At 45.9% G+C, this 263,412-nt stretch overlaps 10 protein-coding genes across 15 annotated transcripts in view; 6 read left to right on the forward strand and 4 right to left on the reverse strand.

The window, feature by feature from the left end:
- The window catches only part of COPS3 (COP9 signalosome subunit 3), a 9,882-nt gene extending 8,261 nt beyond the window's left edge, over positions 1–1,621 (forward strand). For both annotated transcript variants that reach the window (XM_063315199.1, XM_063315200.1), the window contains 2 exons: positions 435–515; positions 1,281–1,621. In XM_063315199.1, coding sequence (XP_063171269.1) covers positions 435–515; positions 1,281–1,334 — 135 coding nt within the window. In that variant the 3' untranslated portion in view covers positions 1,335–1,621. The remainder of the gene's footprint in view (positions 1–434; positions 516–1,280) is intronic.
- A 3,145-nt stretch (positions 1,622–4,766) lies between these two features.
- On the forward strand, positions 4,767–15,237 carry FLCN (folliculin). The gene is made up of 12 exons (XM_063314792.1): positions 4,767–5,027; positions 5,912–6,209; positions 7,313–7,459; positions 7,946–8,167; positions 9,129–9,289; positions 9,847–9,938; positions 10,720–10,913; positions 11,111–11,224; positions 11,746–11,869; positions 12,461–12,592; positions 13,274–13,379; positions 13,582–15,237. The coding sequence occupies exons 2-12, from the start codon at positions 5,961–5,963 to the stop codon at positions 13,781–13,783; spliced, it is 1,743 nt and encodes a 580-aa protein (XP_063170862.1). The 5' UTR covers positions 4,767–5,027; positions 5,912–5,960; the 3' UTR covers positions 13,784–15,237.
- A 788-nt stretch (positions 15,238–16,025) lies between these two features.
- PLD6 (phospholipase D family member 6) lies at positions 16,026–18,486 on the forward strand. Its single transcript, XM_063314945.1, has 2 exons — positions 16,026–16,407; positions 17,999–18,486. Exons 1-2 carry the CDS (start codon positions 16,032–16,034, stop codon positions 18,232–18,234), a joined length of 612 nt encoding a protein of 203 aa, XP_063171015.1. The 5' UTR covers positions 16,026–16,031; the 3' UTR covers positions 18,235–18,486.
- A 2,573-nt stretch (positions 18,487–21,059) lies between these two features.
- Positions 21,060–109,642, reverse strand: MPRIP (myosin phosphatase Rho interacting protein). Of its 4 annotated transcripts, XM_063314885.1 has the most exons (25): positions 108,933–109,642; positions 93,493–93,570; positions 93,060–93,125; positions 75,698–75,849; positions 72,975–73,059; positions 65,350–65,560; positions 62,711–63,224; positions 54,416–54,557; positions 53,453–53,566; positions 52,171–52,227; positions 50,994–51,062; positions 50,680–50,769; positions 50,042–50,151; positions 48,713–48,751; positions 41,966–42,557; positions 40,818–40,934; positions 34,379–38,209; positions 32,199–32,346; positions 31,991–32,108; positions 29,833–29,992; positions 29,589–29,708; positions 28,654–28,740; positions 27,901–28,063; positions 27,452–27,537; positions 21,060–24,601 (listed from the first exon to the last, which is right to left on the reverse strand). In XM_063314885.1, the coding sequence occupies exons 1-25, from the start codon at positions 109,050–109,052 to the stop codon at positions 24,530–24,532; spliced, it is 7,341 nt and encodes a 2,446-aa protein (XP_063170955.1). In that variant the 5' UTR covers positions 109,053–109,642; the 3' UTR covers positions 21,060–24,529. The 4 variants fall into 4 exon arrangements, with proteins under 4 accessions (XP_063170955.1, XP_063170956.1, XP_063170957.1 ...); XM_063314886.1 differs by lacking the exon at positions 48,713–48,751; XM_063314888.1 differs by lacking the exons at positions 34,379–38,209; positions 48,713–48,751 and adding an exon at positions 26,376–26,441 and having other exon boundaries at positions 24,472–24,601; positions 63,065–63,224; positions 108,933–109,145.
- Positions 109,643–118,159: 8,517 nt separating this feature from the next.
- Positions 118,160–129,778, reverse strand: LOC134505483 (cytochrome P450 2W1-like). The gene is made up of 9 exons (XM_063315198.1): positions 129,367–129,778; positions 126,465–126,627; positions 125,609–125,758; positions 125,359–125,516; positions 122,373–122,549; positions 121,653–121,794; positions 120,824–121,008; positions 120,447–120,588; positions 118,160–119,241 (listed from the first exon to the last, which is right to left on the reverse strand). Exons 1-9 carry the CDS (start codon positions 129,559–129,561, stop codon positions 119,054–119,056), a joined length of 1,500 nt encoding a protein of 499 aa, XP_063171268.1. The 5' UTR covers positions 129,562–129,778; the 3' UTR covers positions 118,160–119,053.
- Positions 129,779–139,079: 9,301 nt separating this feature from the next.
- Positions 139,080–233,491, reverse strand: C14H7orf50 (chromosome 14 C7orf50 homolog). The gene is made up of 5 exons (XM_063315206.1): positions 233,431–233,491; positions 230,898–231,060; positions 157,034–157,239; positions 140,283–140,364; positions 139,080–139,460 (listed from the first exon to the last, which is right to left on the reverse strand). Exons 2-5 carry the CDS (start codon positions 231,030–231,032, stop codon positions 139,278–139,280), a joined length of 606 nt encoding a protein of 201 aa, XP_063171276.1. The 5' UTR covers positions 231,033–231,060; positions 233,431–233,491; the 3' UTR covers positions 139,080–139,277.
- Positions 158,239–193,008, forward strand: GPR146 (G protein-coupled receptor 146). 2 transcript variants are annotated; one of them, XM_063315204.1, is made up of 3 exons: positions 158,239–158,673; positions 178,621–178,742; positions 190,516–193,008. In XM_063315204.1, exon 3 carries the CDS (start codon positions 190,564–190,566, stop codon positions 191,563–191,565), a length of 1,002 nt encoding a protein of 333 aa, XP_063171274.1. In that variant the 5' UTR covers positions 158,239–158,673; positions 178,621–178,742; positions 190,516–190,563; the 3' UTR covers positions 191,566–193,008. The 2 variants fall into 2 exon arrangements, with proteins under 2 accessions (XP_063171274.1, XP_063171275.1); XM_063315205.1 differs by lacking the exons at positions 158,239–158,673; positions 178,621–178,742 and adding an exon at positions 186,781–187,493.
- On the forward strand, positions 201,445–210,045 carry LOC134505085 (uncharacterized). Its single transcript, XM_063314612.1, has 2 exons — positions 201,445–201,662; positions 208,796–210,045. Exon 2 carries the CDS (start codon positions 208,822–208,824, stop codon positions 209,836–209,838), a length of 1,017 nt encoding a protein of 338 aa, XP_063170682.1. The 5' UTR covers positions 201,445–201,662; positions 208,796–208,821; the 3' UTR covers positions 209,839–210,045.
- GPER1 (G protein-coupled estrogen receptor 1) lies at positions 219,131–220,417 on the forward strand. Its single transcript, XM_063315203.1, has one exon. It carries the CDS (start codon positions 219,174–219,176, stop codon positions 220,332–220,334), a length of 1,161 nt encoding a protein of 386 aa, XP_063171273.1. The 5' UTR covers positions 219,131–219,173; the 3' UTR covers positions 220,335–220,417.
- A 2,296-nt stretch (positions 233,492–235,787) lies between the features above and the next one.
- ZFAND2A (zinc finger AN1-type containing 2A) lies at positions 235,788–238,938 on the reverse strand. The gene is made up of 6 exons (XM_063314951.1): positions 238,800–238,938; positions 238,607–238,701; positions 238,079–238,210; positions 237,004–237,155; positions 236,498–236,563; positions 235,788–235,941 (listed from the first exon to the last, which is right to left on the reverse strand). The coding sequence occupies exons 1-6, from the start codon at positions 238,852–238,854 to the stop codon at positions 235,923–235,925; spliced, it is 519 nt and encodes a 172-aa protein (XP_063171021.1). The 5' UTR covers positions 238,855–238,938; the 3' UTR covers positions 235,788–235,922.
- Positions 238,939–263,412: the final 24,474 nt, after the last annotated feature.

The following is a 263,412-nucleotide window of genomic DNA, read 5'->3' on the forward strand; positions in this document are numbered from 1 at the left end:
GCATGCATTCACATGATTGCGTTTTGTGATTTTTTTTTTGCGGTTTTCTGGCAAAAAACGCCCATTGGGGAAGCTGGATCTGCTTAATGACCATGGTGATTCGCTTACAGACCCGTGATTCACTTAACAACCACTGTGAAAATGGTTGTAAAACCAGGTCTGGTCACATGGTGACTTGACTTACGACCGCAACGAACTGTGATGGAAATTCTGGCCCCAGCTGTGGTCGCAAGTCGATGACTACCTGTATAAGAATTCCAGACCCATTGCTGATGCCAGTGACCACAGTTACCTTTGAAAACTCAGCTGGCTTGTGGGCAAAGGACCGAGGGCTATATAGCTCTTCTGTCCCCGTTCTGTATGTGGCAAGTCAGCTCTGTGGGTGTGTCTGCCTGAGAACTCTGCAGCATTTGAAAATGCTCTTTTCCTTTTAGATGTTGAAATGCATAGAGCTTGATGAGAGACTGAAAGCAATGGATCAGGAGATCACTGTGAATCCTCAGTTTGTGCAGAAGGTAAGCACCGGGGGCATTCTTGAATCGCTTTGTCTACCAAATACTGCAGTGGAAGGAAAGTCCCACCCTGCTGAAGTTTTTTAAAAAATCTGAATAGGAACACTGAATCTCTGTAACTATCAGTATAAAGGAATCACCTTCATTTGAATAGAAAATCTTGTCCTTTCTGCTGGATTCCCCTCTCCACTCAGTCTCTACAGCAGCCTTTCTCAATGTTTTGACCCCGGAGGAACCCTTGAAATTTTTCAGGCCTCAGGGAACCCCTGCACATTCAGGCACAAAGAAGTTGCAAAGTTATTTATTAGTTAAATTTATATTACTGCCCATCTCCCCCAATGGGGGACTCTGTTATTATATTTCTTTCATGTGTAGGCCTATATATCAGGGTTCCTCAACCGTGGCGACTTTAAGATGTGTGGACTTCAACTCCCAGAATTCCCCAGCCAGCATGGCTGGCTGGGGAATTCTGGGAATTGAAGTCCACACATCTTAAAGTCGCCAAGGTTGAGGAACCCTGCTATATATAGCATTAACAGTGTTCTTAAACTGAAAATCAAGAATGAAACTTACCTCTTGAATGTGAAGTTGCCCGGATTTGAAATATTTTTTTAAATAAATCGTGTCTCCCAGGGAACCCCTAGGGACCTCTCACGGAACCTGAGGGCTCCATGGAACCCTGGTTGGGAAACCCTGCTTTACACAGATGGCAGAGATTCTGTTTTCTGTTCTTCCGGATTAAAGCAACTCTTGTTTTTCCCTTGACAGAGCATGGGCTCCCAAGAAGATGAATCAGGAAGCAAACCATCCACTTATTCTTGAAAATCACATCTTGCTTGCTACTCTCTTGTAAAACACACATATACATACAAAAAAAGCTAAAGAGAGACGCCTTTAGGAGTTGAGTGTTAAAAACAAAAACCTGAAAGAAAGCAGAGAACTGTCTGTCGCACCTGGACGCAGAGCAGAACTTAAAATGACGTCTTCTCAGTACTGTATAAATTGGAAAAAAAATGCTCTACCGAGAAAGGAAAAAAATCTCATTCTGTTGTGGATTTATCTTGAGAATAACATTGTTAGTGCATTAAATAATTCACTTTTTTTTGTTTTATGAATGTTACTGCTTGGGCAATGGCTTACATTTTTTTTAAAATTTATTTCCATGCAACATTCAGAAGTAAGTTTTACCAGGTGAGTTAGATTCCTGATAGGATGAAAAGTCATGGTTCAAATTGAAAGCTTTTTTGTTTCAGCAAAATACAGTATTTTTGTATGCATCAGAAAGCTTACATTAAGGGAAAGTATTTGTTCTTTTCCCTTTCTCCCCCACCTAATTAATTTGGATCTAAAAGGTTTATTGCTTGGACTGGCAGGGGGGCAGGATAGAGAATTTCCTCCGACACTTTCATGGTACATTGAGGCCTGCCTGTAAGAAAGCGGGTTCTTTTGGACAGAAGCCTCTGCAGGGTTTTAATACAGGTAGTCCTCGACTTATGACCGTTCGTTTAGTGACCATTCAAAGTTACAATGGCACTGAAGAAAGTGACTTACAACCGGTCCTTGCACTTACAGCTGTCATACTGTCCCTGCAGTCAGGTGATCAAAATTCAGGCACTTGACAACTGGCATGCATTTACAACGGTTGCGGCATCCCAGGGTCACGTGATCGCCATTTGCGACCTTCCCAGGCAACTTCTGACAAGCAAAATCAATGGGGGAAGTTGGATTCACTTAACAACCACGGCAAAAGTTGTAAAATCAAGTGTGACTTGCTTAATGACTGCCTCACTTAGCAGCGGAAGTTCTGGTCCCAACTGTGGTCATAAGTCGAGGACTACCTGTACCTCCTGGCTCAGACTGAGCCAGTTGGAGCCTCTCAGCATCACCTCTGTGTCTCTCCTACCTCCTGAATCTTCCTAGGTTGTTTAGGAAAAAAAGCATTGCGGTGGTCCCACCATGCAGGCAAAATATCAAAGGATCTCTCTCTCTTTGAATTCATTAAGTATGAAAGCGGAACCAGGCCTTTTTCAGAAGGTCCACCTTCAAACTCTCTTGGTGTGGCTTTACTTGTCCAGATGCCTTGTGCTTTGTTGTGGCTCCAAAAGTCAAAAGGTATCAGAATTTTCTGCCCGGATCAAATTCTGGGATCCAGGGCTATTTCAGGGGAAGGTGGCAATTGGTCACTCCATGCCGAAGGGCCTCTTTTGCAGACATGATCCTGGTCTTTGTCCTACTTGAGCGGGGTCACACTTGAGCTCTTGCAATCAGTAGCCTGGCCTCCACCTAACCTGTAAAAAAAAAAAGAAAAATAGGATGACTTTAGACAAGGTACAAGATCTGGAATGGAAGAAAAAATGGGGCTTGGAAAATAGAACCCATTAACAAGCCCCCCCCCCTTTTTTTTTTCTTTGCATTGATCCAAGTTCTTGCTGTAGCACCCATTTAGAAACCAGCATGGTCCCAAGGGTCTGGTAGAAGGCACAAATGACCCGAGTTATGTAATGGGCATGATGCCATGGTACATGTTACATCAGACACATGCGCAGACTCTCATCGGGTGATATTTAATACGTGAACTTGATGTTTAACCTGTGGAAGCTGCAGCAGGAGTTTAGGATTTGCTTGCTCTGAAGCTGTCTGGAAAATGGCCCTGTTGCTTGGTCGGTGACTGCTAAAGTGACTGACAGTTTAAATTTTGACACACAGCTAATGGGTCAGATTTGCAAAGAACAGCTGGAGTTTGTGTCAGCTGGTTGCTGATTCCTTTCAACAAATCCTGGCTCGCTCTAGCTAATTCCCACCACCACCACCACCCCCGGCAGGCTGCTTTTTGAAAAGGCTTCCTGCAGGATCCTTGACCCAAGTCACGGCTGCTTTGCCTGGAAAGAGACCTAGGGCAGCATTTGCCACCTCGGCCACTTCCATGGATTTCAGTGTGCTGGCTGGGGAATTCTGGGAGTCGAAGTCTGCACATCTTAGGGATCCGGGCTAAGAAACCTGCAGGTTCTGGCTGTCTTACCAGACAAGCCCAACGTGATCTTTGTAAAGCCATCCTGGTAATCATTTATTTGTTTAAAAGACTTAGATAGCTACCGATATTATGAACCACAACCTTGGGTGGCTCACAAAAGAATAAAAGCACCCCCCCACCCCAAAATTGGACTACAACCACGGACTTTTACTGGAGGGTCAGGAATTCTAGCGTGGCTCATCCCAGAGATCTTTTTTCTCCTGGTTGGCCATGCAGATGTAGGACAAAGTCCCTGTAAATGAGTGATTCTCAACCATGGCGACTCCCGTTTGCAAACTGAAGAAACTCGCTTGATCCTTGGGTAAAAGGGTTGGATGCTAGGAGGAAAGAGGCGAAGACGACACTTGGCTGGTTCCCGATCAGCAAAGCATGGTTTACATCAGGGTTTCTCAACCTTGGCTACTTTAGGATGGGTGGACTTCAATTCCCAGAATTCCCCAGCCAGCAGAGCAGAGCTGGCTGGGGAATTCTGGGAGTTGAAGTCCACCCATCTTAAAGTGGCTGAGGTCAAGCAGCAGTGCGTTGCAGCAACTCTCTTCCGAGAACCAAAGGGCATCACCTTCTTGCACCTGACAACGAAGGGCAAGAAGTTGCTGCTTGCTCGGATCCGCCCCATCGCCCCCCTCTGGTGGGACTGCATGCTGTGCGGGGCAGAGACCCCAAGGGGGCTTCTTTTCGCAGGGAAGACTGCACCTCGCCTGACAGCGCAGCACGAGAACGGGGGCCATGCAAAGAATGCCCACTGTCCTGTATACGGCGCGGCTTTTGCCCGCACTGCCTCCTGCGGGAAAAGCGGGATATAAATCTAAAATAAAGCCCAGTGCCCGTCTTTAACCGCTCGGCGCCACCGGCCGACTTTTGCAGCGTTCCCATCACATGACGATCACAGGACTGGCCGGGTCGTACCATTTTCCCAGGGAGGAGCCTGTAAAGCCTAGCTATGCGGAGAGGAGATTAGAGTTGCCTCCTCTTTTCGAATTAGCAATCTACTTGGCTTTGGTACTTTGCGGCCTAAGGTAAATGGCCATCCGTCTTGAACTGCAGATAAATTGCTGGTGAAATCCCCCTTTTTTTTCCCCAGATAGGCTAGCCGGTCTCCGGACGCCTGAGTAGTGGTGGGCTGAACCAATTGCAGCTGTAGGGGGACGCTGTGAAGAAGTTGGCAGGGAAACCGTGATTGCCACTCCAGGAGGATTCAGAAGTGACTTGGGCGTTCTGTTCGGGTGTGCTCCTGGTTCCTTGTCTAGCCTTTTATTCCACGAGGCGTTTCGAAGGAGGCGAAAGCTCGCCGGGCTCCCCCTCCAAGAATGCATTCGATGGTTCTTCCCGCGCCGTCCGGATCAGGCGCTTTGGGCGGCACCAGAAACCCAGAAAGGCGCGCATGCGCGCTCCAATTAGAACGGAACCCTCGATTTCTTTAAAAACAGATAGGCCGCCTCAATCAGGACTAGCAGCTTGGTTTGGCTCCCGAGAAGGAGAAAAAGGTAGGATCGTCGGCGCGTGCTGGTATCAGAAGAGGGAGGGAGGCTGTACTAAACCCAGATCGCTTTTGGTAGTGAAAGACAAGCATGTCTCCAAATTGTAGGGGGAACAGGATCACACTCATATGCACGTATTCTTATTTATGGGGCAGGTTCATTCATACCCCCGACGGGGGTGGGGGGATATCCAAAGGTGCTGGGACTACAACTCCCAGCATTCCCAGAAATGATGGGAGTTGTGTCGAACTGGGGGGGCTAACAAGTTGGGGGGGAAGTGTAGTGTATCTCGCTGGATTGGAGGGCATTTTTCAGATGGGGTTCCCTGGGTCCGGATTCCAGCGCAGCAAATGGCAGAGGGAGGAGGAAGGACTGGGGGCGACCCCACTTCAGCCCCCCCCAGCCCTGGGCTAGCAGGAAGCCCTACGACGAGTTGCAGGCAGTCAGCTGCCCTACCTCGCAGGCCTGTTGTTTATGCTGGGGTGCATTTGTTCACTTACTTGAGAGGAGTGTAATTTTAGGGTCCTGTTATATGGGCTGCCTGTATATAAAAATAATATAAATATAATTTTATAATATATGCAAAGATAAGAGCCAGTTTGGGATAGTGGTGCAGAAACCAGGAGTGGCCATCCTGCCTGAGGCACAAAACCCAGCTGGTCAACTTTGGACCAGTCTCTCCTCCTCACCTCAGCCTGCCTCGCAGGGTTGTTGTTCTTGCAGAATAAATAGGAGCTGGGGGCATCATGCATGCTGCCTTGAATTGCACAAAATCAAGGCAGGACAGAAGTCCATAGAGAAACCAGGAAAAGGAAGGATTTTGCACAGGGTGGGTGCCGGGGGAAGGGCCGCCCAACTGCTTGCGAGGGGCAACCTCTCGGCTTTTCCAGGGCGGCGGGCCAAGGAGCCTCAGCAGCAGCAGCAGCAGCAGCAGCAGCCATGAACGCCATCGTCGTCCTGTGCCACTTCTGCGAGCTACATGGGCCCCGCACCCTCTTTTGCACTGAGGTTTTGCACGCCCCTTTGCCTCAGGGCCCACCCGGGGGAGACAGCCCCGGGCAGAGCGAACAGGCGGAGGATGAGGAAGGGGGCATTCAAATGAGCAGCCGGCTTCATTCGCACAGCCCGGCCGAAGGTGCCAGCGTGGAGTCCAGCAGTCCAGGGCCCAAGAAGTCGGACATGTGCGAGGCAAGTGGTCCCTCTTGGCCTTGAAGGACATGGGTGCATGGCCAGAGTGCCCCGAAAATGCCCTGTCCCGTCTGCAGGATCCTCTGTGCTGCTCTTCGATCCAAGCCACCTCTCTTAATTGCACAGTTCCAGTTGCTTTATTCCAGTGTTTCTCCACCTGGGCCATTTGAAGATGGGTGGACTGGTAATGCTGGCTGGGGAATTCTGGGAGTTGAAGTCCACCCATCTTCAAATGGCCCAGGTGGAGAAACACTGCTTTATTCAGAGAGCCATTCCAAGGTTGGGATTGCACACCCCCATGCCTTTAATCTCACTTCCTGCCCCTCCAGCTGATTTTCCTCTAAAGCACACCGGTTTCGGTCTTGATCGGGCTCCGGATGCCACCCTGCGCATCTGGGGATGATCAACAAATCAAAGAGTTTGATTTTGCACCCCGAATGGTGGGTACCAACTCATGCAGCTGGGCTCAGAAGCGGCATGGATGCTTTGTGGCTGCCTTCCACAGCTTGTGGGACAAGGCTGAGTTATGGGCATCCCAGTTTATCCCAGATAAAGGGCATCAAAGTGAGGAAGGCAGCTACGGGGCTAGAATTTGCAAGCAATCCGAAAAGGAAGTTCCTGCCCCGTTTCTACTGAAGCTCTTCACTTTTTCAGCGGGGGTCCTGCAATGTTTCTTTGCTCGTTTCTATTTATTTTGCAAACGCATATAGCCACCCATCTCACGAAACGTGACTCTGGGCAGCGTACAAACCTAAGGATAATTTTAAAAAACCCATAAAACACTCAAAACGTAAATAGAAAAAGGGGCTAGAATTGCAAGCAATCCAAAATGGGGTGGGTGGGTGGTGGTTCTGCCCCGTTTCTACTGAAGCTCTTTGCTTTTTCAGTGGGGATCCTGCAATGTTTATTTGTTCGTTCTTTATTTTGCAAACACGCGTAGCTGCCCATCTCACAAAACATGTCTTCCGGCAGCATCAAAAGCTCCAGTGTGAATGGAAAGACAACCTCAACCCCCAAGGTTGCCAGGGAGCAAGCTGCTTGACATCGCGCAGCCCCCTTGCAGGCTGTTCCCCACTATCTGCTCCTTCCTTTTCCCCCTCCAGGGCTGCCGCTCCCTTCCCGCGGGACACCCGGGCTACATCAGCCATGACAAAGAAACTTCCATCAAGTACATCAGCCACCAGCACCCCAACCACCCGCAGCTCTTCAGCATCGTGCGCCAGGCCTGTGTGCGCAGCCTCAGCTGTGAAGTGAGCCCCCCCCTCCCCACAGTTGCCCTCTTGCTGCTTCCCTCTTCCCTCGCCTGGACGGATCCGGGCCTGGCCAGACCTCAGCAAATGCCGCTGCCTTCCTTTCTGGGAAGAACATATTGATGGTGGGGGGAGGTTTTTCTTTCGATGAGGCCACGGATTTCTTTGGGAAGCAAAGATGCTGGGGATTAACAGGAGGAGGAAATCCCTATCGGGCGTTTAAAGGGAGGCTCGGTTTTGGGGTGGGCAGCTTTGCCAGGTGGGTGGAAATGCTGGCAAGGGGGTGGCTTTTCTGGGTTGGCTTAGATCCTGCCCTTTAGCTGAAGAGCTTGGAGGGGGCTTGCACGCGTCCCCTGCCCTTTAGCATCAGCCCTGGGAGCAGAACCTGAGTGGCCACAGGCTGCTGGTAAGAATTCCCGGTGTTGGGTGGGCTGGGGGCCCCCACCGGCTCTGAGGTGTGTCCGGCTGGCTCTCTCCCTTGCAAAGGTCTGCCCCGGCCGGGAAGGCCCCATCTTCTTCGGGGACGAGCAGCACGGCTTCGTCTTCAGCCACACCTTCTTCATCAAGGACAGCCTGGCCCGGGGCTTCCAGCGGTGGTACAGCATCATCACCATCATGATGGACCGCATCTACCTCATCAACTCGTGGCCGTTCCTCCTGGGGAAGATCCGCGGCATCGTGGACGAGCTGCAGGGAAAGGCCCTGAAGGTGTGGGCCGGGCGGAGGGCGCGGGCCGGAGGGGGGAGTGGCGGGGCCTTGCCCAGAAAGCTGGTGGGCCTCGGCGCTGAATCAAGCCGGGCCACGCTGGCCATCGGGCTGAATCCATGACAGGGTACCGATAGTGGGAGCTGCTTGGGGCCAGGAGGAAATCTCAGCCCTTCAAATATCCAGGACCCCTTCCTTTGGGTTTTGGGGTGAGCGGCTCTGTTAAAAAATTCTTCTCCTTCCTCCCTCCACCACCTCCTCCTCTTCCTTCTCCTCCTTTCTCCCTCCTCCTTCTCTCTCCTCCCTCCTCCTCTTCGTTCCTCCCGCCTCCTTCTCATCTTTCTCCTCCCTTCTCTCTCCCCCTTCTCTTCCTCCTCCTCTTTCCGTTCTTCTTCTTCCCTCCCTCTTCTCTTCCTCCTCCTCCTCCTCCTCCTCCTCCTCCCTTCTCCCTTCTTCTCTTTCTCCTTCTCTTCCTCCTCTTCCTTCTTCCTTCCCTGCCTCCTCCTCTCTCCTTTCTTCTCCTCCTCCTGCTTCTGCTTCTCCTGCTTTTGGGTCCATCTGCAACAGCTCTATAAAGGTGACCTTTATAAAGGTTCTCCTTCACGGCAGCCAGAGCAGCTGAATTCCTAAGTAGGAGTTTGGGAGATTTGTTGAATGCCCACAACTGGATTCCCACGGGGGAATTCTGGTTTGGGGTTTGATGCAAGAGTTTTCTAGCCTTTCTCACTGGGAGTTTAGTGAGCTGCAATTTCAGGACATTTGGCGGGGGGCGCTGCTTGGCGGAAGACGTGTTAATAACTTTACAAATGATTTAAGACTTGCACAGAGGCTGACGATAGCTAGAAAGCTGCTTTTTTTTTTTTGGTAGCTTATCTTTCTTTTCTTCCACACTTGCTGCTGTGTATATGCACAGGCCTGCACCACGTGTCAGTGTTCTTTTCATCGTGGCTTCTTTGGGACACAGGTCTTCGAAGCCGAGCAGTACGGATGTCCGCAGCGTGCCCAGCGGATGAACACAGCGTTCACGCCTTTTCTGCATCAGCGGAATGGAAATGCGGCTCGCTCGCTCACTTCTCTAACCAACGACGAGAGCCTGTGGGCTTGTCTTCACACTTCCTTTGCTTGGTGATGCATTTTGTAGACCTCTGACTTGGCAGTCAGTGCGCGGGGACCAGACTCTGCTCAGATCCCAGGGAGGGAGCACTGAAGGGCCTGGAGAGTTTAGCACTCTACCATGATACAGCAAGTGAAAAGTTTTAGCTGCGCAATTAACTACCTGTCAACCTGTGATCGGTGTACAAAGTTTAATCTGTGTTAGCCTTCTGCTTTTGCACGCGTCCATGTAAACGAAGGCTAGAGAAGGTCCAGAATGTGATTTATCACTATCCGCGCGGGAATGTTGCTGGTTTCAATCAACTTTTTGGAATGCCAGAATTTATTCCGGTATTTCTTTTTTATCCAGAAGGGAAAATAGATATTGCTCACCTTTACTTCTATCCAAGTTCATTTGCAAACCTTTGCATCCTAGAGTAGTCGACGACTCCCAAGATGTTAGGGCTTCATGGTTTACCTATCCCTAAATGTCGGAAGGTGTGTCTGGGCGAGACTAAAGCTGGGGCTGGGTTACCTTTGCGTGGCACTCTCGTATCGTGTTCCCTGACGCCCCTTTGCGATGTCCTTAGGCTTCTGAAGGCCTGTGGCAGCAGACTCACGGAGAAGCTGCTGGAGGGGGCACCAACCGAGGACACTTTGGTTCAAATGGAAAAACTAGCTGGTAAGGGGCTGGGCAGAAGCCCTTTTCTGCGGAGGAACCTCGAGCCACAATGAGAGCGACTGGGGCTGCTGAGGATAGGGGTGGGGGCTGTTTTGAAAGGGGTGGAAGGCAGAATGCCCTCTGGCCAGTTTGTCCCTTCAGTGCCTCCTTTGTGTATGTGCACACAAAGCAGGGGCAAGTCCCGGGAGGGCCCAGAAAGCGGGGGGTGGGGTTTTCCATAGAATCCGGTGATAGCAAGATCCCCTTTGGGTGTGGATCGGTTAGGACTGCTGTTGGGGAGATCTTTCTGTGTAATTGCTGTCATGGGTAAGTTAGATAGATAGAGTTTCCCTGGGTGAGGGAAAGGAGGTCTTCTCCCCTCCCTTTCCAGCATGGAGAAAGGTTCATTTCATAATCTGACGCGAAGGTGCAGAAGACACGCAACTTTTCCAGAGGCTGACTAGGTAGGGCAGTGTTTCTCAACCTTGTCAATTTGAAGACACGTGGACTTCAGCTCCCAGAATTCCCTGGCAAGCAAAATCAATGCGGAACCACATGATTCACTTAACGACTGCCGCAAAAAATGTTGTAAAATTGGGTGCGGTCATGTGATGCCTTGCTTAATGACTACACTGCTTAACAATGAATTTTCCGGTCCCTGTTGTGGTCGTAAGTCAAAGACTACCTGTAATGTAGATGATGGATGGACTGAAGATCTTGCTTGTGAAAAGCCAGCTTCCTGTCTTCCTTGGAGCCAGGAAGCCCTTCATTCAAAGTCCTTTCTCTCTTTTTTCCTTTCAAGATTTGGAGGAAGAATCAGAAACCTGGGATAACTCGGAGGAAGAAGAAGGGAAATCTGCCGGCCAGATGGATATCCGAGAAGGCCCTGAGCAGAGGAAGAGCCAGGCTGATCTCGCTCTTCTGGCAGACTGTGGCAGCTGGAACGGGGCGACCAGGAGTCAGTCTGTCTTCCGTTCCCTCCGGCATTTGAGACAGGCAAGGAATGGTGGTTGCATCTCTGAAAGAGGAGAGGGGAGGGGGTGCTGTCAGTCAGGACTGGGCCCATCCTGGCATTTTTGGGGGGCTCCTGGATGCTTCCAAAGCCTACAGGGATGCACAGGAAGCTGTGATGGAGAACTGTGTCAAGTCAAAGGGCAGGAATCCTTTAATCCTGTTTGTTGTGCCTTCCCCAGGTCTTGGGGTCGTCGGCTTTCCGCATGCTGGCGTGGCACGTCCTCATGGGGAACCAGGTCATCTGGAAAGCGCAGGATCGAGACCTCATCCAATCCGCCTTTGATGTCCTGCGGGTAGGAAATTCTGCACTTCTGTCTCCGCCCCCTCCTGTGCTGATGGATTTCTGACTTGCTGGGCTGCCCTGATGCCATGGCAGGGGGTGTGACACCCGGAGGTCTGGTCCCCCTTTTCTCCCACCGCCCTGCATGGGGGCGCCTTGAGTTGCTTAGAATTGCATTCGTTGATTTTTGGTCTTAATCTTGTACCAAAGCTGTCAGCCGTTCAGCCTCTAGAAATTAAGTGACATGTACAGGAGTACTAATAATAGTAGATGCTACTGTTGTTGTTGTTCCGCGGTAATAGAATAATGTTGGCTGGGGAATTCTGGGAGTGGAAGTCCGCACATCTTCAAGTTGCCGAGGTTGAGCAACGCAAGACTAGGCTCTTCCACAAAACCTTGGGTTGCTGTGCCCAGTCAGCCCTGCCTGTATTCAAAAGACGGCTTTCTGCGTAACGGTTTGCACACCGCTTTGCGTGGACAAAGCCTGCGCTTGCAGCTGGATTGTTGTTACCTGCAGTCTGTTTCCTCTGCTAGACCATGTTGCCTGTTGGCTGCGTTCGGATCATCCCCTACAGTGACCAATATGAGGAGGCTTACCGGTGTAACTTCCTGGGCCTTGGCACCCAGGTGCAAATCCCACCTCACATACTGTCATCAGGTGAGAGTGATCCTTTCTCGCCCCTCTCTGGGCGGGTAGAAAAGATTGGTAACTCTTTACATGGGATGGAAGCTTCTTACAGTCAATAAAGTACAGGTAGTCCTTGACTTACGACCATAAGTGGGACTGGAACTTCCATTGCTAAGCAAGGCAGTTGTTAAGTGAGTCAAGCCCAATTTTATGACTTTTTGCCAGTCGTTAAGTGAATCACCACAGTCATTAAGCGAAGCTGGCTTCCCCCATTGGCTTTGCTTGTTGGGCTGGCTAGGAAGGTTGCAAATGGTGATCTTATGACCCCAGAAGGCTGCAACCATTATAAGTGCGGACCATTTGCCAAGCACCTGAATTTTGATTACATAACCGTAGGGATGTTGTGATGGTCATAGGTGTGAGGACCAGTCACAAGTCACTTTTTAAAATGCTGTCATAACTTTGAGCTGTTGCTAAATGAATGGTCGTAACTCAAGGACTCCCTGTATGTTGATGCCCTGGATGCACAGATGTTAACATTTTAGCTACTTGGGTTGGCTCTCTTTACTGCCCCTACAAATCTGGAGTGGTGGTATGAATAAACTTTGTTTTTCGCTCCAGAATTTGCCGTCCTTGTGGAAGTCCGCACCGCCACAAGGTCGAGCCTTTACCCCGTCCTGTTTGATGACGACCAGCCCCTCAGTAAATACGAGTTCGCTGTTACCAGCGGCAGCCCTCTGGCAGCGGACAGAGGTACGCCGCGCGCATTACGTCAAAGCCGTTTCAGGGAGAGGGTCAAAATGCTGTCCAACCCATATTTCACCACAGAAAAGGAGTTGTGTCACAACATTTTAAAAAAGAACTTAACTTTGCCACTTTGAAAGGCTGTTGTCACGTGGCTAGAAATGCAGGAGAAACAAGATGGGTTGGTGTCCTGAAATATATTTGTCTTTAAAACCACTGCTATCCGCAATTGTCATTGACTTGGCTAGCTCACAGCGCAGGTTAATTTGCAAGCTGTATCATTTTTCTGTGGATTAGACTCATTTGAAGGACATTTTGCAAAATTCTGGATTTGCAGAATGTGGTGAGAGAGAGTCAGTGCTCTCAGGGCCACCGGAACCCTTTTTGACCCGCTGGCTTTGCTTATTGCAAACCCGATTCTTTCTGTAAACCGGAATGGGCGACCCAGGATTAAATGGGTGTGCGTCTGTGGAGGGGGGAGAAAAAAAGGTGTCACATAAACCTTAGGGAAGTCTCTGAAGCGGGCCCTGTTGCTGAGCAAGATACAATCTACAAGTTTATCTGTCCACTTGTCAACTGCAAAGGCCACATTTTCTTACTTAATCTTGCCAAGAAAATTGCAAGTGCTGATTAAGAAATAATGGTAGAAAAGCTTTGAGGATACTCGAAAGCCTTTCCTCCCAACTGCAGTTGGTCCGACCATCTTGAACAAGATTGAAGCTGCTCTGATGAACCAGAACCTCTCAGTTGCTGTGGTGGACCAGTGTCTCATCTGCCTTAAAGAGGAGTGGATGAAGTAAGGCCAATTTTCAGTTTGAAAAGCAGTTGTCTTCTACAGCTATCTTCTGGACATTTCCTTCCTCCCTTCCTCCCTTCCTCCCTCCCTCCCTCCCTCCCCAGAAGCTCATTTTTTTAAACCTGGCCCAGGGAAGTGTTTGGAGTACACGTAACTAATGGTTCTCTCTCTCTCTCTCTCTCTTTTTTTTGGCCTTCTGCAGTAAAGTGAAGGTCCTCTTTAAGTTCACCAAAGTGGACAGCCGGCCCAAAGAAGACACCCAGAAGTTGCTGAGCGTCTTGGGAGCCTCCGAAGAGGATAACGTGAAGCTTCTGAAGTTCTGGATGACGGGCTTGAGCAAGACGTACAAGTCGCACCTGATGTCGACGGTCCGCAGTCCGACTTCTCTGGAGCCGCGGAGCTAGCCCGAGGAAGCCCTTGGTTGCACTCGGAATTCCGTCAACCCACGCGGTTTGGCGTGTGATGGGGGAGCGCAGATGTCCTGGTGCAACAGTCCGAAGATCAACTGAGGTGGCAAGGCAAAGGATCGAGGAAGGCCCATTGGCCTCAAAACTGGATACACCAGAGGCTTTCCACCTTTCGTCTACTCCACCACCGTTTGGATTTCTGTGTTGCAAGCTCGCTCTCCTTTCTTTGGAAATGCTGTTTTTGCAGTTAAAGAGGGTTTTCGGTATCCGCCATCAGATGAAGACAGCCTGAGCCTCTGTCTCCTGTTCCTCTGACCCTCCTAATCAACAGTGCATTGCTTGGCATTCGGTGAGCTGAAGTCCAGTCTCCATAACCACAAGCGTTGCTTGCAGCGTTGCCGTTGCGGAACGCCTCTGAATTTTCTGAAATTAGACTGGGAGTTAACGAGTTAATGTCCTGTTTAATAGTAGCTTCCTGCCGCATCTCAAAATAAAAGGGATAGGTGTTTGGCCTTAGAATTCCCTCGGCTGTATTAGGGAAATCTGGGAAGTGCACCCTTAAACGGAGCTGTATTCTTTAGCCTAATATTAGGACTGAATTGACTTGCGTGGAAAGGGGAACCTTCCATGTTTTTTGTTAGCTTGGGAGATTTTGCCTTCAACAACTCTGTTAAATTTTGGTGGAAGGCAATGTAAAAATGTGTTTGTATCCACTTCATATTAAAAGAAGTGCTGGGAGCCTGGCCTCCAAGCAGTCTTTTTGTCAGTAGAGAACGGAGAGAAAGCAAAACTGTAATGGGTTTTAGAACGCATTGCACCAAAGCCAGGTATCATCATACGATGAGATCCTGTTCCTAAACGCTGACAAGGCTGTGTTAGTTTTATTGGAAAATGTATTCAGAGAGCAGTGAGGCTATGTATTAAGGCCCATTAATTCAGTGAGATAACGTTTTAAGTGTGTTCCAATGTTTTCCTGTGGCTAACTTGAGACTTAAAAACATAAATTTTGGATTTTCAATTTTGTGCTATACTGTAGCGAAGACTGCTAAATAATTAAGGTATTTCTGTCACAATCCAGGTCTTCAGCAGGATATACAGTTGCAGAATAAGCAGGTGGATGTCTTAATCGATTGTTGTAACCAAAATAAGTGTCTTTGACAAAAATGGAATCTAGAAAATTCAAGAACCTGTGCAAGGATGTAACATTTATATTTTCTTCATTTTACCATGAGATTAATTCAGTTCTTTATATTTTTAACTGCACAGCTAAGGTGATTGATTGTAAATCTTTTCTGCCAAGAAAAGTAATTCTGAACATATTTTATATTGCATTTTTAAAAGGGAGAGAAGTAGAATAATAGAGATTCTAATTTGTTAAGTTTATTTTATTCTTGTGTACGTATTGAAATATTTATAGTCACTCCTTTTCAGAAAAAAATCTTAAATACTTTATGACTTTTCTGTGTAATTAATTGTGTTTGTGTTGAATTTTCGTTTATTTAATCTGTGTGTAAAAATGCACATAAAGGAGGCTTTTCCCAGGAGAAAAATTAAGTTGGATTAAATGAGGCTTTTCAAAGAATAGGTTTAACGTAACAGCAGCAAATGCTTAAAAGAATTCCTTGTACTTGGGGAGATTAAATAATTATTAGTAATTTATTCCCAAATAAAAATCTGTTGGCCTGCAGTCTAAAGAAGTAGGTTTCCTCACAGTCTATTCTTCTATCAAACGATGCCTGATTTTACCAGCTAGGAAGCACAAAAAATACTTGGCTTTGCAAAAGTTAAAAAAAAAAAAATTCCACTAAAGGTGTCTAAAGACAGGAAGCTGGGGCTCTTTTGTCCAAAATCTATTACTGTCACGTTGTTTTTCCCTTAATTGTGGTTAAAGCCCCGTTTTCAACCGTTTGGACTCCGTTCCCACTTCTTGCTACAAGAAGAGAACCCTCCAGGTGAAAGGCGGGGTCGGAACACGGGCCGGCCGCCTCCCACCGAATGCACCCCAACTCCCACAGGGCTTGACGAGCAAAACCTAAGGGGAAAACTCCTTAGGAATGATGGGAGTTGAAGTCCACACGGCGTGGGACAGCCCAAGGCGGAGGGCGCATGCGTGACAAAAAAAAGCCGCTATTGAGACGCGGCGCGTGCGCTGCTTGTTTCCCTGGAGTGGGGCGCATGCGCGCTTGAGGCGGGAAGATAAAACCAGCGGGCGCCGGTGGCGCATGCGCACAGCCCCGAGGCGAGGATGTGGCGGGCCGCGCTGGCCGTGGGGCTCGGTGTGGCGCTGGAGGCGCTGCTGGCCTGGCTGCTGCGGCGGCGGCGGGCGGCGGCGGTGCGCGAGGTCCTCTTCTTCCCCTCGCGGGTGACGTGCACCGAGGGGCTGCTGGCGGAGGGGCCCTGCGCGTGCCCGCTGCCGCACGGCGAGAGCGCGCTGGGCCGCCTCCTGGCGCGCGTGCTGGCGGCGCGGCGCTCGCTCGAGCTGTGCGTCTTCGCCTTCTCCAGCCCGCAGCTGGGCCGCGCCGTCGCCCTCCTGCACCGCCGCGGCGTCCGCGTCCGTGTCATCGTCGACGCCGATTACATGGCGGTCCGCGGCTCGCAGATCGGGCCGCTGAGGAGAGCCGGTGAGGGGCGGGGCCGGGATCCGGGCGGCCAATGGGGAGAGGGGAAGTCGGAGCGCACCATCGCGCATTCCGAGGGGGGGAGGCAGGAGGGCAGCGCGCGGAGAGGGGTGGGCGGGACCGGGATCTTGGCGGCCAATGGGGAGAGGGGAAACCGGAGCGCGCCATCGAGCGTTCCGAGGGGTGGAGGCGGGAGGTCAGCGCGGGGAGAGGGGCGGGCGGGGCTGGGGGAGCGTGCCGGCTGGGGAATTCTGGGAGTTGAAGTCCGCCCGTCTTCAAGGGGCCGACTCCTGGAAGTCCTTTGTGGGCTGCCCCTCTGACCACAGGGAGTCTGTACGGCCCCCAAGAAGGGGGTGGGGGGACAGAACCACAGCTAGAATCCACCGGCCAGAGACAGAAAATCGGAATGAGCCATTAGGAGGTAATGCGGGGAGGTGGAAAAGCAGCAGCAGGAGATGGGTTGGTGGCTCTGGATTCACTCAGGGAATGCAAAATGGATTTATCTATCTAAACCAGTGTTTCTCATCCTTGGCAGCTTTCAGATGTGTGGACTTCAACTCATAGCTGGCTGGGGAATTCTGGGAGTTGAAGTCCACACATCTGAAAGCTGCCAAGGATGAGAAACACTGAACTAGGACAACTGCCCATCCATGGGGAGGCTGGACAGCAGGCAAAGGATTCAAACCCCAAACTCCACACATGAAACATGAGCAGATGCCTGGGTTGAGAGCCTCCCCGTTTCAAGCCATAAAGGACAAACAGACCCACCCACGAGGCTGCCCAAATGCCTGAAGGAGCATCCAGGTCTTGAACGCTTGACGGATGGAGTCTGACGTGTGAATGTTCTCACTGAAGCGAAAAGGGGCGGTTCTTCTGCCCCCTTGGTGACAGGGAAGCCGGGGGTGGGTCAAGAGCAGGGTCCCACGAGAGGTCCCCAGGGGTTCCCTGGGAGATCACGATTTACTTAAAAAGTGATTTCAGATTCGGGCAACTTCACATCAAAGAGGTAAGTTTCGTTCATTATTTTCAGTTTAAGAACACCGTTAGGGCATATATACAGGCCTACCCAAGAAAGGAATATAATAGTTTTGTAACTTCTGGCTTATATTTGAGCCTGAATGGGCAGGGGTTCCCCGAGGCCTGGAAAATATTTCAGGGGTTCCTCCGGGGTCAAAAAGTTGGGAAAGGCTGGTCAAGAGCATCAGGCTCCCCCTGCTGGCATTGAGCCCTCCGGTGCAAGCTCTGCCCTTTTGGACGTGAGCACGAGGCCACAGGGTGTATGCCTGAAAGGCACGGCGCTTGCATCATGATGGCCTTGCTTTTGTCATGCCGACCTGTTGGTCCCACCTGCGGATGAAGAGAAACACAGAAATGACCGAGGTGGAAAGGGGTCCCAGAAGACAGATGTGTGGCCAAAGAAGAAAAGAGGGTCAGATGTGAATTGGTGCTAATGCAAGTGGATGGAGGAAAAAAGCAAGCAAGCAAGCAAGCAGAATGCAAGATGAGGCGGTTTGGTTGTAACCACGCCATTCTGCATAAATTGGGTGACAAGCAAAATAATTGGCACTGAGTGGGGTTTTCTCTTCTTTCAAAGGAATTCAGGTGCGCCACGATCAGGAGAGCGGCTACATGCACCATAAGTTCGCCATCATTGACAAGAAGGTGCTGATCACAGGCTCTTTGAACTGGACCACTCAAGCAATCCAGAACAACAGGGAGAATGTGCTGGTGGTAGAAGACCAGGATTGCGTGAACATTTTTCTGGCAGAATTTGAAAAGATTTGGGAAGACTACAACCCTACTAATTATACATTTCTCTCTAAAACGTGATTAACTGGAACTGGGAAAGGATGAAGCTAATTCTGGGACCAAAATATAGTGTGGCAAAAAGGGGGTGGGGTGTTGGGAGGATTTGCTTCAAAAACTCAGGTTTTCTGAGAATGGCACAGTTACTTTAAAACAAAGGGAAGTAAAGAATTAAACAAGCAGTGTGTTTCTTAGTTTGTTCAGTAAGTTTACTTTCCGAGGAACAGAACTTGAGATACGCTGTGTTAAGAAGTGATATAAACCTGCAGGAGTACTACAGAACACTGAAGACAGAATGCAATGCAGGAATTACATATCGATCATCTTCGTAAACACATTCCCTGCATATGGAAAGTTAGCATTCCAAGATGTTACCTTTAATCTGTCTACATAGGCAGAATCAGCTCTCATATCCGTATCGGAAGAGAGAGAAGGCTCAGGAAGGCCTAAAAACAACTATCTGCTTTTATTTTCCAAAGAGCCGTTAAGCTGGGAATCCTGCTTAACGATTGGGACAGATATGTCCATGCTGCATGCTTGATTTGAATTCTGGGACTTGAGAATCTGAAGGCAGAAAGTGGAGGGAGGCAGAACTAATTGCATAGCGTATTGCGTTAGGAGGCTGCATAAAGCTACAATTGCGCAGTTTAAATAGTTCTGTGTTAAAGGATATTAGTGCTAGTGGCTTTACCACTACTTAAACTATGGTACTAATGAGAAAGATTCCAAGAGAACTCTTGGAAGAAATTAAAACATTATTTGAGGTAAATATTGATGTATCAACACCATGAATACGTTGTCAGGGCTTTACCTGCGATTTGTTTAGTTTCTATCATGATTAAAGCAGTGGTTCCAAAGAACAAGCGTGAATGTGTGTGTTGCAATATTTTGCGGCAATAATACTCAACTGGTTATGAAATAGCTACGCGTACCCCCGGCTGGCCGAAAGATCATTAGCTGTTAAAAAAAGTAGGTGCTGGATTATTTCTAAGTAACAATGGCTTGTCTTTCAGTTCTGTTGATTTCAATTCAATCTTTACACTCTCTTTAAAGCAGTTCTTTTATTTCTATTGGAATTTAGTAGGGAATACCGCTTGCTCAGCAAGACAAGAGGATCTGGAGTAAGGCAGTTTAATTTAATCAAGATTAAACTTTTATTTTTGCCACTTCCATCTTTGTTTTTTTTTTTTTTGCCATACTTAGAACAGTTCAGCAATATATACTCGGCTACACTTATCAGCAATTGCTGCATCTGTTAGGAAGCCAGCATTGTGACCAATTACTTGTAGTAAAATCTCATGTTTTAGCAGTAATGCTGAAGGATGTGCCATCTCCAGCTACAACAAAAACCTTCGTTACAGCATACCAAGGGTGGTGCAAAAATAGTTTATTACGATATAATTTTATGTATAGTTAAGTAATTATATTTACAAAATAATCATCAGCTACATCCACGGGAACCCTAGCATGTCACACAAGGTTTGTAAGGAATAAATACTGTGACATAAGTGATATCTCTACAGTGAACAGCTGAAGAGGGAATTTGCTCCCTTAAAATCATGAAAAGACACTGCTCAGAATCTCTCGAGATTCAAACACGTTGAGATGGTTCAGCAGATAATTTGCTGGGACTTCCCCGACTCCTCCTAAAATGCCTTCTTGGTTTGAGTAGACCGGTAGTTCACAGGTGCCACCTGCTCTCCAGATGGACTACTTATTACACCCTGAATTTTCCTGGTAGGCATGGGTTACACATTCCCACGCTCAGTTCTTGGATGACCCCTTTGTGATCCAATTGGCTATGGTCAACTTGGCGGTGAAGCTCACGTGGGACTTAAGAGGGGCAGACGTGGCCTCAGAACCTTTGTGAAGTAAGATGATGAGTAGCCCATGAGGAAGGACCTCCTAGTGATCTATGCGTGCAGCATCCCCATTCCCTCACCTCCAGCCATGCCTCCTTTGTCCAAGCAAGTTCGTGTTGAGGGGATGGATCAGCAGAGCCTTCAGCCACTCAAGAACAATGGGATACGAGCATTTCTTACGTGTGGTTGTTTCTGGCTTACATTTACAGTAGTAATAGTATTACTCTACTGAAGGAAGGAAACAACGTCTAGCCAATTCTCACCAACCAGGTGGAGTTCCCCTCTTAATAGCTCGTTTCACTGACTCTTCTGCAGACTTACAGGCCTGGCTAATTCCATGGTAAAGCCCAGATTTTTCCTTAGGTACCTTGGGACTACCCACTAACTTTTGTAGTCAGTCATGGGCTCAAGTCCTATTAGCAAGGATACCCTCCCCCGCTGAGCACCCCCTCCGGGAACTGTGATTGCCATGTACGATGGTGTAACTATTGCAGTGCTGAACAACACAAGATGAACATATGGATGGCGGGAAGCAAAATCTACTTGGTGTCCTTGGAGAAATCCTTGGCTGAATCTGCAACAGTGTTAACGTGCAACAATATGGTGTATCTTGGAGGACTTAGGCTACCACCACCAATGCTCTGTGAACAAACAGTAAAACCTCAGTTTATTGGCCCTTAAGTTTATCAGCAACTTGCCTTGTTCAACTTTGCTGAACGCAGCAGACAAAATCCGTTTGCCCCTGCACGCATACATACAATCCTATTTGTTATGTAATGGACATTTCAGGTCTAACAGACATCCTCCCGTTAGTCCATTAAACTGAGTTTACTGTAACGTAACTGCATATCCCAGGTTATTTATGCCACGTCAGTTACAAGCTTACTGGATTGACCGAGGAAGAAAACAACTGTATAGAAAGTAGGTTTTAAAACACTGTACATAATTTTCTTTGGAGAGGCATTTCCAAAACTAAAAAGGATCAGAGAAATTTAAAAATATATTTATAGCATTCAAACCAACCAACCAACCTTCTGTAAGGGAACAAAGAGCAGGATTATCAGGTTACACTAATTTCCTTTTCCAAGTCAAAAGGAAATCTGTATTAGAACAAGATTAAAAAAGAAAGTCACCCCAAAAAACCCTCCACTGGTTTTTGAGTAATAAATATTTACATGGCGTGCTTTGAATACTATACAGGTCTTAAATTATTTTTTAGAGAATAACAAAGCTTTAAAAAATGGGGGGAAATTACAAAGGAAAGATAAGCGTGCATGTGCTTAAAAGTTCACAACGAAGTACTGCATATGAACCACTGAGGTGGAAGGAAGAAAAAGTCCAGTGGGATTCTAATCAAGTATGTTGTCATTACAAAAAGCAACGTTTTTTCCTAAACACCACACGGGGCTACTTGCAGGCAGCCTCTGCCGCAGGAAAAACAGCCTGCCTGGATTCTGTGCATCCGCACAAGCAATCCTCCTTTTCCATTTCTTAGCAGGAAAAAGAAAAGCAAAATGGCATTAAAAGAGGACAGGGTCCTGCTTTGAAACAAGGAAAAAAACGTAACATTGGCAGTGGACAACATCCAGAAAGCCGTATTTCAGGTGTATTTATACTGTACATCCACCCGTGCTGAACTTTCCTCAAGAACACACATCCTCTTGATCTCCGAAGTGCAGAATGGTGTAAAAACACAGCAACTTGCATCTGAATATCCCTAGTCACGCCCTTTTAAGAGCCACTCAAGAAATACAACTTCCCAAACACCCACTTGCTTCGTTGCGTAGGGACAGCGCCTTGGACTCAGCAAGTAAAGTCGATTTTGTGTGAAAGGAGGCGGGGTTGCTTTACTCTTCTTTCAAACATCACTTTTAAATGTCTGAGAAACCATCTTGGAGTAGCAACATTTCTCTGTTCATAAAGGAAGCATGTGAGTGAACTGCGGGGATTTTCCAAGAGCCTTTGTTTGCCCGGCAGGTTGCTATCGAGCTGCAGGGAAATTACACGGGGAAAAATTACAGTGCTTCTGCTCGGTGCAGCCCGGTCCATGGGAAGCAGGAAGGAAAAAAACGAACAAACAGGCCTGCAATACAATTTCAGAGGTGGATGCCGCAACTGCATCCCCTTCAGCCGTCCGAGAAGATACACTGCAAATTCCAGCATGCACAAATCAATCCTAGCAATGGCTGTGGAGCTTCCCAACTTTAAAATTCACTTCTAGACACACAACCAGCAGTCACAAAGTTGCAGCTTGGTAGGTCTAAAAGAGCAACAAGTCTTGAAGAAACACTAACCTCTAGTAAAACTATGAAGATCTCCTTCGCCTTTTAGCCATTCACGGCAGCCAGTGTTTTGCAGAACACTCTTGTTGTGGCATGTCAAACACGGGAGCCTGAAATTCACACATCACCCGGCCAGCTGCCTTTGAGATGTTGTATACTAAGGTATCTTTTTGCTTCAGGTCTACTGCTAGGAAACGGATCATCCCATGAGGTTTTTTATTTTTATTTTTGGGCAGGAACAACTAATTTCATTGCTACGTGTCTAATTAAAGTCTAAGAACTGCATAAAACTAAAAGAAGTGGACCAATCCTAGCTGGGAATAGCAGGACATCACAGAGTTGTGCTTGCCCCAAAGTTCAACCGTTTTTAATCCAAATAAGCAGCGGAAACTTAACCAAGCAAGAGCAAAAATTCCATCTCAAGGGATCTAAAGTCTGTAGAATTGGGGTAGAACACACTAGTCATCTGCAAGGTGGGGGAAACAAGGCTTGTTCGTAATGCTTTTGAGCAGTTAATGCTGAAGTTTTAAGCACCCACTTCGAAGTAGCTTGATTCATCTGCTTTTGTAAAGACATTTTAACGCTTCCAACTTTCTTCTTGGAAAAGCTGTATACACTCTGGATCCCAAAGCATCGAGGAATCTAATCGCTGCCTTTTTGGGGTGGCTGGGCCCAGGATATGGGGGGGAAAAAACTGAAAGTCACGCAGACCTGTTTCATTTCAGGTAAATGGCAGCACTAAATTGTAAGAATTCTCTGGGGATAATGGTTACCTTGGCACTTTTCAAACGCCACTTTTAGTGGGCTTATCTTACGACCTGTTATTCAGGCGTTCCTTTTAACTGTCCCTTTGCAACTGATCATCTCTCACACCGACACTGCCACCTTGCATAAACGTACAGAAGGCACCTCTCCTACTATTTTTAGGCCTGTTAAATTCAACTCCCACCCCATTTCTGCCTGGGAAGCTCACCTCTCTTGCATGTCAGAACCCCGTCTTTCTGTGCCCTTCTATTTACAATTCTGTACTACTCCGGGCAGTCTCATGGTGGAAACTGGCTGAAATAGATTCCTGAGGAGAAATACAATCCATTTTCTTTTTCCTTCAAAGGCCACCTTGAAGGAACAAGGACCTGCACTTCAGGGTAAAGCCTGATTTCTCAGTCCATGGCAGACAAGTGTCTTGAGTCCTGCTTTTACATAGGCACTAAACCCACTGAGGCTAGGAGAAAGGGTGAACCGTAACTGGAAGGGGGTAACCATTGCCAGTGATCTTAAGGATGATGTTTTTCCAAGATCCTGACTAATGTGGAGTCAGTCACATCTTAACCATGGCTCTATGCTGGCTCAGTTTAAAAAAAAAATTGGAAAGTTGCTAAGGTACATTAAGGACCGAATCCCTGCTAAGCACACAACAGAACCATCAAGATGCTACTCAAGGCCAGCCTAGAGTGCCTTTTCCCCCTCAGAGAAGCAAGCCTTGTTCTGCTTGTCAGCCATCTAGGGTGATGGGGAGCTTGCCACGCCAAACCCAATTTGCTTCCGAGCTGCAACGTTGGGCTCAAAACATCGGCCTAAGTGCTGTGTTACTCTCAACACCAGTAGAGCTAAGCTGGAGGTGTGTCCTCCCTCCCCTTTCCCTTCCCAGGGCCCTGTTGTGATACCCACACATCGGTAAAACAGAGCTAGCTTATCAATAGGCTGTTAAGCCTTAATACTGACACTTAGTATAATGGACATATAGTAGGAAGGATTTTTTTTTCTTTAAAGAGACCCTCTCCCTGCATTCTTGCCGAAAGTAGGGACTTTTTAATTCAGGACCGTCAGGGAATCTGTTTAGCCCACTGTTTCTCAACCGTAACAAGTTTAAGATGTGTGGACTTCCATTCCCAGAATTCCCCAACCAGCATGGCTGGCTGGGGAATTCTGGGAGTGGAAGTCCACACATCTTAAACTCGCTAAGGCTGAGAAACAGAGATTTTATCCCTCTGGTGATGGACAGAAAAACGGCTGGAATTGTTCAGTCTGTTCATCTGGAGCAGCTCGATAAAAATCTCCCCTCCCAACCAAGCAAAATATAATAAAAAAGAGCAGAAGAAAAAGAAGGGTGCTTGTGTTGTTGTGATGCAGCAAGCAGGGTGGTGCACGCAGCCCAGCTGGAAACGAAGGAGAAAATTAGTCTTTCTTCAAGTCCTTGGATTCGAAGAGCTTAAGGCGCTCCTGCACCGTCAGGCCTTCCTTCAGACTCTGGGGGGGAGAAAGAGAGAAGAGCCAACCATGAAACGCCATTCTGGTGGTGGAAAGGGCCAAAGTCCCAACACAGGGGAAGACGCTCAGACAGAGGAAAAAGCGAGAGGCAAAATCCTCAGGTTTAAGAACATGCTGAAGAAAATGCACCATGATGGAGAAGTGTTACTGGAGGATCATTGCCCAGTGGAGGAAGAGCGAGAGGACCCCAGATGCAGCTCACTACAGAGCGACCCCCTGGCGATTCTGACGCGCCTTTAGATGCTTTCAACTCCACCAGGGCTGCCGTGCTGTCCTTCCCACAGAACGTGTTTGCTCCAGGACCATTTCCTGCTGTCACTCCAGGACAACACATTAACACTTCGTGCCGGATGGGGACTCTTGTAGAACTGAGACTCCAGAAAAAATGTCCAGGAGATATTTTTACAGAACCAAGACCTGGTTCAGCTCATGGTGGTAGAGCAGAATGTCGTACCTCCTTTCTGAATCAGAGAAGAGCAGAGCTGGGTCCTTCGATTTGACTGCACAAGGTCAACCATCGCCTGGCAAATGCTAGCTGCACGCCAGCCGGCTTTGCATTTGCTGCTTCCAAACAACGTCTGGCATCACAATCCTTCTCAGAGATACTTGTGGCGACATGGAAAGCAATCTGGTGCCACCCAGCTCGGTTAGGGCGAAACCTAGAATGCCCAGCTCCCTGGTACAGAAGAGCCTGCCCTAAGCATTTAAAACCCAGAACTCTAAAATGTGGAACAGGTAACGTAGCAGCTCCCTGCCTCTAGAAATGGAATTACCCACTGTTTTCCTTGTAACAACAACTAGGAAGCGAGCTGTAAGGATTGACAATCCTGCTTTGCAAATATGTGCAAACTGGATGAGGTTAGTGGGGTAGATAGAACTGTTGGGAATTTAAAATATTTTGCCTTGAACATTGAACAGATGCCTCAATTGTGCAACAGGGTCTTCCAAGCATTTTGGAAGAGAAGCTCAAAACAGTAGTGGGTAACCTGAAGCTGTTGTTTTACCTTGGAAATGGGAGGATTCCGATTCAAAACGGTTCATATCCGAGATGTTTTGCAAATTCTTTGGGGAGGAATGGGCTCTACTATGACTTAACAGATGCTGCCACAGCTGGCAAATTTATGTCGCACAGAGGCTTGTGGTACTGCCAGAGAGAGAATGCCCACTTCAGTCTAAAGTGGTGCTTCTTAACCTTGGCAACTTTCGGATGTGTGGACTTCAACTCCCAGAATTCCCCAGCCAGCAAGGCTGAGGAACACTGGTCTGAAGTGTGTGCTTAATTTCGAATGCTCTTCCCCAAATCTTTCCAACAATAATTGGCTATACCTCCTTCAGCAGCTATTTGCTCAGATGAATCTGTGCCAGCAATCAAAACTAGGGAATCAAACATGATCCTTCTCTCTGAATGTTCTGCCTACTGTGGCGTGGTAAGTGGTACAGCATGCACATTCATCTAGCATGCACTTTCTTTGCCATGCCCTCAACAGAGCTCCCCGTACATCAGCCGAGATGGTAAAGGGAACTTCATAGTGATGGATGTCAGCGAAGACAGGATGAGACAGAAGGGTGGATGCAGCCACTGATTGCACATGAGGATCCACCCCAGCTCTGCCCACCCAAGTCCCAGCGTTTCTGGGTGGGTGGGTGGGTGGGAAGAACCTTATTAGCTATGGAAACATCAGCAGAACATGCATTTAAGTGCACTGCCCCCTCAGAGAAGTAGCATCGTTGAACAAGGTGGTGGTTGAATTACCTAGATGGCAGAGACCATGGAATCTGGCGCATTTCAGTTATCCCATGAAGCCTGCTCAACTACGGACTGTTATCGAAAGCGAAGACAAAGAACAGAAAAAAAAGAAAGAAACACATAAATCCTATCGTGGTGCACAACACAAACTTCTTCCCACCCACTCCGGCAAGGAGGAGGCCAATACCCAATTGAGCTTCCTTGCTCCATAAGAATAAATGAATCCATAAAGGTTTTTTGTTTTAAAAAAACATAATAATTAAAAGCACAGATCAGCAATAAAAGAGAAGCTGCACCAGAAGGAAATAAAACTAGGTCTTCCTGCACATTGAGAAAGACGTGGCACACAGAGAAAGGGGCAGGATACAAACAAAACCAATGTGAATTTAATGAATAATAATGCAACACCTTTCTCTAGCCTACTGGCGCATTCTTTGAAGTTTTCTAGGGGCTGCCATTCCTCCTAACAGTTCTAGGCCAACATGTGGAACAAGAAGGTGGTGCACCAGAATGGGCTAAGGCACTACAGGATGAAGAGGTCCACCCTTGTCGGCTACTTGAAATTGCATTCCCTTAACGCAGTGATTCTCAAACTTGGCAACTTTAAGACATGTGGACTTCAACTCCCAGAATTCCCCAGCCAGCATGCTGGCTGGGGAATTCTGGGAGTCAAAGTCCACTTGTCTTCAAGTTGCCAAGTTTGAGAATCACTGTCTTCAAGTCTCATGCTTTAAACATATTGCTCAGAACTCAAAGTGCAGAAGAATGAGTGCACCAAGGACTCCACAATGATAGTATTCCTTGACTGCATTTTCTTGGTACTATTATGGGAGGGAAACGTTACTGCTTTCTTCTGGGACTTGTGCTGGCTTCTCAAGCTAGTCCAAAGCCCTGGAATTTTCAGGTGATTCCCCCATCCAAGTATTAACCAGAGCCTACTCAGCTTAGCTTGAGATCAGCTAAGTCTGGTTAAATGTTGCTTCCGGTTGAGGCAGAAGCCATCAATGGGATCACTACTAAGGTGTTGCGCACAGAACCACGTTTTGTTTTGCAGGGAGGGTGGAAAGATGACTTGAACTCACCTTTGACCTGATATTTCTTAGTTGCCGGCCAATACTGGTCCTGTCCTTCTTCAAGAAATCAGGATTGCTTTTGGATTTCATGATATCTAGGTAGGAAAGAAAGGAAGCCAATATAGCTTGTTGAAAACCGGTAGGTCATAGTTTTCCCCACAACCATGGTTCAAAGGAAGGCACTATCTCAGCCTCTTTCCCCTCAAGGCAACCACACCCCAAGATGTGTCTCAGCCTCTCCAGAAACCCAATTTCGCCACAACTTCTAGCACCAGCTTCCTGAACCAACTAAGTCCAAGTCAAGGAAATATCAAATAAGAAGCGTGATGATGTCCTTGCAACGATGAATGTGCTCTAACCTTTTCCCAGAAAGCCTTGCCCGAGGTCATCGGCCCCGACCCTTCTTTGACTCCGCACCCTGAAACGTGAAATCGAGGATGGGTAAACCGAAGGCTCACCATATCCAGACATGGCGGTGCTTTCAGGAGACTTTTCACCAAGCGCTTCGGTGGCTGCCTTCAGCTGCTCTTTCAATCTGCTGATATCGCAGTCTGCCTTGGCTTTGACGATGCTGAGCTCCGTGTAGATGCCTTTGTATTTGTCACTGGCATATTTTTTATCCTTGAGAAAAGACAACAGCAATTGGAGTTGAGATCTTTCTGCCCTGCTGGGCCACCGAAAAGAGATAATTGGAATTACCAGCAATCTCATCAGCCTTTAGTTCGACAAGCTCACCACGTTTTCCGGGATGTGGCTTTCATTAAAACACATGTTTTGTTTCTTACCCCCACCAATACTCTAAAGTTGCCCCCCTTTTTTTAAGCCAGCAGAACAACAATATTTATTTGCTTATTTGACTGCATTTATAACCCCGCCCTGCTCTCAGTGCTAACGAGAACAGCAGCATTTAGAGAACAGAAATGCAAATACAATTAGAATAACCATATAATTGTGTCTCTTGGTATTCTCCTGAATAGCAGATCAAGCTCAAAAGCTTTGGAGCCATAAAAACCAGGGAAATGGGCATAAATCAAGGAAATCTCAGCTTCCTTTAGGAGCTCTGAAAAGCCCCTGGTTCTTCTTCCCCCTCTTGGTTCCTCAGCTCATAGGCCATCGCCTAAAGCGCGCTTCTAAAGGTGTACAAATGAGGGTTTTAAATCACCTCTTACTGTTTTTGAAGGAAACAGTTACGCCTGGCTCTCAACTCTTACCCTCAATGCTGTTTGCAATTCATCTTTCAAGGAGCTGATCTCCTGCTTCAAGTACTGGATTTCCGATTCCTTAACTCGCAACAGGACCTGCAGGGGAGAAAGTCAAGGAGACGCACCTTTTAGGTTAGGCATGGATCCAGAGCAAGAGGAGAGAAAAGGAAGAATCTGCCGTTTATATATTTTTATATATATTTTTACTTGCTGTATATAAAATACTGTGTATGTATAAATTACATATGTATAATTTTTATTAAGAAATTTTACATAAGTAAAAGACAAATATGAAGAAAAGATATGAAGATAAGAAAGCAAGCAAACAGGCAAAACAAAAGGAAGGAAGGAAGGAAGGAAGGAAAGGAAGGAAGGAAGGAAGGAAAAGAAGCAAGAATCAGAAAAAATAAGCAACTTCCAACCTTCTTTTCAACAGTTATAAACACTCATTATTCATCCTCCCTCTTGGTATTACAAAAATCCTTACAGCCCCTTATTTAATCCTTTTCCAATCATCAGATGCACAAATCATCACTTCACTTTTTTTCCATTTTCAGCAAAAAGCCCATAAAAGGTTTTACATAAAAGTACGCTGTTTTGTCCCTGACCAGACAGGTCAGTTTTGCCATTTCTGCCATCTTCACAACCCATTCCTCCATTGTGGGAGTTTCAGTGTTCCTCCACTGCTGTGCATATAATAATTGTGCTGCAGTTACCATATATAAAATCAGCCTTCTGTGAATCTTTTCTAATCGGTTATCCCTAAGTCCCAATAAAAATAATGCTGGCTTTTTCTCGATATTAATCTCTAAAATTCTCGGTATCATCGTAGGTATGTAAGTGTGGGTACCCAACGTTTTCTGGCAGCAGCCAAGCTCACTCTCGTAACCCCCCTGAACACCTGCTGGCTTTGATGAGAACTGGAGTAAGTAGGGGTCACTCACCTCTAACTCATAGGCATCCTTGCCTTGGGTGAGGGGAGATGCAGCAGTTTCGACCCCCCCTTCCCCAGTTAGCAACGTCCGTAACCGGGTGATCTCTGCCGCCAGGCGGTTGTTCAGCTCCTGAAAGGAGACCACAAATAAGCTACTGCTCAGAATAAGTAGAACAATGCCAACAGACGACCACTCTATCATCCCACGCAGGGAGCCTTTGTATCAACGTTTGCACAGCACAGGAATGCTTCACCTGATTGTGCGCGTTGAGTTCCTGGTTCTCCCGCTGGCACTGCCGGAGGGCCTGCCTCTCTGCCTCCAGAGCCTGGGCAAGGTGTGCATTTTCCAAGCACTTCTGTGAATATTGTTCTGAAAGGACTTCCAGTTCCCGCTGGACAGACTGCAGTTCCTCCCTGATGGCAGGAGGAAGGAAAAAGGGCTTTTTTAAGGAACATTCCAGAAGAAACTTTAATTGGCAGGTGAGGAGGAGAAGGCAGTAATTACACCCATCCACTGTAAGAAGATGAGAACCTTCAAGTGATGTCACCCTTGAGTTCTGATTCCTCCCAGATCTTCCAGGGGGTTATCCCCTTCATTCAGCCCTTAAATAAATCCTTTCACCGATCATGCTTGTTTTTAGCCAGGAATACGGCAAAACCAAAAATCAGTGTCACCTAGTTTGCAGATCTGAAGACTGACACTTCTCCCTCCCAAAGATATACAGGTAGTCCTCAACTTACGACCACAATTGGGACCGGAATTTCCATCATAAGCCATTGTGGTTGTAAGTCGAGTCACCTTGTGACCGGACCTGATTTTACAACCACTTTTATGGTGGCTATTAAGCAAGTTACCACAGTCGTTAAGTGAACCCGGCTTCCCCAATGAGTGTTTTTTGCAGGAAAATGGCAAAAAAGTTGCAAAACACGGTCCTATGACTGCAGGACGCTGCAACCAGTCATAAATGTGAGCTGGCTGCCACGTGCCCAAAATGAGATCATGTGACCACAGTGGGTGGTGTGACGTTTTGTGACACTCAGAAATGCTTTATAGGCCATAAGGCATCCATTCTAAGGCCACTGTAACTCTGGACCACTGTTAACAGTCGTATGTGAAGGGCTACCTGTAAAACAATTAGCTTTTAATGGTCTAAGTCAAAATCCATCTAAGTCATTCTCTGAAAAGTTTCAGAAATTGAGCTTGGTCCAAATCATACATGAGGAATTTATTTCTCTTAAAGCACAAAACTTCAGTTTAGGTCATTTTTTGGTGCATCTGTGAGAATAAATTTGCTTATTACCCTTCCATGACCTCCCCAAAATAAATCATGAGTGTGCAGCAGCATCACAACAACCATTGGCAGTGAACCTGGATGCTTTGAAAACTAGAAGAACAGGTCAGAATTCCAGGGGAATAAACAGGGATCCAGCAGGGGTGGTCACAGTGGATTGCCCCAATTAGTTTTATATTTGTAAAATTATATATTACAAATATAATTTTATTTGTAAATAGAATGTTATAAAGATACTACAATTGATAATGTGTGCTAACAAAATTCTAGCTCAATTTAACTCTACTGTAGGAGGTACTATATGCATAAAAGGAAAAAAAAATCTAAACCAAACTAACTGAAAAAAGAAAAAAAAAAGGGAGAAAACTGTATGTAAGAAATGAAAAGCTAAAAATAAGGCACCAATAAATGGAAATGTTTGAGATTTCACTACTTTTCTTCAATATAAAAGTCTTAATTATATATTTATGCAAATCACTGCAATTCAAATTTTAAATACAGAGTTAAACCCAGCTCTGGAGTGCTGGAATCATATTTACCCAGCCTTGTGTCTCTGGCAGAGCGGTTCAAAGGCTGGGAGTTTAAGATTGTCCCGATTAGAACCATCCATCACAAGAGCTCCTATTGAATGAACATGTCAAGAGCCCTAGGTACAGGCCATGATCATAACGGTTATTCCCACAGGGATAAACTGCTCCCTTTTATTTTTATATTTTTTGCAGGAATATGTCCCCGCTGGAGACAAAGGCTTATAGAGCAGCTCGTAAATAAAAAAATAAAATGCACTCCAAATAGAAGGATTTTGGATTCTGGAGACCAAGAAGAAAATTTTGTTTATTTATTTTATCAAATTTTTTAACACCGCCCATCTCCCCCCACAAGGAGGGACTCTGGGCAGTTAATGAATGATTAGCACCTCATATGGATGGTGACGTTCACCACCTGCACAGCTTCAGAAGAAGGGGAAAATTAAATGGGGTTGGGGGGGTGCTTGGATGATGACTCTAGGTTGCAGACAGGCTTAGCGTATCGAAGAAATGCAAAACAGAATCCAAACATCCCAGAGGCAATGAACATTTGGCACTGACAACAAATCTAGAAGATGCAAAGAAATCCTTACAAGTATTGTCTCTGGAGAGCTTCAATGTCTGAATTGATGCTGCTAATTTGGGAGCGCTGAGTTTTCTCCAACTCCCGCTCAAGTTCCTCCCGGTGAGCGTTCTTCATTGCTTCTATGGCTGGAAGGAAAGGAAAGGCAAGGAAGAATTGCACCCCAGTTGTAGGAAAAACGCACCTCCATCTTCTGCATTCTCCACCCTTTGACCTACCGGAGATGGTCGCAGCCGTCTCCTCCGCCAGCAGCCGGTCCTTCTCTTCTCGCAACTTCTCCAGTTCTCGCTGATGCTGCCTTTGCAAGTCCTCTATCTTCTTCTGATGCGTCTCTTCCATGGCTGCAAACCCTCGTTCGCATGTCGCCTTCAAGAAAGTCAAAGAAGGTTGCGTTGGCGTGGGGCTGCAGCCCAACTTAAACACCTCCAGGAATTATAGAGACGGTGTCTGGAGGAAAGGGGGAACTGGCCAATGGAGAAGACTCTGGTCACAGAAGGAACAACCATGTGGTGAAGCGTACACAAATTCCTAGCTAGGTTGGAACTTCTAACGTTCCACCACCACCACCACCACTCTTTACTGTAATGGAAGAAGCAATCCGGAAGCTAACTGATTAAAGGAAGTATTATTTTAGGAGCCCCTTAAAAGGTTCTGAACGGATGTGGGCATTTGAACTTTAAAAAATGACCTCTGTTGCCAGTACTAACAATTGGGAGTAAAGATTCCCTAACTAATACCTTTCTCAATGCTCCTTCTTATTTATAACCAGGAACCGACCACAGCTAATTAATCTTTCTTCAATCAATGTGTGGTGTGAGTAACAACAGCCTCACTTCCTTAAGATTAGGCTGCGATGTTGTAATTGTTAACGGGGAAAAAGACACGTGCCCTGTTTACGGTCTGTAAGTATTGCAAATCAGGGGAGTGTCTCCACGACCCATCTATTTACACCCTAGTGAAATTACAGGAGTTTGCAAGGAGGGTTAGACTATATCTCAAATTAGATTCCTTACTGGAAAATGAGCTCGTTTTCTCATTTGATGGAAAAGTGCCTTTCAGCGTACTTGTTGATGCTGTATGAAATCTCTCTTTCCTTCTGGACTAACTTGATGTCATCTTTCAAATATATGTTCCTTGAAGGTTGCTTTTGATAACCCCCAGTCTTGTGTTCTATATGATGTTGACTCCTATATAAGTCACTCTGGATTCCAGCCTGCTAGAAACGCAAGTTTTCTTCAGAGATCTCTAGCAGGCTCTGGGGAATGAAGGGCCATATACACCCCTATGAAATCCTTTGGGATCTGCATGAGTGGGTGGAACAGCCATGAGCACACCCAGGACACCCACCTGTTCCCATACAGACATTCCCTCTAGCCCAGTGTTTCTTAGAATGTGGTCCAAGGACCCCTGGGGGTTCCTGAAGACCCTCTCAGGGTTCTGCAAAATCAAAATTATTTGCCAGCCTATGCTGAAAAATAATACAATATTAAACTCAATTTAATATTGAGTTTAATTTAAATATTAAACTTCCCACAATTGTGAGAAGCAGTAGTGCCAGCAAATGGGTCAATTTTAATTTTTAACAGGGTTAAATATAATAAATCAATATAACCCATATGAACTAAAGCTCTTTTGGGGTCCTCCATAATTTTTAGAAGTGGGAAGGGGTCCCGAGAGAAAAAAAAGCTCAAGAAACACCGCTCTAGAGCATCAGGGGAACCACCCCGCATTGTTTGATGGAGGTGGGCGGGGAGGTTTTGAGCATGCAATGATCCCGATCAGGTTGGGCATTTTTCCACTGTGAGCAAAGGGAGAGAAACAGCACCCTGCTTCTCGCTGCCTAATTGGGTGTGTGTGTGTGTGTGATAATTGGGTGTGTGTGTGTGAGAGAGAGATAAATGGGAAGAACTTTCTAGGGGCCGAGAACACCACCAAGGACAGCGTGTGATCCACAACTTGGACAGTGTTATCTTAAACTGGATCTTTCCTGGCACGCTGCCCTGAGGGTGCTCTTAATCTTCAGAAGGTCACCTTTGATGAAGCTGGATGGCCTCGGTGACCTGATCTTCATAATGTCAAGCAAATGATGTCAGCTCTGAAAAAAACAGGCAATTTGTTCCTAAATGTCAAGTTATGTGCCTAATCCCAAGGACTTAAATTCTGCTTTAAAGGCATCCAGTGCCCTAGGATGCTAATCCGGTTGCATGGTAGCTATTAAAAAAAAAAAATGGAATACCTTCAGAAAGCTTTTACCGCTTGCCTCTGGAGTCTACCTGCTGGCCACCTGGTTAAAAAGCATGCTTGCTCTTTAAAAAAAAAAAGGGGGGGGTGATGATTACATTGCCATGAGGAGCATTTACTAACATGACTTAGCAAGATAATGTGAACCAACAAAAACCTTAAGGTTCTCAAAGTCCTTCTGGTATTTCTCCCTCAAGGTGGGCACATTCCCTTCCAGGTGCTTGTTCTCCAGCTCATCTCTCATGACGTTCATCTGGGATTCCAGTTCCTGGATGCGTTCTCTCAATCCATGTAGGGCATTCGGATCACTTCCGAAGACCTGGATTCCACTATCGTGCTGGGCTCCCCCCGGTGCTTCTGCACCAGAGGCGATCCTGGCCAGGCCTTCTGGATGCTTTTTCTGGTACTCCTCCAAAGATTCCTTCAGGCACTGGAGATGATGGTTGTAGCGCTCCTGCAAGATCTGCAGCTCCTCATCGTGGAGGACCTGGATTTCTTTCATCTTGACCTGGAACTTATCCTCTAAATCTTGCATTTGTTCAAGATGGTATCTTTCCAAGTTCTGCTTATCTTGCATAAGGGCATCCAACCGGTGGATCCCCTCGGTTCGTTCCGCCCGCAGTGTGTCCTCGGTCCTGCTGAGCTGCTCAACGGCCTTCTGCATCTCCTCGTCGTACTGGCTCTGAAGTTCTGCTATTTTTTGGCTCTGCTTACGTTCCTCCTCTTCCAGGAGCCTTCGCTGACTGTCCAGCTGCTCCACTTGGGCTCTGAGCTCCGCATTCTCTCTGTTGAGCATAGCAATCATCTCAGCGAATTCGCTCTGCTGCTTTCGGAGCAATCCTTCATACTCTTCCCTGAGGACGGCGACTGCCCGGAGTCGCTCCTGACATAAGGCGTCCATATTTTGCAGAGACTCTTTGTACAGCTTTGCCTCCTTTGTGAACTCCAGCCTTGCTCTGTAGGCCCCGTAACAAACTTGGGCCTGAACGATCGCATCCTGAACTAGCAGAGAAGAGTAGCGTTCAAGGTCCCCCATGCACATCTCATAAGGAGGGCTGCAAGAAATTTTCAGGAGCTTGTGGCAATCTTTCAAGGCGTTGTCAGGGGACACAGAGAGAAGGGCAGTGGCAAGTTCTTTAAGAACGCTGGCTTTGTCTTTGAGCTGCTCAGCCAGCTCACCCTGAATAGCAGCCAGAGCTTCACTGCTGAGATCCTGCAAACGATGGGCTTCCAAAACGTGGCCCTGAAGGCTGACATCCCGAGTCGGCTGGGCGGCTTCTGAAGCGCCTTCTTGGATTTCAAGAGCTTTGGAGATCTGGTGCATAATCCCATCAAATTCGGGAGTCTTGTACGCTTTAATGATTTCCTCCAGCATGCACTTATGCTGCTGAAGGGCTGTTTTGGCATTGTGGAGATCTTCTTCCATGGCCTTTAGCCTCTGATGGAAGGATTCTCTCATTTTCTGAGCCACAAAGCCTAGCTCTGCTTTAACCAGGGTGCTGTCTGTCACTGAGTGAATGAGGTACCGTGGGAAGTCCAGAGTCCCCACTTCCCCCTCTTCCTCTTCTTCCTTGACCCTCAAGTGCTTTCTTAATTCTTCTACCTGGCTCCAAAATTCATCTTCCAACAAGAGCTTCTTAGACAAGACGTCAGCCAAAGCCAGAGCAGTGTGCGAAATATTTGAAGGCTCCAATAAGACTGCATCTATAGTAGCATGGATCTCTCTAAGAGTCACGGAGATCTTTGAAGAGGCATCTGTCAAAGACGCTGCTATCTGGTCGATCAAGCGGGCTTCAAAAGCCACCCTCCTGGAAAGTAGCCTCAGCTGTTCTTGCACAGAAAATTCCAGCTGTTGCATCTGTTGGGGAGAAGCATTCTCCTCATCCCCACAGATGTCTTTAGTCTGCAAAGCGTGGACTGCAGAATGCTCTTCTGGTTGGCCCTCAGGTGGAGGAAGGGCCTTCTGTAACATCTGGATGGCATCCATTAAAGTACTTTCAATCCCAGACAGAGCATCCCAAAACATCTCGTCCTCTTTCTGTTCTTCAGAGGGGCCTACATTTTTAAGCTCTTCCCTGCACTGATTTAAACAGATTAATGCTCGGCTAGTATTTTCATGGAGTCTGCCCAGCTCGTGGATGTGGTTCTCATTCAATTTGAGTTTTTCTTGCTTCTCACTTTCTACCTGTGAAACCAACTCTCGAATTTGAGTCAAGCTGTTTTGAAGCTGTTCTCTAAGCTGCGTTTCAATGCTGGACCACTGGTGGTGAAGAGTGATAAGGGTGTCCTGATTTTGGCCCTGTTGGCTTTCAAGTTTCATCGTTACATCTTTGAGTTTTTCTTCTGTGATATAAAGTTTGGTTTCCAGGGAGTGAATGATAGATAAGTAGGTCTCAGAATCACCCGAGGCTGGGTAACAAAAAGCTGGGTCTGAGGCCATGCTTTCTTCTGAAAGTGACCTCTCCTGGCTAGTGTCAGAGGAAGTGCTGCTGGCCCACATTTTCTCCGATCCATCAGGATGAATATATTTTTGGCACTGGATATTGGAGAAGCGTATCCTTTGCCTTTTGGCTCCTGGAATTCCTGCATCGAGTTTTGTTGAATCTTTCTGACAAACCTCTATTTCTTGAAGATCCGCTGACTCTGATGGAGAGCAACACTCTTCTACGCTCACCAAAGTATGTCCAGAGATTTGCCTCTGACTGGTACTGGGTCCTTCATCACTATCATCAACGGGCATGCATCCTAGGGCTGAGAGTCTTGCTTGCTTTGGGGAATACTGTGCTGAATCGTCAACATTGCCAGTACCGGCTGTGTTTGTTGCAACACCCAGCCCAGCACTGCCATCAGCTGATGTTTTCAAATCATCTCCTTTGACCGAGTTGTCTTCTTTTTCCTCTTGACTGCTACCAGCAGCAGCCAGTTTTAAAGGAGGTTCACGGAAGTCCCAATTCTGGTTCTCAACAAAGCTCAAATGGGTTTCCCTCACTTGTTTCAACTCCTCCTCTTTTTCTTTCAAAATCTGCTGCAAGTTATGGAACTGCTCCGACGCCATCTCACAGGAACGCTCCAGGGTGTGGTAGCTGCTCTCCTCCAGTCGCAGCTTTGCTTGCAGCTTGGCAACCTCATTGTCTGACTCTGCAACTTGGTTCATCAGCTCCTGGAACCGGCATTTAATTTGATCCCTTTCCTCCTCAAGACTTTGGATATGTTCAACAAGCTTCCGGATGCTGGTTTCTTTCATTTCTAGCTGGTCCTCCAACTGATGGACTATTTCGCTGCTTTCAAACTTGGCAGTCAGCTTCTCCTTCAGCAGGATTTCCTTCTGCTGTTCGTTCTTCTGAAGCTGGTTCTCATATTCGCTGGCTTTATCTTCCACTTCCTTCAAGCTCTGGATCAAAACTTGCTTCTCCCTCTCGCAGCTTTCTAGCAGAGACTCGTAATTCTTCTGGAGCTTCTTCTCCATCAGCATTCGGGACTGCTCACTGGCACTCAGCTGCAGGCTCAGATCAGCAATCCGATCCTGGAGCCGCTGGACTTCTTTCAGATAGTCTCTCTGCAAAGCCTGCTGCATCTCTAGATCTCTGAGTTCTTGGGTCTTCTCCAAGAGGAGAGCTTCTGCCTTCTTCAGCTTCTGCTCACTGGCCTTCAGCTGGGAATTCAGAGCCGTTTCACTGTGCTGCCATTCTTCCATCTGCTCTTCAGCTTTCTTCTTCTCGACCTTCAGGTCACTCTTCAGCTTGGCCAAGGTCTGCTCCTTGATGGAGAGCTCTGCAGCAGCATTGCTAAGTCTCGCTTGCAAGCTCTGGATCTCTGCTTCTTGATGCCGGATGACGTCCTTGGCCTCCCCATAGCTACGTTTAAGCGACTGGATCTGCTGATTTATCAGCTCCTGGCGCTGGCACTGAGCTTCCAATTCGCCCTGGAGGTCTTTATTGACTTTATGGAGCCTCTCCCAGGCCCCTGATGAGGATGAGGCCACCTCAGTCTTTAAAAGAAAATTAATTAAATAGGAAATTAGTAGCATTCTTGGCGCCCAGTTCTGAGTGTCACATCTCTGGTTAAGTTTAGGCCATAGAACATGTTGAACAGGTCTGATCGCTCCCTTTCAGCTCCCATTCTGAACGGTCTCCGTTTTTTGGTTTTGCAAAAACGGCCAGAAACAAACCCTCTTTTGTTCAAGGAAATAGGGAGAATGTCTTCCAATTTAATAGACAGCGTGGATGATAAACACCACAACGGTTTTTACACAAACAACCAAGAGAAACAACTTGAGTAAACAAAGGACAAATAAAAAGATGGACACCAGGAAAAATAATGGCGTAAGACAAGTATAGGAAAGATTTGAGAAAGAATGGAAACTGGAGGGCGGGGAGGGATGGCCAGCAGCACGCTGAGAAACAGCAAGCACCTTCTGGAAAGACCCGCCTGACCAATGTTGTCTTTGGGGCTCACGGCCGAGCTAGGAATAAGTGCCCAACTGTGCCCCTCCTCTGGAAGGAGGCTCCCTCCGTGACCCGGTCGGCCCCCGCCCTACTGGTGTTTCGAAGGGCCTTGAAGACCCGGACCTTCACCCTGGCCTTTGGCAAGGATGACGGAAGCCCCCTTTTCGATTGTGTGCGTTTATTTTTGCTCCTGTCTGGTTTGCTGTCCTGTACTGTGTTGTTCTTATTTTTTATTACACCGTTTTATTTATTTTTTTAGTGTTGTTACTTGTGAACCACCCCGAGTTGTTGGGAGTTGGGCGGTGTGCAAATTCAATTAGTAATAATCAATGTACATTTTGTTCTGTCAGTTTCCTGTCCCAGCTTTCAGGAGTGGGTAAGCTCTAAGCCTAAGTCTGTCCAGCAGTCGCTGAGTTGTCTGTCTCGTATCCAGATTTCAATCTAGTGCCTTTAGCAAGCAAACAGTAACAGCAAACTTCACCTAATGAAGTCCTGGAAAAACAACGAAACCGAGAAACCGCACAACTGTCCATTTCCCCCACCCCACCCCATTGTAGCTGGTGATGACTGACGCACCCAACTCCTTCCTGCCTTAATTTTTTTAGGGGAAAAAAAAAACATTTTATAGTTTCTGTTCCTAGCAAAAACAATGTGTAAATGAAGTTTTACTGCTGAGGTTCTAGATCCATCTAGGTTTCATTCTGCCTGTACATCAAGAGAAGTAGGGTGGAAAGACAGGGGTGAGATGAAAACGTTAAAGGAAAGTCCAAACAAGGAATCCTTGGAGAGATGCAAATGAAAGGCGTGATTCATGCGGAAAGAAGAATTTACAGAGATTCATGCAATGGTTGGGAAAGAAGGCATGTGGCATGGAGAAGACACAGACATAAGAAGCGCAGCATTAAGTCTAATCACTGGCCCTGCGTCGCTGAACGGTGATGGCCGGAAGGGACAGTCCACAGATGTGACACTCAGATACATGCTTTCACAGCAGAACAATCCCCATGCACGGTGCTGTACCCCCCAAGAAAGATTAGTAGAGCGATTTCCCCCACCTTCACCCTAAAAGGAGACAGTTGTCTTGAGAGGAGGATTAAAAACAGTCATGCTCGATTATTGTTAAAAATGAGTTTGAAGAGCACAGTCCGGCTCAAGGCAGGAGATATGCAAGAAAGGCTCCTTACGAGAGATCAACAAAGGGCTCCAGTTCAGCATGCGTGCAATCAGGCCCTGGAAGGCTCTTGAACGAAGGATGGGAAGAAAACTTGCCTCGTTGACCAAGGAGAAGGCTAAAAATGTGGTATTATGGGACAAAATGCTCACAACAAGCTTCCAACTTGAGATTTGCCTTCAGGATTGCATGGCATAAAGGCAACCATTAAAGATTTTTTTGTAAAGGAAGAGCGGAAAAAAAAGAAAGAAACGTACAGCCAAAATCACTAGTTCATCAGCAACACAGTTGAGCTTTTTGCTGACAATCTGGGGTCCTTCCTAAGGACTTTATTACTTCAAATGAAGGGACTGTGGTCAAAAGGCCATCATAAGCTGTGCCAAGCTAATGGGATTTGTACTCTTCTGAGCCAGAAAGTCTATATGACAATCAAGTTCTGGTGTTACCCTGCTAAGAGAAGTTTAAAACTTCTGGTCAGATCAGGGCAAAAAAAAAAATGCAAAAAAAGCTAGAAAGATAGATTATTTGACTGAGCGTCCTGCAAACATGCCACAGACCCACCTGAAAAAGGTCATCACTCTAGCTATCAGGACTTTTCAGGAAAACATCTCCTTTCCAGGCATCTGAAGGGGAATTTTCTACCTTGTTACCTTCTCTCCAACATCACTGGGAATTGCCTTTTCTGGATATTTTTACTATCCTCAAGCGAATCCATGTTCTCCCTTGGTACATAACACAAGGCGCTGGCTGAGTACCACTCGTATAATAACGAAAGGGGAGTGTGTTGTGTACTTACTTCCAGGAAGAGGATAAGACCAAAATTCACTTGTCCCCATCATCAATCCACCGCAGCAAACGAAGGTTCAACAAAGGTCATCTCTAAATCTAGGCACATTTGCCAGCATCCTGGACTGAAGCCCCATGAATTCAACCCAACTGGCCACCACAGACAGAGATCCTGGTCTCTTTGTCCATCTTACCTGCAGGACATAACCTTCTCGAGCACTTTGCTCACGTCCCAAGGCTATTTTTAGCTGGTCTTGTAGGACACGGTTCTGTTCCAGGAGTTCTGAAGCTGCCTTTTGACTCTGTTCCAGCTGAAAGCGCAACACGGAAGGCATTAATCAAGGATGGAGAAGGACCGCCCCCCCCAAACTAGGCTTTGGTTAAGCAATTGCCTTGCATATTACTCAGGGAGTCTTACAGGAATTCCAAATAATGTTACTCTCCATGTGATATCCTTGCATGCTCTCCCCACTTGCAACTTTTTTCTTACCACCAAAAATCAGGGAGGGAGGGGTGTCATTGTAAAATGGATCAGAAAACATGGGATGAGGCATGGAGAGAGAAATTTTTCTCAGGAGGAGCTGGATGACTGAAGATGCCCCTCCTTTTTCAACAGCTGCCTTCCTGCTGTGCTGGAGCAAATGGCCTTCAACCTCCACACTTCCAGTTCTTTCATGGATTCAATCAGATTGGGGCCACCATCTTGAAAGCATTAAAAGAGGAGACGCCCAGGAACCGCTGCTCTTAGCAAACTTTGCAGCTAGACTACACGTTGGTTGGAAGATGGACCGGGCACTCTTGTGTCTTGATGATTTACAGTCCTGGGGGGGCGAGTGGAGACTGTTACTAGGAACCCCCCTTTATTTCTCTCTCAGCCTCTGTCACAATGCAAAGTAGGGCTGCCACTCAGCTAGAACTTCAGGGGAGAAAAAACCCTCCCTCGTGATTGGAAATAAGCCCTTTGCTTCCCACAGAAGAGAGGGAGAAGTCCTGGAAATATTCTTTCCGACCTTTCTGTCACTGCCTAAGAAAAAAAGTAGAAGGGCAGCATGCAAAAGCATTAACCAACCTAGTCTAGATCACAGCTTTGAGTGTGTATTCTCAGTGAGGAACACCCACTCGGTTGAAGAGCTGCCTGCCCCAAGAGCTTCCCATTTAAACCAAAGTGGACAAAACCCAAAATGGAAGGCGAAGAGGATCAAGGGGAGCATGGGAACCACCAGCTCTTCATTCAAACCAAGGTCTCTCAACAGTTCCCCAGGATTAGCAACTCTGCCGTTATGACTTCCAGTGGTCGTACCCACTTTCCACCCACCCTCCCTGCCTTGCTTCTCCACCTTACCTCCTTTTCCATGAGTGTGGTGAAGTGCTGCTTATGGAGCGTCTCGCTGTTGTCCTCCGAGTGGGCGAGGTGTAACGGGGCGATGGGGACCTGCTTCTCCTCCCGCAGAGGCGTGGTCTCCACCTGATGCCACCGCTGCTCGATCTCCACGTGGACGTTTTGGGACTTGGCCTCTGAAGCAGCAGGCGACCCCGGAAGCCGGTCCACCTCCATCCTGGAGAGGTCTTCTGGGCTTCCCCCGTCAGGAGCATCCAAATGTTCGAAGCGCTTCCTTCTCTCCTCCCGACGGCGAGCACGTTCTCGCTCCAGATCCCCAGGCTCTGCCTCCGAGGGGCCGGGTTCCTTGGGGAAAGGAGCGCAGCTGTCCTTGAGCGTCTCTGCCAAATTTGCTCGCTCCTGAGCCAAGACTTGCTGGATGGGGCGGAACTCAGCCCAGTCAAAGGTTTTGGAGCGACCTTCTCGCCGGCGTTCCCTGGCCCGACTGCGCTTGTGTTCGGGGTCGATCTCGGCTTGCTCTGTGTCCTGCTTCTCGCTTGGCTTGGAACAAGCCTCAAAGGAGGTGCTGTTTTTGCTTTTCTCCTCTGGCAGAGAGCTAGCAAGAAGGGATTAAAGAGGAGAGCAGAAGCAAGTTAGGTATGAATCTGACTTTCCATCCCTACGTTCTTCTCAGATTTGCTCCATGAAGATGCCACCGGAAGCCAAAACTATTGGGGGTGTGGAATTTACATTGAAACGGGTTATTTTAACATCATACTGAAGAGCATGTCTATGGATGTGGTCAACCAGAACAGCGTTGACCAGAAGGCCTGGCTGACCACCTTACTGCTGATAATAAGAGTTGGGGGCCCTTCCTGTCTCTGTAATACAATTAACTGCTCATGACTGTTGATGCACCTTTTCTGTCTCCCATTTCACTGTTTCTTAAACCTTTTGCTCTCAGGACCGTTTCCTACTTTTAAAAATTAGGGAGGACCCCAAAAGAGCTTTTGTTTGCAGGGTTGTATTTATCGATATTTACTGTATTAAAAATTAAAACTGATGCATTCATAGAATATTTATTGAATCATGTGAAAATAACAATATTAAACCCATTAGATATTAACACAGATAAAATATTTTTCATGAAAAAACCCTGTTTTTTTAACTAGTAAAAAATAATGAGAAGAGGGACATTGTTTTAAATTTTTGCAAAGATCTTCTGTATCTGGCAAATAACTTTGATTTCACAGACCCCTGAGAAGGTCCTGGGGGACCCCCCAGGGGTCCTCAGGCCACACATTAAGAAACACTGTCCTATTTAATCCTTTGCAAATCTATATCCAGGGCTCCTGGTCAGTGTGGGTGGGCATTATATGAAGAAACCAACCATACTTTCATGGATTGTTCTTTTTCCACATCAAGGGAAGAGAAAGCTTTTTGAAAAGGCAGATAACTTAACACCTTGGAAATGGATTTGCTAACTACTGTTCTCAATTATTTTCGCTCAGTTCTGCAAGGTGTAGACTTTCACATTCAGCCAGAGCAAGAATAGTCACACCCAATTCATCTTGAGTCAAAATCAGCTTAACGCAACTTTGCAAAATTATTGGATGCTTGAAGCAAGAGAAGAAAGTTTTAAATCAATAATGCTAAACGCAGAACAGACATAAAACAGAGATTTATGTTTGAATGAACATTTTATTACAGCCCAAGACCAGATCATAAAAGTTAAAACCACCAAATGCAATCTGAGAATACAGCAAACTCACTAATTAAACCTTATGGCTTGGGCAGAGAATTTAGCAACTGTACAAATGATTTCAGAGTGGTGTTTTTTTCGGAAAAATTCTAAATGCCTTTGGTCTGAACTCATGAAGAAAATCTATCTACGCAGTCTCTAGGAGTCAAAAACAACTTGATGGCACAGTCATTAATCACTTGGTCTGAACAGCCAAGTACTCTATCTGTTAAGGGTTGAACAAGTTGGGAGGGCAATCCCTTATTATCAAGTGTACACCTCAGAAAAACATGTTCTAAGGTTTCACTTCCATTGGAGACAAAGGGGCATTGTCTGTGCAAAAGGGGCATCTGATTATAACTACCGCACAGAGAAAAGGGAGTCGAGGCATGCTAGAGAGAAGGCCCAAAGATACCGGGGACAGGATAGGTTGTGAAACTGCGTGAGTTGCAGTTTCCCTGATTCGTGGCAAAGCTGGTATCACCTTGGGACAGTTGGGCTGCAAGGGTATTTGGGAGTTTCCTATCTTCTCGTCTTCATCTGATGGCCTCCTTTGCTGGACCAAACCTCACGGTTAAAGAGAAATGAGGAGACATGCTCAAACGACGCAGCTTCCTGATTACGGTTCGGCATCACTTGGATTGCCAGATGTCCCGTGCTAAAAAGTGTGGGAGCCCTGTAGGAGGCAGACCAATTTGGGGCCAGGAACGTGTAATTAACTGCCAAGCTCCCGTTTCTGTGCTAGGTAGCCCAGCCTCCAACCTGAACGGGCTCATCCTGGTGTCGAAAGTAGGGATCTCAAAAGTGTGCCTATATTCTTTCCTATGTACGGCACTGCAGTTGCACACCACAGGGAGCTGTCCCAGTTTTCGCAGCAAACAATTCAAAAGCTGCAGGCATCAAATCCCCATTCTGATTCTTGAACCTTAAAAGAGTCACTGTGTCGCCCTGGGCTAGAGAAGCGGCATATCTGATGTGCGCCTTTTGGGGTCCAGAAATTTGAAGAGCTACCTGTAGGGCAGTGTTTCTCGACCTTGGCCTCTTTAAGATGGGTGGACTCCAACTCCCAGCACGCGCTGGCTGGGGAATTCTGGGAGTTGAAGTCCACCCGTCAGTGGCCACCGTTGAGAAACACTGCCGTAGGGACTTGAAGCCACTGACCAGTTCCAGTGAACGTTGATCTACGAATCCGTTTTTTTTTTTTTTTTTTTAGGAAAGTTAGAAAATACTTCCATTTTTGGTTTCGGATAATGCTACTCTTCAATGAAAAATTGACTTAGCAGGCTAAGTCCAACCTGGGTCAAAATAACACCCAGGTTGCTGCATCGTCTGCATACAACAGAACAGGGAAGTGTTTCCATTTTGGGGAACACGTACAGCAGAGTCTCTCAAGCATTTAATGAGAGAGTTGAGGTAGATGCCAAATAAAAGCGGAGCCGAAGTACAATCCTGATGGTGTGATGCAGGGTGGGGATCCAGGATTTTCATGGGTCTCTCCCTTAGCAACACTGGGGAGGATTCCCGACAGAGCATGGAATCAGAAAAGGAACTTTTCTGATTTCCTTTTCTGATTTTCAACCGCCCAGAGTCCCCTTTTTGGGAGAGATGGGCAGTGACAGAACTTTGAAGAATAAATAAGTAAAATAAAATAAAAAAATTGCAGGGCTAAGTGCAGATTCAGTTGCCTTGGACGCTTATCAAATCGCTCCTTTCTTTGAGGGGATCAACTGCTCATGTTGTTTGCTGATGATGGGATTGTCAGCCCCTTTAAACTCTTTTCTTGCCACCTACCCTAATTTGACCCATATTCTCTGATGCACACACGGTCCTTAAGAGTCTGAAAACATTCCCGAAGCGTTCACTTGGGATATGGCCAGCTCACGGCGTAGTCGGGCTAGCCTTTGTGAAAAATGGAGCTGGCAAAGAGAAGCGACCGGTCTTCTGCAAAAACCAGCGCCTGGAAGCCAAAACGTTGACTGAGTATCTAGTTGCACCTTCCTGCGTCATAGTAATTGACCCAGGGATAAAATCAGTGCTTTGATTGTCCCTGGGGTTCTGATTATAGCAAGAAACGTCCTGTGCAAAGGGCTATCTGGTTTAGTGACCCGCTTCTGCTTTTTGTGATGGGCACCCTGTTTTCAGTTGAGTTGCCCCCTCCGCTTTGCCACTTTCTCCGTTCTCCACAAATGTCCCCAAGGATTTCCTCCTCCGTGCCTTCTGAAAGGAGCAAGATTTACGTCGATAACGAAGCTGTTGTGAGCTTCAGCAGCGTCGTTATTCATAAGCACTACAATGAAGTCATTTATGAAATGCCTTTTTGCTGAGCAGGTCAAGAAGAGTGCAGCTTTCCCCAAGAAGACCTTGCTTCAGGCTCAGGCAGGAATTTTCAATTTCCGTTAAACCCCACAGGAGGAGGCAAGGACCCCTCCCTATAGCTTACTTCAGTTGCTAATAACAGGAGGATGACTTGATGGCTCCGACTATCGTAAAAGCATCCTGGGAAATAAAATGAAGGGCTGATTACAACGGTTTTTCCCTGCCATGAAAGGATGCGTGTAGGAAAACGTGACACACGCTCTGTATTATTTAAATACGCCTCCTTCCTTGGAATCCCCTTTCAAGCAAGAAATCTGCATTACCCCAAGACCAGCCTTCAGCGACAAACTGGACATACTATCTTAGAGATACGAACTGCCCCGATGCTCTCTATGCTCTTCCCCTGCTCCCCCCAAAACCTTTGGTCGTGTATAAAATTGCTTTTTGTAAATCTGTTCCCAGGCTTCAGTTCAGCAGTGAAAGAGAGGTGGGAATGCAGGGAATAAAGGACGGTTTGGAGATACTGAGCTGACTTGCTTCAAGAGGAGAAGGTTCTCCATGGAACATCTCCAAGATCTTCTCTGCTTTGGGGGAACTGATTCTTTCAATGACACCAGATTTTCCTCCAACTTGGGTGGGGGGGTTCAGCTCACACAGACCAAAACCAGCTGTAAAAACTCTGCCTTTGGCAGAGATGGTTTTGTAACTGAGAATAAGACAGAACCCGGTGCCCCTCTGGCTGCCAACCAAAGATTTCTGTACCCCCAATAATTCAGCACGGCCATTTGTCTAAAGTGAAAGATATGCAGGTAGTCCTCGCTTAACAACCATTTGTCTAGCGACCGTCTGGAGTTAAGACGGTGCTGAAAAAACTGACTTACGACTGTTCCTCGAAGTTACAACTATCACAACATTCTCACAGTCACGTGATCACAATTTGGGTGCTTGGCAACTGTTGTGCATTTACGACAGTTGTAGCATCCTGAGGTCATGTGATTGCCATTTTCGACCTTCCCAGCTGGCTTCTGATAAGCAAAATCAATAGGGAACTGCGTGATTCACTTAACAACCACATGGTTTGCTTAACGGCTGCTGCAAAAATGGTTGTATAATCAGGTCCGGATTCGATTAACAACCTCATCGCTTAGTGACCTAAATTCTTAAGTGTGGTCGTTAAGCGAGGACTACCTGTATGTCATAAAGCATGCAAAGCCGTATTTTCCTATTGCACATGGCTGGAAAACAGCACCGAGAACCCCCTGAACATACACTATCATGTGCCTCGTGTAGCTTTTACCGACTGATAATTGAAATACTGCAATTCTGTGGTTTTTCTACACCCTGTAGGAAAAGTAGGTCTTCTGGGACAGGTCCTTGACTCGCCCTGCGTTTGGAGAGTGGGTGCTGCTTGGCTACTTCTCCGAGACAAGTATCAGCTCAGGGCCTAACGCAAGCTGTGGCTCACATCGGAGGAAGCTGCAGCGCTGGCTGCCAAGATGGACGTGGAAACGGAAGGAAGGGGAGGGGGATGGACAGGCAGACAGGCAAGGAAAAGGGGATTCTGAAAGGGACCGTCAAACAAGGGCTTTTCACAGAACGGAACACATGCCGGCCTCCAGCGTGCACATTTGCAGGGCGGACTTAAAATTAAAGAACACAATCGTTCGACTCTAGGGCAGCATTCCCCTAGCCCAGCCACGGACAAGTTTTGTCATCCCCACCAGCATGGCCAGCTTGGAAATGCCAGCAGGCTAGAAAAATACGTTGCTTTCTTTACAGGATGAGCCTGACTCTAAAGGAGTCACACTTCCAGCTGTAGCTTCTGAAAGTCATGGAAACCACTCGCACACTAGTGCGCACCACACACACACACACACACACACACACACCTCCAGCAGCCAACGCTCAGATAAGCAGGGATCAGCACCAGACAAGCCATCAGGCAGAAAACAATACCCTAATCAAGGAAATACCAACGAGAGAACAATGCCCCCATCGCCATGGCAGGGCAAGCCACTCTACATAGACAGAGATGTTCGTACCCTCCCTCGCACTGATGATGCTCCCTAGTCGGGCAACGAAACCTCTGCCAGCCCACCGCCAAGCTCAGAGGGCACCAGGGACTCCGCAGCTCAGCCCTGAGCTCCAGAGCTCCTCTTCTACTGGTACTTCATCTTCAGGCCAGCCCTGTGCCAGCAAGCAATTTCAGATATGCCTGCTCATGGGACTCAAGCGTCTGGCTTAAGGAAATGGTGGCGTGCCTGTGAGCTTCCCTGCCCGTGTGCCTGAACTTTCTAATTCAGGGGCACAGAGAGGCATTTCCTTACTCCTCTGGTTGGGAGAATCTTTGGCTGCACGGATAGCTACTGAGCGAAGGGCCGCTGCAAGAGATCCTACAAACCCTTGCTACAGATTTCAGCACTGATCCACTCCAGGTTCTGGCTGTACGATCAGCTGTTGCCCCTCCCAGGGAGGGTCTCTCGACCGCACTTCCAAGAAGGAATGCTTGGCGAGGCCAGCAGGCTACCCCACGGAAAGCAAATTCAGCAGCAAAGCCACGCCACCCCCCGTCCCTCCCTCCCTCTTGGTTTTTCAAGCAAAAGAAGCTGGAATTTCCACCCGTACAAGCGCAGCAAAGAAAGAGGAACATGCAGTGAATCACAAGATATACAAACCACAAAACGTTAATACAGGAGAGAACACAGTTTTCCAACCTGGGCTTCAGCACGGATAATTTCAAAGAGAAGCTTTTCCTGCGAGTGCATGGAAATCAAACATACAAAGGAGTGAGGCGAGTGAGACCGGGAGACGAGGGTTCAGAAGCATCGGGGGACGGGGGGTGCACAGCGAAGAGGCCGGGGGATGCTGGCCTGAGCTGGCCACTCCCACGCCCTGCGTCTGCTCACGGATGGCTTGAAGGCAACCTTCATGCCCCACAAACTGCAGCACAGACTTGCTGTTTGCTGTTGCACCGATCCCTCCCTTCACACAAGCAAGCCACGAAGCAGGAAAGGAAGATCTTTGCACCCCATTTGAAGCCAGGATTACACAGCCCTGTTCAACCAAGATTTTAACTTGGGGAATGCTTTAACTTTCTTAACGAGGCTTGTCTGTGGAAGGACACTGGCGTGGTCGAACCTACTGTACAGTAATGCTTAGCGACAACACGCACACTTCATTGAAGAGGAAGAAAAGGTCCTAACTGGACAGCAACACACACTGTTGTTACTGCAAATTAGCATTTGTGCAACAACTACAGGTAGTCCTCGCTTAACGACTGTCCATTTAACGACAGTCCGAAGTTACAGCAGCCTTGGGAAAAGTGCTTTATGACCTGTACTCACACAATCGTCGCAAAATGTCACACCACCCACAGTCACGTGATCACAGTTTGGGCACTTGGCAGCCGGTTCACGTTTACGACCAGCTGCAGCATCCTGCAGTCACGTGATCGCTATTTACGGCCTTTCTTGCCAGTTTCCGGCAAAAAACGTCCATTGAGGAAGCTGGATTCACTTAACAGCTGTGGTGATTCGCTTAATGTCTGCCAAGAAAACGGTCTTAAAATTGGGTCCGGTTTGTGTGGTGACTCACTTAACGACCACACTGCTTAATAACCAGTTGTCCAGTCCCTATTGTGATTGTTAAGTGAGGACTACCTGTACACTGTGTGAAACTGGCTGAGTTGCAGTTAATTACACCTGTACTCTGTGTGCTAAAGCTCACTTGTATGAAAAGGAACTGACTTGATACTGTCCCCTGAGCTACATAACTGAACAAGGGTTCAAATCCAGGTTCCTCCTGTCCAAACACACTCCGTATTCCTCCCACCACCCCAATGCTTAGTGACAGGTGCAAAGAAAAATCTGTCAATAAGGGATCAAGCAGTGTGAAAATCAAAGTCTCAGGAACCAGTCTCAGAGAAAGGAAGTAATTTGCAGGGAGGGGAGGAGAGAGAAATCAGAAGTGAATGGATTTGGGGGGGGACACATGAAGATGGTTGGGAAAGACGACCAAACATTCCTATTTTCCATGTTTTTTACCTGGTCACATCTGGAGCGACTGTGGGACGAACATGTTTCATAATGGTCTGGATCCAGTTCCGGCGAATTCCAGATGTCATAGCAGAGAGAGTGAACTGTCCTTCTTTAGTCTAGGAAACAAGGAGGAGGAGAAGTTATGGCTGAGTATCTCTCTAGTGCAGATACTCCTGGAAGGGAAGTTCCTCAGATCTCCTGCTGGCACCTCCCATCCTTCCAAGGCATGCTCCCGAGTGAGTTTTCAGGAGAGATAATAAGAAATAACAGAAGGAAAGGGTTCTTTTCTGGTCCTGCTTTGCAAGAAAGGTTCACGTTACTTCAGAGTGTTTGTAGTAGAACATATATTGATGGTTCTCCAGAGGGGCCACCAGTGGTGGGAAGGGTCTGGACCAGCTTCTCCCCCTTAATACCAGCTTGCGATAGAGGTGGGACCTTCACAGCCTGAGGAACTCACTCATCCATAAACTGGGTGCAACAGTAACAATCACAACAAGGGAAACCCACCTTGCAGCATTAATTAATTAATCAATCAATCAATCTACAGGACTTATATGACTCCCTTGTCCTGCTTTGCATCAGGGTTTAAGGTCCTTATTTAGAAGAATTCCACCCTTTCTGTCTAAAGTTTGATCGCATCTTACGTGGATCTGGAAACCGTAATTCCGCTGGACCGGGTACTCCGTGACATCAAAACACGTGGACAAGTCGATTTCCCCATCCAGATCAGCTGCCTGAGAACAGAGGAGAAATCGGTAAGGTGGAGAAATGTACAGGCCAATGGCAAAAAAGGGTATGATCACTTATTCCTTTATACAGCGCTTGGCGTGTTATGAAACGCAAAAGGATGGAATCTTGCCTGCCCGAAGTCTGCAGGAGGTGGCGGGAGAGAAGGAAGCGGAGGCGGCATTAACGTCAGAGCAGGTGCACCAGGGCCCAATTCTTGGTCCCAACCTACCTCCTCTGCCACAGAATCCCGGTAGTATCTCAGGCTCTGATCCGTCAGCACAAACCAGTGTTTCTTCCACTACAGGAGAAACAAGACAAGCCACTTTACAGACCGCTTTCTTCCTAAGATGGGAAAACTGGTTTCTTAAGAGAAGCAGGTAGGCGTGTGGGTGTGACGTTTTAACAAAAAGGCCCCCCTTCTTAGATGCTGACCCAGGAGGAGATTTGTTTACATTCGCACAATTTATCTGCAAGATCAAGTCAACGATATTGCTAGCATTCGGGTCACACACGCTGTTCCAGCTTGTTACATTCTCAACGTAGGGCACGTGGAGAAGACAGGCCACATTGCGAAAGACGACACTGGTTTGTGAGCGTCCTGGAAGAATTGAATTGCTGTTGCTGGAAGGAGACACCGGGCTTTTCCCGTGACCAGGATCAGTGTCCTTCTGATCTTCTCTGGCTGCATAGAAGGTGGCCATTTAAGATGGGAAGGAAGACCTCTTGCATTCAGCTGGACGTGGGAAACGTATCTGGGTTTGCAGTTTAGAGATACTGAAGCATTCTCCAACTTAATTAATTAATTCAGTTTACAGGGCTGCCCATCTCAAGCACAGGACTCTAGGTGGCTGACGGCATTACATTAATGTCAGTAAAACTGAAAACCTGGAACAGTTATGATTCCATATATGAACACCCTAACTTTTTGGCTGAACAAAAAGTCATCTCTGATTCATAGGGCAAGCCTTTTCCTACTCTGTTGATCATTTTTGCAAAATGCAGAGAGCTACAGACAGCAATCTGGCCTTCGCTCTCAAGATACAGGACAAATCTTCTGCAAGACATTATGTCACTGTCAAAGTATTCATGCACAATTCAAAAGCGATTGTTTCACCCCAGAGTTTGTCACACAGAGACATTTCCTTACGGATAGGTAAATGCATTCTCACTGCTATTTTTGACATGTTGGGCTAGCAGCCTCAGATGGGTGGAAGTTAGTTAAAAACATGATTGTTATATGGTACTGGGCATTCTTCTGTCAACATTAAGCTAAGAACCTTCTGCTTCCAGACTAGGCAGAAATAGCTACAAGTCTGAGAATTCAGATTGGTCCTCAACGGTTATCATCTCCAAGATGCAACACCATCGACTTGGCTCGCCCAGGAAAACAGCGCCTTGAAACTTACCTGCCCATCTTCATCCTGCTTCGTCAGCCATCCCTTTTTGAAGTTCAGCAAATCCGGCTACAAAGGACAGAAGAGAATTTAGCATCCTTCCCCTCATCTCAAATTGGATGGCATAAAGCAGTGTTTCTCAACCTTGGGCACTTGAAGAGGGGTGGACTTCAACTCCCAGAATTCCCCAGCCAGCCATGGCTGGCTGGGGAATTCTGGGAGTTGAAGCCCACCCCTCTTCAAGTGCCCAAGGTTGAGAAACACTGGCATAGAGTAGGTAAGAGAAATCCCAACAGATTTCTCCTGGCGTTCCTCAACCAATGAGAGCTGATCCCTTGAGCTAAGCCTTTCACGCCCAGAGTCCTTGCTCTGAAAATTCGTCCCAGAAGCAAAGGGCCCAGCAGCAGATTTCAGACAAAGCAGATCCAATCCGCTCAAGGAAAGAGACAGGAAGGGGTGAAAAAGAAGAGGTTGGTTTCCTCCTTGGAATGCAACTTCAAGAATAGGACTATCTTTTGCCTATATTCTTCCCCATTTTCACCAGAAACAGATCTTCCCCACATTCAGAGATTCGGGGCACCCAGGGGGAAGTTTGCTATCGCAGATACAACCTTCCCACCTGGAGGAAGGGCAACATACTGATCTGGGACAGACCCACCAGAGGCTCAGGGACAATCCTTGGGTACGAAAAGGAACCTGGGGATTTGGAAAGCCATTTTGGTGTCCCCCGCCCTCCCTGCAGCTGAACTACAGGTAGTCCTTGACTTACGACAATTGGGACCAGAACTTCCATCACTAAGGGAGGCGGTGGTCGTTAAGTGAGACACACCTGATTTTATGACCTTTTTTGGCCACGATCGTTAAGTGAATCTCTGCGCTCACTAAGTGAATCACGTGGATGTTAAGCAAATCCGGCTTCCCCCATTGACTTTGTTTGTCGGAAGCCAGCTGGGAAGGTCACAAATGGCAATTGCGTGACCCCAGGACGCTGCAACTGTCGTAAATCCATGCCAGTTGCCAAGCGTCTGAATTTTGGTCACATGACCGCAGAGATGCTGTTATGGTCGCAAGCACGAGGACCAGCCATACGTCACTTTTTCCAGCACCGTTGTAACTTCCAGCGGTCGTAAGTCGAGGACTACCTGTAGCGTCATTTTTTATCACTGCACAGGGCAGACCCTCGCTGGTGTCTCTCCACTGAAGCTCCACGGCATTAAAAGAGGTGGAACCCTTCCGGCTATGAGATGGGTTGAGACTCGCTGGAAGCGTCGAAGCTCAGAATGGCTGAACTCACAGTCATGGAGGACTCCGTAGACCTCCGGTCCAGCGATTTAGCTCTCCGGTGTGGCGACAAAGGAGAAGTTGACACATCCGGGATGGACCCGCTTGCTGTTTCAGCAACTAAATCCTGCAGGACGTATGAAAGGCACATGGCCGTTGGATTCAGAACTGCAATTAAGAAAGCTCAACAGTTCATCTCTGACCTCTTCTATGTCAAGGACGCCACCCGCATTCTCATTTTTTTAAATTTTTTTAATTTTTTTTTTAAAAAGCCCCACCTTTATTATGATTATAAATAACTCAAGGCGGCGAACGATACTCCTTCCTCCTCCTATTTTCCCCACAACAGCAACCCTGTGAGGTGGGTTGGGCTGAGAGGGAGTGACCGGCCAGAGGTCACCCAGCCGGCTTTCGTGCCTGAGGCGGGACTAGAACTCACAGCCTTCGGGTTTCTAGCCTGGAGACTCAACCACTAGGCCAAACTGGCTCTCTTCATTTTGGACTCAAATTCTCTGAGGAAGAGAATTTCAGCCTATCAGTTACTATAACTAATTACACTTGAATCGCGTGGTGCCTTGTAAAAACTTTTGTGTGGTTAATCTGGCTGAAGGAGAAAGATAAACCCTCCCCCATTAGCTCTGTGCAAGGCTTCCTTCCCTGACCAACTGAGCAATAATCCTACTCGTCGTAGGTGGCCAGGCCGAAGACCTTTTCGTACCGTAGCTTTGCTTCTGCGGGGAGACGCGAATAGAGAAGGTAAGAAACGGGCTGGAAAGAGCAGCTCCGACGGGGAAGGGAGCGGAGAAGGTCCGCAGGACTTGGCAGTTCTGAGCTTCAGAGCTGTGCAGTCTTGCTCTATTTGGCACTGGCTACTTATAAATGGGGTTTTCACTCTAGGCCTTCGAAACAAGAACACGAAAGGAAGCCAGCAGGGCAGTCCTATCGGTAGCACAAAGGGATCGTTCCGCCAGCTCACCCGTTTCCTAGGGAAAACCCTTTTTTCGCTCCTGCCCTGCCGAGTTTCACTAGAAAGAGTGGGACCGGAGGAAGCACTGATTTCCATGTGTTCGGCATTCTCGATATCCAGAGCCTCAAATTTTTCAATTACGTGGGACCGCCTGGAGACAGAGAAGAGAGAGGGCACGGGGATGTTAATGAAGGGAAAGAGGCTGCCCTTGACAGTCAGAACTGACCCAGCCCTCCCTCCTATCCAGACAACATGTTCAAGATATTGAGATAGAGGTAGTCCTCGCTGAATGACCACAACTGGGACCAGAAGTTCAGTTGCTAAGCAAAGTGGTTGTTAAGCATATCCAACCCAATTTTGCAACCTTTTTTGCGGCAGCTGTTAAGCGAATCACCGGGGTCATTAAGCGAACCACGTGGTCATTAAGCGAATCATGCGGCTCCCCATTGACTTTGCTTGCTGGAAGTCAGCTGGGAAGGTCGAAAATGGTGATCACGTGACCACGGGACGCTGCAACAGCCATAAATGCGAACCGGTTGCCAAGCGCCCAAATTGTGATCATTTGACTGTGGGGATGCTGCAACAGTCATAAGTGTGAAGACCGGTCACAAGTCGTTTTTTTCAGCGCTGTCTTAAGTCCTAACTGTCACTAAATGAAAAAACTGACTTATGACTGGTCCTCACACTTACGACTGTTGCAGCATCCCCATAATCATGATTTTGGCACTTGGCAACCGGTTCACATTAATGACCATCGCAGTGTCCCATGGTCATGTGATCACCACTGTCTACCTTCTCGGCCAGTTTCTGGGAAGCAAAATCAATGGGGAACCACTTGATTTGCTTAACACCCATGTGGTTCGCTTAACACCCATGGTGATTCGTTTAACGACCGCCGCAGAAAAGGTCATAAAATCGGGTCTGATTCGTTTAACGACCACTTCTCTTAGCAACCAAAATTCCAGTCCCAGCTATGGTCATTAAGCAAGGACTACCTGTAAAGCATTCCCTTTTTCTATTATGTGAGCGAGCTGTATTCACACATATATAATTCTTATTCATTTCTGATGAGAAAAACTGTAAAAAGGTAACAGAGTCCTGCACAAAAGATTGAAACAGAGGGCCTCTTTTGGCCAGCAAATGGTTCCTAATCATCTCCTCTACTCAACATCCCACATACAGAAGGACCTCTTTCCAGGAACATTTACGCAGTCCTCCATCACCCCCAGTTTCTGCCAGTCCCGAAGCACTTCCCCAGCCTATGAGCAGACTACCAAAACAGGAACCAGCCCACTTCATTAAGCAGAAAGCAGAAACAATTTGGCTTTTTAAAGCTTGGAAACGTGTAGGTTCTTCTCTTTTTTAAGGCATTAGGGTGATAGATTGTCATTGTGTGAGATCTGTCAGTCAAGCACATGGATCACATAATCAAAAGCTTTCCCAGAAAATGGGGGGTGGGTGACCTCTGAGTTTTCCTGCTGGTTTAAGGCAGGAGGTTCAAATCTGTCACCCTTTCTACTAATACCTGGCATGAACCCCATTACGGGATAGCTACTTAATGAAAGGAATTCAGGTGGCAAGGGTCATAAGCCCACTATTGTGCTTTAATATTTAGAAAATGCTTAACAAAGTCATACATAGCCTTGGTTTACATAGGAACCAATGTCAGCATTGGTCAACCTGGACTTTAAATGCTGAAGAGAAAGAAAATGGCTAAAACCAAGTTAAGCAAATCCAGCTTCCACAATGGGTGTTTTTTTGCTGAAAAATGGCAAAAAATGCGATCACATGACCCCAGGTGGGGTGGCAGTGCAACGTTTTGCGATGCCTGGAACTGCTTTACAGGCCATAAAGCACCCACTCCGAGGCCGTTGTAACTTGGGACCATCGTTAAACAAACGGTCGTAAGTCAAGGACTACTTTCTAATAAAGCTAGAGCTGTTGGGAGTAGAAGCAATCCTCCAAACTCTAAACCCTCCAGGCTTCTCGCAGCCTCCCTTTCAGACAGAATTGAATCACCGCATGCCACATGCAGAGAAAAAAGGCACGAAGCACACCCCCACCAAGATGCCTCCAGAAGTGAGAGCTCCCAGCACCCATTGCATTCTACCAGAGAAGGCAAAATAATAATAAAAACACCCTTTCTGATCCCTGTCCAAGTTATCTGCCCTTGAGCCCTTGCCATAATTGAAAACCGGCGGCCATCGCCTGGTTTCCTTCCAAAGACCCATCTTTCTTCCCTTTGTCCGGCTCGGCTAAAGGAGACAAAGAGAAGGGGAAAATCTCGGCCACGATTCCCAGTCTGGCTCAGCCCACGGGTCTGGAGAGAAATCATTTGCCATTAAGACCAACCCAAACCAACACAAAAGCAGCTTGATTGTCATGGAAAGGGAACTGCACCACCGGCTTGTCTACAGCTTGAGATTTTTGAGATGAGATGGGAGCGAAGCAGGTGGGGCACAAAGGTGAACATCACACAGCAGAAGAAGGTGAACAGAAGACCTGCAAGAAAATAAAGCTGGACAATGAATGAACAGAAAAGTTCGTTTATTTATCTATCAAATTTCTATCACCGCCCATCTCTCCCAGAAAGGGCCCCCAAATCAGAGGCACCCCGAGATTTTTTAAAACACAAATGCAAAATCACCTGCCCCATTAAAAGAAGTGATTGCTGGAAACCGCAGAATCACATTCCCGCCGTGCATGGTTATTCCAGTCATCAAGGGAAGGAGCCCGGCAATAAGGCAGGGGGGCCTTACCCCTTTCTCTACCTGGCCTGGGGACCCCTAGGGTGCTTTTCTCACCCCAAAGACCCAGATTGGGGAACCCAGACCCCCTCCCAATGGTAACCCCGTAAGGAGGGGTGAGACATTGGGTGCATCGCCAATCACTGCCCATCAACTTCAAAAACTTTAACGGATGGTGCCATTTGCAATTGGTAACTGGGGAGCCAAAATTTGCCTTTCTTTAGTTTCCACTATTTCCCTGCGACTTCAGTGGCTTTTCCAACAAGCCTCTGCAAACAAATGTTTGGGAGTCAGCTCGGAAAAACTCACCGCCCTGAGCTCATCTCTGCAAAACCGAAAGCCTTTGGCTCTTCCACTTTGCAACAGTAAGGATTTCCACTTCAGACTTGGGGTGGGGGGAAGAACACCTTTTCTGGACACCGAATCTGCCCCCCCCCAATCTCCTGAGGAATCTAACAGTAACAGGAGGACCCATTTCAAACCTTCACTTTGGAAGCCAAAGGACCTGGTTGGGTAGGTGGGAATGACAGAAAATCCTGCTGTTTCTTTGCTGTGTATTAGTGTGCAACAGCTAACCACGCTCTAAAATTATCGTGGCAGCTTGGCGAAAGGGGGTTTAAGAGCTGGAAAAGAAAGCTGTTATTAAGAACAATTTGCTTTCCCTTATAAATGTTCTCCTTCTTTGATCTGTTACAAAGCAGGCAGATGAAGAGGAGGATGGCTAATCAACAAGAGATCAAAGGGATATACTTATGGGAAGGCAATTCAGAGACGAACATGAAGATGATGGAGCTTGCTAAGCTGTGGAGTCCTTGGCGCCCTCTGAGCTTGGTGGTTGGCTGCAAGGTGTTTCATTGCCCAACCAGGGAACACCTTCAGTGCGATGATGCTCCCTAGTTGGGTAGTGAAACATCTGCCAGCCAACCGCCAAGCTCAGAGAACACCAAGGACTCCACAGTTCAGCCCTGAGCTCCAGAGATCCTCTTCCATTGGGCTCGCTAAATTGCTCAACCCAGTGTGATGTGGAAGACTTCATTACCACAAATGAAAAAAATATGTTTGCCAATAGCAAGTTTACTTTTAGTGATGGAAGAACGCAGGGTCCAAGAGTTATATGAAGCCTCACGGACTCAACCCCTCCTTCTGGTTTTGCACTTGCAACAGACCAGTGTTCCCCCTGGGACCATAAGGCTGCAACTTATACTGGCCAATGAGTTCTACAGGAATACTGAAATTATCTGTGCTATAATTGGCACCAATAATGATGCAAACCTTATGGCTGAAGATAGGTTTTGATGCTCAGTTCCAATGCCCCAACTCTCCACACGGATACCTGGCATTTCTAGATGGCTGGCCACAAGTGTCTGCACGGAGGATGCGAAAAATGCCACAAGCTAATCCAAAAATTAAAGATTTTTATGCAAACTCGTCCACAAAACCTAAAACTTCTCTCCAGAGTATGTGCCAATTCAGGAGTCCTTTCTGGAAGAGAATTCTACTGAAGAGTGGAATTAAAAGAATAATCTAATGTTTTTACATCCTAAGAGTAGAAAACCCATTGGCTAAAAAGAAATTTAGCCGTCTACAGGGATGGTGTTAATGTAGGGAGCTGTGGTGAGGTAGCTTCCTGGTCTAACTCTCATTCTGGGGCTTAAGTCTGCTATCATTTAAACTGGATTCAGCCTAGTTTAATAGACACAGATCCCTCTCACCACTTTTGAGGACTCAGTCAGGAAACAGTTAAAGGAATTCCCAGCATCCCCCTAAAACTGCTGCTCCCTGGGAAGTGTTACGAAATCTTTTCACGTAAATGTAAACACCACCAGCACATCTCCAGCGTCATAGCTAATCTGTATTTCAAACTAAAATCTAACGTATTTCACAGGGCACAAGGCTTGAGCAACTGTTTTCAGAAGGAAGACGTGTATGTTTACAGTCTACGCAAATTTGACATGGACTGTGTACAGCTGGGAGTCTTGGCCAAGTGCTTAAAAAAAAAGGATTGTCGCTCCCATGAATGTATTTTTTAAAGAAGTTTGAAAATGGTCAACAAGCAGCAATCTATGGGCTAAGAATCCTACCATTCTTTTTTCTAGACAGGCAAAATGCCATCTTCCCCAACCCTTCAGACGCCAGCCAGCACGGCCTTTGACTGGGGCACAGGACTGAGAAAGTCGGGCGTAAGGATATGAGTTTTCTAGACCTCCATCCTTAGGGAGGACTTTCACACTTCAGTATCAGGTAAGCTGAGAGATCTGGATGCATCTTTGCTCACATCAGACCCAAGGAGTCGGTTAGTCGTAGCTCCAGGTATTATATTAACATCTCCTCAATCACGGCCCCCAGGAGGCCAACTTTAGCAGAATGTCTTCGTTATTGATAGTCTCGGGCAAGATGCCCTTGTTAAGTTGCCAAAAAAAGTCAGTTGCTCTGCCCTTTAAAAACACACCCACAATTGGAAAACTGCTGTGTTAGGCCCCATTCGCTCCCAGATGGCCTGGAATAATCTGGGAGACTGAAAGGGTCTAGAACACGAACAGAGGAAGCTGAGCGTGACAGGAGGGTGCCTGAAGGCATCAAGGAAGGTCCCAAATCAGTTGGACGTTGTGAGAATCATGTGAAGATCCACGTGCGTTATTTGAGACAAGGATGGGAGGGAAAGTTGGAAAGGGGGTGAAAACTATCCAGCTGGGACATCAAGTGCCTCCTGATTATAGGAATGGCAGGATTATAGGAAGACTGGACTTGCCCAGACCCAAACGCAGCTCCTCGATGCTGGCTACAAAGCTTGCTTTGTTCCAGAACAATGGACTCCACTCAAGGGTGGGACAAGAATGTTAATGAAACAGCAGGAAAATTAGTTACTAAAGCAGCCCAAAGCAATGAAGGGGGATCGGCAGGAAGACAGAAAAATGTTAATTCACTAGCGCCGGATGCTTATGGAGCAGGGAGAAAGATTCTCTCCGAACCCACCTGAACATCACAAACAGGCTTCATCAACCAGTAATGCAGGTAGTCCTCACTCAATGACCACAATTGGGACCGGAATTTCAGTCGCTAAGCAAAGCGGTCATTAAGTGAATCTGACCCAATTTTACAACCTTTTTTGTAGCGGTGGTTAAGCGAATCACGTGGTTGTTAAGCAAATTTTGCTTGCCAGAAGCCGGCCGGGAAGGTCGAAAATGGCGATTGTGTGACTGTGGGGATGCTGTGATGGTCACAAGCATGAGGACCAGTCGTAAATCAGTTTTTTCCAGCACCGTCGTAAATCTGAATCATCACTAAATGAATGGTTGTTAAGCGAGGACCGCCTGTAAGCCCTGAAGGCTAGCTGGTAGGGTTAAAACTCTTTTATACACCATTTGTAGGTTTCTTGGAGACACCTGTCTAGCCAATTCTATATTCAAAAAAGAGCAACTGTCATTCTTGAGCTGGCCCAGCACGTCTGTTACGAACAAGCAAGATCCGGTGAAGTTTTAGAATCCAAGATGGTAACCGGAGAATATTTCTGTTTATTTCTTATGAGACAGTATGCTCACAATCCTCCATTCTACACAGTCTGGCCTCTTTCCTGAGATGCTTATGAATTTCTGTGAACATACAACAGAACATCTGAAGGGAATTTGTCAGGTCCGTGCAGAATCTGGTGCCTGGCATCAATTACTCAAAAAATGCAGTGTTTAACTTCCTTCAGAGCACGTTTCTAGGCCTCATGAAGGCATACATATAAAGAATACCTGTGGTAGCAGCTCACTGTGTTTCAGAAACCAGGACAGGGTCAGAATAACAAAGCTGCACTTTCAGAAACCCAGGGCAGGATCTGAGCACCTCGTACAGAATACTGTTTCATTTCCCTGTTAAATACTTTGCTAACAATCTCCCAGTATCGCTCCCAGTTTGCCCTTCAGCTATTCCTCAGTTAGTTGACAGGCAAACTTAAGACACTGGGGATGACATTTAAAGATGGCTAAATTGGGCAAGCAGGATAAAGCATCCCCATTTGCTTTTGGATCTGTCTTCTTTCGTGTGCAAAATGTCCTGGTCTGGATGATGCTGTGAGTCGGATTAACCCATAGCACAGAATTGATTCCAAGCAGGCAACTTCACCCTACGCGACTCGTTCTGAAAAGGGAGGTGGGTCTGTCCTAAATAATGTCAGGTGTGTCCTTCCAGGCGTATCACTTGCATTTTGCACCAGACAGACTCTGCACTGCTTCGCCAGCATAAAACATCCCCGAATGGCAAAGCTTTCTGGGTTCATAAAAGCAAAGGCTGCTGGATCATTTGGCACTGAAAGAGGGGAGGGGGAATTATAGTTCTTACGACGGCAATGAAATCCTTAACTTTATGGGGCAGTTTGAACGCATGTCCCCAGAATACATTTGCTCTCTTCCAAACGAGCTTGCCAGTGAACCATGCGACAGTATTATATGCACGCAGTTGTGGGGAAAGCAGGGCGAAGCGCAAGCAGTGCGAAGCTTTCAGATTTGACCCTCTGGGCACTGAAATATCATGCAGGACCCACAATCCTGTTGGAGGGCCTGTCTGCGCATGCTCCCGTTTCCCTCCCAAAGAATGAGGGCTAGAAACTTAGATATTTTTTTTTTAAAAGGAAACAAATGTTACTCACATTCCATGCCCAGACTCTGAACCTATGTTTGCGCACAACCTCTGCAAAAGTCCTTTTCTAGGGTCTGGATGCAACGGGGCAAGTAACAACGATTTAAAACACTTTTCCCCTTCTTCATGAGGAGTGCTACTGATGCAATACAAGGAGTTCTCATTTAGCCTCGTTTAGCAACTGTTCGCAGTTACAACAGTGATGAAAAAGTAACTTTGCGACCAGTCCTTGCATTTACAACCTTTCTGTAAAGCAAAGGAAAGCTGAAGGAAAATCGTAAGCACAGTTGGGACTTCACTTAGCAACTGTGTCGCTTAATGACTGAGTGGCTGGTGCCAATTGTGGTCACTAATCGAGGACAAGCTGTAATATATTTTCAGGCACCACCTTGCCACCCAGAAAAAAATAGTGCTACCAGGTAGTCCTCAACTTATGACCGCAATTGAGACTGGAACCTCCATTGCTAAGTGAGGCAGTTGTTAAGTTAGTCACACCAGATTTTACAATCTTTTTTGCTGCAGTCGTTAAGCAAATCCGGCTTCCCCCATGCACTTTGCTTGTCATAAGCCGGCCAGGAAGGTTGCAAGTGGTGATCACGTGACCCAGGAATGCCGCAACTGTCATAAGTATGAGGACCAGTCATGAGTCATTTTTTTCAGCACTGTTGTAACTTTGAACGGTCGCTAAACAGATGATCGTAAGTCAAGGACTACCTGTGCTTATCTATGCCGCTTTCCCATTCTTTCTCTGATGAACCAGCAACATCCTGGTGTCTCATCTGACCCACCTATTTTGCCAACACGGCCTCAGAGATCGGTGCCCGGGTTCAAACCCAATTCAACCACCGCCGCTCTTCGGGCAAGAACTCAGCTCAAAAAGGCAGTTTCCTTCTCCACGAGCCCAAAAGCGCTGCCAAGATTTGGATCCGTCCCTTACCTCCTTTCGTTCCCGAAGAGCCGGGCTACTTCCTCTCGTCCGGGGCTCCGGGCCCGGGAGCTGCGCTCGAGCCGTTTCCGCTCCACTTGGAAGGCATCCCGGTTACTGATCCTAATAGCCTTGGGGACGTCAGCCAGGGTGGAGTATTGGCGGCTAGCCTTAAAGGAAACCAGCCCGTTGGCTCGCTCCTCCATCCTCGCCCCGTCACGGCCAGCAGATGCCTTGCGCCCGGAGAGGCGTGCGCCTTTGGAGTCCAGGGAATTGAGAGAGAAACTGTGCACCATTCGACTGGCCGGCCGGGAACCTGGGGAAGGAAAGGAACCGCTCTGCTCCTGCGATTGGGGGTCACCGTACCTGTCGTTAGGCGTGCAGGGGCTCAGGGGAGACGGCAGGCTCGGCATCTGCTGCTCCTCTGGCTTGGCCTCTTGCTTGGTCTTCTCCAAGGAGAAATAGCCACTTTCCACCCGCGTCTTCCGCCCGCAATCGTTGCGGTCACCATTCACGGCACCCTCCTCTGGAGGACGAGGGAAGCACGAAAGAGAAGAGAGAAAGGGGTTGGATTTACAGCACTGGCTCCTCGCACCCGGGGCAGCAGGCTGGGGGGCGAGGGCGCGTTACTGATTTCATTCGCCTGGTACCCTCCTGTGAAGGCTGCTGACGGTGTTCAGCCAAAGGAGTCAGGGATGCAGCTGGGAAAAGGGGGATGTTCAACAGCACCACGGGTACCACAATTATCAGAGATGGAAGAAACATTAAACTAAAAAAAAAATGAATGTTATACCATCGCCACTAATAGCAGAGCAAATGGCCGCCCAACCAGAAGTTAGCCCTCAAACTGAAAATGTTGGGGGAGGCTGTCCTCCTGGCTGGTCTCTGCGATTTGCAGATGCCTGAAGGATGGAGAATTTCCGTCACTAAGCGATGCAGCTGCAAAGTGCAATGTCACACGACCGCACTGCTTAGCAACAGCAATCCCGCAGCGCCAGTTGACGTCATAACCCCAGGACCATGTGGGTTGCTAAGCGGGAAGAGGTGGGAGTTCCAGCCAGACAGGCCAACGGGTGTGCGGGGGCCATGGTGGTGTCACAGGCAGGCACTCTGGAGCACAGGCAAGTGCGTGGGGTGCCCCGGGGATGGGTGCTGCAGACAGCTTAAAAAAGTGGTGGGAGCAACTTCCGACTTCCTGACAGCTTCCCCACTGACTTTGCTTGTGGGAAGCTGGCAAGGAACGTCGGAAATCGTGATCACGGGACCGCCGTTCGCTGCAATGTCGTAATCGCAAGCTGGGCACCAAGTGCCCAAATCGCGATCCTGTGACTGCAGGGACGCTGCAGGGCTGGAACTCCCAGGACTGGTCCTAAGTCCCCCTTGTTCAGCGCCATCGTAACTTTGAACGGTCGCTGAATGAGTGATTGTTAAGCGAGTATTAAAAGGACACTTGCTGGCCCGTAGTGCTCTCTCTCCTCCACAGAAAAATGTCCCTATCCTGAAAGGCGAAGCTTCTTCACCAGAAGGCTGGGCTAACCAACATTTTAACCTTTGTGCTTATTTAAAAAGGACGAAACAAATGCACCTACAAAATGGCGTTTATGTTGGAACAGTCACCTTCCTCAAGATGGAAAACAATCCCTTTTGCCAGCTAGCCTCAAGGAAAAGAGAATGAAAGGAAAAACACACGTTGGCTCTTTCTGGTTTTCCCTTTCTAGGCACCAAACAGGAAAAATTCACCCTGAGCAGGAAGCAAAGACTGGGCCTTTATGGTTTCAGGAAGAACAATATGACAGGACTTATTATGACAGAAGATTTAAAAAGCAAACAGCGGAGGACGCAGCAACCAAAACCGGGATTGTATGTGCAGAGCATCTTAGAGCAGTGTTTCACAGCCTTGGCGGCTTGAAGATGTGTGGACTTCAGCTCCCAGAATTCCCCAGCCAGCATAGCTATGCTGGCTGGGGAATTCTGGGAGCTGAAGTCCACACATCTTCAAGCCGCCAAGGCTGTGAAACACTGTCGTAGAGGATCCATCAGGACATGAGAAATCTTGAAACGCTGCAGTTTATTCCTGGCCAAGTATGTGCGTGTGGGGAAAAACATTCAAGATTCAGAAGCATCTCTAGACATACAGTGAATAAAAAGCTCCAGAGGTTCAAATTCCACCCCCAGGGAACAAGGCCTCCACCGATAAGCATGGTGAGACCCTCAGAAGCAGCCACGCATCTCTGCGGTAGAGTCACAGACACAGACGGCAACCTTGAACTTTTGCAGTACAAAGGCACTTCTTTTGCCCTGAAAAAGTTCTTGGAATGTCCTGTTCCTTGGATGCACCTGAAGCAACCAAGTGAAGTCCCATCAGCTTCTCAAGGTTGCTGTTTCTGCAACTGAGCTGGCCCATAACTTGTCTTATCTTGTTCTCTGGCAGGGCCCCTGCTCCCTTCAGTCATAACAAACGAGGAGGAGGACACCAGGAAGCCACCACCAATTTCTTAGAAGAAGTAACTTGTCTTCTTATCTCTTGCCCAGGGCTCCAGACTACAGAGGTAAAGGATCCGATGACAAAAAATTAGGAACACCGTGGATCCCAGATCTCCTGCCCTGGACGTGCCCTCTGTCTTGACTAACATTCAGGACCTAATTCTCACCTTCTTTGCTTTCCAGGACTGGCCCCTTCAGGGAGCAAGCTGGGGGTGCCTGACCTTGCAGAGGGCCGGGGGCCGGGCTGAGGCCTGCATTCCCATCAACCTGATCTTTGCCTCTCAATTCTTCTTGCCAAAGGGTGGACTTGGTGGTGGGGATCTTCTCTGCGCTGGGGATGCTGCTGCTGGTCACGGCCATCTTCGCTGGGCCAGGTTCCTGGAGGGAAAAGAGGGTGGTGGGCAACCCCCGTTTTAATGGCGCACGTTTTTTGTCTCACTCCAACTCAGATGAACCAGATACCATTCCTGCTGTCACTGCACATGTCTGCCACCGCCCTAGATTCTACTAATCCATGTTGTGGTGCTGTCAGATCCAGACTTCCCATCCCCACGAGTGCTACTGAGTAAAGGCAGAGAATCACACATCACAACCTTGGGAACTGTGCCTCAGTGAGGAAAGGAATGCGCAGAGTTGCATTATTCTTAGCAGCAGCACGCATGCCAAAAGTTCTGGGCCGTTCCATTATTTATTCAATACATCTCTCTTTTTCAAAGAACAACATTACGGCACTGTCGACATTCACCGTGATGCAGCTCGGATCTGGGTTCTTTGTAGAGATGAACTTACTCTCGGGATGGAGAATAGGTTCCATGTCCCGCACCCAACAGGACAACAAAATGCTCACAGTAACAATATGTTGGGCATGTTACTACACCAGAATCCCCAAATTGCCTTGGCTTTTTTTTTTAGGTGCCAAAGGAAAAGCCCTGCATTCTGTGTGGCATCTTCTGGGCCTCCCAGTTCTCTTTTTGCATTGTTCAGCACTATATTCCCCGTTTTCACCATTTTGGCCCCAAGGTTTTCAGCTGCTCCTGTTAGCATCGCCTCAATGTCCGAAACTGGTTTGACTGTTTGAAATGTGCTTTTTTACTCATTCTGTAGACTGCCCCAGGCAGTCTGCGCTGGAATGAGGGCGCAAACGTTTTCAAAAATTAAACTTGCCACCCTGCACCGAGCCTGGGAGCTGGTTTCCAGGACAGATTTGCAATTTATATTGGCTGGGTGTAAAAACCAAACGTGCCTCCCACATGCTTGATTTCAGCCAGAAACTCTTCCCATCCCAAGCTGAGAAGAGTGAAAGGCCATTTTAACACGGACACCAACGTCTTATTTATAGATTCTGTTGGGCTGCCAAACAGAAAGGCTGCCACGCTGGGGAATGACGAATAGAAGCCTTCCGTAGGTGAAGAAGGCCAAGTGTTGAGTTTACAAAAGAGGATGGAAGTTTTTTTAATAGTCTTTCCCAGAGGGCAGGAGCCAGACACTAAAAAAGAAGAACACGGGGTAAATTTAGAAACTGCAAAGGTCAATGTCTTGCTCCACGTCCCAAAGGGCGTGCTTGTGCACGACAACACACCGTTCTGTTGTTCTTGAGGGATGGGAAAGAACATCCACGCCACTGCTTCTGTCCTCCTCAACCCTTTCTATCAGAAAAAGGCTCAAAAGGGCACAGGTAAGCATGAGTAACCTCCTCCTCCTGGTCATTTGTGGTTCTAAAAGAGGAAAGCCATAATCTGACACATGGACAATAATAAACAATGACCCGAGACTCCTGTGGAACATCAGAACGGAATCTTGAACAATTCTGCATCTCAGGAAACCTCAGAGACACCCAAACCTATCTGTCCAATGCCAGCACATTCAGTAATACTGGGTATAAAGCAGTGTTCTTCAAACCTGGCAACTTTAAGATGTGCGGACTTCAAATTCTGGGAGTTGAAGTCCACACATCTTGAAGCTGCCACGTTTGAAAAACATTGGAGTAAAGTATACAGACATCCACTTACAAGTCTAGGGTCTTGACTTCAGCCATTTGTTCTGATACCTGATAAGAATGGAAGCCAGTAACTTTTTCTCACAGCTCGGATTTTTTTCCTTTATTTCAGTCAGGGGATGCTGCAGATGACCCTGAGATCTACCGGAAAGCCTTGATCTACCTTCTGCTCTGGCCTATAGGAGCACAGCTATCAAGTCACGCACACTCGCTTGGCAAATGAGATTGTAAACCAGGGAGATGCACAGAAAATCCTCTAGCAACACAGACAGGTAGAAATACAGCTGGGGCCTTAGAGAACACATTGGATTGACTCCCAGCCCTTTCCCGGGCAGGTATAGCCAGGCAGGGATAATGACCATCATGCTTGGCTTGGAGCAGAGTTGGCTCCTGAAAACACCTCCAGATGGAGCAATCCTTGAAGACTGGGAAATTGACTAGGCTTGGCTTCATAGAGCGAGCGTGCCATGGTTGGCATCCCATTTGTTTCCGGGCAGACTGGCTTAGAGATGCTCCCACCTCCTGCCCAGATGGGATGACGGAATCACCTCCTGCTTTCCCTTGATCCTACCATGGACTACAACAGAGACCATTCTCTGACTGCTCCTAATGCGACGGCATGGGAAACAAGACCTCCTTGGTGGCATCTGTCACAACATGGCTGCTTTCAGGGATCCTAATTTGGTGCCTTTTGTTTACCCACCAAGCAATTGCAACCTGATATATTCATTCTTTAAGAGATTATGTACTGAATGGGCACCTTCTCACTTGGAAGTTGCAACAGACACACAGAAGCCACCATGGTGGGGAGCTATGGAAGTGACCAATGGAATGAGCTTCATGGGCTGCTGGCTTACACTGATCTTCTTCTTCCCCTACTCTCCCCCCAAAAAACCTCACTTTTCCGAGCACAGAAAATAAGGCATTTCAAAGAATTCTTTCTCCACCACCTCCCATTCCTCCCCCCAAAATCATTTCTCCCCTTTCTTTCCCCTCCCCTTGAGCAACGCTAGCCCATTTGCAGCAGTAACATTTTGGCACGGCAGCCAGAACTGTCCTGGCAGATTGTGACGGTGGAGTAAGGCTACAATTTAGAAAACAAGAGGGAAATTGAAGCTTGGAGGCATCAAGCTGACTTGCATCAAGTGGACAGTTTGGAGTGACTGTCTTTGAGATGCCAGAAAGAGTCAGGCCCTTACACTTCCCAACTTCCTGGTAAGAAAGACAGGGAGACACTTTTAATATAATTTTTGCGGTCAATGACCGAAAGACGGAGACTTGACTTGACTTTTATACAGCCAGCAATCCAACTGCTTCTCAAGCAGGTTTTGCTAAAAAAAAAAATCAGTTCAGATCATGACAAGCCGTAACTCAGACCTACAAACAGAAGAATTCATTTCCCCTGACTTAAATTTAGCTTATGCAAAGGGCGAGCTACGTCAAGGCAGCAGCAGAGAAATCCAAGCATGTTACCCTGAGGAGGAACCTTTGAAACTTTCGGGATTCTGGGATTTGACGCAGCCAAGGAATCCGGCAGCAGCAGCAGCAGCAGCAGCATCTCTGACAGCAACTAGCTGACGTGGTCCAAAGGTTACAGAAGAACAGCAGAAGATCCCATCTGTCATTGTCTACACTGCCTTATCCCTAGTAGAACCCGGTCCCTTCTGTTCTAGGAAGCGCAGGATGGAGAGATGGAGGCGGATAGGAAACATGGGGCCTAGGAGAAGAGGAGGCAGGGATCCAAGATGGACGAAGGCCAAAAGAAGCAGAAAGCTCCGTTGGGAAGTCATGGTGGGGGAGAAGCAAGAGGAAGTGGAGAAAGTCTTTCAGGAAGGGCCACAAGCAAGAAAGGAGAGGAGGACTGTAGGCATGCTGTCCTTGCTTGAGTTTAAACTCGGCTAGGGTTGATTTTCCAAGGATAATTGGGATTCTGACACCCTTCACACATGGGAAGGCCCTGCACACGTAGCGGGCAGCTCAAGACCTTCTTCTGGAAACGCAGCATTCACAAAGAGCGAACCGCATCGCTCTCCTGGCAGTCATTCCCAGCCCAACCACAAGCAAGCTGAGCTGCAGCCCAGGAGAACTCAGAAGTGGGGAGCGCCGCGCGTCTCATGGTGCTCCTGGCTCATAAGCATCCACGCCCTGCTCCCCCCACCAACGTCCAGCCAATGGAAGTGAAATGAGGCCGTCGTGGGCATCCTAGGGCCCCCACAGCATCAGCGGGTTGGAAACGGCGGCCTCCGCATGCCCCCCGTGAGTACCCAAGAAGGAACGGGCCTCCAAAGGGATCTGAGGGCCCTCCAAAAGGAAGTGGGAGAAGCAGAGCCAAGTACAAATTCCGCTCCCGTGGCATTTGAGCAGAGGGAAAGAATGGGACACGCGAACCGCTTTCTCTTTGGGTGGTTGCCGACGAACCGTTTTATCCCATCAAATGTAGCATCTGGAGCAGGGATTCTCCACCAGGGCTCCGTGGCACCCTCGGGTTCCGCGAGAGGTCCCTAGGGGTCCCCTGGGAGATCAGGATTTATTTAAAAAACGATTTCAAATGTGGGCAGCTTCACATGAAAGAGGCAAGCGTCATTACTTTTAGTTTAGGAGCGCTGTGAATGCATATCTCCCTGCAGGCCTACCCATGAGACAAATATAATCATTTTGTAACTTCTGGCCTCTATTTGAGCCTGAATGGGCAGGGGTCCCTTCCCCGAGGCATGAAGGATATTTGAAGGGTTCCTCCGGGGTCACAAAGTTGAGGAAGGCTGGTCTGGAGGATGACGCTGAGAAGCCCACCAGGCTGAGCTTCTAAGGGTTGAAGGAGAGCTCTCCTCCAGGCACCTTCCCACCATCCTGGGTCATTTGTGCTCTCCCGCAGAAGAGTGGAGGAACAGAGAGCAGGAACGGAGTCCCGGTTACGTAGCCCGAGTGCGTTTCCCGTGGTCCTGTTTTGGAAGCACGATGTCTCCAGAGTTTTTCCCTTCGGCACGCAGTGCGCCCCTTCCATCTCCTGCCGCCCCACAAAGGCACCTAGCGAGCACGTGGCTCTGCCGTGATCTGCTTCCCCCGAGGCTCACCTCCATCTCCAGAGGCGGCCCGTTTGGAAAACGATCCCCTTCCCCTTGCACCTCTCCCCCCACCCCAAAGCTGCTTACCTTATTTGGTGCTCAGGAGCCTAGATCCTGTCAACCTTCCAAGAGGTTGCTGTGGCAACACAGCATAATCCAAAGAGAGACAGAGGGGGGGGAGGGAGATAATATTCTGCCAACATTTTTTTCTCTTTTTTGTTCTGCTTCCAAAAAATGAAAAAAGGGGGGAGGGGTAGAAGAGAGCAAAATAGGAATGGATCTGGGGGATGGGCTCACCCCGTGTAAGACGGCTTTGCTCTGCGCCTGGGTGGTTTGGCTCAGCAGAGCCCAAGTCCCTAAAATGCGGAGAGGGGCTCAGTCCCAGGGAAATGGGCAAGCGGGGGCTGCAGCCTAGACTGGATTTTGGGGAGCCCTCCCTAGCTCACACACAGACACGAGGAGGAGGCCTTCAGCACCCCGGAGCAACAACTCCACACATCAACTCCACTGTATGCTTTTTGGTAAAATCCATCTCACTTTGGACAGGTGCTACTCCAACGGACATATTCTGGACTACGTTATATTAAATAAATATTAAATTAAATACAGGTCGTCCTCGCTTAACAACCATTCATTTAGTGATGGTTCAGACTTGCGATGCTGCTGGAAAAAAACGACTTATGACCGATACAACTGTTGCAGCGTCCCCATGGTCACGATCTGGGCACTCACTTGACAACCGGTTCGCAATTATGACCAGTGTAGCGTCCCGTGGTCACAAGATCGCCATTTTTGACCTTCTTGGCCAGCTTCTGGCAAGCAAAATCAATGGGGAAACCACGTGATTTGCTTAATGCCCACCACAAAAAGGTCGTAAAATCGGGTCAGATTCATTTAATGACTGCTTCGCTTAGCAACCAAAATTCTGGTCCCAATAAGCGAGGACTACCTTTACATTAAATCAATAAATTAAATATTAAATCAAATACATTAAAGGCTCTGGCCACTGTGATTTCTGTGGCAAAAACCAGAATTGTACCGATGATTTTCAGAGCTTTAGTACTCTGTCCAGCTTGTACTTTACCATCTAAATCCAGAAGAGCACTAGAATTATGTAAGTAGGCACATGGACATTTAGTTGGTATGACACGGGTCACAGATTTTAGCTTTCTGTGGAACCTATCTTAAGTTCCCAAGAACTTCTACAGGAAGTCTTAAGTCTAACCCCCGAGCCTCCAATTAAGACCAAACGAACAGGTTCATTTTCATGAGTCTGCAGGATCCAGCAGATACGTCAAGATCTTTGAAAGCAAGAAGCATCCTGAGCTAAGTGGATTGAGCAGATATGAAACCCAGGACATTTTAAGTCCTCCAACTTTTCAAGGGTTGCGGCATCTGCTTTTTGAGCAGAACTTGGAAGGGTTATTTGGGACTGGAAGGGACCACTGAGGACCCATGGCAGAAGATCCTGGGGTGGGGAGAAGGGATTCCAAGCTGGAAGGCTGAAAATGGAAAGAGATAAGAGCTGCCAAGAAAATGCAGTTGGGTCACCTTGTCTCCAAGGAAAACAAAAAGACAAGCAAACTGGTGTTTGCTCCTCAAAAGCTCTGTGACTCACAACTTATGGAAATCCCTTGATCAAATTCTCCACTTGATGGTACAAGCAAACCACTCAGGATCTCACAGTGTAGATTCGAGCTCACTTATGGCAGAGAAATAAAACCACGAAAGAGTCAAACCGACACACAACCTCCTGTGAATACCAGATGACCCTATTCTTTCTACGTGATGGGCCGTTCACACGACCACTCCCAGCCATCTCCGAAATTAAACTCCAAGGCATCCCATTCTCTGTGACGTCGGGTCAGCTGGCTATGCACTGAAGGTGACACAACTGAAGCCTGGGAGAGACCACAGACCTGTTAAGAACAAAGAGCATCCAAGTCCTTCTAGCCTGGCAAGGAAAAATCTGGACCGCTTCTGCCACGTGGAGCAGATAACATTCAGCTAGATGGACCAGAACAGGTACCTTGATATAAGCACCGTCCTATGTATGTATGTCCAGCAGCTACTTCAGAAGCATGCTGGTTGAGATCTTTAACCCTCAAAGATTCTCCTGAACAATTTCCATGTAGGACACTCTGGCAGGAAAGAATGAGTCATAGCCCTAGAAGATTCGTGTGTGTGTGTGTGTTACCATTTATAGTCAAAAGAGAGCTAGAAATAAGCTGTCACTAGATCCCCAGAGGACATGTGCAGCCTCCATCTCAGCTACCACATCTAAGTCTTATCTCCCAGGGCCATCTCTGGTAGGGAAATCAGAGCGTGGGGAAACGGAGCATTACTAGGGAGACATGTCAACGATCAAGAAGCTTTTCTTGCCTGCAGCTCTGAAAAAGGAATTGAGAATTGCCTGACAGCTGTTTAGAAGATGTGCTTTGGGTTGACAGTTACAGACATTGGTCTAGCAAACTGATCTATGGTGAGTTATATTCCACAATAAATGATCAAACTGATCAAAAGCAGAGAGAAAGCAGAAAACTTGCTTCTGGAGGCTTCCCGTAAACCAAGTGTTTTTTTTTGTTTGTTTTCCATTTAGCAAAGATGGATGGATGGATGGATGGAAGGAAGGAAGGAAGGAGGGAAGGTAACTTACAAACCAGGGGTGGGGAAAATGTTCTCATTTTAGGAATGAGATGCATAAGGAAAAGCCCAGAGGTGCCTATACTTTTACCTGTGGAGTTGGGGGTTCCACTTTTCTTTTCTTCTTTTGATTCTGCTTGTTCGTCCTTGGATAGACCACCAGCATCTCCAGCCACCTGAAGGCAAGAAGGCAAGTTGAGAATCCCCACTATTGAATCCATGGTGACTACAGAAGAGGGGTAGCCAGACAAAAGGGGCAACAGGTTCCCCCTTCCCCAACTGCTGGAGACTCCCCCTCCTTTAAAAAAAACAATTGAACACTTTGAAGAAATGTTCAAGAGAGAAGATGGAAAAAGAGTAAAAGCAGACTGTCTGGGGACAAAGAGAAAATCAACTCTGGTTGTTTTCAACTCTGGCTGTCTATCCCCTGGGAATTCGCCTCCTGCAAGGGCCTGCACCTCACTGCTTTCCTGCTCATTGGAGGAGGGCAAGTAGAGAAGAGGACGAGACTTGGGGCGTACTCCTGGCCAGCTGTTGCACAAGCCCACGCAGCTCACAAGTGTCACAGCTGGGCGAGACAAACTGCCATAGATCAGCTAAATGGTATTTTCCCAAGAACTCACTGTACCTCCTCAGCTGCTTCTTCTCACAGCTTTGTAGGATGAACCCCTGTCTCTCCCATGTTCTGCGCGGTGCCAGGACCAGCTCCAGGATCCCAACTGTCTAAAGCTCAGTCACTGCACCCTCTCCTGTTCAGCGGGCTCCCTGCCCAGGGACCTTCTCTTCCAGCGAGCGGTAGCCCGTGTCTTCCCAAGGTCAGCGAGCCACCAGGCACCCCAGCTGCGACCGAACAGGCCTCCCAAGAACAATGCTGGCTCGGCCACGGTTTAGGCCTCTGAACAACCACAGGTCTTCTTTTGGCCACAGGTAGCAAAATCCCGGGCTCAGCAGGAAGACAAATCTCCAAGGAGGGGAGGGGACTCGACTACCGAGCGGCAGCAAAGCAACCCAGTGAGAACCAGCAGATCTTGCTGAGCAGGTTGGATTCAGCTCAGCGCTTGCCCCATCTCTCTTTCGCTGGGGTTCGGCTCGTTTGCACTCCCGCTTCTCCTTACGTTGACCCACTTCAGGATTTACAGGTTTTGAGAGACCAGCCCAACTTGAATTAGAGAGGGGAGATGCCACCCTGCCACAATCCCCTTGATAACTTTTGGTCTCAGCTTGGACCTTCCTGTCTAAGCACAGGGATTCCTGTCTGCCCTTGGCACAGCCCTTTCGGCTACACATGCTCCTAGCCTGGAGTCATTCATCTCCATTTTGTTCCTAAAGCACACGGGTCAGATTCAAGTCAGGCTGGAAAACGGAGAATATTCCGGGTCAGATTCAAATGCACACTGGAAAACTGAGAATAATCTCCATCTTTCGGATGCTCTCAGCCAGGGGTGAGCACCCTTGAGGCTGGCAGGATCTATTTTGTGATCTGTTTGTTTGTTTACTAAAACCAAGCCCTGCACTGCCAGCTCTGCCAAGGGAATTAATCAAAATCTCGTACTCTCTTTAAACAGAAAACGTTAGTCAGAAGTTGGCCTCCAACCTTAGCCAGGGAAGGAAGCGTGCTTCCCCCTTACACTCTCTGGAGACCAAGGCGGTCTCCTTTGAGTGTTGTGCAACGCTAGTGAATTCACAAACACACCTGTGTTTGCTACGGCCACCTTCTCAGACTTTTTTGGACCTCCGAGTCTAGCCTACATCTTTCGGACTTCTAACTATCTCCCCTCCAAATACTAATCAGTTCAACCTTCCTTAGCTCTCTGAGATCAACCAAGGCTGGCTAGCGAGCAGGTCAAAGAATTATTTTGCCCCAGCTGCCCAGAAATTGGTGGGCAGGACAGTTGGATCATAACTGCTCAGTGGTACCTAGTTGTTTGACCCCAGGGAGGAGAAAAAACAGAAGAAATATTTAATGCCAATTTTCCCTTGGGAATTTCAGCTACTCTACTGGAAGCCTTGAGAAAAATGGTTTGAGAGGAAAACGCATGGACTTTTGAGGACAGCCAGGAAGAAGATGAGGCGGAAAACAATGTCCAAGCCAAAACGAAAAGGGCCAAATGGTTGCAAGGACCATGCAGATGTGTCAGTCTCAGAGACGCGCTGGATCCCTGTGTTGCCATCACAATGAGACAGAGGTTTTGAGTTTGTAAGTAGGTTGGACAGGGCCTTTTTGAATGGGAACACCCACATTTTTGGCCGGTGGATAACCCTAACCGCATCCTCACCTACAATAGATGGTCTCCAAATAGGTCCTGTGGTTCGTTGTAACAACTGAGGAGCTGTGAGAGATTGCTCTGAAGTCTGCAAGCAGAAGATCCTCAGTGTTGACCAGTAAGATGGCTTTCTGCAACTTTGTGCCCGCCCCTCTAGGTGTTCAGGATCATCGGGGAACTGAGGGTTCTTAAGAGCCCAGAATACCTGGAGTGGGGCTGTGGTCAGGGAAGCCTAAGGCAGAACCCCGGTCAGCCTGGCCAATGCAGACGCTTGATGAGGCCCTCAGCTGAAGCAGCTGGTCTCCTACCTCTCCCCCCACCCCCATTTTCTGTGGGAGAGCCACTAGGCCTGAACACGTATGCCCAGACACCTTTTTAACCCACACTGGAGCAATGCATCATGCACCTCAACCCGTGTGGTTTGCAACTTGCAGACCACGAGAGGACCGTTCTCCAAAGATGAAGAGACGGCTCCCTTCTTGACAGAAACGCTGCTTGCCAGCCTCAGATGCAGCCCCCGCCAGTCCCCGAAGCCCAGCCCTTCGCTCACCCACTGATGATTTCCTTGTTCTCAGCTCGGATGAAGTGCTCCTTCTCTGGCGTCAAGATGCACAGCGAGAACTTCTGCCCAGTCCGATTCTCGCCGTCCACCACATCCGTACACTGGTTCATGTTGATGGTTCCCTGTGGCAAGGTGGTGGGCTGGAAAGCAAGTGGAGAACCCGGGCGATGAGAAGGAAGAAGGAAGAGAAACTACAGAATGGCACCCCTTAGTTCCTCCAGACCAGGGTTTCTCAACCTTGGCAGCTTGACGATGTGTGGACTTCAGCTCCCAGAATTCCCCAGCCAGCCATGACAGACTTTCTCAAATATGGCAGAATTACTTTGGGGAGACTGCAGTGGCTTCTTTTCAGCGTTTTCCTTTCTCCCTGTCATGCAACGTATTTGGAAAAGTGTCTCTCTCAGACCCATATATAAGTACAGTCAGTCCTCGCTTAACGACCACAATCTGGACCGGAATTTCGGTTGCTACATGAAGCGGTCATTAAGGGAATCCAACCTGATCTTACAACCTTTTTGTGGTGGTCGTTAAGCGAATCACTGTGGGCATTAAGTGAACCACATGGTCGTTAAACAAATCACGCGGTTCCCCATTGATTTTGCTTGTCAGAAGCCAGCCACGAAGGTTGAAAATGGTGATCACGTGACCCTGCGACGGTCATAAATGAGAAAGCTCCCAAATTATGATCACGTGACCGTGGGGGGACTGTGATGGTCGTAAGTGTGAAGACTGGCCGTAAGTCGGTTTCTCCAGCACCGTCGTAAGTCCAAACCATCACTAAACAAAGGGTTGTTAAGCGAGGACTACCTGGAGGGATCTTTTTTTAGGCACTTCTACAACATACTCCAGCTCCCAGAATCTCAGATACCAGATACCAATCCTTTTTAAGACAGTTTAAGGTGAAATGTCTCCCCGGTTTTCATTCTAAGTTCGAAAGCACAAAAGTCCGCTCCGTGCTTCACCTTTCACCGCTTGGCCCCATCCAGTGCCTCAGCTGCGTCACACACCTGAAACCATCCTTCGAAACCCCACATTTTCCTTTTTTTTTTTAAAAAAAAAAAAAGCAAACTAAAAATGGGCTCACCTCCTGCTGTTCTTAGCACAGTAATTTTAAACGCCTGTTTTAAAATTGACACCCACCTCTTTCTGCTTACAGCATGGGAAGAAGCACCAGGAAAAAAATGACAAGACACAACACTGACCGGGGCTAAAAGTATTACGGGAGGAAGACCAAGCCATGGAGATGTTACATCCGGCTTTCCTGCCTGTGGTTTCCATAAAAAAGCCACCTCCGTGGCTCACGCCACTGCGCCAAGATACGCACACACCCCAACGTACGCTCTCTCTCGATGTGCACGCCGTCTTCTTGCGGGGATTCTTCAACCACCAACCCAACACCCTAAAAATGGGCAGGCCTGCACACACACACAGAATTGCTGGATGTTCATTTCCACTCCCTGGAATCACCGCAAGACTTCCCAGGGAGCCTGGCAAGGATGCAAGCCAGCTTTCCAAAATGAGGAGCAGGACAGACTCAAACGTCAACAGAGAGTTGGCCACCAGTCTGCCCACCCCAGCAAACCTTGTACAAACTCCCATTTGCCTGCGGTACTTTCATTTCACTCTATGAAGCAGGAGAAAGAAACCATGTCCTCTCCATGGCTGGGGATGGCTCTTCCCACCCAGCATGGTTGGGGTCCACCTAAAGAGGCATTCTGGGAAATGCAGCCCATACACACCCGACGGGGACCAGGTAAAAGAAAGAGGGTATAAATACTGGGAGAAGATTCCTATTTCTTTCAAGATTTGCAGACACATCATGAAGAACACAGAAAGGCAAGAAATAATGAGAGCACAAAACACAACTGCAGACTCTGAGATGTACTTGATTCTTATTTAATGCTCGTCTTAAACGGCACCATCCATAGGCCATGGAAACAACAATCCTCCATCCGCTGGGTCCTTGGCATCCTCAAGAAGACTGGGGAAAAAATCCGGATCTGGTCAGGAGAAACAATACCAAGCAAGCGAGACCAAGGTCTGACTCAATTGTGTCCTACCTCTCAAACACAAGCTTTCCACACAACTGCTTCCCAGGTAGTCCTCACTTAACAACCATTAATTTAGTGATGGTTTGGACTTACAATAGTGTTGGAAAAAACGACTTACAACCGGTTCTCACACTTATGACCGCCGCAGCATCACATGATCATGATTTCAGCACTTGGCAACCGGTTCACATTTATGACCATCGCAGTGCCCCGCGGTCACGCAATCACCTTTTTTGACCTTCCCGACCGGCTTCCGGCAAGCAAACTCAATGGGGAGCTGTGTGATTCACTTAATGACTGTCATAACAAAGGACATAAAATCGGGTCGGATCCGTTTAATGGCCACTTTGCTCAGCAACCAAAATTCCAGTCCCAGCTGTGGTAGTTAAGCGAGGACTACCTGTAGTGTTTTGGCACTGATCCTGGAGCAGTGTTCACACGCTGAGGGAGGGAGAAGCAGGGTGAGAATCGGAGCAGCCACTGAATCTGCTTTGGGCCTGGAGAGATGATGGCAATCACACCGTTCCTCCTCCTAGCATTTCAAGGAAGACGGTGGAGAGATCAGCCAGAGGACATGTTAGAAGAGGTCTGAGGTTTACTCAAGAGAGACAGCAAGTCTAAACAGCTAGTCAGGCCAGCCGGGAGCACAGGGGCGGATGACGAGGCTGAGGAGGCACGGACGGCTTCCTCTCAACCCCGTCCGGTCCCAGGAGGAGAGGCGAAGAGGTCTCACACGCTGGGCACGGCTCCCCCAGGTTTTCTCTGCGAGCCAAGAAACAGTGGCTGGCCTGCAGTCCCACTCTGTCCTGCCCGACTCAGGGCCAAACTCCCTTGACCATGACATCATTCCACAGGCCACGGCCTTCAAGACTCCCTGATCAAACAGGAAGGGCGAACTTGGTTATCGGCCTCTCCTAGGCTTTTTCCAGACCGCCTCTCCTGAAAAGCCCCCCACCTGTCGCTCTGCATCACGAGGGTCAGACAGCCAGAGATGGGCAGGCAGAGGCTGGGTTAAACCAGGGAGTGCCCAGGGAGACAGCAGAGAGCCTCCTTGGCAGGAGAGGAATTAAGACTTTTGATGTCATTATTAATTCCTTGAACCCAGAGCAGGAAGGGAAATGCAGGGGACTTGGAGAAAGTGTCTGCCCTGTGGTTAAATCGATGCTCTTCCCCACCTGATTTCCAACTTAGCAAGCTTCGAGACACATCCATTTAAGCACACATTTCACTGGCATGCATCTACTTGGGTGTGCAATCAGCTAAAACACTAACGGGCTGCTGGGAAGATCTGCGCACAAAGGTCTCCCCGCGTCCCCCTCCCCACCCCTGCTCTCTCAGCAACAGAACCAAACAAGCTTTTTGTCTCAGGCCATTTTTTCCTTATAAGGGGATGCTTGCATGCAACCGTGATTTGCTTGCCTGAACAGCCCAGCTTCCCAACTCAAATCTTTTCCCCAGCCAGCCGCCTTCCAGAAACGCTGGGATTGCAACTCTCAGAACCGTGACCTCCTGCCCCTTCCCCCTGGATTCTGTAGGACATGAAGGTTCCCCCCCCCCCAAAAAACCACACCACCTCTGGGGGGAAATTACTAGAAATTAACTTGAGCAATAAACACCTGCCAGTTCAACTCTCGAGGCATCGCTCAAGGATCAACTGGTGACCCATAATTTCAATTATTTTATCATTTAAGCCCCTTATTTCTCGTCGGAATAACTCCGAACTGTGCCCCATCTTCTCCATGACAGCCCTTCAGATAATAGAAGATAATGTCTCCCTGAAGTCTTCTCTCCTTCTTCCTCCAGGCCCTTTGGCAGGTCCAGTTTGTCATGCATTTTCTAAAACCCAGCGCCCAGCAAACTCTAATTTGCTTCAGATGCAGGGTTTCCATGTAAAAATGTATGTGGATTACTAAGATTACTTTTAAAAGCAGTGTATTATATTTTATTTAAGAATCACTTTAAAGCTTCCCATCAGGGAAGCATACATTCTGCAAACACACAGACAAACCAAAAACTACATTCTGCCAAGTCTAGCCAAACTCAGTGACCATTACAAATTGCACAGGCAAGGCAAATTTAAATGCATCTCAATTAATATAGTGCGTAAGTTATTACTTTCCTGGTTAAAAAGCTACTAACAAACTTGGGCAAAACTACCACAATTTCTGGAGTTATCCACGCAAACTGTTTAAGAAATGTTCAAACTTTAAGTCATACCTATGTATGCGTGGCACAAATGCAGATTCACAAATGATTATATGTGTGTGTGTGCGTGCGCGCTTCCATGCAATTGTCCTGCCTCCCCCATGGCATTTTTCATTCCTCTACTTCTCCATTTTTTTTTCTTGCTGGAGAAACAGTCCATTAGCAAAGGGTGAAGAGATGCACAATGTGTCTTGATGCACCATGTTCTTGTCTCTCGGTCTGCAGAAGGGTACCATTCCCTTCATCTCTTTACTCTGCTTGCCGTCCCCAACATTCCCCAAATTTCCAACCTTGTTTCAAGAGGGGGGAGAAAGAAATTAAGGGGGAGGGATCACACAGAGACTGCCAACTACATTATGAAAGCAAAGACAACCTTGAGTCACGTCCAACTTCTAACAACGAAGTGGATACATCCGAGCAACAATAGGAAACGAGTTGCTGCAGACATTTTTCAGGGCTGTCCTTCAAACTTCTGAATTCCATCTGATGGACTTCCCAAGTCTGACCCCGCTGAGCTTCTAAGCCAGGTAAGATTCACCAGATGTTCACCACATGTCAAACTTCTAACCCTTGAGACAGGGAAGGATACACCGGGCAAGATCTCAAACGCCAGAGGACCGGACCCAATTCACATCCAGAAAGACTGACCCGTGTAAAACACAGAAATGGGACCTCACACCTCTTTTGTGGAAGGCAACTCAACCAAGGTGGCATTTCCTAGTAACATCCCCAAGAGGTTCAAACTGGGGGGCTCTACTTGATGCTGAGAGAAGAGTACAACAAGCTGGTCCTGTCACTACAGCCCTGCTGTTCCTCAATTTATAGTTCCCCAACCCACTCCAAGGAGGCAGAAGACAGACACACCATTTTGTTTTGAAAGGCTAGATGAATTTGGCTCAGTTATGGCTTCTCACTCAACTGAGGTCAGGAAGAAAAAACCCTTGCACTCTTCAGCATGAAGCAGAAAGTCACAGCAACGTTGCTACAGTTGAGACGTCACACTTGGAGGCAGCAGCTGTCCTCTTTTCAGATTAATGAAGACCAGATCCAAACTCAGCAGTGCCCACAGAGATTAAATCAGTGCGGGGAGCAGAAGGGGGAGAGAAGGGAAGGCAAAACTCCATCCCATTCTCCACTGCCATATCTGCACCGGTTTCTCCTTGCCCAGAAGTTCTGATAGGAAAAGGAAGGCCAGAGGGGCAAAGCAGATGGCTTCCATGCGCTTTCTTCATTCCTTGCAGGCTTAATACTCAGCAGAGATTTGCTTCAGCAAGGCAACCGTAACTTATGCTGGCATCAAGTGCGACGGAAGTCACACAGGCGTTCTGTCAAAGGAGAGACCACAAGAGAGGCATTAACAGCCCGCTTATAGTCACCAGTGGGGCAGGAATCACCAGCCTGCTTCCCTCCCAAGATCTATAGGAGGAGGACCCATGCTGTGACAACAGGAAACAAGAATCCAAGCCATGGTTTGTTTGGATTCAGCTTAATGGGTTGTGTGAGCCAGCCAATGATGTAATCCACAGACAAACAAACCAATGGTGCAAAATCAGCTGGCAGGTTCACAGATGAGAAACCAAGGTCTTCATTATCAAAGAACAGCTTGGCTGGGTTGGTTTGTTTTTCCCTGAAAGTCAAACTTCTAACCCTGGAGTCAGGGAAGGATACACCGGGCAAGATCTCAAACACCAGAGGACCAGACCCAATTCACATCCAGAAAGACTGACCCGTGTAAAACATAGAAAGGGAACCTCACACCTCTTTTGTGGAAGGCAACTGAACCAAGATGGCATTCCCTAGTAACATCCCCAAGAGGTTCAAAGTGGAGACCAGCAAACGGCCAGGCTGGGGTGGAAATGTCATTAATCTAGACACCTTTTTATGAGAAACCCAGCATTCCTGGTCTGGCCCAGAATCTCAGGGTCGCAGCATGCTTCATAGCCTCCTCCAGCTACAGCATCAGAGAGCTGAGTTGCCTCCTGAAGAGCACAAGTGGGAGCCTGACTCCACTCCAAATGATAAGCATGGGTTTCGGTTTCCTATTCTGAGACCCATCTGGTCCCCTCGTCCACAATACAGGAGTTGCTCGGGGGCGGTCAAATGCCTGTTGGCTTAAGGATGCCACTGGTTCAGAAAAGGATTGCAACAGGAAATGTGCAACCATCTAAGAAGAGGAATAAACTTTGGATCCTCCGAGAGCAGAGTCATCAAGGCTAAAAGGAGATGTCTGCTGGGAAGGCCAGCCAAGTCAAGATGGCAGCCACGACTACCTGACTGAAGCCCTGCCTCTCTTTTACACGTGAAAAAGAAATGAGGCTTCAATCATCTGGTTGCAGCCATCATCCTTTGGACCCTCCAAGCCCCTTCAGACATCCCTGGAGATGTCATCAGCAGTTATTTCTCCATGGGATCCCTTGAGAAAAAGTTGACTGTGTAGAGGGAAAGGCAAAGCCCTGTAAACATGGGGAAGTTCAAAAGAATGATGTTCAGAAGCAGAAGAAGCCAGAGGAAGAAGCCACAGTTCTGCGCATTATCACCCGCTTGCTAACAGATGGCCCCACCACCCACCACATCTCCAGGTAAGGTCTGGGGAAGACTCCAGTCCAAATCCTGGTGGGTGAGTACCAGATGGCTGCAATTAATCTGCCTCCATGTAAAATTATTTCCTGTGTTCCTCACAAGAACAGTCAAATCCAAACCAGCATTTTTGCTACCCTTTAACCTGGAACAGACAGCTGATGCCCAATCGCTTCCTTCCGCTTCAGCATCTGAGAATCACCTCCAATGGGGACAGAAGCACCACGGTACGCAGAGATCCCCCCCACTGCCCCAAGTACTAAAGTCAACAGCTCCATCTTAGTAATGGTAGCATCTGTGGGGACGTGCTGCCAACTGGGATTCAGAAAGAAAAGAACCCTTCAGGAACCGGCCTCCTTAATTGTTCTACAAATCGGCTGCTGTCTCGGAAGTAGAGAAGTCACCGCCACATCATTAGCACGCCGCTGGCAAGCGATTGCAAAACCCAAACAGTAGCAAACGCCTCATTATATATCAACACATTGATCCAAACAATCAAACCAAGTGTCATCCGGTGTCATGCTATAATGCCCAGCGGTTGCCCGCCTTAGCAACCCACCTGGTCAACTTCCCAAAGCACAAGTTCAACAATAGGCTAGAAAATCAGATTTCCGTGTAAACACCGAGCTCTCCGCTGACACTGACATTGTGTCAATTTTGGACAAAAGAGAACAACGTGTGTCCAACTGTCAGTATTTTTATTGAGCCTCGATGTGGTTTTAGTTGGTCTTGCGCTAATGTAATTCTTGATTTTTACTTGCTCACCACCTGGAGTTTCTCGGAGAAATGCACAGCCTTACAAATTGGATTGATAGTAATGAAGTACTGATCTTATCTTACTCTCAGAAAGACAAAAGATTCTTCTGCTTCCCATCTCTCTGATTCTTTTCAAGTTTGAATGAATGAATGAAGGTTGCAGCCAGTGAGGATGGGCACAGCCCAACGGGTTTCTATTCCCTACAAAACCCAGGGCTGGGGTATCCCCCCCCCCGCTCTGTTCTCTCCTGTCTTAAGCACTGCAAGCAGGAAGTCCCCTGGGGTCACCCTGCAGGGCCCAAGACACCCCAGTGAGGACACAGCTGATTGCACAGGATACAACCTTGCATATTCCCAGGGTTTTCATCTTAACAGGCTAAGTGACTACTGCCCTCCAGACGTTTTTCAGACTCTCAGTCTCCTGATCTCCAGCTGCTTGCCATCTCAGCTGGGGCTGAGGGCACTTGTAACCCCAAACACCTGCCTGTTATTCTGATGGAACTGCTGAGCTTGTAATGTTGCTGTTGAAACCAGCAGAAGCAGGAGGAGGAGGAGGAGGAAGGAAAAAGAGGAGGAGGGGGAGGAGGAATAATATGCTGGTCTATGAGCATAATATAGATTAGGAGGAGGAGGAGGAGGGGGAGGAGACCACCACCACCATGGTTCCCAGTGCTGGAAGACCTGAGAAAGCAACAGCAAACAGGGTCAGGTCCTCTCCTGCTCCCAGGCAGGGATTAATGCAAAAGTCTAGACTCCCTCCTGATCTTCTGGCAGTGACAACATCTCCTGTTTTGTTTTGGGAAGAGAGGACCACTGCTCAAAGGGTAATGAAAGCAAGGCGGGAGCTATCTTTACGCCCTGACTCATGCAAAGGGCATCTTCGCTTCCCATAAGGGGCATCGGATGTGGGAAGAAGGCCTCTGCTGAGGCCCCTGCCCCTTCCTGACCAGCAGAGACTTTCCAGATCTGTGGGAACCCCACAACCCCCCATCAAGATTTTCGGCAGGGCCGTTCTTCTCAAGCTACTGACGTTCAGCCACGAGACTCCAATCCTTCCTCCTCCTCGTTTGGGAATGCTGGATGCTTGCCTGATGGCAGATTTTCTTCTCATTTTCTAAACGCCTTGCACAAAGCTCCTGCTTGCGCGCGCGCGCACACACACACACACACACAGCCCAGCACATCTGGGGGTCCAGCCCAGGATGCTGGAAAACAGAGGTCCGCGCAAGGAACAATCAACTGGGAAGAGAGGCAGGAAGAGGCGTTGCTATGCGACAGTTTATTTCTGCTGCCGAAGTAAAAATAGCCGCCGTGAAAATGGAGGAGACAATGAGGATCTGAAACAGCGGCTGGCAAAGGGACAATCTGGGGACAGCTTAAAAATAGCCACTGCTCTTTGTGACAAGCGAAGAATCCCCCTCTGGGCCACCAAGCAGAGAAATGTGAAACTTTTCCTCCAGAGTCATCAACAGTGGTAAAACCTATTTGCCAGCTAGGAACTTTGTGGACTTACCTATAAAGGACAGAAAAATAAGACCATCGTGGGCAGAGGTGACCTTCCCGTGATTGCTCAGAAGTTCTAGCATCTCTTCTACTTCTCTGAGACTTACACACCCAATGACTGTAGACAGCTTATTCTTGTTCCTTTGTGCTCAAGACTCCACACACACATTTTCTAGGCCCAGACCTGTCCTCCTAACCTGTCCAGGCTACTAGGGTTGGACAGGGTCCAACCTCTAGAAAACTGAAATGGGGGCTCCTCACATAATGCAGAAAACAGGCTTCAGACCCAGCACCCTTTGTAGTAGCCCTCACAGTCATCTGCTGGCCATACTTTGGGCTCCATTTCAGAAATGACCACAGCTGAGGTGAACATGAACAGCATCAGAAGGAATATCTGGCATCTCTTGTTAAAGGAATGACAGGAGTCTATCTTGCACCTTGATTACTGGAATATACTTTTCATGGGACTATCTCTCAAGACACTTTGGAGGTTTAGCTGATACAGAGTGCCTATACTTTTCTGCCCAAGTACATACAAGGCTAGGCCCATTCCTTCAGGGCCCCCTATTTCAAGCAGAATCCACTCACCCAATAAGAACATCTCAAGAAACTAGGTTAGACCCAACGTCTCTGTCCTTTCCAAAGCAAGTTAAAATACTGCTCTCCTGGAGGGCTTTCTAACATTAATTTATTGAGGGAATGCCACAGATTTGTTTATATCCCATTCAGTTATGGGTTTTAATTTCCATAATTGCCACGTCATTCTACTGTAGGGATGTTGATCTGTTCTGCAATCATCTCTGTATACCACTAGGAATCGCTTGATGGTGATCATGGTCTCTCCCCTGCTAGGTAAGTAATTGCTTGATTGCAGCTCCAATACAGGAATAAAGAAATAAATATGAGGCTTAATAGCTTCTGATCTCCACCGCTGGCCCTTCTGCTTCCAAGCCTCCTCCAAAATATTGCTTGTGTTTTACAAACCGCTAAAGAGCTGAGGGCCCAAGAACCCATCAGAACAGGCAGCCATCAGCCATGGCTTTGAGATCAGTGGATGCAGTTTTGGCTTATACTAGTGTTGATGGACCCAGCTGGAGTGATCAGTCACCCCGGTGAGGACTTTTTTTTGTGGCTTCACCCCTAAGGGACTTCCTGCTAATCCAAAGAGAGTCTTCATTGGGTTGGCCAAGTGCTCAAGACACATCTCCTGATACCAGTGTTTCTCAACCTTAGCAACTTTAAGATGTGTGGACTTCAACTCCCAGAATGCCCCAGCCAGCATGCTGGCTGGGGCATTCTGGGAGTTGAAGTCCACACATCTTAAAGTTCTAAGGCTGAGAAACACTGCTTTATACAGTCTAATAGAATTTGCATTTCACTCTTTGCTGTCCTACCTTTGATCTAAGTTCTGCTCACTGCTCCGTGACTCTGCTTTAAGAAGAACACCACCCCAAAACATATAATAATATTAATGAGACTCCAGAGCCCAGAGAAATGTTATTAAGCAGAAGAGGCATTAGTAGCCTTGATGGACGAAGAACAGACCCAGCACTGTGTGTGCTTCGGAGATCCTCTGGAGAGCCCTAACAGCAAAGGGCATGCTGGGTACGAGCCACCTCCTTTCAAACACTTCCAGCCCATCTGGCTTTACCACTGTCAACAGTTTCATCTATGCAGCATCCAGTTCCATTATCCCAGTGCCAAGCTTTTAGAGAACCAGAACAATGCAGGGGAGTTGAATGGGGAAGAGGCAGACAAGAATTGAGCCAGCTGAGGACCAATTTAGCATCAGCAAGAGGATCCAGATGAAGAATCTGGAGCCATCAGAGCCTTTTTAACGACAGCTCAACGGACACAGCCTTGCACCCACAGCAGAAGACCATGAAAACCTTAGTTGGTGCACACAAACAACTGCAGCAAGAGCCAGAGCAGAAGTGGGCATTAACACCCATTCCCAGATAGTCCCTCTTGTTCTCCCTCTTGTTAGAGAGAACTTATGTTCTTCTCTATCTTCTAAGAACTTCTCTACGTTCTAGGAACTTCTAAGAACTCCTAGGTTCTTCTCTATCTTCTACGTTCTTAGAAAATCCAACTTCTAGTAGACTGCATAAGGCAGTATTTCTCAGCCTTAGCCACTTTAAGATGTGTGGACTTCAACTCCCAGAATTCTCCAGCCGGCCTTGCAACAGCCTACATGGAAGAAGCAGGAACTCCTTAGGGCTCTAATTGGTCTCACGTAAGGAGCTTGTAAGACGAGGCCTGGGTAACAGGCACTGGAGGATCACCGGCTGTCCAGCTCTGCGTCATGCTGACTGGCGGAATTCTGGGAGTTGAAATCCACACTTCTGAAAGATGCTGAGGTTGAGAAACCCTGCTCTAGAGCTCCCTTTGTCTGGGCATCCAAGGCTGCAGGGTTCTCTGCAATTCCCTAGCCATGGAGGATATGGGTCCCGGGGACACGATACATCATCCTAAGTAACTTAGCTGGTTTTAAAGCAAGTTTCTAGCCCTTAAGACTGCAGGCCGAGATCAGAGAGGATGTGAGCAGCTGTTGGGAGAAAGCTCATGAGCAGCAAGAGAAAGCAAAAGAGCCCAGAGCAGGCCTTGATGGGGAGATCTGACAGGCGTTCCACCCTCTGGAAACCTCATTAGACGAGTAAGCCAAAGAAACTCAGACGGGTCTTCCCCTTTCTCAAGTTTTCCAGCTCTTGGCTGCCGCTACTGGAGTTCCCCCTTTGGCTAACCATCATCTTGGTCTTGGCTTCAACTGAAAGTTGGGATTTGGGATCCTGGTTTTTTAAGCAACACCTGCAATGCACAAGCCATCAGGGGCTCCAAAAAAGCAGGTCCGGGTGCAGTTGAGATGGCTGAGAAAGGACTGACAGCGCCCAAACCAGGTGTGAGGAGCAAACATGGCCAAGGAGAACATTCAAAGTCCCCAGCAGGATGGCCAAGAGGGGAGGCCAGCATTTGCTTCCGATTTGAGATTGTTTTTGTACCCAAGCGTGCAAAACGACGCAGCGTGGCACTTTGAATGCGGATTTTACAAAGCTGGCTGTTTGGCCACCAGCCTCTCTTTTCTCAGAATGCGGTGGGGGTGAGCGGGGAGGAGGACAAAAACCTTTGGGAGTTGAAAAAAAAAATCCAAACAAACAAGTCTGACAAGCGTTGAGTACCTACAATAAGCTCACTATCCAAATTCTACCCAGGCCCTTCTTGCCAGCCAAGTTCTCACAACCACCACCATTTCAAGTTTGTTTGTTTTTTTAATTTCATCCCCTTTTTCAACTTGTCCTGTGGATCTGGAGAGCCGGGGAGAAGATTTGAGAGAGAAAGATTTTAGGCTACTCTGGATTGTAAGTATGAGAAAACTGGGACGCTACAAAGAGGGTTTAACTCACTCGCAAGTTATTCAGCCGGTTGTAGCTCTTCTGCTAAGCCCGCTCTTAGTGTTCAAAGAGAAGATTTCCCATAAAAATAAAGAAAAAACCCAACAGCCTGGGAATTCTCCGATGACAACTGGAAGGAGATGCCCGGGGGGGTGGGGGGGGGGTGAGAAGAGATGGGATGAACAGAAAGGGTTAAACGCTGCTGATATAATTGCTGCCAAATCATTCATTTTTGGCGCCAGGCTTAAGTAAACAGCTCAGATATAAAATACAGCTCAAACACATTAAATAAATAGTTGGTTCTTTAAAAAAAAAAAAAAGGAAAGAGCAACATATCCTAAGCCTGACAGGGTACCATAAAAACAAAACAGCGATTGATTTTTTTTTTTGGTAATTTTTTTTGGTAAATAGCTCTTGCAGAAGAGGAACGGACGACGGACGTGAGTGTGTCTTTTAAGGACTCGGGCTCCACCAGCCACTGAACCGATCCATCAGACCCTCGGTCCTAAAACGAGACTATCCTTTGCGGCAAAGACGACAGAGGCCACCACACCAGTTAAATCGACTGCCAACACAGAGCACTGACCCCTCGAAAAGGAAGTCTCTTCTCACTCAATAAAACTGAGCTGTGGAACTCACCGCTGCAAGATGCAGCAATAGCTACCAACTTTATTTACTTATTTATTATTCCAATTTATATCACCGCCCATCTCCCCCTAAAAAAACTTGAGTGGTTTTCCAAGGGCTCAAGCAGACTCAAGAAGAACTAGGTTCTCGCATCTACTACAGGTAGTCCTCGCTTAACGACCATTTGTTTAACGACAGTTCGGAGATACAACGGGGCTATAAGAAGTTACTTATGTCCTCAAAGGTACAACTGGCGCACCATCCCTGTGGCCAAATGATTGTGATTTGAGGGCTTGGCAACCGGCTTGCATTTACCACCGCTTGCAGAGTCCCGCAGTCACATGATCACAATTTGCGACCTTCCCAGCCAGCTTCTGATCCGAAAAATCAATCGGAAACAACTGATTCACCTGACAACCATCATACCCACATTACGACCGCTGCAAAAATGGTTGTAAAATCGGGTCTGGCCATGTGATACCTCCCTTAACAACCGCATCGCTTTGCAACCGAAATTCTGGTCTCTGTTGTGGTTGTTAAGCGAGGACTACCTGTAGTCATGAGAACAATGTGACACTTGGGGATCTTGGACAGTGTCAGTGAAGGACTCATGCCTTGATCAACCTCCACCAGCACCCGGTTAGCTCCTGGATGGCAGCTGTTCTGTTCCGGGCCAGGAATTCTTTGCAATACGAGACTACATCCAAGTGGGCAATTTTCAGAGTGAGAATTGGCCCCAAACTTTTAGCCAGTTGATCAGCTGGTGAAACAGGCAGGCCATCAAACACCAAGGGCTTCTGTACTGCAGCAGAAACCTGTGGTTTATTCAACAAAAGATCACCCTCCATCTTGGAAAACAGGGGCACACTGAATGCTTTGTTTTTCGTTTTCTTCCCCCAAGAGAAACAGCCCTGAATTAAATTAAACTTGAAGGGAATGTGCCCTAAACTGGATCCCCTCAATGAAATGGACCCCAGCCCAGGCCTGCTGAGTGACTGCAGAGTTATTTATTTATTTGTTTATTTAATATTCCCATTTCTATCACCGCCCATCTCCCCCCGAAAAGGGGACTCTGGGTGGTTTACAATAAAATTAACCTTTAAAACATCAACATACCAAATTACAAGATAAAAAACCGAAATACGAAAATAATAAATATAAATGTAAAATCCAAGTGGGGGAGACGACATTCGGCAGATTAGATGTACCTTCCCTACGAATTAAAGCTAGAGAGCCACTTCACCAAGTATCTCCTCCTGATTAAATTAGGATAGTCCTACAGCTGCAAAAATACGATCACAGAAGCCCATAATATTCCTTGGTGGAGAATGCTGCAAGGCTTCGATGGCCATTTTTATTAGCTTTTCAGTGGTGATTTTCCTGGGGAATACCTCCAAGTTCCTCAAGATCTTTCCCAACACACCTTCCCAAACCCGCCCAGGCAGGGCTCCCAATCATCTTCAGTTCTTTGCCAGTTTCATTCTTCCAAGGTGACCTCTGCCCCCAATAAATTTACTCTAGCAAGAACACACACACACACACAAATAACTATGCATACATGTAGGTAGATAAGCAGATCGGTATCACATCCGCTTTCTTATATTCTGCAGGAAAACTAAACCAGTTCAGCTCAGCTCCCCCACTACTGCTCCTCCCCTTCCAATGCCAACACACCAGTAAAATGCTGGCAGACACGTCAAAAGGAGCACGGTAAGTTTATATTCAACGCAATGGGCAATAATCTGCTTGAAAAAGACTTCTGCCGGTTGTGTCGGTTGCGTCAGCTGCGACCGAAAGGCTAGGAACGAGGGCATTACTCAACTTAAAGGGGGGGGGAAAAAATCCTGATTTTATCGCAGGTGGAAATGGAATGAGAAATTACAAGGATGACTGGTAGGAATAGCTCGGCTGTGGACTCCTGGGTGCTCTCTGAGCTTGGTTGTTTGCTTGCAAAGAACGTTCAGAGAGCGCCAAGGACTCTGCAGTTCAACCCTGAGCTACAAAGATATTCTTCAATTGCTTATTTAATAGGCACACATCTCCGACATCTCCCACTCCTTGTGAAGACTATCGTCCTTTGGAACCAATTGGGGGGGGATTGATGGGAAATGATGGGAAATGCCTATTTTCCAGGTTCCTTTTACGTCTGCCCAGGACATTAGTTAGTGAGGTGTTATCCAGTCGTGTCTAACTTCTGGAGGCCGCAGGGACAAATGCTTACCGTCCCATGCTAGGAGGAAAGCAGTCCAACCCATCTGGATCCCAGATAAAGAGAGAAAGCTGTTCTAAGGGCCTTTTACCGCCGCTTGGATCTCTTTCTCTAATGGTCTATGGGAACAACCTTGGAGACTGAATGGAGATCTGCAGACTGGACAACCAACATGTAAAGATAGCTCAGCCCACAGGAGGAGGGTGGGCATGGGAAGCGTCTCAGAAGGGGCCCCTTCCTAGTTTTCCAAAGAGTAAAAGGAGGGGCGGGGGAAAATTCTTCCAAGATTCTGTCAATGTAACCTTACCATAAAGATAGGACTCCTGGTTGTGTTTCTTGTTTGGACTACCTCGCAGGGCTGACACTTCCATAGACCAGTTTTTGCTCAATGCTTCCTTTCAAATATTTTTCTCACTTTGGATGGACCAAATGAAGCCGAAGGGAGCCTGGCACCCTCGGCCCTCCCCGTCTTTCAGCAACAAGGGGTTCTCACCCTTTCTAACTTCCTGCCCACCTGGGGCAACCCTGGAGGGAAGACCAAGCGTGAACTCTGTATCCCGCATCTTACACAGGGGACTGTTTTTCCAGCACTGCAAAGAGAGACTTCCCAGCTACTAAGCGTTCCCGCCCAATAAATCTACACACCCAATTTCTTTCCTTGTTTAAATCTGCTCCATTACAAATACTCAGCTAGGTTTCTTTCATGCCTGATGCAAATTTAGAGGTGCTAACAATAAAAGCATAATGGGGGAAAATGGCCTCATCACTAAAATGGTCCAAACATAGGGTACAGCCTCAGTGAGACTTGGGGTGTCATGAGTAAGGATGGCGAGCAGGGGGCTCCCACCCAGACTGTCAAGCGCATGTGTAGCACTGAGGAATTGGTCAGTCATTCAAAGAGACACAGATCGGGACCGCCTTAACCCTTGGGGGTTATATGTCTGGGTTTTTCCCACGCTTCTTCAGTTTGTTAGGATTCTTGTTAAGTACTAGTAATAAATATTAGAGACCAGTTCATTGTCTCAGTGTGTTTCCTGGTAGTTAGGACATGGGGCGTGTTTTGGTCCACTGATCACAAAAGTGGCTGATTGAAGAACTGCTATGTATTCTTCACCAGCACCTAGGAAGCCTTCTCCAGCCTGGTGTCCTGCAGATGCGATGAACTCTCTCTCCCATCACACCCACCAGATTAGCTGGGCATGACCAGAAGCAGCATCTTTCAGACAATCAAACCGGAAAAGGCCATCCTAGATAGATGCACCACCTTTTAGTTCCAGATCCACTCCTGATATCCGTCATTCAGGCCTTTCATGAGGAAACCCTTCATCCCATCTTCCTCTGGTCCCTCCAGGAAGCATTTTCTCAGCATTAGCAGCCCAGTTGCCAGGACACATGGAAGAGCGAAATGTTTAGCTCTCCAACTGGAAACTGAAAGGATTTGGAAGATGCCTGAGCAGAGAGAGAGAACACGTTGGCCACCAAAGACAAGCTCTTTTGCAAATCCAAGGGTGCCAATCACAGGAAACCCAAAGGCCGGTTTTTCTTCTCCTTCGAAGCGTTGCTTCGACAGACTTGGATACGAACAGCTGAGTCATCCCTTTCTTTTGGCCAGGCCAGCCAGGAACGTGGCATCTCTAATTTACCTCAAGAGCATCATCTGCAAACGGTTCGCTTCTCTCCTAGAGGCGAGTCCTACTAGACCCAGACCAAGGAAGCAAAGAAGCATGTTCTGAGCACAAACTATGAAGTATAATATCATCCTCACTATTAACACGCAAAAGCAAACTGCATAAGCGACCAGGAAGGATGATAATGGACAGCCAAGGAGGAGAACCAAAGAGGGTACTGCTGGCTGGGGAATTCTGGGAGCTGAAGTCCACCCTTCTTGAAGATACCATGCTTGAAGAACATTGCTCAGACTCCTAATGGCCGCCACTTGAGACCTCGCGACTGCTCCCCTCATAACAAGCCCACCATGAGCATGAAAGGGAAGGAAATTCTGTGATGCCAAGATCGCCGAAGAGTCGACTCACCATCTCGTCCAAGGCGTAGCGGAGAAGGCCGTGTTCGTAAAGGATGAAGAAGCGGCGTTGCCATTTCTAAAAAGGGAGAGGAGAAGAGGCCCTGTTGTTAAAATCCTGGAAAACTGAAGGCCCCAACCCAACCCGCACAGATTGTAAACATCATGGAAACGGAGGCAGCTGAGGTTAAGGGAAATTTAGCCATTCTCCTGGTACAATCAGTTTTGGGATACAGCTCCTGACCCTTCACTCAAAGGCCCCAAGGAGTTGCACACCCTGCTTTACGGAGACACCAGATTCTGGGGAGTGGCCCCAGCAGAAGGGGCGGACAACAGAGGATTCTGTGCCCAGATCTAGTCTTCGAGCGCTGCAAGAACCAGCTCCCCCAGCCCATCGGAATGCAACGCCCCGCACAGCCCAGCAAGGAGGAAAGAGCAGTCCTTACCCGCGAACGATGCACAGGGTTGTCAAAATCAGTGCCTTCTGGAGCCAGTAAAAGCCATCCACCATAAATAGGCTTGGCCTGAGAAGAAAGGGAGGGAAAAAACTATTTTTATTTGTTTTTAAAGGGCACAACTTCTAAAACTTCACTCGGTGTCGCAATTAATAGTAAGGGCCAGTTATAAAATCTGGCATGACACATACAAGGTCGTCCTTGTTTAACGACCACAACTGGGACCAGCAACTTGGTTTTTAAGCAAAGCGGTCGCTAAGTGCAACCATGGCTGTGCTTATGATCTGTCTTCAGCTTTCCTTTGGTTCACAGACCTGCGGAGGTTGTAAATGTGAGGATTAGTCACAAAGTGACTTCTCCCCGTTGTAACTGTGAATGGTCGCTATATGAGGACTAAGCGTACACACACACATACACACAGGCTTCCATCTGGAAGATTGAAGAACCCACCCCAGGATTATACCGAAGCACCATGATTAAGTGCTGGAACTCCAGCTTTGCAGAAGGCTGATAGCTTGATCCCTGGCCATTCCACCCCACAATTCCAGAATCAGGTCAAAAGGGAGGGAGAAGGGTGTCTCTGCTTGATTCCTTGGACAATGTCTCGCTTGATGCATTGAGGCAAGGGGGAAAAATACCCCTTATTCCTAGATTATTTATTTCAATACGCAGAAATTGGCACTGGAATCGTTCTTTTAGGTACTGGAGAGAAGCAACTGATTTCTCACCAGCCCAGCTCTGAGGGTTCATCGAGGGCTGCTTCCTTATTTTAAAGCTAATTTTGTACTTAGGAGGATTAGAAGGTTGCTTGTGAGCCCTCAAGTCAAGATCTGCCCAGCAACATTTCAGATCTCATCACATTCCCTGCCCCCTCTCCTCCGTCCATCTGCCCCAGATGTGTTCAACAAGACTCTTTACATCACAGAGAAGGAGCCTGAGGACCTCCAGATGTTCTGAACTCCAGCTTCAAGCAGGCCAACCAGCATAATCAACCATGAGAAATGCTGGTTCAGCAACTACTGAATCCACACCTCTAATTTAAGCAGGGTAACAGAGCTTCTAACCATCTGAACATTTGATCTTGCACCTCTTTCCATAAGTTTGCCCTACTGAGCAGGAACTTACTTCTGGACGAAGTTGTAGAAGATAATAGCAAACCATAAACAAATAAAGCCGAGTAACTTCCACAAAAGACATGCAACCGAGATCCAAGCTGAATTATCACATCTCTGCAACACGCCCCTTAGAACACCTGTTGCTGCATTAAAAAGCATCTTATAACTTTAACCTTTTCCTTAAACCCCAAAGGGCATCAAGGCCTCAATTTGTTCCTCTCTTCCAAGAACTGAACTCATCTTGAAGGAGATCTTATTTTTACCCTTTTGAAATTCTGAATGCTAACTCCTGCCTACTGGATTGTTTTCCTGTCTAAAATAAACCTGTAAATGCCTTGGAGCAGAAATAGCCCTTTCCTTGTATATTCCTGGATTAGTAACCTGAACCAAAACAAAAACTATGAAGATCAGCTGTTTTTTTTTTTAACTCCGAACACCCGAAGTCAAACAGGGTGTCAGAGTTTGTTTATTTTAAGAATGAACCATCCAAATAAAAACAAGTCACTTTATTTAAAAACAAAAACAAGCCGAGCTAATTTAGCGATTCCTCCCTAAACCTGTTCTGCGAGGCCCAAGATGTTGCAAGCCGATGCACAGATGCCTACAACTGTGTACAGATGAACGGGGAAATATGTCAACACTCCACCCTATTTGAAACAAGGAAATCACAGGCCTGGGTTTTTAAAAACTTGAATTCTTAACCGGCTTGGTATCGAAAGCATTTCAGATAGAAATCGAGCAAACAAGAAGTTGACTTGGGACTCTCTGAGCAGACGGGCATTCAATTTTCTTTAACCTGTTTATCCTTGTTTATTCATTCTTCTGGGGCATAGCAAACGTGATACACCCACCCTTATATTCTCTGCAAATTTATGCTTCATAAGTTAAGTGGTAAAATGAACAGACCTACTTCACTGAGAAAACAGTGTATTTGAGGGGAGTCAAAAAGATTCCCACTACATGGTTGAACAAACCCAAACTGGACCCACAGTATTTCCGTCCCATTCTATTCCTGCAGGACCACCGACCCCATCCCACACTTCCCTCCAGAAACTGGATTAAGTACCAGCATTTCTTCACCCCAACACAAAAGCAAACTAGTCCTCATTAACATCTAGGTAAGCCCCGAGATGTCTGCTTGCTCTCCTGTGACTTCCACCAATTGTTGAACCTGTCTCTTGACTTAATTTGGGATTCTACTCTTTACAACCACACTAGTAATCTTAAGAGACGCCATTGGGAGATGGGCAGATATACATAAATTGGTAGAATAATAATGGCATAATAACCGTCTCCTGTTATAATCCCATTATCTACCAATTTTAGGAAGCTATTCCACGGCATTGTAACCCACCCGTGGAAGGGGCTGATTCCCGGAGACAGATTAACGGTTCAGGCACTAACGCAAATTTAGCGCATTAGTGCGCTAATGCCAATGCACGGATTTCGATGCCCAGGACCCCCCACTGACTTGGGAACGGACATTCAGAAGATCTACAGGCATTAAGTTGGGATAGTTCAGGGTCATAACAGGGTGGAAAGACTTGATGTTGCCCACAGTGGAGGAATGGATGGCCAACTTGACATCTTTGATCAGAGACAAAAGTCATTAAATGAGTTTAACACTGACTGGAAACCCCTTATAAAAAGGGTGTTTGTTTTCGTTTTTTTGCACAAAACAGAAAAAAACAAACTTTTGATATATGGTTTTGATGATTAGAAAAAACAATAGATTATAGAGAAAATGAAAGTCAGGCTAGAGTAAGAGGTTAATGTACATTTATCCTTATAACTGCTGTAAAAGAAAATCGGAAGTCACTTCTTTATATTTTCTTTCTTTTTCTTTTCCGCACTCTTAGCTTTGTCTTTTCTTTCTTTCTTTACATCTTTCCTCTCTTTATTCTAAATATTAATTTCTGTAGGTTTTTATCTTTCTTGTTTAAAATCCTAATAAAGTTATTTAAAAAAAAAAGGAAGGAGTCATAAAAGTGAAGATGTCACCATGAGTGTGCGACGAAGCCTTTCTTGTTCTGTGCGTGCAATGCATGTGAAAAGGAGGCTGAGCTTCAGTTGCACATCCTGACTCTTCTGACACGCCCCTTGGACATCCTGGATCGTTATATATGATGCCCATGAAGGGTTGTGTCTCTGCGTTTGTATGTATATTGCAAACACGCACACATTTTCATGGGTATTGCACACAACAAACAGGCCAAAGACATTTTTCTGAAAAACAAGCTATAATTAATCCGTATGAATCAACCCACCCACACCATGAATTGCCTAACAAATTCCACTTCTACCCCTCTTCCTGTGACACCCTTTAACTTATTTTACAATACAGCAGACTGCCTGTTTCACAGTCAATCATGCAAAAACAGCAGAGCCTTAACAACCAGGTAGATGAAAGCTTCAGGGTTCTAGACCTCATGAATAATGAAGGCACATTCAGAAAAGTATGCAGTTGACTAGGTGGTGACCGGATTGGGGGGGGATCTCGTAAGGCAGAAAAAGGAGGCAAAGGATTTCAAGGGGCCGAGAACAAATGCCACTGCTCATTGTTTGCAGCCCCGCCCTGGAGCCGATGGCAGGGAGACAGAAGTCTGCAAATCTGCAAGCTTTTTTGCTTAAATTTGCTAGTGTGTCCCCAAATTCAACTTAATTTGGTTTAGGTAGGTAGGTAGGAAGGAGAGAAATGAAGGAAGGAAGGAGAGGAGAGAAGGAAGAAAAAGGGAGGGAGGGAGGGAGGGAGGGGACAAACTTAATTCAGTGTACAGTTTTGTCTATTCATCACAAATTGCGTTGCCCAACCAAAATCTCAAGGAGACACACAGAAGGCAGTTATTCCTAATTTCCCTGCACAACTAGCTCGTAAGCAGGCTGGCTGAGGAATGAGGGCGAAGTGATCTAGCAACCATCACAGACCTTATCTTGGCTTTTGCTGGAAACACCCGGCCCTTTTAGAGAAAGACGCTCCGGACGGCACTCAGAGGCCTGCATCGCCAATTCAGGCAAGCTTGGGGAAACATCTGCCATTCAAAACAGCATGCACGCACACACCTATGTGAGCTTGTATGGGGAGGGGGGAGAACTTCCGGAAGAAGATCGCCGTGTTCCCCTTCCAGAGAGGCCCACGCCCAGCAGGTATCCCCCCCCCCCCGCAGCAGCTCGCCCAAGAGGGGGGTTGCAAACTCTGGAACTTTTGTTCGTCTTCCTCTCCGGGAAGTGCTTGGCTTAAAAAGCATTAACTTCCTCAAGATCAATAAGTAAACTGAGGACCCCTTCCGGCTCCATCAAACGTGCGCTGGGCACTGCTGGGATCATCTAGCCCCCCCCCCAACTAGACGCTCCGGCTTTACACTCAACCCTGCCCGCCCAAATCGGAGCCGACCTGGATCTCAATGCCGGCCTCCTCCAGCGCCTTCCAGGAGCTCCTCGCCCGTCCAGCCTTCCCTCGGCTCATGGTCTTTGCTCCGCAGTCCCCGGGACCCATCTCCTTTCTGCCTGGTGGAGGTGCCTTCTTATCAGGGCACCTGGGTCCCACCCACACCTTCATGCGCAACCCTGTTGGACCCCTCCCTCGGTGGCTCATGGCTGCCGCGCCCTTCCTGAACGCAGCGGGCTGCCTGCCTCGAAAGGGAGTCACCCGTCTCTCCCCAAAGGGCCCTTCGCTCTCACCTGGGCCTCCACGCAGGCTCCTGCGCTGCCAGCTGAAATGCCAGGTTGGGGGGGCGGGGGGAACGAACCAGGATGTCTGCCCAAAGCCCCCACACCTGGGAGCAAAGGACTGGAGCAGGACCCCCTGCCCTGCAACCCAGCTTTGCTTCAGAGGAAACGCCCATTAAAATACATCCAACGTAACCCCAGCGAGCACAGCCACGCGGGGCACCCTTAAGGGTTCCCCCAACAGAATCGTGATGTGATCAGAGGCTGTTCAGATGGCCCAGACTGCAGGCCACCCATTCCAGGGCACGGATCCCGGGGGCCGTGGAGAGCCAAACGGCCAAATCGGACAGAGGATCTCAAGGGTGCCATGACCAAGCGAGCGGCTCTCAGCCTCCACAGCCTGCAACATCCCTCCCCGCTGGCTGGGGCTGATGAGGAGTGTAGTCCAGCAGCATCCAGAGGGCCCCTCCTGGGAAGGCCTGCCAGAAAAGCAGGGTGCACCTGGGACCCTCCCTCCCTCAGCCTCTGTCATGTTCTTCACACAAGGGCATTAAGTCAGGTTTTTAATATTTGTAGCATCCACCCATCAGCAAGCAGAGGGTGAAAAGGAGTATGCAAAATCTCCAGGCCAGTCTTGTGCCCTGCAAATCCCATTCTTCCTAGTCAGCGCATAATTGGGGAAGACAAACCATTGTCACTCCATCTACTCTCGAAGAGGTAGACTCTTCTTGAGAGTGGAGGTTTTCATTCTAGTTGATTTATCAAAGGGGATGTCCGATGGCAAAGCCCATAGTTTCCATTTCTGTTTCAGCTCTCAGGTAATTTTAAGAGTAAAAGCCGGTGTGGGTTTTTTTCCTCTTCCCTCCCCAGCCCTCTGCCCTTTTGGTCTCGTGGACCGGACAGTCTTTTCCTTCTTATTTATAATCATCTTAAACTGAGCCATTTGGAGCAGAGCAGCCGAAAAACAGGAGCTATAAATGAACAAAGTCAACGGTATAGATGTAGCACTTTAAGAAGTAGGGTGGTGGTTGTTGTTGTTAGTCATTTACTCGGGAAGATGGGTGGTAACAAAATTTGAATGAATGAATGAATGAATGAATGAATAAATTTACAGCTCATGGTGACCCTACGTATAACAGAACGAAATGCTGCTTGGTCTTGCGCCATGTGCCTGACTGTTCCAATGTCTGCATCCATTGTGGTAATCAACAACTTTTTTGAAAGACTGGAAACTTTATATGGACTTTTTTGCTGAAAGAAGAAAAAAAATGATGTGATGATTTACGGGTTTGAGGGTTAAAAAAGATGTGGATCAAGCGAGGGGCTGAAGAGATTCGTCTATTTTCTTGCATTTTTTTCTTTCTTTTTCTTTAGATTTGTCTTTTACTTTATGTAAAATTCTCAGTAAATATAAATAAATATAATATGCATGGTTATGTTATTAAGGAACCCTTTGGGCTGAAAACCTCATTAAAATGCCTTGGATAAATCCACAGGAATGAAAACCTCCACTCTCAAGAGGAGTCTACCTCTGAATAGTACATGGAGTGACAGGGGATCGCCTTCCTCAATTATGCGCTGACGAGGAAGAATGGGATTCAAGTGCCCAAGACTGGTATGGAGAATTCTGCACAAGCCAATTAATTCAAGATCTTCCTTGGAGAGGTACTATTAAGGCAGCATAAACTATGCAGGGCAGTAATAAATCTACAATCTGACTCCGGATATGGTGACTGCAGATTTTGAAAGCTTGTGCCGTCATAAATTTATTTTGCAGAAGTTCAGACTGATTTTTCTACTTCCATCTATTTACATTAACATCCTTCTCTCCCTGCTCAATTGGAAGCCGTTCCAACTCACCCCAGGCAAGCAGCTGTTTGCAAGAGAGGCCCCTGTGAGGCGGGGGGCAGGGGGGTTACGTCAGCCCTCCCAGGAACCCTGCCATCAATATCACAGATAATCTAAAATGTCAACACTTATTTATAAACAGCTTGTCATGAAATAGAAGACTCTGGGACACAGCGATCCCGTCCCTCCGAAGATCCCGCCACAGTTCGATCCAATTTAAGCCCCGTCTCACTGCCTTCCTAAAACTCTCTGCGACAGCAGATTTTTTTTTTTTTAGGAAAAAAAACCTCCTGGTGCATCGCTAATCAAAGTGCCAAAGGGATTAAGAAACAAGCGGAGCCTGAGAAAATGTTTCAAAGCTTAGAGGGAAAGAATTCCCCAGAAGGCTGATCCGTTCAAACACGCTCGCCATATCCCCATCCGTCAAAAGGAAAAAGGCTTGTTTGGGGCCAGAGAAGGAATCGAGGAAGGCTGGGGGGCCGGGGGGGGAGATGTTTGGGGGGCACAAAACAGCTTTGGGCCTGCCTGACTTTTCTCCTTGCTGTTTTCTTGCTGACTTTTTCTAGGAGGGAAGGAGGGAAGGACAGGGAGGGAGCGGGGAGGAAGGAAGGAAAGAGAGGGAAGGAAGGAGGGATCCCATCCCCTAGTTTCCTAAATGGCACCACAAAACACACCCCAGACAAAATCACATAAAACATTTTGCCCCAAACCACACTAAAGGGAAAAGCTTTTAAAACAAGGCATGCCTCTCCTTGAATTAAAGCAGGAAGGTGGCCCCCCCATCTGATCTCTACAAAACCACACCGCTGTCTCCAAATGGCGCATGCTTGGAGTGCATTTGATCCATCTGCCACAGCACAGCAGCACACCACGGTCACGCCGCTGCACCTCCTCCCTTCTGATTCGGGGCGCAACCGGTGCCTTGCTGAGGATTAGCAGAGCTCTCCAGGGCTGCCACCTGTTAGACATTATGCTGCGACATTTGCACAACAGCTTCAGTTCACGCAACACACAAGACGGAACAAAGCAATCCTTGTAATAGCAAGCAGCGTGTGCACCAGGCCAAGGGCTTACTAATTTGAAGAACTGTGGTCAAAGCAAACGGAACCTATGAGACCAAGATTCAGGGTTAAACCAGCCTTGGAGACGGCAACAGAGCTTTCCTCGTGTCTTGAAAATATAGCGATTTTGCCTCCTTTTTAAACAATTCCTTTCCTGCCCAATGGAGAGATGTCTTCCCTCTCCTCCTCTTCCAAAAAAGCAAGGTCTTGAAGCCTGCTGGTTGCCACAGCAAACAGTGGAGAGAGATCTGACATTTGGTAAAAAGCCCTCCCAGTTTTAATCTTCACAATTAGCCCAAGCACAGCTGGATTTTTGCACTATGAGGCCACCGACCACAGACTTAAGAATTCAGCAGCAACTCAGAAGTAACCTGCACAGCTTTCCAGGTTCTGTTTACTTAAATCAGTGTTTTTCAAACTTGGCAACTTTCAGATGGGTGGACTTCAACTCCCAGAATTCCCCAGCCAGCAGCTGGCTGGGGAATTCTGGGAGTTGAAGTCCACCCATCTGAAAGTTGCCAAGTTTGAAAAACACTGATTTAAAGGGAAAGGAACAGAACACTTGGGCACAAGCACAAAATGGTAACCCCAAAGCCGTTTCCCAAAAAGGTTGCACCCAGAACAATCTGGGCTCTACCTTCCCATCTTCCCATCTTCCAAAAGGCCTGACTCCAGCTTTCGTGCCCAAATGTACCTAAAGCTAGCCAGGTGCAGATCTAGGAAGAAGGCAACCCCACTGAATTCTAAAGGGCTCTAAAGGATGCATGGATGAGATTATGCGCAGCTGAGGGCCAAGCTCCTGCTTAGCATGTGCAAGATTAGTGTTGGTGCAAAAAAGTGCTAAAGTAGTCTTGAATAGCAAAGATCTCATTGCAGTTCGCAGAAATTGCTTTCCAACAGTCAATGCGAGTTTTACTAACAAGCTACAGATACCCCTGCAAAGGAGGTCAGCCTTATTATTCCTTTACTACCAATTGACTCTGGTTAGAACCAATCCTTCCTGAGTGAATTCCTCCAGGGGAGAAATCCCTGCTCAAATGCACACTTTGTGCACGTCCTTCCTATGAAAACATGCCTCTTTTTCTGTCAGCCATCCACTGCACCCTCCAAAGCCTTGGCGGTCCTTTTTCAAAGGCGCACCATCAAATTGCATCAACAATGAATGAATGTTTCCTTTAGAGAGGGACAGAACAATCCTGTGTACACGCTGCGGTCAACAGATATTTGTCAATCTCGCTCGTGCGGTGCTGGGCATCTGGTCGACTTCATGACTCATCAGTTCTGTTAGCCCTTCACACAAAGCTAACTATGTGCTCAGGTGCACACGGATTTGCTGTGCTGCTGAACACCGTTATCAGTACACTGAGGGACCTGTCAAATAGCCTCCCCATTTATTTCCAAAACCAAGCAGGACATGGTGCCGGGCACGTGCCAGAGAACCATTTAAAGGCCATCTGCTGGTCCTCAGCACAGGACAGTTGCTTTCTATTCATCTCTAAAAGGGCCAGCAAAGGGAAAAGTTCAGATCCAAATTCTTTCCTCCCCCCCCAGCTTAACTCCATGTTATTTTTCGTTGACTCAATAAATATTTACCAGCCAGAATAGACTCAATAACTTTGATTTTTTTTTCTTTTGCAACAGCATTTTTTGAATGACTTAGCACTTCATATGAATTATCGGCTTTTCCAATCTTCGCAGACAGCTTTTTTACAGAGGGGTTTTTTTTTTTTTTTTAAACTAGAGCTTAAGAATTCAACTCCCTTCCAGGATTCCCCAGCCAGTTCTGGGGGACCAAGTCAAGAAAAGAAGCTGAAGTGAACCACCCAGCAGAATTCTAACCCAGAACTCACCCAGTTTGTAGCGCAGATCTCGGCTGCTCTTCCACAGCCAGTGAGCTGAGCAGGCTATGCAAAGAGATGGCAGGCTTGCAATCCGCAACCAATATAACCAACAGGATCTTTGCAGGCCTCAAGATTTTGAAACATGCTCCCTGCCCAAACCCACTTTCAGGTATTTGCGAAAAACATGTTTCTGCAAAGCAAGGTGTTAACATTTGACAATCCCTTGAAAGAGGGCGGTGCCTTCAAATTTCAGCCTTCTCAAAGCTATCGCCATTTTTCCCCCAACAGCATTCTCTCCGTGTTTTTTTAAAAACACCTTTCGATGCACAAGCTGCCTTGAGTGTTTACATACAAAACAGTGGGGGAGAAATTAGCAATCATGGCTCTGCACAAACATCCCCAATTGTGTAGGTAAGCAGAAATCACGTTGAGGCGTTCCACTGATAATTAAAAGAAATGCGCTTTGCACCCTTGAAGAGGGAAGAAATCCAAGGTAAAAGTGGGTTTCAGAAACCCATCTGTTACTTACAGGTTTCCAAAAAATTTCCCCATTTGTTCGAATAGAGATTTCCTTCTTCGCAGGCTAATGGAATCTCTTATCTATGATCAAGCTTATCTTTTCATAGCATAAGCCCCAAAAGAACTGAACTTTACCCACCTCTGTGGCCTCAAGCTACCAAAAGCACATTTTGCAACCAACCCAAAATGTCAGGTCAAAATCTGGTTTGTCCACCAACTTTGGGAATGCACCCAGACAGTTGCTTTTTAATTGGATGCAAATGCCCCGGTGGCAAGGGGAAAAAAAAGGAAGTTCTGCCAGGCCCAGGGCTAGGATGAGATGATCCTCTTTGCAAAACACCATAACAGAAAAACAAAGAAATGCCAGAACAGGCTTTCTCGCTGACCCCATGCCTCCTAATCGGAAGTGAACGAATCCAGGAGGAAGAGTGAGGATTTTCGGGTTTTTGTTTGTCCTAAGAGCAACTGTTAAGGGACGCGGTGGCGCTGCGGGTTAAACCGCTGAGCTGTCGATCGGAAGGTCGGCGGTTCGAAACCGCGCGGCGGGGTGAGCTCCCGTTGCTCGTCCCAGCTCCTGCACACCAAGCAGTTCGAAAACATGCAAATGTGAGTAGATTAATTGGTACCGCTTCGGCGGGAAGGTAACGGCGTTCCGTGAGTCATGCTGGCCACATGACCCGGAAGTGTCCTATGGACAACGCCGGCTCCAAGGCTTTGAAACGGAGATGAGCACCGCCCCCTAGAGTCGGACACGACTGGACTTTACGTCAAGGGAAACCTTTACCTTTACCTAAGAGCAACTGAGCATGCTAAAATCTCTGGGCTATTTTTCTCACGATCTCCAAACACCAGGAAGACACCAAGCAAGTTCTGAGTATTTGTCTGTTAGATTTACACCCTGCTTTCGTGCAGGAGCTCAAGGCGGCCTACAAGGGCATCTCCCTTTATTTTATCTCTGCAACACCCTTGCAAGGTAGGCGAGCCGAGAGAAAGGGACCGGCCCAAAGACACCCGGTCTGCTTCCACGGCTGGCGGTGGACTCGAACCCAGGAGCCCCCAGTCCTAGTCCACTGTGACTCGATCTGAGTTTGGATTTATTCCAGGAGCAGAAAGAAAGGAGATCAGTTGCAGCTACCTAGATGTTGCTGAAATAGAAGGAAAAACTTCTTCCTAATAAGATCACTAGGGAGCAGTGTTTCTCAACCCTGGCCACTTTAAGATGGGTGGACTCCAACTCCCAGAATTCCCCAGCCAGCTCTGCTGGCTGGGGAATTCTGGGAGTTGAAGTCCATCCATCTTAAAGTGGCCAAGGTCGAGAAACACGAGTACAGAGGCTGTGAGTTCTTCATTTCTGGAGGCTCTGGGGAAAAGGCTGGTGAATCACTTTTCAAAGATGGTTGAATTGCTTTTTCTGCATATCACAGGTCAGATTAGATGACCCTTGTGATCCCCGTCAACTCCCCACCTCCAGCGTTAAAGACCCAGCTTTTCCCCCAGGCGCCGGGGCCAGGATGAGGATATTGCTGGCATGCCCAGGGTGTTGGGTGGATGGATATGCGTGGTATCAGGGCTTCAATTTGCTTATTGTTTTAAAGGGTCATTTTATTGCATGGTGTTTTTATTTTGCTGGCTGCCCAGTGTTCTTCTGGGTAAATGGGCAGTTACAGAAATTTAAGAAATAACAATCATTCATACATACATAATAAATTCTGGAATTCCTCCTTTTCTTGGTGGTGCAGGAAGAGACAGTTGGAGAGACCCACACATGAGACAAAGTTTTGCTTTTTTGCTCATAGGCGTAGGTGACAATCAAGAATACAGGTAGTCCTCACTTAACAACCATTCATTTAGTGATGGTTCAGACTTACGACAGTGCTGAAAAACTGACTTATGACTGGTTCTCGCACTTATGACTGTCGCAGCATCCCCAGTCACGTCATCACAATTTGGGTGCTTGGCAACTGGTTTGCATTTATGACTGTCGCACTGTCCCGTGGTCACATGATTGCCATTTTCGACCTTCCTGGCTGGCTTCTGGCAAGCAAAATCAATGGGGAACCGCGTGATTCGCTTAACGACCACATGGTTTGCTTAATGCCCATGGTGATTAGCTTAACAACCACTGCCAAAAACATCATAAAATTGGGTCAGATTTGCTTAATGGCCACTTCACTTAACAACCAAAATTCTGGCCTCAATTGTGGTCCTTAAGCGAGGACTACCTGTACAGAATCAGACCCCTGAGCTGCACCAGGGCCAGCAGGAACGAACAAGGTTTGAGCTTCTCCCTAGAGATCTCAGTCAAGACCACCACCTCCTTGCCAGAGAGGAATCTTTCCCCCAGACTCACATCACTTGGCCATGATCAGTGGCATGATACAAACCACCTTTCTTGGTCCCTCTGTCCTGATCTCCCATTACTGAACATTTGTCCTCACAAGAAACGGAATAAATTGGATTTTGACCCCTGAATGCCCAGGCCTATCAATTCATCTGCCATGGCCAAGAGTCCCCATCTCTCTCCCCAGGCCCCCCTAAGGGAAGCAGGTGCCTAAACGGGACTGGCTCAAATCCTCCTCCCCGAATCAGGGCCTGAAAATACCCCATCCTCTCTTGTGAAAGGTCCTTCTCAACTGGCAAGTCTTCCACAGAATTAAAATCAACTGGCAAGTCTTCCACAGAATTAAAATTTATTGTAAACCGCCCAGAGTCCCTTTTGGGAGATGGGCAATGATAAATTTGATTAATAAATAAAATAAAAATAATAAATAAACTCTCTGCTGACAAAGCGGGCTGTGTGACCTTGTTCGGAACCAGGACGCCCAACTCTTATGGCCAAAAGCTGAGACTTGGGGGGTAAAGGCCATTGTAATCTTTTTTGGAAAGAGAGTGCACGATAACCACGTGGGCTGATAACACCGCCTTGCACGTCAAGGAATTATTCACCAGCTGAAGGAACCGTCCTTGCGGGATGCTTCTGGGGAAACCGAGGACGCACAGCCCGAGAAGCTGTTATCCAACTTCAACCCAAGCAGGCACACTGCCACTGCCCATGGAGGCTCCACCGAGCTCTCTCAGCCAATCCATCCATCCATCGCAGACTTATCTTCCCTCCCCAAACTATTGGGACCAGCAGCCTTCAGCAGGCGAAATCCCCCAGCATCAGCTGTGGATTTCAAGATCTCCTAGTTCCTTCTCTCTGTCTAGACACTGCAATGTTCTTATTGCGATGTCAGCTGAGCGAGGGATGACAGGATCCCTGCCTGGGAAGATTTGCCATTTGAAAGTTCATTTCCAGGGGACGGTCAGCTGAAAGCAGCAGCCACAGGAGGTTAAGAGCATCTAAAGCTATTGGATAAGGCGAAATGGAGCCTCCACCTCCAAGGGCACTATGCCTCTGCTGTAGGTCCTCCTGGTTGGTTTCCCAGTTGGCTGTGGAGAGGCTGATATAAGCTTTCAGTGCCGTTGGTAGATTATTGGCATTGTAGCCCAACATACCTGGAGGAAAACTAGGGCTGGTCCTGAACGATCAGATCTACGGGGGCATTTTTAGAGAAAATCCCACAAAATCCCCTTGAATTAGCCCCAGAAGGAAACAGAAAAGGTCTTCCACGGGGCCCGTGCCAAAGAAAACCAGAAATGATTTTGCAGGCAGTGAACCCCCCCCCCCACACACACACTTGAAGCAGCCCCCATTAGAAAGGGCCAGTCAAGGCTGCAGATTAGCCTGCACACAAAGCAGGTGTGTGTCAAGCCATGCTAGGTCTATACCACTACACACACACGGCTTAGCTGCCTGCAGTTGTCTCAGACAGGCCCTGCACACCGACAACTAGCATCTCAAGGTGAGGGGACACTAGAACCCTTCTCCCCAGATTTCTACTTGCAAGGATTTGGTTCCATGTGGGGGACACGCCAAGAGTCACATTCAAGCATGCCAACCGCCCCCCCTTCCAAGGTGAGAACAGGGCACCTGTTTGGAGCATGTCACTCCAAACAAAATGGGAATGCAATGGGGAAGTATGGTGCTTGTAGTCCAGCACCGCTGGAAAGCCCCACATGGAGCAACCCTAACCCAGACCAGCAGTTTATCCCCACCCTCCAAAGCAGTGGGGGTGTGAACAATTACCTTTGTTTTCTAACAGAATACACACAAACACACTCTTTCAGGCTGAACCAGTCACACAATTATGCGTTTTTCTCCTTCCTAGAAGGAGGTGGACGGAGAACAGCAAAACAATTCAGGCATTTTTACAGCAGAAATTTCACCCCCCTCCCCATCTCCCAAGGAGCAGGAGCAGGCTGGTTTTAAGGGCAAATAATAATAATAATAAATGAAGGTTTCAAGTTAGAAGGATGCAAAACGGCCTTTTGTTTCAAAGCGAACCTGACCCTTTCGGCTGCCCCTTTATCGCTTTGCACACACCACACACTCGAGTGAATATTTTCCATATTAGCTTGCAGATGGTGGAGCAGGGGTGAAGGAGGGGGCAGGAAACAGGCAGGCAGCTCCCTCCTTCCCATAATAGGATTGTGAGCATGGATGTTAGCCGCGGCGCAGGAAGGAGCGCGCCGTTAAATCCTTACGCCCGTTTGCACACTCGCACACAGCCCCGGCCGCACCTCCCTCGCCGCTTCTATATTGATAAACAGCCGCACAACGCACAGGGCAGAGGAGCCGCGCTTCGAAAACGCACGCTCGTCTCTGCCAGGCCCGATTTCTCCATTCCACTCTTAAAGGACTCCGGCTGCGCCACGAATTTCCCTAACCGGGGACGTCGGGAAGCCGCATTATTAATCCTTCGCCAGGCGCCCGACGCTGCCTTTGAGATGGCGGATCAAGCCTTTGAAATGCGAGGCCTTTGGCGTTTCAAGATTCTATCCCTCAAGGGGAAAGGTGGGGGGGGAACCCGTCTCGCTCGCAGCTCGAGTTTAAACTAGGCCCGGGCCGAGCAAAGGGGCCGGCGGCGGCTCTTTTGTTTCGAGTTTTCTTTCGTGGGCTAGATCAGGAAGAAGAAAACGACAGAAAGTAACCGGGAGGTAAAAACAAACAGAACCAAGTAAACCAAAAGTATCTCCTTTGAGGTTCAGGAAGGAAGCGCGCGCTGATTACCGGCCGGAGAGCGGGGGAAAACCTTCGGTAGGAATCCGCAGTCAGTTTTCCCCCATGCAAGAGTCAAACAGGGGCATTTCTTCTCGCCCCCGAAGCTGGGGTTTGCAAAGCGGCTTTCGCATCAGCCCCCCGCCCGCGACAGCCCACCGGCTGGGCCTCCCGGCTCGCTTTCTGCCCCCCCACCCCCCGTGATTCGAGGCGCCTTTTCGAGCCCTGCAAATCTTTAGAGCTGGGACCAGCGCGCGCCTCCCCACCCCGAAGGCCTTACCTGGCTCAAATCTTCGTCGTTCAGCAGGTGCGATTCCCGAGGCTTGAAGCAATTCTGACACTTGCTTTTATTAAAAATGTTCGCCTGGAATTTCCGGCAGGGGTTCTCTTTCGCAGCCATAGCTTGGCCTCCCCGGGGGGGCGGGGGAGAACCAGAAAACTCAGACCCCCCCCAAAGGGCGGCGGCGGCGGCGGCTGCTTCTCACTTCAGTCTTTTCGCGAAAGGAGCGCAGGGGAGGCCCCTCCCGCGCCACGGATCTCCGGCCCCGCGCACCGGGGTCCGAGGAGGTCGTCGGAAAGGCGGAGGGTCCGCCCGCTACGCCTCGCCTGCGCCGCGGGCGTCTCTCGGCGAGCGATCCGCGGCCATCCAGGTGCCCCAAGCGGGCCACATCCCACGGCTGGGTCCCCCCAGCGGCGAAGCGGGAGCGCGGGCTCCGACGCGGCAGGCGAGCTCCGGCGGGGGGAGGGGGGGTGCCGAGCGGGGCGCCGGAGTAGGGAGAGCCTCCAGCTGCCGGGGCAGGCGGGCCCCGCGCGAGGCCGATCAATCCGCGCGCCGGCCCGAGGCGCCCTCGCCGCGCGCGCCGCCCGGGGCTGCCCGGGCGCTCCCCGCAGACGGCCGCGGCTCCAGCGCCCCGAGGGGCCGCGGGCGATCCATGCTCCGGCTGCCCCCGGCGGAGGAGGCCACTCCAGGGCTCAGTCCGAAGTCAGGCGGGGGTCGCCGGCCAGGGCGAGGGAGGGGCAGGGGGCAGACCCGGCCCGCCGGGGTGCAGAGCGGCTCTCCTCCGGCCCAAGACCCGGCGGGCGGGCGGCGGCGCGATCCGGGCCAGCTCAGCAGCGCCGCCCCGGAGCAGCTCCGGATCCCGGCGGCGGCGGCTCGCGAAGGGCCCGCTCCCCGCTCCGGCCGCCTCTCCCAAGCCGCAGGCCGGCCCTCCGCGCGGGGAGGGGGCAGGGAAGGAGCCGGGAGGGGGCGGCGGCGGCGGCCTCCAGCGAGAGGGAAACGCCTCGCTTCCTCGGCCCCCCTTTCTGCCCCCTCCTCCTCCTCCTCCCCCTCCCCCCGTTGGATGTGATGCTTTGGAAATCACGGGGCGCGCAACGCTGCGCCTGCAGAGCGGCCCCCGGTCCGGCCAGGCTCTCGCGCGGGCAGCGGCCGCTGCTTCGCAAAGGTTACCGGGGGGGGGGGGGAGAAGTCTGGAAAGCGGCGGGGGGGGAGGTCCGGGAAGGTCCTCACGCGCTCGCGGGGCACCGGGAGGAAAGGGGGGAGTCCTCCGCCTCTCGCTGCTTTCTTCGCGCCCCCCCCCTTTTTTTTGATAATTGACTTTGCCGGCGCTCCAATCGCGGGGAGGCTTGGCTGCTAACAAAGGACTCCCACCCAATCGGGAGAGAGGCTGAGCCAGAGGCGGGTCCCTCCCGCCCTCCACGTAATGTGCGAAAGCGCACACAATGCGCACCGAGGCGGGGGGGGGGCGGCGGCGTAGTGGTTCAGGCTTGGTGGACGCGCGCGGTGGACAGCGCTTCGGGGGGGAGGGCCCGTGGCGTGAGCGAGTGGGGGGCTGGCGGGCTGCGGGGGGCTTTCAGTCGCCTGCGCTGGGGGCTTCGCGACCGGGTTCGGGAATGGCCTTTTGCGAAGCGCCGGTGCCCGTGGCAGGCGGCTGGCCGGAGCCGAAAACGGTGCCACCGGAGTTGGAATCCCTCCGGGGACCCTTCCTTGCCCGGGGGCGAGAGCGGCAGGCAGAGGCCGCCACGCAGGTCCTCGTCTCCGCGTCTTCCTTGCCATCTTTAGTGCCCCCCAGAAATCTGCACGCGGGGCTGCTGGAAAGCAAAGACGCGGGCGCGCACCGAGGAGCCCACTTGCGACTTGCTCAGGAAAATCTATTTGGGGCCCTTTAAGGGGAAGGGCAGGGGGGGGGGCTCTCGTAACCCTTTCACCCCAACTGCCCTTGGATAAAACAGTCCTTCTCAGTATCCGGGCGGGCACAGGCAATTGGCAGCAGCGAGTGGCAGAAAACACCCGCGCACACATGCACACCCCAAGGCAAAGAGAAAGGGCAGACTTTAGGCCCACCGAAAACTCACTCTGCCCTGTCTTCTTTCCCCTCTCTCTCAACAGGCAGAGAAGCAGGGGAGCTGGGCATTAATCAAAATGCAAACACCTGCCTAGAAGTCTTGGCAGCCGGAGAGCTGGGTTAGTTGAGGGGGACAAAAAGCCAGGAGTCCAACAGCCCGTTCTGACTGACGAATTTTATTCAAAGGTGTCAGCTTCCGGAAACTACAGCTCGCTTGGTCAGAGGCATCCATCAGAGCCTCGGAATAAAGTGTGTTAATCAGAAACGGTCCTCCTGGTTTCTTCCTTGGTTGCATCCGGCTAAATAAGGTTGACTTCTGGCTTGCGGCACTTGAGTTTCAGGGGTTTTCTCTGGAGCCAGAGACAACGGTAGTCGTTGGATCGGGTGTGCTGATCGATGACTGCAATCAGTTGGGTTTGATTTGGGTTGGATAAAAAAATGTGCACCTTTCATGTTCTCTTTTTTTTTAACATGGAAAACCAGGCCAAACTTGCAAAAAAGGTGGAGACGCACCCCAGGGCTGATTTTTTTTCCTCTTCTGGCCTTCCCACAGGTGCTCTTACTCCAAATTCAGCCTCAGCAAATCAAACTTTCTCATTAATTTTAGGAACAAAAGATGCTGCCTTAGATCAGGCTGGCAGTGCACCTTGCATAGTCATCTCCCCAATCTTTCTACACTTTGGAAATGAACTTTTCCCCAACCTGGTTGGAAAAGTGCCCATTTCTGCTGCCCATAGAGGTGAGTCAGCTCTCTCCCTATAGGTAGTCCTTGCTTAATGACCACAATGGGGACCAGAATTTCAGTTGCTAAGCAAAGGGTCATTAAGTGAATCCAACCCGATTTTACAAGATTTTTTGCGGTGGTGGTGAAGTGAATCACCACAGTCGTTAAGCAAACCACATGGTCCTTAAATGAATCACGCAATTTCCCTATTGATTTTGCTTGCCGGAAGCTGGCTGGGAAGTTCGAAAATGGTGATTGCGTGACGGCAGGATGCTGCAATGGTCCTAAACGCGAATGGTTGCCAAGCACCCAAATCGTGATCACGTGACCATGGGGACTAAATGTGAGGACTGGCCGCAAGTCAGTTTTTCAGCACTGTTGTAAGTCTGAACCATCGTTAAACATAGTGTCATTAAGCAAGGACTACCTGTATATTCTTTTTCCATTGGGCCTTGAGAGGGGCCTGACCCCATTCAGTGACAAACAGCTAGATCAGTGATCAGTTTCCCTTTCTTACAAACGATTGTTAAGTCCTGAAGTTCTCTACTTGGTTCACATGAAACTTGCATTCTCACTCCTGCTTGTAGAAAATACATTTAAAGAAGGAAAACTTCCGTTAAAAGGTACTGGAGGGCTAGCACTGATGGAAGACACCCAGGATTTTCCTACAGATGTGAACCTGTGGGTAATTTTCTACGTTCTTCAGCTTGGCTGGATGCAAGTTCATCTTCTGATATGGGGAAACCCAGGGCTGCCATTTCAGAAAATAAAGAGAGTCTCTTTGGGGCCTACCCATGAAAATTGGGGGCCCTCAGATTGTTTTAAGATGTCTCAGATAATGTGGGGAGGACCTGGGATTGCTGCTCTCCACATTGGCCTTTCTCAGTTGGGTGTCCTCCAGGTGCGATAGACTACAAACCCCATCAGCCTCAGCCTGAGATGAGGTATAAGCCAGGACCTCTGGAAGGCACATCTTTTCTTCCCTCAAAGCTACACATCTGCCCTTGTCAAATTTCTCACGTTCCTGCCCTATAAGCACCTTTTGGGGGCGCAGGCCTGGGATCACCCCCAGTGTACGAGGTCGCAGCTCTGCATCTACCGTCCAGCTTGACTTTGGCCCGGGGAGGGGGCAAGAAGCTGAAAGGAGCGTTCGGCCTTTCCACAAGGAGCAAAGCGGCCCTTGCACCAGAGCCACAGGTGCGGAATGGGAATCCCTGCGCTCTTCCGGCTTCTGCTTTCTCCCTTTTCTCCAATTCCGATGGGTGGAGGTTCTGGCCAAGGGCCAGCAATTCAATGGGAATTCACTGAAACGTACCCTTTGCGCTGGTTCCTCACTGGCTTTTTTGGCTCATTAACCAACACTTTTTTTTTTTCTGCTTTAAAGTCCAAGGTGCTTTGCAGAAACGAGGACATTCCAGCCAGGAGAACTGCACCTTACCCTGTGTTTGCTCGGCGGTGTGATAATCCCCTTCTGCCTCTGCATTAGAAACTCCTTAGCATGTTTGCTTACTAGATTCCTTTCAAGTGTGTGACAAAGCACCCAGATCCACCCAATGCTTAATTTTGAAAGTAGACATAATCTCTCTCTCGCACAGACACACACTCACACGAAGGCCCTTGTTCCTGCTGGAAGCTTTTAGCCTCTTACTCCAGGGGGAGGTTGGCTTTTCAGGGTGTGAAACGAGAATTCATTTTGTAAATGGTATTTTTAACAATTGGAGTTTGAAGAAGCAGGAGAAGAAGAGCATTGATGCTTTGAACTTTGGTGTTGGAGAACGCTCCTGACAGCCCCCCCTCCAAAAAAAACGATAAACACATCAATCCAGAGTTTTCACCTGAGACACACATGACCAGGCTCGAATGATCCTACTTCAGACACATTGTGTGAAGATGCAGCTCTCTGGAGAAGTCCAGAATGCTGGGAAAGGTGGAAAGAAGGAGAATGAGAGGATGACCAGCGGCCAGGGGGCGGGACTCAGTTGCAGTGGCAATGAGTCCACTGTTGGAAGATCTGGAGGACCAGGTTGGGGACGGATCATCCTGGAGAAGGTCTATCTACTCCACACCTGTAATTCCAGCATTGGGATGATGTTAAATCCTAGGAGCAAACTACAAAATGCTGCAAGATCAAGTCGTCATCCTGGTAGGAGCAGGTCCTTCTCCATATCATGTAACTTTTTCTTACTCAAGCAGAACAGCACTGTTTGGTGAAGGGCCTAGCTTGCTCCTGGTGGCTGGCCAGCCAGCCAGCCAGCCAACCCAACTCTGCGTTGTCATAAGACTAATGAATAAATACGAACACAATTGTGGTTTGTTTACAACTGGGCAGACCTTGCACTGCATCAAAGGTGGCTTTGATCACTTTCAGAAGACCTTCGCCACCTGCGCCCAGACCAAATGAATTTAATCTCCTGCATTGAATGATAAATAAACCCACAAAATGGTGAGATTGTTCTTTCCCTGAACACTGAAGCTTTTTTTTTTTGAAGTAAATCATGCAAAGACCAGCTCCCAGAAAGAGGCGCACCAGAACCAGGCTGGATGGTGGACTAAAGTAGGAAGGGGTTTAATTCTTTACCAATGTGATCATTCTTTAATAAAATGTCATAAGCAATAGTTAAATGCTTGTATTGATGCTGAAATGGGACTTCCAGCCAAACAATATATAATACTCTACTCTGCCTAATACTAAATGGTATTTGGGCAGCATCGTCTGCTGCTATAGAGTTGGGAAAAGCAGCTTTTCATTGCACTGTTCAATTCAAAAATTCTTCTAGCTCATTATAGTGGTGAATGTATCTCTGGTGACTATATCTATGGGTTTCGCAACCAGTTTGGTGCGGTTAACAGCACTGGGTAGAAACTGGGAGATGGTGCATCTTAGTCCTGCCTTAAGCATGGAAGCCAGCTGGTGACCTTGGGCCAGTCCCCCCCTCTCAGCCCTAGGAAGGCGGCGGCCAGGGCCAACCACTTCCAAAAATGTTGCTAAGAATCAAGACTGACTTGAAGGCACAAAATTATAAAATGGTATCTGTGGGCTTAGGACACCTTCCAATCCTCCCTGTTTGGTGATTCAGGCATCAATATGCCTGTTATCAACCATGACACCAGCAGAAAGTCAGCAGAAGCTCAGCAGAAGTAGTCCTGACAATCCTGGCAAGGTGAGGTCCATCGGATCGTGAAGCATCTGGAATGGGTTTGAGGGTGGCTGTGTCTGAATTTGCAGGACATACCCACTAGACCAGGCTAGGATACAGGAAGATGTGACCCCAAGGAGGAGACCCCATTCCTGACCACGCCGCATTCCCCCAGTGCAGTTTGTTCTGCATCAAGCATCTCCATCAATGGAAATTAAGCGTGGGATGAAATGTTTGAGATGCTCCACCCCTTCCTGACAGGCATCCTCGGGCAGACAGACAGAAGACGACCAGGCCTGGCTTAGTTTCGCTGCTGAATCCAGGGGATAGGGGACTGAAAAGCAGAGTCAGGTGCAAACACATGCTTACAAGCTGGGTGAGCGAGCTACCACTGACCCATATCCTGTGTTCAGAGGCCCACATAATATAAATCTTGACCTCCAGTGTTATAAAACCTTGCATAGAGGGGCAAGGTTGTTGCTGAGGCGAAACATCTGGAAGACACAGGCTCGGATTGGGTTTACCTGTTCCAGCCAATACCCTTACGAGGCTCTGAAAGTGGGTTATCATTAACCTGCCTGTTCCTGAAATGTGAGTTTGGCGCCAGCAGCCGCAAAGAGCCTTGCCACTGCCCTTTCCCAAGAAATAATAATGGTATCGCCGGCTGGGTAGGTCCTGCCTGAGTTAGTCAAACATCAAACTGGACTGAATTCTATCTGTGCAGTCACTGCAGATGCTGGGGGTGTCTCGCAGAAGAGCAAGGCAGGAAGTACAAAGATTTCTGCGCTTTCTGTCTTTTTCTAAAAGCAGCAGTCCACCTTGCTGGCCGTAAGCCAATGACCATCAAACCCTGACTGAGAAGCCAAATGTTACCCACCATGCTGGTCTAGCATCACCTCTGTTCTATCTCAAGACAGATGTACACCGTCTATCAAAGTCACCTGGCCTCACCCTGTACAACCGACTTCCCTCCTGCCTACATTTTCAACCTGCTGCACACCCAACTTTCCTTCCAGTCCGCCTCCCTCTCTGACAAAATATTTACAAAGAAGTTGCAAAGCTGGGCGGAAGACGGAGGGTCTGATTCTCACAGGCACTGGCCCCTTTGCGTTTCCCACACCCAGCAGGTGGTGCAAACATGCAGAACTGCTTTCTTTGAGGCAGATCTTAGCAAGGGAAAGGTACGTTCACACTGAGCTTGCCAAGGGTGGTTTCCAATCCAGCTCAGCTCCACTGAGTGTGGCAATACTGACCCCCAGAGTCTGTCCAGCAGCATCCGTCCCCAGAATGATAGCCTCCCACTTCCTTCTAACATTTAATGCCTTGATTATGTGCCATCAAGTCAGTATCAACTCTTAGCGATGAGAGCCAGTTTGGTCTAGTGGCTAAGGTGCTGGGCTAGAAACCGGGAGTCTGTGAGTTCTAGTCCTGCCTGAAGCATGAAAGCCGGCTGGGTGACCTCGGTCCAGTCGCTCTCTCTCAGCCCAACTCGGTGCAATGTAGACTATCCTCCTTGTGGTGCACCCCGGGCAACGTGACTTGTCACAGTTAAATAGTCTACACATCTGGCTGCTGGACCTCACAAGGATTTCCCAGCAAGAAAAAAAGCAGCATGAACACCAGACTGCTATGCCATACGATTAAAAAAAAAAAAACTCTTAGCGACCACTAAAATCTAAGATAGATCTTCTCCAGGAGGATCTGTACCCCACCAGGCACTTCAGGTCTCCCAACATTGCACCCATCACCCCTGTAACTGAGTCCATCCTCCTTGCTGCTGGTTGTCCTCTTCCTCTCTTTCCTTCCACCTTTCCCAGCATTATGAACTTCTCAAGAGAGCTGGGTCTTTGGATAATGGGTCCACCATATGATCATCTGTGCCTAGAGTGTGAACTCTGGGTTGATTTGTTCAATGGTCCATTGGTTTGTTTTCATGGGTGCCCATCATATTCTCCAACACTGAAGTTCAAAAGGGTCAATAGTCTTCCTATCCCGCTTCTTCAAGTCGTCCTTGTGCACACAACTCAATCTATTTCATACTGACAGCCAGGCCAACATTCCTATCACAGATGTGCACACATGTTTGGGGCACTGTGGCTCAGAAATTAGGATCCCAAGGTTCTTGAGAAGTAAGAAATTGCTTTCAGATCGTGCTGCCATTCCAGATCTCCTCCTCCTCCTCCCTCCGTCTCTCTCCGCAAGTTCAGTTCAGAGTTGCATGCTAACCCAGTGCAAGATCTACCATGGCTTGAGCCCCATCTCAGGACCACGTCACCAAGAGTGAGGGTCTTAAGCACCGGTGACCCATGTTGAGTGTCCAAGCAGAAGAACCATTTCCCATGATCTGTGGTTCAGGAGTTGGCTGGGGAGATGCTGCTTTTGAGCCCTGTTCAAGCAAGCAAAGTGTTCGGACATGACCGACTGGCATCCTGCAGGATCTGTCAAGCTCATGTCTTTTCCTAGCTCCATCCTTGGTTGTGGAAAATCAAGTTCCTGCTCCATGAAAAGACCAGAAGGGAGCAGCAGAGCTTAAGGACTGAGCAAGGGACAGTCCTAGCTCTCCTGTCACCACTGGGTGGCAGCAGAGTGAAACAGAGGAACTGATAGCGTCGCCTAAATACAAAACCATTCCCAAATATTAGAACTTATTGCAAGTTTTCCAAAGAGGCATAAAGATAAAATGGATGTGGTGGGAGAGAAGCCGGGGAAGAACCAGAGGCCCGAAATAAGCACGATGGACCGAGGTTTCATGTTACGCTGGGCTGCATCTCCCATTATCAGTTGTTAAGGACGATGGGAATTGTAGTCCAGCACAGCTGCAGGACACCAGTTTGCAGAAACTTGCCTGATGCCCCCTTCGTAAACATGTTTTTTCTGCCCCTTTTATCCTTATGTGCATGTTTACATAGGTGTTTAGATGACTGTGTTTGGATCTTTCAACAGGATGGATCATTAACATGCTTTCATTTATGGTTTGAATATTATCTCTCCTCACTTCCCTTTCCCAATAAATATAAGAAGCACTTGGGGGGGATTCAGGTTGGACACTAGACAGCAACTAAAATGTGGATTTAGTTAGCCGTTTAATATGCAAGAGTTTGGGACTTCCATGATGTAGATAGTACATGCCACCCTCCAGTGTGTTTAATGGGCTGTTCTTGTTTGGGAAACACAAAACCCATCTTGGGTTCACAGAACCAACTGCACAGATTCAAACCCCCAAATTCGTAAAAAATAATTGCTATATGTAACCTGGTTTTTCAAGAAACAGACGGTTACTGCGACTGGACACAAACAGCTCAGCCAATCTGCAATACATTTTAATGATAGTAGCATTAAATTTAGCATCATCTCTAAATTTAATGACAATTTAGAGATGATGCGCATGCCCAGGAATTTTCCAAAGTATACAAAACCATATTTGTTAATCTCCTTAGATCAGTGTTTTCTCAACCCTGGGAACTTTAAGATGGGTGGACTTCAACTCCCAGAATGCCCCAGCCAGCAGCTGGCTGGGGCATTCTGGGAGTTGAAGTCCACCCATCTTAAAGTTCCCAAGGTTAAGAAACACTGCCTTAGATGCTTTGGGACACTTGCACTGAAGGACTCCAAATTACTTTTAGATCCTGTGAGAGAAGAAAACAGATGGACAAGAATAACAGAACTACCAAGACTTGCAACGATATCGTGAAAATAGGTAGGCAGTAATCAAATGAAGCCGATGCAGCCTGGTAACTCGCAAACTTATTTACAGGGCTAATGTAGACTTTTTTTTTCCCAGCTGATAAGCTTTCACTCTCACCGAGCGATCAATAACCAGCATCTGGGCTATGCCATTTTAGGCTACGGATGGTGCTATTGGGGATATCAGACCGTGGACGTTGCTCCCCCTAAAAATAAAAACAACAAAGGATCGTAAACTACGATGTTAAAGATAAGGACGTTCAGCTTGTGTCCTGGCAAGCTTTGTATTTTATTTCTGTGGGAAGGAGAAGGGTAAAGGGTCTTCAGAGGCGTTGCCCCACCATGCCCACGTGAGAAGGGTGGGTTGTAAAGAGCCACAGGGTTGTGCAAAGAACGTAAGAAAGTTGGCAAGGGGCCACTGGCAAAGCCCTGTGGTAGGAATGCCATCTTGGTGCACGGTGGGGCTCTTCTTTCTATCACTGGAAACCACTGGCTGCCCCCTGAGTTGGCCGTCCTAGATGGTGGGCGCAGCACGGGTCAAATACGGCTGAGGCCGCCGAGTGAAGGCAGGATCGATCATAAGCTCCAAGTCCGCTTCGCTCATTCCAGGAGGGGGTCGAAAGGTGAATCGCTGGAGCAATCCCACCACAAACAGGAAGAGTTCCATCCTGGCCAGGCTTTCTCCCAGGCAGTTCCTGCGACCTGTAACAAGCACCCCACGGAAATGGTCATTTTGAAAGAGGAGGAGAAGCAAAAGGCAGAAAGTCTGCAGTGCGGTCAGCTGAGTTCTGTCTTCACGGCGGATCTCCTTGAAACGTTGTGGCGCGTACGGCGGCGTTCCTGGGCTTGAAGCACTACGGCACCGGCTCAGACGAGAGATGCCCCAAAGTTCTGGGGGGACAGAAGTCCAGGCTGGGGCTCCCTAATAGCCTAGAGGGGGTTTGGGTCTCACTGAGGGTGGGAAGAAGCCCCCATCTTCTTACTCACTGTCCCCAGCTGGCAAAGCTAGTAAAGATACCAGGAGATTAAGGGTAGCGATGGAACACAAAGGTCCAAGCCCTTTTAAACATCTTAACTCTTCCAAGAAAGGGTAAACCTTTGGAGAGCCAATTTGGTTCCAGACCCTGGAGGAGCAGGTAGACATCCCTGGTGCTGTCCAAAACCCTGGTGCTCCAACCAGAGCAATCTGTGCTCTTTGAGCTATCTAGCCAGATGACTATGGGCCTCTTCATCCCCTGGAAACCTCCTCTTGGTTTCTCCGCCAAAAGACAGGCTGTAGACTGATCCCAGCCAGCCTCGTCTCCCCTTTCCTTGGGGTGGATTTTGGAGTTGCCCCTCATTCCCAGGGAGGAGGGGGCGCATTCCGGGCAGATAAGAGGTTTCACAGTCTGGATTCTGTTCGTGGGAAAGCTTTGGGGTAGCTCCGTCCTAGCGCCTCGCTGACTATATACATTTAGGTTAGGTAGAGCACCTTCAATCTGGCAAGATTTTGTCTGTATGGCAAGAGCAATAAAGAACTAGAATTGAAGACATCAACTCAGTGTGGTTCTTGGCCTGTTTCCCTTGACATTTAATTTAATTTAATTTATTTTCTATCCCGCCTTTATTATTTTTATAAATAACTCAAGGCGGCAAACATGCCTAATGTTCCTTCCTCCTCCTATTTTCCCTACAACAACCCTGTGAGGTGAGTTGGGCTGAGAGAGAGCGACTGGCCCAAGGGCACCCAGCCGGCTTTCGTGCCTAAGGCGGGACTAGAACTCCCCGTCTCCCGGTTTCTAGCCCGGCACCTTCACCACTAGGCCATACTGGCTCCCTACTGACATTCCTGGGCCTTCAGTCCCTCCTAACCCACAGGACAGAAATTGTCATGAGTACTGATGACAGAAATGGTCTTCTTCACCCACCTATTGAGAAAGCCACGAAGGCTTCTTTCTTCACAAAGTTCCCCTCAGCATCCAGAAAATGGCTGGGGTTAAACTGGCTGGGAGTCTCCCACTGGGTTTCGTCATAAAGGGAGGACGTGAGAGAAGGAATCACAGCTGTTCCCTGGAGCACAAGCAGATTGGGAGAAATGAATTCGGGGATGGATGAATTCCATCTCCCACATTTCCAGAGAAGAAGGGAAAGGTTCAAGGTAGGCATCATGGCAGGGTTACCGAACCCGGCTGGTCAAACTCCACATAAACGTGCAGATTCATGCTCAGCTCCATTCTCAGCAAAGCTTCATCTGACCAGACTTCTCCCCTGCAGCTTGGGACTCTGAGCACAGCCTGGCACGTACCTTTGGAATGAAGTAGCCCCGAAAGTGTATGTCCACGGAGGTGCAGCGGGGCAAATGCGGCACGACAGAAGCAACCCTCTGCACCTCATGAATCACGGCGTTCGCGAAGGGCATCCGCTTCCTGTCTTCATAGACCGGTAGACGGTCTGATCCAAGGACTCTCCGGATTTCATCTTGCACCTTCCCTGCAGGAAGAGCGGTCTGAGAGTGAGGACCAGAAAGCCAAAACCCCTTTCCCTCATCAGCCCTGGCGAGGCAGTCATGTTCTTTGGCTGTTTGTTCAACTGCAGGAAGCCAAGTTGATGCCTGAGGACAACTCTGCTCTTCCACATCTTAGCAAGTTGGGTCCTATTCCAAAGCATTCTACTTGCTGGCCTCCAAGGGCCACTGCCAAGCCATCAGAAACCCCTATTAACCACCATCTAAACCAGTGTTTCTCAGCCTTGGCAACTAGAAGATGTGTGGACTTCAACTCCCAGAATTCTGGAAGCTGGTCCACACATCTTCAAGTTGCCAAGGTTGAGAAACACTGGTCTAAACTTTTGAGGAACTTGACTGGTACCTATGCTTCTCCTTCCCTATGCCAGTGACTCTGTGGGTCTTGGCTAGCTTGGAGCTGTTTCTGGCCACTTGGATTTGTAATGTTCTCCTGGATGCCATTAACAGATGGGATGGGAGAGGAAGCCCCAATGTTTGAAGGAAGAAAACGGTGGGAGGGATAAACCTGGCTCAACAACCTCTCCTAGGCTATCCTTGACTAATGGGGATCCCCCCGCCCCCCGATTCAGCCCCAAATCAGGTGGCTTAGCAAAAGAGAATTCTAGCTTACTCTGGATCTCAGGGTACTTCATCATCAGCAGAATGGCCCACTGCAGAGTGGTGGCAGTGGTCTCCGTCCCAGCCATGACGAGGTCAAGAACTGAGGCCATGATATTGGAGCTGTGAAATATGTTCTTCTCACCATTCTCGTCCTTAAACACAAGAGGCAATGTTTGTGGTTGATTTACACAGGAGTTGGGGAAAATTTTCCTTTAAAAAAAGAAACTCTGCTCAAACAGAGTTTTGAAAACCTGACTCTCAAAGCTTTTGGGGGTGTTGTTCCACATGTCTGGAAGACTGCCCCAAGGAATGGGAAACAATAAAATGATACAACAAAACCTGACAGTAGAAATTTCTGAATCAAGGATGGAAATTACTGATTTTGGGGGTGGGTGGGGAAGCAACAGGTTCAACCATGCAATGGAATGCTCCTAGGACAGATTGAGAGAGCTTCTGAGGAGAGAACGTCCTTGATTAATGGACCTGCAACAACCTTCTTGAGGACGTCCACTGTGGCTCCTCACAGTTGTCCTCTAAGAGGCTGTGAAAGCCATTGGTGGACTGGGAAAATAGATGGGGTGTGTGTGTGACAGGAATTGTAATCCAACCCATCTCAGAGACACAGATGGGGAAAGATTATTTTAGGATGTTTTCTGTTGTAGCTTAATGGAGTAGACCAACAACACCCAAGTTGGAAAGCATGGAAGAAAAGGGTGGAAGAAAATGGTACCTCTAGTTGTTGTCTGAACAGCATGGAGTCAATATAGCTTTGTAGCTGATTCCCACTTAGTGTCTCCTTGCTGGTTTGGATGTACCTCTGTAGGATGGCACACGTTTCTTCAATTTTTTTCAAGAGCATTTTAGGGGTTTTGAGAAGGCACCCAAGGAACGGATAGACATTAAACAGCTGCAAACAAATCAAGGTAAAGTTTATAGACAAGAATGAGGTTGTCATGATTATGTCACCGTAGCGCCTGTTAATTTGTTGTTGTTTATTCGTTTAGTTGCTTCCGACTCTTCGTGACTTCATGGACCAGCCCACGCCAGAGCTTCCTGTTGGTCATAAACACCTCCAGTTCCCCCAGGGACAAATCCATCACCTCTAGAAGCCTGTTAATTTAACTTGTGCCTAAAAGGAATCTCTTCAGTCAACCTTTTTGGGCTCTTCACCTGAGGTTTGCACAAGAGAAAATGGGTGCTTCAGAGGTTTAACTACGGAAATCATTCCAAAAGCTATCCGAATGCTAAAACTGGAATTCACCATTTTGAAGGTATGGCTCAAGTTCTTCAAGAGCAGCTATTCTCCTTCTCTTTAAAAAATAAGTACATAAATCTCCAGACAAGTGAATTGAAAAGGCCATTGATTGGCCTTTTCTAGGCACCACCCATAAATGCAAATTTGAAACACACTGGATTAAGGGAAAACAACAAAAAGCTGATGCAGCAGATGAAACTCCTTTTGAAATGGGAGCAATTTGGGGAAAAAAACACACACCCCTCAACAACTTATCGGTGGCCCTTTTTGAAATTTGATAGGATACAAATTAGTTGAAGCCAAGTATCCCAGGGCAACAGCCTCTTTAGCATTTAAAAAAAATGATTCTGGAAATTCCAGAACTTGGTAGTGGGGCTTAACCCCCCTAAAATGAAACCAGGAGCAAATGGAAAAGCTTAGAATGCCTTGTCCTTCTCTTCTGCAAAGCAGATGTGGATTCCATCGATAAAAGGAAGAAGTCATAAACGGAACGCATCATTCCAAGTGGAGAATTGCATTTGGCAACCTCCCTGCCAAATGACTTTCTGGCGTGCTGTGACTCCTGCAAACCTCTTTCTGCCTCGCTGGATTGGAGTTATGGGACCCAAAGCCAACACATCCAGAGGCCTTAAATGTGGGGCCCTGTTTCCTCTGTTTCCAAAAGGCCTGAACATTTCTACTTTCCTCACAAAGAGTTGTTCCAAGCCACTCATTCTGGTTACTCTTTCCTGCATGTTAGTCCATCCACACTCATCTGTTTCTGATGCAGGAACCAGAAGAGTGCAAAGTATTCCAGATGTGACCACTTTATAGATCAATATAAGGCACCCCAATACTCCAGGTCAGGGTTTCTCCACCAGGGCGCTGTGGCACCCTCGGGTTCTGCGAGAGGTCACGAGGGGTTCCCAGGGAGATCGATTTATTTAAAAAATTATTTCAAATCCGGGCAACTTCACATGGAAGAGGTAAGTCTCATTCTTTACTTTTAGTTTGAGAGCACTGTGAATGCATATCTACAGGCCTACCCATGAAACAAATATAATAATTTTGCAACTTCTGGTCTATCTTTGAGCCTGAATGTGCAGGGGTTCCTTCCCCGAGACCTGAAAGATATTTCAAGGGTTCCTCCAGGGTCAAAAGGTTGAGAAAGGTCCTTCTGACTCTCTTCCCTCCTGATGATCCCTGCCATCTTGGTACAGCTTGGGGGCAAACTTGGAGAAAAAGGCTGCTATCAAAATTTAAGAGCAGCAAGCAACCTCTTTGGATCTCAGGCCTGGAAGCAGATTTTTTTTATCAGCATCATCATCATCAAATTTATACACCACCCATCTCATTATAAAAGTGACTTTCCAGTCTGGCTCCAGATTTTCCAGACTGGAGCCTCGTGGCACAAAGGAAAGAACCCAAGTTTCATCCAGATTGAAAAAGGTTCCTTTCTGCCACATTTGGGTTTAATTTAAAAACATCAGTCCAGGCTGTGCTGTTGGATCTGCGTGGGAGGAATGTGCAGACTTCCAGAGCAAACCAAATTCTGCCAAAGGACTGGCATGCATGGAGAGGAAAAGGCTCCAGGCAAAAACACTTGAAAAAATGGAAAAATCTTCCATGGAAAGATGGTTCCAATTTTTCCATTTGGGGAAAAATGTCGGTCTCAGGCAACGGATGTTCCTTGATTCCTTGCCAAACAGAATTGTGGTGGTTCTGAACCTGATACATGATATGAAAATGGAAGTCTTCTTTCAACAGATCAGACCATTCAATCCCTTGTGCTATTTCCAGACGCATCAAGTTGTTTTCCATTTGGATATGACCTTGATGCCCTTTTAGATGGTCCTCATCATCTGGCATTGAAAGGTAAACTGCTTATGAACACTGAGGTGCCATTTTGCTGTCCTAACCTGTGTTTCTCATGAAATTGTCTGACCCTTTCTGATCCTCATACCATCTTCCTCCCTGCTGCCTTTTTACCATGTATATACAGGTAGTCCTCACTTAACGACCACAATTGGGACTGGAATTTCAGTTGCTAAGCTAAGTGGTCATTAAGCAAATCTGACTCAATTTTATGATCTTTTTTTGCAGCGGTCGTTAAGCGAATCATTGCAGTCATTAAGCAAACCATGTGGTTGTTAAGTACATCACACAGTTCCCCGTTGATTTTGCTTGCAATCACACAACCACAGGATGCTGCAATGGTTGTAAGTGTGAGGACTGGTCACAAGTCGGTTTTTCCAGCACTGTCGTAAGTCCGAACTGTCACTAAACAAATGGTTGTTAAGAGAGGACTACCTGTACTTCTCACTTGTGATTGTTATAGATTTACTGCTGCAAAATGATGTTTCCAGGACAAGAGCAGAGGGGATGTCACAACGTGGCTCTGTATTGTTTCTAAAACCAGCAGCAACTGAAAACCAACTCCAGATGCTTTTTGCTATGAAAAACAAAGGAAAGGCCATCTCACATGTAAATATGGAGATCCCAGAAGAGTCATCACTTCATCAATGAGTCTTAAGAGAGTAATGAAAGTTGGGTCAGCATAGTCAAACCTGTCTCCAAACAGTATGATGAAGGTGATATTTGTTGGAGCTGCAGAAAAGGTCTTTAGTGAAAAAGGCTCACCTTGAAAAAGAGGAGGAGGAGGAACAGAAGATGATTAGAGGAGCATACGAGGGACATAGAACCCAGGATGAGGAGCAAAGGAAGTGCCTCACCTTTAAAGGAGTTGACCTTCTCAACCAGGAAATTTAGCTCTTCAAGCATCTTTCCTTCGATCAGGGAGGAGCCCATCCCAAGATTCCGAATGCTAGACAAGGTGAATCGCCGGGTGTCCTTCCACAGTTCCCCAACAGAGAAGAACATACCTGAGGAATAAATTCCCTTCATACATAACACAGTTTGGACCCAGGATCAGAGGAGGATCATCCCGCATAGAAGAAAAGTCCTTCAAAGGTCTCCTAACTGATCACCCTCACTTCTTTTCATACTCACTCCCCGGAGCAGAGAGAAAACACGAACGAAGCTGGCCAGAAACTCAAACCTATCTGTCAGCAGGAACCTTTCGACAACAAAAGGCACCAAGAATGGATGCATCCTCTGTTGATGCACCACAAAGGGGAATGTCAACTCAAAGGCTGTTTGCTAATGTAGGGTGCTCTCCAGCCCAACTCCTCCTGTTCAAGAGGCTTTTTGGCTGACTAGGTTCTCCTATCTCCCTTGCCTTGATGGTAAGAGCAAATATGTAAGTATCTCTCTGTGTGTGTATGTGTTTATCTTCAAGACTGGTGAGAACAGAAGACAGGCCAATGGCAAATCAAATAAAATCTTTATTATGGCCAAAGACCAGTACAAAGTCAACAGCAATGGTGTTTAGTTGCACTGCAGTTGGAGTGCTCCTCAAGCATGATCTCTCAAGCACTTCTCTCTGCTTTCCAGGGATTTTTTTTAAATAAAGCATGATAAAAGAACATGTGAAAGGAAGAGCACCCAAATTCTGCACCTCCCCTACTCTCCTTCAGTTGCATCTTTGGAAGGATGGAATCTTAAGATCTTATTCCCAAGCGCGGTTACCGTTCCCATGCTGGATCCGTGAGAATATGGGGATCGGGGGCCTGTCAATAAACTCATTTCCCTTGCTCAGGAGTGCCTCTTTCACAGCCTTGTAGCCAACCAGCACCACAACTTTCTGTAAACCAAAATGGAATGTGAAGACCGGGCCGTATTTTTTGGAAAGCTGGAGGAGGAAGCGGAAGAGAAGAAGATGAGGTTCAGAACCAATCACATACTGTTGCTGAGCATCTGAAGCTTGTGAAATGAAAACCAGGAGGACCCTGATAGCCCTTCTGATGAACAAATGTTATTAGAAGGCATAAGCTTTCCAAAGATTGATAAAGTTTGTTAGTTGGAAAAGGCACTACCAAACACCTTCAGATTTTTGGCTCCTCTCCTACAAGACCTACCGTGAATGAAAACAGTCCTTACAGTCTAAACCAAGGCAAGTAAGAAGCCAATTGTGTTTCTTGGGAGAGGAACCCACCACCAGGGTCCGAAAAGGCCCTCTCTGAAGCACCCACCTCCTGGGCCCCTCTGGGTGGAAGAACATAAGGACAGAGTCTCTGGCATGGTAAAGGTACCTCTGAGCTAACTGCACTGAGGAGAAAGAACAGCCAAGGACTCTGGTCATCGTGTCTTCTTATGAACCTCCTGGAAGCTGTTGTGGAAAATTAGATGGACCCAAGGCCCTCTGACAGAAAGCTCTGTGATATCACATCACACTTTGGCCTCTCCAAGTCTCAGGCGGAGAAACATCTTTCCATCATTTGCTCGCTGCTACTTTAAGTGAGAGCTTGAACCTGCAATTCTCTGCATGTGCTCTATCTACAGGTGCATTTAAGCACAATCAGCCTTGTTCTGAGTGTTTATTTGGTACACAGCCCTCCTAACGCAGGTGACATAACACACTGCCTTAGACACACCACTTCTACAACCGGCGGATTCCTAAAGAAGATGGTTAGCCTTCTGGGAGAGCAAGAATACAACCTGTGAAACCGCATCAGAGTTGGGTTTCCAGAGGGAGTCATCAAGGCTAGGAGCTCCAACCCACAACATTAAAACCCACCAAAATGCGAAGTGAACTTTAAAGTGGGTATATGTGGTACCTGCCTGCTGTGAGTCTTAGCACTGGATTAGCAAGAGAACCCAAATGCAGCAGCTTTGAAAAATAGCTTTCTTTCCAGCTGACGTGCAAAAATGCTCAGACTGTGACCACGCCAGAGTTTTCTGACATATGGTGCAGAATAACACAGCAGCAGTCCCTGTTTCCACTCTTGCGTTTCTCTGAGCAAAGCAAAGAGGTGCAAAATCTAAAGGGGGAAGAATGGATATTATACAGTCCATGTGTCCAGCCATATGTTGTTATACTGTTTCCTAATATAAGGACTCTAGACAGGCCCTTATATATCTCGTCGTGAAGAAATTTCCAGGTAGTGAGTGTGGTTTCTATTTAATGCTGCTTCTTTCCGACAAAGGCTCAAAAATATCCTCCCAAGTTGCCCATGTTTTGTGCTACCATCTGCACGATACGCTGCACCATTACTTAGGTTTAGAATTTCTTAAAATAGTATTTTATGATTTATTTCAGTATTTTTATTCTTAAATTATTTTTAGATCTTACCATATTGTTTTTGTTTTGTGTGTGTATATGAATGTGATGCTGCTATTACTAGGCATTTTGATTGTATCTGGCCTTAGGGCTGTAATAAACTTGAACTGAACTGATATTATACAGTCCATGCGATATTTGGGAAAATGTGGTCAGGTTCGTGAAGTTTCAGATTGTTCATGGACCCCTAAATGTTCATTATATGAAAATAATTGAATACATTTAATAAATATTACTTTAACTACTGTGGTAGTACCATGAATAACCACCACCACCATCACCACCACCCCTTGGGGATTACCGACCACTTTGGGGAACCTTAATTATCAGTATTTTTAATCAGTTTCTATCTAGCTTCACTTCTTAAGCCATTCATGGGTTTTTAATTTAAATTTTTCATGTGTTAGTACTTGATATACAAGTGATATGCTTAGACTCTTCGTAATATCTAAAAATTGTTTCTCTTTTGCTTTGTTCCTATTTGCCATTAATTAATTAATTAATTAACTTTTGTTAATAGTTTGTTGCTGGTTGTTGATGTTGTTTTGTAATTGTTGGGTTGTTGTTTTTGGCATTTTTGTTATTTTGAAAAAAAGCTCATGAAATAAACAAAAGACACTTGCCATTAAGAATAATGTTTCATTCATCTGATAAAAGGGAACTCCACTGCAGAAAAGCTGTTCATGTTTAAGGTATGATAAAACTTGCTGATTTCGCCACAATGTGCCTTCACTTCTGGGAACCTTTTATTATTATCAGTGCTGTATTTGTTCTGCTTAGATAGGAACCCTAATCCATGAAACTATTTCTGTTCACCCCAAGCAAAGATATTTTGGTAAATGTGACTCCATAAACCCTCTAGGACAATCCCCATCTGCCAAAACGCTCTTTCCAACGCAACCCTAAAAATCTACTAGAGTTCTGCCCTCCTGGACATCATGTGCTCTAAAGAGACATCGGAAGAAATGGAGAATATTCATCCCTAACATTTATTCCCAGGCCAATATGGATTATTTTATTATATTTCTATTTTATTGTATTATTGTATTTGGAATGGTTTTAAATTTTAACCTTGTTTTATTGTAAGCTGCCCAGAGTCCCCCTGTGAGGGGGAGATGGGTGGTGAATAAATTTATAAAGAAATAGGAGCAGAAATTAAATATGATTTCAACCAAAGTTCAACCTCTCCATCTATAGCGTTACATCTCTATAGCTTTGCTTCTCAACTCTATCATTGCAAAGTCTTAGATTACATTCCAAGTCATCACTGCTGACCACAGAAGGTTTTACAACCGCCCCTTTGCCCCTTACCTTCATAAATGAGATGTCTTGCCTTTGAATATTTATCAGATGCAAATTGCCGATGATAGGGAGTGGGGAGGGTCCTGGAGGCATACGTTGAGATGACCACCTAAGGCTGCTCCAAAACAGGCTGGCTGATAATAGCAGTAGAATCAAGGAGAAAATTGTGGTTGGGCTGAGGAGGAATGATAACCAAGGAGCCATGTGGAGCAAGGGTCTGGAGATGAGGAACAGGAAAAAACTCTGATGGAGCAAGCTTAGAAAAGGAGTTTTTATCTGGTGAGCAATCTACTTGGCAAGTCTTATAGCATTTGTGAAATTGCGAAAATCTGTGTTCCAGTCCTCTTTACAAGCCCTCCCCCAGTAGCTTGGCTATCTAACTCAAAGAATCAAAGTCTCTTAGATAGTTTAAAGATGGAAATCACGCTGTTACTCAATGAGGCATCTGCTGTTCTTGAGACTTGGAGAGTCCGTCCCAAATTTAGTCATATTTTTGCAATATGAGATTGCACCATGAAGAATTTGAGCCATTAGATGCAATGATTTAAGGCACATTCTGTTTCCCATTTGCACTTTTTAAAAAAGAATTCAGAGAATTCATTTCATCTGAAACTGGACATCTATCAAAAAGAGCACATTCAGCCAAGAGAACAAGGGAGTGTTAGGTGAAATCCTCAAGACAAAGGATTAGGAGGTAGGTGTTAACTTTCAGTGCAGGTTGGCAAGAATGCAGAGTCTTCTGAGATGCTGGACTTTTGTAACTCATCAGGGCAATACTTGGTGGAATGAGCAGGGACTTGGCTGGTTTTGTAACAGATGCTTCCATCTCCTTCATCTGAGAATTCCTCCTTCCTCTGCATGCCTTCTTGCCTTCCATCTTTTTGGAGCAGTCTTTGATACAGAAAACCCAACTACTGCCCAACCTATGCTTGGACATGGATTTTGACTTTCTCAATCCATGACTTGCAGGTCTGATCCTGCAGGACCCTTGCTTTGCACAGAGGATCCAAAAAGTCTCAGAATACTGACATTCAAGGGGAATGGGAGGTCCCCCACCCAAGGGCTCCTCCTTATCTTGAAGCCCAGAGTTACCGTTGTGAGATGGACAGCCATATAAATCACATAAATGAATAAAGTCAGCCTCACGGAAGCTTCTCACATAGGGGATGTTTTTCTTGGAACAGTAATCTCTCTGCAAATGGACTCTCGGTGCCTCCAGGTCAAGACACAAACCATATTCATTGAGTGTTCAAACTCTGCAATTCGACAGTCATTTCTTGCTGCCCTTGTCCACCATTTAACCGTTTCCTCTTCCCATGACGTACTGAAACATAGTTGATTTCCAGCTGTTTGTCCTCGATTATTTATTAATGGTTCACATACAGTAATGATGCTCCCCTATCAAAGGAACAAGACCTTCCTCTGTCTGTTGCCTTCTGGCTCCATCATCTCTCAACAGCCATTTTATAAATTCAGAATCCAAACAGCAGTTAGAAGTTAGTGCCTCAGAGTACGGCAAGGGAGACCCAAGCTATTTCCCATTAGGCAGGGTTGTTGTGAGGATAATAGACGAAGATGCAGGAAAAGCCACAGATATGAGCTTGAGTTCCATGAATGAACGGCAGGATTAAAAAAAAAGGGAGATGCAGAGATTTTTTTTAAAAAAAGAGAGACCCAGACTAGCAAGCAGAGTTCTGTGGTAACCAATTGTTACCTGCAACTTTTATAATGGTTAACACAAAATAATTGAATTTGGGACTCTACACATGAAAGCAAGGAGCCACCACTAAGGTCCTTCTCAATACATCCAGGTCCTGCAGGCATTCACTGATTCAGGATTTGGAACTCAGGGGAGAAAAAGCCGTGGACTTTGCCTCTGTCTTTTAGGTAAAACATGCTCAGCATCCTCTCCACAGTGTTTAGGTTGCCTGGGGCAACAGTGGAGAATTATTAATAAAAAGTGAATTTATAACTAACATGCGTGATCACGAGGCTGTTCCAGCACAGTTGCCTTCAACCATTCCCAGCTCACTCAAGTGAATGCCTGCCTCCCAAACTTTATTCACTTGGAAGAACAGCAATTTTGCTGACTTACGGACAAAACAATCTGCAGAAATGGAGGAGCAGGTTAAACATTAAAATGCAGGGATGTAACTTTTCACCTGAAAGCCAGCAACCTCTGTGAAAAATTAACTGCTGGCAGATGTTAAGGGGGTCAGGCCAGTTCCAACAGAAATGTCACTGAGGAATTGTACAGTATTGAGGTTAACCACATGCGCAGTTGAATCGTGTCTGGGACAGGGACTCAGGGTGGCCTTCCAAATAGGCCAGGACAGAAAGCCTTGCATTCTCAGCCAGAGTGGATGGGCACTAGGTTGGGGAAGGCAAAGATACAGAACGGCCTTGAGAAAAAACCCTCTTTCTCTGTCCCCTTTCCTCCTCTTCTTCTGCAAAACGAGAATGAATAAAAATGGGCTATTTTACCGACTCGTTGAGAGGACCATTGAAACCAAGTGCTCAGAGCACCGAAAATAACTACAGCAATGACAAGAGCTGCATGACAAGCAATGGCTGATCTGTGTAGTTGATGTTTCACCACGAAGTCCTCTGTCGTGTTTTTTCAAATGGAAGAGCAGAACGTGCAGCTCTGGTAAATCTCTACCTCCCTTAATGCAGGCCGAATGATTTACTTTCGATCAAGGCCAGAAACAAATCCTCTTTCCTCTCTTTGCATAACCCAAAGAGAATAGAGTTCCCTTGAGCTCAAAGATAAATGGATCTGTTGTAGTTCTTATCTCCCTGTGATTACTTGGAGGTGTTCACATGCAGTCCGACTCAGCAATGTTTATTCTGATGGGATTTAGAATGCCTTTTTCATTCTACTCTTCTGTCCTCCACCGTGATCGACATAAGCCTGAGATTCAGTTCCCAGCATCTGGAAAAAATACTGTATACAGGTAGTCCTCGACCTACAACTATTCATTCAGCGACCGCTTCAAGTTACAATGGCACTGAATGAATGGTGGTTACGACTGATCCTCAGAATTCCAGCCATCTCATGCACCCTCCCCAGCCCTTCCTCGCCCCCTTGTGCACCCCCCTGCACCCTCCCTCACCTGGCAGCAGCCACTTGCCCGCCTGTGGGCCTGGGACTTGCAACTTCCTGCTGGCTTCCCCACTGACTTTGGTTCTGGGAAGCCAGCAGGAAGCTGCGTCGCCTAATGATTTGGTTAACGATGGCAACCAGGACTGCAGGGATTGCTGTCACAATGCAATGCTTTACTACACTGCTTAGTGACAGAAATTCTGGTCCCAATTGCCATCGTATGTTGAGGGCTCCCTGTAGGTGCTTTGGAAGTCAACTTGAATCGGTTCATGGACTGTCCCTTTTCAGTGTTAAAGTAATAAAATGAGGCGACTGGGAATTCAGCTTGCTTAAGACACCAGCTGAGTCAACCAGGAAGACTTGGCAAGAGAGAGAATTCTAAAAGAGGGAGCTGGTGGGTGGGATGCTCTCATCTTCATAGCTCGGTGGCTTGGCCCAATGTTCAAAGGCTTCCAAGTCACGCATTGGAGCTAAGAGAAGTTATGGCAGTTCCTTTATTTTTCCTTGATTCTTCATCTCTGAAGGGTTTTATTCAATGAGCTTGTAAGAAGTACCCAAATTCTCAGGGATCCCTCTGCTTCTGTTCATGGTTATTGTAATACTAGCCAGAGGTCACAAACTCGGTGGAAATAAAATGCTTTTCTACCCTTTTCCTTAATGAAACAAGAAAGAGGTCGTGCATTTTTTTTAAAAGCGGCGCTTCCCAGTTATTAGGCAATAAAAGACTTCAAGCAGAACGCAGGAGAGAAATTCCCAACCCTGTCTGGATTATAATTCTCTAGACCCTTGGCTCTTCCCTTCAGCCAGCAGATGTCGCTACCATATTGTGACTTCGGCTATCAAGAAGTGATTAAAACATGGGGCCTGAGTGGCTTTGCAACACATACAGCCAATAAGCCATCCAGAGTTAGGCAGCTGCATGGAAAGATTTCTCTTCTCTTCCCGCCTCCAGCAGTGGATCTGTCACCCTATTGTTTGATAATTTTATATACTCCGGAAAACCTTCACCTCCGTTATAGAGTGATTTTATTACTCTATAGGACAGGAAAACCTAGCCCATCTTCCTTGGCCTGATACCCTCTCAGTCCTGATACCAACACACTGAGGAGGCTGCAGGTTGAGGAAGGTGCTTTCTGTGGCTATTGGCAGAGACTCATGTAAGGGAGATCCAAGTTCAGAAGAAGGATGCTGACTGAAAGTTGGTTCCTTGCCATCAATAGTTTAGAAAGATTACTTTGAGGGCTTCCAAGCATCCTCTGGGAAGCAGCTGACTCTTTGGTCAGAAAAACCTTTGCTCTGATCTGTTCGGGACTAAGACGACAATCAGCCAAACGTTACTACTGCATCAGTGGAATCTCCATGTCTGCAGGAGACATACCCCGGACAGCTACCAGGAAGGATCCAAGTTGAGACTGCTTGATGATACATCTTGCAAATGACGGTGATCTTTGAGTTATTGGTCAAGTTTTTCTTCCAAGATTCATAATTTAGAGAAGTTTCAGGGCAGATCAATCAGGGAAATCAGTCTCTGCAAGTGACAGAATTAAAACTGTCCATGTAAAAGAATATGCTAGCTGTTAGTAATCCTGCCAATAGAATGCACTGGAAACAAGAAGAAAGCACAGTATTTGAGGGCTCGATTGAGAAATTCCTCAACTCAAAATGAGGGCAGCTGAAGGGAAAGGATGTATCCTGGACTGCTTCAGTTTACAGTGCTGGCTTGGAAATCCATTGTTTTAAATCAGCACTTGAAACGTAGGAATCTCTGGAGAAAATCCAGCGTGCCTGGATGAAGTTCAGCCAATTCAGAAATTACAAAATGTTCTTCTGGTCAGCCTTAGTGAGGATCTATCCTGAGCTCTTGTAGCACGTCAGCCAAATTCTTGATTAATTCTAAATTTTGGATCTGAGCGTCAGCTCACTGGGAATATTCTAGGAAAAGAAAGGGAGGAAGAAGGCATTATGGCCCCCCACCCTACCCCCTCTAAGACATTCCTGTTGCCAGTGTTAGAATACTGTCATGCATAAAGGGTCGCCCTTTATCCCAGAGTATCAGAGGGTGTGAAATTTAATCACCACCACAAGCCCCTATTGTCCAAAGGCCAATGGAGGACACTCCCCACGCCTAATATTCACAGTGTCCTCTCAGGCCATCTTTGGAGCACCATCTCTCCCTTCAGATGCATTCAGAGTCTGCACTGTGGCTTAACCACCCCTTTTCCTCAATTGGTACTCCTCCAGATGTTTTGCACACCAGCTTCCAGACCTTCTAGCCTATACAGGCGAAGTCTCCCTGGGAAATCTAAAAGAAATCCTTATTTCCTTATGGAGCTTTGGTCAAATAACGGTGCTCCCTGCCTGAGCAGCTGGCTTTTGCTGTAGCTGTGGTCACTTTCCTTGAAAATTGGCTGAAACAAGATCCAAACAGACTTACAAAACACAACGATCACTCTAAAACAGAAGTAAAAAGATAACAATAAGTTAAAATCACCATCTTTTTCATTATATATAAGAAGCTGCACTGCCATTCTTCTTCTTTTTTTAAATGAGCCACGGCACTGTAACGCAGAATACAAATTTGTTTAAAATGGTCACTTTTCAGCTCCGTTACTCTTTAAATGCCACAAAGGTTTGAAATTTAAACAACTCTTCAAGCTATACTGAGGTCAAAGCCTATTTTGCCTCTGATGGCCAAGAATGTTCCACAACCTTGTTTTTTTTTTTTTTTTTAAGAAACACTTGTTAATTCACACAGATAAAGTTATTCCACATAGTAATTAGGCTTAGCTTTAATTTGTTCAGGAAATTCTGCTACAGAAAGGATGGCAGGAAGAGAGACAGGCGGTACTTTCTGCGCAGTCATCCGCTCGCCAAAAATGTCCCCATTGTATTAAAACAAAAGGCACGCTGAAAGCGATGGGACCTTCTGATAAACCCTTACAGTTTTTTCCTCCTTTTGTATGTACCCCTCCCCCCCATTCCTAGATACTCAAATCAACAAGGAAGCTGTTTTTTAAGGCTCCTGGGACAGTAGCATTGTGTCGGCATAAAGCTTGCAAATCCCTAACTGTGGCTAATGCAACAGGAGAGAATTAAGGTCTCATAACTTCAACAGCAGAGTGGAATCAAAGCTAAGCATAAAGGATGTCTGCACTAGACGAGATGCCATCTTAACTTAAACAAGATAAGAATCTCTGCCTTTGCAGGAACCAGCTTCTCTCTATTTTTAGAAGTTGTGATAGCTAAGAATCTTGCTGGCAGCATGGCATGGTAGGGGAGAGCATTCCTCCCCATAACGCCAACCTTCTGGCACATGGATGATGCCCATACATGGAACCTTGGCTGCGTCCCACGTATTTCTCTTCAGATGGTTCAGGAAAGATAGGACCATTTTTAACTAGGAAAAACATCAAAAGGTTAGGACCCCAACCAGGGTAGACTGAAAAACAGCTCAGCTTTGTGACAGTCTCCTTCTGACGAAGGTTCTGGCTTAGAATGTCCTCGTGGGGAGTGGGTTTCTATTGAGTTGCATCCTGCAGGCAGAAATAGGAGGGAACCTGCTGAAGGCAACGATCCACAGTCCCAATGGACAACTGCAAGACTGCTCAGCCTCACCAGCAATGGGTGCTGAAGGGCCTTGGCAGCACCAAGGGCAATCCTGCAGCTGAGTACTTAGCCGACCAAAAACTCTGGGCATTGCTTGGCTTTTCCAGAACAGAAAGTGTTCAGGTTTCACTCAGGAGTTTTCTAGGCATGAAGAGATCCATCCTTCGCAACATTGGCCCTTATGACCAGCCTCCTGCTGCGATTAATTCAACAGGTGAAAAGGACTCTTGGTTTGCTGTTTTTCAGCTGCTGGAGAACACCCATTCTGTGTCTGGATTTGGGTACAACTGGCCACAGGCCCCCTCCAGACCTAGCATGGCCTTACTGAGATGGGTCACCAACTGGACGAGATAAAGACGAGCATGATTTATGGTTCCTCCATAATCCAACAGGATGGGCTTACGCGTGTTACTGCAATGCAAGAATTAATCAAACTCTTGACGTCTAAAGAAAACAAAACAGCCCCAGCTTCCAACAGTATCTCTGAAAACAAGTCTAAACAATTACGGTTTTTAGAAATCTACTCAAAGCATTCAGAACTGGCATTCAAATGATCTACATCATATAAAGTAGCTTAGCAAGCCATGGGAGATCTACACGGCTGCAAAGGTTTTACTTTTTTATATTTTTGCTTGTTGGTTTAAAATGATTCTGATTGAGTGTATTAAATATGAAGTGTGACTGAGCAACTCAGAGGCCCCACTAGTTTTACTCTCCCTTTTTGATTAAGCAAATGGCAACAAGGCAGATCTTCCTGAAGGACAGATAACACTGACACAATGTTTTTCTCAAGTAAAGATGATGCAGGCTTTCAAAAAATGCTGATTGCAAATGAAGATGGAGATGAGGTATCAGAGTGCTCTGTGGTTTTATGATGTGAGGCGATGAGATCCACGTGAAACAAAAAGCCGCTGTTCTTCAAGTTTTGTCAAGCACCACCACCATTAAAGGAGATCTCCAGCACTGAGTAACCTCCAAGATGTTTTCTGCTCTCTATGAAAGTTCTAGCCCAACATCCATCTTCAACAGTCTCTAGTCAATCATACACAGAACAAGTTAACTTGGGTTGAGGATCATTACAAGTAGGATATTGCTGCTTTGTCTTAGATTGTAGCTTTATTATGGACATAATCAGCTGGTTTCAGAAACCACACAATTTAGTGGAACCCCTCCAACATTCAAGTTGGAAGCAAAGAAGAGCAAAACGTCCGTTGGCAACCAAGAGAACAGGTAACTGAAAGTTTGGCTTTCTTTGTTGCGATATGGTGAGTCATTTCTAAATGCCGTAATTAAGGAAATGGTGGGGTCATCAAGTCTGAGGAAGCAGAATAATAGGTTGGCCTGCATTGATGGCAAAAGTTCTGTTGAAGTTGAACAATGTTCTAATCCATTGAAACTCTGCTTCTGAACCGGTCCTAAGCAGCGTTCTGCATGTTGTAAAAGTGTTGCTTCAAACTTCGCAGGAGTTCCACAACCGCTCGAAGGATATGGTTGTCACACAGCTCTCTACTTTCTCTCCAATAAAGGATGGGACTGTGTGGGACAGAGAGAAAGTCTGCTGTTTCAATATATCTTGACTTTCGCTTTAAACAAGCAATCCTTTCAAAGGCGACGAGATATCAGAAGGTGGCAGAAATGCGAGGGGGGAGCATTAGATTACCCAGCGGAACACATGCAAACAATACATCGTGGTTTATGTTCTTTGTGGACCCAGTTAGTCATATATGCTGGATTCCCAATCTACCCCTACATGGTTTGCAAGTAGCTATGACTTGTTTAGAGTTCACAGTCGTCATCATCGTCATCTATTAATTTATATGCCACCCCACTCCCAACCAACCAAGCCTTCTTGAGAGGACCAACATGGCTGCTAGACAAGAAAAAAAAACCCTAAGAAATATTAAACAAGGCAATCAACAACTAGGATGACCCAAAGTAGGTAACCATAAACTACAATGAGCAGATTGTCAGAATGTTCCAAATGTGTAAAATGTTTTGTTTTGCCCAGTCCTATCTTGGCTCCTGCTCATGTACTAAATTCCATTAGAATTGTGTTATTATAACACATATTGGATTGCTTACATATTTGGCTGCCCAGATGAAGTTGTCTTGAATGGCTTTTGGAATCACTAACGACTTCCATATTTTTTCCAAGATTCTAGCGAGTGAATGCTGGCTTGTCACAACCCCAGACAAATCCCCTAACTTTAATAAGAGCAAAAGGCATCAAGAATCTGGTAATTGGAGCTGGACAACAGCATAATCAACAGCTCCAACATTTGAGTACTTACAAATCTCAGAGGTTATTTTTTCCACAACAGTGTCTGCAGAAGCCTATCCTCTCAAAATCGAAGAAGTCCAACGGGCAAAAAAACCACAAAATGCAAGATTTACCCAACTGGAAAATCACCCCATCAGGATAACAAAATGGCAGAAAAAGCTTCTTCTCTTAACCAGGCAGCACCCACGGGTGTTGATAAGAGAAGTCAAGATGACAGCCATGAACATATGGTAGAAACCCCACCTCTTATGATGTGTGTTGCCTGTGCAATGCACATAAAAAATGGCAGGGCTTCAATTGTGTGGTCAGGGCTGCCATCTTGACCTTTTGGACCCGGCTCATGGTGGAGGACACTGCTGCTAACCACAAAATGCTGAGGAACTTGATAATGCTGTAAGCTCTCAGGTCAGTTAACAAATGTTCAAGTGTCTAGAACTTTGCAGTGTCTAGAACTTTAGCTAAACAAAGTGATAACTTAACTAGGGGACAATAAAACAGACAAGCAGTAAAAGATGGAAGTGGTTTGTTCTTGCTAAGCCCTCTCCGATCTGGTATTTTGAGATGTGGTGGGAATGAAACTTCTAGAATTCCCAGGTTGAGGAACGTCATTCTAGTCTCAGGTCCATCTGGGAAGATGGAGAGACAGTTCTACCAGAAGATGCACAACTCTTAATAATTTCCAATGAAAAAGGGGAAAAGGAACTAATTCTGAAAAGATGAATCCAAGCATTGTTTTTAATACTGGCCAGTTTATTGGTTTATTTAGCTATTTCCTCCACTTCCTTTGCAACCCTGGAAGAGATTTCAAAGCCACAACATGCTTCTGACCGAGAGTTTGAATTTTAAAGAATGGTTAGGAATTATATTCAGTTCTTGTAACTTTGTGCAGATGTAAGGATCTAGGAAATCTGAACAAGGTAATTTTTTTCACGATAGCAACTGCAAAACCTTCCGGATACGCTCACATTTCTCTTCCAGGAGATCGTTTTCCATTTCTGAATTGTCATACTCCTTCATGAGAATTTCCGCTTTCTGCACTGTTGTGTCCCGGGCACTGCCTTGAAGTCCTTCAAGATACCGCAGCAAGATGGAAAAATATTGATCGGGGACCTGTAAGAGGAGCCGGGGGGAAAATGGAGTGTTTTACGAAACCACCATCAATTGTGCAATTGTGTTGATATAAGACACAAGCAACCTGGAGAGATGGATGTTGAAGCTATCCCATTTCCCCCACAGAACAAGCATTTCCTTCTTTTTCCTTTCCTTTTGAGGACGGACTATTCCATATGGAAGAGGGAATCCCGGCTTTTGGCTCTTCTACACACAACTCATGCTGCACCTTTAATTACTGAATTTATTTAACAAACCATCTGACTCCACCACAGCTCGGGATGGGGTAGAGAATAAAACAATGAACACAACGCAGCCCAGGCAGTACGGAAACCAAATCTGGAAAAACAACCCATGTTCCGATTAACTTACACAGCGGGTCTGCCATCTGGTCTAGCCCAGGGCTTGGGGGAAGAGCCAGGTTTGAAGGACTTGTTTAAAAAAGGTCAGGATGGGGCCCCCACAAACCGCTGGGGGCAGATAATTCCAGAGGAAGCAGGTGCTACGACAGAGAAGGCCTGCTTCTGGGATCCCATCAGATGACACTGTTTAATGGACGGGACCCACACAGGCCGACTCTGCCGGATCGGGTAGGACGGGCAGAAACTACAGATTGCCGGCTCACTTGGTGATTAACCACTTATCCATGGCCATCGCTGCGCAGGGTGAGTGCCCAGACCACAGGGCCCTTTACGAGAGCCAGGAAGGCAGCTGGCGCCAGCTTGTAATGCATATTGGGACACGTCATTCTGCAAATCAGAGAGCGGACGAGGCACTGTGGCCGGGCCGTGTAGCTGAACCTCATGTTCATGGGGGCCCTACCTGGTCTTTGTCATACATGTGCAGAAGAAGCCACGTTTGCCTCGTCTTTTGAAATTTCCAGCCTTGGGGACTCTCAGACCATCTGCAGCAAAGCCAGAAAATAAAGCAGATCAAAGAAATCCAGTAACGTAACAGGAAAAACCACCACCACCACCACCACCACTCCATATCTCACTGTTTTCAAAGCTGTCAAAACACTGGCTTTCTTCAGATCATGGTGGCCCTGGAAAAAAAGTGTTGAGGAACACATGAAAAAAGAAAGTTATGTCAAGTTGTGTATTCCCTGCGGGTAACAATAGCATCCAGTGTGGGTGGAGGAGGATGCTCTGTGTCAGGAATATTCTTCTACAGTCTCTGTGATGCAACCTTTATTTCAAAAAACGCTTTAAACCTTCCATTTCATTCCTAAGATGCCCAATTTGAGTATGTCCATTAACTAGTTTGGGTGACCCTGGGTTTCCAAACATAAAGCTGTCCAGAAGGACCTGGAAATTAAGACTACAGTTATGCTTATGCATAACCCTAAAGCAGAACAGTGTTATGAGGACAAGCCACTGTAAGAATTGGTTGTCCATGTTCACTATTTCTCTTTGGCATGGAGGAGCTTGGAAACAAACCATTGTTTGTTGTAACCCAACAAACTAGTCTAAACTACAGTTAATGGAGATAGGCTAACTTGCAAAGAGGGGTTATGGAACCACAGTTATGCTTTCGTTGCCCCCAGTTACGATTAACCAAACTTAGGATTTAATTGCTTCTGACTGGATATTTAGACCAGGTTGGGACATAATGATAAATTATGGTGTGTTGACCTCATGGTTTATTTGTATATTTTCAAATTACTCATGCTTAGGAAACAGGCTTGGTAATGGCCAACAATGCATGATATCCAAACTGGGGGAGCCCAGTGAGATTTCTGTTGGATCTGCACGGCAATTTTTAGGAGTACCCGGACCACAAGGGGAGCTTCTAACGTGGCCTGAAGAATGATCCAACTATCAACAATTTTTGCAAACGTTTTCCAAAATACCTCATTTGAAAACCTAAAATATACAGAAATAGTTGCTGGTTTTGTTTGTGTAAACACAAAACTGCTTCCCAAGCCAAAATTTATAAGCAAAGAATGTGACGTAAAATCTAATGTAGTTTGTTACAAATGTGTAAACAAGAAAATTACTTCCCTTATATAAGTGAACCCTTGGGTTTTTTTTTTAAGTACTATTGGCTTTTTGCTTATATTATGAAAAAAAAACCCATATAGGTTTCTCACTGTATAATGGCACTATGAAAATTATTTTTATTAGAAATGCGAATGTCAATTTATCAAAACTTTCTTTTAGAGGAAAATCAGTGCAATGGGTAGAAAACAAGACTTTCTACTTGGGCAGCCATGTAAATTCTTTAAATACATAAACTAGCTTCTCATCGTACTTATCTGGTCCCCAGCTTCCTTCATGTCTGCCAGTGTTATTTAAGACATTTAACCTCCTGATACCTGGATGGAGACATAACCTAGTTGATTGGTGTTTTCCAGATTCCAGGGAAGTTTCATTCCAGAGAAGGAAAATAAATCTGTGATTGTACTTCATCCATTGAGCAATGTATTTGCTAAGGCAGGACAGATTTAATTTGTGGCCTGATTCGCCGTATCGGATCTGATCGCATTTGGACTATAAAATGGGCCACCCATAACGTGGATCAATCCTGTAAGAGCTGAGTATTACTCCCATTGCAGGGCTGTCTACAAGGTAAGGTCAAAACAGGTAAGATGGTGCCACGACGGTGGGATGGGAGCTCCACAATGCACATTAAAAGGGGGGGGGAGCTTCCATCCCACTGTCGTGATCACCCTCTGGATTTTTTGACCATACCCTGTGGAAAGCCCTACCCCGTGGGTCCTAATTTGAGAGGGATGCCCAGGGATGCAGCTGAACTCAGCCCACTGTCTCTTTTCATAAGGATGGGAAAATATCAAAGTCAAATCTACAGCATTCCTTTGTAGAATATTGCACAATGCAGATGTACCAATGTTTGGGTACAGATGTCCATGCTATTTACACTTAATTCTGGCCCTGCCTGAGGTCAACACTGCCGATGAAGCAAGAGGAAACGTAATTTATCTCATTTCCTTCCCTCAATTAACATCTTGTGGGGTGGCAGGGATGGGAAAAAAAGGCCTCAGCTGTTGGCAGGAAGAGCCTTGCTCGAACACGCAGGATCGCTGACCAACAGGGTGGCCGATCCTTGTCTCATTCATATATATTCATCAGGCAGGCGATAAGTTACCAGCCTGGGGGAAGGAAAAGAAAAAGCACAATACTTCTCATTTTCATCTTCCCCCACAATACCGCAATGCCACAAACTGTCTCATAAATTAGCATTACGGGATCTGAGGCTGGCCAAGGCTGGCAACTAGTTTTCAATGTTCCCATGGATTAACGAGTGTTTTCTGGCTGTTCAACTTCTTTCCTAATTTCTTTATTTGGAGGGGACCCCCCTCTCCAATTTCGCTCTTGCTTCGGTTGAATTTTAAGAGGCACAAGGACAGGGAAGCACACAAGAGAAAACTGCGCTTGTTTAAGCCACCCAAGAGCAAAATAATTTGCGCTTGTTTATCTGGCAACTAAGCGGCTTCTGGACGACCTGGTGCTATTGCTTCCTCTTGATCTCCTCCGGTGGGGCTTTTCAAACCAGAAATGTTTGGTCCTTAAACTGCGATAGATGGCTTATTTAATAAGTAGAGAAGTTCAGGCTTCTTTAGAAGATGAACAGGAGAAATCTAAGCCATTTGAAGTGTCTGAGAAGCAGTTAGGCTTCTCTTTGTGCGGAGAATTGGCAACCCCAAAAGACACGTGGGTCTCTCCAAACATGACAAGATTCCTACACAGCTATAGAGAAATAATGGTTCGGCATTTCAGAATTAATGCTATTTACACAAAACCAATTACATAGTTCCTGGCACCATTTTATTTCTGACAAATAATAATTGAACTAAGATTCCTTTTATATTCTTGATGGTTTTAATTCTGGGTTTGGGAAGCTCTAATGAATTCCTGAAACAAACTGATTAATTCTCATGTTTAGCTATTTTCGTTTTGGCTGGCAGACTTAAATGCTTCTCTGGTGCAAGAAATGCGAATTTATCGTGGTTGTGCTTTAACCGGGCAGCTTCCATGTTTCCCAGAAAAAATCAGTGCTCTTATTTCTTTGCAAGATTTAGGATAAAAATGGCCATCAGGGAAATCCGTGTATATCACACTAAAGCGATAAAGGGTTTTTTTTCCCCAGATAAATGTCTGTTTTACCCTCATGGAAGTATTGGTCCAGATTCAAGAAATGTTACCCCATCCTGACACTGTGCCTCAAGGCCAGGCTTTCTCTGGACTGGAATGGACAAGAACTGGGAACAACCCCAAAGAATAACACACAGAAAAACAAGGATCTCTCACTGTTTCAAGTTCATTAAAAACCTGTAAAATTGCATGTTGGAATGAACAAAAATGCAGGAGGAAGCAAACTCATTAGCTTCTAAAAAGAACCACATGAAAAGCTTAAAAATAACCTATTCATTCAGGCAGAGCAAATTTCTGAAGCACTTTAAACACTATATTCAGAAAGAATCATCACCTATGGTAAAATATACCAAATGGTAAGTGACTGATTTATGAACAGAATGCCTAAGCAGGTTGTAAGTTATGGAGATGTCTACAACTGAATGAATACTTAAATTCTTTTTTTTTAATTTCCTGGGCAATGTAAAGCATTGCCCAGGAAATTTAATTCCCAAACCCAGAATTAAATTCCCAAACCCAGAATTAAAACCATTAGTTGCCGGCTGAAGTTAAGGTGGAATTATTGTAAACCGCCCAGAGTCCCCTTTTTGGGAGAGACGGGCAGTGATAGAAATTTGGTAAGTAAGTAAGTAAGTAAGTAAGTAAGTAAGTAAGTAAGTAAGTAAGTAAGTAAACACACACACACACACACACACACACATGTGGCTGCAAGGAAGGGGGTGTAAATGAAAACTGGGATAACAACCAAGTTCCCAAACTTGTCCTGCTGTGCTCAGGTCCCAATCCCAATCTCAGAAGTCAGTTAAACCCCCCAGTAAGCTGTCTGGAAAACCTGAGTGGTGGGTGGGGTGGGGAGTTAATTTATGTCTATCAGCTTCCTAGGTTACTTATCTGGGTCAGCTGTCTGAGTCAAAAGCTTGTGGGGCATGCTGATTCCTCCTGCAATGATCTAATGGATAGTTTTTCAAAGAGGTCAGAAAGTGTATCTGCCAACCTCCCCAGGGCCAGGGTGGTTTGGAATGAGGGACTGGGCCTTGTGGTAGAATGGATGAAGAAAAGTACTGGAGCTGAAATTTAGTGGATTCTGAAAGGTAGACTCCTTGATACACGAATGCTACTCTGGAAGAGTAAGTCATTGACTCTTTTTTTGGAAAACATGGACTTCCTGAAAAACTTAACTTCTGCTTCTTTCCAGAGAAGAACGTCTGGCTCTAGGAGGCCCCCATTTCAAATAGTGGCCTTCTTTTGGATTGAGACAGAATAAGCCTTGCCATAATGTGGTGAAGCCCAGTCGCCTGGAAGGTCAGTCCTGCAAGTTCAGCCACGGAAGGTGCTACCATCAGTAGAAGGTTTGGGGGAAGAGTGTAGAACGCAGATTAATCTACAGAAAGGAGTCCATTCACCACAACAGCTCCCTGTGGAGAACCTGTGGTTCCCTGTGGAGGGCACCTCAAGATCAAGGGAAGATGTGTGGACTTTACAAGAGAGAAACCATAGGCCTCTTTCCTCAAGTCCCAGCAATGCCTCACATTTGAACGGGCATTCGGACACTTCCTGCCACAAAGAGGGAAGAAATTGGAGACTTGCCTGTGCAGGATGGTGATTAAAGGCTTGCTGATGGGGGACTTGTCACACACCTCTCTAAGGAACCTACACCTCTGAGGAAATCATGAACATTTTCTTAAATTTTGAAGATCAGGCAGGACAGAAATGTACTAGGGTGGTGGGAGTGGAGATGAACAGAAGTTAAGAACAGATTGGGGGTTTGCTGGCTCTGTATATGACATGAAAAAGAATGGCCAAGTAAGTCAAGCCTTTCAGTGCAACACTGCAGTAGTCTGATAGCGACACGTTTTGTTTTACAACAGAATTCATAGCTTGCCACAGTACGGTCCACCAGTTCTTCTTCCTTGAAGCTTTCTCAAAAGCTTCACACCTTTTTGTTGTTGTTGTAAAAGAGGCTCTGAGGATGTCTGCGCTGACCAAATCATCATGACGTTATCTTAAACATTTAAAAAATATCTTAATTTATCAGGACTCACAATATTTACAACAAATGTACAGTAAACTAAACATTTCCTTTTCTTCCCTTTGTATGCTGCTCCAAGGCTCTTTTTAATCATAAACATTCTCTGACAAAACATAACAGATGCAAAACCTGGATTAACATTGAAGCTAACCATCCTAACATGGCCATCTCCTTGGGCACACACAAAGAAAGAGCATAACGGGTGTTGAAAGCTCATGTTTTTCTGCCCAATTCCTTCCTGGAAACACCTACTTAATTCAAAAATTTAATTCCAGGAGAGGAGAAAATGGCAAATAATCTCTTCTTGATGGTGCTTGGCCAAATAAAATGTTTTTAAGTAAATTTTCTTCACAATGAATCAAACATCAGGGTACACACTGACAATACTTGGTTGCCTTGATGTGAACTTTCTATCTTTCTCGATGTTGTTGTTTATTCGTTTAGTCGCTTCCGACTCTTCGTGACTTCATGGACCAGCCCACGCCAGAGCTTCCTGTCGGTCGTCAACATCCCCAGCTCCCCCAGGGACGAGTCCGTCACCTCTAGAATATCATCCATCCATCTTGCCCTTGGTCGGCCCCTCTTCCTTTTGCCTTCCACTCTCCCTAGCATCAGCATCTTCTCCAGGGTGTCCTGTCTTCTCATTATGTGGCCAAAGTATTTCAGTTTTGCCTTTAATATCATTCCCTCAAGTGAGCAGTCTGGCTTTATTTCCTGGAGGATGGACTGGTTTGATCTTCTTGCAGTCCAAGGCACTCTCAGAATTTTCCTCCAACACCACAGTTCAAAAGCATCGATCTTCCTTCGCTCAGCCTTCCTTATGGTCCAGCTCTCGCAGCCATATGTTACTACAGGGAACACCATTGCTTTAACTATGCGGGCCTTTGTTGTCAGTGTGATGTCTCTGCTCTTAATTATTTTATCGAGATTTGTCATTGCTCTTCTCCCAAGGATTAAGCGTCTTCTGATTTCCTGACTGCAGTCAGCATCTGCAGTAATCTTTGCACCTAGGAATACAAAGTCTTTCACTGCTTCTACATTTTCTCCCTCTATTTGCCAGTTATCAATCAAGCTGGTTGCCATAATCTTGGTTTTTTTGAGGTTTAGCTGCAAGCCAGCTTTTGCACTTTCTTCTTTCACCTTCATCATAAGGCTCCTCAGTTCCTCTTCACTTTCAGCCATCAAAGTGGTATCATCTGCATATCTGAGATTGTTAATGTTTCTTCCAGAGATTTTAACTCCAGCCTTGGATTCCTCAAGACCAGCTTGTCGCATGATGTGTTCTGCATACAAGTTGAATAGGTAGGGTGAGAGTATACAGCCCTGCCGTACTCCTTTCCCAATCTTAAACCAGTCCGTTGTTCCGTGGTCTGTTCTTACTGTTGCTACTTGGTCGTTATACAGATTCTTCAGGAGGCATACAAGATGACTTGGTATCCCCATACCACTAAGAACTTGCCACAATTTGTTATGGTCCACACAGTCAAAGGCTTTAGAATAGTCAATAAAACAGAAATAGATGTTTTTCTGAAACTCCCTGGCTTTTTCCATTATCCAGCGGATATTGGCAATTTGGTCTCTAGTTCCTCTGCCTTTTCTAAACCCAGCCTGTACATCTGGCAATTCTCGCTCCATGAACTGCTGAAGTCTACCTTGCAGGATCTTGAGCATTACCTTACTGGCATGTGAAATGAGTGCCACTGTTCGATAGTTTGAACATTCTTTAGTGTTTCCCTTTTTTGGTATGGGGATATAAGTTGATTTTTTCCAATCTGATGGCCATTCTTGTGTTTTCCAAATTTGCTGGCATATAGCATGCATTACCTTGACAGCATCATCTTGCAAGATTTTGAACAGTTCAGCTGGGATGCCGTCTTCTCCTGCTGCCTTGTTATTAGCAATGCTTCTTAAGGCCCACTCAACCTCACTCTTCAGGATGTCTGGCTCTAGCTCACTGACCACACTGTCAAAGCTATCCCCGATATTGTTATCCTTCCTATACAGGTCTTCTGTATATTCTTGCCACCTTTTCTTGATCTCTTCTTCTTCTGTTAGGTCCTTGCCATCTTTGTTTTTGATCATACCCATTTTTGCCTGGAATTTACCTCCAATGTTTCTAATTTTCTGGAAGAGGTCTCTTGTCCTTCCTATTCTATTGTCTTCTTCCACTTCCGCGCATTGCTTGTTTAAAAATAATTCCTTATCTCTTCTGGCTAACCTCTGGAATTTTGCATTTAATTGGGCATATCTCCCCCTATCGCTGTTGCCTTTTGCTTTCCTTCTTTCTTGGGCTACTTCTAGTGTCTCAGCAGACAGCCATTTTGCCTTCTTGGTTTTCTCTTTCTTTGGGATGTATTTTGTTGCCGCCTCCTGAACAATGCTGCCAACTTCTGTCCAGAGTTCTTCCGGGACCCTATCTACTAAGTCCAGTCCCTTAAATCTATTCTTCACCTCCACTGCATATTCCTGAGGAATATTCGTGAGCTCATATCTAGCTGATCTGTGGGTCTTCCCTAATCTCTTGAGTCTGATCTTAAATTGTGCAAGAAGAAGTTCATGGTCTGAACTACAGTCAGCTCCAGGCCTAGTTTTTACCGACTGTACAGATGTCCGCCACCTTTGGCTGCAAAGGATGTAATCAATCTGATTTCGGTGTTGTCCATCTGGTGAAGTCCATGTGTAAAGCCGTCTCTTAGGTTGTTGGAAGAGAGTGTTTGTTATGCAGAGTGAATTGTCTTGGCAAAATTCTATCAGCCTATGTCCTGCTTCGTTTTGTTCTCCCAGGCCATACTTACCTGTAATTCGAGGTGTCATTTGACTGCCCACCTTAGCATTCCAGTCTCCTGTGATGAAAATAACATCTCTTTTAGGCGTGTTGTCCAGTAGGTGCTGCAGATCCTCATAGAACTGCTCTACTTCAGCTTCTTCAGCATTTGTGGTTGGGGCGTATATTTGGATCACTGTGATGTTAGATGGCTTGCCCTGAATTCGAATTGAGATCATTCTGTCGTTTTTGGGGTTGTATCCAAGCACTGCTTTAGCCACTTTACTATTAATTATGAAGGCTACTCCATTTCTTCTGTGGTCCTCTTGTCCACAGTAGTAGATCTGGTGGTCATTTGATGTGAAGTGGCCCATTCCAGTCCATTTCAGTTCACTGACGCCCAGAATGTCTATCTTTAATCTTGACATCTCACCAATAACTACATCCAATTTGCCCTGGCTCATAGATCTTACATTCCAGGTTCCAATGGTGTGTTGATCCTTAGAACATCGGATTCGCCGTTCACCACCAGCACCGTCGGCCGCTAACCGTCCTTTCGGCTTTGAGCTAGCTGCGTCATCACGACTGGGGCTAGTTGAGCTCATCCTCTGTTCCTTCCCAGTAGCATTTTGACCATCTTCCGACCTGGGGGTCTCATCTTCCGATGGTATACCGACATATCTCTGGTTGTACTGATCCATTTAGTTTTCACGGCAAGAATACTGGGGTGGGTTGCCATTACCTTCCCCAGGGATCGCATTTAGTCTGACCTCTCTGTCATGACCTTCCCGTCTTGGGTGGCCCTTCACGGTTTAGCTCATGGCATCATTGAGGTGCTCAAGCTCCAGCACCACGACAAGGTAACGATCCTTTGCGGAGATCTTTCTCGATAGCTTTTCATTAAACTTAACAGCTGTCTCAAATTTCTATAACATTTGAAATAACGATCACTGGATTGGGTCCAAGAGGTCCAAATAAAGTCACAACTGGCTGATTACCCTCAGTTGATTTAAAAAGAAAAAAAACATTTCATATCACTGTAGGCACCTGAGCTTCTTTCAACAGCATGGAATCCAAGACATTCCTCAATTTCTAGCATGCCTCTATACCAAATGTTGTCACACTCAATGAACAAACGAAGATCTTGCTCATTTAAACTGTTTCTACTTCTCTTTGAGATTATGTCTGCATGACAGAGAGATTAAGAGAGAAATAACAGGAGGAAAAACGAACCTTCTAATTTTGATCTTTTTAGTTTCTTTTGACACTCTGGTTCCACAAGCAAGTTAAAATCCCCAAAATGAAAAGCTATGTTTTGTGTGTTTACAAATGAGAAGGGATTAATCTGACACCAACATCAAAGACTGCAATTCAGATGATCTACATCAAGGGCTGTCTTCTAAATTCACTGGCAAATCAACTAGTTAGTTGATGAAGTCAAGGTTTGTCTGTAGCTTCAGAATCTAGCCAGTTAATAGACCAGCTAGCCAGGGATCCTGGTTGTGCATTAATACAGAACAACCCATCCCCAAAGACTGTCTTTTTCTTTTTTGCTACTTTGGCATCCCATCTCCTTCAAAGAGTATTTAAGGTGGAATCTCACACCACCTTACCTTCACCTTAAAATGGAGATTATTAATCTGCAGGATAAAGAAAACTTAAAACCCCACCAATCAGTTTGCAAATAATTGACAGAACAGGTTATATGATGAACTGGTTATATTAATGATAACAGTTTTAACAAGATTTAACTCACATTCCAATTTCCTATTGTAGAATAAAGGCTGTCTTGAATCTAAGATTTTTTTTTTTTGGTTAAAATATTCAAATATAAGTCATTGAAATATTTTATATGAAACTCCCCAGTAACTATTTTGAATTAAGAAATGTCAGCAGAGCCAGAAAATATTATGTTCTCAGCAGCAGGGAAAGCACCCACCACTCAGGGATTCGAAAACCTTGATAGACACAAATTTTTAGACACACCTGCTGAGACTATATAATTAAGTCCAGATTTTTCACAATATGGGTCCTTTGGGCTTGTCATATTTATTTATTTATTTTTCACATTGTTATTACCGCCCATCTCTCTCAAAAGGGGGACTCTGGGCGGTTTACAATAAAATCAAAATTAAGAGCATATAAACTACAATATATCAGACTGATAAAATAGATATAAAACCCAAGAGGTGAAGATCTTATTCGCTGGGGAGAGATCTACGGTACCAGCCACCCCCAGGATGAACTGGTGCTCCTCCCACCCCAACCTGGCAGAACCAGGTTTTCGAGTTCTTCCGGAAGGCCGGGAGCGAAGGGGCCCGCCTCACCTCCGGGGGCAGCACGTTTGAACTGTTTCTAAACTCTTGCCATGTTTGAAAATATGACGTCATATATACATATAGCCAAGTAACATCCAATAAATTTCCATGGCTCAAGTGTGTAAATAAACAACAATAATGCAAGACAGCATGATACTGGGCCAAAAAAAGAAAAAAAATCAAAATACTTTCAACATAGACTTTAACTCACATTCCTGCACTACCGTAGTCAGTGTCCTCTGAAATCACTGCAAGAGGAAATTCAGTACCAGCTGCAGGATACTACACTTCCCATCAGCCTATGTTGCGACATCCATGAAAAGAGGGCAAGGCCTCAATTCTGCGATCGTGGCTACCATCTTGACCTTTTTGATCCCCTGCCCTGCAGGTATCCCTGGATTATAGTCATCTGCTCAACTGCCCTGTAGCAGCTTCTTCATCAACATCTTTCGTCAACCAATTTAACAGATTAACCGGGTAAACGTGAGAGTTGCTTGCTCCAAGATGGTTAAGCTTGGTATTAACCTCAACCCAACGGTGGCTTCTTTCTGCTGTGGTGCGATGAGATGGTCCTCAGAGGAAGCCACCGTCTTAGAGGAGGACAGTAACACTGGAGAAGCACAGCTTGCCAGCAGACCTTGAAGAGGTCCTTGCCACATGAGAACAGAGCCTGCTACTTCTTCAAAGACCTGGCCCTGATTGCATGGCAGGCCTATCAAAGCTTGGTAGCCGATTTGGTAAAATTTAACCAGACCGCCAGAAGCATCTTTGAAAGACATCCAATGCCTAGAGAGCACACCGTTAATGAACACCAGCAGATGCTGCCACATAATAAGCAGCTCTTTCAAGTAATCTTAACTCATTTTGGAAGGGTTCCTACTCCCCCCTCCCACAACAAATTCCTCCTTAATTACTGTAATAGCTGTCTCTTTAAAGTCAGCTGAAAATATCTTCCCCTCCTCAATGGCTCAGTGGCATTCCATTCTTTCTTTTCTTTTTATGAGTTCACGATTCAAACAATTTGCAAAGAGACCATCACGGAGGCTCTCTGAATAAACCCTGCATTGCATTGCCCAGGAGGAAGAGGGGGAAGAACTGTCCTCTCTTACGAAGGTGGTGGGTGGTGGTGGGGAGATGACAGTTAGAAGGACTTTCTCCACGTTTACGCAGCCTTACGACCATGATCAAGATCTGATCTGATTTGAAACAGACCCGCTTCAAACCAGAAGCCACTTATTCCACAGTAACCTGTTGCTTTGGACACTAGGAAACCTGACTTTTGAAGAAGAGAGGTGGGAGATAGTAAAGACTGTCAAACAAATTAGCCTTGGCAAATGGAGACCCCTATGAAACCCGTCCTACCAGACCAGTGTTTTTCAAACTTGGCAACTGGCAAGATTCTGTTACTATATCCTTACAATAAAAGTAATTTTGGCCTATATGACTTTGGTTTCCTAGTCTGGTCTATCTTGAAGAGTCAACCCTGTGTGAACTGGAGATGCGCTCTAGAGTAGAGGGGCGTTGACTTCAGATATGCAGGTGGTTTTTTAATAGAATCCCAAGGCCCGTGAAAAACGACAAGCATCTTGGAGCCTTTGTGCCATCTTGCAATTTGCACCGGGGTGACCCCACAGGTCTATCACACAAAGCTTCACTTTTGGCTTTTCAGTCAAGACTTTGCTGTTTCAGCCCCTGCTTCCATACCTGTTCTTAGGAACTGCCTTTAGTTCATCGAGCCTGGGAGCTTTTATCCTTCAGCAACTTCCCCCATGCGTTTCAATGCTTCAGGTGAAGCTGCTGAGACCTTGCTCACACCCTCTAAGAGCAAATGAGTGAAAGGCGCCATCCCCCAGTGGTACCAAATGTTACAGATTAGCTATTGAAAATTGGCAATTAACACTTTACAGTTAGTCCCTGCCTTTGCTGGACATCAGCGAATTAGGAAAATGAATAATTGTGAATATTTGCCTGTTGCTAGATTATGAAAAATCTGGTTATTTAAGCAGATGCTCATGAAACATTAACTGAATGTATAGAATTCTGATTTTGCCAACCCTAGCCTCCTGAACCTCTACAAATGCTTCTCTGCTGAAATAGGCCGTCTTTTTTTCATTTTAAGCTAAAATGAATTATATTCTCATAGGGTGATAGCTTCAAGCTAGACTCAGGACTTATGAAGTCCTATAGGGGTAACCTTCTTCTCCCTTTGTAAGAACCACGGGGAATATGTAGACAAAAAAGCTTATATATATATATATACGTACGGAAATCCAAAGGAAGAGGGTTCATTCAAGCTTACCAGCAGATTAACATTTCTAATGCCCTTGTGCTGAAGCTGGACACCGTTCCTCAGCAAGAGCTGGGTGAGGCTCTTGATAATTAAATGAAACGAATGTCTTCCACAAAGAAAGCACATCTGGTACCAATATGATGATTTTTAAGGTGCTGGACTATTAATTTATTCCTCCAGGCGTTTAAATATTGTTGTTGGCAGTGGCCCTTTCATCTTCAGTGTTTATTTTTAACTGTACTGTGGACCTTCAATTTCCTAGTTGTCTTAATATCTCCGATGATGCTTCCTGCCGCCGCCGCCATCGCCCCCAGCTGCTGGTCTACAAACTTTCAAACATATATTTGCCATATGGACTCATCTTGATCCAGCAGTCTCAGTTCAAGTGACAAACACTGCATTTGGAAGATCAAGGGGAAAAAATGCTACCCTGTTTGATGTCCTCACTGAACAGCATTTCCTGGCTCCTTTCAGATCAGAAATAGAACTAAAAAACCGTTTTTCCCCTCAGCGGAGATTCTTAATATTCCGTTGCAAAATAAGGTTGGAAAATCTAAGCAGGGCTTGCTTTCAGAAGATTCCCACCTTCTTTTCCTGAATTAAAGCAAGGTACATATAGGCCAGAAGGGATAGGGACTTCTCCTGCGGCTATGAATCCATCCCATTCCCTATTTTACCATTAGGCCAGCCTGGTCATACTCCATGCCTGCTCCTGAAGATTCCTCTTCAGAAATGGAAGGGAAGAGACAGGATCAGGAGGGATCAGCAGGTCCACCACTTCCAAAGGCAAGCCCATAGTGTTGTGGACAGAGTAGAGGAAAGAGGTCACCTTCAGCTGCCTTCTGCAGATCTTGGAGAGAGAAGGCCCTTGGAAACAGAGATGGGTGGGCTTCGTGCTCACACCAGGGGCACAGCGGAGCTAGTGACCATTCTGCTGAGCTTCCCCACTTCATGGAAACGTCCTCTTCCTGGCTGCAAACCAGCTTAAGTTTCGGTTCTGGTGCTCAGCCCCACTTTGGCACGTGCAGGTTTCAGCATGAAAGTTGCCTCTCAATATCACCAGCTCAATATCCCTAGGCTTAACTCATGGTGGCTTGATAGACTGCCCGATTTCCCTGTTGCTGGACTATTTCTTGTCTTGCCCTGTGGAAGACTTTTACTTCTGGTTGTCTCCTTTTTATTCTGGGCTGATCATTGATGTTTAAAATACACCCGTCTCCCACCCACTCTGAAAAATAAGAGTTGCAATGTCATCTTTCATATCGTCACATACGATGACATGTTTTTGCCAGCCTCCTCCAATTGCAAGTGGTTATTTGCATCAGAAGTCACCTGAAGGTGTTTCCACCGACCGGGAATATATGGAATGAATATCCCATTAAGTGGTGAGTTATTTCCTGTTTTGTTTTGTTTGTTTTTTAATTGGTTCAATCATGTCTGATTCTGGGAGGCTGCCTGGACCAGTCCCTGCAGTTTTCTTGGCCAGGTTTTTCAGAAGTGGTTTGCCATTGCCTCCTTCTTAAGGCTGAGAGAAAGTGGCTGGCCCAAGTCACCCAGCCGGCTTCATGCCCGAGGAGGGACTAGAACTCAGGGTCTTCTGGTCACTAAACTGGCTCTCATTTCCTGCTTAATGTTAGTTAAAAGGATGCTTAGCCTGTCCCTGACAACTCATGATCTTTTACTGACGTGGATGAAGCTGTATTTGTGCTACAAATTTTATCTAGCTTAAAAGAGTTGCCCGCTGTGTGGAAGGATTGTTCTCGGAGCGGGTTAAGAATCTCTAGCAGGACATTCAGCCGCTGCAGTTGCACCTCAGCTCCTAGCCCAACAGTGCAGCTGCTGTCAGTTAAATTTATGCAGATCGCCGTTTACTGCAGCAGTGGATGGTAACTGCACCATTTGGACAGTCTGAACATTATTTCTTTGGTAATCCTCCCTATCCACAACCAACAGAATGCAACCCGTAGGAAGCTTAACGTTACAGGCAGAAGTTTTAGGTAAAGTCACCTTTCAAAGGGCATCTGACCGCCTTCTGTAAATTAAGAGGCACCTGCTTCAAAACAGAATGAAATCTTTCCAAATTAGCCACAAATGTAAAAGACTGATGCTCGGCTGCAGCCACCAGGTCAGTAATGCCTCCCCCTCACCGCAACTTCCTGCCTTTGCTGCTGACTGTGTACGAGAGCTGCGGACATGTGTTTGTGCATGACGGGGTAGAAAAGAAGGTGGAGGAGAGAATGGCATTCCTTGGGTTCAATTAATTTTAAACCTAAGGCTCAGCTGAGACATAAAGGGTGTATGCATGTGCGTAAAAATTTAACAAATAGTCAAGTTAATGAAAACCAACCATTTCTAGCTAATTAATTTATTTGCCTCCCAGCAAACTTTTTAAAATTTTTATGCCCTGCTTCCTTTTTCAGTTAAGCCCTCAACATGCTAGTCAAAGCTCCTGTAATTGTCAGCCTAAAGGTAATTGAGCATCGTTGATACGAAAGCAGATACAGATAGTCCTTGCTTAATGATCATTCGTTTAGTGATGGTTTGGACTTACGACAATGCGACCAGTCCTCACGCTTATGACTATCGCAGTGGTCACATGATCATGATTGGCAACTGGTTTGCAGTTATGACCGTCGGAGCGTCACGTGGTCATGTGATCGCATTTTTGACCTTCCTGGCTGGCTTCTGGCAAACAAAATCAATGGGGAACTGTGTGATCTGCTTAACAACCATGTGGTTTGCTTAATGACTGCCACAAAAAAGGTCGTAAAATCGGGTCAGGTTCGCTTCATGACCGCTTCCGTTAGCAACCGAAATTCCAGTCCCAATTGTGGTCGTTAAGCGAGGACTACCTGTACAACTTTTGCTTTAGGGCAAAAGTACAATTTAAAACTAGATGGTGTCTTAAACAGGAGAGCTGGCTTCAAAGCCCTGCTTAACCACGATGTTCATTCAGCAATGTTAAGCTAGATTCTACCTTTTCTCAGTCCAGCCACCTCGCAGGGATGTTGTAGGTATAAACCGGGGGCGTGCCCTTAGCGCTAAGTCCTTGCAGAGACGGCAAGAGAAGAACTCAAGCAACACAGCACCGTGCCACTGCTGTCACAGGCTTCGGGTACGATGCTCAGGACCAGCTCACCCTTTTACTTGCCTTCGTTTGCTTGGCGTGCCAAGAAAAATAAACCTCCTATCAGTTCATACATATTGTATTTGTCTACTCCAGTTGTACAAGAAAAAGATGCTGGCTAGAAGAGCCCACAATTTATTCGTTTGTTTTTCAAACCAGAAAGCTCTTGCTACAATAATCTCTAACGTATGTTCCAGAAGACCTATCAACACACGACAGACAACTGCACATCCCAACGCACTTCGAAACAGCAGAGAAGAATTCCAGCTGCTCTCCATATTGAGAATGCTGCTGACACTCTGCTACACGGGTATGCACCCCAAATCACGTGTCTCCCAGCCTGGAATGCAATTAATTTCCTCTAGCCACATGGAATAGTAGTAAGTAATCATTCATCGGAGTTATATGTTAGTTCCAGGAACTGAAGAACTTCCTAAAGATAGAAAGTTGGGAAACTGGAGGAATTCCAGCTGTGGCATCTCTATATGGCGACATGTTACTTCAATCCCACTGGGTCAGGCTTGAATCTTGTTGACTGCATGGGTGTACGCTTGTGATCTGGACCCGTCTTTAGTAACATGTTAGTCTTGTGGATTCTAAAATGGAGCCTTAGTTGAGCTTTATGGCGGATTTTCAAGTGGACTAGAAACCAATAAAATGGAAGCCATAAATCGGGAATGCTGGGTGGAGTTACGATACCAGGTCCACTTGCACGATCCTAAGAGGGCCTTCCATAAGCTGTTCCTGGTGGTTAGGCCTTCAACCTCCCACGTGGCCTAACCACCAGGAAGCAAGAACCACTAAAACGAATGGAATTTAATTCCCAAGTGTGATCCAGGACTGAACATGCGAAGGTGGCAAATTGTTGCCACCCAATGAGAATTCTATGCATTGCCCTGGAGAGATCATCACGAAAAGGGTTGAACTTACGTAGTTAAGTAGTCCAGTGCCAACTCTGCCCCTGACAGCTTCTTAGGTTCTTTCTTCTTGGCCACAAACCCTGCTTCTCGCATTAATTTCTTCTGCGCCTTGTTACGCTCCTTCTTCAGTTTTCTTTCCAGGATCCTCTTCTGCTCTGGAGAAAGCTCTTGATCTTCTTCCTTCTCCTCCTCCTCCTGCCCCGCTCGTTTTTCCTCCTAAGAACAAGAGAACAAGCTTCATCCACAGGTCATAACCCACAGGCCATTTACACACAACCCATACTTGTGAGAACAAACATCTGTACAGTGGTTGGCGAGTCCTTTACTTTAGATTGACCACTGAGGCAATGGTAGAGGATTCAGGCCAGAACATTCCCAACACAACTGCAGTTCTTGTACACAGTGGTTCTTCCCCACGCTGGCTGGGGAATTCTGGGAGTTGAAGTCCACACCTCCCACACTTGAAGTTGCCAAGGCTGAGAGACACCGTACTACATAACAGTTATGCAATTTTGAGGTACAGCAGTGTTGGCCATCTGGACATCTGCAGAAGCCCCCCTTCTACTACCCCTGGAGAGGTGGCGACGTGCCTTGTCCACCCCTTTGAGTGAATTCAAACCCAACCCCTCCTGCTTCATCCAGCACACGGCTCTCGGATTCAAGCATCCGGGCTTGAACAGGGAGGCCGGGCACGACGACGTGCTTGGCCTGAGTCTTGACGCTGCTCCCGCCTTCGCCATTTTTTTGTGGTCTGCTACCCTGAGCCCAAGCGGGGGGCTACCAGGAGCGCACTGCTTCTAACTTTTGCAGACCGCTGTGCTTCTCGGGCTGGGTGGGGGGTGAAGCTGAGAAGGCTTCAGGTCTTAGAAAACCAGCCAAGGCAGAGGGAGGAGGACGTTTTTCAGGCCCTTAGAGGGAGAAGGGAAGAAGAACGCCACCGACGCCAGGAAAGAGAAGGGGGACCACAGAGAGGAGGCCGACTGCCAAGCGAGCTCGGCAGCGTGACCGAGTGGCATTGAGTTTCTTTAATGAAAGCCAGTGTTTCTTCAGAGAGCTGACCCAGCCTCCAGCAACTGAAATCAATAAAAACAGCTGGCAAGGGGCCCGGGCGGGGGAGGACCATTCACCACTTTAGCATTCCCTTTCCTGCCCACTTTCTCCTCTCCGTGAAAAGTTAAACTCCGATAAACTATGTGCTTGCGTATGCTCCAAAGGTCCCCCCCCCCTTTTTTCTTTTTCCCATTTTCTTTTCGGTCTAAAGGACTGGTAAACGGATGGTCTTTCTAAGCTTCCGTCCAGCAAACCCCCTTCCTTCTCGTTTGGAAAGCAATGAAAGGATCGTTTCGGACGAGGAACCTGCCCAAGAGGACTCTGGCCTGATCTTACTGCTTGGAAGCGAGCAAAGCAGGGGGGGGGGGAGCACCAGTTTAGAGCTGGGGGAGGGAAGGAAAAAAAAACACCTCACTATTGAAGAGATGAAGGAAGGGAAATGCGGAATTTCACTGAGCCCAATGCGCCTTGCCTGGATAGAATTCACAGTTGCTGGTGCGGTGAATGCTAAAATGGCTGCAAAAATGCGCTGGAGGAGGTGATCCAGCCCAAAGCAGGGCAAGAAAACCAGCTGGTGTCTGAGTTCAGTGTCTGTTTCTGGTAAGTCTCTTCCTAGTTTTAGCCTTTGGGTCAAAAAGCCTGAAACCAAAAAGCCTGACACCTTGATTTGTTATCTGAAAATGCTTTCCATGCGCCTTCTTCTTTCCTCACTCTTTAAAAGCTAACCGTGTAAACAAAGCAGATTTTTACGGAGGATTTGGCCAAGAGATCTGTCATCGGGAAGTATGTGCAGAACACCCCCACCCCACCCCCCGGGAACTGATCTCTTCCTTTTTGCCCAGTTTTCGTTGAACTTGAGTTATTGACGGGGGCTCGGCCGTTACATAACTCTTGGGTGTCGGGTGCCAGGAAGCCCCCTGTGCGTTTCCATTGGGGAATGTCGTGGCGGCTGTACAGTGAAAGAATTGCATTTATGAAGGTTGCTATAATGATGGAGCACGTGCTTATTTGATGCATTTCGCAGAGCCTCTTGCGTTTTCATGGTAGAATAATTCACGCAGTCCTTGCTGTACAGACCACCCTGTGTGAAATCTAGCTGAATAATTTTATTGCAGCAAGGAAGCTCAGCATCCTATACGCAAGCCGTCAATGCAAAGATGTCTAAGACCTTTCAGCATCCCTCTGACTGCCGATACTTTTTTCAGGTGCTACTGAAGTTTTGTGGACAAACCTGGCCGTACTTAAAGCAGAGGGAGGAAAGGCAAATTGGGCTGGAGGGCAAATTTTGGGAATGCGCAGGAAAAGCGACTGGGGCAGGAAGTTCTGACGCCAGCCACCCTGATTTTTTGCGGGACTGGAAACCTGGCGGACCCCTGATCTGACTCATTTGCAGAATTCACTTTGCAAAAATTCACTTGCAAAAATTCTGACTCGTTTGCAATTCTCATTTGCAAAAAAAAATGCTGACTCGTTTGCAGAATTCAAATACTTTCCAGCTCTGAAACAGGGTCATGCACGTAACACCCTTTCCTTTGGGTTGTTATATGACCACCTGTTTTGACAAGACATGTTACTGTTTTGCTGAAGACACTACATCACACTCACTACATTCCCTATCCCTACAACAGCCTCTCTTGAACAGATATAAATGCCAAGCAGTTGCTTGTTCCTTTGGTTTAGCAGAGCCAGCAAAGCATCTTTATTTGAGCCATCTTATAAATAGTTCAGAATACACAGCAGCAGCTGCTGGGTGTGAAATGGTTGAGTGGGCACTGCTTGGGGCCTTAGCATTTGTGCACAAGCATGTCTAAGCAGTGGTGCTGGAGGAAAAGTCATCCATCATTTGCTCAAGAGGTGGGGAAGGAGCTGAAGAATGAGCACTCTGGCATCGCACACTAACCAAGTATTCAACAGACCTCTCCTGGAGGACAAAAATAAAAATCACCCCTGGCAAGGAGGTCCCATAAAACAATATAAAAATATTTGGATTGTTCAGGACATTCATAACTGTGAATCCAGGTTAATTTGGGCCTAGAAAGTCTGAAGGTTGTTCACCCAGCCTCAGGAGCAAAATTTCTCCATGTGTGTGAACAGACCAGAACTCAGAACTACATCAGAGCATTGGGACAAAGCCACCAGTTGGCTTCCATCTTTTGGACTGGTCTAAAATTTGTAGGGTAACTATTATGCTGACCTGCATGTGTGAATGTACATCACCGATGGGTACAAAGGACAGAATGTGTGTTTTGCCTTCTATCATGACTTGATTCTGCTACTCATTATCAGGTCCATGGGAAGCACCTCTTGGAAGTGATGGCAGCTTTCCTTGAATTCCTTGTATGAGTTCGAGAATAATTCTAAAAAACTGCCCAATCAAATTCTATGGCACGATCACATTATAAATTTAGTCAGTATCAGAAACATTCTTGATTTCTCATGAACTGTTTCTTCCCTTCAACCTTTATCTTTTTGAGGATTTAGGAATTGCTATGATGTTTTGTTCCAGAAGACAGGTCAAGAAACAATGGGTTTTAATTACAAGAAAGTAGATTTTGGTTAAGGGACGGGGTGGCGCTGCGGGTTAAACCTCTGAGCTGCTGAGCTTGCCGATCGGAAGGTTGGCGGTTCGAATCCGCGTGACGGGGTGAGCTCCCGTGGCTAGTCCCAGCTCCTGCCAACCTAGCAGTTCGAAAACATGCAAATATGCATAAATAAATAGGTACTGCTTCTGCAGGCAGGTAATGGCATTCGGCTTAGTCATGCCGGCCACATGACCACGGAAGTGTCTATGGACAAACGCCGGCTCTTTGGCTTTGAAACGGAGATGAGCACTGCCCCCTAGAGTCGGACGCGACTGGACTTAATGTCAAGGGAAACCTTTACCTTTACCTAGATTTTGGTTAGATATTGGGAAAAATCTCAAATGGTAGGAAATGTTTAATAATAGAAAGATGCCTTGGGTGATGGTCTGTCAGGGATGCTGTGGTAGTAGACTGGACAGAAGATCTGTAAGGTTTTCCAACCTTTAGAGGTTGTGTGATTCTCTTCTCTAGCTAATTTTTAGGTAGCTCATTGATAGGACAATTACTGTCCGTGCAAAAGGAACTAGGTTCTTCTCAGCATCTTTAGATGGGGTTGAGGGAATGACTCTTCCTGGACTTCTGCTGGTCTGTGTGGACAGGACTAAGCTAGATGGGCCAAAGCCTGCCTGGATAGAAGCTTGCTTCCTTGATCTTGAACATCCAGCCAGCTTTGGGCTCTCCCCCTGCCACATACTTTGTCCAGTCATTCAGGCTGACATATTGCCAGATCTTCAATGTTCTCCTGCTGCACAAAGACTCCCCTGGGTTTGTGTTGGCACCAGACTTTCACGTTTTAGGTGATATGCCTCTGGTGTTCACAAAACAACAAGGGAGCATTTGCCAACTGCTGTCAAGTAACATTAGCTAATCCACATTTCTTTTCATCCAAGGATGAAATTCTCCATTTAGCCTAGTGCTGACCACAAGGTTCTAAATCATTATTCTGGATCTGCAGCTTGATTCAACAATAACAGTGAATACCGTCAGCCATTCATTATCCTTCAGTACAGCACAATTTCTGCATCTCCCTTGATGTTATAATTTCACTCATTCTGACTCCCAACAAGTACTGACATTTTAAAACAATTTTTAGGGGAAAAACGGGAAGGTCCTCTGGCTGACTACACATTTCTCCAAGGCTGTGGTCCCAGGCTTCACTAGAAACACATCCTTTGCAATCAATGGAACTTATTTGTATAAATGTGGTTTAGACTGACTCTCTGAAAAGGACACAGAGTAGAAGAAAGTGTGGTTTTACTCAATTATTTAGATATTCTGCCAAAGTAGCCCTGAATATGTTCTAGATCAGAAGAAAAAGCTTGGTTGAAGGATACTTCTATGTTCCATTTTCTAGTCACAGCAGACACACATGCTATTCCCACCTAGGAAAAATTAAGTTGTAAGCCTCGAATGGTGGTGTTTTCTCTCCTTTAATTTCCCAGACAGTGGTGGGCTGGGAGTGCCTGGCAACAGTGGGGCAGTCTCTAAATATTTTGGAAAATACTGTGTCCTGCCCAAGAGATTTGGCCAATGTTTAATGACTAAAGAGGGCTGTTAAAACTCTAGTTTGTATCAAAGACCCTTAAAAAGCAGTGTTACCCAGGGGATTCTGGAAGCATTTAAAGATGAGTCTTCATGGAAATATATCGACAAGGCAATGAAGGTTGGAGTTACAGAAATAAGCTCTATTGGCTACCAAGAAATGCTTGATTTGAACTGCAATAGCTACATACCCATTTGCACTGAAATTGCATAAGCTGTCATGGTGTCCGAAAGCTGCTTCACACATGAATGTTACTGAGGTTCCCACAAATTTCAGTACAGATGCAGACAGCAGGAGTCAGTGGTGGCGAAATAGCCCATGCGTGCAGGTCTATACTTTGTGAACATTAGTGATTCGGACAAGCTGAGTTATTTCAAGAGGACAGTGCTAAGTTTTCTCTTGAAGATCACGCTTTTGCTTCCACTCTTTATAAGTTTTTTACTTTTTAAGAATGGTGGCTATCTTCTCTTTCAACCTGCTGTAGCACGCTTGTCAAGAAGGGGCACTGTTCTCACAAACGGCGAAAACACAAGGGCCTAGCTCTAGACGGAGTTATGGGCTTTGGGTCACGAAGGCATCTGATTTAAAATCAAGAAGTGTTAGATCACTGCTTGCTACAGAGCAAGTGGTGGGATTTCAGCTTTTTGAGTTTCTGAAATTAAAGTGAACCTGCTTCCTGGGGAGGAAGGATCCTTTCTTGGAGAATCAAGTTCTTTTGTTCAGTTCTTCTGATCTCTCTGATACCCATGAGTCTCACAAACACAAGTAGCTGCTTAATTTACAGTAACAGCACATTAAAAGTGCATCTGCTTTCCACCACAACAGGTGTTTTTTTCTGAACTTCTGGGTTGCAGACCCGAAAATCAAACATCTACTGTGATTTAAGATTAAAAAATTAAACTGAAACCTGTCAGCTGCATTTCAAACCTATGCTACAAAATATGTTTCCTACTCAATTGATCAAACAGATGTAGATGAACCAATGCCAGAGACTAATTGGAAACTTTCTCTAGCACAATGCACTGGAGTACAACTCCCATCATCTTCAATCATCATGGCCAATGGAGTTGCTGGGCCCAACTGCATGAGCTGGGGAAGCTTTGCTTGAGTGAACGTAAACGCCCTCTCCTGTTCTGTAGTCTCGCACACGGATTCCATTTTTTTGAGAAATGTTTATGGTTCTCAGCTCTGGAGTCCCACCAGCCACAGACACATTTCAGCAAAGCCTTCCTGAAAATGCAGCAGATGACCACTAGTATCCCAAATACTCCTCCTTTCAGTTTTAAATAGCACTGAATACTCATTCAAATGTAGCTAGCAGACGCTAAGAATGCACCTGTAAACTAAAAACTCCTGGGTTAAATCTCATCTTGGCCATGAACTTGCTAAGTGACTCCAAGGAACCACTTTTCCATCTGAACTATGGTATGATGCCGGTCTAGGACAGAGTCCCTGGGGCTCTCCAAGCTTAGTTGTCTGCTGGCAGACATTATGATGATTACCCAACCAGGTAAGATCACCTGTGCTGCCGTAGTACTAGATAAATACTACCACATGGAGCCAGAGATCAGCCAATGCCAGAACTGAACATCTTTCTGTGGTGAAAGATTCAGAAACAGAGACCAGGTTTGGACCCAGAGAAACCCTTCCATGAGCCGGAACATGCTCAGTTATGCAAGAGGGACGTGTACACGGATACAGCCTGCAGAATTGCCAAACTCTATTTCCCATCGTGTGATTGACTCTGGAGGGTACACAAAGCAGGAAGGAAGATGTTGTACAAACAGAACCTTGAATAATACTTTTCTCAGACTAAGTCGGTCATGTTTTTCAGGGAAAGAGCCAGACCTGTCCTCTATGCTAACAGATTAAGCCTCCAAAGAACGGTAAACATTATTACACACACACACACACACACACACGGAAATGCATGCCTGGACTTTTTTTTTTTAATTGTTCTTCTTTTGGTACTCACGCCCCTCGATTCCATTTTGCCACACCAATTTTGACTGGCGGCTCAGAAGAGGTTGTCAAGAAGGATGCGATACTGTAGTTCTTGAGAAAGAGCTGAATGGCTAGATCTTTGGGCCATTGAGCTAGAAAACTCTGAGCATGACTCTATATAGGGACGGGATTGCACAGCAACCATACAGTAAAGAATAATCAAGATGATGATGATGATGATGATGATTGCATATTGTGCAAGCAAGGAAAATCCTCAGAATGCCTGAAGTAGCTATTTGGATGAAAGCACCTCTACAAGACAAAAACCTCACTTTAAGTCACTCTGAGTATTCTGTGGAGCCCCAAAATATTCACAGTGGTTGACGGCTCTGAAAACACTAAGAGAACATTAAGTATACGCCACACACAGATACACACAGACTTCTGACTTAAAGGAGCTCTTCTTTTGGATGCAAAAGTCAAGAACAGCTTTTATTTACAACTTAAAAACTGGATTCGCCCATTGGACTAAGCCATGATATGCTTGGTTTTTGGTTTACGGAATCCAGCCATTGTGTCTTGTTCAACAAACTGTGATTAGAGGGAACCACAGTTTAGTGCAACCTGTAAATCAAGCTCCTTTGCCAAACAAAAAACGTTACACGTGAGGTGGCTCCAGCTATTTCTCTGTGGGGAGTTTACTGTTGAGCCATTTCTTCTATAACATGACTTCCACTGCAACCAAAGTCAACATGGCGCACCATCAGCCCTCAAAGATGCAACTACAGTGTTGCATAAAAAGGAATCATGCTACCCAAGCATATAAATATTCTGAAGGGGACCGTTTTAGAGCTCCACATGGCTTTTGCAAATAAAAGTCAAGCTTACAATCAGACAGGCACTCCAAATCATGGAATAATTATTCCACAGGAAACCACTAACCCCAGGAACACAATATGTGGTGCCCTGAATTAGCTTCTTGGACGGTTTCATGCACATCCACACGTGGGCACAAGTTCCTCTCTGGCTTTCCCGTACCAAAGCCGCACATTTATAGTGCGTCTCCTGACGGCTGGTGATGACATGTATTCCATCCCACAAACTTCTCTTAGCATGGTGAGCAGCTAGATCTCAGGTCTCAGGGCATAAATAAGTTCAGCCAAGGGGCATACGTTAAACAGCTGTGAGCTAGCTGTCTAGCAGCACTGCCTCAGCATTGGCGCAGAAGCTGGAATCTTCATACCTCCCCCCTGCACCTACAGTGCGTGCACTTAAGGAAAAGCCCAATGTATTTTCATTTCAGGAACTGCATGCGTGCGCACACGAACAGACAGACAGCTTGGTAAATACCACACGTATGTGGGTTGGATGCATCTTACTGAGCAAATAGGATTCTCACTAACCTAATAAGGTAACTGGACTTTCAAAATGCAACATTTTCTTCTGTGAATGCTTCCTAATAGGAAAAATGTAGGTTCAGGTCGGAAACAGCACGTTCTGCTGGAAAGGAAGTATTCTGTCAGTATTTAGAAATAAAAGAATATTCAAGTAATCGGTGAAGAATAAGGACAGGGGAATAATTGGCCTGTGCTGTCCAAGGGGGAATGAAATCCACAGCTTTCTCGCCCTGATACAGGCCAAGCTATATTTAATAGTTCCCCTTGAAGAGCTAACTTACATCTGGGTACATAAAATGGCCGCACAAAGCATTGAAAAGAAGCATTTTACCATTCGTTCGCGTGAGCAAAGTGGAGCATTTGCAGCTGTGTCCTCGGCAAGGCCCAGACAGCTGCTCTGAAAGCCGTCTGCACGCGTGGGTTCATGTGCGGACAACGCTTCGCTGGGACCCTCAGTGAGATGGCTGCACAAACAAAGGTCGCCCAGATCAGCTCTGGAAGGCGTGGAAGAAAGTTCTTCCATCCAGGCAAATCAGGACAAATCATTCTTTCCTACAATGCTAGAATCCAGTCCCAGGTACAGCAGCAGATTACCTTCAGGAATCCTAATGAGCATTATGCTGAGCAAACATGGACTTGTAAGAATGAATCAATACACTAAACGAAGGCGGCCGAAATCAATCAGAACCAAGGGCTGCAAGCTTTATTTTATTCACTGCCTTATTAGATTTGTAAAAATAAATAAGCGGGGTGCTTTGGTGAGCACTGGAAGCCGTGCGCAACTTTTAAAAGCAAAAACAGAATGTAAAAAGTTGAAAATGAAGGAGAAAGCCAATAAAATGGTCTCACAAGTGACTGAAAAAAGAAGCCTTTTTGACATGTTCATGTCAGGGCTTCCCCAAAGTCGAGATGGTCAGCCCCACCTTGAGAGAGAGACTCTTGTCCTAGGAGGGCACCTGCTGTGAAACACACGCACACCAGCAACACATTTCTCACACTTACCCACGTCCTAAGTTATTTACTACTTAAATATTCACTCTCCATTTATATTTTAACGGTAAATTAGGTGGATTTCTTTTTAGTATCATTTTATTGTAAACCGCCCAGAGTCCCCCATTGGGGGAGATGGGCGGTGACATCCATTTAATTAAATAAAAAATAAAAAATAAATTATTTATATTCCAATTTCTATTGAAGGGTGCTTAACTTAAAAGAATCACTTCAGAACCAGAAAACTTCAAACCCCGTGCTGTGATATGACCCTGCTACAACCTCTTCTGGGCATTTTTCTTTTATGTAACTTGTTTGGGCTGCCCGAGCTCTTGTTTCCAGCTCATTTTATGCATTCTTCAGTTGTACTTATTTCCTGTTCAGAACGAACAACAAAACAAATTCAGGAAAGACAAGCCCCACAAGTTACAGGATCATAAGAGTTCCAAGCTCGCTTTAGGAAATAAATGTCCCTTTGTGGTGGAGATATGATTGATTTCCGGTATGTTAGTTTGTTGATGTGGATCAAGCAAAGCTCCATCATGTTTCTACCTTTCGTTCCTGATGCCTCAGAAGAAAAGAAACGCAACTGATGCCGAGAAGTAATTTCTAACTGCCTTTCCTTTGCTGATTCGAAGACTGACTATGCACCATCAAGTCATTGTTGACTCTTAGCAACCACATAGGTAGATGTTCTCCATGACTCCTTCTCTGAAGCGAAGCATGATCTGCCGTTTTGTCCAGCGTAGAAAATGTGAGTTTCTTCTTGTGCAGAGCTAAGCTCTGAGACTGGGAAAGGAGGCAGAGAATAGCAAGGAAAGGAACTACATGAGATCGGATGAAGATCTGTATAAACCCAAGATTCATTGACCGCTTCTTCACATAACTTCTGAACCCAGTTTGGCACTGCATTTAAACTATTTCTGGCATTATGATCAATTTCCATTTCATATTTTCAAACTGCCATTTTAAATGTATAGGTATCTTCTACACATTCAATCAGTCCTGGTTTTAAAAGAACCTTCTTTCTGTGATGGACTTCTTACCCAGGAAATACTTTTGATGCATCTTTTCTCTATCTTTAATGACATTCCTGTATCGAACAGATTGCCTCTTCCCAATAGCTTAACATTTTTTCAAGACTCTGGTGATACCTTGGGCAGCCCACAAAATAATTTTCGTTTTCACTTGGATCATTTTCACTACGATGGCGTTGCTACGTGGGAAATCATTTCCTAAAAGCTGAAGATGAACCCGTCAAAGACGCTGGTGTGGGTTGAGAAAGACTCCCAATGGATCAACACACTGAGGATTTAGCAAATCATTCTTTAATAACCACATACTCTTGTTTGTACCTTAGAGTAAGATACAAATGCAAATGTAAAATGGGAACAAATGCCTTTAAGATATTATTAGCTTTAATTTATGCAAAAAAACAAGTTGTCAACACAAGCCAGGCTACTTAAATACCTCTCATCATGAGTGTAAATTAACTCTAAACATCTTTTCTCATACCCAAGGTATTCTAAAACTATTATCTCGTTTTTTCCCTAGTAAACCAATCCTGTCGTTTCAGTAGTCTGCTTGCATGAGCAAGTAAGTATTAAATTCACACAGAGCAAATGTAAATCAAGCAATGCTGTTGTGGGAATTTCCTGCTGATGGCACACTTGCCTCTTTAGTGGCTCCAAATGCAAGAGGAGTCCTCGGCAGAACGAAAGATCCCTTTCTTCATTGTATGCTGCTGCAGGGAGCCAAAATCCAGCAAATCCTATGACAATCCAGAAGACAGATGTGCTCACAGGACTGGCACCTCTCTGGTCCTCCAGCTGGGAGATTTTTGTGGCCGGTTAGAGCAGCCACAACATTTCCCATCCTCGGATTGAGAGGCCTTAAAACATGGCCGTGACTTCCCCAGCATGCGTGTCTGCCAAAACTATTAAAAACAGAGCTTTCCATTTGGGGCATCCTGGGACTTTTATAAAGATAGCTGCATGGGAGTTTCCCAGAATACCATGCCCTGCTGAAGTGAAATGAACAGGAATGGCCTTTAGGGTGACAAATCTGCAGGGGAGCAACATTGCCAGTGAACAATCGCAAGTCCGGCAGCCACTGCCCAGCCTCAACAGAGCTGCCTCTGAGAATACTTCAGAAGTTAACTTGGATAGAGGTGATCAGAACTGGCAGCATGATCCTTATGCTGGTTATACTGGCTCTCACTCCATGTCCAGGTCCAATCTGAAGTCCTTCTTTGGGGTTAGAAAGATCCAAATGGCTTGGGACTTGAAATAATCATTTTCTCTGGACATGAATTGTTTCAGAAATACGGCCATCCCTTTAAAAAATACTGAAAAACCAAAGTTACTGTTTTCCTGAGAGCCTCTGTGAGGGACTGACTGTATCAGCAAATATTTCACATTTCTGCTTAGCCCCGAAGCTTGCTGAATCATCTCAGAAAAGTCACAATATTCAATCCCGTCCCTCTCATAGGATTCTCATGCGAAGGGATGAAAATAGCATTTTACTCATTTACTTGAGATAAAAAAAAATAGGCCAAGAATTTTAACGTATTACATACCAACTGTAATATTGGTATTATTCCTAGCATTAGGAAGAATTCAAATCTGTCAATTAAAAAGAACAAAAAGTTTTTTAAAAGCTTTAGCTCATAACACGTTTGTCCAAGAAGCCCAATGAGTTTCACATTTCCATGATTTCCATTCCAATATTGTTTCCCATGATTAATGTGTACAAACAATTGAAAGCAAACAGAACTTTAGGACCATCTGCACAGCTAATATTGGAAAAAACACACACGCACAATTTACTGTACTCAACTGCAAACATAAATGCATTTAGTTTTACTGTGCATAGAAAAATATGTCAATTGAAATATGGACAATTCAACACTGCACAAAGATCATCATTGAGTCCTGCCCCAATGCCAAGACTTGCATTTATCAAGAAAGGATTCAATGTGCCAGTAGAATGAAAACAGTGGCAATTTTCTACTGTTGCAAATAGAGGAGGCAAATTTGTGAATGCTTCTCTGTTTTCAACAAAGGACTTGTTATATCATCCCTTCGCTTGAACTCTATTGGTCTGGTCATTAAGTACCAACTTTTCCAGGCTATGGAATGGGTTATGAAAAGCCAACTTACCCAACACAGTGAATGACTACTGGCGCTGGCACCCTAGCTGGGAAAAATGCCATTTTGACTTCAAAGCACTTCTAAATTATACAGTTCCTTACTGCATGAAATGTATTTTGTACATCAAATTGGAAGCATCCTTGAGGTCCACTTGTGGCCTTGGGAGGAACGTCTGAATGCTGCTAAGATGACGCTGGACTGAACGTTACAGGTTTGGCTTCAATCTTGTGTTCCTCAACGTGTTTAGAAACAATAAAGAAATCAGAATCCCGCACCCCCCTTCAGTTTTAAATAGATAGAGCAAGGGGGTGAATTTGGGCTCTCTTCACAATTATGGCATTACTAAATCAAGCTATACAGTTGCAACGTTTCACAGAGATGCTTACATTTGCCCTGAACCACACAAACATTTCAGGACCCTAGTACATTTCGCAACGATTCCAATAACCAGAGATGGTCTGTCCCAACTGATGGACCACAAGACACCTTCCATTCCTCACTGTCTACACACGCAAAAAATTAAATAAAAGCAACAAACTTAAATTAATCAATTCTTTTTTCTTTTTGAAGCCCTGTTCAAAATTCTTAGTTACGTTGCTTTAGAGTAGATTCTCTTTTTTTAAATTAAAGCTTTTATTAATTTTTCAAGATATAATTAAAACACAGAATGCAGAATATAGGACAGATAGACTACAAGTCTAAAGTAGAAACAAGAAAAACTAAAATGGTGCAGGAATAAACAGAAAAGCAAATCAGACAAGTGGCTTCTGACCTTCTCCAGCACAGACATAAAAGTACATAAAAGTTAAATCTCTTACTATTAATTAAACATCTAGTAACGTTATTTTGCTTCAGAGTACATTCTCAATCAGAGGGCAACATGATTCTGTCTGAAATCACCATTTATTTATTTATTTGATTTATATAATCATCCATCTCACATATGTGACTATATACTGATTTTATTTATACACACACACCCCAATACAAAATATACAATATATATACCAAAATATATACAAATCCATTCCAAACATCACATCCTTGCATATCTATATTTCTATGTATATATTTGAATATATACACATATGTTCAAAAACACATATTTGCATTTCTAGGGAAATACTGCAGAAAGAAAACCCCAAGATGTAACTACCAACTACAGGAGTGTATAGGAAATACTGAGAATATATCAGAAATAATCCAGATGCATTTCAAATTGTGGTACTAGGGTTATTCAGGGGCAGCAAATGCTTGTATAAGGAAAACAAAGGTATGGTTCTATATAATAAAGGTAAAGGTTTCCCTCGACGTAAAGTCCAGTCGAATCCGACTCTAGGGGGCGGTGCTCATCTCCGTTTCTAAGCCTTGGAGCCGGCGTTGTCATAGACACTTCCGGGTCATGTGGCCAGCATGACGACTCGGAACGCCGTTACCTTCCCGCCAAAGCGGTACCTATTGATCTACTCACATTTGCATGTTTTCGAACTGCTAGGTGAGCAGGAGCTGGGACGAGCAACGGGAGCTCACCCCGCCGCGCGGTTTCGAACCGCCAACCTTCCAATCGGCAGCTCAGCAGTTTAACCCGCAGCGCCACCGCGTCCCTCTTTATAATAGAATTTTAAAAAACAATAGGATCCTGTTATCGTTGTATAATTGTGTATGTGTGTGCATGGCATGTTAAGAGAGAGGAACAGAAAAAAAAAGAGTGGAAGTTGATATGAGCAGCTTTAATACAGCAGATTTATAAGAATACTTCTGCTAAAAATGAACATAGGGGGATTATTAACATAGAGAATAAATAATACTGATGGCATTACCTATGAGAGATAATGCAACCAGGAGCCAAGCCAATGTTTAATTCTACTGGGGGAAAAAATGGATGTATTACTGTAAGGGACTTCGTGGTTCACGACAACATTTGTTAACTATTACCAGAATTTATGTTTTACCTGTGGCTGTAAAACAATACCGCTGCTGGTGGTTTTAGATCCTGTATTTACTTTTCCTATCCAATGGATATGGAATACAGCGAACAATAATACATTATTGTGGAAACCTCTTGGGTTAATTTAATATGAAAAAGGATGGTGGGTGTGCAAAGCCAACCTCTTATAGATAAATCAAACTTTACTCTTCGGAGTCTGGCATCGCTTTGAGGGTGCCCTGCTGAGAGTCAAGATGCTTCCCAGTTATACAAAGTCACAGGGTTGGGCATATTAATGGTGATTAATTAAGATCACAATCACAGCGCTCTTTCAAAACAAGGTAAATCAGAGCAAGAAGCAGAGCTGGGTAATTCAAAAGCCGCTGTAATATGCAAGGCTTCGCTGAAACGATGCACAAACTCCTTAGGAGATAGAATCATTATGGAGCTGGGTGGCTTTACAAATACGATAGACAAACAAACATGGAAATAGTTCCCAGAGATGTTCACAAAGGACACCTAAAAGGCAGCAATGCCATCTTGACTTTTATGACCTCTCCCCTGGACAACCCTGACTGTTCTAGTGTATTAATGCAACTGGTAAAAAGTTGATGTCTGTCTCCGAAACATGGTTATGAGATAGAATCCAGAAAAAGATTTCATAATCTCTTCCACACTTAGAAGAAAGTTCCTGTACTTCTATTTACTCTGTTTATCATTTCTGATGGCTTGGTTAACTAACAACAATGAAGATTAAATATTTCTAATTCTTTATACAATGTGAACCCTGATTTACCTTATTTTGAGACACCGTTGCCCCAAAATAAGATTTGCTTATGGGGGTTCCTCTGAATCCTTCAAAGGTCTCTCCCTGGAGATGAATGAGTTGGACTTACTTGGTTATGATGCCCAACAATGCAGTTCCTCAACCCAAAAGTCAGGCTGACACCACTGTTGGTTTCACATTGGGACTAGAGAAAGAACTGGCTTCAGCCAAGCCTATGGATCTGATTGACCATAACTTGGTCTTAATTCACCTTTTCACCCATATGAGATAGCAAAGTTTTGTTGCTTTAATGGCCAATGGTTTTTCTGTTTATTGTTGCTGTTCATTATTGGCACTGTTTTTACTGACTGAATTGGGTCATGGGTTTCACAGGACCAATGAAGCCAGAGAAAAATCAATGCTTTTAGCATCTACCTGATTAAAATTAGGTGCCACAGGACATCTGCAGATACCTTCAAGCATGGGAATAGAGAAAGAGTATACATGGGAAACAGCCACTCTTTAGGGGATTCAAGGCCTGGCCTAGCTATGCGGATACGTTGAGAATGCAACTCTCTTTTTCTATGCTGGCTGGCAGGTACAGAATTTGTACTCTAACCTAAATGAAAGACATCAGATGAATGTTGGCTTATTCCATATAACCAGCCTTTTAAGAATCAGCAGGGTTTCATCACCTTTATGTATGTTGCTATTTTAAATGCACAAGATGCTAAGTCATTTTTTGATTTGACAAATGTTATATACCTCTTAAGATCAATTAACCAAAACTGTTCCTTGTGGAAGTCAAAGACACAATAATTAAAAACAGTTCAGCATAAAAAGAAGTCATCGTCATACCACATAGGCTTCATGGCAACTTGCCACTAAACCCAGGATCAAAATGTTAATATCCAAACCAGCATGTAACGTCAAAGTGGCTTTCTTGCAAGCAGTATGTGATAGATAGCGATATACCTGAGGCATGTGGGAAGCTAGAAACCATCCATTGCATCACACTGCCCCCAAATGTCTGAACAGAGGTTTGGACATCAAAGCTTCAAAGAGAACAAAAACCATTTCCTGTTTCCGTGTTTCAGCGCATCTTAAATACGGTGGGATCTCTTCCTACCAACAATATATAAACAGCTCTTTATAGACAGACAGACAGACAGACAGACAGGCATATATACATGCAGACAAAAAGCCCAAGAACATGCCTTTTTTTTTTCCTCATTTCAATTTGACTTTCCACAACAACTGTGGCTGATGAAAGCCAAGAATTAAAATTAGTCTGAAGTCAGCTGTTGGTGTCAAATAAAAATCCTGGTTTGCACACTATAACTATGGGTCTTGCAAAATTAAAGAAGTACCACACTGCAGTTCCCCTTTATTTGTATTTTGTGTCATAAATATAAATGAAAAACAGACTTTTAATGTATGCATAAATATTCCTTTTTATGCAGACCTTAATTACAGTAAGCGGCATTTGAAACTCTGTTTTAATTCTAATAACTAGGGTGTTCATATTGGCAATGTATTGTTTATTTTCTAATGAAATAAAATTTGGAATTTGAAACTAGTTAAATACTATGTTTTGTTAATACTTTGTAGTAATGTCAGCATACAGGCTGCACCCCCAAAATATGTTGTTTCATATTTAAAATGGATTATAGGCAATGAAACAATATGGAAAAAGTATTAACAAGCAATAATTACAGCAAGGAGTGTATTATGAAAGACAGTATAGATAACTTTGTCCTGATTGAGTTAACAAATCTGGGACAGAGATGCAGATTTGGGCAAGTGCTTACAAGGTGCTAATTCACAAGTTAAATGAAGGAACAGACATTTTGGATCACTTATGACTCACTGCCTGTGGACTACAGCACAACAGTAGTAAACTTTGCCACATTTCCCATTTAGAATGGTTTCATTAATTGAAAATAAATCCTCTCATTTAAATGGGGCGCACTTCCAAGTAAAGGTGGATGGAAGTTGCTCCAAAACACTGTGTCAAATACTTGTTTCAAATATTTACGCTTCTGCCTCTACAGCTGTTAGTGCTACACTTAATTGCACCAAGGAGTGCAAAAGTTGAGGGGCAAAAAAAATATGAAGGCCCATGTAAAAAGTTCTCGTTGAGTCATTGAGAGTTGGGTGGCATGCAAGTTTAATATATCATCAGCATCAGCATCATCTCACTGTAGCGGGGGGGAAGTGGCAGGTGATTGCAAGGGCAGGAAGGAATGTCGTCGAGACTGCATGAAACTGCACATGGCGCAATCGTAATGAACTTCGTTTTCAGTTTCTCCAATCGGAGATCCCTTCTCTGCCTGCTCTGCTGGATTGCAAAAGCCATCATGACTGGAGCATTAAGAAAGGCCTTGCGTGGGGTGGATCTCTTATAGCTTTCATGTTCTTTCCCCACTCTATACAGCAGATGAGAAAATCATTACCATCATTAGGATGCATCTGCTGCTGTTTGGAGAAGGCAATGAAACGGCACCATTAAGAGGCATGCCTGTGGCAAATCTCTTCTTTTTTGTATGTAACTGCAATGAGGCTTCCCTATTGCAAGAGAGCTGGGAAATAATTTGGGGGGGAGGCATCGCCCAGATGCAGTTGCAGCTCCTTTTACTGTCTTCCTCCCCAGTCTGTGTTACTAGAGGGGCCACCATTTCTTCTACATTGCTTTTGACGTGTATTTAATTTATGTTTGACTTCTCCTGTAGACCCATCAATCAATAATACTCCATTTTAAAAACAGCAAGGACAGGATATTAAGAATTCAGACCTAGCCCTTTCCGAGGATTGTATGAGCAGAAAACTTCATGCTCTAGTCAAAAAAATAGACAATAAAAGCAACAGAAAGACCAACATGGAGACTTGATCGTTAGAGTTCTTTTAAGAAGCCACTTCAAAATCTACTGAAGGACTTAATTCTTTCCAGAAATGATGTTAACTTCTCATCATAGACTTTATTTGAACACTTCCTGATGACCAGCCAAAGACTTTGCAATGTTAAAAAATGAAGAAGCAAAATATAAAATTGTAAAAACAGATAATAGAACTTTACTTGGCCAGCAGAGGCTCTAACAATCAGTTCCAACACAGCAATAGAAATTACAAATGCAAAAAGTACTTAGGTATTTTAAGTACTATAGATAGAGGTTCTCAGACCTTCTGCAGTTTTGCATTCATTCACATCAACAAAATTCAGAAGAAAGGAGAGGAGAAGTATATATAGTTTTAAAGGGTGGAAGATAATAATCAATTGTTCAATCTCTGGTTCAGCAATAAAAACCTGAGGTTGCACTAATTCTTAAAGGCTACAAAAATCTCTCTTCCTCTGAACTTGAAAGAAACAGGGCTTTGCTCCTTATGGTAAGCCACACTCTTGCTACTGCAACCTGCAAGGTGACATTTCTTTCTGATATTTATTATTTATTATTCAAATTTTCTGATATGCACTTCAGCTGCTCCTAAACTACACTAAAACTGTGCATGTACCCAATTTGGGAATATAATGAATTTTGAACTAATATGTCAGCCATTTATAAACTCATATAAACTATTCAGAAGTAGCTTTTATCTCCAGAAAATTTATTCATTACTGGTTGAGTCTGTCAAATCTCCTGTAGAGTATTCTGTAGGTTACCGAGATGTAAAGGAATTTACACTTCACTTAACGTTATTGAGCAGAACATGTAATATTTAAGGGAAATTTCCATATATTGCTCATGCAATAAATCCTCAAGAAAATCTGAATGTTTGCCTGTAAAAATTATAAATGTGAACATTCCTACTTTTCCATGCTGGTTTGTTTAAAAAAAAACCAAGCAAACGTTTACAACTGAAAACATATAAAAACCATGTCAGGTTTGTGATTTTCTTAGCTTTCCCTAGGAATGAAAGATTTGCCTTCAGTTGCATTGGAGAGCCATCCATATAAAGGAGGCCAGCTTAGATGGAGACTAATAATACTACCTTCATAAACCTCAAAGCCTAATTGATTTATGGTGGCATCAGCTTGGGTAGATTAGAGCTGACTGTCAGAGAGCTGGAGAGTTATCCTCAGCTGGCAGACACACACACACACACACACACACACACAAACTGAAAGCCAATAATGGAGGAAAGAGCGCAGAATATATAATTTTGTTTACAGAGCCAAAATGTCTATGACTAGGAGAGACAAGCTGCAGAGCCTTCAAGGGTTTGGTGGCTGCTCTCACTTAACTGCATTTAATACAATTTGGTTTCATATAAATGAAACCAAATTTGATTATTGCCCTGAGCTTGCCCACTTTGGAGCGTGGTCCTGGTTCAGGAGAACTGCTGGCCCCCAAAGCTTCTGTTCTCACTTTTGATGAATTAAGCAGGCCATTTCCACCAGCAGCCATTAAGACAACAGTCTATTTCCAGCAATGATATTTAGGACAAGAAAATATCATATAAGAATCCATTAAAATACCATGATGTTTTTGTTGGAGGGAAGTAAAGTAAGACCATGAAAAATGTAAACCACTCTTCCTACTTCCATCCATCTCTATCTTCAGAGCATCTTACAGTAAAATAACATCTTTTACTTTTACTGGCATCTTTTACGCTAATGTGCTTCTTTCAAAATATGGTGCCATGATGTAGTTGGGCAATGTTTAAAATCCGCCTGCAATTTTGAAGCACAGTAACAGGGCACACACACAGAGAGACACACATATATTAAGATGCCCAAAAGCCTATCTGGTCTAATTAATGTTTACATGAATAAACTGAAGAGGAGATATTACCACACAACTGATTTTGCCTACAGGACAAAATTGATGCCAACACTTAAACTCTTCCGATGCAAATTCAATACAGCAGGAAAGGATTGGAAATCAATGTTCTGACCTAGTCTAACCAACAGGAGTAATATATTTAACAGTGAAAAGTTGTACAGTAATGGTATGGATATTTCAACAAAACATGCAATAAACGTAAAAGGGAATTTGATTTGTTCTGTGCCGTGTTTTGCAGAGTTAATTCCAGAGAGTAAAGCTGGGCATTTCATTTCCCAGGATACTAAGATCATCTAACCCAATATTTCCTGGCTTGTGTTTCCTGGGCATGTTTAGGCCTCTCCTATGATGCAATTAGAGCAGTGTTTCTCAACCTTGACCACTTTAAGAGGGGTGGACTCCAACTCCCAGAATTCCCCAGCCAGAGTGCTGGCTAGGGAATTCTGGGAGTTGAAGTCCCCCCCCTCTTAAAGTGGTCAAGGTTGAGAAACACTGAAATAGAGGGAAAAAATTGTTAGGACAGTCATTTGCACCTTTTACGATACAGAGATTGAATGTGTAATTGATTGGTTCTGGGCTATTTTCATCTTCCCCTCTATGAAAATAAGAAGGAAACACTGGTTAAATCCCCAAACTGATGATCTAAACCAGGGTTTCTCAACCAGGGTTCCATGGAACCCTCAGGTTCTGCGAGAGGTCACTAGGGGTTCCCTGGGAGATCACGATTTATTTTTAAAATTCTTTCGAATTCGGGCAACTTCACATTAAAGAGCTAAGTTTCATTCTTTACTTTCAGTTTAAGAACACCGTTAGTTCATTTTACAGGCCAACCCATGAAACAAATATAATAGTTTTGTAATTTCGGGCCTCTATTTGAGCCTGAACGTGCAGCGGGTCCCCGAGGCCTGAAATTTTTTTCAAGGGATCCTCCAGTGTCAAAAAGCTGAGAAAGGCTGATCTAAACCGTAGTTTTTTGCTAGACTGAGAATTGTTTTGTCCAGGGTTTTATAGGTGGCTGTGCCGTATATTTTCCTACTTCTGTGTTAAGTGGCTTTATTTCACAACCTTGTTTTACTTTGTGACAGACAAGCAAGTGCATTGTTCAGCTGCGTCAGAAGGGCTAACAGCTCCTGTCCTTTCGGCATAGTGTGCTTTCAACACCCCTCGACAGAGGTCATCGTTCCGGCTGTATCGCAGCTCCATCAGCTTTGCGGCAGTAATCAGATGCTGTGATTAGTGCCCCTTTACCCTCCTGACTTAATCACTAGAGGTATTTCTCTGGAAGGCCTGATCGTTGTAAGGGACTCTCCACCAATCACAAAAGATTGTCAGAGCTTAAGGGATTATGCTGGGAATTACATGCAGAGGAAGGTCATGTGAATATATCAAGCGCGGTGCCACGAAGAACAGTGATGTGGTTGAGTCAGCATTCGCCTCTTAAGCTCTGTTATTGTTTACCCTCCAGAGCAGTGAGACACCTGAATTTGTGCTGAACTTTGTCGTTCCCACCGGAGGAGCAAAATGTTCCCACCTGCTGCCAAGCAGCTGCTGGACCCTGTCGCTTTGAAGTATGGTGATGCCCACCAGGTGAGTGCTTGGAGCATTCATTTTGTAAACTTTTCTGGAAAACAGCCAACAAAGAACCACAAATCCTAATTATTAGTTAAATATTCACATACAGAACGCTAAGAAGGAGAACTCTTACGGAATTCCTAACTCCAAAGGATGCCGTCGTACTTGTGAGGTTTTCCAAACGGGAGAAAATAACACAAAAGCACAGATCTGGGCACTGAGTAATCCTTGGGTAATCTTAAATCAGCTTCCGTAATAGCACTTTTCCAGGCAAAATTCAAAGGCTATCCATGCACTCAAGGTAATCATTTTTCCTTTGTGACTCGTGACACACTGGAACACAGGACCCAGGAAAATGTGACCAAGGAATTATTTTTTTATCTGGGGGTTTATTTTTATGACGGACGCTTAGGCATTAGCATTGCTTCCATTCACAACCCCTCCAACGTGCTCCTGAGCTTCCTGCAAATGCAGAAGAGATGGAGAACTTCCCAAGTCAAACAGTGGTCCCTTCATTTGACCAGCCAGAGAACATCCTGATCAGGCAGGGCCCCCAACTGTGAAGCCACCATAGATCTGGAAGTCCCAAAATCCCCTAATCCCCCACCACTCCCAGCAAAATGGAACAAAGAACAGATCGCCACCAGCCTCTCCTTGTGAGCCATGGCTTGATACTCTGAATGGAACAGATGCTTAAAGCAAGGAAATTTACACACACACCATGCACAGAGACATCGTTTCTCACTCCCCAGTGGACTGGTGCCTAATTTAGTATTAAGCAAGCAGGGGCATCTATGGGGAGGTGTCAAAAAAACTCAAGATGGTGGTCACAATCCTAAAATCAAAGCTTGGCCCTTTGGGGTTGCAAGGAATGTAAAAAACTGCCTGGGCTTGGATTGCATGGGGGGTGGCTGCCATTGTGGTCTTTTTGATCAGCCCCATCAGCAAGAGTGAAATGAAACCAAAAGAGAGATCGGGGTTCAAAAGATCAAAACGTAAAGATACAACACCCTAAAATCGATGGGACAATTTGACCTTAGTAATGAGAATGAATGAAAATGACTACAGCCTGCCCCTGCTCATGGAAGTTGACAGCATAGAAACTTTGAATATTCCCACAAGGGGATCTGCTGATTTATTGGAAGAAACTATAAATGTAACTTCACTGAATTGAAGTGAACCTAACCCTTTTCAACCTGGGCCGTGGTGGCAACAAATTCTGGATGTTATGACACCTTTAGAAGGCACCAGGTAGAAGAAAAAGGTTGTTTTTCCTTATGGCACAATCCAACTGGGCAGAAAATTACTGAATGTTAGGAACAAATCTGTTTATGATTACACCAAGATAGATAAATGGATTGTATTAGCTACTTGTGTGTGTATGCGAGTGTAAGTGTGTGTAGCTATAAATATGGACAAGGATATTGCTGGAAGTCCACTTAAGTGCTTCTATATGTGGGTATGTGCATGGATATAGTGTTTGTTAGCCACCTTAAATCAAAGTTTGCCAGGTATTTGTCCAAAATCAACACCTAGTTAATCTAATTTAACTGAGCCTTTGAATGGAAAGATTTGGCATTACCCACCAGGGAGGAAGGGTTGGTGAAATTGACAGAACTTGCTGAGATGGACAAATTGACTTCTTTGATTACAGAAAGGTCATTACTGACGTTCGTCAATGACTGGAAACCCCTTATGGACTTTTTGCGTGAGAAAGAAAATGATTTTGTGATTTGCGGTTTTGATGATTAGAAAGAATAAGTTATAGAAAGAAGGGAATTATGATGAAATTGGAGAGAATAGTTTGATTAGAAGTGTATGTATAACTACCAAGAGGGATATCGGAAGCAAGCAAGCAAGCAAGCAAGCAAGCAAGCAAGCAAGCAAGCAAGCAAGCAAGCAAGCTATCTATCTATCTATCTATCTATCTATCTATCTATCTATCTATCTATCTATCTATCTATCTTATCACCACCCATCTCCCCCACAAGGAGGGACTCTGGGCAGTTCACAACAAAAACATTCAACCACAATATAATATACAATAATATACAACAATATCAATGACATAAAAATATAAATATATTAAAATATAATAAAACCCAGATGGCTAAGATATTCTCTCTATCCGCAAGCAAACAGGGCAATTCTATGGAGCTAACCATCCCCAAGAAGAACTATTTTCTTTCCTGCCCCAGGCATGTTGACAGAGCCAAGTTTTTAATTTTTTCCGGAAGTCCAAGAGCGAAGGGACCTGCTTCAACTCCAGGGGGAGAACGTTCCACGCTTATCTTGTTATATTTTTTCCTTCTTCTTTTCTTTCTTTGAATGTATTTCTTATTAAGTACGTAAAATCTATTAATATAAATCACTTTTTTAAAAAATGAATAAAGTCTTTGCATGTTACCAAGGTGCCACGGACACATTCTCACCTTCTAGAGTTGAATTCCCTCAAAACTACAAAGTTTATATGTCCCCCTTTTTTTTTAAATGACATCCACAAAAGATTAAGGTGACAAACAGGGCCATTTCATAAGCATCACACGGACTTCACAGAAGCTGCACAGATTCAGGGCACCTGGAAGGGTTGCTTTGTAATGTGAACGAAATGCTGTCCTTTTTTATTTCGAGGGAACACCTCAGGAAATGATAAGGTAGGTGACTTATGTTTAGGGACCTGTGAAGATGACCACAGGATGTTTTTCCAGCCTGCAATTAGGAGAATCATGTTCAGGCAACCCTGCAGGACTGTGGAGTCCTTGGTGCTCCCTGAGCTTGGTCGTTTGCTGGCAGACGTTTCATTACCCAGCTAGGGAACATCATCTGCGCTTTTCTTTTGGAACCCAATAAATTTGGTAGCAGAAAAGAGGATGCACAGTACACCCCAAATCCTTGACGGTTTGGAAGCTGCTGGCTTCAGTCAAAGGGGCACTCCTGGGAAACATTTACTGTGGGCAACAATATCATTTTATACACACCAACACAAAGTCCTTGCCTGTTTTTAACCCATTGTAAGCCACTGAGTGTCATTGACAAGGGGATGGCCTGAAGACACTGATGGATGAATGAATGAATGAATGAATACATAAATAAATAAAGAGGAATGGTAACATGGAACAGGAAAAAACTACACCTTGTAACTGTTTCTCCCTCAAGATTGTATCATCAAAAGAGAGGCAGAGAAAGAATTAGATCTGCTTGTCTACAGCTTGCTCATTTTATTCTCTTAAAGATATTATTTAGTGAGTAACGGTTGCTTTGAAAATTATGTGGATTAACTATTATTTATTTTTATGGGATTTCTGTCCTGCTTCTGCCAAGTTATTTAGGCGGTGGCCCAAATAAACAGGTTAGCAACTACGGTCCGGTGAAATCATCGAAGCCGATTCCCAAAGAAAGACCCTGAATCAAGTACAAGGGAGGCTTGTATGAATTCCACAAGGGATTAAGTGAAGGGCATTCAGTTTATTCGGGAACTAGCATCAGTTAAGCCACAGAATCACTTCTCTGAATACACCGCTGATGTTCATATTAAAGACTGCAAATGCAGAGCAAATCATCTGTCCTTGTTACGAGCATCGGTGGGGGAAAACACTTCTCTTCCAGGAAATGCTTAGGCATTACCATTTCCGGCATTCCCAGAGCAGAGAAGTCTTGCGTCCCTACAGGGATCTCCTGGGCAGTTGACGGCGTAAGGTAGTGCTGAGAAGCAGCGAGGTCAGCTTTCAGTTGTTTTATTGACAAGAAGCAGGAGGCACCATCTGGGCCTCCTGTCAGGCTACTCCAACTGGCAGAAGAAATATCTGCGGAGACAGGATGCCAAGACTCACCCCCTCCATGCCTCCCAAGCCCAAGAGTCTAAGTGCCCATGACTTAGGACAAATGGAGGTTGGGTTAGAGAACAAATGGTTATTTCTGTTCTGCTAAATTCATCCAGACAGATTTAGTTCTGAAATAACAGGCAAGCTACAACAGAATCAACAGGACCTCACTTTCTCACATGGGAACTAAATCTGGCTTACAGCACCCAAAATCTTTCTGGCCAGCAGGGAGGGGACCTCATCTCGGACTCGCTGACGTCCTTCAATCATGGGGGTGGCTTTGACTGCCCCTCCTCAGCCTCAGGAGTTCTCAGATGACTCGTTCTGTGTTCTCTTTCCATCAGGATTTTTAGTTGTGGCGGCCCAGAGTTGTCTTCTGCTACTTTCCTGAAGGCCACCTCTGTATAGTTTCACAGCCTCTGTTATCCACCATTCTAGGACAAACTGGCCACTTTCCTGCAAAGTTCCTGTGACTCGTGTAAATCATCATTCAGTCTTTCCCTCCTGGATGAAATCCAAGGCCGAAGATCCTTAATACAACAGTGCAGATTATTCAGTATTGATACCAGACAGTTATTTACTCAACCAATTTATACTGCAGGCTTCCAGACTATTCCTCTCAGTTGCAACCCTTCCCTAAAGTAATTACCTGTATTTTGTAGGCTCCTATGAGCCTTAAGCATCAAATTGCATAACAGCAAAAAACTCAATTCTCTGAGTTTCTCAATTCAGAAAGAAGTTCAAAGCATTCTTGGCTTTTATCCTCCACTCCTTTGCAACACATGAGGTGGCTCCAACTGAACATGGAACACTAACATATGCATCAGACAGCAAATGCTGATGTATAATTACATGACACTTCTTCTCCATTAATGATTAAGAGGCTCAGTGCAACCCCCCGATTATAAGAAGGCAGTCTTTGAATCTAGCTTGACCCCTGGTGAATTCATGAAATATGTCCAAGAAATAATTTCTTGGCAACAATTCAGAAGTTGCCTTCTTCTGGGATATTTTTCCAACTTCTCAGTCTAGCCCATATCCTTGTTATTTCCTGGTAAGGTCCCATCCAAGCACTAACCAGATCAAACACTGCTTTGCTTTCTGAGATCTACCAATGTGGGTTAGATGTTGCTACCTAGCTGGACTAATGATAAAAACAAGGAGACAATTGGTTTTCTAATCACATATTATACAAATACTAGAAACCCTGTGACCTATTGGGTCATCGTCTGAATAAAAGGTAGTGCAGTCTGATGTCACCAGGATGAACATTAAATTTTATGCTGACTATATTTTTTTTCCTCCAATGCTGGATGGTCCTGTGATCATCTAAGAAGAGTATAGATCATAAACAGCCAAATAATTGTAGTGGCAAACAAACTTCAATAATAACTCAATATTTTTACGCATTCTTTAAGTTAGCGGATTCTAGGTACTTCGATTCAAAAATCGTTGCGGTATAATGCACGGTTTGGGCTAACCTGAGGGTACAAACAGTCAAACAGATAAACACAGTGAGAGTTTTAGTAGTATATAGACAGACGTACCTGAGCACCCCTACTAGTTTTCAAAATGGAAAGCAATTTAGGAGAAGGAAACTCAGTGCCGTTAATTAGCTCTTCCTGTCCACTCTAATTCCTCCTCCCCTCTTGAAGAAGTTTCTGCCATACCATGAACCTCCAGAAGCACATTTGGTTCCAAGTGTTTGGAGACTCATGGAAAAGAAAAAGAAAAAGAAAAAGAAAAAGAAGAAAAAGAAAAAGAAAAAGAAAAAGAAAAGAAAGGGGTGGGGGAGCAGGAGAGGACTATGTTGCCCATATTTTAAAAAAACAGGAGCGCCCTTGAAGATATTTCATCTGCTTTCATGCCATGCAGCAATATTTTCATCCTATCAGTTGATGGTCCCAGATTGTGGTCAACCTGCAAGTTTCCCACTAGTGAAACTAGTCACAGGCATCGCTGTTCAATCATAAGCGACGTTATTTGAGAAAGGCTTGTAGGTTATTCATGCCAACACCCTGGACCAAGCTGGATTTTCTCCTACACTAATTCCAAAAACATTTTATCTCTCCTTAATCAAATACTTGTGCTGCAAATAGGGAGGACTCAGCCATGTGCAACTGAAAGATTAGCCCATGAGGGACCTAGCCCTTCCTATTCAATGACATCAAGAATGCTCATGCGCAGTTTGATCAGCACCTATAACCCTAAACAAATCCTGGACGTTAGCCCTGAGAAATGCAAAGCACTTCACATTTTTTTCTTTGGAATCCTGAGTCTTCCTTTGCTGTACCGATTTGGGATCCTTCTGCTGGATTAGTGCTATTCTGTTCCGACTCAGTGCGGCCATTCCCAGGTGGCAGGGGTCGCTTTCCGATTTATGAGCCAAGCGTACTGTAGGACCAAAAATATTTTCAAGCCGAGACGCAGACAGGGAACTTTCTCTGCAAGATTTCAGTGATGGTCGGCAGGGCACGCTCAATCCTGATTTTTCAAGCTGTCGAAGATTTCCGCAGGATCTGAAACTTGAAAGGTTGGATTTTTCAAAATCCACTCCTGGCGTAGTCCATGGTGTGGAGGTCTCAGCCAACTGTGTCACTGCGACTGGACGGAGCTTGGAAGTCAAGCGGTAGTCAAGGTTCTGCTAGTAAACGCACATGGGCTCTACGTATTCGGACTACTTGTGGAAGTTGGCCAGAACATGCCGACCGTGTTCTGGGGGAACGTTGGAAGATTTAGCCCCAGCATATAAGCCCATTTTAGGGAGCCCTTGTTCAGTGAAGACACTCAACACTAGGACTTCCTACAGGTGGAACATCTACCCAGAGTCTACAACTGAGCAATGGCCCTACCAAACGCCATCACAGAAGGCTAAATGTAGGACCAGGTCATTTAAGGCCTAGTACAAGCTTATCTCCTTGAGTCTGTAGTTTTCTTGGAAGCAGTGTGGAAGGGGGTTGGAATTTCCTTCTTCCAAGTATTAAGCAGGCCTGACCCTGCTTAGCTTTTGAATCCAGACCCCCCCAAAAAAGGAGATTGGAAGAGAATAAGAATACTTGAAATGCTAAAGCCCAGTTCTAAGACTACTGTTTAAATTCTGAATTTGCTAATGAATTATCCAAACCTGTCAAACGGTTAAGGCCAAAAGGGCTGTGTAGCTAAAACCCAAAAGTTTAGCTTACAAAGCCATCAAACCTGAAGACGGTCTGTATGGTATATAATAAACACCGGATATTAAACTGTGGACATTTCTTTATTGTTCTACAGAATAAAGAGCAGTGGAGATGTACACTATTTTTTATATTTAATCTTGCAGCTCCACTTCTGCCCCATGAGAAGAAAGTTGGTATATAACTCAGCGTAATTGGAAATATTATAATGCTAATAGCAGCATTGTGGATTAGTATCTCACAGACTATTTCTAACCCTCTGAAACTGGGAGATGGCTGACATTTTTTATTTTTATAAAGGCAAAATGTCAAACTTTGTGCCCCTGACTTTCTCTTCGGGCGTACCCCATTTTACAAACCTTTCAATCATACGATGATTTCTTCGAAAGCTTTGTGATGGCTCTGCATAAGCCAGTGTGAACTCTTGTTGGATAAGATCTGAACGATCACAAAACTTGTTAAAACTTCCTTCTTTCAAACAGCAGCTCACACATTTGTACTCACCAACACACGCTCGTATGCACACTCACCCACCCTCAAACACAAACACATAATGTTACTTTTGAAATGCATTAAAAGTTTATGAGATAGCATGGTGATTATTAAAGAACTAAAATTACTAATTTCCAAGATCTATTCAAGGGAAGGGACAGGAAAAGTTATTTTGCAGCTCAGGACAAGGTGGTGCCCTAATCCTATTTACTGCCCACTGAAAGGCGTTTTAGTACTGGTGACAGGACATTGCCCCACCACATCAGAGGACAGCAAGCTACTTCAAAGTCAAAGGCTGAGTAGCCCTCCTATCCTTCTGCCTCCAATGTCATCTTCTCTGCTTAATGGTAGAACCAGCCACATTCTATCCTTGCCATCTTCATAACAACATTTGAAATGTTGCTAAGCTAATCTTCCATTACAAATATCAGGAGGAGCCTGGTAGCACCTTCTCAGACCAACTAATGTCATTAAAAATCAGATGCATCCATGAACGTGGAGGCCTTTTAAGGGCATTGGTTGGCCTGAGAAGGTGCTACCAGGCTCCTCCTGATTGGGGGCAACCACAGCCTAACACAGCTCTCCTCTTAACAAGGTTGGAAACAACACAACACGCTTTCAAATTCTACGTGAAAGCCCTTCAGACTGATAGAGTGGGTTGTCCTCCTCTAGGGAAAAGCATATTGCCTGGAGCCTTTTCCCAAAATCCAGTCATGAAACTGGACCTCAATAAGCGTTTTTCTTACAGATAGCTGTTTTATACCATCCCTGGAATCTTCTGAAGGCAAACTTGCTTTTTCATGGGAATGCAATAAACTAGCCTGGTGGGTTTAACAAAAAAAGAGTTGGGGTGGTGGTGGTGGAAGGCAGCAACTGTAACTCAACACCAAGTGGATTATTCCAGGAATATCTCCCTTTCTACCAATCAACTGGAAGCAAGCTAAGGCTCAGAACACAGCAATGTCATGCACCACTCCCCTTTCACATCAGACAGTTTCCTATTTCTTGAAATGGGCTGTAAACAGACACAGGGAGGAGCTACGAATTCACTCTGCCAACTGAAGCAGAAACTTTGTGAGTAATTTACTAGAGGACAAACAAGTGCAGCTCACATGCAGGAAAAACACCACGCTCTATCACCGGTCCCGAAGGTCTAGGACAGTTGCGGGCCACGAAAGGGGGCAAAATGCGAGCCCCTCTTGGTGTCCGTTCTTCACCTGAAATGTTATTTATCAGCCATATTTGACTCCCCAGTACAAAGGAACATGCGACCTGGAATGAAGGTAGGCGTTGAAAAGGTTGGGTAAGAGTGGGGGTGGGTGTTTGTCGAGGGGGAGCAGAGCCAACAGCCATGACAAAACATGGTCAGAGCAAATAACAGAATGAGAGATTGCGCCGAGAGAAACTGGAAGGGTGGTGGAGGTGCAAAACTCTGCTGAAATGTCAAGATAAACTTTTGGGGGGCGTGGGGGGAGGAAAGGCACATTCCCACTATGACGATCAGTTTCAAAGTGTATGTTTACACCTTGGAACATGACTTGCTTCCAGGTAAACTCCTCTGTTGTACTCAACCGGAAAAGATTGTTTGACTCGGGTGCTCTGAATGCATAAACAGCCTTTCCCAATGTTGTGGTGTCTGGGGGAGAAAAAGAGCTAAAAGCCAACATATGGGCTGGTTGATGGGAGAGGGGAGGCCCTACTACAGAACTTTAAAAAAAAAAAAAAATCTGAAAGAGCATGTGGTTCGATGTAGAACTTAATCAGGCAAATCCTCCCCTTGCTCCAGAGCTGGGAGAAAGACGGGATCGCTTTCTCAATCCTGACCTTCCCAATGAATGGATCTATAATGTAAAGGAACGCATGTATGGTGATTGAACATGGAAACAAAGAGCACTGCTGTCTTCACAGGAGGGTGCATAGCATGACATTCCACAGAACCCAACAACGTTGGGAGCCCTGCTCTCACTTTGTGGGCAGAAAGGCAGTCAAAGTTAGTGCCTTTTAAATTAGCAGGATGGGAATGAGGTCCTGGGAATGAATGGGCATTCAGCTCTTGACTTTCAAGGGGCACATAAAAGTCAGCAACAGGGTGCAGTGACACCAATGACTATTATTACCCTGTCTGCTTCAACAGTAATGTCCCCACCCCCACGGATGCTCTCTCTAAACCAGCATCCTCCAGTTATGCTTGACTACAACCCCCAGCATTCCCGGCCAGCGGGGCACTGGCCAGGTTGACTGAGAATTCACGGTGCTGCAGATCAAACCATTTGAAGGGCAACACGCTGGAGAAGATACAGCATAACCTAGGGGTTGGGAAGGTTCCAGATTTTGAAAAATGTTCTATCTCCAGTGGCTGCTTTGGTTGAAAGGGAGGGCAGAACTTAGCAAGCCGGGTGGAAAGATCTGGTTAGATGAACCAATACCGTTCTGTATTTTGGAAGAAGTCTGAAATGCCTTTTTAAAACATTACATTTCACTTTGATGGTTTTGAAGCAGCACACTCGCATCCACGGCTCTAGATTTGAGAGAGGGTTTATCTAAAAGTCACAACGTTCATCCTTCAGTTTAATAAAGGAAATTAGGGTAAGTGTGCCTTTGCATTAAGTTATGAGGAAAGCAATTACAAAAACATTAATCTGGCCCTCCTTGTACCAAAATGTGTTCTATGAGGAAAGCAGATTCTTATGCAATTACCCAGTCATGTTTATTTCTGATAAAGACGCTGAGGTTTTCTCTCTGACGTGTCAGAGGAGGCCTCGCCGAAACACAAACAAAGAACACGTGCTTTAAAATGCAACACACTGTGCAGTGTTGATCCTAGGCCAGGTTTTCCAGCTATACACCAACGCAACTCTTTTGACACCTCAGCTGAACCATTCTCATGCAGCTGAGAAATCTTCAAGCTTCTCTGAACTTACATCCCTCGAATCAGTTTAAATCCATCGGGGTTGCTCCCTGTAACCTGGTCTTCAATCATTTTTCATTTCAGTGGTTACCTTTATTAGGATGACTATGTTTTCCCATGGGAACCCCCCCCCCCATTAAGGTGTGTTCGTAAATTATTTATATAAAAGCCTCCTTGAACCACACAGGGATGCAGTTTTGGAAGAACAATGGTAAGGATAGCCGAAGATGAATATTTGAGAGTGCAGTCACAAAATTCCTTTCCTCTTTAGGTGTGGTGTCCTTCAAAAGTGAGTCAAGGTCTTGTCTTCAGGATGAAAATGGCCAGGCCTAGGAAGGTTGACTCACGCCAAATAAATAAAGGGGTGAATTCTAGGAAGGATTTATAAACATGTGGAATAATGTAGATGTTCTGGCAGATAAAACGTGTCTAAAAGTAGAAAACAGAAGGTCATCGCACAAAATACTGGAAAGCAGTTAAAGAGTACAGGGCTTCTTGACGCAATTCTACTATTAATAACTGGAACACAGAAATGTTTTACACGCCCATATAAAAAGTTGCCTTTAAGGCCATAATGTATTACAGAAAAACAGCATGTCTTTGAAAGAATGTTGCCCAGATTAGCAGCACAACTAATACTTCAGTTACATTTTTAAAGGAAGTTTTCTGAAAGACTTGCAACGCAATCTGCTTTTATTTTACTTTGCAGAGGTGGATTAGAATAATACGTCCTTTGTAGCGGTTGGAAGCAGAGTGAGAGAGAACTGCCTTAAACCAAAGTAACACAAACTACCTAATAATTAAGCTGTATTAATAACTAATCCATCAGAATCACAGGATCTCTATTGATTACTATTGTTATTTTAAACAATATTTTACATGAGCATTGAGTGTGGATCTATGACATCTACGACCCTAAAGGAATAATTTCGTAACTGATCTTTCTGTCATCCCATAATATAACTCATACCTGATCAAATTCAGCCGTGTGTGGTGCAAATGTTGAAGAAAGAGAGGGAGGATGTTTTATTTTGTGTACTTAAAAGAAGCCTAGAGACCAGGGTTTCTCCACCAGGGTTCCGTGGCACCCTCGGGTCCCATGAGAGGTCACCAGGGGTTCCCTGGGAGATCACAATTTACTTAAAACATTATTTCAAATTCGGGCCGCTTCACATTGAAGAGGTAAGTTTCATTCTTTATTTTTAGTTTAGGAACACCGTTAGTGCATCTATGCAGGCCTACCCATGAAACGAATATAATCATTTCGTAACTTCTGGCCTATCTTGGAGCCTGAATGGGCAGGGGTTCCTTGAGACCTGAAAGGTATTTCAAGGGTTCCTCCGGGGTCAAAAAGCTGAGAAAGGCTGATATAGACATTCTTTGTTTCTCTTCTGTAGAAAAGCTGGTAACCAGCAGAAAAGACCTCCGACCCCGGGAACGTCACTATGTGGAGCTGTGAAGCGTTCAATGGTTCCAAACACACAGAGGACCAGGATCTCTGCCACGACGTTCATCTTGTGATTACCGTTTTCTCTTTGCTCTACCTCGTCATCTGCTTCCCCATCGGCCTTTGTTACAATGGGCTACTGGTCCTAGTCAACCTGTGCAACAAAGCCACAATGACCATGCCGGACGTTTACTTCGTCAACATCGCCATCGCTGGCCTCATCATCAACGCCATCGCCCCCATGTACCTGCTGGGACCTACCAACACAAAATGGGCCATCTGGAATTTCAGCAACGAAGTCTACATCACCTTGCTTATTTTGTTCAATGTGTCATCTTTGGTGATCATGTACTCTACCGCGTTACTCAGTCTGGACTACTACATTGAGCGTGCTTTGCCAAGGACTTACATGTCCAGCGTGTACAACACGAAGCATGTGTGTGGGTTCATCTGGGGGGGAGCCATGCTCACCAGCTTTTCGTCTCTCTTGTTCTACGTCTGCAATCACGTATCCACGAAAATAATCGAATGCTCCAAAATGCAGAACAAAGAGGCGGCCGACACCATCATGTTTTTTATCGGATACATCGTGCCGGCCATTGCTGTGCTCTACGCGCTTGTGTTGATTTTGCGAATACGCAAGGAGGCAACACCACTGGACCAAGACACTGGAAGGTTGGACCCCTCTGTGCACCGGCTTTTGATTGCCACCATCTGCACACAGTTCACTCTATGGACACCCTACTATGTGACTCTGCTGGTCAGGACGCTATCCAGCATGCAAGGAAAAGGGACGGATGAAAACTATAGCCGAGGATTACATTTTACCAACGGACTGTCCGTATTTCTGGCCTTCTCCAGCAGCTTCGTCATGCCTTTGCTGTACCGGTATATCAACAAAAACTTTCCGAGCAAACTGCAAAGGCTGCTGAAAAAACTGCACTGTGGGAACCAGCGATGCTCGCACGAACGCACAGTGGTTCAGCAAGTTATAACGTAGGTATGAAGGAATGCTGGTGGGCCCCAGGTTGCAGAGTTGATTCTGGAGGCCACCGAGCAAGGATGCTGAAAGCGGGGTGGACCCCGTACATCAGCTCCTTGCTGTTTTAGCCTACACAGGTAGGGAAGCGGTTGAGAAAACTGTTGAGAATCTGTCTGTGGGTTAAAATAATCGCTGGATTTCAAGAGTTTCAATGCACTGAGTCAGTTTTACAGTATAAGCTTTGTTTTAGCAATCTTGTGTGGAGAAAAACACCCACAGAAGGCTTTTGAGAGAACACCTAGCACTTTGTAATCTTGTAGAATTAAAGAGAGGTAAAAAAGAGGGGTATTTTTATGTTTCATATAAAATAATATGAATTTAAAATTTACAAAGCAGTTTTATTTGAAGGTCAGAGCAGCACCTTTTCAGTTAAGATAATATCCATTAATAATCACACTGGTCAAATTGTGTAACAGCCTAGTATGATACTAAATCCTTCCTAATCTACAAAATTACAATTTAAACGAAACCTTGATTTCTAACTCTAAAGCAGGTTGTTTGAAGATTTCTCTTGGTTTAAATGCATTCGTATTTTCCTACACTTACAAGCAAACAAAAAGGATTTCCCCCCCTTTTCCTCGTTTTACATTGTAAAAGCATTTCGATCAAAGTATGCACTTTTGTAGAAAGAAAGCAAGAAGTCAAGACCCAGAAACGTTGCGGTATCTAGCAAAAATGAAATACAGTTTAAAATGAAGTCAGGTTTAAGGTGCAAACGAAAAATCCAGCAGGATTAAAAAGGGCGCCTCCCGGATCACTCACAAATTTGTGTTAAGACACACAACGTTCTTTCAACGGATGAATAGATGTCCAGCATTTCAGAAGTACGATCGCTCAAAGGATGCCTGTGAGATATTAACTGACCAAAGAGATGGAAGAGATAACGCAGGGGTGTGAATACACAGCGTATGGGATTCACAGGGAACAGCAAGGATTCTGATCATTCTGGCCCTATTTTTATGCTACTTCGGATCCTACTTCCCTGGCTAAATAGTGCCACACCTTTTCCATCCCTTTGGTGGGACCTAACGACAAGATAGCATGAAGAACAAGTCTAGGATAGGATACTAAAAGCCACTCTACACACACGTACGCACAGGGTTTTCCTTCTGCTGCACCCTGCTATCGCCAGAAAAGCTGTCCAAGAGGTTGGGTGATCCCTCAGGCTAGCACTCCCTGGAATGAGGTCTGGAAGAAGGGGTAAGGAGCTTCTCTCTGGAGGTTCGGATGGCTTCCTGCATGCAGGAAAGGGCCACCAGGCTTGGCTGAAAGACAACATTTCCTCTCGTTCCACTGTCCTAGGAATACTTGAGTCCAGTGTTTTTCAAACTTGCCAACTTTAAGAGGTGTGGACTTCAACTCCCAGAATTCCCTAGCCAGCATTCTGGGAGTTGAAGTCCACACCTCTTAAAGTTGGTGAGTTTGAAAAACACTGCTCTAGTCCTACTAGATGCAGAAACTATCTGTGGTTCTCCCACACGTGGGTCCTTCTTCTTCACCTGCTTCTCCACACCCTCGCTCAGTGGGCTGTCTTTAAAAATAATTTATTGAATGCTGTATGTAAAAGGACCCTTCCAACCTGGTGGCTTCCAGATCACAGTATATTTTTTTCCTCTCTCCTTGTTGGTTGTTACCAAACCAGTCTTGTGTTTGGTATTCCATACGGAGCACCAAAATTCCACTGCATCTCCGCATTCTATGATAGGATCAAAATATTAATAATACAGAGAGCAGGTTGCCTATTTTGTTCAACAACAAACTAGTGCAAGATTTAGCTTGCTGTCCTGCCATACTCAAGGTCTACAACCTGCTTTGCTCAAAACCAGTTTCCATCCAGGCTACTTTTCCATTTAAATGACTGCCTCCTAGGCATATTCTCCACGTTCCTTGGCTGAAAGGGATTATGAGACCTGAAGTCCCAATTCATCTGGAGGCCACCAGGTTGGAGAATCGGGGTAAGCAATACAGGGAGGGTGGGGGAGCTTCAGGAGATCCGGAGTTTTCGATTACAGAACTTGTAGCTGGCCTACTTTGCCAGGCTGAAATAATGCAATTTATTTGCTCAATCTGACATTTTGCCGGGAGACAATGCAAGGTTCTCAGAAAAGAATGCTTGCAGAACAAACAGGCGAGACTTCTGTAAGAGGCGTTGAGGGTTGAACCAGGAGGTTATAGATGCTAATTTAGCCTAGGGAGTTACCAGAAAGCCTAATTTACTTGAGGGAGTTACCAAGGCTCTCCTCAGGTAAGGAACAGAACAATAGACCTTATGTTGGCCAGGCTGCAGGGAGTCTTTGGATTAGCCAGGTCTGATGTAGTATTTATGTCGCAAACTTGGTCTTCAAGTTCAGTTGACTTCTAGTTTCAGTTCCTAACTGGAAAACAGGAACCTTGGAAAGAGGATCCCACAACTCCATGTTGGAACAGGGTCTTTGCCCCAGTCTTCTGGCAGCAACTTTTTTTAAAACGAAAAAGCCTGTTGCCCCAATTCTCACCTTACTTTAACTGCACCTGTAAGCAAGCACTATAAAGTCTTGGGGCTATTTCACATGCATGCCACTACATGGTAATATCTGCCAGACGAATAGTGGAAGGTACTTCTAAGCCATTGGATCTGGGGCTGGCAACTCTTTAGAGCAGGGTTTCTCAATGTTGGCAGCTTGAAGATGTGTGGACTTCAACTCCCAGAATTCCCCAGCCAGCAAGGCTGGCTGGGGAATTCTGGGAGTTGAAGTCCACACATCTTCAAGCTGCCAATGTTGAGAAACCCTGCTTTAGAGAGATGATATTTAACTGTTCTTCTATCACAGTGATTCTTAAACTGTTTGACCCAATTACTCTTATTCCTGGTCTTGGATAATATCATTAACCCCACAGAAAAGCCCAGATTCCGTTGTTTTATACAAGTGCCTCAGCACCGGCAGTCCCAGACTGGATCCTCAACGGACAGTTACAATTGCTCCATTACCCCCAGGATATGTCCAAATTACCTCCTGGGGGGTCGTTGCCCCAGTTTAAGAACCGCTGTTCTATCAGAAGAACTGGAATACCATTCTTCCCAACCTGTGCTCTCCAGAGGTATCAGACTATAACTCCTATAAACCCCACAGGCACAGCCCCAATTAATTTATGTCGCCGCTCACTAAGTCCCTTACTTGAAATGTCTTGAAACATCACCGTGCAATCCTAATCATATTTATTCTGAAGTGAGTCCCATTATTTATTTTCAAGGAAGTGTCCTTAAAAGGATAGTTGTTCATTTCTTCCAACTCTTCCCCTTGGGTTGAGCAAACAGGACAAGGTCTCTGATTTATTCCAGGCTGGGCTAAGTATCTGGATCTAGGTTTCCTGTAGGATTTCTTGCAGGTCACTAATGCGGGATATAAATTCACCAGTGGAACTTTCTCTCTCCAAAGCAAAGTATTGCTAGGTTAAAAGGCAATTCAATGTTTTGTCAAAACAAGAAACCAACAGCTCATTCTTTACGTAACTTAATCTACACATGGCTAATATCCTGTATCTGAAGCCACTCAAGTTCAAAACATTTGCATGCTTCTTCAGAAATCTTACTCATTGCTAACACGTCTTACCCTGGAAGTGTGCCTTTTCCCACTTAAACTGAGTCAGTATTGCAGGGAAGAAAAAAAAAATCCAGTATGAATATTGGTTCCCAGTATATGGTTTCTAGATAATGTTCCACAAAACCATCAATATTTATTTATTCTTAGGTCTAAAATGCCAACTGCATTTGCTTTCGTACACTTTGAATTAGGAACGTTTCCCAAACAAGAATTTGAGTTCATTCTAAAGAGATAACAAGTAGGCAATTTTTATACAAATAGTAAGAGCTGTGTTGTAAGGAAAATGCTATCAAGGAGTGGAGATACAGAATTTGAGGGGATAAGATTTGAAATCTGTTCTTCTATGAACTCTATTTATCACATGTAGGACACTTCTGTTTCAACCTCTGAAAGATTCCAGTTACTTCTGTAAATAAAAGTATTCGCCATTACTCACTGAACGTATGCAGAGAAACAGTCTACTGATGTAAAAAGAACATTTAAAAGAATTTATTAAATTATTTTCTAAGATTCAGATTTATCGTGGTTGAAGAATAAACTTCTCAATAAAAAAGTACTGTATCTGGTCATACATACAGAAATTCAGCACAAGAGTGCTGTTATTAACAGTATTATTTCAGAATAGTATTTTTTTTAAATGATGTATGATTTGTAGGTCTCCTTTTAACTGGGGAGGCAATTATGTCAAATCAATAAACTGATAAATTGTTTACTTCTGAGTCATCTGTGTCATTGTTCCGGTCAATTGAACCATTTCAAGAGTTGCTTGGTGTTCTTGGATTTAAGTAATGAAGGCAGAACAAGAAGAACAACCATCTCTCTGGTATAAAGTGGCCACAGTTGTCCAACTTCAAGCAACATCCACATAATATAATTGTTAAGTATCCTATAAGGCAGGGTTCCTCAACCTTGGCAACTCTAAGCTGTGCGGACTTCAACTCCCAGAATTCCCCAGCCAGCGCTGGCTGGGGAATTCTGGGAGTTGAAGTCCGCACAGCTTAGAGTTGCCAAGGTTGAGGAACCCTGCTATAAGGGGCTGTCTTTGTAAAACCCACAAATGTTGGTTAAGAAGATTGCAACAGACCGACAGAGTTAAGAAGAACATCTTCTGGGTGGAAGCCATCCTGACCACAATGGTTAAACATCTGCAGTTGCTTGCTTCTGGAAATGGGGTACTGACTTCTGAAGTCTCAACAGATGGAAATATTACCTTGTTCAACAGTCAGTTGAGATCTTTCTCAGAGATTCTTCTTCTCACCGGTCTCCAATCCAGGAAAAAAAAATTAGGAAATTACTTGAGAGAAAGGCCCTTTCTTTAGTAGTGCCCAAATTACTGAGCACTCTCCCTAGCTATGTACACTAGACGCCTATATTATTCTCTCTCAATCTGCAATGGGAATATATATATATAGGTAAAGGTAAAGGTTTCCCTTGACGTAAAGTCCAGTCGTGTCCGACTCTAGGGGGCGGTGCTCATCTCCGTTTCAAAGCCTTGGAGCCGGCGTTGTCCATAGGACACTTCCGGGTCATGTGGCCAGCATGACACACGGAACGCCGTTACCTTCCCGCCGAAGCAGTACCAATTAATCTACTCATATTTGCATGTTTTCGAACTGCTTGGTGTGCAGGAGCTGGGACGAGCAACGGGAGCTCACCCCGCCGCGCGGTTTCGAACCGCCGACCTTCCGATCGACAGCTCAGCGGTTTAACCCGCAGCGCCACCACGTCCCTATTATATATATATATATATATATATATATATATATATATATATATATGACTTTAAAAAAAAGTTTTAGCTGCTATTTTTATGTTGCTGCTTGAACTGAGTTCAGGGCTTTTAAATGGACAGGTATGAATTTATTTTGTAAGCTACTGGGATAGCCACTTGGAATACAAGATATATATATGGACGGATGGATGGATGGATGGAAGATAAATATTTAAGATACACACACACACAGACATATAATATGAAGAGGATTCTACTTCAGTTGACCGTGTGAAATTGCATCTCTTGGCTGCCCTGAGCTCTGCTGTGTTGAAAAGAACAGAAACAGAGAAATGGAGAAAGGAAAACCCGCCACAGAGAATTCTCTACCAGTAGAAGTCGAATAACGCAAGGGGCCTTTAAACCATCGGAGGCCCAAGGGAAGTATGTGAGGCTATCAAACAGGACAAGAAGGGTGGACAACGTGAGAGAGAGGAACCCACAGCAGGGAAAGGAAACCCTGTCAGAACTTGACGAGGCCAGGGGGACATGGATGCCCAACACGCACTGAAGGTTCGGTCTTCTGCAGAACCAGAATACAGACAAGGAGGACGCAAATGTTCTGCTCGGAAGCGGAGTCTGGATATCCTCATGACGAGAAGCTTAGGGCTGCAAGATATAGGGAGGTGCTCAACCAGTGGACTCAGTCAATTACCCTTAAACCTAGAAGGAGCTGCTCTGCACCTCGCAGGTTGAAGGATGCATGTATCTTTCTGAGTAGGCGTCGCAGAGGCGTGCGTCTGTCAGACAGCTCTGCCTCCTCCTGAGTAGGTACGTTACATTCCAAAGAGGGATGTTCCCTCTAGCAAAAGAAAAAAAAGGCAGGGCAACCCCAGTGTCATTCTGTTCCAGGAATGGAAAAAAAAAAGTTTAACCAGTTTAGTTTTACTCTTTGGGAGATTTGAGCGATCTGCACATCTTTCATATATTTTGTACAAAACAGCTAAATATGGTAAACACATGTCAATTATAGGAAACAACTGCCAGGGCACTGGACGCATTGAGGCGTACTGCCAGTCGCGACTGAGATTTTGGCAGGTCCGTGTGACACAGCAGTAAAGGAAAGGTTTGCCATCTAATCGTCTGCTGTGCTTGGAAAGCCTGAGACCCAAATCCACGAACCTCTGTTGCATTTGTGAAGAATTAACATGCACGGGGTGCGCACAGGCTCTTGAGCAGCGTTTCTCAACCTCAGCAACTTCAAAAGGTGTGGGCGTCAGAGTTCACACCTCTCAAAGTTGCAGAGGTTGAAAAATGCTGCTCTAGACAGAGGCCAATGATACATTTCCAGGATGTGAACAGCCAACACTGGGTGAACTATGCACTAAACGCTCAAATTGGACATCATAGGAACGGCAGCCATGGGAAGGTTAGCACAGATGAACATAGCCCAGGATTCCCCCCCCCCCATAAATTCTAGCTTTGTATTTCCAGCTGGAGATTAGGATGATGTATCTCGAGAATTCCACCTGTAACAGCACTGACTTCACTGAGCGTCAAAATCCTGAGTTCCAGATTTAAAAAGGGTATTCCCTGTTGCACATTCAGTTCCAGGAAGACCACATGCAAAAGTGGATATTCACACACACGCACGCACACACTGACAAACAGCGTCTTGTCAAAATTCCATTTTCAGAAACCTTCCTGCTGAGTCATTTCATGTAACAAGCCAGAACAACAAGCCAAGTTTGATCTGGGTCATTTTTAATTACCTGGGGCCTGACAAAACCGCAGTAGGTAAGTATGCAAATGAGACAAACTGTCTTTGGGCTAAAGGAAAAAAAAGTTTTCCTTCTCTTCTCTTTGCTCACAAAGGAGAAAAGGAGATAGGAGGCCCAAAAGCTCGCCACAGCTTGGTCACAATAATCCGAAGCAACATTAGCTGGGGATGATGGGATCGGTCATTCAGAATTTCAGAGAGGATTTTGTCCTCCCAGCCAGGCTCAGCTAGGAAACTAATTGTGGGAGGAGGGAGAGAACTGTGTTGCAAACCATATTTATTCCTCCTGAGGAAAACACCGAATGAATTTTTTCCATCTTGGCAAAGCACTTCGGAGCTAGAAAAATTGATGTTCCTTCTGCAAAAGCTCCCCCTTGTGGCTAACTGGAGAATGCCACCCAAGGCAATTCTACTGCCTTTATTCTACAGTTATCCCCGAAGTTTGGGGCTGGGGTTTGCAAGGCATTTAGGCTAGCCCGGGATGGTTCAGAAAGGCAGAGGCATCTGCCAGCACATTTCCAGCAGGAACACGCCAGGAAGAGACTGGTGAACAGGAGACTTTTTATGGCGGGATGCTCAGGAGACTTTACCAAAGAAGCAGGCTTAACCGGCAAATCTGAAGACGTTAGAAGCCTCCTGGGTTCCATCAAGATCCAAAGTCGTGCGCCACTTCAAGGCACATCGGGAATCCTTGCAGATATTAGCATGTTTCCCTTTGGCCAACTTACCCTTGCACATCAGCGCAAACTAGCTCTACCCTCTGTGCAGAAAAAGAGGAAGGCAGAGAAGGAGATTCGAGAGTTGCAAAAAAGGGTGCATAAGCCACTTCTCAGACTGACTTGGGAGTCTCCAAAGCACCAAAAGAAGAAGATCAGGGCTTGTTAGACAAGTACCCAAAAGGTCAAGATGTGGGGTAGTCAGGGTTTTGTTTACAGGCTAGGCAATTGTGATGAGAAGTTTCATCAGAAAGTGGCAACAGAGAGGCGGGCTTGAGAACAGGGCAGCAAGGGGACAACCATATTCATCTCCTCCTTCATAGACACATTCCATCACATGTGGTTCCCCATTGATTTTGCTTGCCAGAAGCCAGCTGGGAAGGCTGAAAATGGTGATCATGTGACTGTGGGGACACTGCGACAGTCATAACTCTGAGGACCGGTCACAAGTCGGTTTTCCTCAGCACCGTCGTAAGTCCGAACAATCACTAAATGAATGTTAACAACCATTTAACAGGACTATTTGTATGCCTAGGTCCTACATAACCCTTGGTCAACCAAAGACAAGGATTTCAATTCCTTCTCTAGTTAGCTCTTTGACACAGGCCACTGTTGGCATTTCAAGAGCTAAATGTCTAGTCCTGGAAAATGGAATTGAAATATAAAATACAGTAAATAAATAATTCTATTTATTTACTGTATTTTATAATAACTGTTTTATGAGATTTTAATGGTTATATTTTGCGCTTGGCCTCCTGAAGAATCTGTATAACGACCAAGGAGCAACAGTAAGAACAGACCACGGAACAACGGACTGGTTTAAGATTGGGAAAGGAGTACAGCAGGGCTGTATCCTCTCACCCTACCTATTCAACTTGTACGCAGAACACGACATGCAACATGCTGGGCTTGAGGAATCCAAGGCTGGGGTTAAAATCGCTGGAAGAAACATTAACAGTCTCAGATATGCAGATGATACCACTTTGATGGCTGAAAGCGAAGAGGAACTGAGGAGCCTTATGATGAAGGTGAAAGAAGAAAGTGCAAAAGCTGGCTTGCAGCTAAACCTCAAAAAAAACCAAGATTATGGCAACCAGCTTGATTGATAACTGGCAAATAGAGGGAGAAAACGCAGAGGCAGTGACAGACTTTGTATTTCTAGGTGCGAAGATTACTGCAGATGCTGACTGCAGCCAGGAAATCAGAAGACGCTTAATCCTTGGGAGAAGAGCAATGACAAATCTCGATAAAATAGTTAAGAGCAGAGACATCACACTGACAACAAAGGCCTGCATAGTTAAAGCAATGGTGTTCCCCGTAGTAACATATGGCTGCGAGAGCTGGACCATAAGGAAGGCTGAGCAAAGGAAGATCGATGCTTTTGAACTGTGGTGTTGGAGGAAAATTCTGAGAGTGCCTCGGACTGCAAGAAGGTCAAACCAGTCCATCCTCCAGGAAATAAAGCCAGACTGCTCACTTGAGGGAATGATACTAAAGGCAAAACTGAAGTACTTTGGCCACAGAATGAGAAGACAGGACACCCTGGAGAAGATGCTGATGCTAGGGAGAGTGGAGGGCAAAAGGAAGAGGGGCTGACCAAGGGCAAGGTGGATGGATGACATTCTAGAGGTGACGGACTCGTCCCTGGGGGAGCTGGGGGTGCTGACGACCGACAGGAAGCTCTGGCGTGGGCTGGTCCATGAAGTCACGAAGAGTCGGAAGTGACTGAACGAATAAACAACAACAACAATTTTGCGCTTGATTTTATTGTAAACCGCCCAGAGTCCCTCTTTTGGGGGAGATGGGCAGTGGCTAAATTTGATCAATCAATCAATCAATAAAATAAATAAATAAATAAATAAATTTCAAATATTGAAAAGTAGAGTATACAGAGAGAAGGGCTTTTTCTCTAAAAGAGAAGCCACTGGATGGCCTCGCACACTCAGAAATATATAGCTAAACACTACTTTTCTGTTTTGGAGCAGCAAAATATCCCTCAGCTTAAGTCAACTTTGAAGTCACGTGGTTGAGCCTTTTGCCTGTGATGGAGGCAACAAAAGTGCATGGTTTGAATTACGTGAAGACCAGCTCCTGCTGCCTACAGGCCTGTAGGTTTTCTGTAGCCTTACAGCTTGGTAATTGAAAACGTCACCAGCTACAGGAAGTAGCAGAGTGGAAATTATTTTCAGTTGAACAGCAGTTACCTTTCAATTTCACCATAAAGGGAGTTTTGGCCTCACGCATCTTCAGAACATTTTCATTTGCGGGTAAGTTATCGGCTTTGTTTTAAATAAGAAATCTTTCTTGTCCCGTGAACGACCCAAAGTACTGTGCAAAACGAACGCTCAGTATCCGGCCTCCTTCCCCTTTTGTAATACGTTGAAAACTGAATTGCAAAAATATATATATCCCGTCTGGAAAACCATGCTGTAAAAAAGCAAAAGGGTTTTTTTTTTCCTATTTATGTTAGAATAATTTTACAAAGTGTAAAGGAAGTGTTAGGGAGTTCCTGAATGCTCAAGAAGCTTGATTTCAACTGTTCAGTGAGGGAGGCGAGGGAACGAATCTTTTATTAAAGTGAAAACGTTTGAGCACGAAGCAGGAGTTACACCCATCCCTGATCTCAAATGCAGCATTGTCGTCGTTCTTCCGTTCTCAGTTTCTAAATCTGTTTCTGTAAAAATGGCCTTTCCTACATATTTAGTGTAAAGACTGCCATTTCTCTACCTCTGTGACTCCCGGCCCTAAGTTCACCTAGGAAGAATTATTCAAGCATCTACTGCCAAGAATGATAATGCATTTACTCTGAGCGCTTAAAATGGCACCTGATAAAAATGAGCTGCTAGCAGCAGATCTTTGGTTATTCACAAAGCTGTTTGGGTGAATGCAACTTTTATTTTCTGTAGCAAAGTTTCAAAAAAAAAAAAAAGTGGGGGGAGAAGAACCTATACAAAAAACAGTTTTGGTTCCTAAAACGATCATTCCTAAGTCAGTAACGAGACTTGAAAGGCTTCAAGTCACCCGTTTCAAATCTTAAGTTGACGTCTCCTGATCTGAGCCTTTGGGGTAAACAAAAATAAGAGGAAAATAATTTCAGTCTTCTGGGAAGACTCGCAAATGCTGTATTTTCTGTCCTTCTTGCGCGTGGCCGAGAATAGTCTGACTCCATCTATTGGCAGGAAGGAAAAAGTTATTAACCAGATTCCAGAACGTAACGCTGCCTGAGCCTTGTGTAATCGCAGAAGACGGAAGAGGGCTCTATTAAATATGGACGTGGCGAGAATGAAGAAAGAAGAACATGAATTGCGAAAAAGATTAGGAAGAAGCTGGGAAAGGAAGTTTAAAAAAAAGTTACTTTAAAAAAAAAAAGGAGAAAACCTTTTTAAGGCTTGTAAGAGAACATTGTAAGAGAGTATCTGCCAAAACTGAATTAAATGCTCTTTCAACTGAATTGCAAAACAAAGCAGGAGGTCTTCAATGAAGGTGACAGGAATTACAGAAAAACTTGTTTGCCTGTCATCTCCTGTGTCCTGATTGCAATCTTAACGCTCCTGAGTTTGATTCTGCGCAAAGCACAGTTGATGTGAGAAAATGGCAAGGGTGAGATGCTGTGTGTAAGTAAACCCATTTTAGGACGCTTCGCAGAATAATCTGCAGCATCCTCGGATTCAAGTGCAAGACACACAAAGAATCACCCACAGTTTAGGTAGCTTGGAAGGGCTTCATGAAAGATGGGAAATATCTTTAAAAGCATAGCCTTGCCCCACTGTATTCTGAATAAATTCCATTTTTTCCCCCAAGGAATGTCAACCTTCTAAAGCAATTAATTCTACATACAGAAGCTGCTAAATAAAGCAACGTAATGCACCGGCTGTATGCAAATATCCCGTGAATTGCTGCCATAAAATCTGCTATGAGGCCAGGTAATCAGAGAAAGAAATCAAATATTCTTTTCCCAAAGAGTAATGCTAACTGAACCACCAAACTAACCATAAGCCTTCACAGCTTCTTCCTGTTCAAAGGATAAAAGCAACTTTTCTCAGTTACATACTGAACTCCCGGTCTAAGTTTCTGTGACGTTATCTTTGCTAGGGTTGAAGTGCTCTGCAGACCCTGGGAGACCCTAAACTTCTAAGGCCAACATTCCGTAGGATGCATTCAAGTTCATAATTCCTCCAGAGTTAATAATCCTCAGTTAAGGAACCGTTTTTCACATGCAGCTCATTTCATTAGCCTTCTGCCCCCCAAGTGGCTTCTGAAATCTGTCTTGATTTCCAGGCCAGCAGTCTGGTGGTGAATCAAGAAGAGACGGAGAGTCAAAGAGGAATGCAGGGCGAGGCGCCCAAGGGGAGGGATGGGAAGTGGAAAATTTTCTCTGGCTATATATTTTTATAGAAAGCTTTCCGTTTCCAAACAACAACAACAAAAAAAAGTGCGGCTTCCAGAATGAATATGAAATCACAATCCAAGGGCAGAGGATCCGCCAGAAGTGAACAGTTCCTCACTTGGTGTAATAATAACCTTTAGAAAGCGTACTTAGCTGAGCAAATACTTATATTTTGGTTCCATAGGGTTGAGCATCCAGGACACCTCTTTGGGCTAGGAAGATTCTGTGCCTTCCTATACTGTCCTTTACTGCAGCAGAAAGGTGCCAGGGCATCAGCGAGGACTGCTAGAGGCCAAGTTATCCCCCGGCACCATTAAGAGTTCCCATAGATGCAGCCAGGGAAGAGAGATATCTCTGTTAACCGCAACGTGGATTTCCTCGAGACCAGCACGACCATCTGCCTTTGTATCTCTCGCAGCCAGCGAGTATATCACAGAGCATGGGGGGCTCCAGTATGAGACCAGGGCATTCAAGAGACCCGATATCAAATGCCCATAACACTTCATTTTTTTTCAAATCTCAACCATGTTTATTTATTCGTTTTTCAAATTTCATCAGCGCTCATCTCCCCTGAAAAGGGGGACTTCTATTTGAGAAGGCATCAGCCAGAACTGCCTGGAATCCAGCCAGGTCTATCAGGCTCTGGAGGCAGACCAACCTAATCAGGTCTACAAGGGGAACGAGCTACAACAGCCCACATTCATTGGGCTGTAGTCTCATAATGGCAAGGGCGATACTTCTGGGGTGCCTGGATCTAGGCCACCTCTACTCCAGGACAGAAACCAAACCCAGCTGTCTCATGTGTGGTTTGTATGATAATCAGACTGAAATCTATCGATGTTCACCTATCAAGGCTTCTTCTATACTGAAGTTCCCCAAAAATGGAATTTGAAACTTGCAGAATTTGCAGGTATCTGCAGAGTTTCTGCAATACCTCCCAGACACTTTTCTCAGGTCCACCAGGAACTCCACTGGGGAATGGGTCGACTAGTGTGCAGGATTGAATCCCCATTTGCATCCAACCATCCGGAACAAGGTACGTAGCCTTGAAAGGGAGCTCTGTCCCCATGGGTTACTGAAAAACCTTCCCTCACCTGCACAGTCCTGTGTGGAATAATTGGCTGACAGCGGGCAAACCCAAAACCCGCCTCCCTCAACATCCTACCAGGTCTCTAGGGCGCCAACCAGGTTGGCCCTTACCGCCCACAAGATCACAGCGGTCATCTTTCCTAACAGAGATGGGACTGGTGTCCCTGCAAGGAGAGGGCCAGTTCCATTAGAAAGAGGATGTTCAATCAAAGCAAAGAGCACCTGAAAGTGAAAAATGAAAAACAAAAAGGTGGAAGGAAAAGTACGTTCTCCCCCAGCACGGTAATCTCTAACCCCTCCCTTTCTCTTTCTGCAGCAACTTAACACATCCAGAAAGGACTTCATGACAATTCAAGATCTGAGTAGAATCTTGAATCACTTGTTGAGATGGGCAGCCATACAAACTGAATAAATAAAATAAAATAAAATAAAATAAAATAAAATAAAATAATAAAATAAAATAAAATAAAATAAAATAAAATAAAATAAAATAAAATAAAATAAAATAAAATAAAATAAAATAAAATAAAATAAAATAAAATCAGTAGGCAACCCAACTAGATGGAGCGCCTAGCCAACACTGGCTGATCTCAGAAAACTACGCCGAGTTGCACCAATACCCTGGAAGAAAACGAGAGTTGACTGGAGTCTATCAGCATCCAAATTATATAAATAAATACATAAATGTAAATCAAAAGCAATGGAAACCACTTCCATACCATTGGCAAGACAGTGACCGTTACACTAAAATTGCAATTTATTTTAAGTCACCCGGAAGTGAACTCAACTTGAAGACGACTTTAAGTGGTGTCAAGTTCCCAATTCGAGTCTTCCCCAGCAAGTCACCATTCAGCCTTAACTCTCAAACCCACCTGCTGCAATATGCAGATAATAGTGGCTTATAACACATGCTGGCTGTTAGAGATTGCTAAAATAACTTATGGGCAGTCCTATCAACTGTTTAGCTCAGCCTGGGCTCGACGTGTGACACAGCAGCTCCCTTAATTCCCGGCTGGCTGAGAATGTTGGGGAACATGGTCAAACTAATCTTGGGAGCCAGCAAGTTGGGGAAAACTACTCTAAAGTAGTTTGCATTTGTGGTGGTAGTTGTTATAATAACCAGCCAACCCAGTCTTGTGCAAGTAGGCACTTCCTACCACTTTTCTTCTGTTACTAAATTATTGGCATTTTTTGCTTCCATGACCAACTCACCCACGATCATTATGTTCAAATCACATTAATGCAGCAGAGTTCACACTGATGGATGAATGGAAAATCACATCAAAATCGTAATGCTGTGCAAACTGCTGTCAGCTGAACAGACAAGGCTTTGTGTTTGCTGCATGTTGTTTCCTTTCCCAAAAAACAGATCGAGTTTAACCATCTTTTGCCTTTCTGATGTTAGCAAGCTGCTCAAATCTCCATCTTATTTCAAGCTGTTATCAATGGAAGCTACAGTAAACCAGCCACTGCTACTGGGACAGATACACTCAACCTGACTAGGAAGAAAACCCACACCAGAAGCCACCATTTCACAGACGCCAACCAGCTTCTACCATGACCTCTCCATGCCTTGCATTTCACCCTGTGAAGCAGAGCAAGGGGGGAACCCCAGGGACTGCTCCAAGGTGGCTCCAAGCTTGGTGGAGATTGAGGAAGTCAGATTAGCTAAAACATTGGCCAAGGACTGGGGAGGTACCAAGGCAATTTCCTGCAAAGCTCATCAGATGGCCTTGTTGAAGAACCTGGGCTGCTCACCCTCATCCTAACACCCCACAAAAGGTTGTTGTGAGGATAAGAGAAGCGGGATTTCAAGGACAATTAAGACCAACATACACGATCATATTTAGTTGACTGAAAATCTGTGCTCCTGATCTTGCTTCTTTATGAAGGACCTTAGTCACCATGAGAGGCATTTTTTGCTGGACACGTTTTAGCCTAAAATGATGTTTCTAAATGCTGACATGCTTGTAGCCCAATTCTGTGCAAGGATGCATGTTGACTAAGTCCCACTGGGTGGAACAGGGCTTATTTTGAAGTTAACATTTCACGTTCAGAGGCGGTAGGTGTGTGCAGATGGCTACTCTTTTCATGCCCTGGTGGTGGATCGCCGTGAGAAGCAGAAGCTTTGCTCACAACAGCCCTGCCCTGAAGCAGCTGAGGTCTTCATCGGTGTCCTTCAATGCCCAAAGCTTAAATTAACGTTGTTAACTTAAAGGGCAGCATAGGATCGGTGACAGAACAAACGGCACGTGAGCTTTATACAGGCACTTCCTCCCATTATTAGACAAGATTGTACGGAAACCTGTGATAAGAGGGCAGCCCACCGTTTCTCTGAAATGCGTTGTATGGCTAGGCTCTGCCTGAACAAATCAGGGCTGCAGGCCTCTGAGCAAACCTGAAGAATCTCCTGTTTTGGATTTGGAACTGATGCAGAGGCTAAAAATGCTTGTTATGAAACAGAAAGACACTGAAAGGGCAATGCTGACAAAGCTGGCAGTTCCTCCGGGGCAGCTGTTCTGTTTTGTGGTTATGACGGTTTCTATTTTAACGCTTCATTGTTTGGGGTCTGGGATTTTTGGGAAGATGCTTTCAGCCTTATCGGATATGGCGACATATGTATTGTAGCACACAAACAGACCTTGCCTCTCAAGGGCAGGCTTTCAAAATCCTTTTCTATGGCTGGCATGGAGCTTGGGAGTGGAACTGACTAGTAAAATACGCTATTGATTATCTGGAAAGCCCCATATGGTGTTAATGCAAAACGCTTGTTCTATTGAAGCACAAACAAAAAACAAAATAAAACCTAATATCGGCAACCAATTTCTTCTAACGAAGCAGATGAATATCACCTTTTGGATAATGAACCAACAGCACTTTTAGGTGGCTTATAAAATGAGGCATTCTGCATTTATTGCAGCCATTTGCTGCAGAACAAACAGCTACTGGATACTTTTATACTGCCTGTTATTTGCTCAAAAGGAAATGGGATGCCTTTTCAGGGTAACAGAATCGTCATGGCACTGCGTGATTGAGCTATTACCCTTATTCTCGGCCCGTTTCGCCCAAAGAAACCCTTGACTTTAGGAATTTATAACGGCTATCAGCATAAATATGCATATATCCAGTTAGCGACTAACAGCATAATCAGGTAAAAGCTTTCGGTTTTTATAAATTACCTAAAATAAAATAAAAAAAACCTTAATAGCTCCATGATGAAGCTCAGGTGTAGGGACCTATGAGTAACGCTAAAATTCTATTATTGTAGATTTATATATTTTTTCCTATTATTTTGAAATACCAACTGTCAGCATGGAAACTTAGCACAGATTACATGCCCTGGAAGGGTAGGATCCGTATGAAAAGCGTTTGGACCGCTGGAATGTGAAGATACTCTAGGGTGGTAAATTCAGGATGGTCACAGAAACAGGGGGAAAAGGTGGACAAATGTCACTCCTCCAGGATCCATGTCCCATATTGCTGTCCTATGACTGGTGCTCTGGTAAGGCCCTATTTATTTTAAACATTAAGCCATTTGCATCCATCTTGAAGCTGGAAACGCAATTAATATAGATTCCATGCAGCAAGGAGGGCCTTGGCTATATATTTCTAAATCAGTGTTTCCCAACCTCGGCCACTTTAAGATGGGTGGACTTCAACTCCCAGAATTCCCCAGCCAGCATGGCTGGCTGGGAAATTCTGGGAGTTGAAGTCCACACATCTTAACATAGCTGAGGTTGGGAAACACTGTTCCAAATAATCTTGCCCTTTTGGATATGGCATATAACTCTGCTGTTTTCATTGGGGACGCTTTAGAAATACACCTTGAAATTCCTCCTCCCAGGAAAGAGGACTTTGCGTGAGACTTCCCCGGTTTTTTTGTGACTTGACATCCTTTAAAAATCCTTCTCTCTTCCATTCCAGCGTCGGCGCTGCCCAAAGTCCCAAGAATGGTCCCGCATAATATGACGTGGATCAAGTACCCAACCCTGAGCAAAGATTCATCCACCAACTTTGAAGAGATTATATTCTCCCAAGAAGTCATCTCAAGGGTCATGCATGCATACATCGCGTTCTTTGTGCCAGCTGGTTTACTGGCCGGCATCCTTCTCCTGGGGATCGGCATCAAGAACTACCGGAGTCACACCCTAGAGAAATTAGATATCCTGTTTTGCTCCCAGACGGTCAGCAACATCCTCCTCATCCTTTTATCCCTTACAGTCGCTGTGCGGCCCGCCTATCTCAAGCTATCCTACATATCGTGCGGGACGCTGTCGTTCTTTTTCAACCTGGGTTACTTCAGTTCTCAGTACCTACTCATCTTAATGGTTCTTAGCCTTTTTCTCAGCAGACACCCACCCCAGAACGCTTTAGTCACCAAAGCATGCCAAAGCCCAAAGGTGTGTGTCGGATTTGTACTGATGTGCAGCTCCTGCGCTGCGCTAATGCTGAGTGCGCTGCTGGGCATAGAAAATTACCACAAAGAGACAGACTGCCAACTGGATCCTTTGTTCGCATGGCCTGAATACGAGATGATTAAATTTACTTTTGGGTTCTGTGCTCCCTCTTTGGCCGGGCTCCTCTGCTTTATTCTAGCATTGGTTAAAAAGACCCATCCCTCGAGGAAAAACAGCCATCCTCTTTCCACCGTTTTGGTGATCATGACAACCACGTTGGTGTGCCATCTGTTTTATAACATCATGATCCTCTTCAGGACCAGCCTGAAGGTAAAGGGAGACGTGGGCACACCTCAGAATGAGTTGATCATGAATATTGCAGAGGTGGTGTTGTTCAGTGAAATCTGCCTCAATTTGGTGGTCCTGCTCTGCCTGCACCACCCGTACAGGACCACTCTACTGAATACTATAAAAAATCTCAGCGGAGTTTGCAGGAGGAGACGGGACAGCAACAGGTCTCTTGAAATTCAGGAAACTCCAACTGGACCCTCTGAAATGAGATCCCGCTGAGATCACTCTGCAAAATATGAAGCCTTACGGAACTGCGCTATCGGCTGACATCTACAAAATGGCGAGAAACGGAAAGTCTCCCTGTTCCATTGTCTGTAAGACTTGGCCACTGACGTTTTTCTCTGGCAGGGGGTTTTGACGGCCACCGTCGCAAGAATGCCGCCCGCGTCTCCTTCTGTGCGGGTGTTTTGTTCCTATGTGCTGATCGATGGACAGAAGACTAAGCAAATTGAGCTTCATTTCTGCGCAATCAATTTTTTGGGAGGGGGCTGGCTGAAGTTTACAGAGGGGCTGTTTTCAGGATCTGTAAGAGGGAGTGAATGAACGTGGGTGCAACAAAAGGGGTGGTGGGCCTCAGAAAGAGGAAGGCCATTCCCTGAAGCAGTGTTTCTCAACCTGAGCAACTTTAAGACGGGTGGACTTCCACTCCCAGAATTCCCCAGCCAGCTTTGCTGGGAGTTGGGAATTCTGGGAGTGGAAGTCCACCCGTCTTAAAGCTGCTCAGGTTGAGAAACACTGCCCCAAAGAATGACCACGCTCTTTTAAAACCACCCAACTGAGAAGGGTCAATCCCCACCAGGAACTCTCGATGCCCCCCAACCCATAAAAACAGCCCTGTTCCTTCATTCAGTTAGTATTGATAAATTTAAAAAAATACAGCTAAGCCAGCCTACGAAAGAGTCCAGCTTTCAAACGCCGGGAAACGTGCAAGCTTCTAAAAAGGCTTTGCAACGTAGAAAGCCAAGCAACGCCGCCTGAAAAACAGACGTACATGCAGCTGTGTTGGATCAGATGTTGCTTGGAGTAAAGAGCACCGCAGAAGGGGCTGAAACTTAACTACACGTTGCAAAAGGACACTACCCCTCGCCGGTTCGTGGCTGAGAGCTTGACGACTGGAAAATCCGTAGCGCTGTGTCCACGGCAAAGGGAGAGGCTTGTTTGCAGAGGGACGAGGAGAAGCACTTCGCTTTTACAAAGAAAAAGCCGGTCCCGGGCTTGAAAGTTCATTTTCGGTGATGAGAGCAAGCTTAGGTGTGTTTGCTAAATTCTGGCAAAAGGCCCAGCCGATGCGATGAAGGCCAATACCACGCTAAGATGGAATAAGCTGCTAAAAAAGGACGAGGTACGGTCATGGAGCCTGGGACCCCCCTACGTGCTTCAGTTCCCTCAGAACGATTGTGGAAGGAGTGCAGAAAGCATGCCAAGAGTTACGGCTAGAAAACCCCAAAGGCGATAAGGAGAATACAGGTAGTCCTCACTTAACAACCATTCATTTAGTGATGGTTTGGACTTACGACGGTGCTAAAAAAAAAGACATATGATGGGTTCTCACATTTATGACCACTACAGTGTCCCCATGGTTATGCGATCATGATTTGGGTCCTTGGCAACCAGTTTGCATTTATGACTGTCCCATGGTCACATGATCACCATTTTCGATCTTCTCGGCCGGCTTCTGGCAAGCAAAATCAGTGAGGAACTGCACGACTCACTTAACAACCACGTGGTTTGCTTAACGACCACTGCAAAAAAGGTTGTAAAATTGGGTTGGATTCACTTGATGACCGCTTTGCTTAGCAACTGAAATTCTGGTCCCAATTGTTGGTTGTTAAGCGAGGACTACCTGTAGCTCTTTCATTAAATAAAGCAATAAACAGCACTGCAAGGGGTAAGCAGGAGACAAGGCATGGAAGGCCCTGCATCAGCCTTCTTCAACCTGGTGCCCTCCGTAACTCCCATCCAACGCTGCAGGCAACTTGTACTTGTGCTGAGGGTAGATGCAGCTCAGAGTTGTGGGAGAAGATTATGCTATCACTTACATGAGGCTGAGTGTAAGTACACAGCTAAAAATGTGAGCCACAGAATAAAGGGATCAAAACCTTCCTTTTTATTGCAGACTTTGGCTGGCTTCTACGTTCATTCGCTCTTCTCTCCCCGCACTTTGTACCCTAAATAATTCGGTAAATATTGTAGAACCAGTGGACACAATCCTTACTGCAGACCTGTGCACTATTAGAAAACACACACACACACACAGAAAAAACACGTGTTCCCCCCCCCATGGGAAAAAAACCCCCAGAATTTTAACTTTGGTTACCAAAAAATAAAAGTTAGAATGAATCCTTTAAATTCCTAACCCCATCAGGACTCTTGTGGGACAAATGGATTTAAGCTTTGGATTTTCCACAAATTGAAAAACTGACATCTTTCCTCAGCCCCAGCTAAAATGCAGTCCAAACAAATCTAATTCCACTTGCTCCTGTTCATCCTGACGAGCATCCTTAGCACCAGCTTTTAAGCAGTAATTTTCCATTTTGCCTTTTGCTCCTCTGTAAAGTTTTATGAACAGGGACAATGTATACTACATATTAATTCATTATAATCACTAGCATTAATTAACTACTATACTAGCATATACTATAACACTACACAAGTATTCATTAATTAATTACCATAATTACTAGCCTCGCATCCCAAGACACAATTTAAAAATTGGTTACGCTAAAGCTATTCCTGCGCATGATCACATAAAATCTATCCTGCGCGTGCCACATAACGTGGTTTTCCCCAAAACCTGTTGTCCTCCAGAGAAATTGGGATTATTCAAAGCTCCCCAAATTCCCCATCATCAGCATTGCAAGCAGACCTGCAGAGCAAAAGGTTGTAAAATCTCATGCGTGTGACGATCTTAGGTTTGTGATGTAGTAAGTACGTAGGCCAGGAGGGGGCCTGGATCTCTAAAAACTCCTTAAAAAAATGTAGCTAAAGTTTGTTCAATTAGCAAAATCCTGCCTCTCCTTCTGAGATGTCATTGGGACTCAAGCAACTAGCAAGGGCATGTATTACAAATACTGTTAAGGAGGCTGTGGCTCACGGGTTAGAATTTCTGATACAGGTCAAATAAAAATAAAAATTTACATGGCAGGAATGAAACAGGCTCCTCCTACCCTGAGGTCCCAGCTGGAATTAAGCTCGTGCATAACTCCTGCTTTGCTATCGTTCACGACAGAGCACAAACAATGGGCTTCCATGCGTGCCAACAGGCTTAAAAATAAGACACAAGCGTTTTTTATTTATTTTATTTATTAATCAAATTTATCACCGCCCATCTCCCACAAGGGACTCTTTTTGGCGAAGTTTAACTCTGAATCAATCGACATGGTTCTTCAGTGGTCACACACACCCAAAAGCCATTTTTCTAGCAAGCACAAACAGGATGTGAGAAGCTTCTTAGCATTCAGATGTTTGTTCCTTGTCATGGGGGGAAAAAAAAAAGACATGAAGGAGCTGCCCACAATTCAAAAACGCCAGGCCTTTTTCCTGCAGCAATTAAGGAAATGCAATTATAGTAACCCATAAGCTAAATGGGAAAAAAATATCTCCCATATCCAAACTAAGATGAGTGAGAATTACTAGACTGAGTACAGCGATAGCACATGGAGCTAACATTAAGCTCTCTACCTGGAGCCTATGTGCTTTTAATACCCCGTTCTTCCTGTAGCGTCTGGAGCATAAATATCTGGGAAGCCGTGGCTTAAATTTCAGTGGGCCTAGAGATCAGCTGCAACTGTTATCTGCACTCAGAACAAGCAGGGTATTATGTTCTGTATCCATCACTATTGCCAATTAGATGTTATGTTATATTGTAAAGCCACATAAAATATATCCTCATTAAAACAGTGGGGTGCGGGAGGAAAAACTCAATAGTAGCTATTCATCACAAGTTCCTACAGGTCTGGGTGAAAATACAGGTCTTTGCTCTTACTTTTAAGGCATAAAGGTTTGGGGGGGCGGGGGGAGCATCCAGAAAGAGGAGCCGCCCTGCCCAGCATGGCCTGGTGCAAGGACACACAATCTTAATGTCAGCACACCAAAGAACATCTGCTCTGAGCATCTCAGCAACTGGCCACTGCCTGCAGGAGCTGGCGCCTTCAACCCGTGGGTGTCATGAGTGAGGATGGCGAGCAGGAAGGGGCTCCCATCCAGGCTGTAAAGCGCATGCGTAGCACTGAGGAATTAGGTGGCCATTCAAAGAGACACAGATCGGGCCCGCCTTAGTCTTTGGGGTTTATATGTCTGGGTTTTCCCACGCTTCTTCAGTGTGTTAGGATTCTCTGTTATGTAGCAGTAATAAAACACTAGAGACCTATTCCTTGTCTCAGCGTGGTTCCTGGCTATTAGGACAGTGGGGTAGGGAACCACCACTGGGGGACACAAAACCAGTCACAACAGCAGCATTAAGTGAATATGTGGCAAAGCATCAAAGGGGGGGGGGGTCCCCCAGCAGCCTTCCTTCTCCAGTATAGTCCTGAATATACCTGCTCTCTATGACATTGTCCTTCCTTCCTATTCTACACCTAGTGAGCAGGTCTAATGCTTCACACTTTTTTTTTTTAAAATTCGTTCAATCGTGTCCGATTCTCGGAGACTGCCTGGACAACTCCCTGCAGTTTTCTTGGCCAGGTTTTTCAGAAGTGGTTTGCCATTGCCTCCTTCCCAGGGCTGAGAGAAAGTGACTGGCCCAAGTCACCCAGCTGGCTTTGTGCCCAAGGTAGGACTAGAACTCACCGTCTCCTGGTTTCTATGCATGGCAAGGAGCTTGAAAGTGGCTCCTGATTCCACTTCAGAAATGCTAAAACTTGGAAAATGAGAATAGACATATGACACACCAGATTGCTAACTGGCCCACGTGGACCTCCCACAACAGAGCTGCTGACTTATTTCCCTGCATTTCGTTATATCAATATCAGAAGGAAAATTTGCAACAGTCATAATAGACAGGTGGAACTTCAATTGCTCCATTGTAGCTGCCCTCTTTGACTTTTTTGACCACACCCTCTGGACACCCCTGAGCAACAGTGAAGATCTGGAGAGTTGGCCAAGGGGCCACTCGTGCAAACAGCAGAGCCATTCTTGCTAGAGACATGGAATATATAAAATAGAGCAAAATACACACATGGCTGGACTTGAAAAATTGAATTTTAGAAAGTCCCCTTGTAGAGCAGAAGGTTAACAATTGAGGAATGAAAAATGTAAGATGCAGTATAAATAAGACATGCTACAAAATTTTAACTTTACTTTCTAACCAGACACAATTTATACCTTTGATATGCATTAATTTTTGTTGTCTTAACGGGTTTTATTTAAAAAGTAAAACCAATTAACTTTTAGGAAAAAGCTGCACCGTCACGAATTGTCATCTTCTACACCCAGGTGTGAAACAGGTATGAAAGCTGTATATTTCAGTGTCCCTAAACAATGGCTCTTGGAATTCTTCAGAAGCTTGTCAGGAATCTCAACAAGAAAAAAGTTAACAGTACAAACTGTACTGAAATTCGGGTCCTTTCCATTACTAATTTTTCTTCTAAAATGTGTAGCAGGCCAAGACATTTTAGATGCGGCCACAGTTCAACTGGGATAGCAGTAAGATCCAACAAGCCAAGATAGTGCATTCCAGAATGTGTCCAGAATGTTATAAAAAGAACAGAGGTTTCATAGTAAAGTATTTCCTGGCAGGCCGGTGAACACAGAAAAGGATTTCCAAAAAAGTAGGAAACTTCAAAGCCATCTGTCTAGAAGAATGGAGGACATGAAGGTTCCTCCATAATGGATACAGATAATGGAAACTAGAGTGCATTAATCAAAAGAAATGGTCTTGAGGCACCTTCAAGACTAACAAATGTAGTAGGGCCAAGCTTTCATAGATCTTAGTCAACAAAAGCTTGCGCAATAATACATTTGTTAGCCTTGAAGTTGTCTCAAGACCACTTGTTATTTTTACAGCAATAACCTTCATGGCTACCTCTCTGGAATCTGCATTAACAGTTAGAACCACCGCCAGGGGAGGAAAGTTTTAACTGAAGCCCAAAAGGGTGGAGGTAGAAGGGGGAGTGGGCTCGGTCAATAGGCATTGTGAAAGCTAAAATTAAATGCACAATTGCATTTGTTTGTGTCGTTCCTCAGCCTAAAAAACTCACTTTTAAAACAGAGGTAAGGAGAAAGATAACTTCAAAGGGTGCTGAAGCTTCCAAGGCCACTCTCTCTCATCCTGACAAACAGTTAAATAGAACTTGGGGTGCTTTTTCCACCCCCCCCCAATCTTTAATCTGACTCTTGTCTTAAACTTTGTAACTTGGGTATGGAAAATTGCAATGGTAACTTAAGGGGCAAGAGATACCCAGCGGCATTTGGGACTTTTTCTTTTAGCATCACAGGGCTTCCCCTCCCTCTTGTACCCCAAATTGCTTTTATAGCCCCCCCCCCAAGTTTTAGACACAATTTGCAATGAAGGACACAGTGCAGCTGGGTCAACGCAGGACCCGACGGTTACCAGTCAGAGCTTGCAAAAATCCAGAAAGCCAGCAGATGGCCTCTTTATGGATAGCCCAGACTGGGGGTGACCTTAGTGGACCTGCAGAAGTGGCGCAACTGTGGATCCTAGTCGGGGGTTCTGCGTGGGCCGAAGGGGGGTCCTGGGGAAAAGACCTTGCAGTCAGCATGCCTGAAATTGTCACTGCGTGTGGAATGTTCCTTTACATCTGCCTTCCTGAGAGAGCTTAGGACTGAGCTGAAGGGTGGGGGAAGAAAGGGATTAACACAAACAGGGCAGAGAGGAGAGAGCATCATTTTCTCAGGAGAGGGGGAGAGAGAGAGAGAAAGATCCTTCGGCTGCGCCTTGGCTGTCCTTCCATTCAGAAAGCAGGATTCAGCCACGCCGCTCAACCTTCTCTTCCCACAGCCGGCGGATCAATTCTGTTTGGGCGGCCACCAGGTGGGGGCCGTGCAGTTGTCAACCGGCTTCCTCCCCAGACAGGGGAAGCCAACTTCCACCTGCTGCGTCAGGATTGAGAAGAGCGGCCGGCACTCTCGGAACGATGGGCTTGGGGTTTTCGAAAATGACCGGGCTGAAAGAGAACACCTGATCTGGAGTCACCTTCCCAGCTTACCGAAACATGCCAGGTATCCAGAAGGGAAACTGGATGCACAAGCAAGGGTAGGACAATCTTACTTGACTCGTTAATTTCCAGGAATTGATCAGCATCCGTCATCTCACTTTCACGCCTCTTCTGCTCAGGTCTGCGGTAACTTGCACACCGCAGAAAGAGTAGCGTATATTAAAGTCAAGTTTACTTTGTTAGTCGAGTTGGTGTAGTGGCACCTGGCTTTATCTTTCTATTTGAAGTAGGCGTGCAAAAAGGAAAAGTGAGAGGAAGAAGGCAAACAGCTCACAATTCCTGAAAGGAGTTTAAAAATCAGATGAACACATTCGACTGATGAGGGGAAAAAAAATAGACAGCAGAAACAGAGTTAACTTTCAACGGGATTTTTAAAGTTGGAGACAAAAGGCAGAAGTCAGAACATCTGTAAGCTCTTTTTTTATATAGGTAGAATTTGATGTCATATATTAATTTGTTGCCATAAACCATTTCAGCACTTTGTAGCTTTTTTGTTTTTAAGATGCATTTTCATTTCTAGCTGAGCCATACTTCTGTATACCCCTCTATCATCTGAATAACATTAATTTCAACTACTTGGGATGCAGAGATGCTGCCCTTGAATATAAACCAGCCTACCAGTGGCTGGAAGAAAACCAGCTCTGGATCAGCTACTATTTAGGGATGCTCAGCTGTGTACAATAAATGCAAAAATAAATGAACATAAGGACAGCTGAAAGTAAGGAACATTACTGAAACATTACTGTGGGTTTCTTGCACATCGCATGCATAAATAGACTGTCACTGAAGCAGTATTATTTGAAGTATATATTTTTTTTAAAAACCATGCACTTTAGTCTACTTTACAGTTGTTTATAAAAAGGATTTATGGTACCCTTTCAGGAATAAGACTTAACAAAAAAAAGGGCAGGTTAAAATATAGATGTGTTGTTCTTCAACCCTCTGTCAGTTAATCTAACTTTTACAAGGTTTTTACATTTTTGGAAGAATGCCTTAATCTAAAAACTGGGTCACTGACGGCTCCATAGTAATTCAGACATTACAGCCAGTATTTAGGTAAGAAAGTCATTTTTTTTGTTCTTGAAATAAACAGAACCCCCCCCCCCGCCGAAGCTACATTCTGCATGCCATCATATAAAAGGCTAAGAACTGATTTAAGATTCTTTGCAAGCAAGATAAGGCAAGAAATTGGAACTACGAACAATATTCTACCATCTATTAACTTCAGACAGACAAGGTAGAAAGTCCCAATCAACAAGTACTAACAGCAATTAATTAAACCTGGATCTAACCGCAGCTCAGATGCATTTAGGACAAGCAGAATTTATGCAGTAAAACAATCCTCTCTTCTTTTGAAATGCTGTAAGAATGCTTTTGCTGATAAAATTTGCTGCCCAGTTTCTTTCCTGAACACTCTGCATCTCTGGTTGAAAATGTTAGTTCGCTGGATAGCTCCTTTTGTCAGAAATTTTAATTTTTCAAAAGAATAGTAAAAGAGTGAGATATTTTAATAGAAACAGCAGCTACTTAAGATGCCTTTTCAGAAGCCTTCCATTATTAAATAGATTCCAGGTAGTCTCTGAATCACAATTGAAAATGTGTGCCACTGAGACAGATTATACACACACACACATATTAAAAAAAATTTAAAAAAGCAGAGAAGATTCACGATGAGGAAAAAAAAATATAAAACAGGAAAATCCCATATTTCTTCCTCTGGTCTGTAAAGACGTATCCCTTTTTCAGCCACCGCAGGAGATAATACGGGTAGCTAACCGTTCTATAATTATCTATCCGAAGAAAGAACTCAGCTCAGCAGAAAGGTGATCTCTTGTTTCTCCCAAAATCTGCTTCGCTTCTGATTGTTATCCTTTTCCTGAAAGAGCAACGCTAAGAGGAACTTTTCACATTTCCACTATATGGGACTCGGAAGCGGTCAGAGGCGGACTGTTTGCTTAGCACATTTTGCACTTAACACGCACGTCCGTGGCATGTGTGGTTCACCCAGCTAGGCGCACAAAGACAATGCCCTGAGTTTACACGAACAGGTGCCAAGGTCATTCATGTTTATACATGTTGGATGCTTTCAGTTTTCCAGATACGAGATTAATAGTTTTCTTCTTTTCATTAATTGCAGATCCAGTATTCATTGCACGCTAAACAGAAGGAAACGGCCCTGCCTGGTTCGGCATCTTTCAAGCTATCGGCGAGTCCTCAACTGAAGGAAAAGGCACATGTGCAAAGCCACCGCTGCGGCTATTAAAACGTTCCTGGGAACATGCAGTCGCAGGGACTCACCGTACTGAGGATTCGTATATTCCTACATCTCCATTCGGGACGTTCTGATCTCAACTGATTCTGGCTTCAAATGCTGCAATCATGATCTCAGCAGATCTCTTTGGAACTGCAACCAATCTGAACACTTTGGCACAGAAATCCAAATTTATCTATTTCGCAGAGAATCACACGACAGAAATCTACACCGGACCCACATCTCCGGTGCTCTGTAACAGCACGTACTTTGAACTCAATGGATCGCGCTTTTGCAACGGGAGTCGAGCGCTCGGCCTTGTCGACAAATCGGAACAGCAGCAATACGTTATAGGCCTTTTCTTATCGTGCCTTTACACAATATTCCTCTTTCCTATTGGCTTCGTGGGGAACATCCTTATTTTAGTGGTGAACATTAGTTTCCGCGAGAAGATGACCATTCCCGACTTGTACTTCATAAACCTGGCCGCAGCAGACCTCATTTTAGTCGTCGACTCCCTCATTGAAGTTTTTAACCTCGACGAAAAATACTATGATATAACCATCATTTGTACTTTCATGTCCTTGTTCCTGCAAATCAACATGTACAGTAGCATCTTCTTCCTAACCTGGATGAGCTTTGACAGGTACATTGCCCTAGCCAAAGTTATGAAGTCCAACCTGTTCCGCACCATGGAGCACGCCAGGCTCAGCTGTGGCCTCATCTGGCTGGCGTCCATCTCCGCAGCATTAGTGCCCTTCACGGCTGTCCATTTGCAACACTCCGGGGAAATTCACTTTTGCTTTGCCGATGTGGCCGAGATTCAGTGGCTAGAAATAACCGTAGGGTTTATCATACCTTTCGCTGTCATAGGCCTTTGTTATTCATTAATTGTGAGAGTTCTGATCAGGGCCCACAAGCACAGAAGTTTGCGCCTCCGCCGGCAGAAAGCCCTCCGCATGATTTTCGTGGTGGTCCTTGTCTTCTTCATCTGTTGGCTTCCGGAAAACGTCTTCATCAGCGTGCAACTTCTCCAAAAGACGGAGGAATCCTCGTTGAGGGGCCGGTCTTTCAGACACAACTACCCCTTAACGGGGCACATTGTCAACCTTGCAGCATTCTCTAACAGCTGTTTGAACCCGCTAATCTATAGTTTCCTAGGTGAAACTTTCAGAGACAAGCTAAAGTTGTACATTGAACAAAAAACCAAAGTGTCCATTTTGAACCGCCTTTGTCATGCTACACTGAAATCGGTGATTTCTGATAGCACCGAGCAATCAGAAGTTTAGGCAAGCCTGCATCCAAGGTACCGCAACAGAGCCTGCCCATCGCGCTTCTTACTAACAGAGAAAGTGCTCACTGTCTACCCAGTGTTTTTATAACAGCATGTAAAACATTACACAGCACTCAGGACTGCTTTCATTATGGAGGAGAATTAAAACCTCACGGAAGGTCAGTTGCGCCTGAATACGCAAGGAAAAGGCATCAGACAATTACTTAAGGAAAAATGTAACTATAATACAATTCTCAAATATTGTTACCTTTCTGATCTATGTTAGATGCCCTAGAAAATGCAATAAAATTGCAGCAACACTGGAAAAAAATTCAGTAGAAGATATTGATATTAAGATGTAGAGAAGTCAGTGGTTTTCCATTCATATTTATCAACTTGCAAACTCAGTTAAGGAAACAGCTATAATGTTCAACACATGATCCCATACTAGACAGATGTCTTCTGTGGCACAAACTGAATTAAGGGAAACAGAAAAGCAGTCAAGGTTTAGAATGGAGCCCTCTTTCTGTTGTCATTTTTAAAACTAGTTAGCCAATGTGTTTTGATTTCCAGTCCTCCCAACTTCCTTCTGAACATGAATCGGCTTGTAAACCAAATAAGGTAACTGTTTCCACATGCATACCAGGTTAACAGCATTTTTCAAAATAAAAGAAAAACGTGCAAAAATGACGTAACCACCACCCGTACAATGGACTTACGGAATGCTGTTAACAGTTGCGTCCATGGAAATAAGGTTTATTTCCTCTATACCGTTTCCTTGAGAGGAACGCTCCAGGTTCATATTTAATACAAGAGAGAACTCTGATCTTTGCATATATATTTTTTTTATTTACTGACAGGAGCAATTTACTGGGACATATGCTGGATCCTGGCTTTCTCCATTGTTTTCTGTAGCAGGTTCCAATCCCACCCCAAATTGTATGGGTTACTGGAAGGGGGGAAGACAGTGCAAGACCTACATTGGAGAAGGAGAGAGACAAAATACAGGTAGTCCTTGCTTAACGACCACAATTGGGACCGGAATTTCGGCTGCTAAGCAAAGCGGTCATTAAGCAAATCTGACCTGATCTTGTGACCTTTTTTACAGTGGGCGTTAAGCAAATCACCATGAGCATTAAGTGAACCATGTGGTCGTTAAGCAAATCACACAGTTCCCCATTGATTTTGCTTGCCAGAAGCCGGCCAGGGAGGTTGAAAATGGAGATCCCGTGACCATGGGACGCTGCGACGGTCATAAATGCGAACCGGTTGCCAGGCGCCCAAATTGTGATCATGTGACCGTGGTTCAGTCTCAGCATGAGCTCCGCGGCACTGGAGTGGCAAAAGAAGTGTAGGTGGCGGTCCTGCTTCATTTTGCCTCTTCTTAGCAATGTTTCTTTCCTGGGAGGCCAGATTAGGAAAAATGACCTTTCAGGGTGGGTTTTCTGGTTGTTGTTTCAGAACTTCTGGATGACAACACTCCCCTGTCAGCTGCTCCTGTCTCCATCCCCACAATGGGAGTGATTATCAAATACAGCCTCTGGATCAGGAAGTACTTCAGGTTCTCCTGGATCCTGCAACCATACCCTGCTTTTCTGTGTCCCCATACATGCGACATTTCCTGGTTTAGGGGCTGCACTGTAAGCAGAGAGGAGACAGACAGACCTGAAACACATTTTGGATCTCCACATGGACATTTATAATACAAGCGGTCCTTGCTTAATGACCACAATTGGGACCGGAACTTCCATTGCTAAGTCATGTGGTCATTAAGTGAGTTGCGCTCGATTTTATGACCTTTTTGCAGTGGTGGTGAAGTGAATCACTGCAATTGTAAAGTGAATCACGCAGTCTTTAAGCAAATCTGGCTTCCCCCATTGATTTTGCTTGTTGGAAGTCGGCTGGGAAGGTCACAAATGGCGATCACATTAGCCCAGGACACCGCCATCGTTGTAAACGTGAGCCGACTGCCAAGCGCCCAAATTTTGATCACAGGACCACGGGGATGCTGCAATGGTCGTAAGCGCAAGGACCTGTTGTAAGTCACTTTTTTCAGTGCTGTCGTAACTTCAAATGGTCATCAAATGAATGGTTGCTAAGTGAGGACTACCTGTAGACATTCCGGAAGATGCCACGTGAACAAGCTCGTAGACTGAAAGGCCAGTACCAGATACGCTTTCCTCTTTGGACACTAACCTATTTTTAAGAATTGTTTACGTAGCATTATAATTTCAGCATATTCTGACACAGTGGATGCAGCATGCTCCTGGCTAGATTTGAATCCCTTCCTTCTGGCCACCGGAAGGAAGAGCTGTTATTTAAGGGGAGGGTGGACCCTTGTCTAAAAAACTCACTGGCTCTCAGGACTTTGAGACCCAGGTTTCAACCTCCTCGTACTTATCACTGATGGACTGCAAGGGCCTGACAGCAGCTAGGAAAATACTTCTGAGGAAGGGGGTAGCAAGAATGGTCCTCCGTGGAGGTTTATCAGCACCCCTGGCACAAATGGAGTTGCCTGCCCTGCCGATCCTCAGCCTGAGCAGAGAGCGGAGGTGGATCTGGGGAGGGTTTCAAAGCATTCCTATGGGGCAGACTTCAGAGACCTTCCAAGGTTCTTCTCCAGCGTGGGCTGTGGACTCTCAAAGTCTGTGCATTATGGGTCCTGCCCGCTGTCTTCATGAAAGCTGGCATGGCTGGCATGCTGAAAGACAGGAGGCATAAAGAAGAAGCTAGAATGCTTGATAGGCTGTCTGAATGTCACTAAACAAGCGGGGGGCTCTACGAGTTCTCGCAGCACTAAATCTGCTAAGCAGGTCTGAACCCGGCTAACCGTTCGGGTATCAGAGCAACATAAGATCAGCATATGCATTTCATAAGCAGCTGCTGCTTCTTACAAAAAAGACATCAAGCTAAGGCTGGACCAAAACCTCAGGAAAAGGTTTACAAAAAGGAGTTAATATTTGGTGCACAACTATAGTCACTTGGGTTACAACTGTGTCACTGCCAGGTTCAAAGGACTTGTGCAGCTCCCACTATTGCGGACCACTTTCATAGGTGATTTGGACGTTCGGCTTACTCGGCTCAATCGGCTTCACACACACTTTTAAATCCACAGAATGAGCTCAGAGCTTGCCTAGTCTAGAGCTAAGAGACCATCTACAGTCTAACCTCCTCTTTAGATGAAAAGCAGAAAGTCAGCGAGGGCTTGCTTGGTGGCCTTTGACAAGGCACTGTTTTTTCTGCTCAAAAACTTCATCTGTCGTAGGGATAGCAATTCCGCCCTCTTTACAGTAAAATATAAGGAAGCGTCCAAGGTTTAAACACTCTAAAATGCTGCATTAAAGCATCATTGTAATAAAGCATCTACAGCTGGATCCAGGTCAAATGAATTAGGCCTATTTTCCAATGAAACCAAATGGAACGTAAGCTATGGCTCAATCCGGCAACAGTTTCAATGGGATCTAATAACTTAGTCTGGACCGAGCATAAAGCAACCTCTTGTTTTTGGTGGGAAAGTTTCTAAAAAAGAGGAACAGAGAGATGCCTTCAGCCAGCCTTGCCTGGCAACTTTCCAGCGTTGCAAGGAATAAATGTTAAACCAACAGTGTGCTCTCTTTCCTACTTAGTTATCCAACTGAGCAAAGCTGTTTGTGGAACACTTGGGAATAGTCAAGAGCCCAGTGTGTGTTGGGTCACAGGGTGGGCTGATCACAAGAGAGTAATAAAAATACAATAATTTTACAACACATGTAAGATACGTTTCAATAATCTTAAAAACCTTCTTCCACGGGGAAGCTATTGTGAGGGATACAGAGTTGTTACGGCATTTTGAAAAGGCAACAAACAGCACCCACAGTTCTGGAAGAACAGCACAGCAAGGAAGTAACCCATGAGAAAATCTGTCCGCAGAAAGATGTCTGGAATTGTGAGAAGTCTGGTATGTGGGATGTCTTTCAAAATCAACCCCTGGCCAGGGAAGCAACTCGCATCGAACACCAGTGGAAAACAGGTTTTGCAGAAGACAGTTGAAAATGTATGACAGGAGACAAGTGGCTACTTCTGATACAATTATGCATGAAGATAAAACAATATACAGGTAGTCCTCAACTTATGACAATTGGGACTGGAACTTTGGTCGCTAAGTGATGCGGTTGTTAAATGAGACATCACATACCCACGCCCAACTGTATGACCTTTTTGCAGTGGTTGTTAAGTGAATCACTTGGTTGTTAAGTGAATCTGGCTTCCCCCATTGCTTGTCAGAAGCTGGCTGGAAAGGTCACAAATGGCGATCATGTGACTCCAGGACGCTGCAACCGCTGTAAATACATGCTGGTTGCCAAGCACGTGAATTTTGATCACATGACCGTGGGGATGCTGCAACAGTTGTAAGTTGAAGGACCAGTTGTAAGTCACGTTTTTGGTGCCGTTGTAACTTCAAATAGTTGCTAAACGAATGGTCATAAATCGAGGACTACCTGTGCTGAGGTCTGGTTTATAGAAATGCCAAGGGAAGGGAGCTGAAGAGCACTGCCTTCAAGAGTCACTAGGCAAGCACACCTGTTGCTGGTGTAGTCACTACAGTGGTCTCTCAAGATCTTAAACCAAAAGTATTGACTGGACTTCACTAATAGCAATAAATAAAATGTATGGTTAGCTAAATTCATCTATTAAAGTGCTTATTCTTAACCTGTACCAGTTTCTGTGCTCAACGAGACCACAACTACCGCCCGCTGTGAACTACACTAACAACACATAGCTTCATTTTACTTCCCATTCAGCAGATACAAGCTATCAAGCAGTGATTTCAACCTCCATAGGCATGTTAAGTTAATTCAAGGGTCCTTCCCCCAAGCCCAACACAGAAAGGGACACACACACACACACCGGAGGAACGAGTGTGTCCTCTGGAGGCCATACGGCCCTAGGACCAGTGCAGAGTGACGACCTCATTTGTCTCAGATGCCGAAGACTCCCTCTGAATTTGATCCTGCGCCCCAAATGAACCTCCGTAGCCTGGAAGCAGCCAGGAGCCATTTCTAAGGACTCCACAATCCGCAAAGGCAATGCATCAAGGCCCAGGGCAGGCCCAACGTGAACTCCTAGACAGAGACAGGCAGACAGACAGACAGGATGGAAACTGGGTCTCTAAATAGGAGTAAAGGAATGCTGGGTTTCAGGATTTCAAAGTTTTCTAGTTTACAGGGAAAGGCCGGTATCTTTGAGAGGGTTCCGAAAATTCTGGAGAGGGCTCACCATAATGGTGCAACCTTCACCCTGTCTTTCTGCTCCCCAGCCACTCTCTGCAGGCTCCTCAGATTGAACCAGAATTAGGGCTACCGGGGTTTTGTTTACTGTTTACGGCAGATTTTTTCACTCTAGGAGATACTGGCCCATTAATCCATTGCCTTTCAATATGCCAGGACTACTGGCCAGCTGGATCGCTGGATCATCTACTAGCCGAGTCCCTCTTTTGGGGGAGATGGGCAGTAATAAAATGTGAATAAATAAATAAACAAATAATAAAGCATATAAAACTCAACGTAAGGTCTTCGTGGTCCCTGAGCAGTGAGCTACCTCCAGTCCCCAATTCTCCGTAAGGGCTCCCCTTTAAATGGTAGATTCAGACAGGACGACATTTCAACCCTTTATTTTACACTTCACTGATCTCCCTTTTCCTCGCTCAGGGATATGGCAACCCCCAAGGCTAAGAATAAACATGAGTTTGCTGATCAAGCTGTCCTGGCTGGCAACAAAGGAAAGCTGCCAGCTCTGTTTTGTTACAAGGCACAGAGGCTGCAGTTTATCGCCCTATCTCATAGTGGCCGCGCTGGCCTGCGGTGACAAATTGTTATTGCAAAGCTTGTAGAAATATTAGAGGGCGATAAAATGAAGCGGCCCATCCCCGAGCCGTATAGAGCCATGGAGTTTTGAAAGAGAAACAGAAAAAGAAAGAAATTGGTATCACCGCACTTTCAAACATACCATAGCTGAGCCAGAAATACACCCCAGCTCTTTGACCAAGAATGTGAGCTTGGAGGTCACAACTCTGTGGCTGTACTTGTAGCAAAGATCAGAGAAATTATTTACATTATTTGTGTGGGTTAGTAAAAAGGAAAAGGATCTGGGGTAAAAGCTATTAAGATAAAGAAATAACCAGCTATGGTATTTCATTACAATAACTCAAATCACTAAACTAGCTTTTTTAAATCCATTTTTTAAAATCAATCGTTCAGTTGTGTCTGATTCTTGCAGACTGCCTGGACAAGTCCCTGCAGTTTTCTTGGCAAGTTTTTTTTTTCCCCCCAGAAGCAGTTTGCCATTGCCAGCTTCCTAGGGCTGACAGAAAGTGACTGGCCCAAGGTCATCCAGCCAGGTTCGTGCCTAAGGTGGGACTAGAACTCACGGTCTCCCGGTTTCTAGCCTGTTGCCTAAACCACTAGACCAAATTGATGATGAAACTATGATGAACTGCTATCAGAGTTGACAGAACAGCATCGAGAACAAAATGGAAACCAACATTCCTATCTACTAATCCATATTTTAAACAGTCTGATTTAAGAAATGGTAACACAACCCAACGTTTATATACATGGTGGTGGGGTCTGTTGGTAAAGCCTGAATTCCTAACCTTTTGAAACTCTGCTAAATAGTACACAAAATATTGTGTTTATATCAGAAACAGTTGGAGATGCAAGCCTTTCGCCTGGGAAAACCATTTTCAAAGTAGGAACTGTTTTCCCAGCTGTGAATATGCCTTCCTGGGAAATTTGTTCAGCCCATTACAAAAATATTCAAAGGAATGCAAAATTATTCAGTCTTATCTCTGCACACAAAATATTTCGAACAAATCTTTCCACATTTTCTTGAATTTGTTGTCACTGCAGAAGGGTGTATTAGTCTAAAAGGAAGGCAACAAAGGTAAACTGACCGTCCTTTTATGTAGCAGGTGAATCATACCCCCTTAGTTATGCATAAAAAGAAAGTGCCTTCACATCTCTAATATCTTCAGGAAGTTATTCTGCCCCCCAGAAACAGACAGCTCTTCTTGTTTTAAAGCATGTCTTTATGCCATGGGAAGGCTGGTAAGTTACCAGAGACAAACTAGGATGTGACATATCCAGAGATTCGTTCATTCTTGAAGACTACAAATGAAATAGCTGCAGCTGTTCCAGCCTTCATTTTGCAGGCTTTGGCCTTTCTTCTCTTGCCTGGTGCAATAAGTAGGGTTGCCATCCAGGAGGATGAGCTCACACAATGCTTGGCCAACTCTGGCCAGTGACACTGCCTGAAGAACGGCTGGCCCTGTAAAATCAAGGTAGAAATGGCAACCGGTAGTTCTGAGGGCGAGGCATCTTGCGAGGTTCAAGGGAAGTCCACGAAAGTCATGAGCAATGGTTTATTAGTTCTCCTTGCGAAAATGCCCAGACAAAAAAAGACTGGCCAAACCCCACAGACTCATGGCAAGATAGGTGCTATTGAGAGAAGATCCAGTATCATCAGTGGTCTAATTTGAGAGAAGGTCTAATGCAGTGGATGGTCCACTTTCCACTGGGAAGAACTGTTCAACAACCAGAGGTGTTTAGGGAGGGAGAGAACAATTAGAGGAAGACAAGAAGCTGGCTTCTTAAGAAAGCTACTGCAACACTGCCGTCACAAGCCCTGCTGCATTAAGTTACACAAAACTAGTTTATTCAACATTGCTCTGTTGGCAAAAAAGGATGCAAGGCTTTTTCCCTTAAACATCTGGATTCCTCTTTCACCTAAGTAGGTTACATAGCAAAGCAATAATTGACTCTAATTCCCCAAACAATCGTATTTAGCTGCCCTTCTTATCTCAAGAAATTGGGCCAAGTTTAGTATTTGTCAGCAGTTTCAGGTAGAGTACCCTTCTGATAAAGCCTCAACAGTTGCCGACAGGACTTTCGTCAAGATGCAAGCTCACAAACACTGCTGTTGGCTCAAACATTGAATCCCTATCAAATCTACTTTAATGTGTCTACTCTTAAAATGTTCTCTCTCTCTCACCTAGCTAAAATATAAACCAACCCCCCCCCAAATTCAATACAGCACAAAGAGACAGACAGACAGACAGACAAGCATAATTCTACTGACATTATAAGGAGAGACAGAACAGCCTATGGATGCCAAAATATTAAAAAACAAGCAAGTGTTCACAACAGCTATTACAGCTTTGAATAACACGGTTTAGCCAAACATCCATCTTTTTTGGAATCTATTTCCCAAAAAAGTAGAACCGTCCGCAGTTACAAATTCTAAGATCTCTCTCACCACTGCAACGCTCACGTTCAATTGCTTTGACCTACATTTTTCAATATAGATTGTTTCCCTTGGATTACCCTCAAAATATGACTGGTACTTTTATTTATTTATTTAGAAAACTTATACGGGCGTGAATCTCGTACATGACAATCCTACATGGCTCAGAACAACATTCCATAAAATCCGGGTAAGTGTAACTCACAAGAACCCCACAGCAACCTACGTATCACATTGTGACACCACGACACCCCGCCAACTCTGCATTTAAATTTTCTGGACTCACTTCCATCCTGGCCCAATGCCTGTCAGGTCTTCACGGCCCTCCAGAAGGCTGATTTCTGGGTGAAGATATGAATCTATCCTTGCTTTCCATCTAGACATAATGCTTGGAGCACTACAGAACACCAGACAACCTAAGTTCTGAACAGACAAGGCCTCTGGTTTGAAACTGGTCAGCAAGTCCCACCTCATTAGATTAATATTATGCCTAGTCAATGCCAGGAGTGACAAAATCCTCGGCTGAAGAGAAAAAGCGAGAAACTTAAAACGGCAAACTTTTATGCTAGCAGGCCGTATCATCAACGTAATGCCGAGTTCCATTTCTTACAAAACATTTTATCTTGCTTTCCTGTAGCTTTGCACCACACCAATTAGGCTTTTGAATTTTTCACTCTGGTGGAAGTTCTCAGTCGGACCCAGCTGCGTAAATTTCAGCTAAACACAACGACAAATCAGCGAAACCCCTTCCCACATTAACGAGTGAAATGTATACCAAATCACCTCCCAGCTTTATAGTTCAACATGAATGTTGGTCTTTTGCCAATCTAGCAAGAACATGCTTTAGAGAAACCAAAGAATGACGCTTCTCCCATAAAGAGACAAGATGTCCAGTCACAAATCCACCCTTTTAACTGATCACATACCTCCGTTGCTATATACCGGAAGTTATCACAGCTCTGCGTTACCAGGCTGTAACGTGTGAACTGGCAATAAACAAAGTGCCATTAATCCACACAGGCTCTTCTTTCTCTCTACTCAGCAAAGACGCAGCCCAGTCCCTACGGGGCCAGCAAGCAGGGGGGATATAAGGCATTTCCTCTTGTCTCGGTAGGGAAGTCAGAACTGGTCACCCAGGTCCTGCTGACAAAAGCCAGACTGTGGGACTAAGCACAACATCTGATGGCTGCTCTGCCTGCTATACTTTTAATATGCAGAGAAAAAAATAGGTTCTAGGAACTCTAGGAACCTTATACTGCCTTGGGACAACACTAAGATTTGCAGCAAATAAGGCAGAAAATTAAATGGTCGAAAACACTTAAATGTAAATATTCCACTTGTTTCCTGCAAGTGTGAGATGCTTCAATAGTCCAGGAGGAGCAAACTGCATGGCTTTGATCTCAGGTGTAGCATTTCATAGCACAGACGTTCGGTAAATGTGGACGTCTACATTTAGCAACGTAGCCAACTAAGCTTACTCACATTTGTTTTCCTGAATGCACACAACAGTCAAATATTTCATTTGCACACGGACATCTTTAACAAAGTGTGGGCATAGATATATCCCAAATACACATACATCTATTTATTTCTACTGTATGTTGTTAAATGATTGCTAGACAAAGTCTCTTTAGGCATAGGACAAACTAGGTACTGTAAGCGATAGTAACATTCATATGTCTGGCCTGCTGTTCTTTCACCTAACCGTAAAACATTACAGGTCGTCCTTGCTTTACGACCACAATTGGGCCCGGAATTTCAGTTGCCAAGCAAAATGGTCACTAAGTGAATCCAACCCGATTTTACGACCATTTTGTGGCAGTTGTTAAATGAATCACTGTGGGCATTAAGCAACCACATGGTTGTTAAGTGAATCACATGGTTCCCCATTGATTTTGCTTTCTAGAAGCCAGCTGGGAAGGTTGAAAATGGCATCACGTGACCACAGGATGCTGCGATGGTTGTATGTGTGAGGACAGGTCGCAAGTTGCTTTTTCCAGCACTGTCGTAAGTCTGAACCATCACAAAATGAATGGTTGTTAAGCGAGGACTACCTGTATGCGCATAAATTTTGTAGATAACTATGAAAGGTATTAAAGACAGAGTGAGGTCCTGTTTACAAGTTTAAGGCTAATCTATAAGTTCTCTTAGCATCTCAGTGCTGCTAAATCCCAATGAATTTTTAAAATTATCAAATATTGGCATGCCTATATTTTTGAACAAGTAGGACTTGCATCTGCAGCTGAAAACGTGAAAGGAAACACCTGTAAGTTCAAGGAACTCGTACCTACTTACTTACCTCTAGTTCATGTTTTTTCAGCTCATGTTCATCTGCCTCTTGTTTCGTTTGTGGCTTTGGATGCTTCGTTGATTTCTTTTTCTGTCCCACCTTCCTCTTTCCTGGCAGAAGATGCTGTGTCTTCTCTGCCTTCATCACTGTGGTTTTCCTGGGACTTACAACCCTAGAACAAATAATAGAAAGAAATCAGACCTGTTAAAGATAGCTACTCTGTCACCAGAACAAATCAAATCTTTCCCTGCCAAAAATTTAACAGCCCTGCACTATCATGCTATCGATGTTCCTTTTCTGAAAGCCCATTAAAAAAAACAACACCTGTCTTTAGAATCATTGCTTCATCAACTAATGAAACCTTACGCATCTACGTGTGATGGCGGAGGTAGCAGATGAGCAGGCCAGAATATGCATATAAATATATAAATATCACTTTAACCTGGCTGATAATAAAGCACAGATTCAAGAACACAGCCAACTCCCTCTGCAACCTGGTTGTGTTAGGCCAACCCCTATTTCAGGAAATCCAACATGCCAAAGATATTCTCCGTGAAGGTTCTACAACATGTAGTTTGAGAACCCCTGCTGCAAACAAATACATGTGTTTTTCGTTTTTACATTATTTACAGTCAGGACCAGAAGTATTGGAACAAGGATAACTGTTTTGGCATTTGGCCTCTGTACACCACCACATTGAAGTTGAAAGGAAAGACCCCCAGATGGGAGCAAAGTCAGGACTTTCAGCTGTCATTCAAGGGGGTTGACAAAAGTGGAACACTAACCATTCAGGAAGTACAGACAGTGGCATAAACACCCCCCCATCGTTGGTGGCTCGTAAGTAATGGAACAAACCAAGGTCATTACAAACATAAGGACCGCCTTTAATACCTGGATGAAAATCCTTTCAGTCAATGACTGCCTGAAGTTGGGAGCCCGTGGACATGACCAAATGCTGAGTTTCCTCCCTCGAGATGCTTTGCCAGGCCTTTACTGCAGCTGCCTTCCGCTGCTGCGTGTTTGTGGGGCTTTCTGCCTTCAGTCTTGTCTTCAGTCAGTCAAAAGCATGCTCTGTTGGGTTGAGATCAGGTGACTGACTTGGCCATTGAAGAACATCCCACTTTGAGAAACTCTTGGGTAGCTTTTGCTGTATGTTTTGGGTTCTTATCCATCTGCAATATGAAGTGGTGTCCTATCAGTTTGGCAGCATTTGGCTGAACCTGAGCAGAAAGTATAGCCCTAGACCCTTCAGAATTCATCCTGCTGCTTTGATCAGCAGTCAGGTCATCAAGAAACACCAGTGACCCGGTTCCATGGCAGCCATACATGCCCATGCCAGAACACTGCCTCCACCATGTTTGACAGATGATGTGGTATGCTTTGGATCATGAGCTGTTCCTTTCCTTCTCCATGCTTTTCTCTTCCCATCATTCTGGCACAAGTTAATCTTGGTTTCATCAGTCCAAATAATCTTATTCCAGAACTGGGCAGGCTTTTTAAGGTGTTTGCTGGCAAAATCTAATCTGGACTTTCCGTTCTTGAGCGTTACCAGTGGTTTGCAGCTTGTTGTGAAGCCTCTGTATTTACATTCATAAAGCTGTCTCTTGACTGTAGATGTTGACAATGACACGCCTACCTCCTCAAGAGCATTCTTGACCTGGCTAGATGTTGTGAAAGGGTTCCTCTTCACCATGAGCAGAATTCTGTGGTCATCCACTTTAGTTGTCTTCCGTGGTCTTCCAGGCCTTTTGCTGTTGCTGAGCTTGCCAGTTAATTCCTTCTTTTTCAGGATGTTCCAAATGGTTGTACTGGCCACTCCCAGTGTTTTTGCTATCTCTCTGATGGGTTATTTTGTTCTCTCAGCCTAATGATGGCCTCCCTCACTCACATGGACACCTCTTTGGACCTCCTGTTGAGAGTTCCAGTGAACAGCTACCCAATGCAAACGCAACACTCAGAACCCCTCCAGGCCTTTTATCGGCTGGATTGGCCATGGGGTACCCAGGAAACAGGCCACGCCTGGCCATGCAGCTGCTTCTCAGCCATTCCTTCCTTGCTTATGAGCCACCAACGATGGGGGTGTGTGAATGCCCCTGGCTGTACTCCCTGAAGGGTTAGTGCCCCCCTTTTGTCAGACCCCTTGCATTACAGCTGAAAGTCCCGACTTCGCTCCCATCTGGGGGTCTCTCCTTTCAACGTCAGTGTGGTGGTGTACAGGGGCCAAATGCCAACACAGTTATCCTTGTTCCAGTATTTCTGGTCCTGACTGTAGTTTGAGCAGGGAGAGGAACTCCCCCCCCCGTTTTTTGGAAAGTTGAGACTGGCCGACCGTGCAGGGTTGTTGTGAAGATTGAGGGGAAGAGAAACGAGCTAAACTGTCAAAGGAGGGGAAGCTCCGCCCACCGCTCGCGCGAGGAGCACATGGGCGGCGGCTGGGGATGATGGGAGTTGTGGTCCGCGCCTCAGGGACACGGAGGCCGCCCTAGCTATCCGCTCGCACGGTCCCGGGCCTCGGCCTCGGCCTCCCCCCGCCGCCACCCACCTCGGGCTTCGTCGGGGCCCTTCCTCCACCTCTTCCCGCCCGGCTTCCTTCTGGGCCCCACCGTCCCACCCTCGAGCTCTGATTGGTTGCTCGTGCGCCCCCGCGCTCTGACTGGGCGTGCCACCTGTCCATCGTCTAGCGAACGGGCTTACAGGAACTCCAGGAATGGCCGCGGCCGTTTAAGGCCCGCCCCCTCGACACTTCCGGACGGACGCTCCTCCTCCTCTGCCGGCATGCGGCGGGAGCGGGGCTGACGCGAGCAGTGAGTGACGCCAGCGCGGCTGCGCGAGGCGAGGCGGCGGCGGCGGAGAGCGCGTGCGCCCTCCCTCTCTTCCGATTGGGCGCTGGGCTCTTGGGAGTTGAAGTCCACAGAGCTTAAAGTGGCCGAGGTTGAGAAACACAGCTGTCTGCTGTAAAATAACCCGAGTTACTGGTATACAAATTGGCAGAGGCGGCAGTTTATCAATTGCTTAAATGCTTAGATTCGTAAACTAACCCTGATTAGTATGCAAATGGCTTTGATCCTTGACTGAGTTTGCACATTACATTGGAAACCTAGGGAACATCATCAGTGCTGCGTTGAGCCCTGCGCTCTGGGTAGTGATGTTGTTGCCTAGTCGTGCAATGAAATGTCTCCAAGCAACCCGCCAAGCTCAGAGCACCAAGGACTCCACTGTTCAACCCTGAGTCAGAGACTCTCTTCTAAATTTATTACACTCAATTGAGTTATTTTTACAATATGAAAAAGTATACATTTCTGAGCTTAGCGTCAAAATCTCCACTATATGAATCAATCTTAACAACAAAAAGGAAAAAAACATGCTAAAAATAGGATAGGTAAGTATGGCTTCTCTTCAAATCGTGTACATCTTTCACCTTGAACCCACCCCTTTCTGACTTCAGTAGCAGCCAGGGGGTTCAGCACCCCCGTCTGCCGCCCTCAGCTGCAGGAGGCTGTTTTGAAGAGGCTGCATCACATCACTGCCTTTGAAAGGCGGGCGTGGAGACTCAGCAGCTTGAACAAGCTGCTTCTGTTGGGGGCGACACCCTGTGGCTTATTCAAATACTGCAAATAAAGCCCCTTTCCAAAAGATTCCGCTCAGCAGGGATCTCCTACCTGAAAAATCACTCCGTGCTTCTGCCGGAATAAAGCCAGCAAAATAAAATAGAGACTTCCTGTTCCCATCCATGGAATCCTTGTACTGTTTGAGCCATTTCCAATATGCCAGTTAGTTGGAATGTGAATGTCTGGTCAGTAGAAGGCAACAGGCTAGATCCGTGTCCCTCAAACCTGGCAACTTTAAGACATGTGGACTCAACTCCCAGAATTCCCCAGCCAGCTGGCTGGGGAATTCTGGGAATTAGAGACCGGTGTGCCAAATGCTGCAACACGGTGTGTTCGCATGGCACGCCAAGTGAAAAAGTACACTTAGGAAGTGCATGCTGTTTTTACCCAAGCTTGTGGCTTATGCCATCATCCAAAATCTGCAGTTTGGGTCTCCGGACAACAGAAGGTACACCAAGATTTGCTACAGATTCCAACTCGATGGTACCTGCTGTGGATTTGCAAAACAATCCAGAAAATGTCATTAAAGAGCTAGGCTCAGTGAAGATAATGTGGCAGGGTGCGCAGACTTCCTTTAAACCAAGTTTTAGGATCATTCACTGCACAAGCATAGCCATACAGTTCTAGGTACAGAAACAGCACCATTCAAGCAATAGCAGCCAATCGAATTGCCATGGTTAGACCCAGGATGACGTTCTTCCAGCAGACCAGTGTCCTGAAACCATGAGGCTGACCAGACTGAGAAACCCCTCCTGTTTTCCTTCCAGCCCCTGAGTTCTTCCTTGGCAGAGCTTTCCCTAGTATTATAGTTGTTATTATTTATTTATTTCAATTTATTGCCCCCCCCAAACTCCAGTGGACTCTGGGTGGCCCAGAAAATAAAAAAAGACAAAAGCAGCTAAAAATATTAAAATAGGCAGCCTGGACTAATAGGCAAGTTAGGTTCGCCAAAAGTTAAATGATTATTAATGCTTTTTCTCCTGCTAGGGAGAGCAATGTGTAATGTTATATAGGCTAAGGATTCTTAGAAATAAACATCTGGCCTCATTTCAAGCTTAGAAGATGTGGGGTTTTTTTTCCCTTTGATCTTTCTTTGCTTGCATACAGCCATCAAGAATTCTGGAACGGACCACCTCTACCCCTATAGGCCTACGGTTTTCTCGAACTTAATTTTGGATCAAGGAATCTGCTATGGCCATTACACTGGGCAAAACAAGGTGACCCTTCAAACACGTGGATCATCTAGGTCAGCTTCTGCAGTTCTCTGGGACTTGAATTCAAATCAACCAACACAATACAACGAGGCAGTTTAATCAGAAAATGTGGAAAAGGACTACAGTATCAAAAGCGTACAGTGAATTTTTAAAAGCTAAAGATGGGTAGTGATAGACAGGCCTGAGGTAGGTTTAGATCCAGATCGCAGACATCAACTTTTTGCTTTGCACCTGAAACAAAACAGAAACGCAGATAGCTAGCCAGAAGCTATGAACTAATATTTCTTGCACGGTTCATAATCTCTATTCTCATTATTTCCTTCCTGCTGGATTTTAGACAAGCGTAATATTTCCTTTTCACAAGGGAAGGCTGTAGAAGTGCTAGGATTTCAGCTCACCATGAGGGATTAATTTAAATAGTTTCCATTCTGCTAAAACCTGGTTATTTAAGTCCTGGTCATTTTGTTAGTAATCAAGGGGTATAAAGATAACCCAGGAGAGCTGCTTGTCTAACTAATCAGACTGAGTAAAATCTTCCATGCACATTTATTGCTAATAGCTGATTTTCTTTTTCTTTGAAAGATCACAGAATGTCCTACTTAATTTCTTTGGAAACAGCTGTCGCTATGAGTTGACAACTATTTGATGTCACATAATCAAACAGACTGACCAGCTAACTTAGGCACTCAGAAATCAATAACAACATTTTGCACTAACTAAAGTTTCAACAGGGCATGCCCAGGACATGGGATTACTTAATGATCCATCAGAGAAGATCAAATCTTACCTGCTTTGTAGAAACTGGCAGTTGGGAGAAATCTTGGATTCCAGGGACCTCATCACAGCTGCACACCTAAGAGGAAGTTAATATGCACTTAAGAGAATGATTTTCCTTGCTGGGATGATGAATAGGAAAGTTTTATTATTATTAGCTATCTGGTGTGTGTACTGCTTTTATGCTATTGTGTTGTTGTTTTTTTGCATTATTCGTAAACCTGGAGCTGTACTGAGGATTCAGCAACCTATAAATAAATGACTAAACATTAGCTAAGCTGTGGCATCAACCAAGGTGCTGTTCCTAGGTCTGGGGCAGTATCACCCCTTGCAGTAATTCTCAGCTCCTCATTGCAAGATAACCTGTGGCCATGTTGATCATAGATTCCTTCAATTCATCAGCCAGCTGGAACAGACAACTTTCCAAGGCTGCACCAGCTTTGAAAACCACCCAGACTCAACTTGGAACATGCCCTGAAAGAGGGCTGTCAGGCTGGCTTCCCAACTCAGTAGCCTTACCTGGCTTTCGAGACAGCCCAAGCGCGTCCCTGGCAGTCATGGTCCAAAGGATGCCGATGACGAAGACAAAAGCTCTGGTGACACTGGTTGCAAACCAGCTGCATCATCTCTTTCTTTTTGCAGCCTGGTTTGAAGCATTTGTTGGTGAAGATCTAAACACCAGGGACATCAAATCAAAACCAGGCTGGGCTCTACGCTGATATTTAGCACACCTTGCAAGCAGTAGGCCCACTTAGTAAGTTGGAACTGCTAGTAAAATGCAGGGCTAGGATTTCACAACTCAGACCCAACCCCAACATGAATTTGGCATCCTCATAAACAGTTCTCAGCCACCAGCATCTCCAAATCCTACCAGTTCTCCATTCAAGATAAAAATACAAATCGTTTGGCTTCAAACGCTATCTCCAGGCACACCTAATCTTAGACTTCTGTGACATTTGAGTCCTACTGTGTTTCACATGACTTACTCCTTTTATGTGAAACACATGAAGGTTGCCAGATTCTCTGGAGATGGGATAGGTGTGGCTTACATTTTTCCATTAATAAATCCAAGCACCCGCAACCACATATTCTAAGCCTAGATTCCAACAGTATTTATGTTGCTCAAGACCAAACTGTTAGGTTCTTGATGTTCTCTAAGCTTGGTTGTTTTCCTGCAGATGTTCCATTACCAGACTTGGTAACATCATCGTCATACTCAATCCTTATTTACAGTTTAGGCTGGTGTGTGAACTGAGTCACCAAGTCTTGTTCAACAAAGTGAGATTTGAGGAAATGGCCTTAAAAGGCAACCTGTGAATGGAGCCGCTTCTTCTGAAGGTGTCTAGGTCAGCAAATGGCGATAGGGTAAATTATGTAGCGAAAAGGTGGTGGGCACTCACTCATATCTAGCCTCTTTCCATTTTCCCTTAAGGGAATATGGCCCTTAGTTCAAATTAGTCATTAAGCAAAATGAAGTCACTTCCTCAAGACAGAGTTATCTTGTAAGGCTCCATCAAGGCAAGAGGGAGGTAGAACCAAGAGTGACAAGATGAATTGCCTTCAAGAGGTCTGCGCATCTTAAGAAATCCCTTACTTTCTGCTTCTGTTGGGCAGGATCCCGTTTACAATCCCTGTCCATATGGGCACCCACAGCTACATCTGGCATCTCTCCCTTTCGTACAGGGATGGGAGTGTTGCAAAGAGGACAGACTGGAACCTGCACATCCTGAAACGAAAATCATCAGGTTGAAGTCAGCAAAGACAACTGGGGGAAAGCTGATGAACAGCTAACATTGTCTTCCCCACTTGAAGAGATTGGGCATTTTTAAGCAGATCTGTGCTCTGGATCAAGGAACCTTTAGCTACAGGTAGTCCTCGACTTACGACCACAATTGGGACCGGAACTTCCGGCGCTAAGCGATGTGGTCGTTGAGTGAGTCATGTTACACTCTACCAGCCGAAATAATGCCAGTGTTAACACCCAACTAGAGGCCAACAGCGCAAGGAAGGACGAGGAACAGTTAAAAAACTGTTCCAACAGCAACACTTTTGCAAAGTAGTCATGCCTTAACACACTCCGATCCCATTTCACAAGGTGCATAATGCCATAAACGTGGATCACCTTCTTATATGCCGAAGAACACTTGTGTCGGCTGTAGGTAAGGTGGTCTTTACAGAAAAGCTCCCCACACGCATCGCATTTCAGAGGAAGGAAGTCTTCAGGGAAAAACAGCAAACACGTTATGTTGGTTTTGTTCTAACACAAGAGAGCCGGTGGGGAACACCAGCATGCGCCCTCCTCCCGTGATCCATACCCAGCTGTCTGCAGGTCTCCTCACAGCAATGTTTTCCTAGATCTGGGAACTCCATTCTTCAGAAGCCCCCAGAATTGTGGTCACCTGGAAGGAAAGGTTTTACAGATTTGGTTTTCCCACAGGACACACAGCAGCCGCATTCACACTCGGTCTGACCCGTGCGACGGCTTTAACCTGTGTCGTTGAATAACCCACATTAGCTGACTTCAAATACCCCGTAATTTCATTTTACCATCATCTGCTGAAAAAAAAAACCCAGTGATCAATTCACGCTAGGTGTGAACCCAACCAAGGTCAGTTCAATGGCAGCCGTTCCTGTACAGAAAGACCAGACCTACCAAGGGCCAGCTGAACTTTACTCCTTCAGAACCAAGACCAGCCCCAAAAGTTCTAAATAAGCTGGAGAGATTCCCCATCGCCCAGCTTCAGACAGCCCTATACACTTAATAAATAAGAATAAGCCAGGATTTGAAGGTATGAACCACTCAGCACAGGCCAGGATTACCTTCCCATAAGTAGTTTAACCGCAACTACCCAAAAGGGACAGGGTTCACCCAACACGCCACAAGGAACGGGTTCACACAACATACTTAGCCAACCCCGCTGGACTTAGCAAGCCGTGGGAACGCACTCCCGTGTCTGCTCTCTCCAACCCAGGTCCCCCGGTTGGCGGGCGCGGTAGAAAGCTCGCAGGACCGGCGCTGGATGCACAGGGACAAAAGAAAAGGGGGACGTCCGTACGGATTGACACGCAAACACCCGCAACCCGCCACACATCCCTATCCAGCCCCGCCGCGCTCCAGCGCTTTATGCCTGCCAGCGCATTTTTGCTGAGTCATATTTCACTTCCGCCTCCCGGTTGCCCAATCAGAGCAGACTTCGCAACGTCACCAACGCGCCGACCAATCACGGCCACCCCGGCTTTGCTTTTCGCTGAATCAGGGCGCCCCGCCTCCTGGCTCCCGTAGGCGTGAGTCAGCAGTTCTTCTGGCCGGCGCTGACCCGCTTGCCGCGGTTTGCCCTCGAGACCCTGCCCCGCGGGTCGCGTTCGCACGACCCGAGGGGCGACACGTGTTTGGCTAGCGCGTGGGTCAAGGGCCGTGAAAAGGCAGCCCTTGCTTACTTATTCTCACTAGTGCTGGCACCCCGGCCTGCAATAGTGATGAAGAAGGTGATGCTGCTGCTGCTGTTGCTGCTTTTTACTTTTTTATATAAATCTCACATACGTCGCTCTATCTGGCTGACAATAAGAAAAAATAAAACACATACAATAGAAAAACAGCCTCAGAGTTTTGTTTTTTAACTTTGATATACAGTAGCTATTACTGCTTTCCCAAGTTGGTACCTTCCAGGCTGTTCATCATCATCCATTTCACTTCCCATCTTTTATCTTTTCTTTAATGTTTTATTGATTTTATTGTAATTTCTTTGATTCTAGTGAGCTGCCCAGAGTCATTTAGTGTCCGGTGGCATACAAGTTTTATTATTATTATTTTTATTATTTTTATTTTTATTATTATTATTATCCCCAAACCTTGTGGCCTAAAGCTATGGCTTGTCTGAAGTCCAACACATCTGGAAAGTGTCAGAAAAATTCAGAATAAATTCAGGAAGCAGGACCACACGGATGACTAAGCAGTTCCTGCTTTCTGCCTCGCATCTTGCTCAGCTGGCTCTGACTCAGGATGCTCTACTGGATAAACAAGGGTGCCTGAGGTTTCTAGTTCCTTCCAAAGATGTTTTTATTTGTAAGCCTGAACAAGGACCTAGGGCAGGGTTTCTCAACCTTGCCCACTTTCAGGTATGTGGACTGCAACTCCCAGAATTCCCCAGTCAGCAGCGCTTTCCTTCTGCCCAGCTCCTGGCCTTCTTGAACGTTGACCCTTTGGCTGGACAGCTCCCTGCTGCTCACCACACAGCTGCCCACTCAGATGGGGATCCCTCCCACCTTGTTCATGGGGGTGGGACACGGAAGCCCTCCTGGCCTTCTGACAGCAGAGAAGTTCAGGAGTCCCACTGGGGCAAAGGGCTCAGCCTAAATTGCTCTCCCCAGGAATCAAGCCTAAATGAGTCGCTCTAGGAAGAGGAGTCGAGAAGAACGGAAGCCCTGCGCTGCTGCAGCGTTATTTGGCTTAAGTTCTTAGCCGGGCTGAGACCAGGATCATGGGCTGTGCAGTTTGATAGAGGAGGCGCCCCCAGGAAGATAACAAAGACAACATTTGTGCAGCGGATTTGAGGTTCTTAAGGCAGTCCGCAAATCCAAACAGAGATGGGGCCCATCTGGCCGAGGCAGGGAGAGGCATCTGAAAAGAGGACAAGGATTAGAAATCAGCCAAGGTCTTAAGAGGTCTATTTTTAGACCCTCTCCCTTCTTCTGACACGTTTTGGACTCCTGAGATCTGGAAGAAAGAGCGCCAGCCCTGGCTTTGCAATGGAAAAGATCACACAACGAGGGGAGAGATTACAGCGGCTGGCTTAGCGGCCCCGGGAGTGGGAAGAGTTAGAAATGATTTGCAGGGATTTGGCAAATGGGAAAGTGCTCGGAAAGCAGAATTTAATTAGCAAGAGCCAGCAGGAATTGGAAGGAGGGGGGAGGTTACATGTCCTAGCAGCCCAGGATTAAGGGGAGGGGGAGGAGAAAACCAGGCCTGTGGCCAGAAATATTGGAAGGGGGCAAAGTTAAAATCAGGTCTTCCTTCCTTCCTTCCTTCCTTCCTTCCTTCCTTCCTTCCTTCCTTCCTTCCTTCCTTCCTTCATCTTCTCCTCCTCTGCCTCCTCCTCCTTTCTCCTTCCTTCTTGTACAACAAGCCTAAGTGATTGTTTAATGAGAGATGGAATGATTTTTTAAAAGAAGGTACACTATATCAGTGTTTCTCAACCTTGGTGACTTGAAGATGTGTGGACTTCAACTCCCAGCATTCCCCAGCCAGCCATGCTGGCTGGGGAATGCTGGGAGTGGAGTCCACACATCTTCAAGTCACCAAGGTTGAGAAACACTGCACCATATCAACATCTAAAGCACAATTAACAGCAAAACCCTGGGTCCATCAGTCCCACTGAACTCAGTGATGCTCATTCCCAGATAAGTGTGATTAGGGTTTTATCTTTCAACGACTGCAGCAACAGGGAACGTGGAAAAAGAGCCAAAAGAAGGAGATCAATGTGTGGATTTTCAGGGCAAGAGTTTTCTGCTGAGGCATGCAACTGAAGGCCAAACCCACCTTTGCTTAACTTCAGCAAGCCTTCCAAAGACACCATAAATGTTGATCTTTAAATTTTAAGGCTGGATCCTCCCAGAGTTTCCAGACGTGAGGGCAACAAAGTGGGTATTTCCCTTTGCAAAATTGTTTTCTCAGGGAGGAGAAGAGCAGGGGAGCAATGTATGCATCCTTCTTTTCTTCTTTGATTCTTTGCTCTAGCCAAGGTAAATATATAACCAATACAAAATCAAAGCAGTCAATCTACGTTCACTGGATGTTAAAACACACCAACATTGACAACATGGGCCAGTCTTCCCTAATCCGGTAACGTGGTATTGGACTATAGGTCCTATCATGCACCAGCTAAAATGCTCTTCAGTTTGGGGTCATATGGAAGATGACCCTTTATGTCACTTCTTCCCTGGCTTTTGCAGGGAGAATGCCCAGGTAGCCTTGACTGATTTTAGAAAAGCTAAGATGGTTGAACCTGGTTAGTATTTGGATGAAAACCACGACGAGATCCTAGGATTGCAGGTGAGACCATCCCAGAGGAAGACATTGGCAAATCACTTCCTCACTGTTGGAAAACAACACAGACCTGTCCACACCATCATCAGGAGCCACATTGGTCTCAAAAAAGATTTTACTTCCACCTTTTCAGTGTTGCAAATCACTTTCTGTGACCCAGCTTTTGGGTAAATAAGCGGATTCAGATCCACCCTTGGCAAGAGGGAGGGGAAATCCTTCCATTTCCATTTCTGCCCATTTTCTTTACCATAATTTAATATACCACACAAACTAATAAAATTAAGGGCAGTATATAACTCCAGAAGCACCATTAAAAGAATGCTAACCTGCAAGATTAATATATAACGCTTTAGCCCAGGGGAGATTGCAAATAAAAGAGAAATATGAGAATAGCAATTCTGGGTTAATAAATAACTTTAAAGAGAAATAATGAAGAGGCGGTCTACAACTTTAATGGCCTTCTTAAGATTCATTATTTTGAAAATAGCTGTTGGTCTCTCTCCCTGTCTCTCCTCCTGGATGCACACAAATTTACAGGCCAAGCCTCTTGAATGCCTTCTGGACAAGGAGATGGCATTTATCACAGAAGTGTGACAACGGGTAGACCATTAGGAAAATGGAAGAAGGCCCCATGTTCCTCCCCCCAATGTTCCTGGGCTCCAAATCCCATCACCCCCAGCCAACATGGCTAATGATGTTGGTGCCCAACAACATCTAGAGACCCCAAATCTAAGTGGCAATTCAGAAGCTAGACGTGTCTCTTCCCCAGACTCAATTTCCCGTTCCCCCTTGAATGTCTGCAGTTTATTAGGCACTGAACTATGACACCCTTTCACTGTTGTTGTTGTGCATGCAGGAAGAGGTTGGTTGAGTGAGAAATGACAGTGAAGCCCTCGCAGAAGATCTTCTCAGACACCATGTGCCATCTCTTGGGTTAAAGCAGCAATTAAACATCCAGCATCCCTGTTGTGACCTCCTTGAGTTTCTGGAGCCCAGATTGCTGGTTTCTCTTTGCATTGGTTAAGGTGTGTGTGTGTTAAGGAGCAGAGGAATGTCCTTTGGAGTCTGACTGCCCAGATTGAGTGACAGACTTTAATATCTGGTGCAACATTTGGTTGGCCCTCAAGATGATTGACATTGTCCCTTCCTGCCTTCAAGAAATAGACCTGTAAGATTTGGTTCAGTGGCTCCGGGTTGGCAAAAGAGTGTGTCAAGGAGGCATACTCTCTCCTTATTTATTCAAACTATATGCAGAATATATATTAAGGGAAGCTGGACTGGAAGAAGATGAGTGTGGTTTTAAAACTGGAGGAACTTCGAACTTTGGTGTTGGAGAAGACTCCTGAGAACATGATGGACAGCCAAGAAAACAAACTGATGGATCATCAAACCCATCAACCCAGAGTTCTCCCTCAAGGCACCAATGACCAGGCCCAAATGAGCCTCCTTCGGACACACTATGCAAAGACCCAGCTCTCTGGAAAAGGGTCTCATGCTGGGAAAGGTGGAAGGAAGGAGAAGAAGAGGACAACCAGCAGCCAGGGGGAGGGACTCAGTTGCAGTGGCGATGGGGGCACCGTTGGAAGACCTGAAGGACCAGGTTGGGGACAGATCATCCTGGAGAAGATCTATGTATGTGGTTGCTAAGAGTCCACAATGAACTTGATGGCATGTAGTCAATCAATCAACATGAAGACCCAGCTCTTTGGAGAAGTCAATAATGCTGGAAGAGGTGGAAGGAAAGAGGAGAATCAGCAAAAAGGTGAATGGACTCAGTCGCAGTGGCGGTTGGGACCCAAAATTGCAGGTTAGGGACAGATCATCCTGGAGAAAATCTATCTCTATGGCAACTAGGAGTCGAAAACCCACTTGATGGCACAGAATCAATCAAATCAATCATGAAGCCAGGCCTCCCTCATGGGGTTGTTGGGAGCATGAGACGGAGAAGGATTTTAGTCACTGTTTCAAGAAACAGGACGGAGGGCCAGAGCGGAGAGAAGGTGCCCTGTTAATTTATGGAACTCTCTGCTGCAGGAGCTGGTGAGGAACAGCAGCTTTGATAGGGGATGGGAACCCTTTAAGAATAAACATCTGTACAGGGAGAGAAGTTGAAACCAACCCCTTAGCCCACAGGAGGTTGAACTAAATGGAGTCTGTGCCTGATTCAGCTGGTTTCTCCTAATGTTTCACACTTAGGACCAGCCTATGAGCTCACAATTCAGGCGGAATTCGTACTTACAGCTACGGCATCTATCATGTCTGTCCCGCCTTTCTTTCTCCTTATCCTGAGTCTCCGATCGAATTAACACCTGCTTGACAGTCTCACCTGACACAGGAGACAAGCGGGTGCTGCCATTCCTCGTTCAATTATCTGTCAGCTCTGAGCTGCATTTGGAACTCTCTGCCACTAGATGTCAGCAGTTTATCGCTGGGTTTGGGGGCTTGGTGTGCTCCGCAGCAGAGTATGGGGCCCCAGCGTGGCTTAACAGTCGGCACACAAGTAGGATTGATGCACAGCTGCATGAGTCAATGCTCATCATCAGTGGGACAATACAATCCACATGCTGGCTGCCAGTTCTGAGTCATATACCACCCCCGGATGTAAGAAGGAAAAAGGCCCTCTTTCAAAAATATCGGAAGATTATTGATAATCCCCAGCTGCCAATATTGAGTGATGTAACCTGCCTGGAACGAGATAGGCTGAGATCTAGACATCCAGCCATTCCAACTGCTAAATCACTTGCAGAAGATGACTTCAAATCCGCAATATGTGGAAACAGTATTGGCTAGAAAATTGTCCTCCATGGTGTTGAAGCTTACCCTGCATCTCAGAGAAACCATCTGGATTTGATCAACCCCGTGCAATATGGACAACATTGAATAGAATCTGCATGGGCCATGGTAGATGTGCTGATGTCCTCTGTAAGTGGGGCAAAATGACATCACCGAATTGTGACTGTGGGCCTGAAAAACAAACTATCCAACATATAGTGACAGAGTGCCAAAACAGAGCCTATAACGGAGATTTCGCCCATTTCCTGGCTGTGACAAATGAAGCAAAAAATTGTATCTGTAATCTAGACATAGGTCTATAATTTTATACTCTATATTTTGTATTTTATTTCCTGTATTTTTATTCTATTGAACTGCGATGTGAATGTGCCATACGATAAATAAAATAAAAATGGGCAGTTCAGCAAAGTTTTCAGGATTTTGATCTGAAGCGAGCTGCTGATCCTCCGCGTCCTTTGGTTATTATAAAGTATTGACATCATTATGGCAATTCTCTCCCCTGATTGTATGGAACGCCTCAGCCTGAGATTGCTCATAAGTGCAGTGAAGGGAATTCTTTTACAGGTATCAAAAGATTTTTATGCCACTTACATTCTCCCGAAAACATATGGGTGCATGTGCCAGTCTGTGTCCACATGTACTTTCCAAAGCATCAAAGCACCAAAGGAATCCAGAAGGATCAGGGGTGTCTGCAAGGAGGGGGGTCAAAAAAGTCAACAACCATGCAATCAAAGCTCTCCCCGCTATTTTATAGGCATCGCAATTCTTGTTAAAAGGGGAGGGCTGTCGATGGCATACTTGTGGATGCCATCTTGGCTTGTGTGAGCCCCTTTCTGAGGATACCCCTGAGATGCAGTTCATTCCTAAAAAAATCATTTTAAACATTTGCAGGTCAACCAGAAAAAAAAATAAGGAAACTAGCTGGAGACCCTTTACTGGGGAGAGTGTTCTGTAGGAAAAAGTCTTATTTTAAAAATCGGAATGGTGAAATCAAAAGCAGGGGAATTGAAGGGAGGGGGGGACAAGGAGGAAGATGGTGGGGAGGAATCTCAGCTAATGGCTTAGAAGTTGATGCGAAAGGGTTGAAAGGACCAGGGCTAAAGCCGACAGAGAGACTTTAGAGCTGTGTTTCTCAACCTTGGCAACTTTAAGCTGTGTGGACTTCAACTCCCAGGATTCCCCAGCCAGCCATACAGAAAGTTTTCCAGGTAGTGCAAAGCCAGTCTGAGTTTGTAAATCATAGATGCTGGCTTAGCATGCAGTATGAATGCAGCAAAATGTGGAGTTTAAGTAAGATCATACTTAAAACAAACCTGGTTTAGTGAGTTGTGTGAATCCAGCTTACATCTTATTTGCTTAGTTTTGGAGATTCTTGCTTCAAAGACAGATCACAAGTTATTTAAACAAAGAGGGATCTCTATGTCATGCTAAGACTTGATTTGCTGATCCATGATTTATGAAACAAAATAGATTTGGCTGGCTCTACCCAGCACATTTACCTATTAACCATGGCTTACACAGTTGCTGTTTCATGCGACATACTAAATCAACATGAAGCAAAGTCCTAATGCTTAATGGGTTGTCTTCACCCTGCCAATAATGCCTACTTCTGTCTTAAAAACAATACGCAGAGCATATATTGGGCTAGTCGAACTGATGGTAAAATTGCCCAGTCTTTTAAGTTGAGCAAGAATTTGGCTGTCAAAAACAGGGGCAAAATTCTACCAGCAGAGAGCAGCAATGCCTCCTTCATCCTTAAGTCCACAATCTCCTTCCTATTAGCCACATCTCCCCGTAATCATAAAATGTAACTTTGCAATTACGGCGCCGGATTGGAAGTCTTGTGCCAAACTGATATTTTAGCAACAACAGTAAACTTTTGCTGACGGCCGATAATTTGAAGAGCGCGCGCCAGATAAAAAATTCATGATGGCAGAGGTGGCCAGGAATATGGACAAATTATATTTAATGCTCAGAATTGTAAAGCAATTTGCTGCAGGGCCTGGATATAACAAATATAGGGCAGGACAAAATGGAATCACGCGAGCCAGGTGTCCTTGGGAGGTAGAGGCGTAGACGTAAATGGGCAATGTTTTAAGAGATAGCTGGCTGTGTGGGTCCAACCTGGCCATCGTTTCTCCAGGACACAAGCGCCAGGGAGCCACCTTTGAGTGTCTGTAGGTGCATGTGACCTTACACAAGACTCTGGCAGTCTTCTTTCAAGCTTCTCAATAAGGTAGGATTCAGAACTTCCGGCCCTTAAAATCGGCCAGCAAACCACTGAGCGTAGAGGACATGGCTAACTGTGTGCAAAGCAATTAGGTAGAAATAGTAATTACTAAAAGTAGTAATGCCATTTGCATTCCACTGAAATGAAATTCAACCAGTTGGAATTGGAATACTGGCCCCCAGCAGCTCATTCCTCTTGGGCTGATCTACAGGTAGTACTCGCTTAACAACCACAATTGGGACCAGAATGTCAGTTGCTAAGCGAAGTGGTCATTAAGTGAATCTGACCGGATTTTACCACCTCTTTTGTGACAGCCGTTAAGTGAATCACCATGGGCATTAAGCAAACCATGTGGTCGTTAAGCAAATCATGTGGTTTCTCACTGATTTTGCTTGCCAGAAGCTGGCCAGGAAGGTTGAAAATGGCGATCATGTGACCATGCTGCGATGGTCATAAATGTGAACCAATTGCCAAGCACCCAAATTGTGATCACATGACTGTGGGGATGCTGCAACGGTTGTAAGTGTGAGGACTGGTCACAAGTTGGTTTTTTCAGCACTGTCGTAAGTCCGAACAATCACTAAACAAATGGTTGTTAAGCGAGGACTACCTGTATGTTGTGGAGCGTGTCCCCCAAGACAAAGTGTAATATTGCCCTGAAAAAACCTTTTAATTTCTTGCCTCCAAACAGCTGGACCTGTCTTCTACTGAAAAGTCATAAAAGCTGGAAATCCTACCTTTTTTTTTTTTTTGTAAATCCTTGAAGCTTTTACTTGGAGCCGATTAAACCCCACGAAAGAATAGCTCCAGCAGGGTGGACGTTCCCAGACTTAAGGAACAGGGTGCCTCTGAGCATAAGCCCAATCTAGGAATGCGCAGAAGTCAGTCAAGGTTGAGAAGGACTACAACTGGCTGGATGGACCTGAAGAGATGGACTGGATGATCTCTGAGATCCCTCCCAACCTTTCTGTTTTATGATTTTATGGAATACAGGTCTAGCACCAACACCATGAAGCTGTGTGAAGATTTGCCTTTAGGTCCCTCCAAAAAGCCAAGAAAAGCAGGAACATATGAAGTGAAAGCTTACTCGCGGGAAAGATTTACAATTTAATATTATCACACCATCACACCGGCACCCTCAGAGAGTAGATTGGTTTTACGATTAGCATATTGTATAGAACCAGCCATTGTGTTTTACTAAATACCTCATTGTTTAAAAAAAAAACAACCCACATGGTTTTCCTTGGTGTTTGAACCCAGACACTGCCCACCCACCCCCCTATAATTCAGGGGGGAGGCAAGATGTTCATCTGGTTCACACGCTTCAGCTTTCTGTGTGTGCCTCTTTTCAGAATCCATTCAGAAATTCAATTACACATTCCCCACCCCCACCCCCAAATCTAGGCCCTTGTTCCTTAAAAACTGCACTCCTTTTGCTGGGAATGTGCACCCTTCCTGATTCTCAAATTACACTATCTGATTTTTGGAAAAATATGGTCCCCCTTCTGTTCCTAAGACAGAAAGTTAATTGGACTGGTAGATGCTGGGTAGTGGACAGTCCCACGCCATACCGCCCTTGTGAAACACGCCTTCAGAGAGTGAACGATCCCACAACGCATTGCTCGGATTTAGGCTTCTATTGAATATGCTTCCGGAGCCCTTCAAGAACATGCCTGCCCCAAATGTTGGAGAAAGCTACTTAGAAATTCAAAGGCACCAATCGAAGAGAACCTCTGCAGCGCAGGGTTGAGTTGTGGGGTCCCTGGTGCTCTCTGAGCTGGGTGGTTGGGTGGCAGAGCTTTCGTTGCCTGACTGGGGAACATCTTTAGCACTGCAGAGGTTGCCTAGTCAGGCAACGGAACGTCTGCCACCCAACCACCCAGCTCAGAGAGCACCAAGGACCCCACAGCTCAAAGGCAATTATGCAATTAAGTATTAAAACATGCACGCGGTTCCGCAGGCAGCTGTTGTGAGCCGGCTGCCACATTCGCTTGGAGCGGTCTGCGGATCCTAGAACTCTTACTGGGATCTTCAAAAAGGGAGATGCCAACATGTCGACAACTTTAATTGATCCATGGCTGTGGGACAAGAACTCAGACTCTGGGCCTTCTCCCCCACCCAGCGCTGGGGAAGGGATAAATGGAGATGCTTCCTTGTGACTTGATCTTTCCCAGGGAGTGCGCTGCCCAGCCACTTCCAAGGGGAGATCACAGAGGCCCCCACCGCCTCCATTTCACCAAGGCTCGAGGCTCCGTAAACACCAAAAGCCTCGGGCTTAGTGGGGCCAAGGAGAGAGGCATGTGGTGTTATCTTAAAGCAAATCCTAGCATAAACCGCCCACAGCCGACTAGAGTTGGGCCCCCCTCTAAATCTTATAAATAAATACAGGAAGTCCTTGTTTAGTGACTGTCTCATTTAGCAACCGTTTGCAATTACTACGGAGATGAAAAAGTAACTTTGCAACCAGTCCTCGCATTTATGACCTCTGCAGGTCTATAAAGCAAGGGAAAGCTGAAGTCGGATCATAAGCATCATCATGGTTTTGTTTGGCAACCACTTCGCTTAATGACTGAGTTGCTGGTCCCAATTGTGGTCGCTAAACGAGGACAACCTGCAAGACAAACACGTAAAGAAAACATGGATACCCATTGATGGGCCAACAATTACTGCATAAAGAGATGCTAAGCCAGTGACCCACGGCAACATTTAGCCCAAGTCTAAATGTCTCTAAATCATGGTTTGTTGAAGACGACGCAACAAGTTAAGTTAATGCGATATGCTCACCCGCAAATCCTGGTTCACAGGGGTGAAGCTGACTTTCCACAGCACCTTGAACTGAGCCAAATGAGCCGTATGTTAACTTAGCCCTACGACTGCCATTGGCTGGCTGAAAAGAATCCTAGTTTCTGAATGCTGATCTTTTGGAACGTAGGGTACGCCCTTCCATCAACTGGCCTGGGCCCATTTCGTGCGCCCATGGTTCAGGTGAGCTGGCAGAAGCCCGTGGCTCAGCTGCAGGGGAGCAGAAGAGAGGGCTGCTTCACGACTGCCCTCTGCTTGTCATAAAACATGGTACGGTGTTCAGTTATTTGTATGTGTTTATTTAATGACGGAGCCATACTTGTAACAAAGACGTTATTAAAAGGCAATTGCTGGTTTGACATTTTAAGGTTTAGGGCAGTGTTTTTGCAATTGCGGCAACTTTAAGAGGCGTGGACTTCAACTCCCAGAATTCCCCAGCCAGCTTTGCTGGCTGAGGAATTCTGGGAGTTGAAGTCCACGCCTCTTAAAGTTGCCAAGGTTGAGAAACACTGGTTTAGGGTCTGTTGAAAAAAAAGGGAGGGCTGTATGAAAAGGGTTTTCAAAGAAGGGTCCCCAGCAGGATATTCTGGATTTCCACCATCATTGTTAGTATTGCTGCTTCTTCCTCTTCTTCTCCTGGTGTTAGGGTGGAAGCTAGGAAGGAGAGAACCAGTGGTTCTCAGGCTGGACCCAACCATTATATAAACATTCATCAGATGTCTTCCAATCTCAAGGCCAGGAAGAGAACAACTACATCTGCCCTGAAAAGCAGGAGGAAAAAACCTAGGATTTAAATCCTGGAGCAGACAAATATATAGAGCTTAATGTGGATGTTCTACAGTACAGGTAGTCCTCGACTTATGACCATTCGTTTAACAATGGTTCAGAGTTACGATGGCACTGAAAAAAGTGACTTACGGCCAGTCCCCATACTTATGACCGTTGCAGTATCCATGTGGTCACATGATCAAAATTCAGGCACTTGATGTATCTACAACTAGGATGTATCTACAATGGTTGCCTGATTGCCATTTGTGACCTTCTGAGCCACTTCTGACAAGCAAAGTCAATAAGGGAAGCCAGATTAGCTTAATGACCACAGCAAAAAAGGTCATAAAATGGGGCATGACTCACTTAATGACTACCTCGCTTAGCGATGGAGGCTTCGGTCCCAATTGTGGTTGTAAGTCTAGGACTACCTGTAGGCAGATCTGTGCATGTTCACCTTCTGTCTTGACTGTGTCTGTGAGTTCATGCTGCAAGCATGTTCCTGAATACTGAGTGACATTTTTGGAGAGCTGAGATTTATTGCTACACCTGGCATAAGTCTGATACCTCCTGAGTGGCTGGCACTGCAATTCCCAGAATTCCCAACCTGCAGGGGCCATGGGTGACCTCTGTAAAGGTCCAAGAATATCCGGTGCTGTGATGAACTCCCGTGATGTTGTCTCCTGCAGGTGTTCAGATACAGGAAATTATATTCCGAATAAGCTGCTTCCCTCCTTTGAAATATAGAAGTCTACAGCAAAAGGTTGGTGAGGTCTTGAAAGAACCTAGCTATGGTGCAGCTTCACCTTTGCAGATGAACTACCCAGAGACTTAACCCCCCCTTTCCGGCCTTCCCCCACTTTAATTACCGCAGAAGGATGTTTATCAATAAAACACACATTTGGGTGCAAGGCCAACCTTCTGTCTGCCTAACCGAGCTAATGGGCTCCGACTGCAACACCAACCATTGAGAGACTCTTCAGAGACAATAATAACACTTTGGCCTCTTGTAGTATTTTAAAGCGCTCCACACATATGAATGAATTAAGCTCCCTGATGCCCTCCAGAGAGGGAGTTTAAAGGGTAAAGGTGGGTAAGGGGCACAAAAACTCCCTGGCTTTAATTCACCTAAGCCCATCCATGATAACTGCTTTTAATATCCAGAAATTACGAGCCGGAAGAATTGGAGGTGAGAATGAACCAGAGGTGCAATCTGCAAGGCCACTGAAGAGGAGGCTACGCCGCAGCATGATAGAAACCTCTGGAGGAAGCCGAAGGAGGGGGAAATGGGGAAGAGATTGTTTCTGGCTGGGGAGAGTTTGTGTCTGCCAACGGTGCCCCTTCGAGCCCCAGAAAATTAAATATAAATAATTAATGCCTTCCCACCAAGCCAAAGAAACACAAAGGCTGGACTGATGGAAATCGAGGTGTTTCCCAGGAAGATCCTTGAGTTTTGGGGCAATATGCCTGAAATATATGTTTTGCGTGTGTTGGCATCTAGCCACACTGCTTGATTTTCAGGGACATCTACACACACACACACACAGATAGGCATACATACATACATACGGGGGGAGGCCCAAGATTCTCATTCTACTGCATCCGTGCTCCTCCTGTTCCTCCAAGCCTAGTGCAATTGAAAAGACGGATAAAGAAGGCTCCTTCCTCTTCCTCAGTTACAATCCCAGTGCATCCTGTTGTGAACACCATGAAAGGAAAAATATCCTCCTACAGCAGGGTTTCTCCACCAGGGTTCTGTGGCACCCTCGGTTTCCGCGAGAGGTCCCTAGGGTTTCCCTGGGGGATCACGATTTATTTAAAAAATTAATTCAAATTTGGGCAACTCCACATTAAGGAGGTAAGTTTCATTCTTTGCTTTTAGTTTAAGAGCACTGTTGATGCATCTATACAGGCCTACCCATGGAACGAATATATTTTGTAACTTCTGACTTAGATTTTAGCCTGAATGGGCAGGGGTTCCTTCTCCAAGGCCTGAAAAACATTTCAAGGGTTCCTCCAGGGTCAAAAGATTGAGAAAGGCTGCCCCACAGCATTAGAAACTCAAAAGTTTCCTGCAACTCATTTTCAACCTTCTGCTGGTTCTGGGCCTGAAGTTGAGCAACATCTCTGTTCCCACTTGGAGCTGTCCAAGGTACTGTTCTGCTGGCCTGCTTTGAACTTTCCTTGTGACTTTGGGCTGGACTAGGATTTAAGGCCCCCATTCACTGTCACATGGGATACTTAGTCTGTTGGGAGGTATAGACACCTGCCAGTTAATTCTTCACCCCATCTGACTTTTATTTTTAGATTTTTATTTAAATTTGTTTATTTAAATTTCATTAGATTTTGGCACCACCCAACTCCAAAAGGATGCTGGATGGCTCACGATATCAAATGAATAACAACATAAAAAGACAATACAATATAAATGAGCACCTGACCAATTAAGACAGAAGTTAGAAATAAACGGGAAGCCAGTGGAGCAAAACACCAGCCTTCAGATCCATCGTTCTTTTCAGGAATGCCTCCACTTGAAAATAGAAATGACGGGTAAAGCTGCAACTTGTTATTTTGTTTGGAGATGTAGTCATTGTCCAGAAAAGAATGTAAAGGTGACCAAGAGGGGTAGGAAATATTGTGGGGGTGGGAAAGTAAGATGGTCCAAATGCATATAGAATTAAAATGGGAGTTCACAAGAGTTATACATTAGAACAGTGCTTCTCAACTTTAGCAGCTCTAAGATGGGTGGACTTCAACTCCCAGAATTCCCCAGCCAACAAGCTGACTGAAGAATTCTGGGAGTTGAAGTCCATCTCAACTTAATGTTGCCAAGGTTGAGAAACACTGCATTAGAATATCCCCTTCTGTGACTGGCTCTAAGGGGCTTCTGGGCAGCAGCAACAAAATAAGTTCCAGTAGCTGACCACAGATCATAAGACAGAGGTAATAACAAATTAGGCCAAAGAGTCAAAGAATTTTCTTGGGCATCCTGAGAAGTGGTTAGCAATAAAGTCAAGAAAGAGATGAGGCAACGAAAGTAGGTAGTGGGTGAGAAGTACAGACCAAGAAGTTCAAAGCTTCAGGCATGATCCAAGATCAAGAGTTGGGCGACCTGGTGAACCTCTGCAGAGGTTGTTCTAGCCATGGTGGAGCAGGAAAATCCTGCTCCCAAGTAAGCTAGCTCCCAGATTAAACAAGCAGTGATGGTCAATTAGTTGGCAAATTATGGGCATGTCTGGTGGATCTGGCTACAACATTGTATACAACGGTGTACAAAATTATGCACAGCATGGATAAAGTGGACAAGGAGCAGCTATTTTCCCCTTCCCAAAATACTAGAACCAAGAAAGGGTTGGAGCACTTCATGGAAGTCCTGGGGGTCAACAGCTGTTGGCCTTGACAGCAGCGGGGCTGCCGCTGAAGGCCATCTGCTGAGAGACTGGTGGGGTTCCTTGGGCAGTTGGTGGGCCACTGGAAGAATGGACTGCTGGACTAGTGGCTCTCAGTGGTGCTGGCTACCAGCTTGGCTGGCTTCCAAAAAGGGTTGGTCCAATTCATGGAAGTCCTGGGGATCAACGGCTCTTAGCCTTGATGGCAACATGACTGCCTCTGAAGGCCATCTGCTGAGAGACTGGTGGGCTTCCTTGGGCAGTTGGTGGGCCATTGCAAGAACGGACTGCTGGATGAGATGGGCCAGGGTCTGATCCAGCAGGGCTTGGCTTATGTTCTTATGTTCTTCAGATCGTATAAGCTTTAGAAGTCCAGAAGTTTGTCAGCTGGTCATTCTGATGCAATTCCACCTGGATTCTGATTGGTGGCTCTGAATTTCATGAATTCTCCCTGCAGTCATTAATAGTGGTCAATTTAGGATTACCCCTCCCCCCATCAAAAAAAACCCTACATGCTTTTCTTGGGATTGTGTACCTCACTGCAATTAGATGGTTTTAATTGACTGTTGATGAGTTACTCTAATATTCAAAGTTCTGGGGGGGGAAATAGAGTAGAACTTTAAAAAAAAAGATTAAAAGTAGCAAAAGCTAAACAAAGACTGAAATAAATCTGTAGAAAAAGGATGTCAGGTATAAAATCAGCCAGGGGCCTGGAGGGGCGGCTTCCCCCTTTTTTTGTCCTTGAAGAAAGTCAGGTAGAATGTGGTTCTTAATCAGGGGTCCTCTTTACAGCCCCCCCCCATCCCTCTCTGCCACTTCTTTCTTTTGACATTGTTACCTGATGCCTGGCAAGACGCAGTGGCCTTCGCAGCCCCCCATTAAGTGTTTTATCCAAGTTGCTACTTCCATCTTGGCGTTAGCATCTTTAATGGGAGAATATTAGCATATTAATTGCTATTGTGAATCAGAAGATACTTATATCATCCAAGCTTTCATTACTGTCAGGGAAAGATTTTTTTTTCCCACTGAGTCAAAAGTGACCACTTTTCTTAATCCCTTCTTTAAAAGCTCTGTGATTTCTTCTTGATGGGGCTTTGGGAACTCAGCTTGGTTCCCTCCCCCGCCCCCCTTCCTTCTCCTCCTTTCTTCATTTCGCCTGGACCTAAATTTGGAATTCAAGAGATGTTCCCCAATTGTGATAAGCAGAATTAAATCTCTTTCTCCCCCCCTCACCCCAACCCCGGCTTCCACTGCCTTTCCTTTTCTTATTTACTTCTTAGATCCAGAGGAATAATTTTAGATTTTCAGTGCAAGGGCCAGAAAAGTCAAGGAGTTCGGGTTTAAAGAGGGGCAGATTCAGCAGCCGTCTTTGGCCTGCATTAAGGGGCTGGATTTGCAAAGGGTGGTGGTGGTGAAACAACTGGATATGGATATTCTAAAAGCCCCGAATCTGTTATTTTTGTTACTAGAGACAGATTCCCACCAAGGCCAGCCTGCCTTGAAATGGAGAGGTCCTTTGATGCATCCAAGTTCATTTTCTCTCTAGAACATACTACTTTCAGCATACGGACAGGCTGCATTGCTGCCAGAGGACACCAGCATTTAATCATGGTTTATTGAACCAACCCCAGGCTAGACTTGGACAAACAGGGTATGGATACAGCTTCTGCTCCTTTCTCACCACATTTTGTAGCACAGATAAGGTAGGCCACGGACCGACCTGTGTTGGCACATTGTGCTAAGTCATGGCTTGTTACAGTGGTTTATTGAAAAAGCCACTCATTAATTAAAGTTGCCCTCCAGATGATTCCCAGCCAGCTTGCTGTCAGATATATTAACCAGAAATTATGCAGCTTGTAGTCTGCTACGTTGGATAGTTAGAAGAAAGCGAATCCATGACGCTGTGGACTTAAACTCATGACTTCATCTCCTACCAGCCTATGCTTCCGTTTAGAAATGTTTATTTATTTACTTTATTTATTTATAAGTTTATTCACCGCCCATCTCCGCCTCATGGGGGACTCTGGGCAGTTGAACATCACCCTACACTGTAGGGTGGAGGAACTTCGACTCCCAGAGGTTGCTGAACTATGACCTTCCAGCTGGTACAATCAGCGCTAAAGGAGATGGGAGTTGTAGTTTAGTAAGATCTTGACGTTCTCCACCTCATCATAAAACATCAGACTGGTAACAGGGTCTTAAGCAGAAGGGGAGTCCTTCCATTTTTAGATACCTCCTCCATCACCCACAACTGGTTTCTTTCAGGTTGGAGATGGAGACCCTTCAACCCCTGATCTTCTGCTTACCCTCCCACTACGACTCCCCTCAATCTTCCTAGAGATGGGGACTGAAGAAAGCCCAACTGAATTCATTGGAAGTGGAAGTTGGGTTTGCCCAAAGCCATCACCTGGTTAGTTGGGTTCTGATATAACCAACTGCCATTTGTAAATCATGAGTCATGGTTTAGATGGTTGTACAAGCCAGCCAATTGGGGTTTACTTAACAAATAATAACTGAACTCAGCCTACTTTGGGGAGTAAGGTCCTGAATTAATGAATCTTAGGTGTTGGGGATGCTGATTTACATCCAAAGCCAGATTTGGCTACTGTTGTTCATTCGTAGCTGACTTTATACTTTACTGGGTTCTCCTCCATTGGTTTCTAATGCTGAGGAATTGCCCCACCTACTTACAGGCATGGGCCATCTCTACAGAAGCAACTCTGTTGGCGGCCAAGACCTCGATCGCTTGAACCTCAAGGACCTGGTGGACTGCCCTCCCTTCAGGCTGAGAGGACCACAGGGACCGTCTGGGTTGGTCCCACTAGAAGCCAAGTGCCACAGACCACTGTCTGGGCCTTCTCAGTGGTGGCATCTGTCCTTTGGGACACCCTGTTACCATTACCTCTTAGTGATGCCAGCATAGGCCCCCAGATCAGCACTCAACTTAGCAACATCGTTTCTACCTCTTCTCCTTCCCCTTTAACAAATACATTTTTGTGCCTGTTTTCATTTGTCCCTTTTATTAGCACACGCTCATCCTTTCATTGCAGACCAGCTCCAGATGTGGTTTGCACTGACAGCAGTGGAGGAAAATCTGGCCTGTCCAGGCCTAAAGAACAGACGGGGTGGGGATGGGGCTCCGCTGACCTTGGTGGGACCGCCTATGGAGTAAAGAGTCCTGCTCAGTGGCTCCTTTTTATGAAGGTTCTGATGGGGGGTGGGGGGCTGGGGGGCAGAAATGTCCTTTAAAATGGGAGGCACTTCCGGGGATTCGAAGCAACCCAGCGCGAGGCAGAGGAGCCCTCCACTCCCCACCCACCCACCCCCGCCGCTGAAAGCGAGCTCCGCAGAACAATAAGATTCAATAAAGGCCGCGCAAGCAAGTTGCCCTTCTTTGTCAGCTCGCGCCGAGGGGTTAATGGGGCAGAAGGTGAGGGGAGGCCGGGCAGCAGCATCGGGCGGCAGGGCGGCGGGCGTGGGGGGGGCGGCCTGGGTGGTGGGGAGAGGCGATGCAGAAGTGTCGATAGTGCCCTGGAGGACAAAGGCAGAGAAGCAAGCCCGAGGAGGCAGATGGGAGCGAAAGAGGAGCACGGCCGGGGGGTGGGGTGCTGGGGTGGGGGGTGGGAGAGCGAGAGAGAGAGAGAGAGAAAGGAAGAAAGAAAGCGAAAGGGAAGGGGGCGTGGGAGGTGGGGAAAAACAATTAGGAGGCGCTGGAGACAGGCAGCTTTATAATTTATCAGTTAATCAGGCTGGGGGTGGACAGGTTTTTACGCCCGAACATGGGCCCTGGCATCAAAGCAAACAAAAGGCGGCGGGAGGGGGGGTCAGGGAGGGGAGGCACGCCCCCTCCAGCCTCCGAGGGAGGCGGAAGCAGCGGCGGGAGGAGGGAAGGGGGAGAGGGAGTCAGAGACGATTTCCTCTGCCGGTGACTGAACTTGCGGGCTGGGGAGGGGACGAGCCTCTCGCTTGTGAAGCGCCGGGCGACCCCGCGAGCCATCAAAGGGGTCGGCTCTGCTGGGTCTCGGGTCCGTTGGGGTTCGGTAGTGGGGGTGGGGGTGCCACTTTCAGGGGGGTTGACCAGGTTTGGTTGGTTGCTCCCCCCCCAACAGACCCAGTTCGGCTGTGGGTTCAGCCTTGCTGGCTGGGGAATTCTGGGAGTTGAAGTCCACCCATCTTCAACCGGCCGAGGTTGTGCCACTCTCCCTTGATTTGGCAAGCTATGCCATGCAAACACAAACCCTGGTTCTGCCTTAATGCCATTTGCTTTGGGAAGTTTGAGTGTGGTGAGAAACCCAATCAGTGAATGGTGCAGCCCACACTATACCTTGATGGATGGATGGGTTTTGAGTGTGTGTGTGTGTGTCAAAACTCAAGACGGCAGCCACAATGCACAATAAAGAAGGGCATGGCTTCAATCACATGGTGGAAGCTGACATGCTGACTTTCTTAACCCTCCCCCCAAGCCCCTGGGTTTAGAATACTGTGGGAATCTGGCACTCGCCCTAGGATGCTGTGTCAACTAGACCACTTTAATGACCCTGCCATGGCCAACGTGGTCATAGTCCTCAACTTATGACCATTTAGTGACCATTTGGCACTGAAAAAAGTGACTTATGACCAGTCCTCACACTTACAATCATTGCAGCATCCCTGCGGTCACATGATTAAAATTTGGGTGCTTGGCAACCAGCATATATTTATGATGGTTGCAGTGTCCTGGGGTCACGTGGTCACCATTTGCAACCTTCCCAGCCAGCTTCTGACAAGCAAAATCAATCGGGGAATCTGGATTCACTTAGTGACCATGTGATTCACTTGATGACTGTGGCAAAAAAGGTTGTAAAATTGGGCGTGGTCAATTGATGCCTCACTTAATGACCTCATTGCTTAGTGACTGGAGTTCTGGTCCCAATTATGGTCATAAGTCGAGGACTACCTGTAGAGAAAAATATACTCCCTGAGCGCATGTGTGTGTGTGTGTAAAATACTTGAAAAGAAAATGTGGGGCCCAAAAACCCAGCATCACTCTCGATAATCTTTTCAATTCAAAGAATCAGATAAACCTTAGAGATGAATCAGTCCTTTCGTCCCCCAATGCATTGTAACATATTATGCCTCTTCTTGGGAACACGACCCCTCGAATGTTAAAGAAGTTTACTCTGGGGGATTCTTTGATGGACAGGGGAGGAAAGGCAAAGTTAGAAGCTATTTTAGGCTAGGAAATCAGCCACACCCTATTCTGGTCCTGCTTCTGAGCCCCTAAAAGGACCGCGGAGTGCTTTCCGATGCACCTTCATGTCCCTGCTCATAGGCCCACCTCCGGCTCTACATACATCAAGGAGGAGGCATTTTAATTCCTGCCCGCTGTTTTCCGAGGCCGCCCGCAGAACTTCGAAGGGCAAAGTTTTAAAATTTGGCGAGATTGGAGCTGCAGGGCGGCTGGGCCGCCTCTAGAGGGCGCTGCACCCCTTCAAAGCAAGGTGGCTCCCGCCCGCGAGCGCTCCCCCCCTCCACTCGATGCTGTTTAATTAACGTGCAAATTGAGTAGATTAAATGACTCTAAATAATTAGCCACAGATCCTATAAACAGGATAACATATTTAATTAAGCAGCGATATAGATTTTGGAAACTGTTAATGTTCTTTCCAAAGTGGCTCCCTCTGATCTCGCCTTTTTTTTTTTTTTTGCTTTCAACTTCAAGAGAGTATTTTCCCCCCCTCCCTTTGGGAGGAAAACATCCCTTCAGAATCGGGCTGGGGGGGTGGCGGGGTGGCGGGGGGAGCAAGAGGAATAGATTTATTTGCACAGAAATGGGCACTGCAGGGGAAAAAAAAACTTTGGCTAGTAACTTTCTGTCGAAGGCCAAAGTAGAGAATATAGGGGGGCGGGGCCCGGGGGGGAGAGAAAAAGAGGGAGAGAGAATATATATATATATATATATATATATATATATGCGTGCACACACACTTCCTGGGATAGACAGGGGGACTGAAAACAGAATCACAGCGTGTGGGATAAGGTAAGTGAAAATAAAATCCAATTTCATTATATCAATCAAATTTAATTGGCAATTTGTATAAGCAATGACCATCTTGGCTTTAGGTAAAAAACTATTAGAAGGAAAAAGTCGGGTTGCTACTAAAAAATCTTGGTTACTTAATTAGTGTCTGAACTGCCGAGGAAAAAAAAGGATCCTCAGATTTACTCTCTACAAAGAGGTACCGGCGCAGACAATTCATTAGACAGGCGGCTTGTAAATTAGAGCTAAGTTAACCTGATTTCCCTTAATTAAAACATCTTTTCTCGTTTACGATGTGGATATAAGTAGATCTCTAGGGTTTTGAATTTTCTACAACAGCAGATGGTCAAGCTAGAAGCAGATAATAGTTAACGCTTTCTCCCGAGCAGATCCGAACGACGTGAGTTGGCGACTCAGGCGCGGATTAAAAGTGCGGCGAACAAAGAACGGTTAACCCTTCCGGGCGCGGGTTACAGACACCGAACAAAGCCAGGGCGGCGGCCAGCGGGGGCGGAGGGCTGCCTTGGCACACACCCACCCGCCCTGGGATCTCGTCCGGGAGGACTCCCTTATTGGCAGAAAAGAAAGCTGCGAAGTTCAGCCAAGAAAAGTCACGCTGCGTCATTATTACTATTATTAGTATTAACGTTATTTAGCGCAGGAAAGCTGCCACCGTCTGTACCACCGCAGAACACCGAAAGGATCGCTCCCTCCACACATAAGGAATCTTGTTTGAGCCAAGAGGATTTTCCCTCCACCTTAGGCCCACTGCTATTCTTCAGTTTCCTTCCTCCCAGTATTTGCCTGGCCTACCTTTCAGGAGTGTTGTGAGGAGATAGCTAAGTCCTGTCTGTGTGCTCAACACCCCCCGGGAGTCCCCTAATGGATCTGGTTTTCTGCATCCGCAGGACTCAGGGAAGTATAATATAAGGATGCGAGGCTAAAATACTGCGAGCTAGTTCATGGGTCGATGTATTGTGGGAACGCAACTGTTTTGCCCCAGATGATCAGTTGCTCCGTGGGTGGCATTCTTTTCTCCCCGCCCGCCTTGGAAATAAAATACTCCTTAAAAAGAGGGGAAACCACAGTCGGAAGCTTTTACGGCACAGCTGGAAGGTTGCAAAGCATGGCGCAAACTCCCTGTCGCCAATGACACTTTCAAACGTGACGTTGCCGCTTCTTTTAGAGTATTTACCGAACCTGGCTGATGCACTGCGCAGCAATCGGGAGCGAGCTCTTGCCAAACGCAACATCCAGGACAGTAAGTGGCCTTTAGTTTTGTCAAGTGATAAAAACGTCAACATCCTTTGGAAGGAAGGAAGGAAGGAAGGAAGGAAGGAAGGAAGGAAGGAAGGAAGGAAGGAAGGAAGGAAGGAAGGAAGGAAGGAAGGAAGGATCACAAAACCAACTTCCCCACTTTGTGCCAGTTCAGGTCTAACGCAACAGTCGACCTGCTCTATCAGTCCTTGGCCTGTTTTGAGCCCATTCAAGCGCGATGATTTTAGCAACCCACTTATGATAACTAAGATAACTTAGACCTTCTTCCTAACGTCTGAAAACGTCCTCCGGGTTACCCGCTTTTCGTCGGCTGGAAAGTGCGTTTCAGCCGAGGAAGAGAAGCGGGTCAGTCTTCGGTTCCGCCTCGGCGACTTTCCCAAGTAATTATTTTCGTAGAAGTCGGAGTTTCAGCGTCAAACCCAGTTTAGGGGCCGGGCCGAATCGGAGAAGCAGCTTAGGTGACCAGGACACCTGTTTGGTCCGCTCGTCAGAAAGCTGGCTGAAGCACTTCGGGCTCATCACCCACGCTCCCCACTTTAGCTGCTTGCTGCTGGGGAGTCGAATTTCTTGAATATGAAAAGTTGCCTCTAAATTGAAAGGAGGGAAAATGGAACATCTTTCCTTGTAAGAATTATTAACTCACGAGGAGCTTCGCACTTTCACACGTTCATAGGCGACGCCGCCAAAGGGAGCGGGGGCAAGTGGCCCAGTCAGCTGGGCGTTTTCCGGAAGGAACCGGAGGGGGGAAAGTGAATTTTCCGGCATTAGATTTCGCAGGCCCGGTTTCAGGTTTCTCCCCAAAGCCAGTCCTCCGAAGAGCCTCGAGAACGCGCTGAGTTTTACTCCCGAGCAAACCTGGGTGGGGCGGGAGGTCGAGGAAAGGCGCAGCGACGAGGCCCTCCGAGCTCCCGGCGGGGACCGAACCGTCTGAAGCCGAAGGCGGCGCGCGGGTCCGCAGAAACCCTGCAGTCTCCCTGGACTTACCTCCGAGAAACCTCCCTTGGGGTCCGGCAGGGCCCCCCCTTGAACCGGACGGCGGGGCAGCTCCTGCCCCAAGCCCCCCAGCTGCGGAGCGTCGGGTCGAAGAGGGGCGGCGGCGCCCCGCGGCCTTTATTCCGGAGTCAAACGCTCCGCAAATTCCTCCGCGCCAGGCGGAGAAGCGGACCGAGGCCCCAGCGCTAGCGACAGAGCATACCCGGGGAAGGGGTTCTTCCCCTCGGCCCTCTGGCCGCCCTTTATGGACCTTCCCAGCCCCCGACAAGCCGCCCCGTTGGGGCTGGCTGGGGGCGCAACCGCGGATTGGTTTCCCCTTTTCCCGAGGCGTCGGGGGTCACCAAGGCCTAAGAGGCCGGGCCTGCTCCCTTCTAGGTGCGTTGGACTGCAGTCCCCATCACTCCCAGAGCTGTGCCCCTCCCCATTCCTAAAACCCGTTGGGCGCCAAGAAGGGCAACCCGTCTCTATGTGCCGGACTATGGCTCCCATCATCCCCAGCCAGCATGGCCGCAGGGTGGGTGGAGGTGGAGGTGGTGGCCCCGCGAGCGCGGGGAGGGCTCAAGGAAGCGTTGCGGGTCCAGGGCAAGCCCCCCCCACCCGCCTGGTCTGGAAA

This window comes from Candoia aspera, chromosome 14 (genome assembly GCF_035149785.1).
Source record: "Candoia aspera isolate rCanAsp1 chromosome 14, rCanAsp1.hap2, whole genome shotgun sequence".
In the NCBI taxonomy this organism is placed as follows: domain Eukaryota; kingdom Metazoa; phylum Chordata; class Lepidosauria; order Squamata; family Boidae; genus Candoia; species Candoia aspera.

What these genes read in the sequence shown, in the direction of transcription:
- FLCN (XM_063314792.1), top strand. Translation starts at nt 5,961, where the DNA reads ATGAACGCCATCGTCGTCCTGTGCCACTTCTGCGAGCTACATGGGCCC. An exon ending in TGCGCAGCCTCAGCTGTGAA is followed by an intron (nt 7,460 to 7,945) that starts GTGAGCCCCCCC and finishes TCCCTTGCAAAG; the next exon opens with GTCTGCCCCGGCCGGGAAGG. An exon ending in ACCTCACATACTGTCATCAG is followed by an intron (nt 11,870 to 12,460) that starts GTGAGAGTGATC and finishes TTTTCGCTCCAG; the next exon opens with AATTTGCCGTCCTTGTGGAA.
- PLD6 (XM_063314945.1), top strand. Translation starts at nt 16,032, where the DNA reads ATGTGGCGGGCCGCGCTGGCCGTGGGGCTCGGTGTGGCGCTGGAGGCG. An exon ending in CGGGCCGCTGAGGAGAGCCG is followed by an intron (nt 16,408 to 17,998) that starts GTGAGGGGCGGG and finishes CTTCTTTCAAAG; the next exon opens with GAATTCAGGTGCGCCACGAT.
- MPRIP (XM_063314885.1), bottom strand. Translation starts at nt 109,052, where the DNA reads ATGGCTGCGAAAGAGAACCCCTGCCGGAAATTCCAGGCGAACATTTTT. An exon ending in CTCTTCGGGAACGAAAGGAG is followed by an intron (nt 54,558 to 62,710) that starts GTAAGGGACGGA and finishes CTCTGTCTCCAG; the next exon opens with GCGGTCCCACGTAATTGAAA. An exon ending in GGGTTTTCCCTAGGAAACGG is followed by an intron (nt 53,567 to 54,415) that starts GTGAGCTGGCGG and finishes TACGTCCTGCAG; the next exon opens with GATTTAGTTGCTGAAACAGC.
- LOC134505483 (XM_063315198.1), bottom strand. Translation starts at nt 129,561, where the DNA reads ATGGCTCCTTGGTTATCATTCCTCCTCAGCCCAACCACAATTTTCTCC. An exon ending in TGGGATCTCCATATTTACAT is followed by an intron (nt 122,550 to 125,358) that starts GTGAGATGGCCT and finishes ATTTGTTTGCAG; the next exon opens with CTGTTTAATGTCTATCCGTT. An exon ending in GAAGTACCCTGAGATCCAGA is followed by an intron (nt 121,009 to 121,652) that starts GTAAGCTAGAAT and finishes CTCTTCCTGCAG; the next exon opens with GGAAGGTGCAAGATGAAATC.
- GPR146 (XM_063315204.1), top strand. Translation starts at nt 190,564, where the DNA reads ATGTGGAGCTGTGAAGCGTTCAATGGTTCCAAACACACAGAGGACCAG.
- LOC134505085 (XM_063314612.1), top strand. Translation starts at nt 208,822, where the DNA reads ATGGTCCCGCATAATATGACGTGGATCAAGTACCCAACCCTGAGCAAA.
- GPER1 (XM_063315203.1), top strand. Translation starts at nt 219,174, where the DNA reads ATGATCTCAGCAGATCTCTTTGGAACTGCAACCAATCTGAACACTTTG.
- C14H7orf50 (XM_063315206.1), bottom strand. Translation starts at nt 231,032, where the DNA reads ATGAAGGCAGAGAAGACACAGCATCTTCTGCCAGGAAAGAGGAAGGTG. An exon ending in GCACTGGACTACTTAACTAC is followed by an intron (nt 140,365 to 157,033) that starts GTAAGTTCAACC and finishes GCTTTGCTGCAG; the next exon opens with ATGGTCTGAGAGTCCCCAAG. An exon ending in ACATGTATGACAAAGACCAG is followed by an intron (nt 139,461 to 140,282) that starts GTAGGGCCCCCA and finishes CTCCTCTTACAG; the next exon opens with GTCCCCGATCAATATTTTTC.
- ZFAND2A (XM_063314951.1), bottom strand. Translation starts at nt 238,854, where the DNA reads ATGGAGTTCCCAGATCTAGGAAAACATTGCTGTGAGGAGACCTGCAGA. An exon ending in GTTCTTCGGCATATAAGAAG is followed by an intron (nt 238,211 to 238,606) that starts GTGATCCACGTT and finishes TTTTCGTTTCAG; the next exon opens with GATGTGCAGGTTCCAGTCTG. An exon ending in TGGGCTGTCTCGAAAGCCAG is followed by an intron (nt 236,564 to 237,003) that starts GTAAGGCTACTG and finishes ACTTCCTCTTAG; the next exon opens with GTGTGCAGCTGTGATGAGGT.